Source organism: Eurosta solidaginis, unplaced genomic scaffold (assembly GCF_040869045.1).
Source record: "Eurosta solidaginis isolate ZX-2024a unplaced genomic scaffold, ASM4086904v1 ctg00000151.1, whole genome shotgun sequence".
NCBI lineage: Eukaryota > Metazoa > Arthropoda > Insecta > Diptera > Tephritidae > Eurosta > Eurosta solidaginis.
Window position 1 is genome coordinate 553,578 of NW_027136891.1, and position 288,358 is coordinate 841,935.

Here is a 288,358-nt window from a genome sequence, read left to right on the forward strand (position 1 = left end):
AACCTTCAATTCAATTGTGGCTCCAAGATGTTATTCGAAGCTTAGACACGGGACCATATATTCTTTTTGCCTGATATTAAATGGCCATATGGCCTGGACTTAAGCTGCCCCGAGGCCTTAAGCCATGTCGAAGAGTGACCACCTATGTTAAAATTAAAGGCTCTTTTCTGAATAAGGAAATTTTTTCGGTGCTCTGAAAAATAATTCTAATTAAACAAGAGAATAAAGTAAATATTTCTTTTTTGTTTTTAGTACACCCTAATGTTTACATTTTTGTAATTTATTACAGCATATATGATTTTTTCTCATTTCGTATGCAGCAAATCCTCTTTGAAATATTGTAAACAAGGCGTCACCTTATTGGACATAATATTTTTCAATTTTCTATTGGTTTCTTAGAATTTCATTTAAAGTATTTTTCATATTTTCTGCTATGAATTCTTCAAACAAACTAAAAGTAAGCCAAGTCTTTTGCATACAGCAATATAACCACAAATATTCCTGTTTATGACATAGCACTCAAAATATCAGCTTGGTCGATTTCTCGTCTTCCTTTTGCTCCAGTTCAAACGCCGCTCAGCTATGGCGCCGCTGGTGTTTGACAAATTACTCGGTTAGCTTGAAAAATGGTCAGTTCATTGAAAATGTGGTGAAAAATGTGCATAACTGTTTTGTTGCGACAGCTGATGGATTGATTCGTACACAAATCTTAATAATAAAATTAGAGTATTACATACTACAATCATATGTATGTATGTAGGTATGTTCAGAAGTAAGTACATGTTGGATGGTTTTGGCCGCAAGACATTAATCCACATTTTAATCTGGCGGAAATATAAGAAGACTCTGAAAAATGGTATGCAAATAAGGCTGATATTTTGCGCAAAAACCCGTGGGCAGTTAGTTACTGGTTTGATACCAACGAACAATGAGCTTAGGGAAGATACTTATATGAGCATCACTTAAAGTAAGGAGAAAATAGAACTTTGCAGCCACTTATAGCATTGCAACTCAGCACTATTTCTTTAACAGTTCTGTAAAAACTAATTAAAATTAATTATTTTTCAATTTAGCATTAGCATTATGCACTTTTATGAAAAGAAAAATGGTCATAATGTAACAGCGTTGACACTGTAACCATTTAACTATTTCTTCAAATATTTTGTGCATTTCTAAAATTAGTTGACGTTATGGTCGTAGACCTTATGTTACCTCTTCCATCTTCGTGATATTGAAGCGAATTCTGGGGATTTCTGATATTTATGCTTTTTTGCCAAGGTTCAAATCGCTAAACTGTTGAATAAATAACTCCACTATTCAGTATTGCAAACTGGTCTTTATGTAGATTACTTTGGGAGTAGTACTTCACAATTATACTTCACTACCAATAGCGTGCTTAAATTAAAACTAAATCGCTATTACTCAGCTAGCGCTGCTTTTATACTCTCTGGTGCTTCGTCCGCATATTTCTCCAAAGGTCTAGTCATTTTGCGAAAATGTATTCGAGAACAATTGTACCTCCTGCATGGTTACCAGCTATATACATGTATATTTATAGTTTATAGTTTTGTACTCGCCATATGCGTGTGTATTTGTGAGCAACTACTTCGCTTTATCACTACGTGTGTGCGATATATATCTCTTCGTCGCCTTCTATATATGTGTGTAAATGATTATTAATGTGTTCATGCACACAAGTGTGGCACGCTTTTATGTTTACACGTTCATAAGAGTGGCTGCTTCATTTCTTTGTTGTTGCGTGATTATTTACTAACAGCCTAGTGATGTAAACATTCGTCACAATATAATCCTATGTACTTACATGCAAACCTTGTGTTCCTTTTCTTCTATTCTTCCTGTAAGTTTCCACCAACCTCTATATCGCTCACTGCCGCTATATTTCGATTTTCCTTTTCTTCCCATATTTATCCTGTCCCAGTTCACTACTTAATTTTTTCAACTCCTATCCTCCTTTCCTTTCCGGTCCTTGTATTTCCACCTCTATTTTGCTATTATTGTTCCCTGTAATTTCCTTACTGCTCTCCTTCTACTTTCCCTTTCCTCTCTGTTCTCCTCACTGTGCTAATTTTTCTTCTCTCGCTTTTTTTACCTCGGCATTACTTTATGCCACCCCCCTTTCTCTTCTCATTTATTACATTCAATTATGAGGTATTTTCTCAGTATTTTATGTGTCCTTTCCATATCTCCTTTTCCCCTCTCTTTCCGTAACATATTTCTCAAAATCCTCTCATTTTTCACTCCTTTTTATTTATATCTCTCCCTTCCAGCTCTGTCCATTTACATTCATACTTTAAAATGTTTTGATTCCCCTACCCCACCCCCTGAGACACAGGTTAGATCGAATTTAACCAAATTCAGTTCAGTGGTTTGGAAGAATATCGCGGGCATACATTGTATAAACATATTTTCTTTCATATAAACACATTTGTTTAAACATGTATGGAAATAATTATACACTGTAAAATGACAATAAGTTTCCACTGCTACAACAACAGCAATACATTTTCGCTGATATACACAATTTACCAATTGTATCTCCAATAACCTCCGTTAGCCGGTAACTGAACATCGAAAGAAATTAATTATGCTCAATAACAGAATTTAAATTGCGTACACATTTTGCTTTTGTAACACACACATTACCTGGCGTCTGCGCCTACATATATTTCAGTATAACTATAGCCAGTACACCATGTCAAAAGTTAGTTCTCAAAAGCATCTAAAAGAATCGTTAAAATAAATATTGTGATGAATATTAGCAATGCTAAGGGATACTATCATCTCTAAGCAGTGACTTGTATGCACATCAACAAGTCAATCATTATGTCTATACATATGTCCATACAAGCAGCGGAGAGCAACGCACAACCACATGTAAGTTAAGGAAGATGACTCCACTAAAATCAGGTGGCAAATATAAACAAATTGTTTAAACATTGCTATTTGATTTATTTACGGAATCTGTTGTAACATTCCATTCCCACATACTGACATTGCGTTAGCCAGCTGATGCAATGCCAGGAGTAAAATTACTAAGGTATCGTATTAAGATAAAAATTCCTATTCAATATTCCTATTGTAAACTATTTGTAAGTTATAAATAAGAGTAAAATGTAAAGCTTAGTCAGTTTTTGAGCAGCATTGAAATAAAATGCAAGAGTTTTTTAAAAACTCAATTAACCCAACATAAACTTTAATTGGCGATCCTGCCAGGAGCCACGCAGTGATAGCCTGTAAAAAGGTTGCGTGTCCTCCGGAGTGAAAAAAAACACTGTAAAAATTAAAATAAAACAAGTATCTCAAAAAAGGATAGAAAAGGAAGAAAAAACACTGTTAAAATAAAAGAAAACAAGTATCTCTAAAAAGGAGAGAAAAGGAAAAAAACACTGTGAAAATTAAAATAAAACAAGTATCTCTAAAAAGGAGAGAAAAGGAAGAAAAACACTGTTAAAATAAAAGAAAACAAGTATCTCTAAAAAGGAGAGAAAAGAAAAAAAACACTGTGAAAATTAAAATAAAACAAGTATCTCTAAAAAAGAGAAAAAAGAAAAAAAACACTCTAAAATTAAAGCAAACAAAAAATTTGTCAGCTTACAAGAAACCTAAAAACGCGAAGTACGTAACTCCAGAAAGTGAAAGGACCACCAACATATGAACAGCAGCATTCATCCACAAAGCGAACAAGGATCTAATAGAAGGACGAGAATCCGAAGGCGAAGAAGCGTAAGCTAATGAATAAAATAGTTAAGGTATATGTTAATACAAAGTATGTATAAATAATTATATATATGTACATATAAATTAGAAGATTATAAAAGTGAAAACAAAACAAGAAGAGATAAAGCAAAATTAAAAAATAAAAGTTATATGAAGTGCTGAAAGATTGTGAAAGAAGATTTGAAAAGGATATATAGATCTGGATTCTTTGATAGAAGATTTGACAAAAATGTCACTAAATAGTAATAATAGTACCACTGATATGGATGTAATATCTAGATTGATTGCCGCCAGTACGGCATCATTACGAACGGAAGTAGAGCAAATGAGGCGACAGATACAGGCCATCAACACCAGTGATGCTGTGACCGAGTTTGTACCCGAACAAATAGATTCAAATATAAATTGTGACGAACCTTTAGACGTTATCAAATCTTTGCCTGAGTTTGGGGGTAAGATAAATAATTATGTAAGTTGGCGCGAAGCAGCCAATAATTCCATGTCCTTGTACACAAGGGGAAGTAGGAAATATTTCGCGGCGTTAACAATTTTAAGGAATAAAATTACCCGTGAGGCCAATGATATACTGACCAATCACGGAACAGTTTTGAATTTCGACGCAATTTTGAGTCGTCTGGACTTTGCCTTTGCTGACAAAAGGCCAAGCCATACAATCGAACAAGAGATGAGTGTCCTGAGACAGGGATCGAAATCCCTGATAGGTTTCTATAATGAGGTTAACGAGAAGTTGACGCTTCTCATAAATAAGACCATAATGACTCATGGGACAAGCTCACCCATAACTAAAGAGCTAAACTCTAAAAACAGAGCCACTGCTCTGCGGACCTTTATAACTGGGCTTAATCACCCATTAGATCAACTATTGTTTACCTTGGCACCGAAGGATTTGCCAAATGCGCTTGCCAAGGCTCAAGAGTTAAATGCCAATCAAATGAGGTCACAATTTGCTTTGCAATATTCGCAAAGCCACCCGCAGAAAAGTTTTAATTCATCTCCCCACAGACTTCCTTATAATAATCGGAGAAGTCAGGAGTTTCAGAATAATTTGAGGTACCCGCAGAAAAATAGTCCAATATTCGGCGACGATAAAAAAACCCGTCCAGAGCCAATGGATGTAGATCCATCCCTGCAAATTGAGAATAGGCCTAGTAATAGATATATGCCACAGGGAGTTAGAAACAATTTGTAAAACAACAATTTTAATAAAAGAGTTGGAGGTGCGCAAGTCAGTGCGCAACCACAGGAAAAAGTACAACGAGTAAATAATATTAATGAAGGCCATTTTTTAGGCCAAGAGTAAGCTTACCATATATATATCTGTATGACCAAGCTATAAAAAAAGATTTTGAAATTTTAGTGGATACAGGTGCAACATTCTGTTACATCAGGAAGGGAATTTATAGGAATCCAAAAGAATTGGATATTTATAAGAGGATAAAAACCATTAATGGTTATACAATAATAAGATTTTACCATGAAATTCATCTGTTTGGTGTTAAGGAGATTTTTTACGAAATTGATAGCTTGGAGTCAGATCTCCTTATAGGTTATAATTTATTGCGGAAAGTCAACGCTTTAGTGGATCTGGAAAACCAGAAGTTAATTGTTAATAGAACTGGGAAAATTTATGAATTTGGGGAAAGGAGTGCTATGAAGCACAGTTGTGAAAAAGAAAGTGAGGTTGATAAAGTGAACTTTGTGGAACAAAAATGTTCCACAGCGCCAGCCAACGGTAATACCGGCAATAGAACAGATAATATAAAAAATAGAACAAATGTGGAACAAAAATGTTCCACAGCGCCAGCCGATGGTAATACCGGCAATAGTACAGATAATATAAAAAATAGAACAAATGTGGAACAAGAACGTTCCACAGCGCCAGCTGAAGAATGCACCAGCAAAATTCCAAATAATAAAATAAGCCCAAAAGAGGGCAATATAAAAAATCTTCGTCAGAAGATAATTGATGTTATAAGAAAAGAACATGAAGATGTTGATTTGGATTTACCATTCAACACAGATGTCAGAGCAGAAATTCGCATGGAAGAGGAAAGACCCATTTGGTCCAAACAATATCCATATCAAATGTCTGTTAATGGTTTTGTTAATGAAGAAGTCCAAAGTCTATTGCGGAAGGGGATTATAAGGGAAAGTAAGAGTCCATATAACTCTCCATGTTGGGTAGTTCCAAAAAAGGGAATTAATAAGGATGGAAGTCCTAAGCTACGCTTAGTGATTGATTTTAAAAAAATAAACGAAAAAACCATTCCGGATAGATATCCGATGCCGAATCCAGAGATCATACTTTCAAATTTGGGGGAATCAAAATATTTTTCAACGATAGATCTCGAATCTGGATTTCATCAAATATTAATGAGAGAAGAGGATATTGAAAAAACGGCTTTCTCTGTTAATAACGGGAAGTATGAGTATGTGCGGATGCCCTTTGGCCTTCGCAACGCGCCCAGCATATTCCAGCGGACTATGAATAATATTTTGCATGAATATATCGGGAAGTTTTGTCATGTCTATATTGATGACATTATAGTATATTCACGTAATTTGGAGGATCATTTGAAACATTTAGAATTGGTTATAGAAGTACTAAAAAAGGCCCATATGAAAATATCTCTAGAAAAGTCTAGGTTTATTGAGCAAGAAGATGAGTTTCTGGGATACATTGTATCTCATAAGGTCATTAAAACCGATCCAAAGAAAATAGAAGCAATAAAAAATTATCCAATACCAAGAACTCTACGTCAGGTTAGAGGATTTTTAGGTTTAAAGGGATATTATAGGAAATTTATAGAAGGTTACGCTAATATAGCAAAACCAATTACAAAATATTTACAAGGGGAAAATGGTAAAATCTCCCAATTTAAATCAAAAAAAACTATTGTCAATCTAGACCAAGAGGCAATAGCTGCTTGCGAAAAACTAAAGGGATTGTTGTGTCGGCAGATAGAATTGATACAACCAGATTTTACAAAAAAATTTGTTCTAACAACAGATGCATCAAATGTAGCCGTAGGAGCTGTGTTATCTCAAGAGGGGAGACCAGTGACTTTTATTTCAAAAACATTAACCACGACTGAAAAAAACTATGCGACAAATGAAAAGGAATTATTTGCCATTGTGTGGGCATTGAAGAATTTACGAAATTACCTTTATTCGGTGAGAGATTTGGAGATTCACACCGACCATCAACCATTATCATTTACAATTTCTGAAAGAAATCCAAATATCAAAATGAAAAGATGGAGGGCATTTATTGAGGAGTTTTCCCCAAAAATTATTTATAAACCAGGTGCAATAAATGTGGTTGCAGATGCTTTATCCCGGCAAATTTTAAATAATGTAACAGAGTCGGAAAATGATGAAAGTAACTCAAGCGACTCTTTAACTAATACACAACATTCTGCAGAAAGTAGTGATGAATGTCAAATTGCTGCAACAAAAAAAACCATTAAATCATTTCAAACAGCAAATCCTTATTGATAAGGGTGCTAGAATTACAGCCTTAGAAGCCATATTTCCATTTAATAACAAACGCTTTTTGATCGAATATGATCAACCTGAAAATATTGCTTCGGTTTTGACAGAATATTTGAACCCAAAATTGGTTACCGCAATTTACTGCACACCAGAGGTGCTTTATGGAATTAAACATGTCTCAAGAGAAACTTACCCATCGACAAAATTTATGCATTCTAGATCTTTCCCTAATGATATTACTAATAGGGGGGACCAAGCGGCTATTATAGAACAAACTCATAATCGCGCACACCGCAATTATAGAGAAAACTTAAAACAAATCAAAGATCAGTACTATTGGCCCGAAATGTATAAGCAATTTAAACAATATTCAAGAAATTGCGAAGTATGTAACAGGAATAAATACGACAGGCATCCGAAAAAGATTCCAATTGAGGAAGTTCCAATACCGGAAAGAGAGGGAGAACAAGTTCATATTGACATTTTTTATGCTCAACATTTGAAATTTATTATTTGCATTGATGCATATTCTAAATATTTGGTAGTAAAGCAAGTTGAAGATAAAATTAATTTGGAGGAAAAAGTAATGGAAGTTATCCAAAGTTTTCCTGAGTTAAAGGAAATAACGGTTGATAATGAACCTGGGTTTATTACAATGCAGTTTAAATCTTTAATGCAAAGATTAAGAATAAGAATTATTTTTTGTAGTCCAGGTCATAGCACAACTAATGGACAAGTTGAAAGAGTGCATTCGACCGTAATAGAAATCGCGCGTTGCATTAAAAACGAATATAATTTAATAAGTTTTGCTGAGTCGATATATCGTGCTGTGCATCAATACAATAAAACGATTCACTCAGTAATAGAAGAAAAACCATTTCAAATACTTTTTAATAAAGTGCCACTTGATGCAGTTCGGTCAAAGCTTTTGACTGCGCAAAATAAAATGTTAGATAGGGAAAATAGAAACAGGGTTAGTAAAACATACCAACGTGGCGATGTTATATATGAAAAGATTATAGGGGAGAGAAATAAGCTAAAACCTAGATTTAAAAAGCAAGTGGTAAAGGAAGATTTAGGAAATAAAGTTAGAATCAATTATAGGAATAGAATAGTACATAAAGATAACATTAAATCTTAACTTTAATTACAGGAAATGGAGTTAATCATATTTCTGGCATTAATTACATTAGTAGGGACGGATATAATCGATTATACAAGAGAAGATTATGTATTAATAGAAGATGGAGACGTAGCATTATACAACGACTTTGGTGACCTTTTCCATGTTACAAATTTAATTTATTTTTCCGAAATATTACTAATAGATCAGGAGGATTACAACAAAAATTTAGGTTATGATAATGTTAGGGAAATTGACATACGTGACGAGTTTCATATCAATATGGACCCAGAAATAGAGCTAATACAGACGTTGTTAGGGCAATTAAAAAAAACGGAGAGACGTTTAAAAAGAGGAATTAATGAATTAGGGACTTTATGGAAGTGGATAGCCGGTACCCCGGATCACGACGATTTAGTTTTGGTAAATAATAAATTAAACGAGTTAATTTTAAATAACAATAAACAATTTATGACAAATTCAGAAGTATTTAAAGTTATTTCTCAATTATCAGAGACAATAAAAAACGCAAATAAAAATGATCATGCTACACAACTAAGGAAACGTAGGAATAACTTTTTACTAAATGAATTACAGAATATTATTCATACAATAACTTTAGGAAAATTAGGAATTTTGAATCCAGCAATTTTACATTTAGATGAAATTAGAGACATTATTGCAAACGAACATGGACGATTGAGTGTGACAGATTTAATATATATTTCTAATTTTAAAATATTACAGAATAAAGATTTAATAGTTATTTACATTAGGTATCCAAAAATATTTTTAGATTGTAAATTTTACAAAGTAAGAGCAATAGCTAAGCAAGATGGTAAGTTATTTATCGAAAAAGAGATTGCAAAATGTGAGAATCAATATGTTAATATTAAAAATTGTAAGAAAGAAATAGTGAATGTATATTGTGAAATAAAATCTTCAAATTCTTGTTTAGTGGATATTTTGTTAGGAAAATCGACTAGATGTATAAAAATTAAAGAGAAAAAGAAATTGATGTAATAAAAGATGGTGTTATTTTAGTTTCAGGAAATCATACTGTTGACAATCATAATGTAAATGGAATTTATCTCGTAACTTTTAAAAATCAGTCAAAAATTGACAATGTAACTTATGAGAACACAGATGCAAAAATATGGAAATATGTAAAAAATAATAAATTCAGTAACTTTGAAATTGTTAAATATATAGAATCTGAAGACTTAAATTTAAAATTTGAAAATATAAGCTTTATTGATGTCATAAAAGGTGAAATAAAATCAAAACCCATATTTTGGATAGGTTTAATAATAGTAACAGTTATATTTATGATAATAGTATTAGTCAAAGCTGCTAATCAATACAAAATATTTAAGCAAAGAAAACAAACTGAAATTAACGAAAAGATATTTAAAAACTTGAGTTCTCAAATTGAAATATTAACTAATTCACTGAATGAAACAGGGACGTTTCATCTGAAGAAAGGGGGGAGTTAAGGAACATGACTCCACTCAAATCAGGTGGCAAATATAAACAAATTGTTTAAACATTGCTATTTGATTTATTTACGGAATCTGTTGTAACATTCCATTCCCACATACTGACATTGCGTTAGCCAGCTGATGCAATGCCAGGAGTAAAATTACTAAGGTATCGTATTAAGATAAACATCCTATTCAATATTCCTATTGTAAACTATTTGTAAGTTATAAATAAGAGTAAAATGTAAAGCTTAGACAGTTTTTGAGCAGCATTGAAATAAAATGCAAGAGTTTTTTAAAAACTCAATTAACCCAACATAAACTTTAATTTGCATATATCTGAGATACTCCCAAAAGTAGGCAATTATTTGTGCAAGTATCACTCACATATACACGCGCATATGAGAAGCTATAAACGTAGTTACAGCTGGTAATTTTATAGCTGGTAACTAACTAGTAAATTCTAGAAATAGAACCGCCTAGAAATATGCCAACGAGGAAACCAAACATTATAAAAGCAGCAACAGTTGAGGCACGACCAATCAGTTTGATTTAAGCAAGCTATCAGTTGCGAAGTATAAGTGTTATTGTGAAGTACTTTAATAAAGGCCATTTTGCATAATTGAATAGTGGAGTTATTTATTCAACAGTTTAGTGATTCGAACGTTGATAGAAGGTTGCAAATAACAGAAATTACACTAAATTCGTTACAATATTTTCCCGAAGGCGCCAGTTAGTTGCTACGTGTTGATGTAACATGTTGCTAAAAATTTACTCGGCACTTCCACTTCTGGGATAAAAAAAGTTTACAGAATGGGTAACAGTGAGGACCTAAAGTGTGAGCATAAGCTTTGTACAAGGAGAAGTATATTTTCGAACGCCAAAGTTGTAAGTTTAGCATATTAGTTGCAGTGTGGACCAAGAGAGCCCTGTATCGTTACTCAGCCATGCTGGGTGCATTTAAGGTTTTCCAAACATTTTTATCTTTGAACCACTTTCGGGTGACAAGTTAGTGGATTTATGACCGCATTCACAAATAGCTTGCCAAATCAGAACATCTCTCTCAAGTTTTTCTATTTCGATGTTTTTTTCTGAATCAAAAATATTCTCTCCAAACTGTAAGCACTATAACTGGGCACTTTGCACCATTCATAGGTCCATTTTCAAGTACAATTCGTCTTAAATAATCGCAAAAAAATTTTTGTTTGTCAATTGAGTCTGATAGAGTTTACGTTCAAGGAAATGATTTTCACTTCGTTTTGGAACTTTTTTCTTTTTTACGTTCTTTTAGAAAATCTCTGCTTGATTCGTGTGAATCCACATATGTGGTTTTGGCTGTTTTGGCAACATCTCTCGTTGACATGGATCGGTTTTTCCTAATTAAGAATAGGAATCTTTTCTCCAACTGGGCGTCTGCTTATCCATTTGGGAGGCCACTTCTTGGCTTGCCCTGTACTAAGCCACCTTTCTTGAATCGCAGACCCGATCTTCGGGCAGTGTCAAGAGATGATCCTGTGAGTCTAGCCAGTTTTTGTAAGTAAAATTGAGGCCAATCGTCCCAATGTTCAACATTTTTTCTTCGTTAGCATTAATTTTCGACGTTGTGGGGGACCACTAATGATAGTAGTATAACTTAAAAATAAAGTCTATTTCATCGAAACTTACTTTAACAAGTTAAAAGGAAACTGATAAACTGCCGTGGTTCGCCCTCTGCTTTTATAGCTGCCGCTGTGCTAATATTTCCTTATTTGCTTGCATAAACACTAATGCAGGTCTTTCATGTATCACACTCTCGTATATTTTTTGCAATTGCCTTTCATATATGGTTAACTTATCACCAAATTTGTCGTGGTTAGTTCGGTAGCATCCGTTCACTCAAGAAAAAAAAAAACAAATTTCAATACCAAAAATGTGCACTTGACTTTGAGAACCCTTCAAGCGGTTGACTTAGACTCAGTAAAGGAATTTAAAAAGCAATTTCAAACATTTTTTTCTACCAAATGCGAATTGAGAATGCATAAAATGGTTATTGGGTATATGCTTTTGCTGTGCATGTAGTGTTCATTTAATATACATTATATTTGATTCGAACGCACATAATTAATGAATAATTTAAAATTTAACATTTTTAACGCACAAGTGAACACACTCACGGAACTCAGCAATATTCGATACTTACTGTTTGTCTGTAATTAAATACTTTATTTGCAGTTGAATTGGTCTAAATTACGTAGAGTGACTCAGAAAAGTATACAGACTCTATTAAGAATGAAGACTTCTAAATCAGGGTTCCCAACGAGCATTTTATGGAAGCGTGACCACACCTACTTTGAAAACCAAAAAAAAAAAAAAAATGACAACGGAGCTAGTAAAAAGTACACTGTAAAAACCTCGAAAATTCATAAAATAATATTTTTTTAATATCTCGATCCTTCCGCCACCTGGCGCCGATTTTTTTCCATATGTCGCTTTCTATTCATGTATGTAATATGTGTTCCAAATATTAGCCTAATCGACGCGCAAATACGCGTTCTTGAAATATTTCGATACATGCGCCACCTAGCGGGAGTTTTTTCACATAGCGATTTCTATTCCCGTATGTAATACGTGTTCCAAATATGAGCATAATTGGAGCACAAATACGATTTTTTGAAATATTTCGATCCATGCGCCAACTATTGCAATTTTTTTGTTATTATTGCATTGTCATCGTGTTCTGAACTATTTTCCAAGTTTCAAACTTGTAGCTTATCGGGAAGTTACTTAAATTTCAATTACAAAATTCTGTTCGCTACACGGAGTCAAGCTAAATAAAACCGTTTAAAAAACACGGCTATTATTTATTATATTCTATTAGATAAATGAGTGATAATCTTGAATTATCGTCTTAATTCAAACGTTTCACTAATATGTATATTCTATATTCAATTTTTAAGTTCAAGTGAGACGAAATAATTTTTTGTCAGTGCACGTCTATTCATCATTTTTTTTTTCTAAAAAAATAGCTACAACCATTCAGCGAGCAGAAATTGCGCTGACACGCACACAAACTCAGTCGGACTTGGTAGCTTTCAAAATTAACGTATCGCATTGTTTCCTTGAATGCATTTAAAAATACTTCTACGGGCGTTTAATTCACATTTAATTTAATTTAAATTTAAATAATTACTTAAATCAAACAAATCTTCATTGTTTTCGTACAGGTGAAACAAAAATATACCCAAAAATATTACTTCAAAAGTCATTTTACATGAAATTATAGCAGTTTAGTTCCTATTGGGTACAGCAGAATACAATCGGTTGTGGGCGAGAGCATAGAATGCGTGATCGCGGGGATAGTGGTGCGGTCGCCTATGCGGTATTGCGTGAAAGCGCTTATGGGGTGGCGATCCCTGTCTTAAATAAAACTTCCACCGAATCGGATAACAAACTCAACTTTGACTATTGCCTGAACATCAGACGCTTTCAAGATTGTTCTCAAATTTTCAGTACAAAATTATGAAATTTTGTAACAGATATTTGCGTAATTTCCGTGCAGTCTAAGACTTGAAATTTGGAACATGCTTCAGGATCCGACAATAATGCTACTTAAGGTGACGGGTGACGCCGGGAACGTGTATTTAAAAAAAATCTTATGAGTTTGGAAATATTGTTCCGAAGTTTTAAGCCACTTTCCGCTGAGCTATGGACTTCAAACTTAGAGCATAGCTTAGAATTTTATTAAGGTACATTACTTAGGTGGAACAGGGATCGAAAAATCTATAAGGAACATGTGGAATATTTTAATCGATTTCAAAGTAATTCCTCATCTAGCTAGAAATTTGAAGCCTTACGATTATATCAGAGCACCAAGACACTTTCCTGCAGCTAGACTCGTGCCTAATCAAAAAATTCATATGAGATTGGATTTTTAAAATTAGCCTCCAGGTAACCCAGCAGTCTGAAATTCAAAATATAATTGGAATTGAAAGAAATATTACAACATATGACAAAGCTTCGCTAGGTGTCGCACGGATCTAGATGCTTAGGAAAACCGAACTCCGTGAACAATTTTTGAAATGCTTTTCATGGCCTTACTAACTTAATACCCAACATGTTGAGAACACGATGGTATGCATTAATCAAGTGGAAACCCCCAACGGCTTACGTGGCTTATAATATACCCGCGGCAGTATGCCTGTCGTAAGATGCAACTAAATTACCGAAAAGATTCAAGGAACGCACAGCGCAGCTCTTTCAATTTCATCGCAATATGCAGCTTCTCCAACCCAATAACCTCATCTACTCGTGGTGAATCCTGTTTCTTTAATAGCCCAGGCTCTGCCGACTATAAGTTCTTCATGGAACAAGGAGGTAGAGGAGGGGATGTTTTGAAGATTCAACGTTGTCATATTAAATCGTACCCGAACTGTTTGGGCTTATACCTTAGTGTTGTTTGTTACCGTAACATACCGGATATATATCCGGCAAAGGACCACCAACATCGATAACACACACCACAACCTTCTGGGCTGAAACATCAACAACAACTACACAATAAAGGGGATAATTGCGGTAAGTGGCGCCCGGGTATTTCATATCCACAAATATAATTTTGCAATCAAGCTTTGATAAGCTTCCCATTGAGCACATAATTTATATGACCAAGACAATGCAACAAAAGGGGAAAAATTCTGCTAGGTGGCGCACGGGTTGAGATAATAAAAAAAAATCATACGAGATTAGGAATCTTTCGATCGAATGTTATTCAATTTTCTGGCAAGCTAGAGAAATGGAGTTTGAAACGTAATTCAGAGGCAAAACGGAGTGACATATATGTATATTACAAAAAGTTGCCCTTAGAGGTGCACGGGTCAAGCCACTTAGATAACCGTTCGAAATTGGGGAATGTTTCGTGTTGTTAAAAGTACCAGACAAAGACAATTGCATAAAGGGATTGTTTAAGAATGTCCCCCTCTTTTTTGTTATTGAGAAAATCAGTTTTGTGTTTTCTGGTAAACGGTGGACAACTATCAACATTTTGAGGTAACTTTTCCTGAAATTTTAATGAAATAAAAGAAGCTGCAACGATTGCTATTTTTCCCTTTACCACTTTTTAGGTTCTGTATGAAGCCAATTGGAGTACACTGTCAGTTAATACACACAAATATATGTGTGTACATGTTATCAGTGCCAGACATACATTTATACATAAGAACATAAGTATTATTAACGTATATTAAACACCAATGGCCGCAATAACAACAACGAATGACAAATATTAAAAAATAAAATGAAAATTTGCGTCGACATTTGAGCTGCATTAAATGATGTTAATACATTTTTGTGTGAAACAAGGATACATATGTGTGAGTATATGGGAGTTTCGTTGTAAGACCGTACGCATGTAGACGTTCATATTGAGTCCATAGTAGAGCCAAAGGAATTAGTCGAAAAAAATATATTATATTAAATAATTATTTAAATTTTTTATTATTGAACATTTATTTATTTGAATAAAAAAATTTTACAAAAAAAAATTACCACAAAAAACATTTCCATTGTAATAAATAATACTTTTAAATTTGAAGTATCAGCTACGATTTATTTGATTTAAAACAAGACTTTTGTTCAGTGGAATTTAAAAATGATGTATTTAAACATTTTGTAAATGTATATTTTGGTGTATAAAATGATAGCCTTGACCATACCCTCACCACAGTGGGTCACACCAACGGAGTTTAAATCGTTTTCAACTTGGTCCTTCCAGCGGAGTGGAGGCCGCCCTCTTCCTCTGCTTCCATAGGCGGGTTCCGATAGAAATACTATCTTAGTCGCAGCATCTTCTTTCATTCGCATAACATGACCTAGCCAGCGTAGACGCTGCATTTTAATTCGCTGCTGATGTTTGGGTATAGCTCGTACAGCTCATCATTAAATCTTCTTCGGTACTCCCCATTGCCAACGCATAGTTGTCCATAAATATTTCGAAGAACTTTTCTCTCGAACACTCCCAGAGCCGGTTCATCTGACGTTAACATGGTAAATGCTTCTGCATCATATAGCAGGACGGGTACGATACGCGACCCATATAAGAGGAGAAGCTCGGCCTTAGATCTCTTTGGGGGCTATCGCGCTTTGCATTTATTTATTATACGGAAGGAAGCGCATAACGTAGCTACTGTTTTGGTTTTGTGATAAAAAAGAAGAAGCAGATGAGGAAGGGAATAAAAGAGGATATAAAACGCAAGCAAAAGAAACAGGAAAATGATGAGAAGTATTAATGGAAATATGTGTAGGAGTAGGAAGTTGAATGGGAATGGGAATAGAGATAGGAATAAAAATAAGAATAGGTATAGGAATTCGAACAAGAATATGAAGAGGAATAGGAGTAGGAATATGGATAGGAATAGGATTAGTAACAGAAATAGAAAGAGTAACAGGAATTGGAAAAGGATAATGAATAGAAAAAGAAATTGGCTGTGTAGTAGAAACAGAAATGGGAAAGTAATAAGAATAGAAGTATGAATAGAAGAATAAAAATGAAAAGGAATTATAGTAGGAAGATGAACGGAAAATAGAAGAAGAACAAAATTTAGAAGAGAAAAGTGAAGGGGAATAAGGGTAAGAGATAGAGTAGCAGTAAAGTAAAAAGTAGAAACAAGAATTGTAGATGGGGTAATAGTAAAATTAAAAAGAGGAGTAAGGGCAAGTGTGAGAAAAAGCATAGTAAAAAGACCAAGAGCAAGAGTAAAAACAGAAGTTGATGAAAGGGTAAGTGTATGAGTGTAAGAGTAAGATTTAGAGGAAAAGTAAGGGAAGGAGTTGGATTACAAATCTTACTCTAACTAAAAGCAGGAGTAGGAGTAACTGCAATAGTAAGAGCAAGAGAAAGGAAGAGGAGGTAGAGCAAGACCAAGGATAAGGGTTAAAGTAAGATTAAGAGTAAGAGTAAGATTAACAAAGAAAGTAAGAGTAAGAGTAAGAGAAGGAGTACGCAAGAGTAGAGTAAGAGTGAGGGTAAAAGTAAGAGTACGGAAGGAAAGACCAAATAAAGGGAGATAGGAACAGGTACAGGTAGGGGAGAATTGGAAACCTTTAAAGTCGTAGGCAAATCACATTAAGGCAGGACGTATAATACGTCTTCTGTAAATAAAACAAACTACAATTAGTTAGCTTCAGAGAGAATGCTATCTTTTTCTTTTATTTAATATCGGATTCGGCGTGTGCTGAAATAATTCTTTTAGCCATGGAGAAAGGGCTAATTCAGGCAGTTCTTTCTTATATGTATGTATTTTTTTCATGTTTCTTGTTACTTTTTTATTTTCTATTTACTGGGTTTATGATTTATATCAAAAGAACTCGTGTAAGGATTTTTGTTAAAGGAATTTTAAAAAACAATAATTATATCAATTTTGGCGTTGCTTTGCATTGCTTATACATTTTTTTAGAAATCTGACTTTTTTTTCTAATACCTCATAGCCTACTTTGCGGCGCACTGTTACTATGTTCAAAGGAAAAATTACTTTTTAAAAGCATTTAAAAGTTGATAGTAAGTGGCATATAATCTGTTTTTTGAGCAAACGTTAAGAAATAGCAAAATTAGAGAAGGAAAAGATTTTAGTATCACAGTTGTATAAAAAATCGAAAATATATGCAAACGTATATACCGAATGTCCAAGAAAAAAGAGAGAGTAAAAGTTGTCTAGAAAAGACGCTGCTAGAAATACTTCGAAAGTACATTTATTATATTTTTTTTTGTACTTGTATCCTTTTGACTTTAACCCAGTCAAATTGAGAAGATGAATGCAATGAAAAATATTTTTATTATAAAAAAATATTATGACGCATAAATGAAAGATGAACAACATTGAAGCAAAGTAAATTGGCCAGACTGCACTTTTATGTAGTCAGCGAACGTAAACTGAAAGGTAAAAGCATAAGTAAGAAAAATAAGTATATTGCTGGAGTCAAAAGTGCATTTAAAGTGATGTTTTATACTTTGTAGAAATTTAAAAGGAGCTTTTCAAAATGTTTGTGCTTTATTTGTAATAATTTGTAAGAATATCACTGTGGGGTGGTAGAAATAAAATTACTTTGTGCTGCAATTAGCTGCGTAATGAACCACAAACCAATAACAATAAAGGAATAAGAACGTGGTTGTCTGCGGGTATGGCGAAGGACTTATACATTTTGTGAATGTAACCGAACTATAAACTTTTGAGAGGTATTTAGATTAGACAGTGTCAATACCGATACTTCAAGAATCAACTATGATATAGATAGTTTTCAAAATGGCAGCCGAGATAGGATGGTGTTCAACTCAGCAGTTGATATACATACATTTTGGGCCTTATAAATAAAAAGCGAGCATTTGCCTAGACTAGAGTTTCAGAGTAAAATGTGGGTATTTTGTTGTGTACCAATATCACGTATGTAAGTCTGAGCAAATGCTCGCTATTAACGTACAAGACCCATTATTTCAAAATCACTCATACGCCCAGTGGCACCTCATAAGAAAACATGGAAATTCACTAAAAAAAAAACTGGAAAGGTGTTCTCATTAATTTACTAATAAATTTAAAATACTTTAAGTATTTGTGTCCTCATCCAGGCCAGCTTTCGTTAATTAGCTTATTTTGCCTTAATTGCATTTAATCTATTAACCATCGCCTTGGTGATAGGAGCTTAGGAATTGAGCGATAGGATTAGATAGCGTGCTTTACGTTTTCAATTAGATACAAATAAAAACAGAGCGGTAGAAAGAAATAATTTCAGCACCCGCAGGTCATAACCTTTTTCACATACATACATCCAGGTTTGTTTGTGTTTGTGTAGCTAAAATTATGAAGCGCTCCAAAGCTTTTATTCACAAAAATATTCCTTTTGTGACACATCAAAGGAATTTCTTTTGCGCAACACAAAATTCAAACGTTAGAAGATTCTTGTGTTGTTGCTTAATGAGTTTGTCTAAAGGAATTAAGAAAGCTCTATTGCTTTCATATTTTTTTTTCATTAATAAGCAGTTTTTGGCCAGATGTCTGTGTCAAATTGGATAAAAGAAAATTTTAAATTATTTTTGGATGCTTAAAAACAATTTTTGTTTCAAAGCAGAATAACTTTCTTGGAAACGTGATTAACAACAGTGACTAGAAATCTAATCGTAGCTGTTACTATAACTTCAATCGTACCCATAACAAAACCCTAAATATAGCCATAACCACAAACGTAAACATAACAATAAACGTAAACGTAACCATGAAATGAAGAGCCAAAGTCGTAACTTTGCCAATAACCGCGACGCTGTACTTCTAATCGTAGGTATTACTATAACCGTATTCGTACCCATAAACAAACCATAACCATAACCACAAACGTGGACATAACCATAAACGCAAACTTAACCATGAACGTAAACATAACCATAACAATAATCTTAATCATAAACATAGCCATAACCATAACTTAAATCATTACCATAACGAAAATCATAACCATAATCAGAACCACTACCATAAACACAGCATATCATAAACATAACTATACACATTACTTTAGCATTACCATAACCATAATCTTAACTGTAACCAAAGTCATAACTATGACATAATAAAAAGAAAAGAAAAAATAAAAACCACAACCTTAATCAGTTATAGATCTTTTAATATTTATACTTTTGTACTTGTTATTAAGAATTCATGAGCTTCACACCGACTTATAATAATTGGATATTCAATTACTATGTTTTTCTAAGATAAACTGAAAAGAAAGAAACATTTACTGGCATATTGCGATGGTACCATTTCGAAAACCACCACGTAATCTTCATCACGCAATTTCGTAACGTTATCAAAGGTTTCGCCGAGATAAGCGAGGAAACAAATACAAGCAAGATAGCCTAGTGGTTAAGGCAACTGCAGTTTTACCTTGTGATTCGCGGTTCGAATCTCGGTGGAACAATCGATAATATTACGAAATTTCCTGATGATGATTACGTGGCGGTTTTCAAAACAGTACCATCGCAATATGCCAGTAAATGTTTCTTTATTTTTTTTTCAGTTTCTCTTAGAAAAATGTAATAATTGAATATTCAATTATTATCAGTATAAATTGAACACACCATTAAAACAAACAAACATAAATTTATTCTTTTAGCCGAACATGAAAAAATTTCAGGAAACAGCGAAGTCGATCTGAAATTGTTGAGTAAATGAAGTTTTATGAAGATCCCCAAATAACATTGAAAGAAGCGGTAGAGGCTACTGTTCTTGAATTTTGTAGGTGTGCCCCATATGCAAATTTTTAATTTTTATTTAGAAAGTTGGCGTAGTTTTCAACCGATTTTGTGATATTTGTTAGAGCATAATAAATTTCATCACAACAACTTCAGCCGTTGCAAAGATTTTCAAAAGATTCGAGCGGCCTTAGTAGGTGTTGCCACGCCCGTGTTTTTCAAAATAGATCAATACGGTTTTAAATCAACTTTACAAGGTTGTTTATATAAAATTTTTGCAATACAGCTTTATAAATTATGGAAAAACAGGAGTATATTTTATTTTGAAATAATATTTGATCTATAAAAAGTGGGCGCCATTTTCTAGCAGGAGTCGTAGTCACAAAAAGTAGTACATTGAATTTCATTAAAACACATTTCGTTAAATAAAAAAAAATGTGATGATGACCCCTCGGACAAATAGACTGACGGATAGTCTTCCATATATCAAAATCATCAGCATCAAACAAAATTGATTGAGCCATGTCCGTACGACAGTCCCCCCGTCCGTCTGTCCGTTAACACGATAACTTGAGTAAATATTGAGATATCTTCACCAATTGGTACACGAGCTTGTCTGGACCCAGAATATATTGGTATTGAAAATGAGCGAAATCGGACGATAACTACGCCCACTTTTTATATATATAACATTTTGGAAAACACAAAAAACTGATTATTTAGTAAATAATAAACCTAGAAATCTGAAATTTGACACGTGGACTGATATTGAGACTCTTGATAAAAATAAAAAAATAAAAATTTTTAACTGGGCGTGGCACCGCCCACTTGTGACAGAATCAATTTTACAAATATTATTAATCATAAATCAAAAATCGTTAACACTATCGCAACAAAATTCGGCAGAGAGGTTGCCTGTACTATAAGGAATGCTTTGAAGAAAGATTAACGAAATCGGTTCAGAACCACGGCCATTTTTATACAAAAGATTTTTAAAAGGATCGTGGACGAATAAAATAAGCTATATCTTTGCAAAAAAAAGCTTTATGACAATGGTATTTCATTTCCCAAGTGGATTTATAACAATAAATAGGAAGAACTTCAAATTTCTATGTTTCGGCTGCCATAACTCGAAGAAAAATTAACTGATATTAATAAAATTGGGTACACAAATTTTACATATAGCAAGAAATATTTCTAGAACGAGATTGGCTAAAGAACACGCCCACTTTTATATAAAAAGATTTTTAAAAGGGTCGTAGATGACAACAAAAAGTTATATCTTAGCGAAAAAGAGGTTTGTACCAATTACTTTTTACTTTCTAAATTGAGTTATAACATTAAATTGGAAAACACTTAAATTTGAAAAAATAGGTGTGGCACCGTTCCTTTTTTGTCTAAGCAATTTTCTATCTTTCGGAAGCCATAACCCGAATAAAAATTTACATACCGTAAGAAAATTGGCTACACATATTCCGGGATATATTCACGGGATCGGCAACTTAGATATAGAACAAGTTTAAAAGGTTTTAAAGGGTCGTAGACTAGAATAATAAGCTATAACTTAGCAAAAAATAGTTTTGAATCAATGAAATTTCACTTATCAAGTTTTATTGTAAGAGGAAATGTGCAGACATTTTTTTTTTAAACGGATAGTGCCACGTGTTATGTAGAAAAGTAATTTATCTGAAATGAAATGTGCAATTGAAGCTCACGCTGAGTATATAATGTTCGGTTACACCCGAACTTAGACATCTTTACTTGTTTCTGTTGACTTAAATATAATATCAAAAAAAAAAAAAAAAAAAACAACAAATCGCTGGTGCGTACACAGCGCGTATGAATTTTGGTTAAAAAATTTTAATTAGGAATAGAAAAAATCAACCGCAAACAATTGACTGTAGTAAGTACCAGAAAATGTTAACACAAAAAAAAAACGCAAAACCAAAAGTTAAAGAACAAACACAAAAGCCAAAGGAACACGCAGTTCTTTGCGGCGAGGGGAAAAACAAAACAGCTTACGCAAAAAATAACAACAACCGCCACTTATTCAACTTAAGTACCTTACGGCATTGAATGAAGTTAAGTGGCATTTGAACTTGTCAAGTGGATGGATCAACTTGAATATAGCCAGCAATTCGTAATCATATCGCTGGAAAAAATCGTGCGATTAATCCGCAACGAGATTGATCTCCGATTGTTCTCTTTTGTATAGATTTGGGCATAACTGAACCCCTTTAGTCCCTTTCGCGTGGAGTTGGGATTAGTCAGTTTGAAATCAATGTAGCCAATTATAAGAAATATTAAAAAAAAAACGCTCTATGCCGAACCTAAATTACTAGGAGTTAACAACTACGCTGGAGTTAGGGTTACATTTTCGGATAATATTTTTTATACCTTTTTGAAAAGCGGGTAAATAATTTTCATCAAATAGACTTTGTGGCTTTGCAAACCCTTCGATTGTGTTTCTGCTATGAAAAATTCCACTTCCCCTTATTTGAGTCCTTATTGAACCGAAAAAGGACGAGTCTTCATATGTTCCCGTATCGGTACAAAGGCGATTGGTTCTATGGATGCCTTTTGGATATAAATGGGTAAAATTAGTCTCTTCATAAGACATGCTCAAACAAAAGGGGACGATGTCGACTCATACAAAGAGATCAAAACTGGCATTGCTGGCATACGCCTTTACGACTCAACATGGATTCATCCTAGACAAATCACATTTTTTGCTGGGTTATATGTTTATACATACACAAACGCGCAAATACATTCACGTTTATAAATAAATATTATGATTTGCCTCTTCATTTTGTGCTTACGTAATTCACTCCTGCCGTTTTTTTTTTTGTATTGAAAGCAAGATCATTATAGACGCTTACGCTAATGTATGCTGTATATATGGCACCAAGCTTATTTTAGTCAATTGAATCTAATTTTAAATTCAATAAATGAAAATTAGTTTGGCTGCGAAGATGAGAGTGATTGCACGTAGGAGGGCTAAGAAGATGTTATATGTGTATACAGGTATGCGTTGCTTGTTAACAAATTTGTGGATTATTCAAGGTTATACAGTCCAGGCTCGTGTCTCCAAATAATGAGGACATTTTATAGTTCACATATTTGCTATACCAAGAAGTTGTATATTTATTCTCAAAAACTTCCTGTTTGATTTTTGAGACTTTTTCTCATCGTTTTGGGAGAATTAAACCAGCTAATCTTAGTTTCTAGCATAACTCGTTGGGCTTACCCGTATGGTCGGACGCATATGAGCGCAATCAGACTATAAGAGAGCCGAGTCAAATCAGTTAGTAATTAAGCATATCCCATGCTATTTCTTTATGAAAATAAGAAGAAAAGAGGAACCTTATACATAAATGATGGTGATGGAAATTGAGAGAGTCGAAAATTAGAGTTACAGTTACAGTTGTAATCAGCTATTACTAGTACCCGTTAAGCCAGTCATCAAAGCTTCGGTTACAGGGACGGCTACACTTATATTAAGGGTTAGAATAACACTGATATTAAGGTTTATAATAAGGGTTACAGTGATGTCTTCGTTAACTGTAACGATAAGTTTTATGGTTATGGTTACTGTAATGACTATGGTTATGGCTATAGTAATTGTATCTCATTTATTTATTGGGGACATTATTATGGCTAGGTGGATATGGTTATGTTTATTTTTATGGTTATGGTAATGGTTATGGTTATGATTATGTTTATGGTTAAGGTTATGGTTATTGTTATGGCTGCGTTTATGTTTATACCTATTCTTAGTTTTGGTAATAGTTATTCATGGTTATTGTTATGATCACGGGTAAGGTCACGGTCATTGGCATTGTTCTGAATTTTGCTATTCACAAAAAGATACAATATTAAAACATTGAACTTCTTACTTTCCTTTTTTTCCTTTTCATTTGCTAAATTCAAAGCTAGGATAATGTTTTCATATTATTTTTATAATATTCAAGTATATTTAAAAACATGTAATTAATACTCGGCGCTTTATTTCCCTACAAATTGGCGGAAAGAAATATACACATAACTTAAGCCGTTTTGAAACGGCAGCTATCAGACGGACGAATTTCCACTGATAAGCTTTTCATGACAGAAATACACTCAGAGGTCCGAGGCCGAGAAAATGTTTTTTCTAATTTAAAAACTTGTCTTCTAAATTTTTTATGTATCTTTGCACGGCGTTTAACCACATGACCTTCGGCATGGTAGCACGCTTACCCACACAACGGCGGCTACCATCAATATAATTTTGGGTATTTTAAATGGAGGGAAAGGCATGGCAGTTGTGTCCACAAATGTCATGTGAAGGTGAAATTTTGATGCACAAAGCGAACGCTCTAGAATTCGGTAAACGGATAACTTAGAGACGTTTAGAGACTTCGTGTAATATCTACAGTCTGCCATTCTATAAAAGGTGGCGCTGAAGTAAATGAAAGAAATTAGTTTAATTTAAAACATAAAGTAATTAGCTTAAAGTTGTATTAAATTAAGAGCAGGGAGCTGAAACATAGCGGTGCAAATTTATAGTAAATTTCGATAGATAGATTTTCCTTTTTTTATTTTCGATATTTTAAGAAAAAATTTCGATAAATATTGTAGGAAGAAATTTGAAAGCACGACAAACTTTCACTTGTACTTCTAGCAAATTTTTTGAGTATGTAGTTTTGTAGCTCTAGTTCTTTCAAAATTCGCGTTTGCCAATTTTTTTTTCCGAATTGTGTTTTAGAATTTCCTTCATATAGAGTGTGAATCATTTTTTTTGTTTTTTCAAAGAGAATTCTAAATAAACAGTTTCTGGGATTGAATTTCTTCGAAAATCTTTTCAAGATAGGTTTGCATATTAAAAAAAAAAAGAAACTGTTTCAAAATCTCGTAACTTACTGAAGAGTACAACATAAGTAGCCCAATTGTATTTTCGCTTTTCAGAGAATCATAAATCGAAACAAATGCTTTTGTAAGTACCTGCAACATCTTTTTAATTTATATGTCAACAGCAGTACCAAATCACCTGCAGTGAGTAGCATATTTGCAATCCCTCTTTGATGTTAAAAGATGCTAACAGCCTAAGCCTAAGGGGTTTACAATCACTGGCAGTGGACAGAACACGATTTTTCGTTAAATTGTAAGACAAACATACAAGTAAATATATTTACTTATTTATTATCAAATACATATTGGATGCCTACTGTGCGTTAAGCAAATCTACAAGTAGCCTGAGGCCAATAGGAAGCTGAGAGGTCACTAACCAAACAAAATGCTGACATCCAACTGTGAAGAAGTAAATATATATTTATGCAAAATGAAATTATTAGGGGGACTCATGTAACCGTATAAATGCCTTATAAAGTATGTAAACGTATAAATTTATCTAGTGCGTAAACGAGCTGTCAAATTTTATATGAAAAATCATTTACACAATTTGTATAAATTTACGCGCACATTTCATTGTGTAAACGCGGTAAACTCAAAGGAATGCAACCTTGCAGACATTACAGCAGGTATTTTCATCAGAAATCTCCAACATCAGCAAGTAAAGGCGTTTTAGTTTTTATTTTTCACTTAATCTTGTCATTTTTTAATTTGTATAACAATCAAACAAAATTTTGTTTGGCAATAATACAGCTGTAAACAATCAAGTTTATCAAGAGTATTACTAGGTGCGTTCATATAACCGCGTGTGTAAATGGATATAATTTTACACCTTATAAGTTTATATGCTTTCATGAGTCCCCCTATTATTTACCAACATTAACAAATTCACACGAAATATGATGATGAATTTTTAAACTTCAATTTATGTAGGATTGCGGGTATTCACATTTACATAAACAACGTGGTGTATTTTGCCTGATGGCTTTTGCACTCATAAATACAATGACAATGTTACAAAATTTATATACCGAAATAAAAACCATTGAAAACTAATGATTACAAACCAACATGTTATGCATACATATTTACAGTCATAAGTGTGAATACGTATGAACACATATGGGAAAACATGATTGCATACCTATCATTACTGAATAATTTACAAAACACACTTTGCGACCATAATTCAAAGATTATTATTGTATTTTGTTTGTTAGGTCAGTTTTATAGAAGGCAGCACTTTGGAATGAGAAGACCGAATCAACAAACGACCACATGGGGTATATGCAATAAATTGGAATTTAATCATATTTTCGGCAGGCAATTCGACAGTAAGGAGTATATACATAATACATATGTGTATAAGTTAAAAATATGTATTCCTGATGACAACAAAAACAACTGGATATGATGATGGCCTGTAGGAAAAAACTTGCTACATATCGGAAATGAATTTAATTAAGGGGACGGCTGCCGTAAGTGTTTGTTGTTCTTGTAGCGGTACCGCTCCACATCCAATAAGTGCGACCGCTCACGAATTCGCATCCATAGTCATTCAATCAAAACTTTATCTTCACGTACGTAATATACTTAATCCCTGCCAGCACGGTTTTATGCCTGGCAGATCTACGTGTACTAATCTACTCCTAGGCACGCACGAGATCGTTAAGGCATTCAATTGCCAGTCCCAACTTGACGTGATATACACAGATTTCTCTAAAGCCTTCGATAAGGTAGACCATGAAGTTTTGTTGCATAAATTAAAAATGTACGGCATTACTGGTCAGCTACTGAAATTTTTCTCTAGTTTTCTTAGTGGTAGGAAACTGTTTGTGAAAATGGGGTCCACCACGTCGAGCAATTGTGTTAATGCGTGGTCAGGTATTCCGCAAGGAACCCACAGGGGGACCTTTATTGTTTCTACTATTTATTAATGATTTACCCTTTCACTTTAAATATGCGAATTGTTTAATGTTTGCTGACGATGTCAAACTCTTTCTGAAAGTTGATAGTACCTCTGATAGCTTTAAGTTGTAGCATAATTTAACTTCTTTTGAAGCGTGGTGTAGTTTAAATCATTTATATTTAAATGTCACAAAATGCTATATAGTAACATATGCTAGGAAGCCGGATATTGTTCTCTTCGACTATCAGTTGGATACTAATGTGCTTAATCGTCTACCAGATATGAAGGACCTGGGTGTGATATTTGACACCAAGCTTTCTTTTAATAAACATATCGATTTCGTAACCTCCAAATCGTTTGCACTGATAGGTTTCATTCAAAGAAATACTAGGGATTTTAGAGACCCAAATACCCTTAAATCTTTGTTTATTGCTCTTGTACGGAGCCGGTTAGAATATTGTTCCTTGGTTTGGAGTCCGTACTATGATCTATATTCAGCAAAAATGGAAAGAGTCCGGAGAGTATTTACGAAATATGCTTTATATAAAACTAGCATCGAAGGTGGTCGTCCGCCTTACATTGGCAGAAGAAAGCTTCTCGGCCTGCAGTCTTTACATGACCGAAGAATTTGCTGCTCATTACGATTTGTATATAATGTAATTAACCATAATATTGATTGTGATGACATAAAGGCTTTGTTCAATGTTTATATTCCCCCACGATCGCTAAGATTTAATCGCTTATTTGCTGATTCAGTTAGTAAAACTAATTACTCGTTGAATGAACCCATTAATAGGTGTGTCCGCCTTTGTAGTAGTAACGCTAATGTTCTTGATGTCAATTCAAGTTTTTATAAATTTAAATTAAGTTTGTTTGCACTATTTAAATAAATTGGTTATATTTATACTTATGTGATAAACTGTCTAGTTTGTAAGATTTATAAATCAGTAGACTGAAATAAATAAATAAATATGATCTGACTGGAATCCAAGAAACCTTGCAGTTTAAACCAGGCTTGGCCAGTGAGATAATTGTGTTAGAACCGTTGGGTCGAAATTGCAATTGAAAAGAGGGGAAACATTACAAGCGGGACATTCGTTGGGTATTTCGAGGTTGATTCTGGATAAGTCCTTTACTTAAACTGTGACAGTATCTAGATCAAAGTTGAGCTAAAGTGACGCTCGTCTACCTGGGGAGGTTACTTTCCTCAGCTGCGAGTTAATAGTATTTGTCTTTAAGAACGGGGTCCACCGGGCAAAGTAGTCCGACGCATTCTTGTGGATGTCTCTGAGGGCATTTTAATGCTTCTTTTCTCCAAACGGCTGAGCTCTTAAGTGCTGGATTTCTTCATAATACTTACGGAGATGACTTTTTACGTTTTTGCGAACTAATAGGCTGCTCAGGTTTCTGGGCAGTTACCAGAAACTGTTTGTTTAACATTCCATTTATCTCTCTATCGCCTCACTCGCCATGATTTGGCGGTAGCGTGCTCTGCCAGCCTCACCAAAGATCCTGGGTTTAGGTCCCGGGCAAAGCAATATCAAAAACTTAGAAAAGTTTTTTCAAAAATTTAGAAAAGTTTTTTCTGTCATGAAAACCTTCTCAGTCAAGATCCTAAAAAGGAGCATGACGCAAATTGGAAGAGATGCTCTGCCTTAATCTCTTCGGTAAAACAGTAGAGCAAATCACTTGTTAGTATTCTGCTCTTATCATCAAAATACATTTGTTTTAGTATTTTTGACTGAAAGATCTTCTTGTCGCATTTTGCCAAGAAGGCAAGCTTTAGCAGAAGCATAAACGTTTTCTTCAGTATAAACCTTTTATTTTTGGAAAGCATTCTTAATTCACCGAGATGCATTCTGAAGTTGTTCGACAAAATCAACTCTGACCCTCGATCTTATTGGGGCAACAGCCTCCTTCCACTACTTGACAAAGTATTGGAAAGTGTATTGGTCCAGCGGCTTAAGACGAGTTTTCAGGTAATAAGTTGACTAGGCGGTTTAATTTAAGACGCCTTGGATAAATGTTCAAGTGGGGTTGAAACGAGTATAAATAAATATGTTCATAGCATATTTATTGACTTAAGTGGGGCGTTTGATTTTTTGAGTCATTGAGCCCTTACAGGGCTGAAATATCTCTTTGGAGGAGCTATATTTCGGCCGCACGAACTTCTATTGCTGGGTGAGTGAAAGTGTGCAGATGGAAGTGGTTGGCGGTTGTTCGCACGGATCCATCTCTGGTCCATATATTTCAAAGATAAAGATGTACAATTTTCTTGGACAACTCGAACAATTTCGTAATTTCAGTGCCTAAGCGGACGATCTCTTTTGTTGATAGAGAGGGAGTCTCGAGTTAATTTTGAATACATCAGCGAGTCATTGTGTATTGGCTTACTGGGCTGCTCACGTGGGTGAGCAAAACCGTGACAACTCTGCTTAAGGGCAGATTTTCGTGGACTCGATCACCGGCTTTTCGTATAGGTGGGATTAGCATCAGGAATATGATTCTAGCAAAGGTAGAGAATGAATTTCATCCCAGACTTTAAGTGTATGATTGAGATAATTTTGACTATTTAACGTAGTTTTGTCCGCATTGTTAACAGCGACTAAGGCCTGAATCGTCATGCCGTTTGTACAGTATATCATGGCCTTTTTGCAGCTTGTGGTACATATGAAGACACCATATGGTATCGAAAGGTTACAACTGTTCATAGTCTCAGAAGTATCCTTATTATACAAAGATGTATGTTGTTGGCATGCTCACTGGTAAGTCGCATTGTATCGATATATGCGTTTCAAGTTTTGAACCGCGAACCCCCTCTTGGCTTGGCGGGGATATGAGATATATCTTCTTCAGGCTAAGAAGGGATTAGAGTATGATGTTACTGCTCCATTTTGCCTGGATTACCGACAATGATGTGGCGAGAGGTTATTTGGGAGAATAGAAGATATAGTCTATTAGTTAGGAAAATTGTTATAAGGGTAGGGTGGAGTGCAAGCACATCTGTAATGTTTCGTTTGTGGCAGACAATTCTGAATTTGGTTTTAATCTGAGTCTGGATTTTTTGCTAACAGGTTTTGTTCCTTTAAATTCATTTTTGTACAAAAAAAAACCCCGCGGAAACGGCTAAATTTAATTAATTGAGGATCGCACTGCGACCATTGGCCTATTGTGCCCGCGCGAAGTATTGTTTAACTCGAATGTGCATTTGCATTGCAACCGGATGCCATGACTTGTAGATTTAAAGAGGTTCTCTAGCAGTGTCACCAAGGTGATGGTGTGTCCACTCTCAATATCAATTGGGACCAAGGTAAGCGAGTTCTAGGAGCTATTCAAACCTGACTTTGATCCAGGTGCATTGCTGCGTCATGAGTTTAGGACGGTGAAGGCAGGTTTTTAAATTTCATTCACACAGGTGCACTTCACGTAAAATTTCCTGCAGGGTATGTACACGTTTTATATGTATGTGTGTATTGAATTAACAGTAAAGAAAACAATCAGTAAAACGACAAAGCCAGCTAACAAGCTAGTGGGACTGTTACAGATTTGCGTTTGGCATTTCGATTTATTTCCAATTTTGATTTTGTGGGCTCAGTTTGCTGTTGACCAAGCACATGTTTTCATTTGTATATGCAGCCACACCCGCACTAATCTACCAACAAATTTTTGGTATTATGAACATGCATATATACATTTGTGATATTAAACCGCATTTACGGTTTTTAGGGCTCGCCAATTTATTTGTTAGATTTTTTCTTGATTACATATCTTTGGTTGTTAAATTTGTTTAATTGTTTTTCACACTTTGCTTTCACACAATTTTAAGATAATACTCATCTATTTTTTATACCTTTCATGAACATGAAATTGTATATTAATTTTGGTCCGATGTTTGTAACGTTGAGAAATATAAAAGATGGACTCACCATTAAGTATACCGAATTGATCAGAGCGACGAACTGATTTGATATAGCCATGTCCGTCTGTCCGTCCGTCCGTCTGTCCGCCCGTCTGTCTGTTTGAACGCAAACTAGTCCCTCAAATTTTGAGATATCTCAATGAAATTTGGCACAAGGATGTATTTTTGTGTTATATTAGACATTTGTCGGATCCGGTAGGATCGAACCACTATAACATATATCTCCCATACAACCGATCGTTCAGATAAGACGATTTTGGTCATTCCCGCCTGATATATATTATAATATATCATAGAAGATATCCTGAAAAAATCACTTTGATCGGAGCTATATATAGTTATATCCCATACAACCGATCGTTCAGATAAGGGGGGATTTTTTTCCATTTTTTATATTATATTTATCTAAAAAATCGTTTAAGTATATATTTCTTATCTTATACATCCGATAATTTGAAGATTACGAACGGGATAATATTATTGTTCAGCCCCATTCATGAAGACAGTACCGTCCTTACTTGTTTTTTTTTTCAATTCAGTTTGGAATTTCGAGACTTTCTTTTTTACCGAATATTCTATATGTTTGTTCTATATTGTAATGGTTTGTATTTATCTAAATGTATTAAATATAGCATATAGTACATTTTATGAAAATGTGTTCACACCTACCTTAACTTCGTGTATGAAATCTGTTTCGTCCAGCAGATTGATCCTTACGGACATTAATCGCGAAGGTCGACAAAGGCAATTCATTTTGCTGATGTTAGCCGAACTGCTTCTACCTCAAACACAATTAAAAGCTGACAATAGATTTAACATCAAAAATTAATGTCACTTTGTTGCTACCTTTACGACTTTGATTACTAAACCTTTATATTTACACATCTTCTCTTTTTTTTATTACACACTCACATAATATAAAATTATTAAATTTTTGATCACTTTTCCTTTTTTTCTGAGTTGATTCAAACAAGTTCAACTAAGTAATATGATTGATGGCTTAGAATTTAATTAGCCTCTTCAGCTTTAATATTGTTTTTTTATAATTAATTTGATTCGTTTGATTTCATTGTGCTTCTCCTTTCATTAATTGCTTTGTTGACCTTTATCTGCAAATAAAAGAAAAATGTATAATTAAATAATTTTTGATATAGATGATTGAACATCTTTCGTAACTTGTGAATATGCAAATTTTTAAAGAGAGGGTTATGTATTATTAAGTAATTATAACTCAATGATTTAACTTGAGATTAAATAAGTTTTAATTTTTTGCGACTACACGAGATCTCTTATCTTTGGCCCCTATACGCAACCTGTGTACCATCTACAGTCTGGTTTAAAATTAATATGTGATAGTTTTGACCATAAAATTACCGTTTGAAAGTGTGAGACCAGAAAAAATGTCCAATGTCCACCCTAGTATATACAGTATCGAGCCGAATTCTGAAGTGGTTTCAATGAATTTAGTTATTGAGCAATATGTATTGAGCTTTTGTCATCCCTGCAGAAAACAGCTAGCAAAAACAACGGGAACATCCGAATATGCACACATTTAGCCAACTATAAGAAAGTTAGCTACCAAGCTAGTTGTCAAGTCATGCAACGTTGCCACAGGCGTAACCATATTTCACTATTTTTTGTTGTAATGTTATGAAAGAGTAACCAACTCTGATTTTTTGGGGCCATCGCCTTAGAAAAATAGTCACCTATTTTCAAATAAAATTATTTATCAAATAATATGAGACTTTTTTGTTACCACTTTGTAGTTAGATTCTTTTCTTACAGAAATGGTTTGAAACAGAAAAAAAATATAGGAGGAAATGTGTTGGTCCATCATTAGCTATTACATGTTCCCACGAGCACTAATCTGTGCTTAGAAATGAAACTACCAAATCGTAAAATTATTCGTAATATAGTTCAAGTCTAAAGAACGTCGCAGTTCGCCTAGGCTATCCGGAATTTAAATATTTGAAAAATCTGTGACCCACCCTATACTTCCAAAAACTAGTTTCTTTATAAGAAAAATAAAATGATTTTGCTTTATTCATTACTTACGACAGTCTTCTTCGATTGGACATGCCGAAAGCACCTTTCTCGTTGCTTTTGTAGACGACGTAGCAGCACAAAGCTGCGAGCAGGCACAGCTCAAGTTAAGCCAGGTCATACGTATTGTAATTAGGTGGACGGCTGATCACGGGTCTCCAGCTAGCAACAGCAAAAACGGAGATCGTCATCTTCCCAAAGAGACGGATTCCAAATAACAGGTATATGACGGTTGGAGACCAGCCAACAGAAACACTTACCTCAACGAAATGTCTGCGATCTTCTTGGATCACATGCGTGGAGCCTGCGAAAGAGCTGCATGCACAATATGGAATTTGAGTAGATTAATGGCAAACACAGGTGTTCCAAAACCATGCACAAGGAAACTGCTTGCACCAGCTTCGGATTCTATACTCTTATACGGAGCAGAAATCAGGGTAAACGCAATAAAATACCGGAGGAACCGTATCGCCTTCACCACAGTTCAACGCAGAGGGGCGCTGCGAATAGCTCCGGCTTACCGCACGGTCTCGGCTGAAGCTGTCGTGGTCGTTGCGAGATATAAAACGTTATATCTTTTTGCATAGGAAAGAAAAGAAATATGCTACAACAGATCTCAAGCGAGTAGAGCTGCTGTTACCATGTAGGCGCGAGAATAATCAATTCAACGCTAGTAAGAATAGTGGAGCTACAGCACCGTAGGAAAGTGGACCAGGGAACTAATCCCCGAACTCAATCTACAACATGGAGAGGTAGCTTTTAACTGATTCAGTTTCTAACCAGACACGGCTATTTCTACAAATACCTGTACAGAATGGGCAAGGTTGATAATTTCTGCTACCTGTACTGTGGGAAAAAATATGAAGTACCTGACACCTTGTTCGAATGCAGTCACTTTTTCGATCAACGAAGGATGTTAGAGGAGATACTTGGCGACCTATCCCCGGACAGTGTCATCAATAACATGACCTGCCGAAAAGACAGATGGGATACGGACTGCACTGTATGTGAGGCGTATACTTATCAGTAAACGAGAAGACGGATGCCTAGCCCATTAGCGTTAGAGTAGCCATGGAGCTCACGTAGCGCGCAACCGTACCCGAAGTTATGCTAAACGCGGTTCCAGGTACAGAGATTTGCGCAGGCCGTGGGGGGGTTAGGTTTCAGTGGGTACCCCTTCACAGAAGAAGGGAGTCCTACACTCGGAGAGTCTTGCACTGAGACTTAAATAGCCAGTTCAGTGAATAAAGCATTTCCTCCTTCCACGAAAAAAAAAAAATAAATTCATTACCGTACAAATATTTTTTTCAATGGCAAATACTTAAAATCTAAACTAAAAAATCATTATTTGGCCAAACCCACAATACACTTGAAATGTCAAAACAGAATAACATGAGCGTGAGTAGATTAAAGTTATAAGAACATACACATGTGTGAATAGAAAAAAAAAATAAACAAGTACAGGTGTCTAAGTTCGGGTGTAACCGACCATTATATACCCAGCGTGAGCTTCAATTGTACATTTCATATCAGATAAATTACTTTTCACATAACACGTGGCACCGCCCGTTTAAAAAGAATTTCTCCCCATTGCCTCTTACAACAAAACTTGATAAGTGAAATTGATTACAAAAAAAACGTTGTGCTGCTAAGTTGTAGGTTATTATTCTAGTCTACGACCCTTTTAAACCTTTTAAACTTGTTTTATATCCATGTTGCCGCGGTCTTTGACCGATCCCGCCCATTTTTACTAGAAATATTTTCTGCTATAAGGAAAATATGTGTACCCAATTTTGTTACGATATGTAAATTTTTCTTCGAGTTATGGCTCCCGAAACATTGAAAATTGCTTAGTCATAAAAGGGGCGGTACAGGCAAGTTTTTTTAAATTTGATGTTTTTCCTAATTACTGTTATAAATCCACTTGGGGAATGAAACAACACTGTTAGAAAGCTCTTTTTTGAAAAGATATAACTTATTTTATTCATCCACCACCCTTTTAAAAATCCTTTATATAAAAGTGGGCGTGGTCCATAACCGATTTCGTTAATTTTTCGGCAAAGCGTTCCTTATAGTAAAGGCAACCTCTCTGCCGAATTTTGTTACGATAGGTTTAACGATTTATGATTTATGATTAATAATATTTGTAAAATAGATTTTTTCACAAGTGGGCGGTGCCACGTCCATTTAAAATTTTTTTTTTTTTTTCAAATATTTGTCAAGAGTCTCAATATCAGTCCACATGTCAAATTTCAACATTCTAGGTGTATTATTTACTAAATAATCAGGTTTTTTGTGTTTTTCAAAATGTTATATATAAAAAGTGGGCGTGGTTATCATCGGATTTCGCTCATTTTCAATACCAATCTATTCTGGGTCCAGATAAGCTCGTGTACCAAATTTGGTGAAGATATCTCAATAGTTATACAAGTTATCGTGTTAACGGCAGACGGACGGACGGACATGGCTGAAACAAATTTTTTTTCGATACTGATGATTTTGATTTATGGAAGTCTATATCTATCTCGATTCCTTTATACCTGTACAACCAACCGTTATCCAATCAAAATTAGTATAATCTGTGTGCAAAGCACGCTGAGTAAAAAATCTGCTTGACTGCTAAATATGTAGCAGAACTGTAAAAAGCTATTCTCACCCAACCCAGAAATGATCGACTTTTTGTTGCTTCAATATTTTATGTACAATGTACTCAATTTTGTATGTATGTTTGGGCAATTTGTATTATGTATAATCGCAAAATTTCAAATGTAACAAAATTAAAGTTTTAGATTTATATATCTTACATCATTACAGTTAAATTAAATTACTGCCCACTTAGCGCAAGATTTGATCATTTGTGTTAGTTCCACAAAGGAAAAAAGCAACAATTTCTTTTGTTTCAAAGATACTAAAATACGTATTATAATAATTTAGCACTTATGTATATCGCGCCCTCGTTAGCTAAGCAAATAATTGTAATAATTTTGCGTGACATTTTAGTATTCTTTATTACTACGCTTTTCCTTTTTTTGTTTTTTTTCGTGTGCAAATTCACGGCGTGAGAAAAATTCACAAACAATTGTTAGCTTGAGATTTTCACAAGTCGTTGTTTATGTGAGCAAGTTGGCCATTTCTTGATATGGAATAGAGGTATGTTTATATGTAAGATTATACATAACTATGTTTCTAGTTGTATAAGTATGTTGCTATTTGTTTTAATTTGCCTAGAAAAGTTAGTTCTAGCGTTCGCAATGGCGCTAACTGGTGCATGCCACACTTAAGTATTGGTGCACGCTCGCCACTTGCAACATGAGTTTTTACATGCACATACATACTATGTACATTGGGGTGGCTCATAAGAATTAAATTAATGAGTTTTTATATACTTATCCCTTCAAATGGTAATATCACTGGTGATGCATTGGTTGAGGTGTGTCTTCGAAGGGTAGTGTGAACATTGAATAATGACCTCAATATGAATTTAAATATATATGAGGGAACCTGCTTGCAGCAACTACTGCTATTAGTATTTTAATTTTTTAAATTAAACTCATCTTTTCTAATTTTCTGCCACTCTAGAAACGAATTCCATAAACTCTGTAACTGAAACTGAAAATTCGTGATGTTTTTTAACAATTTTTTATCCCGAAAGGTGTTTTATATTTTGTTCCATATGAAGTGCGTAGAGATTTATTTTTGTATGGCATAAACTCTGAAAAATGCTTTAATTGTCAAGATTTAATATAAAATTTGAGAGACATATAACTTTTTCTTTGTTGGTTGAGCAATAAACCTGCATACTAAAAAAATTCAGAAAGCTTTAAAAAAAAATACTAATATTTTGTAAAATTCTTCGAATTTTTTTGAAAACGTGGATGTGATTTATTTTTCATTGTTTCAGTTAAAAAATGTATGGATTTTTTTCCTTAATTATCAAAAGTAAAGAAAACAGACTTTAATTGCAGAATTTTGATAAAAATGCAGCTGATGTTATGGTATTCGCTGCTCTAAGGATCTATGCCCCAAACCCGTCCCATCATGGAAATAGACGTTAATGAAAATAGAGAAACGCACACAACTTATTCAGTTAATGAGATTTTTGTATGTTTAAATTAACTTAACTTTAATAAACTGAATTTAACTTGATTTGATATGACTCCATTTGATTTGACTTTACGCAATTGGACTTGAAGTGACTTGACTTGACTCACCCTTATTTAATTTGATTTGATTTGCCTTAACTTGACTTTACTTGAAAGGATTTGATTTGACTTGACTTCACTTGATTGGACATGACATTATTTCATTTGGTTTGACTTAACTTGACTTGTATTAACTTAACTTAACTTGAATTGTCCTTTGACTTGACTTTACATAAGTTGACTTAAATTGACTTGACTTGACTTTTCAATCTTTTTTAATGCCGTGGAAGAACAAAAAGATTTATGCACTCATAGAGATATTTTAAGTCTCACTGCTAGACTCACCGACTGTTGAACTCCTTTCTTCCTTGAATAGCTACCCACCAAAGCCTAACCTTCCACGAGCCGCGCAATTTCCGCACCTGCGAGCGCACTAAGCATTTCTCACGCTGATTGCCGACGTAACAATCGTTTTGCTTCATAGGAAACATATGCATTACATATGTGTTAACCGTATCCCATCTGTAAATTCGGTTGGTCATATTAATGATGATACTGTGCGGTGATAGGTCGTTAAATATCTGTTCTACTAGCCTCCCTTGCTGTTAGGCGAAGTGCTAGCATTCGAAAAAGGTATGGTTGCATTTCGTCTTATTTTTTGCAAAACGTGCGGAGAAAATAGCCGTGTCTGGTTTAAAATTGCGTCGACCGAAGTCGACCTCTCCGTGTGTTCAACTCAACCACGGGTTCAGTTTGGGAATGAGTTTCCTTGTCCACTTTCCTGCACTTTACACTTTACTGCTGCTGCACTGCTGTTGCCAGCGTTGGATCCATTATTCTCGCACCTTTTCCGGTGCCGAATATTGCTTCACTCTTTTAAATGGGAAGATATATCGGTATGGCTCCCACAACTATTATGACAACTTCTGCAGAGACCGAAGGGTAAGCTGGTAAGTTGAACCGAGCTGAGGGCGGTTCGATTTCTTCCGACATTTCGTCGAATGTGTATACATTTTAGCACCGTATGAGAGTACAAAAGGGAGGCTCATGTAAGCGGCTTCATTGTACTTTGGGCCTATCTGCGTTTGCTATTAATCTACTCCTAGTAAGCGCAGCTCTTTTGCCCGCCTTTCGAATGCGCTCCGAGAAGGTGAGCTTTTCGTCTAGAATCACCACCAGATATTTTTTTGAGACGCATATTTTCATTTCCTTAGCTTTCTTCCTGCTCTTTTATTTATTCTTCCTTTTTTCGATATCTTATTTGGCTCATATCAACTCTACCACGCACTCAAAATCTTTCGTACGTCTTCTATCAGAACCACCCTACTGCACTGTCAAATTTACATAAAACATTCACGTAATATAAGTTAGTAAATTCGCTGTTTATGCGAAGAAGTAAACACCAAATGTTTGGATTTAATTTTGGCTTGAGCGCGTGAGCTTAGAACTTTTACGTGCAAACCTAGTATATATGTACATACACATGTATGTGTGTACGGTATAAACCCTACATCATTGCGCTGCAAATAAATCTGCCAACAACATTTGTTACTACTATTTTGTTTTATTACTTTTTCTTCACTTTTCGCTGGTACGAAACAACACTTGAAAGAAAATAATATCAGAAAGTTAATTAACCACTTAAAAAAAAAAATAGGTCAAATCGCAAGCGAATTCTAAGAAAACAACAACAACAAACACTTAATCGCCCTTTCACCTACTTCGAAAGTACAAAGAAAATAACATAAAAATGTAGACAGTAGTGCATTTGTGCATATTTTTGTATGCAAATAACTGGCAATTCGTTACTAATAACGATTCCGGAGTTGTTGTGACTGAACGCCACTTGAGCAGTTGTGGGTGCATTTGATTCTCATTGGGTGGCGAAAAGATTTCACCAGCAAACAGATTATATAAATGGCCAAATGACCCACTTTCGCTGAAAAATGTTTAGCCTTTTTTTTGCAGGTATGAAACAAAGGAAGCTTGTTCTTAAGAGAAGACAAGACAGGGCAAGACAACACATACGAGTTGCAATTTTTTGCACAGAAGATGATCTTTTGGATATTACAGGTAGCGGCACAGAAATCAAGCTTAGAATTTGGGGGGAGGGAGGGAGTTATGCCCATAGCGAAAGGTGGCTAAGATCTAAATACTATGAGCTGGGCTTGGGGTGTATCACATAAAAGCCTTTACCAATGAAATAACTAGGCAACAACGGCATACGTTTTAAGGACTATGATTTGTGGGTACGTTTCTCGGAACGTCCGCACTCTTGACGAGAAATTGCAGCCCTACTGATTGTTGTCCTAGTGAGTGCGAATGCTGAAATTAATGCCATTTAGGAAACTCAATAAATGAGATAAGACAGGGGGACAATAAGGTCGTGCGACGATGAGTACCGCGGCCGTACGGACGGAAACGCAATTTTTGGCTGCAAAAAGGCTTTTGGTGGCGCTGTCATTTAAAGCTGTGCTTGATATCCTTGCAGCGATACGAATCAAGCAGAGCATTTCTCCACAACACACGTTTTCACTTATGCACCAATAGATGGTGCGGAAGACAGGGATAAGGACTTCATCTAAAAGAAGAAATACAAACGGAGATAGTCGCCATTAAATCAAAATCATGATTGACGACTTTAATGCCAGAATAGAAAAGGAATGCATCTGGCGTAACAAGGAATACGTGCTCTCAGGAAGCTTGGCGCAAAACAGAAAGTTGATAAACATTTTACTTGGCTGTCACATTTGCTCACTGAGACTGGCCGTTTAATCGAGTAGGTGGAGCATATTTCTCCCTCAATACCTGCAGCCACTGCGGCACAGTTTTCAATATTAAAAGCAAGTTCCTACAGGGGTGATAATGTCGACCTACAACAGGCGTTTAAAACGTGTTACGCTTGTGCTTACTGGTAAATAGCATCAACTTGAATACCCAATATGGTGGGATGAGAGCAAGATTTCAACTCAAGTGTGCTCTATTCAATCCACACCAAAAGCAATGCAGCTACCCGAGTCTGTTACGGCAGTTCAGCCTGCCTTTTATCGCCCAAACTGCAGCTCGAAAATCTGCTATGGCCTTATCAGTGTCGCTCAAAATTTGTTAAATCTAAGAGCGAACTGAGCACAATATAAGGTAATCGACTTTTTGCGAGTTAAAAGCAGAATTAAACAGCGCGGTATATTCTCGGTTACATACCGAAAAAAAAAAAATCGATAACTCATCGAAAACAAACGGACAAAAAACAATACGATAGCTGGCCGATAACTTGTCGATAATATTTTTATCGATAAAAAAAACGATGAAATTTCGATAAGAAAGTGATAGCTAGTCAATATTGTTTTTTTGTCCCTATCATACCGACGAAGTTCTTCTCTAGTAGTCTCGAAACTACGCCGAAAGGACCCTAAAATATTGCCGATATGGTTTTAAAAAGTGTTGACCTAGTTAGAAATTTGTTCTAAAATTTTTCGCCATAATTCCGAAGACAATTTCGAAATAGTCTCTAAACGATAAAAGGTACATTTAAAAGGTATCTAATATATATCGATTTCTTACCAAAAATTATCGATTTTTTATCATATCTTTATGGACATTTACCAAAAATGTATGGAATCTTTATCGAAGAGTTATACATAAGCTATCAAAAAGTATAAATCGATTACTTTTTATTTAAAATTTATCGCTTTGCTATCGAAATTTCATAGAATTTTTATTAACTAATAACCGTGTGAAAGCGGTCCATCTGAGCTAACTTTTGCAGAAGATGAGGCGCTCTGAAAACTAATTCCGAGAGCGTACCATGTTCCTGGATTGATGCCAGTATCCCGAAATCACTAACTGAAATCCCAAAATTTCCGGAATCACAAAAGTTTGAATCCCTAGTCCAAATGTTTTTGCATAAGACATCACTAGAACTCTATTCACTTTGAGTTTGTGTCATCTAACTGCGCATTGAAATCTCGTCATTAGTTAAGCTTCACATTACAAACTTATTCACATAAAAATCTGTGTTAACTCCACTGCCATAGAATTGGTTTAATGATTTGTGCACTTTCAACTGATGCTGGCGCTTTTATTGTGCCCATTCATGCAATTGCAAAAAAAGAGAAATAAAGGTAAAACTTTGTTAGCGTGTCAATTGTAAGTCCTGCATATGTAGGAATGCCTGTGTGCGTGTTGATAGTTATTACATTGCATAGGCGCCCAAATGAAGTTGCATTCAATTTGCTGAGTAAATTTTTTAAAATGAAAGAAAGATAAGACCTGCGAATAACAAAATGACACCAGCGAACTACAACAAAGTTTGCAACATGGAATAAATTAATACAGAGTTGCTGTGTTGGAAAAGGTTAAAATATGTGTATTTTATATTTATTTTAATCTGTCTTTTTTTGCTTTTTTTTGTTTGCTAGAGAAAGCCTAGTTACTTCGTTTCAGAGTTAGCGAATAATTTGTGTTAGTAGCGTGTGGAATTTAATACATTTGCTGCTGCTTTTCGGTGGCGTCTGTGGCAAGTATTTGTAGCAAAAGCTCATTGAAAAATTAATGCATGCAGACATACATACATACATAGGTAGTACATATATGATATGGTATTGCACTTTTTAATCATTGAAAATTAATTATTCTAGCGATTTTTTTCTGTTTTTTCTACTTCATTAAATAACTTTTTTAATGATTTTGTCCTCAGCTCAACTTTCTGTCTTAAGCTCAATTATATTCTCTCAAATATTTTTATCTGTGTTGAAATTACTGATGAACTTTAAAGAAAACCTTGTTAGTTGATAACTTTCAGCAAAAATTGCGTTTTAACTTTTTACTTTGGCCGCATCAATTGAATTTTATTGTTCATCACAGTTTTAGAATTTTACATTGTATTCGATCCTAAAAGTAATGTAAACTCACACTGGTCCACCTAACGCCAATAAAAAAGGGGATAGCATTGCTGTTAGGTGGTACTGCGGCTATAAAGGCCTTGAGCTCAACTACAGTGGGATCGAGGGTGGTCTGGAACTGCCTGACCTCACTTGCGATTGCATCGAACTATTTTATAATTCAGTTTATCTACGTCCTGGGTAACTGTCAAACGGATCTCTTAGTCCGCAGTGGTACCACTGAACCAGATTAATATGGCTGTAGGGATTTCGGGATTCCGCTGGCCACCTGTGGATTGCTCCTCCATAGCTGGGCCTCGATCAGCTCAGCAAACGTTGGGCAGACACCACGTCTTGCAGGGTAGCAAGATATTTCTGGCCGAAAGTGGATGGCAGAAGGTTTGCTGAAATAATTGGGTTCACTAAGGCTCATCTATCAATTGTCATTGGGGTTTTGACAGGGCACTGTTCCATGGATATCCATGTGGTACCTCTCAATATACTGGAAACTCAATTCTGCTGCAGCTGGAGGATGATTAGGTGGAATCACCAAATCACTTTATGCTTGATTGCCCAGCTTTTGCCAGAACTAGGCGAAAGTACTTCGGCGACTCACTTGGATCTCCCGAGGATTTATCCAAAGAGATCGGTATCATTCGGAGCTTTATCCTTGCTGCCCAACGATTCTCTAAGTAGCTAGATCTAAGTCACCGTTATTTTTAGTGTATGTGGTATCACAACGGACCTCCGTGTTGTCCAAGTGAGCTATCCTTATCAGGGCACCTACCACCTAACCTAACATAACTACTGCAGTTAGGGATGCTATTTTACACTTCACCCTTTCAATCTAAGCTGTGATACTGTCATGTAGGCAAATATACTGAAACAGCCCTCCATTCGGTTGCCACACAAATTAAAGGTTGGCTTGAGTACATAGAGTGGTTTCTGGGTCCCTTTCTTGGCATCGAAGGAGCTTTTAATAATATCCTACCGACAGCGATGTAAAAATGTTTTAACAGGATAGGAATAATTTCAGAAAGTTTTCGGCAATATACAATTCTGGACGGCAGGACTGAAAAAGGAGTGGTCATGCGAAGGATGAGAAGGAGTACGCGTTTGTCCGTTATTCCTTGTCAGGGTGGGAATTTCCTCGACATCCAATAGGACCTTTGACAAGAATACCATAGTACGGTGGTTATGTGGTCTGGCTCGTACGAACAAGCTGTAAATCCTAGAAAACTGAGCTAGCTCTATTTTCTAGGAGGTGAAACATCTCTTTATTCTAACCACCCTCCATTGGTTAGCTTTGGTAGTATCCCGTCGCCTTGTACTACTGCAGAGGTGCCATTGCAAAGCCCTAGGGCTCTATCCGAGGATGACGCATTGACAGTACAACATAGTGATCAAGACGATCATCTATTATATAGTGTTGGTCTGCTGTAACTCACTAGGCACTGCTTTTAATGTCATACAGCTAGAAAGTGTGCAACGATGGACTTTGATTGGAATCAGTTTAGCCCTCCGCAAAGCACCAAGTACGCATTCTATGTAATGTTAAATATATAACCAGGCTGCACTCCAAAACTTTTACTAGCCTCTACTTCATCACTAACATATTACTAGGCGCCGGGTTTCACTGCTGCTTTGGAGGAGTTTTCTTTGGTGATCTCATGTCATCTTAGCAAATACTGAAATGACACCACATTTTTCACGATCTTTCTGGGTGGCTGCTGATGCGAAATGCTCAGCGTTCTACTAGGATGCACTAAGGAACATTTCTCAATGCCTTTGGGAGTCCATCCGGCGCGGCACAGACTTTTGTACAATACCAGCTGGGATGGTTGCTTGGGGATGTCGATGTGAAGTCCTCATGTTACTTTATGCTTTACTAATATTATTTTTTCAAGGAAAAGACGTAACCATCTCGGTAGGGTTGTATAAGAATTACCGGAACAAATTTCGGTGGTTGTTTCAATCGTGCGACGAAAATATAAAACGTGCTTCGGAAAAAAAATTTCCAAAAATCAATTCGAATTTCAAAATACGTATTAGGCTAAAATTCAAGAAACACTAAATAAAAAGTTCGAAATTTTTTTTTAAATTTTTTCGAAAAAAGATTCGAGGTAAGTTTGCGTAGATTCAGTTAGAAGAGTCATGAAAGAAGAATTTAATTGTTGAAATTAGATAGATAAAAGCTCGAAATTGTTGCAAAACTTTCGCAAATTTTAGAATTGTTCGGAAAACGTTTTTGGCATGGGCTTACATAGTTTCAGTTACAAAATGCATGAAAGGTTTCTTTAAGCTATCTAAAAACTCAATGAGATGAGTCCAATTTAAATAAAAAAAATGTCTTCAAAATTAGTTTTTAACCGGATATTATTTTAAGTACTGGAACTTTTTCTCAAAGCAAGCTAATGTTTTTACATACAAACAAATTTTCTTCATGATTAATTTATTTAATTGAGGAAAATATGTATTTATATATAGAAAAATCATTCGAACTGTCTTACTTTTGAGAATTTTTTTCTCAGTGTATATAAAGTATTTGGAAAATTACCTCTACAACTCACAACAGCATCTCATCACTTTTTATTAAGCATTTTTCTTATTCATTTAGCACTGACTTCCATTAGGCTCACGGATCATATTTCGTAATTTTTGCTACGATTGATATCATATGCATCAGCTGATTTACGCCAGTAACGCCTTTTTTTTTACTTACGTACACCAACATGTTAACACATTTTAACAACAAAAAAATATTTTATGAGCGCTGAAAGAAATCTGTCATAAATTTCTAAGTATTAACAAAAAAAAAAAAAAAAAAAAAATAAATCAATAAATATTGCAAGAAAAACAAACAAACAATCCAAGGCTGAAACATTTGGAGGGTAACTTTGGTATAGCCCTGAGTTAATACAAAAACAGCTTCATCCAACGCCAACGGTGCAGCTGCGTACGTGAAACAGAAAAAGCGGCAACAACGCCCAGATGTAGACTCAGCATTATTTTTGGCGAATTTGCTAAAAGTTAACAACACGCACATCTCCTCCCATACACATTATTCCAACTTTGGCTATGTTTTAAATGTGCTTGAAATTAGGTGCAATATATCACAGTTATGAATGAACTGGGCATTTTTGTGGCATACATTGTGAATACTTTGTTTGTTTCCACAAAACGAAATTGTATTGTATGTATGTAATTATGTACTACCCTTTCGACTCATATACGAAACATATGAGGTAGGTTCATATGTATACAACTCGCATGTGATTCATAAAAGCGATAAGAATAAATGTGATTATTAGAGCTTGCACTCCGAATAATTGTTAAGATAAACATGCTGAAGATGATAGCGTAAGTCCTATGTAAGCAAGTCATATGTGCATCATGGTATATGTTTTTGAAACACATAGTAAAGTATGTGTCTGAAATTGAGTACTTATTGGTTTCTATACACATGTGTATACCCAGTTGTGCTAACGACGCATATTGCAGTGACAATGGAAATTGTAAATATGTTGACAAATATCATCTAATATGAAAATATTTAGAATTTAAGTAGAACTCGATTTTCATATTACATCATCCATAAAAATGCATTGAATAGATCAGCCTGATCTTTACCAATGCACTATTTCCGAAGGTAATTTGCAACCATTGTACTGTTTCTGCGAAAAATCCAGAAATTTTATTGAATTACTAATGGTGATTTCTTTTGTACACGAAAAAGTCGCCACTTTCAGGGGCAACCACTTTTAAGATTCTCACTTCGCCCTGTGAAATTGTAGCCACTTAAAATTTTCAGTACCCCCCTGCATGACTTGAAAACAACAAAAATTGTAACCCTGTCACGTAATCAGCTGTTTCTTCGCGCAAAATAACTAAAAACTTTCGCATTATATTTATTCAAATAAAATTCATTTTAGTACTGTTTTTAGTATATTGTGTTTATTTGTCAATGTGATTCATCAGCTGATTGACAGGGCTGTTCTCTGCACCGTCAATGGCAGCGAGAGCAAGTAATGTTGCATTTTTGGCCATTTTTAGGGGTAGGTTGTTGAGAAAAGATAATGATGCCCTCTATTGAGGCTACACTGATTTTACAACAGAACACAACTTTTTGAATAGTTGGCGTGAAGGCGACATTTTCGTGAAGAAAAGAAATCACCATAAGCTTTCCTCATAATAAACATCACTTTATATGTCCACAGCAGTGAACACGAAAAGTGACAGTGGCAGTTTTTATTAAATCGTTATTTAGACTCTCCTTTTTTATTCTCGTTAGTTTGAAACAAAAATTCCAAGAATTTCTTTACTCAAACTATGCAAACTAATGTCAAAAAAACGTTTTCGAAAAATATTTCATAATTCGAATAATATTTTTGAGTATGCAGTTTTGCTGCTCAATAAATTTTAGTCTTACAAGGTACCAGTTATAAGTCTCTTTCGTATTAACTGAAAACAATTTTTCAGATTTTCTTTCTTTTAGAAAGTAAAAAAGTAAAGCTATGCTATATTTATATTAAGGATTAAATAAAAAACACAATTCAGAAAAAATACAATAAATCAATGCAAATTTTGAGAGACTTGGAACTAATACTTAATTAGTATGCTTTTGTAGCCCAAACATAGATAAGTGGGTCTGATCAGACGGTGTACATTTATAAAAGGCAGACCCCACGTTTTACCGAAAACTGTGTTGTGAAAACGAAAATAAAGAACGCCTTAAGGTTGTCCCTTCACCGAAAGGTTTCCACACTGATTTGGTGTCTTGAAAGGCAGCTGAATTGTGATTTCAATAAGTGTAGGTAAATGGAGCCCATCAGAACTTATGCGGAAAATAACACAAGTAGAACTGGCAGATAAAACATTCTGATTACACCAGACGTCAACCATTTCTAGCATACTATGGTTGCAGTTGACTTTGTGAAATCTTTTCTTCAAATAAATTCAGTGTCAAGTTCTGTCGAATGCGCCGAAATATATTCCACACAATTCGTGATTAAAAAGCACCCGAAAAGTTAACTAATGAGGAAGTGAAATTCGAAAATATTTCCTTGTGATTATTTTAAAATAAACCAGAATCCCTGTAAAAGATATTAGAGAAAAACATCGAAGTGTTGGTCTTTCATTTATCGTACGAGAAAAGCTACCTTTGAACAAATTTGCTAATTCTTTAATTTTCCTCTTACACAAATAGCTAAAAATTGTTGCTTTTTATAATCTTTAAAAATGGTTCAATATCCGCCAAATACCCAATAATAATTTTTCAATGTTAAAAAGAAATTTATGAATGTGGTAACACTGTCTGGAGCGTAACTTTCCTCGCGTTCCAATGAACAGTGATCCAGGTAGTGATAAAAGTGTAACATGCATATACAACAAAAAGTAATATGGATCAAATTGTTGTTGCATTTGCATGTTAAATTTTTATCGGTATCTGGATCACTGTTCATTGGAACGTAAGGTTTATTATATCGCACAAATGGGTATAAAATATACCACCGCTCTACCGAAAAATACCTGCCAGTTTTTACATGTTACATTAAAATTTTTAGAACTTACTTCTCTATTTTTTTTTAACAACTTAAGAGCATGACTTTATTTTATTTTTATTTATTCTTTTTTTACGTGTTTCTTTAATATTTCTCTTTCGTTTGCAAAACAAAACACTGTCATTTTTCAACAGCACTTTACCACACTCATTACTATTATTAACGGTTTCAGCTGCAGGCAAAATCGCGTACTTAACAAGCAGAAGAAGAAGAGTAACCGTCATAGTAACTGAACAACAGCCGTGAGACTTACCCATACAAGAGCAAGGAGTAACATTAGCACGTCAGCAGAGTGAACGCATTGAGTAGGGAATATTACCATAAAACCCGGCATCACTTACTCTCATTTAGATTCAAATATGTGTGTATGTTTACCCTTTTCTTTGCTAGACATGCACTGCTGTCAATTTCTAGCTGACTTAACCTTATATCGTTCACACCGTAGCCTCAGAGCGGAGTTTTTGTCATTTCCTAGAACACTCAATTACCCCAGGCTTTAATGGCTTATGTTCGTCATCTTTTGGTCGGTGTTACAGTTTTTGTGCTCTTATTTCTTGTATATTTCATTTTTGTTTATTTTTTCATTATATTTTAAGCTTTCTGGCTAATATTGTTGTTTTTTGTTGTTGCTCGTGGAATTATTTGTCGCATGGCTATTCGCCTTGATAAAGGCGTTGACAATACTGATGACTTTGCGGATAATAATGATGACACAATGTTTCAATGTTAATGTTTATATATAAAATTATGTGTTGTCGTTTTGGTGTTTGTATATTCTTTTTTTGTATTTCGGTGCATGCAACATGCTGATTCTGTTAAAAGCAATATTATTCAGTGAAACTTGAAAAAAAAAATCGTTATTACGATAATATATCATACAAGATGTAGATACGGAATAATATTTCTCAGAATGGTTTAAATTGTATAAATCGTAGACCTTATCTAAATCGAGCAAGAGTTTGAACCAGTATACCCTTATGTGTATGTACACTCAGAGAAAAAATCGTTCTAAAACGAACGAAACAAGTTCAAAATCAAGAACATTCGTTGACAAAAGTCTGTTAAGTACGTTTTTTCTTAAATCATGACCGATGGGCTTGTTTTAAGAACAGTTCTTCCAAGCACACCGTTCGTATTTTATGACCAGTTTGGTATTGATGTGTGAACCTTCTGCGCTCGTTTCAAGCACTACTTGGGCTTGATTTAAGATTTTTCGTTCTCACGCTTCGAGAACGATTTGGGGTCGATTTAACATTTTTCGGTCTCAATTCAAGAACGGTTCGTGCTTGATCTTTGGTGGGAGGGGGATGTATTTTTTTCAATAGGTACCGTATCCATTTATTTTTTATTAATAATAATTTTTTGTCATAAATAAAAAATATTTATAACAAAAAATTTTTATTAAATTCCATAATTTTACGAAAAAATGCATAACATGATGGATGCATTTTTTCATGTTTCTCTTATTGGGATATTATTCTTATTTGAGGATGTAATCTGCATATATACTTATAACATTTCATAACAAGTTTGAGAATTATCTGTGCATAAGAGAATGGAAAAATAATTGAACAAAAAATAAAAGTTAAAAAAAAAAAATGTTTTAAAAAATTTTCGAGTTTGACGGTGATCGAACTCGCGTCACGCGATCGCAAACACAACATCATAACCGCTGGGCCACTACGACCGCTTAATAGCATGTGCCAAATGTTGTATTTAACATTGTCGTGCACACGAATTGTACCGTTTCTTTTTTCCTGAATTTAATTTAAGGAAATTGTTCTTAATTTAAGAACATTCGTTCTCATTAATAGAACATTTGTTCATAATTTAAGACCAGTTGTTCTCTTTTCAAGAAAATGGTTTGAGTTCAAGAACAAGGTTGTTGTTTTGAGAACAGGTCGTTCGTTTTCAAGCACAAAAAAGTAAGAACATGAAAAGCTTGAATTGAGTCGGGTGGTGCTGGATTTTAGAACGGCGTTTTTCTCTGAGTGTAGGAATAAATAAATAACCTTACTCAGAATGTGCACCATCTGTGCAAACCGCCACATCAAACAATAGGAGTGAGTAATAAGTACCAACATACAGCTGTGCGTCTATAAAATTAACGTTTTTAAATTAATCAGAGATTGCCCAGAGGTGCAAGTAAAATCACAGCGCAGGTGATTTTACTAGACAATAATTTCGGAAATTTTGAGAAGAGCTTCATCAGCTTCTTATCTGCAACAAGTTTTTAACAATAACCGGAACCGGTAAGTTGATGTTTTATTAACGATTTACTATCGATAGCGGATTGTTATCGCCAAGTTAACGATTCGCTATCAGCTTGTTATTGCCGAGTCATTGGCTTCTTATTGGCCTGTTATAGCTAGGTGAGGTTTCGATTTGAGTACCTACGAGAACTTACTGGAGTACTTTGCTCAAGTGCCGAGTATTTCTCGTAGTCGATTACATAGTACAAGAACTTTCTACGGTATCGAGTAAAAGGGCACATTATCGAAGTACCGATATCTCATTTTAAGGATTTGAAGTATCGTGAAGATCTCATGGATAGTACATTTACCAAATCTGAAAACACATTGGTAAGGTCCAATTAGTTCGCTGACTTTTGAGCATCTGTTCTTCTGTTGAAGAAATGCTACCTAAAAATATTATAGATTTCGAGAATAATGAGTTTCGTTCATAAACTAGCTACCACAAAAAAATTATTTCTTTTTTTTTCCTAATTAAACCGCTATACAAAAACAAGTAAGGAAGTCTAAGTTCGGGTGAAACCCAACATTACATACCCAGCTGTACACTTGAAATACTGTCTTATCTTGTTTGGTTGTTGGAAATACTGTTGTTTTTTGTTTTGTTTGCTTAATAGTAGCCGTGTTTTTTAACACGCGTATATCCGTTTACGCTTAAACTTCATATTGACTGCTAAGAGACAAACTATAAATACACCTCTGAAATTGCTGCGCATAAATTTTGTCCTACTAAATTTCAATACGCATTATACTCAAATGTAACTGACATATGTGTCTTTGTTTCACCCTCTACACTAATTCTATGTATTCTATGTGTGTCCACAATTCATCGCAACTATTTCAGCTATATGTTATACCCTATGGCCATCAGAGCGTTGCGTCTCCGCTTTTCGGTACACCCTGTTGCTGTAGCTAGTTGTTTAACCACAGCCGCTAGATGGGTCTCCTAAGCATTATCTAAGCGAAGACAGGCGTTTTTTTACACGCGCAAACGAAACGTATACGCGCGTGTTAAAAAACACGGCTAGTGTTGCAAGGCTGCGCAGTGATACATATATATATGGTTCTATTCTGAACTAATTTTTCTTCGAGTTATTGATATAAGCTCTTGTTTGCAAAGATATAGCTTATTTTATTCGTTCACCACCCTTTTAAAAATATTTTATATAAAAGTGGGTGTGGTGCTTAACCGAACTCGTTAATTTTTATACGATAGGTTTAATGATTTTTGAGTTTTTATCAAGGGTCTCATTATCAGACCACACGTCAAATTTCAACACTCTAGGTATATTATTTACTAAATAATCAGGTTTTTTGTGCTTTCCAAAATGTTATATATATAAAAAGTGGGTATGGTTATCATCCGATTGCGCACATTTTCAATACCAATCTATTCTGAGTCCAGATAAGCTCGTGTTGGTGGCGATATCTCAATATTTACTCAAGTTATCGTGTTAACGGACAGACGGACGGACGGATTTTGATGATTTTGAAGTCTATATCTATCTTTTCTTCTATCTTCCTTTATACCTGTACAACCAACCGTTATCCAATCAAAGTTGTAATACCCTGTGTACAAGTACAGCTGGGTATAACAAAGCAGTATGTACGCTTAAGAAGACTCACATGTCAAAACTAAAAGGAGGAAAGGTTTTTTGGGTATTTAAAGGCGCGTTAATGAAATAAATTTTGAATAAACTTTAATAAAATTTTATTTTGCGAGTTGCTTAAATAAGTAAGAGAATAATTTTCATAAGTTTTGCGGAGCTTTAAAATGAACGATATGAGTAAGAATCGAGTACTTTCCCTCGATATTCAGTGGTATCTATTCTGTTCTCTATCCTTATATAAGAATACAGGTACCTAGTACAAGGTGGTAATGAAACAACACTAGTTATAGCCAGGTCACATATGTGTTATCAATTTTATATTTAAGTGTTATCGGCGGCTGTTTCAAAACAAACCGATGAGCTGTCAACGAAAGAGTGATAAGGTTTCGATATCAATTCTTTAAGTTTTCAATAAAAAACCGGTAATTTTTGATTACAAATTTATAACCATTCGATAACATTTCAATGTCTTTTTAATTGCAAATTAATAACGCGCCAATGGGAGATATACAATTTTCGGTAACAAATCGATAATATTTTTATAACATAAATATTAGCTTTTCAGTAACAAATCAATACCACTTATTTAAAAAATGGGTAACATTTCGTAAAATTTTTGATAACATATCGATAACTTTTTGATACAAAATCAATACATTTTCGATAAAAACTGTCTAGTCGATTAAAAATCGATAACTCTTCGATAACCTTTGTTATCGATAGTAAATTTATAATATAAGAAATCGATAATTCGTCTGTACCTCCTCGATAACACACCCATATATACATACGTGTAAATGTAAATGCAATACAATCATCTAACAGTAACGTCAAGCGATCAATTCTTTATAGCTACAAAAACAGCAATAGCCCCTTGCATTGCTTGTTTAGCGACTAATAAACGCAAGGGCATTCTTGTGGCCCATAAATTATGTATCCTAAAGACTCCCAGAGTTTCCTTAGATCTAAGATCCTCTGTGATGGTCTTATGTATTTAGTATTGCGTAAGGGTTTCCTAGCGGGTACCCTGAGTTCCACTTTGTACTTTACCGCAAATTCCTGGGACTGAAGCATACTCTACTTGAGGGAAAAGATAGTTTTGCAAAAACAGGTTCTTCTGCTTTACGAACGCGACCAGCTACCGGCAACTCATTTGCAAACTTCTGATCAAAACAAAATTTTTAAATATCGCCCTTAATTTAATGAGATGCGGGCTTGTACAAAAAAACAACAATGCCCAGCAACCGTGACAAAATATGTAAGCATTGATTTTACATGCTTTTAAATACATACCTACACATAAATATTAGGCCAACTAAATTATACCAAAATATACTTTGTCACACATTTATCTGGAACGTAAAATGTGCTAATAATGGCCAACAAAAACGCAAACAAATTAAACATATATGTTAAACAACAACAATGCCACATTCTAGCAAGGGAAACAAAAAACAAAAAAAAAAAAAAACAGTTTATGAAAACAACAAAGATCTATTGACATACATGAATCTTCATAGCAGTGACTGCAAAAAATAGGTGGTTTAAATGTGTGGCAGACAGTGGAGAGACGGAACGAAAGCAAAGCAAAACCAAAAATACTGAAAGCTTTAAGCGGAAAAGCCACTTGAAGTGCAACAAAAAAAAAAAAAAACTCAGAACGACGATTGTAAAAGCAATGGCGGCAAAGATACTTTGAAACTAAAGCAATGACAAAAGCACACAATTTCATACATCCCAGAACTCAGACTCAAACAGTCGGGCAATGCAGACAACTTGAACGCAAGTACCGGCACTGGCAAAGAAAAATGATATCTGCAGATGCTAGGATATGCGAAAAACGATATAAGGCGAAAAGATTGCTTTGAGTATGTGTTGGCTAGACGGACAGACTTTATTTACACCTCAGCGTTTGCGACAGGGAGAGACCAAAGGTACTGAGGATCCATGCAAAAATTTAAATACATATGTATGTATATATGTGGATATGTGTGTGTAATTAAATATGTTTGGAGCAACACGAATTGACGTATTATTTATATAAGAATTTTTACATATAGTTATAACGAATAGTGACAGGTTGGTTAAAATAGCAGTAATACAAAAAAACCATAATCATAAAATTTTGAGAAATAAACACAAAATCCAAGATTATATCATTCGAATGAGAGAGAGAGATAGGGAAAGGGATAGAGATAAGAAGAGATGAAGACAGCCATAAAGATAGAGATGAAGATACATAGGTATGGGAAAGAGATATCTTTTCCAAGAGATCGTGATCAAGATAGAAATAGAGTCAGATATGCCGAAAGAGATTGAGATACTGAAGTATCTAAAGATATCGCAGCCCTTATATGAATTATACGTAAAGTAAATTTCCAACGTGAAGCTATCCTTCAGCTTTTGTCCAACGTAACTAGCTTAATAATGCTATACGCAGTGTGGTACGGATCTAAAATGTCCGAACAAATAGACATTCAAGCAGCTTGCCAATTTACAGATGTACGAGCAAGTGCTTTTCAAATGATCTCCGAAGATGCGATCCGTTTTTTTTTTTGGGACCAGTAGATCTGCTGCAAGTGAACAAAGCATTGTATTAAGCGACCTTCTGACGACGACACCAGGAAAAGCGCGAGGGCGCGTACACTATCAAGTATGGTAGGAGGAATCGCAAAAGGGCTTTGCACCTTCACACTCATTCGGTTTATAGCGGAATAATACGAGCGGAAGCACGACGAACTCAAATAACACCTTACACAGATATTGAGTATACATGGCGGTTTCAAGGAATATTTACATAAGCGTGAGATAGAGGAGTATCCTCTTCCGTCCACACTGTCTCACCGAAATGGGGAATGTGGAGGGCGTAGTTTTTTTTCGGCCTTGTCTTCTCGATGAAAGGTTCTTTGTACGCAGAGTTCTTGAGAAGGAATCTTCCATAAAAAATTAGGTTCCCAATATGCATCAAAATGGCGTTTATGTTTATAAGCTGACTGATATACGACAAATGTGGCGGTTCAATAAGATGTGAGACAAACGAAAAAGTAAATGGGATGGAAAAAGATATAGGGTAAAAGAAGAGATTGGAATTGAGATTGAGATTGAAATAGAGACAGGGATGGAAAAAGAGATGGAGACAGAGATAGAAATAGAAATTGATATAGAGGAAGAGAAAGAAATGGATAAAGATATCTTCTTAATATATAAAAAACACGTGTCACACAATTGAGGCCAATGGACTCCTAAACTATTGAACCGATTATGAATTTGTTTTGCACCCCATATGTAGTTTGATCTGACATATAGGATAGGTGACTGGGTGACTAGGGTCTCGAGATATATGCCAAAACGTGGACCCGTGTACCCCTATAGTGTGCTTCCAGAATATGGATATCAAATGAAAGCTGTTGATGAGTGCTTTAGTAGGGGGTAATTTTCATACCCCTGTGTGACTAGGGTCTTGAGATATAGGCCAATACGTGGACCCGGGTATCCCTAGAATATGTTTATAGAATGTGGATATCAAATTAAAGCTGTTGATGAGTGGTTTATTAGAGGGTAATTTTCACACCCCTGGGTGACTAGGGTCTCGAGATATAGGGCAAAAAGTGGAGCCGGGAACCCCTAGAATGTGTTTAGAGAATATTGATATCAGATGAAAGCTGTTGATAAGTGCTTTAGTAGAGGGTAATTTTCATACCCCTGGGTGACTAGGGTCTTGAGATATAGGCCAAAACGTGGACCCGGGAACCCCAAGAATGTGTTTATAGAATATGGACATCAAATGAAAGCTCTTTATGAGTGCTTTATTAGAGGGTAATTTTCATACCCCTGGGTGGCTAGGGTCTTGAGATATATGCCAAAACGTGGACCCGGGTACCCCTAGAGTGTGTTTATAGAATATGGATATCAAATGAAAGCTGTTAATGAGTGCTTTAGTAGAGGGTAATTTTCATACCCCTGGGTGACTAGGGTCTCGAGATATAGGCCAAAACGTGGACCCGGGTACCCCTAGAGTATGTTTATAGAATATGGATATCAAATGAAAGCTATTGATGAGTGCTTTAGTAGGGGGTAATTCTCATACCCCTGGGTGACTAGGGTCTCGAGATATAGGCCAAAACGTGGACCCGGGTACTCCTTATGTGTGTTTATAGAATATGGATATCAAATGAAAGCTGTTGATGAGTACTTTAGTATAGGGTAATTTTCACACCCCTGGGTGACTCGGGTCTCGAGATATAGGCCAAAACATGGACCTGGGTACCCCTAGAATGTGTTTATAGAATATTGATATCAGAAGAAAGCTGTTGATGAGTGATTTAGTAGAGGGTAATTTTCATACCCCTGGGTGACTAGGGTCTTGAGATTTAAGTCAAAACGTGGACCCGGGTACCCCTAGAATGTGGATATCAAATAGAAAGCTGTTGATGAGTGCTTTATTAGAGGGTAATTTTCATACCCCTGGGTGACTAGGGTCTCGAGATATAGGCCAAAACGTGGACCCGGGTACCCCATGAATGTGATTATAGAATATGGATATCAAATGAAAGCTGTTGATGAGTGCTTTATTGGAGGGTAATTTTCATACCCCTGGGTGACTAGGGTCTCGAGATATAGGCCAAAACGTGGACCCGGGTACCCTTAGAATGTGTTTAGAGAATATGGATATCAAATGAAGAGAAAAGAGAAAAGAGAGAAGAGAGAAGGAGATTGAGAAAGAAATATAATGAGACGGAGATGGAGATAGATGAAACGAAAAAGACGGAGGGAGGAGTGAATAAAAGGATTAGGAAAAAGTGAAGAGGGGGGGGGGGGGGGGGGGGGCAGAGTCAGACGGAAAAAGCGTATTAAAATGTATGCAGATTGGCCAAATTTAGGGCAGCACAACGTCTGCCGGGTCTTCTAGTATAGATATAAAAAAAGAAGGACTTAGGAAGAGAGAAAAGGATAGAGGTAAAGATACAAATTCAAATTGAGGTTGAGATTGAGAAAAAAATTAAGGCTGACATTGAGAATAGAGATAGCAATAGAAATAGAGATATGCGGGTAGACTCTAACTGAACTTACTGTACTGGCGTATCAGTGTAATCGGCTTTGGTTCTATCGCGATTTTTTGTCCTGTACGAACATACATCAGGATATCGCTATATAAAGAATTTATTTTACTAAAGCTATGCCAATCTGACTGATATTCTCGTGGCATATAGTGAGGGCAACACTCACTTTAAAGCAGGCGAATACCTATCCTTTTTAAAACCGTTTTAAGTTTCCTAACTCTCTTCAGGGTATACACATCTTATTCAGTTAGGAGCTCATACATTTTTTTTTTTTTTAATTTTTTAAGCTCAGTTAAAGAATCCGAACCTCCCAATATAGATCTTCCCCACTAACTCTTTCACTTTGTCTGTCATCCACTTCCATTCCACATGCGTACAGAGGGCATGCATTCGACGATACGCGAAAGGAAATAAAAGAAAGAAAAGATTAAAAAAATACGCGAAAGCGTAAAAGAACCGGCAGCTAAGTGCTAAATGGCATTTGAGACGGTGCAACGGAAATACCGACGTGTCAACAAACTTCTCATATTTCACATTTCCTTTTCATTCAAATAAATTTGCAGTAGTAGCTTTACGATAACGCACAGCGGCACATACAGACACGCACATAAATACTTATATGCGCGCTTTAAAAATCATTGCTCACTCATATTTTTGTGGAAGCAACTTTATTGCTTTTCTCCATTTTCTTGATTGTTTGATTTTCCTTTTTTATTTACCATATATTATTGTAAGTATTATTGCTGCAGATTTCCTTGGTTACTTAGGATATATTTTTACATGTATGCAGGTATTCGCTTCAATGAGAAAACAGCTCCCTTATGGTTGGCTTAAGGAAGCGGCATAACTCCACAACGCCTTGATGTATGCTTAGTTATTTCAAATGAGCAAAAAGCTGTGAAATGAAAAAAAAAAACGAGTAAATCGTTTTTGTGAAAATAAATAAACCCACATATGGAAAATGTGAGAAATATGAATGAATAACTGAGTGAGTACTTTCCTAGTGACAGATGCCAACAGCTAATGTGATGAGCTAGAATGTATTTAAGTTGCAAAAAATGGAGGTAACACCAAAAAGTATTTCTACTTTAAGCAGCTGTTGAAGTTTACGAAAAGCTTTTATCTATATTCACATAGAGTAGCTTATTCTACAAAATTTGCAAGTACACACGAAAAGTTAAATAGCGATTTATATTATAGTTCTATGAAGTGACATTTTATATTGGTGGTTATTCTTCACACCTTTTTAAGAAGTGAAGCTCTGAGCCATGCTTTACTTATTCATTTTTACAAAACGCTTTAGAGAGCAAGGATTTTTTCTGGGCAGCAGTTTACCTCAATTTATTTTCTTGACAATAAAGCAAACAACCGGCCATTCGCTAAGTTATCCACAACCTTGAAGAGAGTTATTTGAACTACTGCTTCTTCCCTTGCCTCGCCTTCTCTGATCATAACTCATCTGCTTTCAAATCCCATGGTCTATAATAATTTTTTTCAGCAACGCTCCACGCGCTTTAACCCTGAACATTGTGGATAAGGAAGGTGCGATACTTTCAGCATAGGCGTCAAAATAACCGACGGTAGAACCGACCACCAGATTGTGTCTATCGTGGTCTCATCCTGTATCTCTTTCTTTTACCCGCTGAAGATAGCCGACGGTATGCATTGCCATATTGAACATTCTATCACAACTCTGCCAAATAGGCATCTTGAACATTTTTCCCGAAATTTGACGGATAACATATAAAACTTTTTTTGTACGCAAGGCACTGCAATCTTCACAACAAGGAAATTCGACATTAGTATGCAGATGTGTCACCGATTGTATACTGAAGTTTCATAGGTACCTATTTCCCAATAAACAGATGAGTCTTCCATAGCAAATCGATAACAACCCGATAACAAATTGATAACACTCCATTAGAAATCAATAACTTTCTGATATTACATATATACTATTATAAGAATAAAACTGGTAATTAATAGAACAATTCGAAATTTCGATAAAAAATTAATAAATAATCGATAAATTTTCGAGAGTATATCGATACATTTTTGGAGCATACCGATAGTTTTTTAATAACAATAAGATAACTAGTCCATAGCCAAACGAAACATTTTTCATAACATATTGTAAACTTTTCTATAAATTGTCGATAATTTTTCAGTAATAAATCGATAGTTTTTCGATACATCGTCGACAAAAAATTGGTAACACATTGCGAAACTTTGTTATCTATAGCCCGTTTATTATACTGCCATATCTCGTCTTTATCTCCTCGATATATTTTATATGTACAACAAACCGATAACTTATCGATAAAAAGCTGTTAATACGTCGACAACGAAGTGATAACACGCCCCGGGCTTAGGTTCCGGTTTTGGTTTTAATTCAAATCTTTCCTTTCTCCTTCCTACATTTTACTTTTCGTTTCTTTTCCCTTCCATTCTGTTCCACCCCCTTTTCGGGCCATGCTTTGGCTTCGCAGCCATGAAGATAACCATCAACATCAATATTATCTTCCACATTATTACCGGCATGGCTACTGTACTGCTCATTTCTCACTCCTCCTTTTCTGCTTACTTCTTTTCGCTTGTCGGTGCACTTTCCATCTTATTTATCATCGAATTATTTTTCTGCCTTTGTTATTTTCAATTAACTGATTTGCCGCCAGATTTTGCTACAATGAACTCTATCACGTTCGTTGTTCCCACATTAGTGCATACACATATGCTTACGTTATATATTACCCCATATAGCACTTCACTTCAAAGCACTACGCTACCTTACACTTAAAACACGCTTACATACTAGATTTCGTCGTGCCTTGAAAAGACATCATACATTTGTATTTTGATCAAAGACACTGCCTGTTATGTTGTGTTAAGATTTTTTAAAAAAGATTTTATATCAAATGGGCGGGTTCTTAACCAATTTCAACAAGTTTTAATTAAAATATTGCTAGTCATAAGAAATGTATGTATCCGAATTTTGCCGCGAAAATCAACTGTTTTGCTCCGAGCAGGTAGACGAATTTTTCATCGAAACAGGGACGATCCCATACCAATTTAAAAAAATATTTTACTTTTAAAATTCTGCTCTACTTTGAAAGTGAAAAAGCATTGATATACAATTTTTCTTTGCAAAAAATATTGCTTATATTAATAAATTTTTTTGTAAAAGTGGGCGTGGTCAGCAACCTACTTCGTTCCTTTTCTCAGTCACATTACCCAAAATAAAATAAATCTGGTTGACAAGTTTTGTGATAATTGACCCGTTAACTTTCGTATGGAATTATTTACTGAATAATCACGGTTTTTGCGTTTTCGTGCATTTTTTAAAAGCCTCGGGACATAAATGACAACAAATAAATATATATATCTTTGTTAAGATACCTTTAAATTTCAGTTCGTTGTTTTTTTTTTTTTATTTTTATTGAGAATTTTACTTATATCTATTTATGTGCAAGTAAACAACAAAAAGTTTAAATATAAAATCTTACAACTTATAGATATGTACATGAACCTGGCTCGTTAACTTTCGTCCATACCAGAAAGTTAACCTATATCGTGCCATCGATTTTTCGATAGGATTTGAGCTCAGAAAAAAAATTTCCAATACGCATACCCAAAAAAATAAATTTCGAGCCTGCAAAAAAATGCAATTTTTCGACCAAAACACTCCCCAAAACCCAAAAAATATATTTTTTTTTTTTTTTTTCAAAAAACTGTTAACGCCAACGTTTTTAAAACGGTTTTTTGAAAAAAAACTACTTTTTTGGTTTTGGGGAGTATTTTGGTCGAAAAATTGCATTTTTTTGCAGGCTCGAAATTTATTTTTTTGGGTATGCGTAGTGGAACTTTTTTTTTCCTGAGCCCAAATCCTATAGAAAAATCGAAGGCGCGATGTAGGTTAGTAAATCGACCCAGTCTAATGTACATCTAGAAATAAGAAAAGGTAAGACAAATGTCATCTTTATTGGAGATACAGTGGGGTGGACTGTTAAATATTGAAGTTAAAAATTAATTATGTGCTGAAAATATGTATAAATAAATCTATTTATGCAACAAATGCATTTAATAGAACTTATGTAAAGATAAGGTAATCCAAAGGAAAGCAATGAATATAAAACCAAATTAGTTAACTAAAAACTTATTATGAATTGGTCCGCAGCAAAACTTCGATTTCATTATGCGGAAGGTCCAAAAAAAGGATTTCACGTTTTTCATGAATTGTTGTAAATTGCGCAAGGCATGATTTTCGGCAGGTAGTGCATTCAAAAGTTTTCTAGATACTATCGTGAAGGTACAAATACAGCAGGATGTGAGCTTGTCCATAGATTATAGGTTTCCGATCTCATACTATGTAAGTATCCACACCTTATGAAAAAAAAAATTTTAAAGCTTTAAATAAATAAAGATCTGTTACTCAAGTTATCGTATTTATGGAAATACGGACGTGTGGTCATGGCTAAATGAATTTCTTTTTTGATATATGAAAGCCTATATTTGTTTCGATTAGTTTATGCAGTTACGGACTACCGTTATCCGAAAAAATTAACATACTCTGTGAGCTTTGCTCGGCTGAATTTAAAATGTTATGGAGAAAAAATTTGACAAAAATGTTTGCCACCCCAAATTTACAACAAAAAAGTTTTAATCCTAAAGCAATTTTAGTATGATACTTTTTTTGTACGGGCTCCGATCTGGTCTAGTGCGCATCCGTGCTCCTTTAATCACATGTGTTACCTTTAAGTTTAAGCATAGTTGTAACTCGCACTGGAAAGTTTGGTCAGATTATAACCACATAGTACCTACACATATATTACATACTTCATATTAACTACCGTACTATTCTCCATTAAGCCGATTTTTTTCAATTACGTACTCTGCTAACATAATTCTAAAATGTGGCACCAAGCCCCACCCACGTATTGAATATAACGTATATACGCATTAGCCATTCCACTTAGATCCAAAAAGTAAGTTTTTTTTGTGTAAATTGCAAAAACCATTTATTCGTCACGCACTTAACCCAAGTCATAAGCAAGCACTTATTGCATATATGCAAATTTTCAATGGCTCAAGGCTCATTGTAAGTGTAAAACTAAAATGTTCAAATGTTTATTTGTCAAGCTATTTGTAGATTTGCTGATTACATTGATTACCGTAGTGCTGGTTTAATGATGGGACTGTTTAAGCTTTGCAATGCGGTTGTTTAGCTTTACAAACAACAATTGCACACTAAATACACACTTATACATGCACACACATTCAAACGAATATGCATTTACTCAAATGCATCGACTGCCATAGGAAAAACGACCAAATTGCCTCTAGTGCATTGCTGCATTTGAAAAACGTGCCACACTTGCAACACGCCCACGCGTACAAATCATTGCGTGCCAGTAGCCTTGAACGGCTGCCAGTTGACAATATTTTTCGCACGAATTTTGCACAGTAAATATTTTCAAACACACCCACTTGTACGCCCAACAACAACGTTTGATCCCTCTTTTTCTCGGTAAGTAGAAAAAATTTATATTTGCACATTTTTCTAGCGGCCATTTAACTGTCAACGTTGAACGATTCTACTTAGTTACAATTGAGTATATGACTGTTAAAAGTGTGACTGCATGCATATTGATGTACATATACAACAAAAAATTGTGTAAATAATAATAGCTTATAGCTTTAACGCAAAGCTTCGATCGCAAGCAGAAAATAAATAAGATAAATACAAGTTGCAAAAGCCTCCGAAAGATTTGAAGCTCATCATCTCTTCCGATTCGCGTCATGCTCCTTGTAATTTTTCCTACAAATTTGCAGGACGGGAGCTAAAAGTTTTATGACGACTCGGAACGGCATCTGCAAGGCAGATGAGTTTTGTCTGAGAAGCATTTAATTACAAAAATACACTCGAATTGTTTCTAAATTTCTGATGTTGCTTTGCCTAGGACTTGAATCCAGAATTATCAGTGTGGTAGGCACGCTACCACCACACCACGGCGGCCGCCAAAACATCAATCTAAGTGACGTTTATGACAGATATCTTCGATTAAGATGAAAATAAGGTCAAGATCTTGAAGCACTGAGAGTTGTTCCCAATACAAAAGAGTTGTTCCCATTTTCAGATTAAGAATCCAAAGGATGACACAGGGAAATACGGAAAACGACTTTGAAAGAGGTGAAGTGGCAGTTTTACTGAATTTTATGCCAACAATTTGCAAGGCAATGCGCTCAACGCAACATATAACCAATACTAGAGTGGTCCACTGCGCATGAAGAATGAAAGCGAATACTGAAGAAATGGTGTGCAGGAACAGAGATCGGTTTTCATCGGCTGACGGTTAAAAAAAAACCCCAAATAGCCATAAAATTTCACGGCCGGAGCAAGTTGTGTTTAATGATCACGAGGCATCACATTGTTGGAGTTTCTGAAATCGATGTTTTAAGCTGGGGTTCAATTCTTCAGTGCTTGACTTTTTAACTATTGAGATGCTGCATTTGGGTTGGGTAATTATTTAGATATATTTATTACACTGGCGGCCCAAATGTTACTTTTTTTCAGAAAAAAGGCAAAGGTAAAGTTTTCATGTTCACTTTTTCTTATAAATCTATAGAAAGCAGTGGAAGAAAATTTATAAAATTTGTTTTAAAACTGTTTATGGTTAAAGTAGAAAAACTAAATAATTCTTGACCATTTCTGAATTTTATTTTATATGCAGTATTTGATTTTCTTTCATTAAATCCCTTATGATTAAACGATACACTCCTTATATAAGTTTCCTTTATGTTGTTGACTGTAATTGTGTATGCATGCGTGTTATTTGAATACTTGTACAAAACACTTGAAGTAGTCAACCAACAACGCACGTGATTATACGCTCCCCCATCGAGAGGCCAGTGCACTGAGCTTTTGCTGCTACTGCATCAGCGCAGTAGAAAATTGTTTTCTGAATGTTGCAGTGTTTTGAGTGTTTTGTTATTACAGTGGTGGGCAACTTGGCTTGACTTCGAATTAAATAATAATCCAAGATCAGTAACTTTGGGAAAAATGTTGAGTTTTGAGTCGTCAATGTGATAGAAAGTGGTGATAGATTAGCGGGATTAATAATTGGAGATATGGAAGCACCTTTTGATATTAAATTTGCTGAAGTGTAAATTTCTTTGCTCACGGTAAGCGTGAGTTCAGAATGTAAGCGTAGGTTAAGTGTAAGTGTAAGCGAAGTTTTCCGAAACGGTATACAAAGCTTTATGACCTGGGAGCTCCCGCAACCCAATTGTCAACCTCACCTACGTGAGGAAAATCCTGTTACAAATATATATGTATCATACACATTTAGCAGGAGAGGCTCTGGCGACCCCAAGTTCCTCATGGATACTGGATGTAAGTTGGGGCGTAGTGTGGTGTTGGTATATTGTATGGGGGACTACAGAACTCTTCAATTCAGTCTCCTACTCATCTTAAAATACAAATTATTAAGTATAATTTTTAAAAAGTAAAAGATTTCGTTTATTTGGGAACCAGGATCAGCACAAACAACAACATCAGCTCAGAAACCCAGCGAAGAATCACTGTTTCCAATAAATGCTACTTTGGCCTACGTAGGCAATTGAAAATTAAAGTCCTCTTTCGGCAAGCGGAAAGCATGCTCTACAAGTCAATTGCTATATGATACAGAAGCATTGACCATGACAACATGGGATTAAGGGGGTCTAAGAGTGTTTGAGAGAAAAGTTCTTCGAAGGAATTACGGGCCTCTACGCACTGTCGACGGGGAGTAACGAAGAAGATTATATGATGTACGAGCATCCGAGTATTTTTATCGGGCCCCGCCTATGGAGGTAGAGGAAGAAGGCGGCCCCCACTCCAATGGAAGGACCAGGTGGGACAAGATTTGAACTCACTTGGTGTGACGAATCGGCGCTAGTTGGACTTCGCCTTTTTGGACGACCATAACCCTTTAAAAGGTTGAGCAACAATATAATAATTAAGTAACTTTTTGTGAAAAAGAGGATGTCAAAGTCACATATGAAGGCAATGTTAATTGTATTATTTTTTTTTTTCGATACACAAGGCATCATTCACTATGAACACGTTCCTGCTGAATGGACAGTGATGATTCTATACTGTCGTTTTGACAGTAGGCATACGTTTTTCGTATGCGTCCCGAACTTGCCAAGGATGGCTGGATCTTGCATCGCGAAAATGCACCGGGCCATTCCATGCTTTTTTGTGCAAGAGTTTCTGTGCAAAAGATTACATCCCAAAGTTGCCTCAGCAATGCTTAAGCACCGACTTTGATCTCCATGACTTTTTTCTATTCTTCAAGATGAAGTCGCACTTCAAGGATACTCATTATGACAGCATATAGGCGGTCCAAGGAGCTATAGCCGTAGTACTAAACGGGCCAACTTCGGAGAACTACCAAGGAAGCTTCCAATCATGGGAGAAACGTGGGAATCCTTGCGTAGAGTTAGAGGGAGACTATTTTGAAGGTCGATAGTAAAATATTTTCGAAAAATTCATTTTCTTGTTTTTTGACGCGCCTTGTATGTGTGTATTACGAAGTAAGAGTTTGGCCGCTTACCATACTCAGATCTTATCTTTCCCAACAACTATGCTTATTCTGGTGGCGCTTTGTTATATATCTAATAGTTTCACATACAAATTAAAAATTATGATTCTTATAACGAGTTCAATGCCTATGCCGCTACTGTATTATTCAATAGAAGTGCAACACATTGACGAATTTCCAACGTGCAACATGCGCTTTAATATAATGAGAATTACATTTAAAACAAATATAAGAGAATTTGCAACAGCTGCCGCATATGTCCTCAGCTACTCTGCATCCATCTTTTGCTTCTTCTTCTGCAACATTTAAGAGTACAATTGTGTGTAAATTTGCATGCGTATGCGTCACTTGTCCCACACACTTCTACACAAAACATCTACTTATGTATATAACTGTGCATATTTGCAAAATGTTTTTCCCAACTGTTCCTACTTTTCTGTTTTTGTATTCGTTACTTATTTTGTATGCATTTCTGTCACTGTCACTGTCGCTTCACAGCTGCAGTTAAAATAAAATCTACATTAAAGTTTCTGTTGCAAAATGCAGTTTGTTGTCTCACTGACTGAGTTGATTGCCACACGGATACATGGATGGTTGGATACTTGGCGTACACTTCAACTTACACTACATGTGCCTATGAATAAATAAGCGACGCATAAATACTTACGAATGTGTAAATGCATGTCATTGACATCGAAATGTATGTAAAAACTTTGCATTTCATATTTAGCAGAGCTTTAATACCAGAATCAAAAGATATGCACGGAAGATTTAAAGTAATTTATGTACATACATATGTGTGTGTGTAGCCATGTTTTTGCTAAGATAACAAATAATACTGAGAAAAAGCAATAGAAATATTAAAAAAAAAAAAAAAATAAGAATGTATAATTTTTCTGCATTTCTATTGCATAACTAATTTTGTTGCGCGCATGATGTTGTAAGCTTTAAGTATGTTAGTTATGGTTGCAGACATTGTAGCTAATCAGTGTTGCACGCTCTCATAATCACATCATGTTGATGTTCGTAAGTGCAGTTTGCAAGCAGCAGATGCAAAGTTATTTGTTACTTTTTTTGCTAAATAACTTAAATTTAAATTTTTTTTACTTTGGTGTTGTTGCACTCTTTTTCACACAGTTGTTGCCACCTCAACTGATTGGCTGCTGTTTTGCTTCTTTTATGTCACACTCGTTATTTAGCTCCTACAAATGTGGGCTGAAACTGGCCTCACTTTAACCTAAGCACATAAATTGCAATGCAACATGAAAATGAAAAAAAAAACAAAAAATTAAAAAAGTGTGTAGCTAGAAAGCAGTGTGAAAACGATTAACCAGCGCAATTGTTAGATACACTGAAAGAAATGGTGCTAATAAAATCAACAAATCGGTTCTGTTGTTCTTGACTTAACGGAGATTTGGTGAAATTGATCGAAATATGGTTAACTCGACCGAGTTCTTTGTCAAGCGAACAAATTAGTTTAGTCATTTCAACAGAAGAGAAATTTTCGCTCTTAAGTTAAAAAAATTCTGTAAAATTTACTTAGGAATCTGTCTAACTGATTTTCTTGTTAACCCAACTGATCTCCCTGGTAATTTCAACAGCGATCAACAGTCAGTACATGAGCAAATTTTAAAGAGAATTTTACGCTCACTGCGCTCTCTACTTTGTACTATATGTATGCATTTCGTTTGTATATGGCGTCCGCCATGGTGTGATGGTAGCATGATCCGCCTACCACACCGAAGACACTAGGTTCACACCCCGGGCAAAGCAACTTAAAAATTTTAGAAATAAGGTTTTTCAATTAGAAGAAAATTTTCTAAGCGAGGTCGCCCCTCGGCACTGTTCGGCAAGCACTCCGAGTGTATTTCTGCCATGGAAAGATCTCAGCGAAAACTCATCTACCATTCAAATGCCGCAACATAGGTACTTTCGTACAAAGCTGTCGCAACAACTTTTTTTGTTCATTTGACTACTAAAACGGTCAATTACGAATCAACGATTTGTGCGCAGTTGATTCAACATCTTGTTGCGATGGATAAAAATTGACAGAAATTTCGGTTGAGTTTACCAGTATTTTTCTTTCAGTGTAGATCTATTATGTGAAAGAGAAAGTCGTTAGCATAAATATGCCAAATGGGTGAAATCGTTTTACCCGAATTAGTATTAAATACAATGACCAAATAGAAGGGAACGATCGAAATACTTATTAGATTGAAATTTCTTTTTTTATGGGGAAAAGGAAATGCTTTTTATATTGTTACGGGCATACAAAATTGGATCTTTACATATATGTAATACTCCTATAGTCCTACGTCAGGCTAGGTACACTCACAAACATCAGAGTGTCGATATATTGCTGTTCGAATGGTTTTCTTTTTGTATTCAATAATCGAATGTACCTTAATTAAAAATTTTCTTGTCACACTTATGCTGCTGCAATAAAAAAAGTTTTGTAGTCTGTCTTTTTTTGATTTCGAATTCAAAACACATTGCGAGCATTTTGTATTAGCAATATAGGACTATTACATATATGGACCTTAAAATAATAAATATAAATAATGGTCGAAATCGCTTTTTTATTCAATAATAAAGTTTCAAAAACTGAATAATTTAATTTTTACAATATTTTTCCATCACATTGCTATCCTCGTAGTTCTGATGGCATTGATCAAATGCATCAGTGGTTTGAAATGATGGCAATCATTTTAAATGAACCACCATCACTCTGGTTCTTGTACGGCCGTATTTCTTAATTCTATATACCACGCCATTTATTCGTGTCCACTGCGTTAGGGTCATTAGTTCGACTATTGGGAAGCTTTTTCTTCACCACGTTGAGTATTTTTGCGAAGGACAAAGCCTCACCTGGTAAATATATGTATGTACCTACGTATTCACAATTGTAAAAGGAGCCGTAACGTGTAGGTGATAGGGCCGCCAACTTTAGGAAATGTCAAACCCGGAGACTTGGGTGTTGAAGGATGATGTGTGAAAACCAAATAAGCAACAGATGTTTCAATGTAAACCCAAGTGACTTTTCAAACACTTCTCATACGTACATATATTCTCAACTTACGTATGATGTAAGAATAATTTCAAAGGAGTGTTTATGTACCTAGGACCTACTAAAGGATTTTGCATCACTGATTTTGCTTATTCTTTCAGCCATTCGCTATATAATTTTTTTTTTTAAATCGGCACCTTTTTTGGGTAGTTTTTTTTTTTTTTAATTGAGGACAATTTGAAAACATGTTCGCCTTGGGTCGTTTTATGTGAATTCATAGTTCATTATTAATTTTTTGAAAAAAATATGCAAAGTGAGCATATAAAATTATATAACTTTTATTTAGTGTTTTGTTTTAATAACTTGGTGGATGCGCCTGTTTTCTTAAATAACTCTTGAAGAGTTATACAGAGTTAAATTTCGCAATTAATTTCTTATAACTGGCAGTGATGCGCATCCGTTGATACCACTTTCCACCATATCCGACCAGTTTTCGACATGAGCAATAAAGGGCCTAAACAGTCTTAGATGAATAGAAAATATAGTAACGCGCCGGACGCCGCCGCCGCGCCGATATTTTTGACATTCGGCGGCGGCATGCGAAAAACGACACATATCGGCAGATTCAGGTGAGCATTTCGATACTATGGCGCAATTCTATGCTACTGTGCGAAGGCAAATCGTAGGCGTATATGATGACGAACATGGCGTTGTAAGTACCACCTCATTCATCTCCGACTTATCACATTTTTTCCACAGCATTTTAAAATTAAATTTAATAACCCTGCCATATTTTCAATATGTCTTATATTATTACGCATTACGTTCCAACGCCCACTCGAATTTAACAATTTGTCGTAAATTATATATTATAATGTTTTCTTCATAAGTTTGGAACCCTTTTTGTTAAGCAAATTACTTTGTTGCATTGCCAACAAGTTGCACAATGAACGTAAAATATTTTGTGGAGCTTATCATATTTCTATTGCTTTCTTCTTAAAAGCTACGAGTGAATGATATAAAAACTTCTTATCTCTTGGTGTAAAAACATCCATCGACATTTCGACACCCTTAACCAATGTCAGCAGAAGAAAATAATGCTTATATTTTTTCTTCGTTATCTTCTTCTTCTCCCTTTTTGGTATGTGCAGCATCCCTTTGCTAAAACGCGACATAATTTTTATATTTGTGTGATGACGATGATTTCTATGTAGTCATATATTTGTTAAACTCAAACATAAATTGAGTTGAAGAAAGGTAAGTAAATATGGGTTAAAGTAAACGCACGCGTGTCACGAATATTGTAAGTTACACAGGGAATGTGACTAAATACATAGAAGAAGAAGGTGTATGCCACTTTAGCCATACAAAAGAAAATAGCACATACAATGAAATTGTGTAGGTGCGACAGAGTGCTACAAGTGAAACTTCGCTAAAGGAAAATTTCGTAAAAAGTTTTACAACTTTTGTTACATTTTATGAAAATTCCGGTACAATTCAACGCTGCCAGCGTAAATATCGAAAGTGAGCAAGCGCCGGTGAGTAGAGGGCCGAGCGCAGGAAAGCAGCTTAGATGAAGCAACAAGGTAAAGTTAAATGATTGCAAATAGCATTTATGTATGTTGACAACATTGTTGATTTGTTATAGAAAACCAAAAACGAATATACGAAAATTGTTTCTCACTGCTTACATATGTAGCATCTACGATGTCAACTTAAGCGGAAATATCAACAGCTGCGTGCGTGTATTTACAGTAAACCAAATTTCTTGCAGCAGATGAGTAAAATGTGTTTGCCCGCATGGAATTTCTTTGCTCATCTCAACGCTCGATTCCCTTGTGTAAGATTTGCTACGAAGTTCAACAGCCAGCAAATACATCAAAAAGTATTTATTACGAAATATGCATCACCTGTGCGTGCTACCCACCAGTATTTGACAACTTAAACGCCTAAAAGTATGCTTGAGTTGATAGCGCATCTTATTAAACAAGAACTTGTTTTTTAAATGGATTAGAGTCGTTTAACGTTACATATTTGCTAATACTCACGCGCACACATACCAATTTATTTACATGTGATACGTTACTTAGTCACCACAATTTACCACCTAATTAGCGGAAAACTTTAACTAACGACTACATCTAAATGGAAGTTGCTCGGTTTCGTGACACCATGATTTGATGTGTCGATGTTTTGTTGATGTATGGTACTTATTTGTATACAGCAGAGTACCTTTACAGGGTGGCTGTTGGATGGTAGGAAGGTTTGAACACTTTTGGCATATTCAGTATATGTAAGGGCCTTGCGAAACGTGCAGAGCAAAAAAAACGGTCACATAAACTAAATGGATTAATAGTGGTACCTAAAAGAAGTTTGTTCGACGACCAAATGGAATACCCGCGATTACAAACCAAGACTTATTTTATAAAATAATTATATACTCTTTGCAAACACTGCTGCTTCTATATCTGAGAGCTGTACTCTTCTGTTTAGTTTGGTGTTGCGCCTTGACTGCAGTTAGCGTCAATGTGCTATTTTGATATGGCGTATCGTGAATAAAGCTTAGAATATTTATGATGAATACACAAGAGTTTCGGAGAAGCTCCTCTGTTTTTTATTTCATATATATTTTAGAAGTTTCCCAAGCCTAAATCATCCCTTTACCTCTAGGAGACTCAATGAAAAGGATTTTCCAAGAAACTTTGTTTTGATTCTACAGTGTGCTCAAGAGTCGCATCATAGATGCTCCATCGTGAGACTACAGTTTACATATTGCTCCAATCCCATCCATCCTGTATATACCGAAGGACCTGTACCTGCTGAGTACCGAAACAAATCCGAATGTCTCACTTAAAGATCCAATTTCTGTGTAAAATCGTCACATGCTTCTAGAAACTCGACAGGATAGACTTTCACTTATTGTAACCATCACAAAAAAAGTGAAAGGCGATTGATGAATCATGCACAGTGAAATTAGAGAAACGTTATGTCTATTCACCTAATTCATGGCCTACTCCTTACACAGATCAACCGGAACTGATGCTTTCGTAATTAACCCTATAGCCAATTGTAACTGCGCCCGTTATTTTTTACACATTTGCTATGTCCGGAAGACACATAGTTGGTGACGTGGACGGGAGTATTGCAAAGACTCCTGTACCCACTTTGCAAGGCATTTTAGGACCGTCTGTCAAAATAGATATATCGACTCTCTTTGTGAGCTTCCTACATATCAAAACGACCGTGCCCATATGTACTTTATGCCTAAAGACATATTTCCTAAAGCCAAAAGGTAAATTAAGATTAAGTTTCCTTTCATGTCGGTATGATATTACAATTAATTGCATATGACAGTTAAATTCTATGAATAATATAAAGCCCCCACAGGCAAATAAATGAACTATTCGTATATTTTTTGTTTATCCATCATTCCCTATAAATAGTTATCTTTTAATTGTTTTTGAACATTTATAAATCCAAGGGACGCTTTCGCCATCCCTGAGGGGGATTTAGTCACTTATCTAAAAATTATCAAAACTCTTCCTTTCTCACTGAAGCATTTATTGTCACTTATATGCTGTTTTTTTTTTTTTTTTTTTTGGTTTTAATGTATTCTTAATGGAACACTTTCGGGACAGCTACGAGGGCTAATTCGAATTCAATCGAGAATGGTGTGGCATCATTTCGGGACCTCATAAAGACTTTCGCGACAACTTTGGAAATATAAGTAGTGTAGACACGTCACTATCCCACTAGTTAAAGAATGCTGCACAATAGACTGGGTCGAAAAAAAAAGTTGCCAATGTCCGCCTCTAAATTTGAAGATTATGTTGAGAGGGTCTGAATTCTTTTTTGAGAAATTTAGTATAACAGCTGTTATACGAGGTGAAAAGTCAGAAGTCAGAGTCTGACTGTATTCAGAAGCCAGAGTCTGACTTTTCATCTCGTATAACAGCTGTTATACTTAATTTCTCAAAAAAATAATCCAGCCCTTATAATAAGGGAAAAGAGCGGTCCACGCCCACATTTTTACTTTTTCAATTTTGTTAGCTGACCTAATCATGTGAAAACTACTTCATAGCTTAAAAGGGCATTAAACGGAAATATGAAGCTTATCAAGGCCTAATTAATGACATGAATTTTAAAAATCGGACGTCAAATAACCAAGTTACAACGAAAAAACCGTTTCGGCTGTATTTCGAAGGATAAAAAAAATTTTTTTTTAAATTTTCCGAAACCCTCTCAACATAATCTTCAAATTTAGGGGCGGACATTACACACATATTCACGGTAGGAAAGAGCGCAGACGTCACATACAGAGAGACAATAGCAAATATGGAATGCAGAAGATTAGAGAAGTAGAAAAGCAAATAATCGAGAAGGCTGTTCGCGAAAAGTCTAGACCCTGGGAGAAATGGGCGTACGAAGCAGCTGAGAGTAATAAAGCGATGCAGTTCAAGTGACGATTAGAAAGTTTGATGTTAAGGAGTTGTGAGTGAAGTACGCAACAAATTTCAATGGTACTAACATTTACAGTACAACAAAGAACATTTGATTATTCTGCAGAGTTGAGTCTATTTACTTGACAGTTTAGTGATTCGAACGATACCAAAAAGCAGATAATATTCGAGAATTGCTGAAAATCGCAGCAATATAAAATTTCAAACGCCACCCTTTATCATAAAATGATTGATGACTTGACCTAACAAAACTTGTACATGTATATGTATGTACATGGAGAAATATTATGGAGTTATAATAAATTTAAATCCACATATGTACATAATTTGTGCATGCATCATTTTAGTTTACGACTTTTGATGGTTATAAAGAAAACAGAATAGGTTTTGTAGGTTATTCGTCAATAAACCATAAATTTTTAAGAATTCTTACATGTTTACAGCAAAACATAGTTAGATATCTACCTACTTGCATTCTATATTTTTATGGACAAATTTTCTTTAGCAATTTCAATGCGTTAGGAATAAAAGCAAATTGTAGGATCTTAAGATTATGGTTTTTTATGGCATAACTTTTGCATGCTTCGATAGTATTTCGGCATTGTTTGACCTTTTTTTCGACTTCCCATTTCTATTTCTCTACAAACCTTTAACTAACCACAAATGGAATGTGCGGTCGTAAAGAATGTTTGGCCTTCGTAGAAGTGTTAAACATTTATTTATGATACTCAATAAAAATGTAAGCGTATTTATTTTATTAGCTCAATTTATTTGATTGCTTAATTTTTGCTGTTTTTTCTTTTTCAAAATTTAATGAAGGTCACTTAGAGGAAGCAGTAAATGATGTTATGTTCTATTGTTATTTAAATGAAACATTTATCTAGAAATGAAGTTTTGATTGAAGAAACTGTTTGAAAAGTAAAGTTCCAATCCAGAAAATAATCTTTAAAAAAAATGCTACTAAATCCCGATATTACAGCGCAATCAGCTGTGAAATACTTCGGAGATCAGCCCGGAATAATCCACAAATAAATAAATAAATGCAAGACGCGATAATCTCCGAAGCTATTTTAGGTCGAGCTTTTCTTCCAATTCACCATAGGAAGAATAGGAAGAATAATGTAGTGGATTTCTACAAAAATAGTTCCAACACTCTCTTGAAATACTCTTTTACGAAGTGGTCCCTAAATGTCTTTGAAATAGCTTCTAAAAAAATCATGAAATCATACGGCGAAAGTTCAAAAATATCCCGTAGCAATTTTTCCGACACAATTCTAGGACACCCTCGTAATGGCTCTTAAAACATTCCGGAAATGGTCCGAAACAGTCACAAGATAATATCGAAGCTACGCGAAGAAACTATGACGATAATAACGAGGAAACTGATTCAAATAGTTCCGACAACATATGGTTCACACTCCCATAACGGTATTGAAATAGTCCGAAAGGGCCCTTAAGGTATTCCGTAACGGTACCAAATAGTCCCGAAGTAGTATAAGGTTCGATTTTTCATCTCGACTTTAAACTCCAGTTAAGGTTGACTAGATTTTAACCTCAATTCAATTTTGTTGCTCATCTCAGTTCAAGCGGCCGAAGTGGCAGGGCCACACTTTAGTCAACTATGCTTCGAGCTTAAACATACACTGAAAAGACAGACCTTAAAGTGGTCCCGAAACGATTCCGAACACAATTTCGAAATGGTCTCGTGAAGAAACATAGAAAAAGTTTCTAAATAATTCACAACTGGTTCAAATAATTCCAAATATATCCCAAAAACTCTTCCGAAATATCCCCCATATGATTCCAAAAACAACTCCAAAAATTATCCGAAATAGTCCCACAGTGATCCAAAAATAGACCCAAACCGACCAAGAGAAAGCCATGAAATGGTCCGCAAACAGCCTAGAAATGATCAGGATACCGTCACAATGCCGAGATTAGCCTTTATGACTCAATCACACAGGAACGGCTGAACGTTCTTCGATGAATCTTGGTTCACAGATAGCTAATCCTCTAGACGGATATACTGGGCATATTTTTTAAGAGCACGTATGTCTTGAAAATATCCCTAAAACTCCCCGAAATTACTTCGAAAGAAATGGATCCGAATCGATACAGAAAACCATCTGAAATTATTGTAAAAACACTTTCAAAATTATTTCGAAATTTTATCCAAGAAGCTCCGAAAAGATCTTTTAACAATTCCGAAAATAATCCAGAAATAGTCCTCAACACAGCTACGAAAATAGTCCCGAAAATAGTTCCGAACTTCTAAGAAGATGATACCCAACATAGCACAGATATGGTGATATTTCCGTTGTAATTCTTAAAACGAACCGCAAAATCGTAACAAAACGCCGGATATGACACTGAGGGTTACTCAGATCTCATAATATACCCGCGACAGGTATATATGCCTGTCGTAAGAGGCGGCCCAGATACCAAATTTATTCAAAGGCTTGTGTAGCGCCTCCCGTACAAGGGATTGCCAGCGCTTCCTAGATTTTAACTCAGAATAATAGCTTAGCTTCACTATTTCCTTCCAAATTTTAATCCGTTAACTGAACCCTGAATATGGTTGAATTCATATAATGTTTCCTTATTTTGAAAAAGCGAGCATCGAAATTCAATACCTGTTTACCCTTTAAATAAACGAGTATTTTAAAAGAATTTTTGCATTAAAATATTTTAATCTTAGTGTTTTTTAAGTTCATGCTAACATACCCGCATATTTTTCCCTGCACTGTTGTCATCTCAAGAGTATTTGATTTCCAATGCCGGAAGTTTTGGGGTCACACTTTGCTGGTATTTTGCAAATCACAATCGGCATTTTTGTGGTTTAACAATTTAATCAATCAAAACCGTAATTTGTTTACATCATTTGCTCTTTGTTTGATTGTGGTTTCACTTAAGTAAATAAATTATTTAATTCCATTGTAAAATTTACCAGCATTTACTTACAGGGGAAGTTAGAGGCAAATTGCTAAGAAATAATTGAGGGTTATTAAAATGCCTGTTCAAACCTCTCAAGAGTAAAGTGAATGAGAAAATAATTATGGAAATGGGGACACATAATGCTTTATAAGGTTTTATTGAGGTAAATTGATATGGTAACATTAAGCGTTAATGCAATGAGGTATTTTCTAGTAAATTTATAAAAGGGTTGTTTACCTATTGCAAAATGGCAATTGATCGAATGGTTGCTTTCAGTCATCTAACAAACTGAAACTGGCGGCCACCGTGGTGTGATGGTAGCGTGCTCCACCTACCACACCGTATATCCAGTGTTCACACCCCGGGCAAAGCAACATCAAAATTTTAGAAATAAGGTTTTTCAATTAGAAGAACATTTTTCTAAGCGGGGTCGCCCCTCGGCAGTGTTTGGCAAGCGCTCCGGGTGTATTTCTGCCATGAAAAGCTCTGAGTGAAAACTCATCTGCCTGGCAGATGCCGTTCGGAGTCGGCATAAAACATGTAGGTCCCGTCCGGCCAATTTGTAGGGAAAAGCAAGAGGCGCACGACGCAAATTGGAAGAGAAGCTCGGCCATAGATCTCTTCGGAGGTTATCGCGCCTTACATTTATTTATTTATTTATTTTTTTTTTGAATTTAACAAATGAAAGTAGTTTCTTACTTATTAATCTCATCAGTTCTGTGGAACTAACCTGGATTCAGTGCACTAACGCCCTGGGAAATAACGCCCAAGGGCTTTAGAAAATAACGTCTGTGGGCCTTATTGCCCCTATAGAAACGAAATAATGCCCGTCGACAAAAGGAAATATGAAATAAAATTGAATAAAATAAAATAAAATAAAATAAAATAAAATAAAAAAAATAAAATAAAACAAAACAAAATAAAAATAAAATTGAATAAAATAAAATAAAATAAAATAAAAAATAAAATAAAACAAAACAAAATAAAACAAAAAAAGCAAAATAAAACAAAATAAAATAAACAAAATAAAATAAAATAAAATGAAATAAAAAAATTAAAATATAAAAAAAATTAGCAAAGATAAAACAAAATGATAAAAATTAAATAAATAAGACGAAAAAATTAAATACAAAAAAATAAGACAAAAAAAATAAATAAATAAATTAAAATATAAAAATTCAAAATTAAATTAATTCAAAACAAAATAAAATTTAGATAATAAAAATGAATTTAAATAATATAAAATAGAAAAAATAAGAATTTAATTTAATAAACTGTAATAAAATTAAGGTAAATTATATTAATTAAAATTAAATTAAATAAAATTAAATAAATTAAAATGATACCAAATAAAAAAAATTATAATATAATATTGAAAAAATTAAATAAAGTACATTAAAAAATATAACGTAAAACGGGGAAAAATAATAAATCAATTTTTAATAGCCGATCGGTTTGTTATCGAAATTTGTCGATTTATCAACGAAAAGATATCGATGTGTTAACTTTGTTAAAAATGTTATCGATTTTTATAGGAGTGCTATTGAAAAGTTATCGATTTGTTATCAAAAAATATCGATTAATAACCTATAAGTTATCTATGTGCTATCAAAAGGATATCAATTTGTTTTCGGAAATTTATACATTTCTTATCGGAAAGTTAGCAATCTATTATTGGCGTGGTATCTAGCTGTTATCGAAAATATATCGATTTTTAATAGAGTGTGGTATGTGTCGTAATGCTATAAATTTGTTAACTCATCTGGTTTTTATGAAACAGATACCAATCAAATTTCAATATAAAATCGATAATACATGTGTAACCCATCGATAACAAGTCGTTAAGAAACCAATTAAGAGACCATGATAAACTAATAACAAATCGATAGCAAGCTCATAAAAAATCGAAAACTGGATGATAATAATTTACTATCAATAAGAAACCGATAATAAAACAATAACTTGTCGGTGTCGGTTGTTACCCATAAGAACTGCCAGGGGATGTCCCTTATGAACCATAAACACCACCTACATACACAGTGAGACCAAAGAGCTCAATATTAAACAGCACAACGAAATGCTGAAAAGGCAGTTAACTGTCACAAACCAGGACACCCCTTCAACAACAACTGCGTGATTTAGCATCGCCTCCACGGGGATTAAGGGAACATTTCCCTAGGCACTATGATGAGATGGGGCACCTGCGAACACAAACGTTTGATCCAGACAAGTAAAAGCCTAGACCCTAGGCAAAGCCACACATAATCGGTATCAATATACAACAGCATACCTTAGAGAGGAAGAAAGCACAGGGAGACATGAGTCACTCTTGGTCATCTTCGATCTGGATACTGGAACATGTTAATCAACCCCGACATACGTAATGTATGTCCTGCATGCGATGTGTCTCATATGACATCAGCCATCTTTTCAAATGTAATATGGAACCTATGCTTCTAACACCAGTCTCCATATGGTCCGCCCCTACTGAAACTGCCAGTTTACTTGAACACTCGTTAGAGGAATTTGATGACAATTTGTGAGTGGTCGACCCCATTGAATGGGGCGAAACACTGTTAACACAAAAACAACCCATAAGAAGCCGACAAAGCTCATCCCACAAAGCCAAAAAATATGTGTTTCTTGTAAAGTTACCTTGTTGTTGTTCAACTTCAACCCCTTGGCGAGCTCTAGTTAGCTTAAAAACACCTGTATCTTTGCACATCTAACTTCGTGAGTACTTGGTACTCACGCCATTTTATTTTAAAAGCATAGCTTGTTTATCTTCGTGCATATATTTTTTTAAGCAATTTTCATATTCAGTGTTTTCGTTTTCTATGCGAGTAAGCAGATTCATTATCTCAAGTTAATATGTTTACTTAACCCAACTGTGGTGTTGCCTATATATACATACATATGTGTGTGTAGGTCTTCTTGTTTAAGGAAAATTTCAACACCTTGCTTTCTATAGATATTCGCAAGCTGCTTCAACATTGTTGACAGATTCATAATATTAAAGTATTTTGAAAAGTTGCTGGTGGAAAAAATTAAGCTATGTAGTTTTACATAATAAAGAAAAAGGAAAGTTGACTTGGTAAATATGTTTATAAAGGAATCGTGGTGTAAATGTTGTTCAGGTTCTTTTGTATATTGGTCTCTATTTTCTACATCTATAAATTCAACACCCACGTAAACTGCCCTTCCTCCCATCGCTTTCTCATGCTAGGTTTTCAATAGGTAATTTCAACCAAAACGACGTCAAATACATTTGAGAAAGCTTCGAACAATTAGTATAAATATTACCAGCAAGTGAAAGAGATTGTCGATCCGATATGGCAAATTTGATATACAATGAATACATGCCTTACTGCTATAACTTCGTTATTTTTCATCCCAGGTTTAGATTGATATGTCATTATTTTTAAATGCAGAAGCTATAACGTTCCTTACGAATTCCTAACCTACAGCCACCGCCAGTTTGGCATCTGTTACGAGTTATAATCCACCGCTCTTTTTCTGCCTGTAACTTTGCGCCACCAATCGGTCATCCAACGTTTCCGCCAAAATAAATGTGCTGGAACCAAGCTCGTTCATGAGTTGTTATCGACGAGTATACATCAATTACCGATTTGTTATTCTAGCAAAGTTTATCGGCGAGTAATTGATTTTTTAGCGACAAAATATCGGTTTGTTATAGAAAAGTTATGAATTTATGTACACTCCAAAAAAGAAGGTTATCTATACGAAATTTAACGATATTTTATCAAAAAGTTATCGATTTTTTATCGAAAATGTACGATTTGTTAGGAGGGTGCTATTAATTTTCTATCGGCGTACTAATTATTTGTTATCGGAAAGTTATCAATCTATTTTCAAAAAGTTATCCAAAATTAATCGATTTGGTATCAAAACGATATTTAGTATTCACCAAAAACAAATTTCTTGTAAAGTCGTTTTGTTATCCACTTGATATCGGGCTGCTGTTAATTTTTATCGACTTGATATCGATTTGTTATTGAGTAATTATCGTTTTTTCTTAACAAAATATTGTGGATATTATATCGAAATATTATCGATTTACTAATAAATAATTATCGATTTCTTATGGAAGTCTTATCAATTACTTATGAAAAAGTTGTCGATGTGTTAGATTTGCGAGCATAATGTTAGCAATTGGAAAATGGCGCACTATCAAAAAGTTATCGTCCAACCATAGAAAATTTAGCGAAAAGTTATCGATTTCTAATTGGAATGCTATGAGTTTCTTATCAGCGTATTATTGATTAATAATCGGTTACTGATTGGTTTGTTATGAAACAGAACCGATAAACTTTCAATATAAAATCGATAACACATCTGTAACCCGTCGATAACAAGCCAATGTGAAATCAATAAGAAGCCGATGACTCGGCGATAATAAGCCGAATACAAAACTATAACGCGACGATAATTTCGCTTTCGATAATTATCCGATAATATGACAATTACAATTCGGTAACGGTATATACCCGTAAGAAGCTCTTCTCAAACAGCGCGAAATTATTTGTTTCAGGTAATGCTTCCCTTTGTGGTTCAAGTCCCAGGCAAAGCAACATCCAAAATATAAAAACACGTTTTTTCGATTAGAAAAAAGTTTTTCTAAACGCTGTAGTCGCTCGGCAGTGGTTAGGTAGGCACTCAGAGTATAGTTCTGCCATAAAAGATTCTCAGTGAAAATTCATCGGCTTTGCAGATGCCATTTGGAGTCGGCATAAAACTTGTAGGTGCCGTAGTACCAATGTATTGGAAGAAAAGCCTGGCTCAAATATTTTAGTAATTGTTCTCTTACATAAACACGTTTTAGATTTTATTCGATAATACGATATTTTTCCACCTGTTTTTCCCTAATCGAAGCACTACGCAACGGGTAAATTTGTGACTGAATTACCACCAAAAAATTTGCTAGAATTTTTGGTTCGTGATTCTGGCATGGTAGAGTCCCACCCCAGGTTGAGTCAACAAAACCCACGGAAGTTTGTAAAATGTCACGAAAGTAATGTTACAGTCTTAGAGCTAGCCATGGGTTAGCGCACCGTTCTTGCTAGACCAATTCCAGTCCTTTTCTTTGGTTTAAAAAGCTATTGTCCTTCCAGGATTTTAAAATATTATTCTGCACGAAAATTGCTAGCAATCGTAACAACAAAACAAGCAATTGTAGCAACAACAATTATAATAACGACTAAAGCAGAGGTCGTTAAATCGTTGCCATTTATAGATTTTCTTCTGGTTTTTTTACTCTTCAACCTTATTTTTGTCACATGGTAATTACATATTTCGTAAGATAATGAATAATATACGGTTCACTTGCGTGCCATATTTTTACATTTGCTATATGTTCCCACTTTTTTTTTTAATTTTTCATATTGCAATTAACCGTGGTATGGCCCAATGTGTCCAACCCAAGAGCCCTACCCATGCACTATTCCCTTCAATTGTCTGTCACATCAGCAGCACAATCATCAGCATACGAGAATGTATCGTATGTTGATATCCAATGTAAAAGTGAGCCGGCAGGGTGGTATACATGTTGTGGGACAACCATAAAAACAAAGCATGCGAATAATATTTTCCACGAGTTTGACTTTACTCGCCTTCGTTCCTGCGAGACTGATGCAGTGTGCGTTTATCTAAATGAAAAATTCTTTACTTTCCATATAACGACAAATTGCATTTTGATTTATTTTCGCGCAATATCTGAAGAATTCCCTTAGTATAAGTGCACAACATCATTGCATATGCTCGTGTGTATATGTACTCAAATATGATATAGATGGGTACTTTGCACTATTAGGAACATAGTAACCAGTAAGTTTTTAAGCACTAAAATAATCATACATCATACTTCACAATCATAAAAAGTCAAAGCTTTAGGGATAAATTATGCATAACGCAACGCGGCGCAATGTGTCATGGTGCGATCCAACATTTGTGGTATATAAGTGCATTCATTCACTCCAGTGAGTGGTAGTAAACTTGAGTGTCTTTTTGAACATTTTGATATTAAATAAACTGGAAGGTCGTAGGTTAGGTTATTGTGATTGATTTGATCACCGTCCATATCAAATATCCAAATTTTTATTCACGTTAGGTGCCACAGCCCCAATCCTGGTACTGCACGCTCCGTATTTGGAGTGTAGACGCTGTTACACAATTCTGCCGCATCATCTCCTAATGAAAAGTGTATGCTAAATAAAGCCTCAAGTGACTCTTCATTACCATGCGGCTATTGCTAGCCGTCCTTTTTATCAGTACCTGGACTTTAACTCCCTTATATAGGACATTCTATGTCCGCACAGAAACTTTTCCAGGAAAACCTCTTTGACCTGTTCATTACACATTTATAGATATTCAGCAGATCTCCATATTATTTGCAGTACTGCTCGTTTCCACAACTCTTATCAGCACGAAAATGTCCATTACCTGCCCTCTAAGAAGACTCAATTCCTTATTTTAAAATGGCGTTTTTGCTTTCCCTTGAATCTTTTCAGAGAGCAGGCTCTGCTGTATGTAGTTGTCATCGCCTTTGTTAAGAATCTGTTGCACTTTTCAAACTCCTTTACAGTGGGGACTTTTTTAGGTTTCCCCAGTCATCCTGCTACATATTTTTGGTATTTTTGCAGTTTATCGTCCTAGGGTTTCTTAGGAATTTTCTCTTCTCTTCCCGTTTAGGAGGAGGAGCAGAAGGTGTCATATGCATGGTTTGAGAAGGATGGCCTATCAAGGACCTTCCATTCATATCCTGATATGTTTGTCTCATAGGTCAATGTTATGTACATCAAGCACATTACTTGCCGTTAACTCAACATAAGGAGGAAGGCTACTCCTGTTGGCCAACCGTACGCTGTGGTGCGCATTCGCATCTGCGCTTATGAAAAGCTGTATTCTGCACCTTTCTTAATCAACCAGCCTTTTGAACTCTTCAACACTTTATATGCCATGTAGTAGGATCATGGGATAAAGGATGGTTTTTTTTGCGCAATTACGACAACCACTAGGCCCTCAGTGCTGAAGTTAGATATGACACAAGAGTACAGTGTGTTTCCTCACCATGACTGCAGCCCTAACCCTTCTTTCAGTCTTTATAAACGCCTAATTCACACGGACTGAATCCAGAAACATTCTTCTTCTAGATGAGAGTCATGGCTCCTGTATTAGCGCCATATCAGACGGTTCCTCCTCAAGAGTAAGGAGAAGGTCGCTTGACGCCACTTTACTGTACTGGAGATTTATGCGTAAGATTCACAGCGACATGGGCATATGTCCTCGTGATTTGCAGCTACTTTCAGGTTCTCATCAGAAAATCTTTCTATGAAATTCTAGAGTACTACTGCTGTCATATGTCGGAGGAATTGGGCCAGTACGCGAAATAGAATTTTTCCGTCCAATTAGTTCTTTCGCTGCATGTTAGCTGCTACCATAAATACAACAAGTATGGAAGGCTAAGTGCGGGTGTAACCGAACACTACATACTCAGCTGAGAGCTATGGAGACAAAATAAGGAAAATCACCGTGTAGGAAAATAAACCGAGGGTAACCCTGGAATGTGTTTGTATGACATGTGTATCAAATGAAAGGTATTAAAGAGTATTTTATAAGGGAGTGGGCCATAGTCCTATAGGTGGACGCCTTTCCGAAATATTGGACTAGGGGTGACTCTAGAATTTGTTTGTACGATATGGGTATCAAATTATAGGTGTTAATGAGTATTTTAAAAGGGAGTGGTGGTAGTTGTACATGTGAATGCGTTTTCGAGGTATTAATCAAAATGTGGACCAGGGTGACCCAGAACATCATCTGTCGGGTACCGCTAATTTATTTATGTACATATGTAATACCACAAACAATATTCCTGCCAAGATTCCAAGGGCTTATGATTTCGCCCTGCAGAACTTTTTCATTTTCTTCTACTTAATATGGTAGGTGTCACACCCATTTTGCAAAGTTTTTTTCTAAAGTTATATATTGCGTCAATAAACCAATCAAATTACCATGTTTCATCCCTTCTTTCGTATTTGGCATAGAATTGTGGCATTTTTTCATTTTTCGTAACTTTCGATATCGAAAAAGTGGGCGTGGTCATAGTCGCATTTCGGCCATTTTTTACACCAACACAAAGTGAGTTCAGATAAGTACGTGAACTGAGTTTAGTAAAGATATATATTAATTTTTGCTCAAGTTATCGTGTCAACGGCCGAGCGGAAGGGCAGACGGTGGACTGTGTATAAAAACTGGGCGTGGCTTCAACCGATTTCGCCCTTTTTCACAGAAAACAGTTATCGTCCTAGAATCTAAACCTCTACCAAATTTCACAAGGATTGGTAAATTTTTGTTCGACTTATGGCATTAAAAGTATTCTAGACAAATTAAATGAAAAAGGGTGGAGCCACGTCCATTTTGAAAAATTCTTTTAATTTTGTATTTTCTTGCACCATATCATTACTGGAGTCGAATGTTGACATAATTTACTTATATACTGTAAAGATATTAAATTTTTTGTTAAAATTTTAATTAAAAATTTTTTTTTTTTTTAAGTAGGCGTGGTCGATATCCGATTTTGCTAATTTTTATCAAGCATACATATAGTACCAGGAGTAACGTTCGTGCCAAATTTCGTCATGATATCTTCAACGACTGTCAAATTACAGCTTGCAAAACTTTTAAATTACCTTCTTTTAAAAGTGGGCGGTGCCACGCCCATTGTCTAAAATTTTAGGGCGTGGTTATAGTCATTCATTTTAAATAGCGATCTGAGATGAGTTCCCAGGAACCTGCATACAAAATTTCATCAAGATACCTCAAAATTTACTCGAGTTATCGTGTTAACGAACAGACGGACGGGCGGGCGGACATGTCTCAATCAAATTTTTTTTCGATACTGATAATTTTGCTATATGGAAGTCTATATCTATCTCGATTCCTTTATACCTGTACAACCAACCGTTATCCAATCAAAGTTAATATACTCTGTGAGCTCTGCTCAACTGAGTATAAAAATATATATGTAGATAATAACGTGCGCCCTTCTTTTCTCCTCGAAACTTATTGTTTTTTTTCTTCATTTTCCGTATGTACCCTTCTTGTATTTTATGTTGATAATGATAATGATGATGAATGTTACTGTAATAGCGTATGAGTTGTTCCCTCCTTTTATTGCATTTTGTTAATGAAATGCAAGACATATTGTACTTGACTTTTGCATACAAGTGGCTGGGATCCTCGGACTCTTTTAGTACAAAAAGCTGGATGGTGCTATTTACCTACACATAGCCATGGTTGCATATTTTTTATTGGCATTTTGCAGCTAATGAGTACATTCATGCACGTGTACGAGATGAATCACCTATTTTTATGATCTGTCATGACCTGCAGCGAATTTTTCCGTTTGTATTTGCTGAATTCTTTTTTTTCTTTTAATTTATACAAAAATAATAATGGCTTCTTTTAGTTGCCGCACGAAATGCCATATTTACTTACATCAACAGTGAAACATACCAACTGGTAAAAGAACTACCTCTTAAATAGGTCGAGCAAATAAATCTGTAGGACCACATCAAAGGAGACACTACCAAGAACGATAAGATTTCGTTTTGTACGCCTTTTTATCGACGGATCATCATCCATATTCAGAAAATATAAGTCAATATCTTTGTAATCTTCGTAAAATCCCAATCTATTGCTGATGAGAAACACTAACTACAATGGGAGACCTGCGTTACTTGGGCAAACATTGGATTGAAATACTCTTATAGACAAGTCTTTCTCATCCAGATTATACATTGACATGCCCGATGTATGTCAACCTATATATTCAAATGCTTGTTCTGTATTATGAGTCCTTTTATGTGACACCAACATCCGTTAAGGCCAATCTAGTTGAAACAACATGATTGGCAAGTTTTCTGTTCCATGATAAGTCTAAAATAAATCTTCGATAAAAAATTTGCTCAGTTTAGGGAAGCTTTATCTTGGTTAATAACCTAATACATAGAAATGTTTGAACTAAGCTGTTGGAATGGATGTAGTTTCAAGCCCCGTATATTAGATTCATAGGAAGGTTGGAATGGACGTGTTGCAAATATATTTGACCCTTATAGCCTTTGGAGTTTGTCATACCAGGACTAAGATTTTAAAATAATTCCGTTCTTTTGACGAATACTAGAAGCTTCCCAAGACCTAGCTAAATGGCATCCTCGAGATCTGGCAGCAGGTACTTTCTACATTTGCTGGTACTGACGAGGCCTAACTTATAAGCATATGATGCCAGAAGACCGTGTCCAGACAGTATGCCCATCGTGAGCCTTAAGTATTCTCTCTTTAGAGATACGAGCCACTTTGTGAGTCTAATAATGTAGGCTTTACATATGATTTTAGAAATTCTGCAGCCCCGCTGTCTAACCTTTCCTGCTTGAGGGATTATATGCAACTCCTCTCTATATTTGATTTCTTCCAAACGGATTGGAACGTCTATTGTCCATTAATCGAGTGTTGCGCTCTCCTTTGTCAACTCATCGACCGTTTCGTTACCTTATATCTTTTTCTGACCAGTAACCCAGTATATGTGTATGGTCCGACCTGAGCGAAGTCTCTCAATGCTTCTTTGCACTCCAGGACACTTCTTCATAAAATATTGTGTGAGATTAAATCCTTGATCGCCGCCCGACTATCAATATATGTATTGACGCGACCGCAGCTTAAGCAGCTTTCTCTGAAATTCTGCAGCATGGTGTGCAGATTGGCATACAAAGTTCCTGTCTTGGTACTTTTTGTGTGGTTGTCCATCAAAAAAGGATCCCATAGTGAATTATTGGCTTAAAAATTGCCGCAAATACTCAATGAGTGCGTTTGGGCGATAGGCCCCACGTGCATAGAGTTTCCATGACAACTTACTGCATATATAGTATATTTCCTATACATTTTATGCTGTTCTTTTCCTAAAGTGTTACCCCACCAGGCTTAGGCTTAGTCTAATTAGGGACCTTATATTTCCTAGTGAACAATACTTGATCGCGTTGGTGGTTAACCCGACTCCAGCTGCCCACACATGTACATTCCGAAGCGCCTGATCCATTAGAGAGCTGATTGCTTATAGACCCCTGTCGCTTATGATGATTAAAACGTTATCTACATACGCCTTGAGTTTGACTGGTCCTCTGTCGAGCCAGCTAAGCAGTTGGTTGATGACCAGCGTCCACTCCTCAATGAAGCGCTGGGCAGATGTAATCACAAAGTAATATTGCTAGGAATTGACACGTTTTAAAAAAGCAACTGTTGACAAACTGTTTGATGATAAAAACCGAAACGGACCATTCCAATGCATGAAAAATGTTCGCTTTTTACGTCAGATTTCTGATTATAAATTTCTTACGATAGACTCACTCAAAGTGTTCACTCTACAATTTGACAGTCATTTGAAGGTTATTTATAGGATAGGTTGAACTGGTCGGCCCATGGGGACCGCACATAGACTGAGTGAGTCTGTAGTGTTACGAGAAGTTCATTTTAACGACCAAACTGAAAACCCCTATTAAAAACCCGGACCTATGTTACAAAATAACTCTGTCCTCTTGGCAAATACTAGAAGTTTCTAGGTCTTAAACCACGTGCAGCTTCTAGATCTGACAGCTGTATCACTCATAATAGCTAGAGTCTTAGCCTGGCAAGCACAGGGCATAAGCACAAAACGTGCCCGATCTTTTCCTCCTCCAACCCGCAGGTTATTTATAACTCACTTATTTCATTGTAATATTTTGTAGATGTATGAATAATAATATTGGAAATCTCCCTTAAAATATGAGGATATTTATTTCATTTGATGGGTGACTAACGTTTTTATACCCAGCTGTACTTGTACATAGGGTATTATAATTTTGATTGGATAACGGTTGGTTGTAAAGGTATAAAGGAATCGAGATAGATATAGATTACCATATATTAAAATCATCAGTATCGAAAAAAATTTAATTGAGCCATGCCCGTCCGTCCCTCCGCCCGTCAGTCCGTTAACGCGATAACTTGAGTAAATATTGAGATATCTTCACCAAATTTGGTACACGAGCTTACCTTGACCCAGAATAGATTGGTATTGATGAATGATGATTGAATGAGCGAAACCAGATGATAACCACGCCCACTTTTTATATATATTATATTTTGGAAAACATAAAAAACCTGATTATTCAGTAAATAATAAACCTAGAATGTTGAAATTTGACGTGTGGACTGATTTAGAGACTCTTGATAAAAATTTGAGGAAATTGCTTAAAAGGGCGTGGCACCGCCCACTTGTGATAAAATCAATTTTACAAATATTATTAATCATAAATCAAAAATCGTTAAACTTATCGTAACAAAATTCGGCAGAGAGGTTGCCTTTATATGAAACATGCTTTGAAGAAAAATTAACGAAATCGGTTAATGACCACGCCCACTTTTATATAAAAGATTTTTAAAAGGGTCGTGGACGAATAAAATAAGGTATATCTTTGCAAAAAAGGGCTTTATATCAATGGTATTTCATTTTCCAAGTGGATTTATAACAATAAATAGGAAAAACTTCAAAGTTAAAAAAATGGGCGTTGCACTGCCCCTTTTATGACTAAGTAATTTTCTATGTTTCGGGAGCCATAACTCGAAGAAAAATTATTTCAGAATAGAACCATATGTATATGTATTATTACGCAGCCTTTTAACACTATTAAGCACACAAAACAAACAACAACAGCATTTCATGTACAGCTGCGTATGCATTGTTCAGTTTCACCCGAACTTAGACGTCCTTACTTGTTTTTACTCAAATTGTCACGCTTAGCAGTGACGCAACATGTGATCAACGTATCACTCCACAGTTGCTTGTTTAAAACACAACCAACGTGGAAGGATTTCAAAGATATACTAATACAAGAACAATGGCAGTGACAACAACAACGTCGCATAAAATTGTTAAAGTGATATGAATGTTGCAGGTACAATGACGCGCTGAAAAATAGTGGCAACAAAAGTCAAAAGCATCAACGGTGATAGCGATACAAAAAAACTAACAACAACAAAGCTGTGATACTGAGAACACAAGACAGCTTTAAAATCTCCACTGCCAAAGTTACAACAGAAGCAATAGCAAACATCTCAAAATTGCTACTTTATTAGATGCGCGTTGTTTGAAGGTAAGAGAAGCACCACCACAACCTGCACCGACTGAATAAGATTAATGAGGCTGCTTAAAAGGTTGAGGATAGTTTATCATTCTCTCGCCTAAGCAACAGTGATAACAAAAACAATAATAATGGAAAGAAACAAGCAACAGCTAAAGTAAAAGCTTCAAGGTGGCACTTGCCGCTTGAATGCCACATTGCCACATCGTTTTGTGGCATGTCGTATTGTGGTGGCATTGACAGTGATGTGGCAGTCCCTGCTGTCTTACTATGGATACGATATTGTGTGTGTATGTGTTTCTATGTATTTACTAGCCGCTGGCAATATCGCTAGCATTTGCTGTTGTTGTTGGTGGCATAACTTCTTAAGACAAAATACGCCATAACGCTCTGTCGTGATGTTGATGAGTTCTGAGAAAGTTAATAATGGCAAAAGCAATAACGACATAGCGCTAAAATACTCTTAAATGCACAAAAAAAAAAAAAAAACACAAATATAGGTAAAGGATGGTTGAAAAGTCGTGAGTAATGGTAAAAAAAAAGGCTTTTCACAGTCAGCAAAATTATAAAGGTTATTAAGCGCAAAGTGCTTAGAGGAAAACAATAAAACGCATGCAAGCATAGGTTCTTGTGTTTATTAGTTTACATTAATTTTGACACGACCTAACTAGAAAAGCTGCAGCACTCTGTTCATAACGACCCAAGGCTCTCCTACTCGTTATTGTTTTTCCTTGGATACACATACTTGGAATCAAGGAAGGGACTTTACAAATCCTTGGGAACATTGCTGTCGAAAGCTCTAATTAACAACGAGGCTAGTCTGACTCGTTCCATGACGTAGTGGAAACCGATTATAATTCCCTTTGAGTTGTCAATTGGCGCCATTTAGTCCAACCTAGAAGCGACTTGCGCGATTTTTTTGTTGAAACGGATAATCATCTCTTAATTAAGTAAGTAAGTTATATGAAACGTTCTAATGGAACGGGCTGGTTGCACTAACAAAATATTCGCCATGCGATCTTCCTCGGGTCAGCTTAGCAAACATACTAGTACAGCCAAATTGTTGGCTGTGGTTGAAATAAACGGAGTTCTTCTTAACAACGTCCAGTCCGGCATTAAATTTCATTCTAAAAAAAGGATACATGGTTCGCCAAGTAATCAGCGGCTGATGTTTGCCTCACCTCGTTCAGAGTTGTCATAATAACATCGCATGTCAGACGGATTCCTTGGACCAAACGAGAATGAGAGAGCCACTCGTATCAAACCTTGGACTCCCGCTGAACGGCTTAGTTGCATTGACCACAACGCTAAAACCACCTTTTGTAAGGTCTTCGAATGCCCGACCCCGCTTCCCATGTTTTTGTTAAAGATATTGTATTAACCGGTTGATGTTATTGTTGTAACGATAAAGATTCTATTCAAAGGTTTTGTATAGTGTTATCGACGTTGATTATCCCTTGTCAGATATTGATCCGGTACGTTCCGGTAACTAGCTCCATAAAGGTTCTAACCAGATTATTTAGGGAACGATTTGACAATACTATGTTGAACCTATTAGGTCATGCTATCCTCCCACTCCTAGCTCCCCGGGAAATTAGGTCGCTAGAGCATCGCCAGCTAAATATGTTTATTATATTTGTAACAAAATTCGCACCGTATAGATGGGGTTGGCAATTGAGTTGAGGTGGTCGTACACGTCGTGTTATCAATTTGTTATCGAAGTAGTACCAGTTCGTTATCGATGAGCTATCGGTTAGTTATAGTTTATGGGCGTATTATCTATTTCTTTTAGAAGAATGATCGGTTAAAGGTGTGTTATCTGCGAGCTTTAGACGAGTTATCGATTTGTTTTCGAAATGTTGTAAATTTTGTATCGATAGCAATATTTATGAATCAGTTACCAATTAATGTGTGACGAGCTATTGCAAAGCTATCGATTTATTATCAAAAAGGTATCAATTATTTATCGAAATGTCTTAGCTACGGTATAAAAAGGTTATCGAAAAGTTATCGATATGGTTTAAAATAGTTATCGATTTGTTATCGATTTGTAATTAAAAGTTATAAATTTTTTGTTTAAAGTTATCGACATGTTATCGAAAAGTTATCAATACGCCATCACAAAGTTAAAGAAAATTATCGATTAGCTTTCGAAAAGTTATGGATTTATTATCGACAATTTTTTGATTTGTTATAAAAAATTATCTATTCGATTACGAAAATTTATTGGTCATTAGAGTGCTGAATTTTTTATTACCTTTATATTAAGTTCCTTTCATGTTTGTCCCCTCATTTCCATACGAATTTTTGACCCAAGGAAAAGTCTTTTTCGGTAACTTCCCATTGAGCTAGACACTTGATACTTGGAACATAATTCTGATCTGGGAGACATTACAATGCAAGGAAAAAAAATCAGCTAGGTGGGGCACGGATCGAGATATACAGAAAATTAATTTTAAAATGGAAATTTTGCGATCGACTTTTAACTAACTTCTCGCTGATCCAGAGACTTGAAACTTAGCACATAGAGTGCGAGTCGATGGCACTACAATTCGTGGAAAACAAAATGCCGCCAGGTGGCAGACGAATCGAGATAAACAAAACCCTGAAAATCCCTGAAAAAACGCAGGCAATCTTGCGATCGATTTTTAAGTAACTTCTCGGTGAGCTGCAGACTTGAAACTTGGGCCGTGAGTCCAAACACGGTGACAATGTAATATTTGATCAAAAAAATTCGCTAGGTGGCGCATGGATCGAGATATTAAGAAAATTAATTTTGATTTGGAAATTTTTCAATCCATTTTTATCTATCTTCCCGGTGACCTTGAGACTCGTAGCTTGGCGCACAGTTCGAGGCTTGATGACAATACAATTTACAGAAAACAAAATTCCGCTAGGTGGCGCACTATATAAGATAACTACAAATCCTTGAAAAAGAAGGGGAATCTTGCAATAAATTTTTGAGTAACTTCCTGCTGAGCTGGAGATATGAAACTTGAGCTGTGGGTCAGAACACGGTGACAAAGCAATATTTTATCAAAAAAATTCGGCTAGGTGGAGCATGGTTCGAGATATTAGGAAAGTTAATTTTAATTTGGTAATCTTTCAATCCATTTTTAACTAACTTCCCGGTTACCTAGAGAGTTGTAACTAGCACATAATTCTAGACCCGGAGACAATACAATTTATAAAAAACAAAGTTCCGCTGGGTGGCGTGCTAATTGAGATAACTACGAATCCCTGAAAACAATGGGAATCTTGAAATCGATTTTAGAGTAACTTCCCGGTGAGCTGGATATATGAAACTTGAGCCGTAAGTTAGAACACGGTGGCAATACAATATTTTATCCAAAAAATTCCGCTAGGTGGCGCATGAATCAAGATATTAGGAAAATTAATTTTAACTTGGGAATTTTTCAATCCATTTTTAACTAACTTCCCGGTTACCTAGAGACTTGTAACTTAACACATAGTTCGAGACCCGGTGACAATACAATCTATAGAAAACAGAGTTGCGCTAGGTGGCGTGCTAATTGAGATAACTAAAAATCCCTGAAAAACGAGGGGAATCTGGCAATCGATTTTTGAGTAACTTGCCGGTGAGCTAGAGACTTGAAACATGGGCCGTGGGTCAGAACCCGGTGACAATGCAACATTTAATCAAAAAAACTCGCTAGGCGGCACGCGGATCGAGATAGTAAGAAAACATATTTTAATTTGGGAATCTTTCAATCCATTTTTTTAACTTCCTGGATATCTAGAGACTTGAAACCTGAAATATAGTTTAAAGCTCGGTGACAGAGCAATGTTTGATCAAAAAATGTCAGCTACGTAACGCACAAGTCGAACTATTTAGAAGATTCGGCCATACCTTCATGGTTAGCCTCCTGAGTGTTGCAGGCGTTGTAGAATTCCACCTCGTTGAAGGCCCAACTCAGTGAACGTCCTTGCATACTTTTAGGCGTACGCGACTTTCACCTCGATTCTTTTAGACTTTCAGGCGTATGCGAATTTCACCACGATTTTCAGCTGCCCAAATTAAGTAGCTGACAAACGAGGAGGAAATCTCATGTTATGATGCGAGGTGGAATTCTGTTGTTTTCGCCAGTGTTGTCAGCGAAAATTCCACTAATTCTGTTAAATCCTGCTATTTTTAACAAATAAATAAAAATAAGAATTTTCACTTAGGAATTACTTAAATTACTAATCAATGTTGCTATTGCCTGTTTGTAGGCAGTTAGGTTACGTTGAACTAGCCGTTCCATGAGGACCTCACATAGACTGATTGAGGCCGTAATGTTACCAGAAGTTTGTTTTAACGACCAAACTTAAAAACCTTATCAAAAACCAGGACCTATGTTATAAAATAACTTCGGCCCATTGGCAAATACTAGAAGCTTCCTAGGACTTAAGCCACTTGCTGCTTCTAGATCTGACATCTGTATCACTCCTAATAGCTGGAGTCTTAGCCCGGCAAGTACAGGGCACGAGCACAGATTGCGTTCGATCGTTTCCTCCTCCAACCCGCACTTCCTACATCTGCTATCACTGACCAAGCCTAATTTAAAGGCATGTGACACCAGAAGGCAGTGTCCAGTCAGAATATCCGTCATGAGTCTGCAGTCCTCTCTTTTTAATGATAGAAGCAACTTTATTAGTCTAAGGTTGTAAGACTTACACATAATCTTCCACACTTTACAGCCCCGCGCTTGATCCCACGCCTTTTCTGCTGGGTCAATCATGTGCACCTCTCGCCTTCCCTTAATCTCGCCCAGTCTAATTGGGACGTCTACCTAGCAAGCTTCAAGGGATGCGCCCTTTTTAGCTAGTTCGTCCGCTTTTTCATTCCCATCTATTCGCATATGCCCTGGTACCCAATATATATGTATGCTTCTCCCTGTCCCGATTCTCTCCAGAGACTGCTTACACTCTAACACGCACTTAGATGATGTGCTGTGCGAGAATTTTGCCTTAATTTCTGCTTGACTGTCAATATAAAAGTTAACACGGTTGCATCTTAAGCTATTCTCTTACAGGGTTTCTACTGCTTTGGTTACGGCTAATATTTCCGCTTGGAAAATGCTAAAGTAATCCGGCAGCCTGTGGGATCTGCTCGTTTCCGGATCAGCACAGTAGGCATTGCTAAAAAATTTAAAATAAACAAGTAAGGAAGGTTAAGTTCGGGTGTAACCGAACATTACATACTCAGTTGAGAGCTATGGTGACAACATAAGGGAAAATAACCATGTAGGAAAATGAACCGAGGGAAACCCTGGAATGTGTTTGTATGACATGTGTATCAAATGAAAGGCATTAAAGAGTATTTTATGAGGGAGTGGGCCATAGTTCTATAGGTGGACGCCATTTAGGGATATAGCCATAAAGGTGGATCAGGTTGACTCTAGAATGCGTTTGTACGATATGGGTATCAAATGAAAGGTGTTAATGAGTATTTTAAAAGGGAGTAACCCTTAGTTCCATAGGTTGACGCCGTTTCGAGATATCGCCATAAAGGTGGACCAGGGGTGACCCTAGAATTTGTTTGTACAATATGGGTATCAAAAGAAAGGCGTTAATGAGTATTTTAAAAGGGAGTGATGCTTAGTTCCACAGGTGGACGCCGTTTCGAGATATCGCCATAAAGGTGGACCAGGTGTGGCCCTAGAATTTGTTTGTATGATATGGGTATCAAATTAAAGGTATTAATGAGGGGTTTAAAAGAGAGTGGTGGTAGTTGTATAAGTGGTCGCCTTTTCGAGATATCGCCATAAAGGTGGACCAGGGGTGACTCTCGAATGCGTTTGTACGATATGGGTATCAAATGAAAGGTGTTAATGAGTATTTTAAAAGGGAGTAATCCTTAGTTCCACAGGTAGACGCCGTTTCGAGATATCGGCACAAAGGTGGACCAGGTGTGACCCTAGAATTTGTATGTACAATATTGGTATCAAAAGAAAGGTGTTAATGAGTATTTTAAAAGGGAGTGATGCTTAGTTCAACAGGTGGACGCCGTTTCGAGATATCGCCATAAAGGTGGACCAGGTGTGACCCTAGAATTTGTTTGTACAATATGGGTATCAAATTAAAGGTATTAAGAAGGGTTTTAAAAGGGAGTGGTGGTAGTTGTATAGGTGGTCGCCTTTTCGAGATATCGCCATAAAGGTGGACCAGGTGTGACCCTAGAATTTGTATGTACAATATTGGTATCAAAAGAAAGGTGTTAATGAGTATTTTAAAAGGGAGTAATCCTTAGTTCCATAGGTGGACGCCGTTTCGAGATATCGCCATAAAGGTGGACCAGGGGTGACCCTAGAATTTGTTTGTACGATATGGGTATCAAATTAAAGGTATTAATGAGGGTTTTAAAAGGGAGAGGTGGTAGTTGTATAGGTGGTCGCCATTTCGAGATATCGCCATAAAGGTGGACCAGGGGTGACTCTAGAATGCTTTTGTACGATATGGGTATCAATTGAAAGGTGTTAATGAGTATTTTAAAAGGGAGTAATCCTTAGTCCCATAGGTGGACGCCGTTTCGAGATATCGGCACAAAGGTGGACCAGGTGTGACCCTAGAATTTGTATGTACAATATTGGTATCAAAAGAAAGGTGTTAATGAGTATTTTAAAAGGGAGTGAGAGATATCGCCATAAAGGTGGACCAGGTGTGACCCTAGAATGCGTTTGTACAATATGGGTATCAAACGGAAGATGTTATAAATAAAAAAAAATAAATGTAAGGCGCGATAACCTCCGAAGAGATCTAAGGCCGAGCTTCTCTTCCAATTTGCGTCGTGCTCCTCTTGATTTTTCCCTACAAATTGGCCGGACGGGACCTACATGTTTTATGCCGACTCCGAACGGCATCTGCAAGGCAGATGAGTTTTCACTGAGAGCTTTTCATGGCAGAAATACAATCGGAGCGCTTGCCAGACACTGCCGAGGGGCGACCCCGCTTAGAAAAATTTCTTCTAATTGAAAAATCTTATTTCTAAAATTTTGATGTTGCTTTGCCCGGGAGTTGAACCCAGGGCATACGGTGTGATAGGCGGAGCACGCTACCATCACACCACGGTGGCCGCCAAACGAAAGATGTTAATGAGTATTTTAAAAGGGAGTAATCCTTAGTTCCATAGGTGGACGCCGTTTCGAAATATCGGCACAAAGGTGGACCAGGTGTGACCCTAGAATTTGTATGTACAATATTGGTATCAAAAGAAAGGTGTTAATGAGTATTTTAAAAGGGAGTGATGCTTAGTTCCACAGGTGAACGCCGTTTCGAGATATCGCCATAAAGGTGGACCAGCTGTGACCCTAGAATTTGTTTGTACAATATGGGTATCAAATTAAAGGTATTAAGAAGGGTTTTAAAAGGGAGTGGTGGTAGTTGTATAGGTGGTCGCCTTTTCGAGATATCGCCATAAAGGTGGACCAGGGGTGACTCTAGAATGCGTTTGTACGATATGGGTATCAAATGAAAGGTGTTAATGAGTATTTTAAAAGGGAGTAATCCTTAGTTTCACAGGTAGACGCCGTTTCGAGATATCGGCACAAAGGTGGACCAGGTGTGACCTTAGAATTTGTATGTACAATATTGGTATCAAAAGAAAGGTGTTAATGAGTATTTTAAAAGGGAGTGATGCTTAGTTCCACGGGTGAACGCCGTTTCGAGATATCGCCATAAAGGTGGACCAGGTGTGACCCTAGAATGCGTTTGTACAATATGGGTATCAAACGAAAGATGTTAATGAGTATTTTAAAAGGGAGTAATCCTTAGTTCCATAGGTGGACGCCGTTTCGAGATATCGGCACAAAGGTGGACCAGGTGTGACCCTAGAATTTGTGTGTACAATATTGGTATCAAAAGAAAGGTGTTAATGAGTATTTTAAAAGGGAGTGATGCTTAGTTCCACAGGTGGACGCCGTTTCGAGATATTGCCATAAAGGTGGACCAGGTGTGACCCTAGAATTTGTTTGTACAATATGGGTATCAAACGAAAGATGTTAATGAGTATTTTAAAAGGGAGTAATCCTTAGTTTCATAGGTGGACGCCGTTTCGAGATATCGCCATAAAGGTGGACCAGGTGTGACCCTAGAATGCGTTTGTACAATATGGGTATCAAACGAAAGATGTTAATGAGTATTTTAAAAGGGAGTAATCCTTAGTTCCATAGGTGGACGCCGTTTCGAGATATCGGCACAAAGGTGGACCAGGTGTGACCCTAGAATTTGTATGTACAATATTGGTATCAAAAGAAAGGTGTTAATGAGTATTTTAAAAGGGAGTGATGCTTAGTTCCACAGGTGGACGCCGTTTCGAGATATTGCCATAAAGGTGGACCAGGTGTGACCCTAGAATTTGTTTGTACAATATGGGTATCAAACGAAAGATGTTAATGAGTATTTTAAAAGGGAGTAATCCTTAGTTCCATAGGTGGACGCCGTTTCGAGATATCGGCACAAAGGTGGACCAGGTGTGACCCTAGAATTTGTATGTACAATATTGGTATCAAAAGAAAGGTGTTAATGAGTATTTTAAAAGGGAGTGATGCTTAGTTCCACAGGTGGACGCCGTTTCGAGATATTGCCATAAAGGTGGACCAGGTGTGACCCTAGAATTTGTTTGTACAATATGGGTATCAAACGAAAGATGTTAATGAGTATTTTAAAAGGGAGTAATCCTTAGTTCCATAGGTGGACGCCGTTTCGAGATATCGCCATAAAGGTGGACCAGGTGTGACCCTAGAATGCGTTTGTACAATATGGGTATCAAACGAAAGATGTTAATGAGTATTTTAAAAGGGAGTAATCCTTAGTTCCATAGGTGGACGCCGTTTCGAGATATCGGCACAAAGGTGGACCAGGTGTGACCCTAGAATTTGTATGTACAATATTGGTATCAAAAGAAAGGTGTTAATGAGTATTTTAAAAGGGAGTGATGCTTAGTTCCACAGGTGGACGCCGTTTCGAGATATTGCCATAAAGGTGGACCAGGTGTGACCCTAGAATTTGTTTGTACAATATGGGTATCAAACGAAAGATGTTAATGAGTACTTTAAAAGGGAGTAATCCTTAGTTCCATAGGTGGTCGCCTTTTCGAGATATCGCCATAAAGGTGGACCAGGGGTGACTCTAGAATGCGTTTGTACGATATGGGTATCAAATGAAAGGTGTTAATGAGTATTTTAAAAGGGAGTAATCCTTAGTTTCACAGGTAGACGCCGTTTCGAGATATCGGCACAAAGGTGGACCAGGTGTGACCTTAGAATTTGTATGTACAATATTGGTATCAAAAGAAAGGTGTTAATGAGTATTTTAAAAGGGAGTGATGCTTAGTTCCACAGGTGGACGCCGTTTCGAGATATCGCCATAAAGGTGGACCAGGTGTGACCCTAGAATGCGTTTGTACAATATGGGTATCAAACGAAAGATGTTAATGAGTATTTTAAAAGGGAGTAATCCTTAGTTCCATAGGTGGACGCCGTTTCGAGATATCGGCACAAAGGTGGACCAGGTGTGACCCTAGAATTTGTATGTACAATATTGGTATCAAAAGAAAGGTGTTAATGAGTATTTTAAAAGGGAGTGATGCTTAGTTCCACAGGTGGACGCCGTTTCGAGATATCGGCACAAAGGTGGACCAGGTGTGACCTTAGAATTTGTATGTACAATATTGGTATCAAAAGAAAGGTGTTAATGAGTATTTTAAAAGGGAGTGATGCTTAGTTCCACAGGTGGACGCCGTTTCGAGATATCGCCATAAAGGTGGACCAGGTGTGACCCTAGAATGCGTTTGTACAATATGGGTATCAAACGAAAGATGTTAATGAGTATTTTAAAAGGGAGTAATCCTTAGTTCCATAGGTGGACGCCGTTTCGAGATATCGGCACAAAGGTGGACCAGGTGTGACCCTAGAATTTGTATGTACAATATTGGTATCAAAAGAAAGGTGTTAATGAGTATTTTAAAAGGGAGTGATGCTTAGTTCCACAGGTGGACGCCGTTTCGAGATATCGGCACAAAGGTGGACCAGGTGTGACCTTAGAATTTGTATGTACAATATTGGTATCAAAAGAAAGGTGTTAATGAGTATTTTAAAAGGGAGTGATGCTTAGTTCCACAGGTGGACGCCGTTTCGAGATATCGCCATAAAGGTGGACCAGGTGTGACCCTAGAATGCGTTTGTACAATATGGGTATCAAAAGAAAGATGTTAATGAGTATTTTAAAAGGGATTAATCCTTAGTTCCATAGGTGGACGCCGTTTCGAGATATCGGCACAAAGGTGGACCAGGTGTGACCCTAGAATTTGTATGTACAATATTGGTATCAAAAGAAAGGTGTTAATGAGTATTTTAAAAGGGAGTAATCCTTAGTTCCATAGGTGGACGCCGTTTCGAGATACCGCCATAAAGGTGAACCAGGGGTGACCCTAGAATTTGTTTGTACAATATGGGTATCAAAAGAAAGGTGTTAATGAGTATTTTAAAAGGGATTAATCCTTAGTTCCATAGGTGGACGCCGTTTCGAGGTATCGCCATAAAGGTGGACCAGGTGTGACTCTAGAATTTGTTTGTACAATATGGGTATCAAAAGAAAGGTGTTAATGAGTATTTTAAAAGGGATTAATCCTTAGTTCCATAGGTGGACGCCGTTTCGAGATATCGCCATAAAGGTGGACCAGGTGTGACCCTAGAATTTGTTTGTACAATATGGGTATCAAAAGAAAGGTGTTAATGAGTATTTTAAAAGGGAGTAATCCTTAGTTCCACAGGTAGACGCCGTTTCGAGATATCGCCACAAAGGTGGACCAGGTGTGACCTTAGAATTTGTATGTACAATATTGGTATCAAAAGAAAGGTGTTAATGAGTATTTTAAAAGGGAGTGATGCTTAGTTCCACAGGTGGACGCCGTTTCGAGATATCGCCACAAAGGTGGACCAGGTGTGACCCTAGAATTTGTATGTACAATATGGGTATCAAAAGAAAGGTGTTAATGAGTATTTTAAAAGGGAGTGGGCCTTAGTTCTATAGGTGGACGCCGTTTCGAAATATCGCCATAAAGGTGGACCAGGGTGACTCTAGAATGTGTTTGTACGATATGGGTATCAAATTAAAGGTATTAGTGAGAGTTTTAAAAGGGAGTGGTGGTAGTTGTATGTATATGTGAAGGCATTTTCCAGATCGCGACCAAAATGTGGACCAGGGTGACACAGAACATCATCTGTTGGATACCGCTAATTTATTTATATATGTAATACCTGCCAAGATTTTAAGGGTTTTTTATTTCGCCCTGCGGAACTTTTTCATTTTCTTCTACTTAATATGGTAGGTGTCACAACCATTTTATAAAGTTTTTTCTAAAGTTATATTTCGTGTCAATAAACCAATCCAATTACCTCACCATGTTTCATCCCTTTTTTCGTATTTGGTATAGAATTATGGCATTTTTTTCATTTTTCGTAATTTTCGATATCGAAAAAGTGGGCGTGGTCATTGTCGGATTTCGTTCATTTTTCATACCAAAATAAAGTGAGTTCAAGTAAGTACGTGAACTAAGTTAAATAAAGATATGTCGATTTTTGCTCAAGTTATCGTGTTAACGGCCATGCAGAAGGACAGACGGACGACTGTGTATAAAAACTGGGCGTAGCATAAACCGATTGCGCCCGTTTTCACAGAAAACAGTTACCATCATAAAATCTATGCCCCTACCAAATTTCAAAAGGATTGGTTAATTTTTGTTCGACTTATGGCGTTAAAAGTATCCTAGACAAATTAAATGAAAAAGGGCGGAGCCACGCCCATTTTGAAATTTTCTTTTATTTTTGTATTTTGTTGCACCATTTCACTACTGCAGTTGAATGTTGACATAATTTACTTATATACTGTAAAGATATTAAATTTTTTGTTAAAATTTTACTTAAAAAAAATTTTTTTTAAAGTGGGCGTGGTCCTTCTCCGATTTTGCTAATTTTTATTAGGCGTGCATATAGTAATAGGACTAACGTCCCTGCCAAATTTCATCATGATATCTTCAACGACTGACAAATTACAGCTTGCAAAATTTTAAATTACCTTCTTTTAAAAGTGGGCGGTGCCACGCCCATTGTCCAAAATTTTACTAATTTTCTATTCTGCGTCATAAATCCAACTCATCTATCAAGTTCCGTCGCTTTATCTGTCTTTGGTAATGAATTATCGCACTTTTTCGGTTTTACGAAATTTTCGATATCGAAAAAGTGGGCGTGGTTTTAGTCCGATATTGTTCATTTTAAATAGTGATCTGAGATGAGTGCTCAGAAATCTACGTACCAAATTTCATCAAGTTGCCTCAAAATTTATTCAAGTTGTCGTGTTAACGGCCATGCGGAAGGACAGACGGACGACTGTGTATAAAAACTGGGCGTGGCATCAACCGGTTTCGCCCGTTTTCACAGAAAACAGTTAATATCATAAAATCTATGCCCCTACCAAATTTCAAAGGGATTGGTTAATTTTTGTTCGACTTATGGCGTTAAAAGTATCCTAGACAAATTAAATGAAAAAGGGCGGAGCCACGCCCATTTTGAAATTTTCTTTTATTTTTGTATTTTGTTGCACCATGTCATTACTGGAGTTGAATGTTGACATAATTTACTTATATACTGTAAAGATATTAAATTTTTTGTTAAAATTTTACTTAAAAAAAATTTTTTTTTTAAAGTGGGCGTGGTCCTTCTCCGATTTTGCTAATTTTTATTAGGCGTACATATAGTAATAGGAGTAACGTCCCTGCCAAATTTCATCATGATATCTTCAACGACTGACAAATTACAGCTTGCAAAAGTTATAAATTACCTTCTTTTAAAAGTTGGCGGTGCCACGCCCATTGTCCAAAATTTTACTAATTTTCTATTCTGCGTCATAAATTCAACTCATCTACCAAGTTTCGTCGCTTTATCTGTCTTTGGTAATGCATTATCGCACTTTTTCGGTTTTACGAAATTTTCGATATCGAAAAAGTGGGCGTGGTTATAGTCCGATATCGTTCATTTTAAATAGCGATCTGAGATGAGTGCTTAGGAACCTGCGTACCAAATTTCATCAAGTTACCTCAAAATTTACTCAAGTTATCGTGTTAACGGACGGACGGACGGACGGACGGACGGACGGACATGGCTCAATTAAATTTTTTTTCGATCCTGATTTTTTTGATATATGGAAGTCTATATCTATCTCGATTCCTTTATATATGTACAACCAACCGTTATCCAATCAAACTTAATATACTCTGTGAGCTCTGCTCAACTGAGTATAAAAAATGATAAAAAAAATTTTAAGGACTACCTTTATATAAATGGACCAAAAAATTGAAGGCAATTTTTCTTTTAATAAAGACATAGTCTTATTAAATTTTGACTAAAAAACCTTAACCTTAACAATAGCTCTTTTGGGATTTACAACTATAAATGTAGAACGCGTGTTTAAATTTTAAATAATCAATTAGTTAATCCCAAGTACATGGTTTGTCTTAAATTGAAATATTGCGCTCCACCTTTATAGTTATAAATCCCAAAATTTTTTTACAAGAGCTATTGTTAAAGTTTTTTAGTCAAAATTCAATAAGACTATGTCTGTATTAATGGAAAAATTGCCTTCTATTTTTTGGTCCATTTATATGAAGGTAGTCCTTAAAATTTGTTTATCATCTTTTTATTTTATATTAGTATGCCTAACTTAACCCAAGTCCTTGATGATAATATTTTAACAAGTACCTTGCTGCAGTTGCTACCCTTTTGTATCAGCAGCTAAATTATGAGTATATCCGGCCCTTTATTCTTTTTTTGCCTTGTTAATCAAAAGCAAAGAATTAAGAAGGGGCGGCGAATGTTTTTTTACAGAACTGATATTTATCGCAAGAAAATTAAATGCACTACTTGCGGCAAAGTTGCTTACCCCATGCATCAGTTGCTCACATAAATGTTAAATATGCAAAGATATATTAATTTATTTTCGAAAAAAGTCGAAAATTTTGTACTTTTTATTTGAGTTTTCTGAAATATTTTGAGTTTGCAAATGTGTCACAGAATCAATTTTAATTTGACAAAGTATAAGGTAAAAGTCTCTCAAAATTTACATTAATTTTTGGGAATTTTTTTCCGAAGTTTCTTTTGTATTTTTTACTAGATATAGAAGTAAAAGTCCCTTATAGTAAAACACCCGACCTACTGGGCCGATTTTCATAATTCGAGTCTTAAAAGTACATCAGTATGTCCCAAATTTACATAGATTATTAATTCTAATAAAACATATTTAAATAAACTGTTTAATTTTACAACAGGCCCAAGCACTCTCTAAGATGCTTGCAATGCAACCGTTTATGCTTGGAGTAAAATTTACAAATGACACATAGTTCTCTAGCCTTCTCTTTTCTACAAGCTCATACAGCACAAAAACTAATGCCGCTGTTGACACTCGTTCACTTATTGCTGGCAAGATACTTTTTTTTTTTACCGATTTGTTGGCGAGAGCGCGAACTCTAGCGCTCAAGCGAACCACATGTCCATGGCGGAACTATACAAGGTGGCAGCATGGTGACATACCCTGCAAAAATCGTTGGATCATGTGGTTCACTTGTGTCATACTGGAGTACTCCATGGATTACTCTGATGTAATGCTGAGCTGGAGTATATGGTCCTGTCCTGGGACATCGCAATGTTAATTGTGTCATACTGGAGTACTCCTTGAATTACTCTGACGTATTGCTGAACTGGAGTATATGGTCCAGTCCTAGGACATCACAATGTTAATTGGACCATATTTGTTGTATGAATTGTGGTTCATTTTGGAGCACTCGCTTGGTCCATAGCGAGTACTCCATACATGCACGCATGGAGTACTCGCGATTTTTGCAGGATATCTACAAACATAAATAAAAGTTCCATGTACTTTGTTTTTGTAAATTCGATGGACTACCCTGCAAAAATCGCGAATACTCCATGCATGCATGTATGGAGTACTCGCTATGGACCAAGCGAGTGCTCCAAAATTAACCATAATTCATACAAAAAATGTGGTCCAATTAACATTACGATATACTAGGACTGGACCGTATACTCCAGCTAAGCATTACATTAGAGTAATCCATGGAGTACTCCGGTATGACACAAGTGGACCACATGATCCAACGATATTTGCCGGGTAATGTCATAATCGTACTACGGCAGAAGTTATGTATCAAATCAAATAAAAAAGTACACAATCAGCTGTCCCGTGTTGCCACCTTGTATACTTCCGCCATGCACATGTCGCTCACCTGGTTGAAAACAGCGAACAACTTCAAAAATCGCAATTATAAGTTGAAATAATATTTAAAAAGAAATGAGGGAGTGAAGACGAGAGAGAGGAATAGAGGCAAAATTGCGAGAGTTGAAAGAGGTGGAGGAGCTAGCTACCAAGATAAATTTAGCAAAATGGAAAGAAACGGAAGAAAAAGAACTCGTAAGGGGGGTATAAATATAGTTAAAAAAAAACTAGAAAAATGTGCTGTTAAATAATATCGCTTTTTTCGCAATAATACTAGAATTTTTCGTTCATTATTGTTTTAAAACTTATTTTGAAAATAATTTTAAACATTTTAGGTCGATATTTTTAAACCTTTTCTTTTTTGTCTTTTTTTATACTCAGTTGAGCAGAGCTCACAGAGTATATTAAGTTTGATTGGATAACGGTTGGTTGTACATATATAAAGGAATCGAGATAGATATACACTTCCATATATCAAAATAATCAGGATCCAAAAAAAATTTGATTGAGCCATGTCCGTCCGTCCGTCCGTCCGTCCGTCCGTCCGTCCGTTAACACGATAACTTGAGTAAATTTTGAGGTATCTTGATGAAATTTGGTATGTAGGTTCCTGAGCACTCATCTCAGATCGCTATTTAAAATGAACGATATCGGACTATAACCACGCCCACTTTTTCGATATCGAAAATTTCGAAAAACCGAAAAAGTGCGATAACTCATTACAAAAGACAGATAAAGCGACGAAACTTGGTAGATGGGTTGACGTTATGACGCAGAATAGAAAATTAGTAAGATTTTGGACAATGGGCGTGGCACCGCCCACTTTTACAAGAAGGTAATTTAAAAGTTTTGCAAGCTGTAATTTGGCAGTCGTTGAAGATATCATGATGAAATTTGGCAGGAACGTTACTACTATTACTCTATATGTGCTAAATAAAAATTTGCAAAATTGGATGAAGAACACGCCCACTTTTTAAAAAAAATTTTTTTTAAATTCAAATTTTAACAAAAAATTTAATATCTTTACTGTATATAAGTAAATTAAGTCAAAATTCAACTCCAGTAATGATATGATGCAACAAAATACAAAAATAAAAGAAAATTTCAAAATGGGCGTGGCTCCGCCCATTTTCATTTAGTTTGTCTAGAATACTTTTATTGCCATAAGTCGAACAAAAATTTACCAATCCTTCTCAAATTTGGTAGGAGCATAGATTCTATGACGGTAACTGTTCTCTGTGAAAATGGGCGAAATCGGTGGAAGCCACGCCCAGTTTTTATACACAGTCCACCGTCTGTCCTTCCGCTCGGCCATTAACACAATAACTTGAGCAAAATCCGATATATCTTTACTAAACTTAGCCCACGTACTTACCTGAGCTCACTTTTTCTTGGTATAAAAAATGGGCGAAATCTGACCATAACCACGCCCACTTTATCGATATCGAAAATTACGAAAAATGAAAAAAATGCCATAATTCTATACCAAATATGAAAAAAGTGATGAAACATGGTAACTGGATTGATTTATTGACGCAAAATATAACTTTGGAAAAAACTTTGTAAAATGGGTGTGACACCTACCATATTAAGTAGAAGAAAATGAAAAAGTTCTACAAGGCGAAATCAACAGCCCTTGGAATCTTGGCAGGAATATTGTTAGTGGTATTGCATATATAAATAAATTAGCAGTACCCGACAGATGATTTTCTGGATCACCTGGTCCACATTTTGGTCGATATCGCGAGAACGCCTTCACATATACATCTAAGGGCCACTCGCTTTTAAAACCCTCATTAATACCTTTAATTTGATATCCATATCGTACAAAAACATACTAGAGTCACCCCTGTCCCACCCTAATGGCGATATCTCGAAAAGGCGTCCACCTATAGACCTAATGCCCCCTCCCTCTTAAAATGCTCAGTAACACCTTTCGTTTGATACCCATATCGTACAAACATTCTAGAGTCACCCCTGGCCCACCCTAATGGCGATATCTCGAAAAGGCGTCCACCTATAGACCTAATATCCACTCCCTCTTAAAATGCTCAGTAACACCTTTCGTTTGATACCCATATCGTACAAACATTCTAGAGTCACCCCTGGCCCACCCTAATGGCGATATATCGAAAAGGCGTCCACCTATAGACCTAATGCCCATTCCCTCTTAAAATGCTCAGTAACACCTTTCGTTTGATACCCATATCGTACAAACATTCTAGAGTCACCCTAGGTCAACCTTTATGGCGATATCTCGAAAAGGCGTCCACCTATAGAACTGAGGATTACTCCCTTTTAAAATACTCATTACCACCTTTCATTTGATACCCATATCGTACAAACACACTCTAGAGTCACCCTGGCCCACCCTAATGGCGATATCTCGAAAAGGCGCCCACCTATAGACCTAGTGCCCACTCCCTCTTAAAATGCTCAGTAACACCTTTCGTTTGATACCCATATCGTACAAACATTCTAGAGTCACCCTTGGTCCACCTTTATGGCGATATCTCGAAAAGGCGTCCACCTATAGAACTAAGGATTACTCCCTTTTAAAATACTCATTACCACCTTTCATTTGATACCCATATCGTACAAACACATTCCAGAGTCACCCCTGGCCCACCCTAATGGCGATATCTCGAAAAGGCGTCCACCTATGGACCTAATGCCCACTCCCTCTTAAAATGCTCAGTAACAACTTTCGTTTGATACCCATATCGTACAAACACATTCTAGAGTCACCCCTGGCCCACCCTAATGGCGACATTTCGAAAAGGCGTCCACCTATAGATCTAATGCCCACTCCCTCTTAAAACGCTCAGTAACACCTTTCATTTGATTCCCATATCGTACAACTAGAGACACCCCTGGTGCACCTTTATGGCAATATCTCGAAACGGCGTCCACCTAGGGAACTAAGGATCACTCCTTTTCAAAATACTCATTAACAGCTTTCATTTGATACCCATATCGTACAAACATATTCTAAAGTCACCCCTGGTCCACCCTACATGGTGATTTTCCTTATTTTGTCTCCATAGCTCTCAACTGAGTATGTAATGTTCGGTTACACCCGAACTTAGCCTTCCTTACTTGTTTTTAAATTATATTTATTTGTTTGTAGCTCTTCTTTGCGCGCCTAATCTAGTCTAGTGAAGCTAATAAAAGCGTGTTGAAAAGGAGAGGAGAAGACGAGAGTAAGAGTGAGAAATGGTAATACATGCCATAAGCTTTAACTAAATAAAATAGTTTTGCCAAAAAAATAGAAATTTCTTAAATTAATCCTTCTGCTGCAACAACTCGCCGGGTATTGGCTAGTATATAGGTAAAAGACCCTTATGAAAACAAATTTTCAAAAATCCATGCGAGTATGGAGAGACCTATAACTTATGCTTTGTGAGAGTAAAATTGATTCGGTTATAAAATTGCGTACTCAAAAAACTATTCAGAAAACTCTAAATAAAAAGTTCTGATTTTCCAAAATTTTCTCTATTTTTCGAACTTTTTCGAAAACGTTTTCGAGATTGGTTTCAATAGTTTCAATTACAAAGTTCTTCATAAATTATCAAATTAAAAAAAAAGAAGAATTTGATTGACGAAATTTTACAAAAATTTTCACTACTATTTTCGTGCTTGCTACTGTAAGTTCGTGTATATAAATTAATATAAAATCTTTACATCTGTCACATTTTGAGCCAACACATGTCACAACCGTTCATTGTCATCACTGCCTGTTGAGAGTTTCCGGTTTTTTTGCTTAACACTTTCAGATTTCTCCTTGATTTTATAGTAATAAGTAGTTTGGGGCAACCAGTAGTAGTGCAAAAGCCCGCCAAAGGTAACATATATGTGCCACATATGCGCCTTGCACACTTTGCCGCTTTTATATGACGCCATTTCATTACATTTATTGTCAACTTTATTTTTTTGACATATTTTAATCTCTTTGATCTGCTTTATTTTGCAATTTTCGAACGAAAGCTTCTTCAACTTGCTATATAGCTTGATATATGTTTAAGAGAGTGCCAGCAAATCTGTGGCGCTCAGCTCAAGTAGATACAACAGCCAACAGCTAAGCAACTCCACTCGAAAGGTAATTTGAGTTAAGTCGCAAGTGTATGCGAAGAGTAAGAGGCAATTTGATGGCCAGCCTCAGTAGTTGTGCGGTTAATTTATGTCTTTTTAATGATGACACGCGTTGTAAACTACACGTAGCTTTTGTGAGCAGGACTTTTGTGAAAGGACGTGATACCTTCTACACGCACACACACACACACTCATGTACAGATTGCTTATAAGCAGCAGCAGGTGAATTTTGAACGTCTATCCAACCAAAAGATAGGTTGGCTATTTCTTCAGTATACAGCAGATGAATATTTGCGATATCGCCGTCGCGACGACGATGCAGTCGTTATTTCGTGAGAGATAAGAAAATTTAGCGAATAATTGAAGTCAGTAGAGTTCAGCTTAAGAACGTATAAGGACTACAAAAATAGTCTAAACAAAGGCGAAAAGTGGAGAAAAACCAATTTCAAAAAATATAAACAAATGTGGGCAGCGTAAACTTGAATGAAGTATGGCATTGAGAGCTGTCCGTCTGTTGGCGCAGGTACAACATTTATTATCTTACAAGCAGACGGTTCCTAATGAATTTTTAAGGCAGAAGCACTGACATTTACTTTTGCATATACATATCTTTGTATTGAACACGAAATTTAAAAAATGCTTACCGGCGCATGCTTTATTTGTATAAACGCAAAGTTTTTTAAGCTGGGAATTTGTTTAAATTAATAAACACAACAGAGGTTGTTTGGATTGATTAGTTTTTTTTTCGTGTTCCTCTCCGCCTCCATTTCCACTTCTTCTTCCTCACTATCGTCCAATTTCAAATACCTTTTCATCTATTCCCTCTTCTCTTTCATTTCCTGGCTGGTAACCTATTCCCCATTCTTTTTACTTATGCTTCCCCTCCTCTAATTTTTTCCACTCTCCATCAGTAGGAAACGTACATATGTATGTATATAGAATATCGCAAGCAAAAATTGTAGACCTACTACAATTTGATACGGAGGCATTTGAATATTACACTTATAGATTTATGGCCCACTCTCTACTATAACTAACCAGACTTGATGTTAGCGTTGTTGACCATATCGCACAGTTTCCTCGCTATCAGAGAAGATGGCTGTGATGTTTACTATTTGTGCCCATTAATATTTCACATGCATCTTGAATACCGAAGATCGGATTAAAACTCCCTAGCTCAGTCTGAGAGAATACGCTTTAGCAGGAAGCCTTGCAAGCATTTTTCTTCTACCCCGCTGCGCAAGACTAACCCAAGAAATTTTATGAAAATTTCAAACTTCTTATTTGGAGTTTTTAATTTCTGAGCTAAAAACCGACAAGTTAAAAAAAATCGATATTCTCTAAGTAAAAAGTTCAAAATTGTACGTACAAATTTCTCGGAATTTTGAAGTTTTTCGAAAACGTTGAAGGAGGAGGCTTCAGCAGTTGAATAGAAACTATTTTTTTCAGAGAAGCTATTACGAAACACAAATCTGGCTTTTATGGCCAATTTTCCATATTTTTTTTCGAAATTCTCAATTTAAATACTTTTTGTTCGTACCATTCAAGGCAAATTCAGTACCAGGTGGTGTTATCCCAACAGCTCATTGCTCCTTTTTGATAATTTTCAAGCAACGTCTTGGCATAGCAAGGTTTTAGTTAATCGAAATCAATACAAGTTCTCTTTTGACTTGACATTCCTCTGCACGGCGAATTGGATTGAATACGCTTTGCCGTCCCCCAAGGCGAATCCATACCAGGTGGTGACAAAACGAATTCAACCAATTCGCCGTGCAGAAGAATGCAAGTCAAAAGAAAAGTTTCATTGATTTCGATTAACTGACATATTGTTGTACACGGCTTTGTGTGGAAAATAATCAAGCAGAAGCAATCAGTTGTTGGGATAACAACACCTGGTACTGAATACGCTTTGCCGTCACCTTATATAAATTTGCCTTAGCACAACGAAAGTAGTAAGACGTCAGAATTATAAAAAGTCCAAGCGGCCGCCGTGGTGTGGTGGTAGCGTGCTCCGCCTACCACACCGTATGCCCGGCAAAGCTACATCAAAATTTTATAAATAAGTTTTTTCAATTAGAAGACAATTTTTCTAAGCGGGGTCGCCCCTCGGCAGTATCTGGCAAGCGCTCCGAGTGTATTTCTGCAATAAAAAGCTCCCAGTGAAAACTCATCTGCCTTGCAGATGCCATTCGGAGTCGGCATAAAACGTCCAGCCAATTTGTAGGGAAAATCAAAAGGAGCAGGACGCAAATTGGAAGAGAAGCTCGGCCTTAGATCTCTTCAGAAGTTGTCGCGCCTTACATTATTTATTATTAAAATAAAGATATGTATCGGAGTTGCGCATTTAAAGTTATAACAATAAAAGCTAAATTATTTTAAAGTGTAGCAAAATTCAAAAATTTGTTTTTTTTTTCATTTTGCGCATTTTAGGCCAATCAAAATCTGACAATACCAAACAAAGTTTATAAAAAACCGAAATCATAACAAAAGTAGCAATGAACCTTAACTGATGTGAGTAATTGACAAGCGTCGAAGTGAACATGTGTTCAGCATTTTAATTGTCAGCACATGACAAAAAAAAAAAAAACAAGTAAGGAAGGCTAAGTTCGGGTGTAACCGAACATTACACCTGAGAGCTTTGGAGACAAAACAAGGGAAAATCACCATGTAGGAAAATGAACCTAGGGTAACCCTGGAATGTGTTTGTATGACTTGCGTATCAAATGGAAGGTGTTAAAGAGTATTTTAAAAGGGAGTGGGCCATAGTTCTAAAGGCGGACCAGGGGTGTCTCTAGAATGTGTTTGTACGATTTGAGTATCAAATGTAAGGTGTTAATGAGTACTTTAAAAGGAAGTAGTTCTATAGGTGGACGCCTTTTCGAGATATCGCCATAAAGGTGGACCAGGGGTGACTCTAGAATGTGTTTGTACGATGTGGGTATAAAATGAAAGGTGTCAATGAGTATTTTAAAAGGGAGTGGGCCATAGTTCTAAAGGCGGACCAGGGGTGACTCTAGAATGTGTTTGTACGATATGAGTATCAAATGAAAGGTAATGAGTATTTCAAAAGCGAGTGATCTTTAGTTTTATAGGTGGACGCCTTTTCGAGATATCGCCATAAAGGTGGACCAGGGGTGACTCTAGAATGTGTTTGTATGATACGGGAATCAAATGAAAGGTGTTAATGAGTACTTTAAAGGAAGTAGTTCTATAGGTGGACGCCTTTTCGAGATATCGCCATAAAGGTGGACCAGGGGTGACTCTAGAATGTGTTTGTACGATGTGGGTATAAAATGAAAGGTGTTAATGAGTATTTTAAAAGGGAGTGGGCCATAGTTCTAAAGGCGGACCAGGGGTGACTCTAGAATGTGTTTGTACGATATGAGTATCAAATGAAAGGTAATGAGTATTTCAAAAGCGAGTGATCTTTAGTTTTATAGGTGGACGCCTTTTCGAGATATCGCCATAAAGGTGGACCAGGGGTGACTCTAGAATGTGTTTGTATGATACGGGAATCAAATGAAAGGTGTTAATGAGTACTTTAAAAGGGAGTAGTCTATAAGTGGACGCCTTTTCGAGATATCGCCATAAAGGTGGACCAGGGGTGACTCTAGAATGTGTTTGTACGATATGAGTATCAAATGAAAGGTAATGAGTATTTTAAAAGCGAGTGATCTTTTCGAGATATCGCCATAAAGGTGGACCAGGGGTGACTCTAGAATGTGTTTGTATGATATGGGAATCAAATGAAAGGTGTTAATGAGTACTTTAAAGGAAGTAGTTCTATAGGTGGACGACTTTTCGAGATATCGCCATAAAGGTGGACCAGGGGTGACTCTAGAATGTGTTTGTATGATACGGGAATCAAATGAAAGGTGTTAGTGAGTACTTTAAAAGGGAGTAGTCTATAAGTGGACGCCTTTTCGAGATATCGCCATAAAGGTGGACCAGGGGTGACTCTAGAATGTGTTTGTACGATATGAGTATCAAATGAAAGGTAATGAGTATTTTAAAAGCGAGTGATCTTTAGTTTTATAGGTGGACGCCTTTTCGAGATATCGCCATAAAGGTGGACCAGGGGTGACTCTAGAATGTGTTTGTATGATACGGGAATCAAATGAAAGGTGTTAATGAGTACTTTAAAAGGGAGTAGTCTATAAGTGGACGCCTTTTCGAGATATCGCCATAAAGGTGGACCAGGGGTGACTCTAGAATGTGTTTGTACGATATGAGTATCAAATGAAAGGTAATGAGTATTTTAAAAGCGAGTGATCTTTTCGAGATATCGCCATAAAGGTGGACCAGGGGTGACTCTAGAATGTGTTTGTATGATATGGGAATCAAATGAAAGGTGTTAATGAGTACTTTAAAGGAAGTAGTTCTATAGGTGGACGCCTTTTCGAGATATCGCCATAAAGGTGGACCAGGGGTGACTCTAGAATGTGTTTGTACGATGTGGGTATAAAATGAAAGGTGTTAATGAGTATTTTAAAAGGGAGTGGGCCATAGTTCTAAAGGCGGACCAGGGGTGACTCTAGAATGTGTTTGTACGATATGAGTATCAAATGAAAGGTAATGAGTATTTCAAAAGTGAGTGATCTTTAGTTTTATAGGTGGACGCCTTTTCGAGATATCGCCATAAAGGTGGACCAGGGGTGACTCTAGAATGTGTTTGTATGATACGGGAATCAAATGAAAGGTGTTAATGAGTACTTTAAAAGGGAGTAGTCTATAAGTGGACGCCTTTTCGAGATATCGCCATAAAGGTGGACCAGGGGTGACTCTAGAATGTGTTTGTACGATATGAGTATCAAATGAAAGGTAATGAGTATTTTAAAAGCGAGTGATCTTTAGTTTTATAGGTGGACGCCTTTTCGAGATATCGCCATAAAGGTGGACCAGGGGTGACTCTAGAATGTGTTTGTATGATACGGGAATCAAATGAAAGGTGTTAATGAGTACTTTAAAAGGGAGTAGTCTATAAGTGGACGCCTTTTCGAGATATCGCCATAAAGGTGGACCAGGGGTGACTCTAGAATGTGTTTGTACGATATGAGTATCAAATGAAAGGTAATGAGTATTTTAAAAGCGAGTGATCTTTTCGAGATATCGCCATAAAGGTGGACCAGGGGTGACTCTAGAATGTGTTTGTATGATATGGGAATCAAATGAAAGGTGTTAATGAGTACTTTAAAGGAAGTAGTTCTATAGGTGGACGCCTTTTCGAGATATCGCCATAAAGGTGGACCAGGGGTGACTCTAGAATGTGTTTGTACGATGTGGGTATAAAATGAAAGGTGTTAATGAGTATTTTAAAAGGGAGTGGGCCATAGTTCTAAAGGCGGACCAGGGGTGACTCTAGAATGTGTTTGTACGATATGAGTATCAAATGAAAGGTAATGAGTATTTCAAAAGCGAGTGATCTTTAGTTTTATAGGTGGACGCCTTTTCGAGATATCGCCATAAAGGTGGACCAGGGGTGACTCTAGAATGTGTTTGTATGATACGGGAATCAAATGAAAGGTGTTAATGAGTACTTTAAAAGGGAGTAGTCTATAAGTGGACGCCTTTTCGAGATATCGCCATAAAGGTGGACCAGGGGTGACTCTAGAATGTGTTTGTACGATATGAGTATCAAATGAAAGGTAATGAGTATTTTAAAAGCGAGTGATCTTTAGTTTTATAGGTGGACGCCTTTTCGAGATATCGCCATAAAGGTGGACCTGGGGTTACTCTAGAATGTGTTTGTATGATATGGGAATCAAATGAAAGGTGTTAATGAGTACTTTAAAATGGAGTAGTTCTATAGGTGGACGCCTTTTCGAGATATCGCCATAAAGGTGGACCAGGGGTGACTCTAGAATGTATTTATACGATATGGGTATAAAATGAAAGGTGTTAATGAGTATTTTAAAAGGGAGTGGGCCTTAGTTCTATAGGTGGACGCCTTTTCGAGATATCGCCATAAAGGTGGACCAGGGGTGACTCTAGAATGTGTTTGTACGATATGGGTATCAAATGAAAGGTTTTAATGAGTATTTTAAAAGGGACTGGACCTTAGTTCCATAGGTGGACGCCGTTTCGAGACATCGCCATAAAGGTTGACCTAGGGTGACTCTATAATGTGTTTGTACGATATGGATAGCAAATTAAAGGTATTAATGAGGGTTTTAAAAGGGAGTGGCCCTTAGTTGTATATGTGAAGGCGTTTTCGAGATATCGACCAAAATGTGGACCAGGGTAACCTAGAACATCATCTGTCGGGTACCACTAATTTATTTATATATGTAATACCACGAACAGTATTCCTGCCAAGATGCAGCCAAGGGCTTTTGATTTCGCCTTGCAGAACTTTTTCATTTTCTTCTAATTAATGTGGTAGGTGTCACACCCATTTTACAAGTTATTTCTAAAGTTATTTTTTGCGTCAATAAACCAATCCAATTACCATGTTTCATCCCGTTTTTCGTATTTGGTATAGAATTATGGCATTTTTTTTAATTTTTCGTAATTTTCGATTTCGAAAAAGTGGGCGCGGTTATAGTCGGATTTCGGCCATTTTTTGTGCCAAGATAAAGTGAGTTGAGATAAGTACGTGGACTAAGTTTAGTAAAGATACATCGATTTTTGCTCAACTTATCGTGTTATCGGCCGAGGGGAAGGACAGACGGTCGACTGTGTATAAAAACTGGGCGTGGCTTCAACCGATTTCGCCCATTTTCACAGAAAACAGTTACCGTCATAAAATCTATGCCTCTACCAAATTTCAGAGGGATTGGTAAATTTTTGTTTGACTTATGGCATTAAAAGTATTCTAGACAAACTAAATGAAAAAGGGCGGAGCCACGCCCATTTTGAAATTTTCTTTTATTTTTATATTTTGTTTCACCATATCATTACTGGAGTTGAATGTTGACATAATTTACATATATACAGTAAAAATATTCAATTTTTCGTTAAAATTTGACTTAAAATTTTTTTTTCTAATTTTTATTTAGCACATATATAGTGACAGTAGTAACGTTCCTGCCAAATTTCGTCATGATACCTTCAATGACTGCCATATTTCAGCTTGCAAAACTTTGAAATTACCTTCTTTTAAAAGTGGGAGGTGACACGCCCATTGTCCAAAATTTTACTAATTTTCTATTCTGCGTCATAAATTCAACTCACTTACCAAGTTTCATAGCTTCATCCGTCTCTGGTAATGAATTATCGCACTTTTTCGGTTTTTCGAAATTTTCGATATCCAAAAAGTGGGCGTGGCTAAAATTCGATATCGTTCATTTTAAGCAGCGATTTGAGATGAGTTCCCAGGAACCTACATACCAAATTTCATCAAGATAGCTCAAACTTTACTCAAGTTATCGCGTTAACGGATAATCAAATTTTTTTTCGATCCTGATGATTTTGATATATGGAAGTCTATATCTATCTCGATTCCTTTATACCGGTACAACCAACCGTTATCCAATCAAAGTTAATATGCGCTGTGTGCTCTGCTCAACTAAGTATAAAAATATATTCAAAATAATATAAAAGATATGCTGTATGTCAACATATAAAAACTGAACTGGTTCTTAAACAGTGGTGCACCGTGTTGAAAGGGCTTCCAACATAAAAGTATCATTTAAAGTGCCTTTAAATTTGTTTTAGTTTTTGGGAACGAAAGAGTTTGCTATATTTTTTTACGACGCTAATATTAGCTTCATTTGTCCATTTGTATGTACATATTTAACTCCCTTTTATATCAAACTAGCAGACCCGGCAGACGTTGTTCTGCCCTAAATTTGGTATATCTGCATATATTTTAATAAGCCTTTCCCCTCTACACTTAACTAAACTCCTAATCTTTGTATTCACTCCTCGCTCCGTATTTAACGCTTCATCTATCTCCATCTTCGTTTCGTTCTATCAATTTCTCAGTCTCCTTCTCTCTTTTCTCTTCTCTCAAGTTTTTCTTATTCTTCATCTCTTATTGCCAGTCCCAGAGGGTGGTATGTATTTTGTTCCAGACCCATTTCGAGTCTCTACTAGAACACTCATCAACAGCTTTCATTTGTAATCCATATTCTATAAACACATTCTAGGGGTAGCCGGGTCCACGCTTTGGCCTATATCTGGAGACCCTGTGCGTCGATCGCAACCAAACATATGTGCAAACGACCGCGTGAGGCATACGCTACTTATGTGAAAGTTTGAACAAAATCGACCAGATAGTTCTTGATTCATTTTTATATATATAGATAAAAATAAAATAAAATAATAAATGTTGCGAACACGTATACGGTACCCGTATTTTCTGGTGGTACGGATAGGTGGTTGTTTTTTGATAAGACAACTTATCGTCGTATGTGCTATGCTTTACTAAAATTTTATATTGGAAACCATAGAAACAACTCAAATGTTACAATTTTTAATAAATACAAGATTCTTGTGAATTGCCCAAATGTACTTGTTTTGTGGTGGCTCCTCCAGAAGTGTTAAAATTGCTGCTTTGTTTTCGGGGTTATTGCCAAAGTGTGGCTGTTAGCTTGAAGATATAAAACTTTGTAATAAGTCCCACTGTACTATTCTGGGTGACACTTCATCATAAGAAAGGTATGACGCTTTTGTCATTTAGAAAAATAGTTGCCATAAAACTTGTGTAAAAGTGATGAATATGAGATTGAAAATGTGCTTCAATCAACAAGAGTTGTAAATAAAATCAAGTTTATTATAAAATTTTATTTCCAATAGTCTCCCAGATTTTTCCAAAAGGGACTTCGAAAAATTTTAGAATTATTCAAGCTAGTGCTTGGCACCGAAAGTAATGGACTGCTGTTCTGCGAATTACATTTTCTCAGCTTCTTCAGGGATCATTGTGCGGAATACCCCTCCTTTCGGCATGCGCGCTCATAGCCAAATTGGCGATGCAGACCGCAACAGGTTTTCGGTCTCGGCCACGATCAGAAGACTATTTTTTTTTTTTTATTATTATAGTGTGGCCATGGGGGTCATGGTGTTGCGCAATATTCCACAATTCCACATGGACTGTGACATTTTCAGTTAAAAATTCCTTATATTATACCTACTTCGACGCTGATTAATAGATCAATACATTTCGAGCGCCTACGTCCAAGCTCATCACCAACCTATTCTTCCTCGCCTTCTCACTGATCGGCACTTTCTCGACTTGACTGCCAAATTGCTAGGACATGTACTGGAAACACACTAAAATTTGGGTTTTAATGATGCAACTATTTCTAAAGAGTCGTGGACATCATCTCTCCTACCTGCATTCTTCTTGGAGCCGCTGTTGGTGCTCTGTATGTCCTCATCAATTGCAATTCTGTCCCTCTTCCAATAATTCCTACTTACAAGAACAGAGTTAACGTTGCCCTTAAGCATAGATTTGCAGAAATGATAATCCATTTTCGAACCAATTGTACACGTCGGGTACATCAAGTTTCAGCCCGGATTCACATAGTGCGCTGAACTTGCTGTAGGCTGTTGAGATTTTATTACTTCCGAAAAACCCTTTTTACTGTTCATTCCAAACCTGATTCAGACATACCAATGTATTCGGCTTCAGAGCTTATTTTTCAACGAACATCGATTAACAGACGTAAAAGGCAGTACAGGCTTGCCACATCTGCTCCTCAATGCACTAATCTTGGTTTTGTTTGCAAAAAAAGTTTATTTTCACATAAGTACTTCGTATAAGGCGAACGGCTTAGTTGCTGACCGTTTAGCGTTGGTAGTTTGAAGTTGGTCGGCTGTGACTTCTTCGTGAGGAAAAGTAAATCCGTGTTATGCATGTTAATCCCGAGGCTTGACGCTCTTAACATTTACTAACTTTTGCTAACGTTCTTTTAAGGTTTTACGTACAACACGAAACTTCACAACATGTCTCAGAAGAAGAGACAGTATCAAACTCCTTATTGTTTCTCCGCCCCTGCCCCGATGCGAGCGAATTTTTTGGGCCGGTTTTCACATTTTCAAAAGGGCACACCACATTAACTTGCAACAGTTCATGTCGCAAAGTCTGTTTGTATGCATACCGTAGAAAGGCAGAGTCCATACGTCGAGTAGTTCCTCGAGTTTTTTTTAGAAACTAAAGAATTGAAACTTAAAATAATAAGCAAGCCCATTTTCCCATCCGCATCACTTTTGTTTCCCTCAATACGGCTGGAATATTGTTGCGACTTTTACATGCTCCTGATGTCTTGCTTCTGACATTTAGGCTACCTCCCGATGTCGTACGACAGATCATTCCAAAAACGATTTCAAAGATTTCAGTTTTGATAATTCCTACCAGTAGACACAACTGCACAACTGCACAGTTCAGATCAGAGTCTTTACTTGTCATATCAGTCGTTTCAGCTACAGTTAAAAAAACAAGTAAGGAAGGCTTAGTTCGGGTGTAACCGAACATTACGTACTCAGCTGAGAACTGTGGAGACAAAATAAGGGAAAATCACTATGTAGGAAAATGAACCTAGGGTAACCCTGGAATGCGTTTGGATGACATGTGTATCAAATGGAAGGTATTAAAGAGTATTTTATGAGGGAGTGGGCCATAGTTCTATAGGTGGACGCCATTTAGGGATATAGCCATAAAGGTGGATCAGGGTTGACTCTAGAATGCGTTTGTACGATATGGGTATCAAATGAAAGGTATTAATGAGTATTTTAAAAGGGCGTGGACCTAAGTTCTATAGATGGACGCCTTTTCGAGATATCGCCATTAAGGTGGACCAGGGTGACTCTAGAATACGTTTGTATAATATGGGTATCAAACGAGAGATGTTAATGAGTATTTTAAAAGGGAGTGGGCCTTAGTTCTATACGTGGACGCCTTTTCGCGGCATCAAAATAAAGGTGAACCAGGGGTGACTCTAGACTTTGTTTGTACGATATGGGTATCAAATAAAAGGTATTAATGACGGTTTTAAAAGGGAGTGGTGGTAGTTGTATATGTGAAGGCGTTTTCGAGATATCGACCAAAATGGGGACCAGGGTGACCCAGAGCATCATCTGTCGGGTACCGCTAATTTATTTATATATGTAAACCACGCACAGTATTCCTGCCAAGATTCCAAGGGCTTTTGATTTCGCCTGCAGAACTTTTTCATTTTCTTCTACTTAATATGGTAGGTGTCACACCCATTTTACCAAGTTTTTTTCTAAAGTTATATTCTGCGTCAAAGAACCAATCCAATTACCATGTTTCATTTATTTTTTCATATTTCGTACAGAATTATGGTATTTTTTTCATTTTTCGTAATTTTCTATATCGGAAAAGTGGGCGTGGTCATTGTCGGATTTCGGCCATTTTTTACACCAATACAAAGTGAGTTAATATAAGTACGTGAACTGAGTTTAGTTAAGATATATCGTTTTTTGCTCAAGTTATCGTGTTAACGGCCGAGCAGAAGGACAGACGATCGACTGTGTATAAAAATTGGGCGTGGCTTCCACGGATTTCGCCCTTTTTCTCAGAGAACAGTTATCGTCCTAGAATCTAAGCCCGTACCAAATTTCACAAGGATTGGTAAATTTTTGTTCGACTTATGGCATTAAAAGTATCCTAGACAAATTAAATGAAAAAAGGCGGAGCCACGCCCATTTTGAAATTTTCTTTTATTTTTGTATTTTGTTGCACCATATCATTACTGGAGTTGAATCTTGACATAATTTACTTATATACTGTAAAGATATTAAATTTTTTGTTAAAAATTTGGCTTTACAAAATTTTTTTTTAAGTGGGCGTGGCCGTTCTCCAATTTTGCTAATTTTTATTAAGCATATATATAGTAATACGAGTAACGTTCGTGCCAAATTTCATCATGATATCTTCAACGACTGCCAAATTTCAGCTTGCAAAACTTTTAAATTACCTTCTTTTAAAAGTGGGCGGTGCCACGCCCATTGTCCAATATTTTACTAATTTTCTATTCTGCGTCATAAGTTCAACCCACCTACCAAGTTTCATCGCTTTATCTGTCTTTGGTAATGAATTATCGCATTTTTTCGGTTTTTCGAATTTTTCGATATCGAAAAAGTGGGCGTGGTTATAGTCCGATATCGTTCGTTTTAAATAGCGATCTGAGATGAGTGCTCAGGAACCTACGTACCAAATTTCATCAATATACCTCAAAATTTACTCAAGTTATCGTGTTAACGGGCAGACGGACGGACGGACGGACATGGCTCAATCGAATTTTTTTTCGATACTGATGATTTTGATATACGGAATTTCGATAAAAAATCGATAACTTGCCGAAAACAAAACAATAACAAATTGAAAATGTTTGCATAAAATGTCGACAACTTTTCCATAAATAACAGAAAGCTTTCGCTTGTAAGCCCGTCGATATCAAACCGGTAAGCTATCGTTAACCCAATTGCTCACATTTCTATAACAAATTGCATCGTCATTACCATCCACAACATAATCCATATTGTTTTTATACTGCTAATTTTATTCCTCCTCCTCTGTTTCATCTCCTCTACAATTATTTCTTTTCCCTTATCAACAGGGTAAATTTCAAATCAATTGAGCAAAGTGTGGGCATCAGCCAAAAGAAGGCTCTAAAAACCTCTTAAAAAAATAGAAGATAGACACTAGCCGATTGGAAAATGGTTACAATTTATTGGATCTAGTTTCATTTCGAATTCATTTGAATTACTCTTTTCAGCGCTCCTACGTAAAACAAATGTTTGATAAAGTCCGGTTCTGGAGTGAAACACTTCAAGAAATGAGTTGTTTATGGCTCCGAATGCAGTATGTCTTCATATTTTTGGTTAGGTCACCGCCACTTGATTTGACAGTCTATTGCGATTTGATATAAATAAATTATTTGTTATCAACGTTAATCGCCATGAAGAACAAATATAAATTAAAATATTAATTCGTTGTAGTTCTATAAATAGAACAAAAACAGCAACAATACCAAAGTTTCTTTGAAAACCGCCGTACCAACAAGCATAGATTTAACACATAATTACATACGAAGTATGCAATGTGTAAAAGATTAAAATATGCAAAAAAGAAGGCAATTGGGAAGAACTTTATAACACCTAAGGCATGACGTGGCTGGATGCGTTTGTAACACGTTCAACTATCGTAGGAGTGCGGGTTCAAATCCCACTCCCGGGAGAAAAGGCTTTGAAGAGATTTGCAGGGTGTAATCGAAACAGCTGTCGCCTTGTCCGTCCTGATGTCACGTTGTTTAAATTTTATAAAAAATTATTAAATTATTAAATAAAATATAAATTCCTTCAGATTAGATGCTAAATTTTTTCATAGGTCAATCCACAGCAAGAATGCTAGTAAAATTTGAAGGATGATGTGGAAATGTTATTCTACAATACTGTTATCAATTTCTTATCGGAGTATAACCAAACTTATTATCGGCATCTATCGGTTTGCCATCGAAAAGTTATCGATTTTTTGTGGAAAAGCTACCGATTTACTATAAAAAACTTATCGACTTTTTAACAAAAAGTTCTCGATGTTTTATTAAAAATTTATCGATTTGTGAATGAAAAGTTATCGAATTGATATCGGGTTCCTGTCGGAGTGTTATCAATTTGTAATCGGCGTATTATGAATTAGTTATCGATCACTCGTTGACTTTTTATGAGATAGGTACCGATAAAACTTTAATATATTAGCGATTACTAATCTGTAACCCTTTGATAAGAAGTCGATGACTTGTAGCTAGCGAACCGATAACTCGACTACAACGTCGCAATAATAATATAATAATAAGCCGATAATAATATATTAACATATCGTTATCGTTTGTTACTGATAAGAAGCTCTTCTCAAAAATCCCAAAATGTTTGGTGTTTAGTAAAGTTACCTCTATTGTGGTTTAATTTCAACCCTTGGGTCAGCTCCAGTAAACTTTAAAACATTAGTTTTCTGTACATAGACCTCCATGTTTACACATCGTACCTCGTAATTGGTGCTCACACCATTTTTGCTCATTACTGTTTCTTCTCTAAAAACCTTAGATCTGCGGCATTGGTTGAATATTCAGTAGCTTATTTAGAACCATAAAGTAAAGGGGGTAATGTTGGACCGAATGTGATTCACCAGTCATCAAAATGCCATCATCGCGGCCCAAGCTTGTTCTTGAAGCTATGTATCTATAAATAAATTCTTATCACTTCTTATAAATTATTATTTTACTGCTAGGAATGAGTCAAATGGCATCTGGCCAAGTTTGCTGACTTGAATGTGAATATTCGGCTAAGTAAACTATTCCCTACGAAGGCGCTTTATACACACTAAAGTTTATTCTTGAATAAGTAATTTTACACGGAATTATAATTAATTTTTTTATGATTTTATGCTGCACCTACTTCATGCAGCAATACAAATTATGTGTCTGAAACATATTGATATGCATAAGAAATAGTTTACTCAAAATCACAGAAAACCTTCGGCCCATTAAGCATTGACATTCGTTGTATGCCCGCCCGTAAGTACGCATTCAAAAATATTCTATTCTCAATGTGTCAAATCATTGAGTTTTGTTGGCATTCCTCTTTGTTACGTGCCGTACCATTTCCTACTATCGCTCGCTTCAACGCTAATTTATTATGTATTAATTGTGCAGGTGGTTAGTTGAGGCGCAACGTGCGGCATGTGGCATACGCTTACTGATTATTTAATGGTTGAATAATTTTTGCTTTTAATTTATGTAGTAAGTATTTGTTGTTCTTTCATGGCTTTTGTGAGCTTAAATTTCTTGGGGTTTTGAATGGCTCTTCATCTTCGATATTTGTGTTGTTGTAATTGCTTTTTATTTGAAGCACGCTTTATATGCTAATTTCGTTTAATAAGCCTAGGGAATTAAGAAGTGGGTATAAAAATAGTTGACATTTTTTCTATTTATAATTTAGCTTTGAAAAGTTCATAGGTAGTGTTGCTTATACCTATACGACAATGCTTTATTTTGCCTTGGAATCCAAGCCAGAACAACTGACGAAACTTTATCGGAACTTCAAAATACAAAAACAGTTTCCACAATGAGAAATTGAGACCACTATTCCTATCACTATTAGTGATTTTGCCATGTTTTTGTTAACGTTTAAATTTTTATTTTTGAGTTAACATTTTTTACAATAAGAACAATGAAAATAATATGGGAAAATTATTTCGGTCTCTGATGGTTCACTTTCTATACAAGAAAGTTGATTTTAATTGTGTTGTTATGCACAACATGTTCAAACTGAAAACAAATATTTTTCTCAGTGCTACAATACTTTCGAAAAATTGTTTGGTGTCAATTTGTTATTGTAAATTTGAGTATCATGCTGAAGTACCTTGGCTTCATATGAAATAGTTTTTGCTTTTCACTTACATATGAAAATCAAAAACTTTCCTATGAATTTTATTTATATGTGAGGGCATATGGAAGGGCTATGAAAATTTTGCTTATACTCAAATTGTAAATTTGTACCTGTACCTGTTCTTCAGTGCAAAACAAAAAAGAGTGCTATATGTGTATGGGTTGAGCAGCTCTGATCATAAGTCACGATTTAAGGAATCATTTGTAAGACAGTAATCGCTAGATCTATGAAAGTGTGCCGATGAGCGACCGCTAAATTAAGTTTTGAATTAGTCATAATTTTTTTTTTTTTTTAACTATAAAAACTATACTACAACAAGCTCTTTATTAACACGTGACTCGTAAATGTTCCATTGCTAATTCGTTTCAAGCTTATAATAAACGAGAAGTGCGGTAAAATCCACATCATCTTACATACTAGATCCCTAAATATATTGTTATATTGTTATTGTTCTATGTTTACTAGCACATATTTCTAAATGTTGCTGCTTCATCAGCGAGCTTTTCGAGTGCCGAGCTTTCACTCGATTATACCTTCATTCTACTGGTGTTAATTCATATGTCTCAATCCACTCAGCCAATTGATTGCCCCGCTGCACGCTTTTTAGTTTGTCTCTAACTTTTTAATTTTTATTGCCATTCCTTTTAAACTCACTTCGCTAAAAACATACTATATGATTTTACTCCCAAATTGTGTGGAATATTTTTCGGCGCATTCAACAGAATTTAATAAGTAACATTGGATCAATAGCGTTATAAGCAATGCTTCCGCTGTTTACCATTATATAAATATTATTTTTGTGTATTTGATGTGGATAGCAGCATATAGCTTAATACCACTACAATTCAGGTTTATTGGGGCTTAACGCTCAGCAGCGGGAAAGGTAGCCCAAGTGAAATCAGAAACGTATTCTGGTAACCATCTCCGTGTGGATATTTAAAAATGTTTCTCTTATATCAATGGCAAAAAGAAAAATTGTATCAAGCAATTTGACTTTGTTTAGCTTATCAAATACAGTTTTATAGTTGTTGGCAGCTTCACGCCACCGACTGTGTACCAAACCAAATATCTTTCAACACATAAACTTCAAGCACATTAAGATTTACATTTGTGAATATATCCGACAATGCGTAAACATTCTCACACTACACACATCCCGCATATTCTAATTAACACAAATCGTATGTTAACATACTTGCCTCCGGCATCGCTTCTATAAAAAAAATATATTCTACGATAATAAACTAAGACGAATGTCAACACCACTACTAGCGGTTAAGGCATTTACTGGTGCATCTATAAGTTTGTGCTTGTTACTATTTGTTGTTGCTGCCGTGTGCAGCATAAGAATATGAGTCCTCTTAATTACGCCGTGTCGTGTTAGCGTTGAACATTTTATATTTGTTAGGTCATGTATGGATGAACGTTTAGCTTTATGAATGGTGATGTCCATTTTTCGGGACTAAAACTCTATCTTTATTGAAATGTTGCCATCATGAATTTCCTGCTGTATAGCTCGAAAACATGCACGGTGTCGAGATAAGATGATATGGTTGTTGGAGTTTACAAAAGAAATGTTCTTAGGAAAATTTATAGTAATATCCCTCTAGAAAAGAAATATTTTTAAATAGAACAATACCGCTTCTTAACTACAATTTAATTTGTGTAATGGGTCCTGTTTCTGTTTTGATTTTGATGCAATTTGAAGAATTCGGCTCCAATATCATTTGTTATTGCAGGCTCGTTTTGGTTTCGGTTCCGATTCCGATTCCCAATTTATTTCGGTTCCCTCACCACTTTCACATCCGGTTGCGGTTATATATTGCTTATTTTCTCCTTTCAATTATTTGGGCCGCTTTCAAGGTCGTTTTGATCCGCTTTCCAACTGGATTTAATATTAAGCTTGGCTTTGGATTAGGTAAAGTATCGGTTAGGCCCTCGCCAGCGGCTTTGATCCATATTCGTTTTCGGTCTCCGTTTGGCTTCTGTACCAGTTTTGATTTTGAACTCCCTTTCACCTTTGAAAAGTTATTACTTTCGAATTCGTTGCGGTTTCGTTGGCGCTTCCAGCTTGGGCTCTGGTTTCAGTGTTCGATTTTTTCCGATTTCAGTCCCTGTATTCGTTAGATTTTCGGCCGATTTCTGTTTGGTTTCCATTTCAGTTGTGCCCCATTTGGTTATTTTTCTGATTTCCATTCGCAGTCGCAATTTTTGTCCGGTTTCGATTTGTGGTTTTGGTTTCGGTTCCTGTCTCGTTTCGGTTAGCGAGAAAAGTACTCTCCGAAGATTTTTGGGAGCATCATCGATGATAATGGACTTTTGCCGGATAATGATTTGGTTCAGTGCGGAAACTAGCACCATTTAGGTTGGAGAGTTCCAGTTTCATCTACTCTTTCAAAATAGTCGGTTTCGAGTTTTGTTTCGACATTTGTTAATTTCATTTTCTCCGTCACTTTTATGTAATTCCCCCTTTACTTTCCCTTCCTCTTCTTTCTTTCATATATTATATGTTTAACTTTTATTTCTCTTGCACTTTTCCCTTTGTTATATATTTAAATTTGTCCCCCCTGGTGTCTGATAATAAAAATATCGGGTTAATACAAATATCATATTTACTCGACCCTGTTCGCTTTTCATAAAACTTCCACTAACACTCACATTCCGAAAACCTCATACCAAAGACATCAAACATTTTCGGTATTGATTTAAAAAAAATATCGGGTTTTTCACTCACACATGCGCTAAGCCTAAGCAAAATTTTTTACCTCACATTTCTTGCAACAGCTTTACTCACGATTTTAATCTTCACGCGTACGCCTCGTTTGCTTGCGTCGAAATCTTACCTTGTATAAGTTTATATGTAACTATGTAGGTAATTAACTTCAACACTCACCATTGAGATTGAGCTTAAATGAGTAATTTTGAAAAGTTGACATTCGACATGCCACCGCTCGCAATTCATTTAAGTAAATCCTACTACAAGAATGAACTTATGTATGCTTAAACCTAAAAAAAAATTACTAAAAAATAAGTAAGGAAGGCTAAGTTCGGGTGTAACCGAACATTACATACTCAGTTGAGAGCTATGGAGACAAAATAAGGAAAATCACCATGTAGGGTGGACCAGGGGTGACTTTAGAATATGTTTGTACGATATGGGTATCAAATGAAAGCTGTTAATGAGTATTTTGAAAAGAAGTGATCCTTAGTTCCATAGGTGGACGCCGTTTCGAGATATCGCCATAAAGGTGGACCAGGGGTGTCTCTAGAATGTGTTTGTACGATATGGGAATCAAATGAAAGGTGTTACTGAGCATTTTAAGAGGGAGTGGGCCTTAGGTCTATCGGTGTACGCCTTTTCGAGATATCGCCATTAAGGTGGACCAGGGGTGACTCTAGAATGTGTTTGTACGATATGGGTATCAAATGAAAGGTGGTAATGAGTATTTTAAAAGGGAATGGGCTTCAGTTCTATAGGTGAACGCCTTTTCGAGAAATCGCCATAAAGGTGGACCAGGGGTGACTCTAGAATATGTTTGTACGATATGGGTATCAAATGAAAGCTGTTAATGAGTATTTTGAAAAGAAGTGATCCTTAGTTCCATAGGTGGACGCCTTTTCGAGATATCGCCATTAGGGTGGGCCAGGGGTGACTCTAGAATGTTTGTACGATATGGGTATCAAACGAAAGGTGTTACTGAGCATTTTAAGAGGGAGTGGGCATTAGGTCTATAGGTGGACCCCTTTTCGAGATATCGCCATTTGGGTGTGCCAGGGTGTCTCTAGAATGTGTTTGTACGATATGGGAATCAAATGAAAGGTGTTACTGAGCATTTTAAGAGGGAGTGGGCCTTAGGTCTATCGGTGGACGCCTTTTCGAGATATCGCCATTAAGGTGGACCAGGGGTGACTCTAGAATGTGTTTGTACGATATGGGTATCAAATGAAAGGTGGTAATGAGTATTTTAAAAGGGAATGGGCTTTAGTTCTATAGGTGAACGCCTTTTCGAGAAATCGCCATAAAGGTGGACCAGGGGTGACTCTAGAATATGTTTGTACGATATGGGTATCAAATGAAAGCTGTTAATGAGTATTTTGAAAAGAAGTGATCCTTAGTTCCATAGGTGGACGCCTTTTCGAGATTTCGCCATTTTGGTGGGCCAGGGTGACTGTAGAATGTGTTTGTACGATATGGGTATCAAATGAAAGGTGGTAATGAGTATTTTTAAAGGGAGTAATCCTTAGTTCTATAGGTGGACGCCTTTTCGAGATATCGCCATAAAGGTGGACCAAGGGTGACTCTAGAATGTTTGTACGATATGGGTATCAAACGAAAGGTGTTACGGAGCATTTTAAGAGGGAGGGGGCATTAGGTCTATAGGTGGACGCCTTTTCGAGATATCGCCATTAGGGTGGGCCAGGGTGACTCTAGAATGTGTTTGTACGATATGGGTATCAAACGAAAAGTTTTACTGAGCATTTTAAGAGGGAGTGGGCATTAGGTCTATAGGTGGACGCCTTTTCGAGATATCGCCATTAGGTTGGGCCAGGGGTGACTCTAGAATGTTTGTACGATATGGGTATCAAATGAAAGGTGTTACTGAGCATTTTAAGAGGGAGTGGGCATTAGGTCTATAGGTGGACGCCTTTTCGAGATATCGCCATTAGGGTGGGCAAAAGGGTGACTCTAGAATGTGTTTGTACGATGTGGATATCAAATTAAAGGTATTAATGAGGGTTTTAAAAGCGAGTGGCCCTTAGATGTATATGTGAAGGCGTTCTCGCGATATCGACCAAAATGTGGACCAGGTGATCCAGAAAATCATCTGTCGGGTACTGCTAATTTATTTATATATGCAATACCACTAACAGTATTCCTGCCAAGATTCCAAGGGCTGTTGATTTCGCCTTGTAGAACTTTTTTATTTTCTTCTACTTAATATGGTAGGTGTCACACCCATTTTACAAAGTTTTTCCCAAAATTATATTTAGTGTCAATAAACCAATCCAGTTACCATATTTCATTCCTTTTTTCGTATTTGGTATAGAATTATGGCATTTTTTTTAATTTTTCCTAATTTTCGATATCGATAAAGTGGGCGTGGTTATGGTCGGATTTCGGCCATTTTTTATTCCAAGATAAAGTGAGTTCAGATAAGTACGTGGGCTAAGTTTAGTAAAGATATATCGGTTTTTGCTCAAGTTATTGTGTTATCGGCCGAGCGGAAGGACAGACGGTGGACTGTGTATAAACACTGGGCGTGGCTTCGACCGATTTCGCCCATTTTCACATAGAACAGTTACCGTCATAGAATCTATGCCCCTACCAAATTTGAGAAGGATTGGTAAATTTTTGTTCGACTTATGGCATTAAAAGTATTCTAGACAAACTAAATGAAAATGGGCGGAGCCACGCCCATTTTGAAATTTTCTTTTATTTTTGTATTTTGTTGCATCATATCATTAATGGAGTTGAATTTTGACTTAATTTACTTATATACAGTAAAGATATTAAATTTTTTGTTAAAATTTGAATTTAAAAAAAATTTTTTTTAAAAAGTGGGCGTGTTCTTCATCCAATTTTGCTAATTTTTATTTAGCCCATATATAGTAATAGTAGTAACGTTCCTGCCAAATTTCATCATGATATCTTTAACGACTGCCAAATTACAGCTTGCAAAACTTTTAAATTACCTTCTTGTAAAAGTGGGCGGTGCCACGCCCTTTGTCCAAGATCTTACTAATTTTCTATTCTACGTTATAACGTCAACCCATCTACCAAGTTTGATCGCTTTAACCAACTTTGGCAATGAATTATCGCATTTTTTCGGTTTTTCGAAATTTTCGATATCGAAAAAGTGGGCGTGGTTATAGTCCGATATCGTTCATTTTAAATAGCGATCTGAGATGAGTGCCCAGGAATCTACATACCAAATTTCATCAAGATACCTCAAAATTTACTCAAGTTATCGTGTTAACGGGCAGACGGACGGACGGACGGACGGACATGGCTCAATCAAATTTTTTTTCGATACTGATGATTTTGATATATGGAAGTCTATATCTCGATTCCTTTATACCTGTACAACCAACCGTTATCCAATCAAAGTTAATATACTCTGTGAGCTCTGCTCAACTGAGTATAAAAAGCATAACAATGTGTATTTGTGGAATTGTACGACCGCACGTAATAATTCCTCTATGCTAAAGAAAACCCATATAAGGTGTATGACTTCGCTCTTTAGCAGCTTTTGTTATTTTAAAATCTGATTATGTTTGATAAAGTGATTTTTAATTTCTGCATTTAAATAGCGGTTGTTTCTACTTTACTTCAAATACATATTTTTTACTTACCATTTCATTTTGATTTTATACGTGGCAGCAACTGTAAGGAAAGATTAGAAATATTGGTTAATTAAAATACTTTTATTTAAAGCCGCATAAAGTTTCAAAATATGTACTGTAAAGTATAAGATGTAACTACGCGGTTAAAATGGTTTCCCTAAATCTTAAACGCTTTTACTCGGCATAAATCACTTAACTGAGTTTGGATTAAAACTGAGATTATACAGCTTTCGTTTTTCACAAGTTTAGCTTTTTATGAGCATGGCTCGCTAACAAGGTAATAATATCGATACAAAAGTGAACAGCGGAAGCATTTCTTATAAAGCACTGTCCAATGTTACTAAGCTCTTGAGAGCGCACGTATAAGTATTCCGCCCAATAAGGATAAAAAAAATTGGTATGTATAAAATGGTGTATAAAAGAATAGCAACAACAAGTCAATACTGATAGGTCAATTTCAAGGCGAGCAGCGGCGTGGTATAAAGTGTGAATATTGGATATTTCGTGTTTAATACTCAGCTCCCGAGAAGCTAGCTGATGAAGAAGTGAAATTCAGAAATCTTTCACTAATATCAATAACAAAAGTAATTGTATAAAGCAATATGAGCATGCCTTGCTGAACAGATAGTAATGGTTTAGCTTTATATACCTCTTTTGAAAACGAAATGGTGTATTAAGTTTGTCACGAGCCTGAAAATTGTAAGTACTTAAAGGAGAAGGGATAGACCCACCAATATGTATACAGCAATGCTCAGGATGAAGAGCTGGGTTTATTTAGCCATGTCCGTCTGTCCATCTGTCTGTTTTAATGAAAAGAGTCTTTCTCTTTGTCGGAACAGACGGATCGGACCATTATAGCATAGATCCGATTTTTCAGATTAGAGGGTTTTTGTCATATCTTCCTCATTTGATTTTTTTTTTCTATTTTTACAAATTGGCGGGATTACATTTTCCTTCAGATGCTTTAGAAGGAAGAAATACACTCGAGGAAGTTGCAAACCCAATTTCGAGGGGCGAGCCCGCTTAGAATTCTTAAACTCAGGTATATTAATGTTGCTTTTCTCGGGACTCGAAAAGCATGCCGAACTACTTGAAATGAGCGAACATGGTTTAGAATAATTTTCTAAAGTCCTTTGATGTGAGCTGTCCCGTCATTTGAGTCAGAACCAGCACCGAAGTTAGGCCAGCACACGATCTGTACACCTCAGGACAAATTTAATCGTATTATAGTTCATCATGAAGGGTATTACCCAGCCGAAGACAGCCCGGTCCTTACTTGTTATACACGAATTTTCAACAGTTGGGTTTTCTTTTAAATCCAGTACTTTATAAAAGTTTTTATTTTCATTTTAGACGTTTTTTTTTTCAAATAAAAGAAAATTTTTCTGCACGCGGTCGCCCCTCGGCAGTATTTGACAAACGTTCCGAGTGCATTTCTGTCATGAAATGCTCTCAGTAAAAACTCATCTGCCTTGCAGATGCCATTTGGTGTCGGAAACAAACTACTAGGTCCCGTGCTGCCAATTTTTAGGACAAATTTATAGGAGCACGACGCAAATAGGAGGAAGAGAAGCTCGATCTAAAATCTCTTCGGAGGTTATCGCGCATTACATTTATTTTATCTTTTAAATGAAGATAAGGAGGAGGAGATATTAAGAATAGGGTTATAAGCCACTGAAGTAGAAATTGCTGCAAACGAGGAGTCATATAATGGTCCTACAAAGAAACGAGTGGGCATGGGATATACTGAATGAGGATTTCAGAAAAATGTCCCAAGGGGGCAGCTGAAGATGGAAATGAAGAAAAGTTTACGGTAAATATGACAAGGAAACAGCTATACTCAAAGACTCGGATGCGCACCACACTTAATGGAGAGCAGGCGATAGAAAAGATATTGGTAAATCTCGTTTTTGTTATATACACTTTTTCAAATATGCAGCAGGGTAATTATTCCTTTATATGTATGTTGTTTTAGCATGCAGCTATAAACTTGATATGACGTGGACAGCAGAGCTTAATTAGCCAAGGTATGACTGAACGGTGATCGGTGGCTCATCTTTCTGTGGCCATGCATAAGTCAGTTTAAATATTCTCATTAAGAAACGAGAGAAGCCTTTAAGGAACTCTATAACAACGGCCTGGACCGAATTCTTCCATTTTTGGATAGAAAGCTGCGTCAACGCAGCAATTACATCGTACTAAATGCGTATAAAAGGCAAAGCATAGCCGACATTATGGATCCTTTAAAGGCAGTTGAGGAATATGCTAAGCTATCAAAAGCCATAGAAGAAAATTTACTGTGAAGATATATAATGGTCTATCGAAACCGCGAGCTTAAGAGGTTCTATCTAGGGGATAGTTAGGGGACGGTGAAAGAAGAACCTTATTTGAATGTACATAATTTTGGTTTTTATGCCTCATACATATATATAGGACTTTCCCTAAATTTAATATGGAGTTATTAGTTGAGCACATTGCTTTGTTGTTGTGATAATTGCATTGACTTTGTTGATTTTGTGCATCAAAATGGAAAATAAACATGAACACATACAAACACAAAACAAAAAGAATTTATTTTGTTACAATAACAAACTGTGCAAAAATAATTATGAACTGGGTCTTCCAGGCATCTACTTACATATATCAAGTTTTTGTGCAGTTTTAATATAAAGCGCAACAAGTAAAATAATTGTTGAATTAGTTACGCACTATGCTTTCGTTATTGTTGTTGTTGTAATTGCTGTGTATGCATATGTCATACGCACTGCAAATAAATTGATTGTGAATTAAGCTGACAACCAACAACACAGCGACAGCACAGAGACAATTGAGCTGCATGGCAATAAACGGACTGCCCACATCCATACATATGTAGCTATGCATAGCATTGCATTTAATCAAGCGTATTATATGTGGCTGCGCATGCGCAAATTAAAGTGCATTGACGTCATATTGCAATTATGCGAACTTAAAGCGCTTTTCATGATAGTTGAGTGCATTGAGGCAGTGGATTACAAAATGCGTGCCAAAATTGTAAATAGACGGCAAAGGCGGTAATGTCAAGTGAATGGGAGTGGAAACTTGGAAAATTTACTGCATTTGAATTGGAAGTTCTGGCTTGACTAACTGGGTGGTTAGAATATAAGAATTTTTGATTTCACAAAGTAAGGAACGTTTGAGAGTTTAAAAGAAGTATCGCCTGGTAAGAAAGTGTTTCAATAGGTACCCGTTTTTAGAAGCAAAGAAAGAGGGGACCTCCACTGAGTTAGAAGTAGCGGGTGGGGGAGCATGTGTAAAAGTAGTATCAAATAAAAGTTATTCATTACTTTCACCTGTTGTTGTTGTACTGATAAGAACACTCCCCGAAGGCATTGGGGAGTGTTATCGATGTTGATGGTTCTTTCCCGGATGTAATTCGGGACGTTCGGGTAACAACCACCATGAAGTTATTAGCCCGACCATCTCGGTGATGATTTGGTATGAACGCTTTCAGGCCATACCGCCCTCCCACCGCCTAGATTCATCAGGAATACGGGGTTGCCAGAGCCTCGGCTGTTAATGAATCAGGATTCGCCACGGTTAGATGATGTTGACAATTGGAATAGAAAAGCTATATATTGCGCTGGCAACCCCTTGGTAGGTTTGCGCTACACAACCCCTTCAATTAATTTGGTATTTTAGTCACCTCTTATGACAGGCATACCTATCGCGGGTATATTCTAACCCCCTAACGCGCTAGGATGATTACTTTCACCTCTAAGTCTAATTCGTATGTGATATGGTTAAACGCAAATTAAGTTTGTAAGTAAAAACTACTATTTTGGAAAAAAAGGTATTTTTTGAATAAATCACTGGAAGGTGGAAAAAGATAAATAAATCTCTCAGCTTCGCGATCAATATAAACACGTGCCTTATATTTTTGTTTACATATGTATTAAGCCCAAATAAAGCTCATGTTAATTAAAAATAGCAAACTTGAATTAACGAGTTATATTTGTTGTTGTTTTTCTGTATAAAATTAAGGTAAATTTGTGTCTTTAATTTGATTTTTTATATACTATTTCGTTGATTTATATTGTTCAGACTTTTTGTATATTTCCTTTAGGTACCGAATATTTGTGTTATTGAAGAAGTGTTTACTACCAGGACCGGTTCGAGGGCTGGCTGTGACGCTGCCCGGCGCTGCTCAAGACGACGAGAAAAAAAAACCATTCTATATCTGTTGATTCATCACCAGATTATTGGCATTGATCAACCGACTGTAACCATAAGATACGTGAAATACAAGGGTGGTGTATTTCTACAGATTTTAAAAAACGATAGCATCGATATTCAAGACCTTCGTGGTCAGTCGTACGTTACTGCACACAGCATCAGTGGCAAGTACAAAGAAATGCTTTGAAGAATCTAAAGAAATGAAAGATAATGCGATTTATATCCCATACAATGGAATTTTACAAATCTAACCGGTAATGCAGCAGCCAGAAGAGCGTTTTGTGTTTTTGACGAGTTCAACGATGAGATGCGATATATTAGTGAGAAACTTTTCACAACTCAAAGTATCTCACAGTAATAAACGTTTGAGTGATACTCGTTGGCCTTGTCGTGTTGATGTTATAAAAGCAGTGAAAGTTAAATATGTGCCTATTAAAAATGCACCGATTACAGTTCAGAATGTAGCTAAATAGAAAGATGAGGCTAGAAGTCAAGAACACGGCTTGTAGTGAAAATGTACCTCCCCAAACAAGATATGATTCAACCATTAAATCTCTTCAAAGCCCTGCAATCACCCTACAAACTGCTGTTATTACTCCGACTTCTTTGCTATTATTTGTAAAACAAAAAATATGCGATCAATACATATTAAGAGGCTGCGAAATAGTTTTCAGAGACCAGCGACTATGAATCTGTACAACTTCGATTCGCTTGCAATCCCTTGGCTCTCAGACATCCGCAGTAAAACTCTCAGCTAAAGATAAATTCCGCACGGAAACTTACAAGCTTAGTTTCTGGGAGATTCAGTTGCTGAGCGGATGCTTATGTTATGAGAAGAAATCTAGCTAGGAAGAATTTCGAGAGACACAGAAGATACTTTGGGAAACAAGTTTATCCAACTAAACCAATTTTCAAATCTCCACACAAAACCAGAAAAGTTGTAGTTTACATTTGTTAAATCATTATATATACGCTATTACTTGTCAATGGTAACAACAAATTGCACAAGTGAAAAATCGTTCTCAAAAATGTGGAGATATGGGGAAGAGCCAATCATTAATTTAGTCCTTCTGAACTGAGAAACAGATGTACTGCTTGAGCTTGTTTTTAGAGGTATTAATATTAGTACCTTGGCGACCGAGCTTTGCGCGGCAACGTTTCGTTGTGCTGAGAAATCTTTCTAATAGTAATCTGTGAGAAATTGCAATTATTCATTTAAAAGAAAATTATTTAAAATTAAGTCGAATCATGTGAAAGATTTTTTGCGAAGATTTTTTAATTTAATGTTCCTCTTTAAAGCTTTAATAGAATATGAGTAGAGTACTATTTCGTCTAACTACCCCAACCCTAAATGGCAACCCTACTCAAAAATGTCCCAATTGTAATGCGGAGTGAAAAACCTTTCGTTTGATACCCAGATCGGCATATTTCATGCATTTTTTTTTAATTTCGAATAGGTGGCAACCCTTAATGGAAACCCTACTCAAAAATGTTCCTATTGTAATGCGGCGTGAAACACCTTTAGTTTGATACCCATATCGGCATATCTAATGCAATTTTTTTTAATATCGAATAGGTGGCAAAACCGAAAAGCAACCCTGCTTAAAAATGTCCCTATTGCAATGCTGAGTGAAATACCTTTCGTTTGAAACTCATATCGGCATATCTCATGCATTTTTTTTTAATTTCGAATAGGTGGCTACCCTAAGTGGCAACCCTACTCAAAAATGTCCCTATTGTAATGCGGAGTGAAATACATTTCGTTTGATACCCATATCGGCATACCTCATGCAGTTTTTTTTTTAATATCGAAAAGGTGGAAATGGCAACCCTACTAAAAAATGTCCCTATTGTAATTCGGAGGGAAACACCTTTCGTTTGATACCCATATTGCCATATCTCATGCAATTGTGTTTTAATTTTCGAATAGGTGGCAACCTTGTGAATCATTCTGAGTGGCAACACCTAAGTAGAAAGTCTTAGAAGCTGATACATTATCTCTGTGCCAAATTTAATTTAAATCGGTTGAGCCGTTCCCAAGATCGTTCGGCTATACAAGAAACAAGAATTGCTCCTTTAAAGTTATAAGATAAATTATATTTGCAGCCAAAAATTCTCATAGAGGCTTTTGTAAGTAGTTATATGCATTTTGCCACTAGACGTTTCATAATATAGAAATGTGTGAAATCCAAAGCATTTATTACTTAGTCTTGTATTGTAATGTTCAACTATACAATTTACCAAACTTTTTACATTATGATATAGAAGTAATTTGGTTTTTCACGATCTCATTCTCAAAACAGAGCCCCACAAGTAAATCAGCACCGGGCCTCCACATTCTTAATCCGGTCCTGGTAAATACAGAGATATATATGCACTAGCAGACCCGGCAGTATTTGTTTTGCCCTTACTTTGCTCTATCTGCATAACTTTACAGAGGTTGTTACCCCTCACCCCCAGTCCCAGTCACAGCCCCAGTACCAGTACCAGTCCCAGTCCCAGTCCCAGTCCCAGTCCCAGTCCCAGTCCCAGTCCCAGTCCCAGTCCCAGTCCCAGTCCCAGTCCCAGTCCCAGTCCCAGTCCCAGTCCCAGTCCCAGGCCCAGTCCCAGTCCCAGTCCCAGTCCCAGTCCCAGTCCCAGTCCCAGTCCCAGTCCCAGCCCCAGTCCCAGTCCCAGTCCCATTCTCCGTCACAGTCACACTCCCAGTTCCAGTCACAGTCACACTCCCAGTCCCAGTCCCATTCCCAATCACAGTCACACTCCCAGTTCCAGTCCCAGTCCCAGTCCCAGTCCCAGTCCCAGTCACAGTCCCAGTCCCAGTCCCAGTCTCATTCCCAGTCCCAGTCCCAGTCCAAGTCCCAGTCCCAGTCCCAGTCCCAGTCCCAGTCCCAGTCCCAGTCCCAGTCCCAGTCCCAGTCCCAGTCCCAGTCCCAGTCCCAGTCCCAGTCCCAGTCCCAGTCCCAGTCCCAGTCCTAGTCCTAGTCCCAGTCCCAGTCCCAGTCCCAGTCCCAGTCCCAGTCCCATTCCCATTCAGAGTCCCAGTCCCAGTCCCAGTCCCAGTCCCAGTCCCAGTCCCAGTCCCAGTCCCAGTCCCAGTCCCAGTCCCAGTCCCAGTCCCAGTCCCAGTCCCAGTCCCAATCCCAGTCCCAGTCCCAGTCCCAGTCCCAGTCCCAGCCCCAGTCCCAGCCCCAGTCCCAGTCCCAGTCCCATTCCCCGTCACAGTCACACTCCCAGTTCCAGTCCCAGTCCCAGTCCCAGTCCCAGTCCCAGTCCCAGTCCCAGTCCCAGTCCCAGTCCCAGTCCCAGTCCCAGTCCCAGTCCCAGTCCCAGTCCCAGTCCCAGTTCCATTCCCAGTCACAGTCACACCCCCAGTCCCAGTTCCACTCCCAGTCCCAGTCCCAATCCCAGTCCCTGTCCCATTCCCAGTCACAGTCACACTCCCAGTCCCAGTCCCAGTCCCAGTCCCAGTCCCAGTCCCAGTCCCAGTCCCAGTCCCAGTCCCAGTCCCAGTCCCAGTCCCAGTCCCAGTCCCAGCCCCAGTCCCAGTCCCAGTCCCATTCTCCGTCACAGTCACACTCCCAGTTCCAGTCACAGTCACACTCCCAGTCCCAGTCCCATTCCCAGTCACAGTCACACTCCCAGTTCCAGTCCCAGTCCCAGTCCCAGTTCCAGCCGAAATCCAAGCCTCATTCCCAGTCCCAGTCCCAGTCGCATTCCCAGTTCCAGCTGAAATTCAATCCTCATTCCCAGTCCCAGTCCCAGTCCCAGTCCCAGTCCCAGTCCCAGTCCAGTCCCAGTCCCAGTCCCAGTCCCAGTCCCAGTACCAGTCACAGTCCCAGTCCCAGTCCCAGTTACAGTCTCAGTCCCAATTGTAGTCACAGTTCCAGTCTCAGTCATAATTCTAGTTCCAGTCACAGTTCCAGTCCCAGTGACAGTCCCTGTTCCAGACCCAATCCCAGTTCAAGCCGGCTATTTTCGGAAAAAGTTGTGTCGTAATTAATAATCTTGACAGAGGGCTACCTACATAATATCAAATTTCAGGCAAATCAAAACATGAATAGAATTTGTTCGAATAGATCGGTCGCTTATCTATTTCTGGAAAAGAAATTTCAAAGGAGCACTCTCCAGGTTGCTGAGAAGCTATCCGGCAAATTTGAATAAAATTGATGGAGTGGTTTCAGAGTCCATATGCGAATAGAAAAAGACATCCTTCTTAATATATATAGATGTAGTTCAATGCTGACTCCACACGCAAGTTATGAAGATAGATGACTTTTCGCAGAGAAGCTTTCCATAGAAAAAGGGTTTGTTCACCATTGTCCACAGCTAGGAACACTTTTGAAGTTCCTTTAATTTTTATAACTTCCAGTGACTTTCGAGAACAGGACGTTCAGTTGTATTATATATGACAATGCACAGCGTGATAATAATACCCAACGGATTTATACCCTCCAAAGCCCACCCAACCGACGCGAGGGGCGCATCCGCATGGCGCGCGAATTTGTTTTTGCTTTTGCCCAGTTTTTGATAGGCGGAGGTTTGTTAAGCATTGAGATATAAAACTGCTCAGCTACAGAAAAAAAATCATCAGTTGAGTATTATAAATAACAGTTAGAAATTATGCATCTACTAAATTGTTAAGTGAACTTTTTAGTACGTAAAATTTTTATTTTTATACTCAGTTGAGCAGAGCTATACTAAGTTTGATTGGATAACGGTTGGTTGTACATATATAAAGGAATCGAGATAGATATAGACTTCCATATATCAAAATAATCAGGATCGAAAAAAAATTTGATTGAGCCATGTCCGTCCGTCCGTTAACACGATAACTTGAGTAAATTTTGAGGTATCTTGATGAAATTCGGTACGTAGGTTCCTGAGAACTCATCTCAAATCGCTATTTAAAATGAACGATATCGTACTATAACCACGCCCACTTTTTCGATATCGAAAATTTCGAAAAACCGAAAAATTGCGATAATTCATTACAAAAGACAGATAAAGCGACGAAACTTGGTAGATGAGTTGAACTTATGACACAAAATAGAAAATTAGTAAAATTTTGGACAATGGGCGTGGCACCGCCCACTTTTAAAAGAAGGTAATTTAAAATTTTGCAAGCTGTAATTTGGCAGCCGTTGAAGATATCGTGATGAAATTTGGCAGGCAGGTTACTCCTATTACTATATGTACGCTTAATAAAAATTAGCAAAATCGGATGAGGACCACGCCCACTTTTAAAAAAAAAATTTTTTTAAAGTAAAATTTTAACAAAAAATTTAATATCTTTACAGTATATAAGTAAATTATGTCAACATTCAACTCCAGTAATGATATAGTGCAACAAAATACAAAATAAAAGAAATTTTCAAAATGGGCGTGGCTCCGCCCTTTTTCATTTAATTTGTCTAGGATACTTTTAACGCCATAAGTCGAACAAAAATTAACCAATCCTTTTGAAATTTGGTAGGGGCATAGATTTTATGACGTTAACTCTTTTCTGTGAAAATGAGCGAAATCGGTTGATACCACGCCCAGTTTTTATACACAGTCGTCCGTCTGTCCTTCCGCATGGCCGTTAACACGATAACTTGAGCAAAAATCGACATATCTTTAATGAACTTAGTTCACGTGCTTACTTGAACTCACTTTATCTTGGTATGAAAAATGAACGAAATCCGCCTATGACCACGCCCACTTTTTCGATATCGAAAATTACGAAAAATGAAAAAAATTCCATAATTCTATACCAAATACGAAAAAGGGATGAAACATGGTAAGGTAATTGGACTGTTTTATTGAAGCGAAATATAACTTTAGAAAAAACTTTATAAAATGGTTGTGACACCTACCATATTAAGTAGAAGAAAATGAAAATTTCTGCAGGGCGAAATAAAAAACCCTTAAAATCTTGGCAGGTATTACATATATAAATAAATTAGCGGTATCCAACAGATAATGTTATGGGTCACCCTGTTCCACATATTGGTCGATATCTGGAAAACGCCTTCACATATACAACAACCACCACTCCCTTTTAAAATACTCATTAACTCCTTTCGTTTGATACCCATATTGCACAAACGAGTTCTAGAGTCACCCCTGGCCCACCTTTATGGCGATATCTTGAAACGGCGTCCACCTATGGAACTAAGGATTACTCCTTTTTAAAATACTTATTAACACCTTTCTTTTGATACCCATATTGTACAAACAAATTCTAGAGTCACCACTGGTCCACCTTTATGGCGATATTTCGAAAATGCGACCACCTATACAACAACCACCACTCCCTTTTAAAACCCTCATTAATTCCTTTAATTTGATACCCATATCGTACAAACACATTCTAGAGTCACCCCTGGTCCACCTTTATGACGATATTTCGAAACGGCGTCCACCTATAGAACTAAGGCCCACTCCCTTTTAAAATACTCATTAACACCTTTCATTTGATACCCATATCGTACTAACAAAGTCTAGAGTCACCCCTGGCCCACCTTTATGACGATATCTCGAAACGGCGTCCACCTATGGAACTAAGGATTACTCCCTTTTAAAATACTCATTAACACCTTTCTTTTGATACCCATATCGTACAAACACATTCTAGAGTCACCCCTGGTCCACCTTTATGGCGATATCTCGAAAAGGCGAACACCTATAGAAAGAAGGCCCACTCCCTTTTAAAAATACTCATTAACACGTTTCATTTGATGCCCATATCGTACTAACAAAGTCTAGAGTCAGCCCTGGCCCACCTTTATGACGATATCTCGAAACGGCGTCCACCTATGGAACTAAGGATTACTCCCTTTTAAAATACTCATTAACACTTTTCTTTTGATACCCATATCGTACAAACACATTCTAGAGTCACCCCTGGTCCACCTTTATGGCGATATTTCGAAACGGCGTCCAACAATAGAATTAAAGCCCACTCCCTTTTAAAATACTCATTAGCACCTTTCGTTTGATGCCCATATTGTACAAACAAATTCTAGGGTCACCCATGGTCCACCTTTATGGCGATATCTCGAAAGGCGTCCACCTGTGGGACTAAGGATTCCTCCCTTTTAAAATACTCACTAACACCTTTCATTTGATACCCATATCTTACAAACGCATTCTAGAATCACCCCGGGTCCACCTTTATGGCGATATCTCGAAAAGGCGACCACCTATACAACTACCACCACTCCCTTTTAAAACCCTCATTAATACCTTTAATTTGATACCCATATCGTACAAACACATTCTAGAGTCAACCCTGGTCCACCTTTATGGCGATATTTAGAAACGGCATCCACCTATAGAACTAAGGCCCACTCCCTTTTAAAATACTCATTAACACCATTCGTTTGATGCCCATATTGTACAAACAAATTCTAGGGTCACCCCTGTTCCACCTTTGTGGCGATATCTCGAAACGGCGTCCACCTATAGAACTAAGGATTACTCCCTTTTAAAATACTCATTAACACCTTTAATTTGATACCCATATCGTACAAACGCATTCTAGAGTCAACCCTGATCCACCTTTATGGCTATATCCCTAAATGGCATCCACCTATAGAACTATGGCCCACTCCCTCATAAAATACTCTTTAATGCCTTTCATTTGATACACATGTCATACAAACACATTCCAGGGTTTCCCTCGGTTCATTTTCCTACATGGTTATTTTCCCTTATGTTGTCACCATAGCTCTCAACTGAGTATGTAATGTTAGGTTACATCCGAACTTAACCTTCCTTACTTGTTTTTATTTATTTTTGTTACGACAGTTTTCTTTATGGTAAAAAGTGAATCCGTTATAACAAATAAACTAGAATAAGTGTTGAAATCATGACACATACACCGAAAAGGCTCATTTAATTCGAAATTAGTTCTACACTGCCTATCACTGATGATCATGATTTAGGTATTTTTCTTCCTCCAACTCTCGAAGGCAATTAATTTTGATTTAGAAATTCGACTTAGAAAGTTAATGTTGTAATAGCAATACTACTTACTTAAAAACTTATAAATATGTATGTATTTTCAACATTGATGATACGTCTCAACTTACTAGTTTATTCATCAAAGAGCAGCCACTTATGCATATAACGCTCACACTCCTTGGCAGTTAATATTGATTTCAATCAATGCGATTGATTGGTTTACGGGTAGATATCATTTTACGATAATTATGTTTTGGTCATGACTGTAATAGTGATGTAATTTTACATACACAAGCAGCCATACATATATATATTAAGCGTATAAGATCCAGAAAACATTGCACATTGAACTCCACATCCATCCTTTCATCAGTCAACTAACCAAATGATGTGGACTATAGTAGAATCTCCGATAATTGCTCACTTATTATAATGACACATAAATGCTTTGATAGCGTGCCATCCGAGTAATCTTTGTAACTAAATAACTCCCTCTCAACTATTCTCCACTTATTTATTTGTCTCTTACCACTTTTGCATCATTTTGCCGCATCTAATAAGCGGTTTTGATTTAAATTGCTTACAATTGTGGTTTAAGACAAGTTTCTAGCCAATTGTTTTTATGTGTGTGTGTGTGTGTATTTACTATATGCAAATCCATTGCTTAAAAAAAAATAAATGTAAGGCGCGATAACCTCCGAAGAGATCTAAGGCCGAGCTTCTCTTCCAATTTGCGTCGTGCTCCTCTTGATTTTCCCTACAAATTGGCCGGACCGGACCTACATGTTTTATGCCGACTCCGAACGGCATCTGCAAGGCAGATGAGTTTTCACTGAGAGCTTTTCATGGCAGAAATACACCCGGAGCGCTTGCCAAACACTGCCGAGGGGCGACCCCGCTTAGAAAAATTTTCTTCTAATTTAAAAACCTTATTTCTAAAATTTTGATGTTGCTTTACCCGGGGTGCGAACCCAGGGCATACGGTGTGGTAGGCGGAGCACGCTTGCTTATAAATAATTATGCATATCAATATTACAATTGCTATCAATAATCAGCTGTAATCTAAAATTATCGAATTTCTTTTTGTAAAGACTTCTGCGCGGATTAATCTTGCACTAGAGGCAACTCAAGTTTAAGTGATGTTAATGCGTACTACAATTTTTTTATTAAGAGCGCTTTAAGCCCGGTTTTTCAGTACAAGTTCAGCTCAGTTTGTCAGTTAAACTACGCTTAAACTTTTTCTGCAGTTTCTCAGTCTACTTTAACTGAAGTTTAATCTGAGCTTAAGCGGCCGATCTGGCAGGGTTAAACTCAAGTTAACCTATTATTTATTTGCGTTCGTTCGAAATGGCGCCGAATATACCCAACAGCCCGAGTGGGGCTTGAGTACCATTAGAGCTCATATTGATAACTTGGCATATTTCTAAAATTTCAAGAGTTGTTTCGAAGCAGTCGCTCAACTCGAAAATCATAGCCTACTCAGCAAAAGAAGGAATTTTTTAGAAAGCAAGAAATGCTATTACTTAAGTTGAAAAAATTTAATTAACAACTTGTGGTTCTCTAACTGCATTAAAATGTAAGATTCCATACTACAGTATTTTCACGAAAATAAAATCAAATATATATAATTTAAAAAATAAATAAATGTGACGGTTTATGAATAATTAAATAATGATGTTGGATATCACTTTCGGAAATAGATATATATTTCGCTGGAGAATTTTTTTTCCATGTTTGTTGGGTAAACAAAATCCAGCTGTTGCAGTATCTAAAAATTATCTAGATAATAAAAAAAAACAAAGTTGCTGCACAAAAAAGCTTACCACCCACACTGTGACTGAAAAACTGCTCAGTAGTTTAACTGGAGTTTCAATTTGACTAGAGTTTAAGCTTAGCTTAACCAACTACTGAAAAACCGGGCCATATTCTTTGCCACAATATGAAAGTTCTGAGGAGTGAGACCTTGCAATTAAAAAATACCCACTAAAGCATCAAAAACTAAAGAATTTGGTATAGAAAACGTGTTCAGACTGAAAAGCCTTGGCAGAGCTAGAGGATAAAAAAATGATTCTCATAACACCAAATGTGATTCTTATTGAGGTTTCAGAGTGTGCGAAAAGTCGTTCGGTAGGCTAGTGCAGTGGTGCACAATTCCGGCAGAGCTTCGAATGCAAACGTAAATATCTTTGTAATAGTATGTGTTTCCAATGAGAATGATTGAGCATAAATTTCATGCACAAGATGTTCACTGCTCGATGTACAAGCTAAAACAGATTGACTGACTGCTTTCTTTACTGAATCTCCGTCGCTGCGCTCACACGACATGATGAACGCCGAATAGTTTTCCGAAGCTCTACGAAGCTCTCAGGTGCACCACTGAACTAGTGCATTTAAAAAAAAACTCGAAAGAACATTCGATGTGGACAAACTGCAGATAAGTTTTACGATTTAAGCAACACATAATATTGTTACTCGATCAGTTCACGAACTTTCATTCACATTTTTTCCTGCTCCCTATTGAGCTACTGAAATCCTTATCAATTTATTTATTTTGCAAATAACCTCAGAAATGAATAAAAATGTATAGTGCGGGAAATGTTCATTACACTACTGGCATGTATCCAACTATACTGCATGTACCCAACTATATTGTTTGACACAATTCCTACAAACGGCAATGAGTAACTAGTAGGCAAGGTAGCTTGCAACTAGTATCAAAGCTGGGTCAAACTAGTCTATCGATGCGCCTTTTTTTGCATACAATGAGCTGGTAACTATTGCATAGATAATTTCTGTCAGATTTCAAAAATATACTAGCCTTTGACTAGTTAAAATATTAGTTTTGATATAAAAGAATAATCATGATGGGTTGTTTTAGGCCGATCTTTGAAAAAAGTGTATTTTCTTCTACGCATTTCGATGCAATTTTTTGTCTACATTAGAAAGTAATCTTAACAATTTGACATCGACTATTGTGCGAAATATCACCCTATTTCATAATGCCATTGAATAATACCCTATCTCTGAAATTGTTTCATAGACCCCTCAGCAATTGTAAAATGTTCTGCATTTGAGTTCGGATATGGTATTTTTGAAACAAATTTTGAGGTGTTATTGAAACAATATTGATGAGATATTGCGTTTTCGAAACACGAGCCGGATGATAGGGTGATATTCTACTCAGCAGTCGACATGACTTTCTTCATCGTCAAGACGGGAAATTGCGTCGAAACGGGTAGTAGAAAATAAACGTTTATTTAATTCAAAGATCAGCATACGATCTCTAAAAACCAATCTACAATTTAAAAACCTGGCTCAATAAAAATAATTAAAAGGCTTGAATTCGAGTTCTGATGGCAAACCCCAAAAATTAAAACAACAACAAGGAGCTAAGGTTAAATTAGGTTGAACTGACCGATCAAACATTAAAAACCCCAACTACCAAACATTAAAAACCCCAACTAATTCCTGTATCATAAAATAACTCCATCCTCTTGGCAAATTCTAACGGTTTTCTAGGACCTAGCTTAATTCCTGACTCGAGATCTGGCAACTCTGCCACTTATAGTAGCTGGAGCATTGATCTGGAAAGCGCTGTACATGTACACAGAACGTATTCAACCGCTTATTCCTGCAGCTCACACCTCCTACATCTGCTGTTACTGACGAGACTTAACTTGTAAGCATTTGACGCCAGAAGGCAGTGCTAAATGCCCATAGTGTTAGTATGCCCATCGTGACCTTTATGTTTTCTCTCCTCAGAGATATGAGCCAATTTGTAAGTCAAATATCGTAAGCTTTGCACATGATCTTACAAATTTTTCAGCCCCGCGCATTTATCCACTCTTTTCCTGCTTGATGGATCATATGAACCTCCTATCTCGTTTTGATTTCTCCCAAACGTATGCCGTAAAGTTTTTAAATATTTCTTTTGGAAAACTGCAATTGATATTTTTTTTTAGGGCAGGATTAAAAAATGTGTGTTTTTAATTGAACTAACCGACCGGAAAGCTCAAAAAAAAGCCATGAAAATATAGATTAGGTTGAACTGGCCGGCCCAAGAGTATCTCATATAGACTGAATGAGTTCGCTGTGTTACGAGAAGTTTGCGTAATGACCAAACTGGAAAAAACCTATCAAAAACTAGGACCTATGTTATGAAATTACTCCGTTGGCTTGGAAAATACTAGAAGCTTTCTAGGACTTTGCCACTTGCTGCTTCTAGATCTGATAGCTGTATCTCATCATGAGTTTACAGTCCTCTCTTTTTATACTCAGCTGAGCAGAGCTCACAGAGTCTATTAATTTTGTTTGCATAGCGATACCCCGTAACGGCATAAACTAATCGATATAGATATAGACTTCTATATATCAAAATGATCCGGGCGAAAACAGAAATTCATTTAGCCATGTCCGTACGTTCGTCTGGCCGTTAACACGACAACTTGAGTAAATTTCGAGGTATCTTGATGAAATTTGGTATATAAGTGCTTGGGAACTCATCTCAGATCGCCAATTAAAATGAACGAAATCGGACTATAAATTTCGAAAAACCGCGAGATATTTATAATATAATTTTATATAATAATTTATTACAAAAGATGGATAAAGCGATGAAACTTGGTAGGTGCGTTGACCTTATGACGCTGAATAGAAAATTAGTAAAATTTTGGAAAATGTGCGTGGTACCGCCCACTTTTAAAAGAAGGTAATTTAAAAGTTTTGCAAACTGTAATTTGGCAGTCGTTGAAGATATCATTATGAAATTTGGCAGGAGCGTTACTCCTATTACTATATGTATTCTGAATAAAAATTGGCAAATTCGGATGACCAACACGCCCACTTTAAAAAAAAAAAATTTTTAAAGTCAAATTTTGACAAAAATTTAATATCTTTACAGCATATAAAAAATTATGTCAACATTCAAATCCAAAATTAGTCCCTAAAGCTCTCATCTGCGTATGTAATATTCGGTTACACTCGAATTTAGCCTTCCTTACTTGTTTAAGATAGAAATAACTATGTCAGTCTAAGGTTGTAAGACCTACAAATCCCCGCGCTTGGGTTCATGCCTTCCCCGTTTTGTCGATATGCACATGATCAGGACTTCGCTTAATCTCGCCCAATATAATTGGGACGTCTACGGAGCAATATGAAAATATAACTTTGACTAAACTCTTTCCAATTATGGACACTTCATTATACAAGAAGATGTTAAGTTCGATCTTATTCGGATAAGTGCGATAACACTCAGTTAATTCCAGCTATAAACTGGCATATTTCCTGACTACTTCTGTATCCCACTTCAGACTATCTAGACATCTCACACATGTAGATATATACACACGTGCTTGCAAATATACAAAACTATTTAACTGCAAATGTTATTGTCTGACCAGAAACTCAACTTATGACTTAACATAAATTTTACAATACAATAGGTGTGCATAATTAAACCGTTAGCAAGTTTAACAAAACAGTTTACAACAACACCAAAGACACTGAAGCAACCATAGCATAATAGAAAAAAAAATCAAAACAAATTACCCATTTAACGGTTTTTAAGTTCTTCAGCGAATTTGTGACGTTATGACTTTTGTTCTTTGTATTTGCATTTGTATTCTTTGGTATTTCTCATTTCGTTATTATCTTTTGTGCGCGAAAAATGTTTATGATCTTTCTGCTATTTGGTAGGTTTCAAAGCTGTTTTTTTGTATTACCTAATGACTTAATATTAATAACGGCAAAAGCGGTCGCTATGAACCACGCAGAACCTTGACATTTGCTCAAAGTGGAGAGAAAAAAAATATATATAATGAATAAATGGAGCGTTGTAAATCGTTATTAAATTACAAAGTAGATAGCCAATTATTTTACTTTTTTGAGTTATTATTAACAATTTTATGGTATTTTTAACAACAAAGCAATTTGTCAGAATTGCTGTTTGTCCGAAGTGCACCAGTGTTCGGAGATTAAGTCATCAGTTTGACCGTTATCCCCATTATCCTATAGCAATTATTGACACAACTTCGGACCACCAAAGAAGATCAAGTCCTCTCCCACTGTTTCGCCTAACTTAAAGCCCCGTCACATAATCAGTTTTTCATATAGATGCGTTTAACTCAATCTTATGCATTATGAGTAGATTGCACGTATTTTTATGGAGAACGGTAGATTGAGCGACACTGGCGCCATTTGATACGGAAAAGTAGCCAACTCCCAGCTTTTGTTGCAGGCAAAGCATAAAAAGAAGAATTTGGCATATGCTTTGGCTAAGGGTGCTGACACACTTTGCCAGTGAAATTATTTTTCCAACTCGTTGACACTTTTCTAACATTTTTCGATTTTAAAAACTACAATATAACAAATGAATACGACACACAATTTTTTAGCAATTTTTTTTTCTTTACAGGGAAAATGATTTTGAAGATGTTACTGGAATGCAAAAGCTTGTGTTAAACGCACATATATGAATTTCATTATGCCGCGGCCTTTAGTGGAAATGCTGCACGACCTCCGCTGGCAAATTCAGTTATCAACAGCAATACATATCTCACGGGTCGAACTGTATTCAGCCATACGCATAACATTACTCAAGAAGCATTTTTCTCTCGAATGCCCTCATGGCGGAACCATACTAAGTGACAACACGGCGACATACATACAAACAAACATAATTAGAAATCCATGTACTTTGCTTTTGTAATAAGATGGGCTAATATCAAAAAGGTACTGCGTCGGAAATTGAAGTGTCACGTGTATGGTTCCGCCCTCAATACCATAAAGGTCATTCCATTCTCTTTCGATACAGTCCATGATTTCAATCTGTATATCAGAACAGTTACGATGAGAGACTTATATCGGAGGTTTTTATGCAGCGTTCAGTCTTCTACTACTGAAGTAGTCCCACGAAAAATTTATTTTCTGCAGTTAGAGACTCTGCCACTAAAATCGCATGAAGTAATTTGAACAATTTCCTTCTTTCTCAAAGAAGTCTAGAAAGAAAAACAATATAATAGATGAACTTTTGAATGAAACCTAGAATAGAGACGATCGAAAATCTGCACACTGCTTTGACTCTTTCGCAGCTTGTGCTTGCGGAAATCGGTTTCTATTAGAGGCTTTGATTCTAGGGAAGGGTGACGAAAGGTCAACGGCGATAACGTCAATTAACCTTATAGCTACTTATGGCCAATTTTATCAAGGCATGTTGTCTGAAGTGGCCACAAGCTCACTTATTTTTTTTCGCATTATTTTTTATTAATAACTAGCAGGGTACCCGCGTTGGTCGGGTTAGACAGATTCTAATCTAAATAAGAAGATGTATTTTGCACAACTTTTGACTATCATCTCATATGGACAGCTATTTTTACAATATTTAATAAAAACTATTAAATCACTCAATGCAATCGCTTTAACTTTTTGTGAATTCAATGCTATGACCAAACAAAAGTTCTTCAATTAAGTACGTACATGAGTAACTTTTTCTGACATACAACATTTGTCGCACCACCCAGTGGTGCACGTGAAAAAATTTTTTTTTTATTTAAAATTCTTAGTTCTGAAATATGAGAAACCTTCGTCTTGATCGAAGGAACCTACGGCCAAAATTTAGTGATGATTGAAGTCTGGGAAATACGTTTCCATAGGGAACACACAAACACACACACACACACAGAATTTGATTTTATATATATATTGATTGTTTTACTATTAATTGTTTCGATAAAATAATCATGATATGATCGTTTTCCGGAAATGGTCATATCGTTAAACGGAACTTTCATAATTGGCCATAAAGCCAAATTTTAAAAGGCCATAAAGTAAACGACTATTTGAAGTGGTCATAAGTTCAATTGAAATTGCGGCCTTTGAGCTTTTGTCACCCGCCCAATTCTTCCCTACATAGTTTAATGTGGGTTACATTACATTGTAGGACATGCCTACTATAGTTTTTATACCCGTATATTGGGTTGAATCTTGGTAATAATGAGTTTAAGCTGCTACAGTATCCAGACTAAAAGCTGAGCGTGAAGAACTCTCTACTTTCCGCGAATTCTGATTTTCTCAACTGAAAGAATTGGTTAGAGAATACCGATAATGGAGTTCATTCGGCGTGGCCCGTCAATAACATTTAATGACTTTTGTATGGATGAGATCAAGGACATAAAAAATAAATATTTGGCGCGACCATCATCCGAGGAGATTTAGGCGAGCTTCTCTTTCGATTTGCGTCATTCTTCTTTTCAAATTTTTCTCTCCGAGTTGACAAGAAGGGACGTATATGTTTTATGCCGACCCCGAACGGCAGCTGCAAGTATATGAATTTTCAGTGAGAAGCTTTTCATTGCAGAAATACACTCGGGGTGTTTGCCAAATCACTGCAGATGGCCGACACCGCGTAGAAACACTTTTCTAAATAAAAAAAAAAAAAAGAGATGATCACTCTTTATCTTCTACTAACTTTCCACGGTTGACTATTTAAAAGCTTTTGGCAACCGAGCCAAAGATGGTAATGAACGACACATCATGTGTGCGTTTACGTTCTGCTTCTAAGAAGCAAAATAAGTCTGGATGTCTAACCCGGAAGCGCTTTTTTCTATACTGATTGATCTTAGCTCAGTGAAACGCTTTGCGGGAGTATTTTCGAGTTAAAATTCGAGCACTGACTGTGTGTACTTTGTCTACAGAACCTTTACAATAAGTACAACAATACTAAAAGCTTTAAGTTGAACTATTTTTATTTTTTCAATTTACAAGCAATACCAAATAATGTGATCTAATTTCTAGAATGACTCAGCGTAGTTTGGCATTGGTTGCATTATAGAGACTGCAATGCGATAGATAGTCGCACAGACAGACGGATAGACAAGCTGACAGACAATTGCGAAATTGAACATGGCGGAGGCGGTAATTTTGTCAATTGTTTAAGTTGTTGGTGTATATGTTGTTGTAGCAATGACATAACCTTTGCAGTTAATTTCATTTGTTACTGCCGCTGCTGTTTGTTGTTGTTTCTATTGCCAGCATATCTTGACAGTTGTTCGAAACAAGACAAGAACGTGATTCTAGTGACCGCTTATTTGATATGCATTTGCCGCTTAGACGGTCTTAGCGCGACTTCTGGCTCACTGGCCATTAGTTCAAAGCTGTTCAACGTTTGACAGCAAAGTCGTAGAAATATTTTTTTTTTTGTTGTCATACAATATAATTCCGCATTGTATTTTTTTGAGTTTTTTTTCACCTTTGCTTCCTCCTACTCGCTATTTTTGTTGTCGTCATCGTTATTTGTCCTCAAATGGTCATTTGTGGCATTCAAACGTAGACTTGCATACATAGCGTGTCATAGCATATACTCTAAGGAAAAAGCTCTTTTGTGCTGCATACTGACTGCACTACTCGTCTGCGTGCTAAAATGCTGAGAATGATAAGCGTATTTGCTCGGCTGATTGTTGACTACTGCGGCTAGCCAAACGACAGCCGCCTACCTTCACCTTCAAACTCTTGTCACAATTCACGCGAGTCTCTTCACTTTGCTTCACGCCTTACTTCGTAGTAATTTTCTTCTTATTTTTTATTGCTGTCAGCTGCTACCCACTGCTTTTCTATTTCTATCATTTGTTGTTACGTCTGTCAGTTTTCCTATTCCTGGATATTTTTATTTTGTGTTCCGGGCGCATATCTTTGTCATGGCCCTGTCCGGATTACTCCCACTTTATAAGTTCCTTTGGCAATTTCTGCTGTTTTTGTTTCTAAGTTCGTGTTGTTTTAGACCCAGATTAATTTTTAAATTTCCCATTCCACTTTATTTTCTCTTAAATGCGTGCAACATTTGGCCTTTTAATTTGTAGCAATCTGGGTCATCTCGCCGCAACACTGGCCGTTGTGTGTGTAAGGGATGAAGAGAATAAACTGAGTTAAAAATTTGCATACTTAATCCATTTACTTTTTTAAGTTTTCTGCTTGTGCTTTTACAGGCCTTTTTTATTAATTTTTATTTTTGTTTTAGCCAGACTATAGAAGAATCTATCTTACTTACTTATTTACTTAATTGGCGCTTAACCGTTTAAACGGTTATGACCGTCAACCAAGGTAATTTAAATCGCTTTCGCCAGGTAATTCCAACGGAGTGGGGCCGCGGTCTTTCTCTGCTTCTGCTTTTATATGCGGGTTCCTATAAAAATACTCTCTTCGCCGGGGCAGCATCTTTAATTAGCATAACATGGCTTAGCCAGCGTAGCTGCTTCTTCTTCGGTACTCGCCGCCGCCAACGTCTAGAGGCCCACAAATCTTTCGAAATATTTTCTCTCGAACACACCCAGAGCCGTTTCATTCGCTGTTGTCATGATCCAAGCTTCTGCACCATATAGAAGGACGTGTGCGATAAGGGACTTGTTGAGCATAATTTTCATTTAGCGAGAGAGGAGATTGATTTTCAATTGCCTAGCCCAAGGTGGCATTTATTGGCAATAGTTATTCTTCGCTGGATTTCAAAGAGCTGATGTTGTTGCCTGTGAGGAGTGCTGGTTCCCAAATAAACGAAATCTTTTACTAATTCGAAATTATGGCGGCCAACAGTGACGTGGTTGCCAAGGTACTTCCTTTTTATCATTCACAATCAAACCCATCTTTTCCGCTTCTTTTTTCAGTTTTGAATAAAGAGAACTTGCAGCGCGGGTGCTCAGGTTGATGATATCATGCATGCGCTTGCATCGTCCATAACAAACCTTACATTGCTCATCGGAATAAGAGCTTTGAAATCCTAAAGGTTTAATTAATTTCCTTCACGAGACGAACAGACTACCTGATTCCCTATCTGCGCTTCGAGGAGATCTTAAAGCCACAATAGAGGTGGACGGTTCGCGCAAGGGTGCTCAAATGGCGCACGAGGCGATAAATGTGGATGAACTAGCTTAAAAGGTCGCATCCCTTGAAGCTTGCTCCGTAGACGTCCCAATTAGACTGGGCGAGATTAGCGAAGGCGAGAGATGCACATGATGGACCATGCTAGAAAGGCGTGGGTTCAAGCGCGGGACTGTAAACTGTCAAAATCATGTGTAGGTCTTACAACCTTAGACTAAAAAGATTGTTCTATCATTAAAAAGAGAGGACTGTAGACTCATGATGGGTATTCTCACTGGACACTGCCTTCTGCCGTCACATGCCTCTAAATTAGGCTTGGTCAGTGACAGCAGATTTAGGAAGTGCGGGTTGGAGCAGGAAACGATCGAGCACGTTCGGTGCTCGTGCCCTGCGCTTGCCAGGCAAAGACTACAGCTATTAGCAGTGATACAGCTGTCAGATCTAGAAGCAGCAAGTGGCTTAAGTCCTAGGGAGCTTCTAGTATTTGCCAAGAGGACGGACTTATATATAATATAGGTCCTGGTTTTTGATAGGGTTTTTCAGTTTGGTCGTTAAAATAAACTTATGGTAACACTACGGACTCATTCAGTCTATGTGAGGTCATCATGGACCCGACAGTTCAACCTAACCTAACCTAGGGGCCTTTATGAGGATTAAAATATTCCCGACTAATAAAGTGCACCGTATTTTGTAATAGCGGCCCATCCCCATATTCCATGTTTCTCAGTTTTTACAGTGAAATAAATGTCGGCAGTAAAAGCAACAGATCGGGTTTACTATTCTTAAATTAACAGACATTCGAAACAGTGGATCGCAATATGGTTAATTCAATCGAGGTTTTTGCCCAAAGAACAAATTTAGTAATTTCAACAGAAGACAATAATATTCTGTTAAAATTACAAGCTCTCAATACACCAAAAATGTTTTTTCTGTTAACTTTCGCAGTTGGTCATTTCAACAGCAAACAACTGTCAATACAATAGCATCTGCTAAATTTTTAAGGAAAAACTTACGCTCAGAAATCCCTATTATTTCAACAACCTTCGCTGTAATTCACATCGCTGCTGACGGATATAAATTGGAGACTACGAATTACTTTCTCTTTCTAGGACTGCTTACTAGAAAAACGAAAAATAACTCTTGTTAATAAGAGTTACTTTGTACTGAGTTGGCAATTGAAAAGTTAATTCAACTCTCGACGCCCAAAAACTATGCTCTTAAAGCCGCTCATTATAACTGGCCTGGTGTAAGGCTCGGAATCATGGAGTTAGAAGGCTCTATGAGATAGTTCAGCGAATAAAAGCCTAAAGGCTTCGCTGGTTAGGCCATGTTATGCGAATGCATGAAGACGCTCCGATCAAAAAAGTATTTCAGTCGACACCGCAGTATGGATGCAGAGGAAATTTCTCCCCTTTGAGCTGAGTTAGGAGAGGTAGATGGATCTCCCTGGGTGTTCCTAATTGGCGTCAGTTATCGCGAAAAAAAACATGTGGCGTGACTTGTTTTGAAACGGCCAAAATCGCTTAGGCGGTTAAGCGCCAGCTAATGAATGAAAACATTTGTCCATCAAACAATTGAATAAGAAGTTTACTAATTTTCTTTTTGAGCTAGCTTACGATTCAAAAAACCCAATGAAACACTTGTTATTTACGTCGAATTAGACATAGCAAGGGGAGAGAGGAAATTTCGATATTTTTAAGAGAACAAGGTCAGCATAAATGAAAGAGTGGCCAGAATACAGTGAAAGAAAGAAACAAGGAGTCTCCCGAGTGTACCCATAAAGATATAGCCGTATACACTGGTCATTGAGATGAATCATGACGACTGGAACTACCTAAGAGACTGTTGAGGTTTTCTGTGTTAGTGCCCGGTTCTAACTAGAGTACGTCTAAGATCTTAGGAATATCGGAAATTAGGACTCCAAATATATTTGATTTTATAAATAGGTCGGGGTGGTTGTAATACACTTCTGATGTAGCATTCAGTATGTTCAGACAGGTTTCATGATATCAATATGGCCTTTCATTAGCTACTTGGGCAACGTAGGTCGCAGCCATTATACATATCGACCTGCCCACTTACATACCTACCTATTACTCACAGAGCGCTCTCAGCTGCTGCGTATATAACCTACAAAGTGTCAGTTGTATGGACCTTGATTTTCGTTTTCGAGTAGAGACTTTACTTCTCAATTCCCAACTTATTCCAAATAAGCAAGAGTAATACTTCGCAGAACTATTAGGCTGATCTTGTTGTTGTGTGAATGTCTGTTTCCTTGAGAAACTCCTGCCACGAAGAAAAATTGGCGCTTTGGAGTAATTCAAATACGAGCTTAAAATGTTTAAATTCGATTTAAACAAATAATCTGAAAAATTCATATCAAGTAGGTAAAACTTCCTTTTGTGCGTAGTACGCAAAAAAGTTGTTACCATTTAATTGGCATAGCTACAAATGTAAATAAACTCAGAATGGCACACTTCGGTTCACATAGTCGCACGCTCTCACATAGAGCACGCATGGAGGCACCGTAAGGACACCACAATACACGAAAACCAACAACAAAACGAGTTACAAGAGAAAACAATATTGTAACGAATGTTAGCAGCAATGAGCGATTTTATCGTCTCTAAGCTGAAGCTAAGCAGTGACGTGGATTCACATCCATAGATCAATCATTATGTATCTACATAAACGAAGCAATAATTGCGTCTACACATATGTACCATGTACGTATACGAGCAGCGGAGAGTCAATGCACAAACACATGCATATATCTGAGATACTCCTATAAGTATGCAATGAATGTGCAATTGTAGTTACAGCTGAGAAGTTTGAGAGCTGCTAGACTAGTAGATTCTGGAAGCGCCTAGAAGATGTGTAGGTTGAAATCAAAGAGTATAAAAGGCGGTAATTGTAGAGGCGCTGTAATTTAGTTTGATTTGAGTTTTCGATTGAGACGCTATCTAGCGAGCAATAGCAGTATTATTTTGAATAGTAGAGTTTCATTTGAGCTATCAATCAGTTTGGTTATTAAGCAAGCTATTCATTGCACAGTTTGAGTGTTATTGTGAAGTACTTTAATAAAGGCCATTTTGCATTATTACAAATTGGAGTTATTTATTCAACAGTTTAGTGATTCGAACTTAGCAGAGGATTACAACTAAGAGGATTTGCAAGTAAGTTCGTTACAATATGAACAAGTAAGGAAGGCTAAGTTCGGGTGTAACCGAACATTACATACTCAGCTGAGAGCTATGGAGACAAAATAAGAGAAAATCACCATGTAGGAAAATGAACCTAGGGTAACCCTGGAATGTGTTTGTATGACATGTGTATCAAATGGAAGGTATTAAAGAGTATTTTAAGAGGAAGTGCGCCATAGTTCTATAGGTGGACGCCATTTAAGGATATCGCCATAAAGGTGGACCAGGGCTGACTCTAGAATTTGTTTGTACGATATGGATATCAAATGAAAGGTGTTAATGAATAATTTAAAAGGCAGTGGGCCTTAGTTCTATAGGTGGACGCCTTTTAGAGATATCGCCATAAAGGTGGACCAGGGCTGACTCTAGAATTTGTTTTTACGATATGAGTATCAAATGAAAGGTGTTAATGAATAATTTAAAAGGGAGTGGGCCTTAGTTCTATAGGTAGAGATATCGTTATAAAAGTGGACCAGGGTTGACTCTAGAATTCGTTTATACGATATGGGTATCAAATTAAAGGTATTAATGAGGGTTTTAAAAGGGAGTGGTGGTAGTTGTATATGTGAAGGCGTTTTCCAGATATCGACCAAAATGTGGACCAGGGTGACCCAGAACATCATCTGTTGGGTACCGTTAATTTATTTATATATGTAATACCTGCCAAGATTTCAATGGTTTTTTATTTCGCACTGCAGAACTTTTTCATTTTCTTCTACTTAATATGGTAGGTGTCGCACCCATTTTTTTTCTAAAGTTATATTTTGCGTCAAAAAACCAATCCAATTACCATGTTTCATCCCTTTTTTCGTATTTGGTATAGAAATATGGCATTTTTTCATTTTTCGTAATTTTCGATAAAGAAAAAGTGGGCGTGGCCATAGTCGGATTTCGGCCATTTTTTATACCAATACAAAGTGAGTTCAGATAAGTACGTGAACTGAGTTTAGTAAAGATGTATCGATTTTTGCTCAAGTTATCGGGTTAACGGCCGAACGGAAGGACTGACGGTCGACTGTGTATAAAAACTGGGCGTGGCTTCAACCGATTTCGACCTTTTTCACAGAAAAGAGTTATTGTCCTAGAAACTAACCCCTACCAAATTTTACAGGGATTGATAAATTTTTGTTCGACTTATGGCATTAAAAGTATGCCAGACAAATTAAATGAAAAAGGGCGGAGCCACGCCCATTTTGAAATTTTCTTTTATTTCCGTCATTACTAGAGTTTAATGTTGACATAATTTCTTATATACTATAAAGATATTAATTTTTTTTGTTAAAATTTGACTTAAAAAAATTTTTTTTTAAGTGGGCGTGGTCGTTCTCCGATTTTCCTAATTTCTGTTAAGCATACATATTGTAATAGGTGTAACGGTCCTGCCAAATTTCATCATGATATCTTCAACGACTGCCAAATTACAGCTTGCAAAACTTCTAAAATACCTTCTTTTAAAAGTGGGCGGTGCCACGCTCATTGTCCAAAGTTTTACTAATTTTCTATTCTGCGTCATAAGCTCAACTCACCTACCAAGTTTTATGGCTTTATCCGTCTTTTGTAATGAATTATCGCACTTTTTCTGTTTTTCGAAATTTTCGATATCCAAAAAGTGGACGTGGTTATAGTCCGATATCGTTCATTTTAAACAGCGATCTGAGATGAGTACCCAGGAACATACATACCAAATTTTATCAAGATAGCTCAAAATTTACTCAAGTTATCGTGTTAACGGACAGGCGGACGGACGGAAATGGCTCAATAAATTTTTTTTTTTCGATACTGATGATATATGGAAGTCTATATTTATCTCGATTCCTTTATACCTGTACAACCAACCGTTATCCAATCAAAGTTAATATACTATGTGAACTCTGCTCAACTGAGTATAAAAACGCTAAACATCGCACAAAAACTCAATTTACTAACGCCAACAAGCAAATGAAGTAAATTCATGGCGTGCGAAATATGATGCATTCCAATGTTATTGCCAGCAAAACACCAAAAACGAAAAAGCAACCAAAATATAAATTAACTGTGCCACACAATTTGCTGTATTGACCAGTAAAGACAAGATCAGCAATTGTTTTTGTTACTGTTGCTGCAATTGTTACAGCCACATACGATTGCTGTTGTTGGTTTATTTTGTTGTTATTCGTGCAAACACCATCGGCCACCGTTCGTCGTTTGGTCCGTCGCGCGAATATTGCAATTAGTATTCGATGGCAATTGTTGCTACTGTTGATATTGTTGCATTGCTGTTATTGTTGTTGTTATTGTTTGTTATGCAGCTGGCAAAACAAACAAATAAACAAACCAATCAACAAGAAAAACAGTAAGAAAACAAATAAAACAACAACATTCGTTGATACATGGTTTTGTGTTTGCACAACAGCAACCGTTAAAATAACAGCAACAGCACCAACATCTTACCACACTTTACCGTTTTATTCACAATCGACATAACGATTTCAATAGGCCTCTTGTTTATGTTTGGTGCAATTTCCTTATTCCTTATGTTGTGAATGTTCTTGTTATTTTGTTTATCTTTTGCATTGTTGCTTTAATTTTTTTTAATACTGTTTGTGGGCCTTTTTCGTCATGACAAACGCATTTTCGCACCCGGCGTTTCTGCTGATACAAAAGAGTATTTTTAGCACATCGGAATTTCTTGACAATGTAAAATGGATGACTGTGTAAGTTTTGAGATTCAAGTGGTCGAAGGAGGATTGATGGGGGCAAAATGCACCACAGTATTTAGTATGGTCTATGGTAGTTTCGGAACATTTTTACTGAACGAAGAAAACAACTTTTCGCTGGAGCTCAACAGCAATTACAACCAGGGAATCTTGTGAGCTAATAATTCGGCCCAATATGTTAACAGCAAAACATCAGTTTGTTTTGTACTGCAATCCATTCAAATATATATCGATTTTAACAAAGGTACCACCCAAAAGAGCCTTCACCTACATGTCGTGTGAGCGCACCGACTGAAGTTAAGCAGGGTAACCAGTGAATCAGTTTTTCTCGCTTGTATCTGCAGTAGCAAACATCTCAAGCCCGAACTCTGTGCAAAAATTTTAGTGAACCATTCTTCTTAAACACACATAATAACTACAGAAAAAGTTGCGTTTGTGATCACCACTGGCTTATACAGAGTGCCGTAAGGTGTAGACATCTCTGAAAACTAATGAGTAAACCCAGCTGTGTCCTAAAATATAGAATGGCCTTCAAGAGTGCTCGACAGAAAACGAAAAATGGTTCAGTATCTGTTCTTAGCATTGAAGGTCCTATATAAACTGCGTAGCATTGATTTTCACACTCATAATCTCCATGCTCGGAGCAAGTGAAGCTCTTCCTCCTAAACTTGACAGGAATGTGTTAAAAGACTTAAGTGATGTAGTCATGCTGCAATTGGGGGCCGCCATGTTATGCAGGTAGAGTGCATGTCAAATGAATTCAAAATGCCAGATGTTAGTAGTTCGATGAACCCTCCAGTTATTCTTCAAGCTTGCCATCAAAAAATTCGAAATTGTAATAAAACAAGTTCGTAAGTCAGTTTGAAGAGAACAGAGCTAGTTTTTTTCACTACTGGGACGATAACATCAAGATGCAAATTCCCTTTTTTTTTACTAAGAATTAATTGTTTCTAATACTAGACTGTTGACACCTATGTTGAACTGGTCAGCATAAAGCCAGAAGAACCTACTGGGATCCGTATGCCCCAGCGGACCAAGGATATTTACGCGGTAAGGCATACCTGCGAAGGTTTTATGAGTTCAAAAAATTGTTCCCGCTGCAGCTAGCCAATGGCAGAAAGTGCTGGTACGGAGCGCACCGCATTCAAATCACTAACACTTCGCGAAGTATCTTTGCTGTTACAGCAATTAAGGCACAAGTGTGGGATCAATTTGCCAGCAGAAATAAAGGCGACTGTGGCCAAGCTCTTAGCATGGCGTTACAAATTATTAACTCAATCGATCTAAATGGCATAATAGAAGTATATCAACGAATTGCATGTGCATGTTGACATTCCCTACAGTACTAAAACAAAAACTTGCTTTATTTGCCTTTGGTAAAAATGGTAAAACAAATGGACATCATGTGAGCCTTAGCTCAGACTCCACTTCTGAAATATATGGTGACTTGTTTTAGTTACAAATACAAAATACTTAGCTTTTACTCAGCATATCAAGTTTGACCAAATGTTCCCCATTTGATACATGAGGCCCAACATTTTCCCACTAGATGAAATTACTTATGAACACCTATGTAACACCTACGGGTACTTCTATAGATACCAGTCTTCCGAATTAAGCTAGCGTTTTCAATACAAGAGGAGTACAGAGATATTAAATGGGCCATGGCTATCTCTTAGCACTCAATTCCCTAAAAAAGTTACCTTTAGTGCTCAGTTGTTGAAGTTGAACAGCGATATTAAAAAAAAATGTGGAGCATTTATCCAGAAATGTGGAGCATTTATCCTGAACTTATTTGAAATATCAAGTTTAGGGAGCTTGAATGTTCAATAAACATTTGCATGTAAATCAGTCATACCTACTTTCTGGCTCATGCACTGCCTTCCACACAGAGTTCCATGCCATAGACAGAGCAACCAGACTAATCCAGGACAGTACAGTCTACGGAAGCAACTATCTATCTTTGTCGACAACCAGGCCGCTATAAATGATTTAGAATCCAAGCTTGTATCCATAAATCATCTCAACGTCTTCCTTTGCTGGGTCCCTGGTACCAGCAATATTGAAGGGAAAAATTCGCAGATGAGATTGCCAGGAAAGGACATATGTGAGGTAGATAACATGTTACGAAAAGCACTATGTTATCTTCTGAGAAATATCGATGATTATGAGATTAAGGTAACGGACCCGCTGTGGACAAACAGGGATTATTGCTATGTGTCAAGCTTCAGGCAGCAAAGTCAATCGAATTTCACTTTAGTTAGTAAGACGACTAAACCGGTTCGAAAAAAAAAATCGCAAAGGACCGCAGCTGCATGAAAGCTTATCTTGAGAAGGTCTCGAAACAAGGCTTCTGTTTTACCCCTCTAGATTGGATTTGCCGGCTCGCAAGTAGCTTAAATAAACTGAACTTTTTCCACACTGCCTTTGTTTTTTCAAAAAACAGGCGAAATTGCTTTTGTTACAACTTAGTTATTTGACGTCCCACTTTTAAACTTGATATATCCTTTTTTGGAGCTCATAAGCTCTATATTTCCTTCGAATACTGTCTAGAGGTCTCAAGTCGTTTAGCAAGCGTAGTTTTGTTTGTTAAACCACTTGCAGCCCCTTTAAATATGCTTCTGCTTTCACAAATATATTACAAAAGGACTATGTGAAAACGACTTGTTGTTGTGTTGTGTAAACATGCTTCGCCCTATTCAAATAAGAGTTCAAGGAAGCTATCAGTTTCAACAAGGATTGACCACATGTATGCTGCTGTTAGAGGCTTCACATTAAAACTGATAAGATGGTTTGTATTTTATGGGGACTCACTAGCGCGCAGGGAATACATAAAGTCTGGACAAGTAAGAGTTTAACCTCTTACAGTACCCAGAACGACGATAGGTCAGAGTGACTCGTGTCACCTTTTGTAGTATGGGTTGAATAATGTGGTTTGTGACAATTGAGCAAAAGCTATTTGTTCAGCATTTCGTTATGCTCTTTTATATTGAGCTCTTTTGCATCACTATGTAGATGGTGATCAAACGACTGAAACCTTACAGGGGAAATAAAAATATTTCTTCTCAACACCTTAATAATAATACATCATCGAAAAATGGGATGAAAATAACCCAGTTACTAAACGTTACAAGGCAGAGGTAATGCTATGCTCCGAAAACCTCTCAAGGTAAATTGTGGTTCTGCTTTTTGAATCTCTTTTATTTCCATTTCGTTAATGCCCAGTCTTAAAGAAATCAATACATATTATATACTTATTCATTATCGCTTTACTTTTACCAGGAGTGTTCGTCAGTCTGCTTAACAGGAAAGTTAGAATGAACCACACCAAAAAGTTGCAACAACAGTGAAGCTATAAAGATCTTAAAATCGCAGCTGGTTTGCAGACTGATCCTTTAAGTGCTCATCGCTGAAGTGAGCATGAATTCAATAGACACCATTCCATAGTCTAAGTCTAAGAAATCGATGCTCTTCAAAAGCACTTGCGAAAGCATTGTTCCTTCACTTCTCTTCCCCTTATTGCATTTATGACGCCTTTTAGTTTAGTTACAAATCACATCCACCTCCACCAAAAACTCCAACAGCCTACCACACTGAGTTAAGGAATTTTACACCAATTGCCACAATGTTGTAAGCGTGAAATACTAGACTTGCATGTGTGTGAGTATGTGAGTTGAATGAGTGAAACATAGAGTCACTTTTGTAGCTGCCTTACATACATTTTGGACAACGGCTGGAATAGATGAAGTAAAAAGCAAAAAAAAAAGAAATTGCTATTTATAAAAAATCTTATAAGAAAATGTTAAAAAAAAATACAAACAAAACGATTTGCCATTTGCGGAAGGTGTTTGCATTATTGACAGTGCAACAATTCATTACAACGACGAGTGTGGCATGCATGTCTCCTGTAAGCTTTAAACGAATGGCAGCCGGCAAGTGGCAAGTTGTCAGCAAGTAGATATACATTGAGTTGTTATGTTAGAGAGAGACAGAGAGAGCATTAATGCAATACGTTTTAATGTTAACGTGTTAATGAAAGATGTGAGGTGTATGCTAAAGGTGAATGTTAAACCCTTTTGGTACGTTATGGTCATTTGTTGACTTTTTTTGTATTATTTTTCTCATTTATCTTGATGGGAGCAAAATTTTTAAATTACCTGATTTTGTGTATTCAGCTGATTTCCCTCTTACAAGACTAAAAAGTAGGATTTTGCTTTATCAATTAACTGATAACGGGTCATTCCAGAAAAGACGACACGGATAAAAAAAATACTGTAGGTAAATGCATACAAGCATACAAGTCCTCTAGGAATCCTATTGTGACGAATATTAGTGACACTAAGTGATACTCACATCACTAATCTGATACTAAGTAAATAAAGCCACAACAACAATAAAGCAAGTAGTCACTTGTATCTACATAAACGAATCAATCATTATGTCTACACATATGTACGTACACGCAGCGGAGAAACGCACAAACATATGCATATATCTTATCTGAGATGCTCAAAAACGTAGGCAATCATTTGCGCAAGTATCACTCACATATACACGCACATATGAGAAGCTATAACGTGCATCTGTAGTTATAGCTGGTAATTTTATAGCTGGTAACTAAGTTAAATTCAAGAAAAGCCTAGAAGTATGCGAACGAGGAAATCACAGATTATAAAAGGAGGTAAAGCTGAGAATCAGTAATTAGTTTGATTTAAGCAAGCTATCTGTCGAGATGTAGAAGAGTTATTGTGAAAGTAGTCTAATAAAGACCATTTTGCATTATTAAATATTGAAGTTATTTATTGAACAGTTTAGGGATTCGAACGTTAGCAGAAGGTTGCAAATAAGCAGAATTGCACTAAATTCGTTACACTATTTTAGTAATTTTGTTACGGGTGATTTCAAAGTCTCACTTCCTCCTAGAAGGTGGTAATATTTTCTTTGTAAATGAGACACCTAAGTTGCACATTTCATTAAGTTTGCATTGAATCAGTACCTATTCGCGTGCTACAATTTCAAAACTTCTATAATTACTAGTTAAAGAAAAATTACTTGAAGTTTGAGTTATAGTCGAGTCGTAATGTCCCACCCGTCACTATGAGATACCTCTTATCAAAAAAACTTACGTGTGCTCACCACTAAGTCATACCATGACCCGAACTGTGGCCTAGAGTATACAAATAAAATATGGTATGCCATAAATGAAGAAAAATTTATCCGCGGGATTTATTGTACATAGGATGAATTGTACGTGGGATGAGTTGTTTATGTGATGAGTTATTTATGGGATGAGTTGTACGTGGGATGAATTGTTCTTGGAATGAAGTGTTCATAAGATTGAGGCCCCGAGACCTTTTTCCAAGCTCAGACACGGGACCAGGTAGTCCGTTCAGCCTGTATTAGATTGCACATAACAAGGCTATTTCGAGTTTTTTGAGAAGAGCTTCGGCGAATTCCTATAGGTTTCTTGGATAACAAATCGATAATAAATAAACAACCTTTCGATAACAAATCGATACGTTTTTGATAACACATCAAAAACTGTCCGATAACAAAGCGATAACAAGTAAATGACCGTTCGATAACAAATCAATAACGACAACAAATTATTTTCGATAACACGCTGGTAGCAAATCGATAATTTTTCAAAAAATTTGAAATGATTTTGATAACATATCGATTACCTCTCGTTAAATAATTAAGAACTTTTCGATAACAAGTCGATAGTTTTTCGACAACAATACGATTATTTTTTTTAAAATATACTAATTTTTTATAACCTTTTGATACCAAATCGATAACATTTCGATAAATAATCCATAACGTAACTATTATAAATCGATAACTCATAAATAAAAGCCGATAAATCATCGTAAACTATTGTTATCGATAAGCTAATAAATACACATAAGTGGGTTTACTATGGTTTTTCTAGCTCAGTGACTGACTAAGGTGAATTTTTATCAGAACAATTATGGACGGGACTTCGTACCTTTCATGACTGGAGCTGAGAAATAATTTTATACGATTCGTTATATTTGAATAATCGGCTGTATAAGATGTTTAATATATAGAGAAAAGAGTTACATGGCGGTTTGTCATGTCCCAGTAGAAAAGGTTGGCCACATCACTCAATTGTGGAAAAACCTACTTTCAAATGAATAAGAATATTGACAGTTGTCAAAAAAACATAAAAACTAAATACAGAGGTACTAAGCAACATCTTCGATAAACATAAAAATATATATATATGATATATAATCCTCACAGAAATTTTAACGTTTCGTATTGTCTTCATGAAACAGCTATGACCATGAATCACTTATCTAAACAATGTACATATATCGTATGCGTAATTATTTGATGAAACTTGAAGCTTTTACCCGTTGAAATGAGGCAGAAATGAAGTTAAGCTCCTTATCTTAAAAACGGTTTGTATGGGAAATATGCTATATATACGATCGAAATATACAACAATCGATCAGGCAACAATATTTGCCCTATACGTAAGCATTTGGTGAAATTCAATCCGATAAATTGAGGAAGATATGACAAAAAACATTTCTTCTCAAAAATCATTTGTATGGGGGATATATGGTAGAGGGGTCCGAACCGGTCGGTTTCGAAAATTGCCTAATTAGGCAGCGAAACTTACCCGCTGACCAAATTTCATCAATATATCTCAAAAATTGGGGAAATAGTTTGCGTTTAAACATACAGATGGGCAGACGGGCATAGCTATAACAACTGAGGTCGTCATCCTGATCATTTCGAAATACTTATTGGTATCTATCCCTTTCCACCAAATCAGACCTGTCTACATATTTTCTGTTATATTTCTTTTGTGCGGACGGAGACGCGTGTAAAGGGTAGTAAGTGATAATATCTGTTTTTAGATTTTTTTGACCTCTTGTTAGTATGTTATAGTTTCGTGCTAGGAAAATGAGAAACAGTTAAGCAAAGTCTTTCAAAATACAGCTTTAATACCACTCCCGCACTCGTACTAATCGGCTGCACAGCGAGATAGTTGGTAGCCACGTTGGTACCAACAGAGCTTGGAGGTAGTGCTATTCACTGCAGGGTACAGCGTTAAAATCCATGTTTGTAAAGAATATTAATAATAAGCTCAGTTCAAGTGCTTTCACTGGTGCCTAAGATTGCCTTTTTGTTATTAACCTCCATAAAAAATTTTTCTTTGATAAATCCAATACGAATAGTGTATGTAATTGATTTTAAGACATTTATACAGTGCCTCAATTCCACTGATAAATAAATAATTGTTTATTATTATTTTCACTGCTAAATGCATTGCTTATGTGACAAACTTATTGAACTTTTCACGCCCATGAATTTTTTCAATTCCACAGCTTAAATATAATCGATATTCTATTAATCACTTGTTAGTGAGTACTTTTGCCAAGACCAGCTGAGCCAAAGGCAGCAATAGTAGATCTAACAATAATAGTAAAGAGCTGTAAGAGCGCCGGGTGCAAGTGCTACTGCTTAGTAAGAGAAGAAGCACGATAAAACTGTAAAGAGCAATTAGTGCTAGCTGCAAGCGGTTGTGTGTTTGTGTTGGAATGCCTTCAAATTCTATTAATTTTTTGGTTAAATATTTGGAAAACTTGTAAAGCATTTACCAAAGTGCTGAAAGATGCCGGAGCCGATGAGCTATGGAAAAAATTCAATAAACGGGGAAAGGAAAATAAAAAGAAATACATATAAAAAAGGTAAACTATAAATTAAGCGAAACAATGTATTAGAAAATAAAAACAATTTAGGGTCATATAATTCGCTGCAATGCTAGAATATTGCAATAGTTCTTTGTACAAGCATTAGGGTATTTAATTTTTTGCTATTTTGCAGCGAACAGAAAAATAGCCAAAACAAATTTTATCAAATTTTTTATTGTCGATACTCTAAGAAAAATTACATGAGTTTTGTGACTCAAACAAATCCTAAAAACATTTTCGAAAAAATTCCGAGAAATTTTATGAAAATTTCAAACTTTTTATTTGGAATTCTTAAAATGTTTTAAAATATGCAGTTTTGTAGCCCAGTCAATTTTAATCTGACAAATATAAGTAATAGGTATTTCAAAATTCGCATTGATTTTAAAAAATCTTTTTTGGGAAGGGTGTTTTTGATTTTGATCCACATAAAGTATAAAAAAAAAAATTGTAAAAATAAAATGCGAATTTGACAAACCCATAACTTGCACTTTATTGTACTGAAATTGAAGGTGCTATAAAATTGCATACTCAAAAATATTTAGAGAATTCCACACAAAAAGTTGGAAATTTTAGTAAAACTTTCTCGAAAATTGTATGGAAGTTTTTTTTTTTTAACCATTTCTATTTTTCTCTTTGCTTCTGTAACAAAGAAGAGGACATAAAATTGACCGACCCTAATGTGTATATTGATGTACTGGAATTTGCACCAATATGAACTTCCTAACTAATTGCTTAAAATTCAACGGCTTGCCACTTCGTATATATTAAAATTATATCGCAGCTGTAACAAGCAAACTTTAGTACAATGTTGCAACTATTTTATAGTTAAACTGCCGCACGCTCAACAGATCTCCTCAGCTCAGTTCGGCAGCAACCACTGTACAGCAGCTTTGTAGGGGAGTCTATTTGTATTTGCTGTGAGCATTTTAACGATCGAAATGTGCAAGATACTTTGTACCTAAATGATCGAATATGGATTGTCTGGCTCTCAGTTTGAAGAAGTTCACTTTCAGATCTCCAGCAGCGCCTTGATCGTTGGTTGCCATAGTTAGTGGGTATATACATATTTTATTATTTTTTCATTGTCAATTATTCACTTATAAGAAAGTATATTGTTGTTTTTGCCATGGAGGGAATTGATTTTCATCATTGAAAAATACCGATTGTTATTCACATACTTAAATTGTTTTGCTAATTGACAGCTAAGCGGTTAATAATTGTTTTTCAATAATATAAGAATGAGAGGTGAACAAGAACGTTGTCAAGTTAGGATGTTTATATAAATATACCTTCATATTTTTACATTAGGGTGGTCCATCAAAGAAGGGTGGTATAAAAATAAAAATGTTGCCCGACTGAAGCAGCTTAAGGCATGCCAACATTCAGATTAACTTATGAAGACTTGAATAATTAAATATTATTTTTTATATACTAGTACAGTACCAGGCAGACCTTATACTGCCCGAAAAAAGCCTTCCCTACTTTTAAAAAGTGGTTCCACTTTCACTATCCTCTATCCCATTCTGCTCTATTTTCCTTTCCATTTCTCTGTCTATTCCATGTCTATTATTTCCTTAATCTCCATTCACTTCTCATTATACTTCATATTCCTACCCCAATTCCCCTCCAACTCTCACTCCCACTCCTACTACTACTCAACTGCCACCAGCTCCCACTAAAACTCCCATTTCTACTCCAATTTCTATACCCACTCCCACTTCCACTCCCTCTATTACTTACACTTCTACTCCCCCTAACTCTACCTCTTTCTTCTAAATTTCCTTACGCCAAATATGGGTTCCTCACTTTAAATAACTGCTGAGAACTAACATTTTTTCCAAATGGGAATGCGACATCGCCTATTTTTCCAAAATTCTATGCAGAGGAATATAAGTATATAGAGACCGAAATGATCGGTAAAATGAAAGTAGTATTGCCGGCGGGCTTGGCCCCGCCCTTTTTGAGCCAAAGGGACCCAAGTTTTTGGCATATTAAAATTTATATTATCTAGGGGCATGACCGTGTCCACTTTTCCAAAATTGTATAAAGCCAGAAAAGACAAGGTGTGATTATGAGAAACTGAAAATTTCGTACTTTGGCCGACTAAAGCACACAAAAACATCAATTTTTTTTTTAAAGTGAGACAGGCGAAGTTTGGCGTGTATATTTTGGTTTCGATTGGATACAAAAAGATAAATATTCTTGGTATACTCTGACCGTCTCATGAACATATATCTGAATACTATCAAAACCGATTCCGCTCCGTATAAGTAACGAAAAAAAGGATTAGAAAGTGGAAGATGAAAAACCAGAGGCTGCCATACAATGCCTTTATCTCAAAAATGCTCAAATTGAATTTGAATGTGAAACCTAACTGCGTTATATGTATAAAAAAATTGAATTAGATATGCGAATATGGATATCAAATGAATTCAATATGCGGATAACTTCGAAAATATTTTCCGAAGTAAGTACTTCAGAAACATTGCGCGGTGATTTGAGTCCGTTTTTTTATTATCGCCCTCAACACTTTTTTTTCGAATTATTTGTTAATAGATTTCGGAATCATCATTGGATATTTTAAGTACTTTTTTGCATCATTTCAGTACCATTTCTACATCGCCTTCGGCAGATTTGCACGATCTTTAGAAACCGTTTCTGCTTTTCCCATTTTGGTTTTATTTCGGGAGCAATTACGGAACGTTTTTGAAATGATTTCGAAACCATTTAAGGACTTTTCGGGTTTTTTTTTATGATATGTTCGATACTATGGCTACCACGCTAGTGTTGGCAGCCATAATTTCGAAATGGTAAAAGGCTTCGTTTATTTGGGAACCAGCATCAACACTAGCAACAACATCAGCACTGAAAGAGCGAGGAAGCGAAGAATCAATCTTGCAAATAAATGCTACTTTGGACTAAGCAGGCAATTGAAAAGTAAAGTCCTCTCTCGGCGAACGAAAATCATACTCTACAAGTCACTTATCGTACCCGTCCTACTATATGGGGCAGAAGCATGGACCATGACATCAGCAGATGAAGCGGCTTTGGGAGTGTTCGAGAGAAAAGTTCTTCGAAAGATTTATGGACCTCTACGCGTTGGCGATGGCGAGTACCGAAGAAGATTTAATTATGAGCTGTACGAGCTATACGCAGACATCAACATAGTCCAGCGAATTAAAACGCAGCGGCTGCGCTGGCTAGGCCATGTTATGCGAATGAAAGATGATGCTCCGGCCAAGAAAGTGTTTCTCTCGGAACCCGCCTATGGAAGCAGGGGTAGAGGGCGGCCCCCACTCCGTAGGAAGGACCAGGTGGAAAACGATTTAAACTCCCTTGGTGTGACCAATTGGCGCCGGTTGGCGGAGCGAAGGAACTACTGGCGCGCATTCTTGGACGGCCATAACGGTTTAGACGGTTAAGCGCCAATTAAGTAAGTAAGTAAGCTCGATACTATTTTCTGAACATTTGGAATAGCTTTGGAGACTTATATATGCTAAACATTTTCCTTAACTTTTGCTATTGAAGTGCATCGAAGCTTGAATACGTGCGATTTTTCATGCAGCATTGTGCTTTAAAAAATAAGTAGATTGGTCGTGTTTGTACGGGTAGCGACAAATACCGCGTGCAATCTGTTAAGCTGGCAACGTACGATACTGCATCTAAAACCGTATGTGTTAGAGTCTTTAGTTTTTGAGTACCTTACACGCGCTTCTACATACATATCTACAAGATTCGTGATACTCAATACTTCTTTTTTTCAAATGTTTCCAAGCAATAAAAACAAAAAAGATTGAGCACAATCATTGACTACAAACAATTTACCTACTGGAAATCTGACACCTTTATAGCTGACTAAACACATTTTGAGCGAGCTAGTAAAACCGCAACCGCAGCATAAGTTTTAATACCTAAACTAAAAAAAAACAGGAAGCAAGCTCAACAAAAACGATTTTCACACAATCAAAACTTTCCAATTGACAATAAAATATGCAACGACGATGCAACAACAACCAAAACAAACCAAACTTGGCACCAGATTAAAAGCAAATGCAATTTAAATCAACTAAAACGCAATGGTGAATCCCAAAAATGGCAAGACATTTAAATTTACTTCTTAAGCATAAGTAAGGTGAGTGAGTGTTTGCTTAGTCTAAGATATACATACATACTGAATTTTGTTTAAGCTTTCTAACGCTTACATTGGTCAAGAACAGGCAAGTTTGGACACCATAGATATTTGGTGCCACAGATGTGCATGAGATGCATGCGCGCCTGTGTCTGTGTGTGTGTGTGTGTGCGTTGCATGTGTATAATTTTGCGGTCCAGCAAAGGAAGAGTAACGGTGCTTAAACTTAACGGTCAATCGTAAATCAAGATTACCTTTAGAGTGAAATGTGAATGTTGTTACCTAATAAACAACAAAGGCGAAAATAGCAAAAACAATAATAATAAAATCAACAACAATGACACTTGAAACAACAATAATAAACGGCATTTGAATAAAACCAAAAAAGAAATACAAAAAAAAAAAAGAAAAAACAAAAATACATAAACCGTTACCAAACACAAAAACAAGTAGAGAAAGAACAAATTTCATGTGAACAAAAGCGTAGTAATATCTATAGAGAAGCCATCAAAAAATACAACAAAAATAAAAATTACCTATAAAAAGCGATGTGAAGATTCTGAAAGTAAAACCAAACTAACTTTAAATCCAAACAACGAAAACAAAAAGTTTCGTCAAATAAACAAAAATAACAAAAATCAATATAAAACTTTGCTCCGCATGTGGTGCAACTAAATTAATAGCAACGCTGAGTTGCTCCCGAAAATAAACAAATAATAAAATCAAAAAACAATTAAAATAAGTAAGGAAAGTTAAGTTCGGGTGTAACCGAACATTACATACTCAGTTGAGAACTTTGAACCTAGGGTAACCCTGGAATGAGTTTGTATGACATGGGTATCAAAGGGAAGGTATTAAAGAGTATTTTAAAAAGCAGTGGGCCATAGATCTATAGGTGGACGCCTTTTCGAGATATCGCCATAAAGGTGGACCAGGGGTGACTCCAGAATGTGTTTGCGCGATATGGGTATCAAATGAAATGTGTTAATGAGCATTTTAAAAGGAAGTGGGCCTTAGTTCTATAGGTGAACGCCTTTTCGAGATATCGCCATAAAGGTGGAGTAGAGGTGACTCTACAATTTGTTTGTACGATAAGAATATCAAATGAAAGGTATAAGGAGTATTTTAAAAGGGAGTGGGAATTAGTTCACTAGGTGGATGCCTTTTCGAGATATTGCCAAAAAGGTGGACCAGGGGTGACTGTGTAATGTGTTTGTACGAAGTGGGTATAACTAAAGGTATTAATGAAGGTTTTGAAAGGGAGTGGCCCTAAGTTGTATATGTGAAGGCGTCAATAAAGCAATTCAATCAACATCTTTCATCCCTTTTTTTCGTATTTGGTATAGATTTATGAAATTTTTTTAAGGGCGGAGCCACGCCCATTTTGAAATTTTATTTTACTTTTGTATTTTGTTGCACTACATCATTACTGGATTTGAATGTTGACATAATTTACATATATACTGTAAAGATATTGAATTTTTTCATAAAATTTGACTTTTAGAAAAATTTTTTTTTAAAAGTGAATGTGTTCTTCATCCGATTGTGCTAGTTTTTATCGGGCACACATATAGTAATAGAAGTAATGTTCCTGCCAAATTTGATCATGATATTTTCAACGAATTGCCAGCGAAGCTTGCAAAACTTTGAAATTACCTTCTTTTAAAAGTGGGCGGTGCCACGCCCATTGTTCAAAATTTTACTAATTTTCTATTTTGTGTCATAAGTTCAACCCACCTACCAAGCTTCATCGCTTTATCCGACTTTGGTAATGTTTTATCGCGCTTTTTCGATTTTTCGAAATTTTCGATATCGAAAAAGTGGGCGTGTTGTAGTCCGATATCTTTCATTTTTAATAGCGATATGAGATGAGTGCCCAGGAACTTACATACCAAATTTCATCAAGATATCTCAAGATTTACTCAAGTTATCGTGTTACCGGACAGACGGACGAATGGACGGACATGGCTCAATCAAATTTTTTTTCGATACTGATGATTTTGATATATAGAAGTCTATATCTATCTCGATTCCTTTATACCTGCACAACCAACCGTTATCCAATCAAAGTTAATATACTCTGTGAGCTCTGCTCAACTGAGTATAAAAATCAAAAAACCACAACTGTAAAGCATTCCCAGCTTCTTCACGATAAACACAAGATACCGCTACTAATCAAAGATCTTACGATAAACAAAAGATTGAGGTACCAACAAAGCATACCGCATTAAAAAAATAGAACATTCACGTGTTAAAAAACTAAACAAAGGAAAGCTACCAAAGACACGGGCGTGAAAATATAACACATAAAAATTAAAGTTCATCTAAAGTTTAAAAGAAATGACACACGCCTTTATAGCTTATATGAACTAACATATCCGCATATCCCAAATCTCAAAATGCAAAGCAAGTATCAAAGAAGTTGGAATTAAAGGCGAGGTTAGAAAATTAATAAAAAATTAAGAAGCAATGCCGAAAAAAACTTGAACTATGAGAGAAAAACTACTAAGTGAGTTTGAATGAGTTCGAATCATACAAACTCTAGGGGGGATTTAAAATCACATCTAGGTTAGGTTAGGCTGGTTGGTTAGGTTAGGCTGGTTGACCGCAGCTCTAACTAGTTTGAGCAGCTCACTTGCACACTTTTAGGTCTTTTGTGATACCATACTATAGATATACGCCGCCGCCGCCGCCGTTTTTAGTCGTTTTTCACCCGCCGCCGCCGAATGTTAAAAATATCGGCGCGGCGGCGGAGGCGGCGGCGTCCGGCGCGGTATATATTTTCTACTCATTTAAGACTGTTTAGGCCATTTATGTTCCTGTCGAAAGTTGGTCGGATATGGGCGAAAGTGGTATCAACGGATGCGCATCACTGACAGTTATAGGAAACTAATTGCGAAATTTAACTCTTTCTAACTGTTCATAAGTTATTAAAAAAAACAGGCGCTTTCGATGTCAGTTTAACACGGACTTTGCTTCAACAAATTCACCAAGTTATCAAAACAAAACGCTAAAAGAAAAGTTTTATAATAAAATTATATGCTCACTTTGCTTATTTTTTTTTTCAAAAAATTGATAATGAACAATGAATTCAAATAAAATGACCCAAGGCGAACATGTTTTCAAATTGTCCTCAAGTTGTTATAAAAAGCAAATTACGCAAAAATTACCCGATTTTTAAAAAAGTTTACATTGCGATTGACTGAAGGAATAAGCGAAACCAGTGATGCAAAATCCTTTAGTAGGTTCTAGGGACATAAACACTCCTTTGAAATGATTCTTACCTCATACTTAAGTTGAGGATATATATACGTATGAGAAGGGTCTGAAAAATCACTTGGGCTTGCATTTAAACACATGTTGTTTATTTGCGAAACTATACAATAGCGTCTGAAATATTAATTTTGATTTTCTCACTTCATCCGTCAACCCCCAAGTCTTCCGGTTTGACATTTCCTAAAGTTGGCGGCCTTATCCAAAACTAGTCCCTTGGAATGAATCACATTGTTTATAGGCTACCAACTAAGTTTAAATAAAACCTACGCGTTACGTCTTCTTTTACAAATGTGAATACGTAGGCACATATATTTACCAGGTGAGACTTTGTCCTTCGCAAAAACACTGAAAGTGGTGAAGCAAAAGCTTTCTAAAGACAGTCGAACTAATGATCGTGTGTGCTACTACCATAACGTAGTGGACAGTCGAACTAGTCTGAGAACTGAAATTACGCTGTCATCCATTTTAAAATATCGTTTTGATTTAACGAAGACTATTGAAATAAATGTTGTGAATACAAACGTCTGCAAACTTTGGTCTACATTTTAGAAATTGCATCCAGGGTCCTTGTAAAATTTTAATTATGTAGATGCGCCGAGGATTATACGATTTTCACCCATGAGTTTCACAATGACGTCCACTTAGACTGCTTATTATTTTGAGGGCGGCATCCTTGGCCGAATAGTAACTCCCTAACGTTTCAAAGTGTAGCTCGGCGGCATAGCGCAACAAAAGCATCCGTTGGAGTCTTCGGAGCTACACCTAGAGATTCTAGGAAAGTGACGTCGAGGAAGGTATATATGAATTCGAAGTCGCAGTCATGTAGCTTCTGTGCTGGCATATGGTGTGAGGATCAGGAGGGGCGTGGTAGCGACTGGTGGTTGGGATTGCTACTGTTCGTATATCGGGAATTGTAGCTGCTAATCATCGGGAATTGTAGCTCGAAAAAACTGGATGCATTCTTTACCACGAGAGTCATGAGTATTAATAGACCATGAGTAGCAACCGTAAGTCGCCTTTGTGCGTGACTGCCAAGGAGCCACAAATGATTTAAAGAAATTATGTTCGCGACGATTAATAGGAGTTAATCCCAGGTGAAACTACGCTTTGCACAAGATATACAGACAAAAGTGTTACCATTTTATGTATCTCTATTTCTTTTCAGCAGACGCTGCACCAATTCCAAAGAACGGGGTTAGGTTCGAAGCCTCCCTGGAGTAAGTGAGCGAGGCACAATCCCTCCGCAAAGAGCTACTACTGAGAATTTTTGAACGATCTGCGAGTTTTTGAGGCAAACACCCCGGCTTTTTTAGAAATGGCCAAAACTTTAATTTCCTTGAATACATACAAATAAAACCTTTTCTAAATATTATTTTTTTAAATAGAAAAATCAAGCTGTTTAAAGTAAGAACACCGGCGTATGCCGGCGCGCCGCCCACGCCGCCGCCGCGGTATATAATAGAGTTTACGCCGCCGCCGCCGATAAAGTGATCGGCGTAAACCTCTATACCATACTAACGAGCAGTCACACTGCTTTGCTATCATTGAGTGAATCTCTGCGTAGCAACGATATACTACGAAATGGCGCAGGCATCGATTCTCTACCCAGATAAGCATAAAGTGATTGGGTGATGCCATCTTTCTTATTTCTTCTTTGGGAGTGAAATCTTCATCTTCTACCATGCAGAGGTAGGCTACAGTCTGAAAAATCGAAGAATATTACTGGGGGTATTGTTGACCAAGACAATTGTATTGATTGGAATCTAGTGCATTCCAACAGCGTCAACTAGTTCCTGTGTTACAAGATGCTGACCGGAATCGTATGCATGCAGACAGCAATAATTTTTTGGGTCAGGCTTTAAGCTGATTGAAATCTAGTGCATTCCAACAACATATGTATGTCATGTTAAGTTTTATGCACTCTGATGGCATACAATACTATACTACTCGGAGTTTCATCGTATTTGTAAGACATGCTGATTAGAATATTGTGCATTGCCACAGCAGGTCGACTGAAACCCTGTGCTTTCAAACAACATTCTGAGCAGAGTCCCATTTATTCTGCTGGAAAAAGTGGTTATTATTACTTTTACGTATTTTATCTTTTCTTAAATTTTTATGAAATTCACTTTATTGTTAGACATAACATTGTTGATTGTTATGTTGTTGTATATTCGATGTTGTTATATTTTAACTTTTGGCTTGCATTAATTTTTTGTATCATTGGTGTCGACCCGTTTATATTTGTTGTCGACATGAAATAATTGAAAAATTTCAATATCCATGCAACTAATACAGTTAAGGTTGTCCAGAATACTGAACCGCGTTAGATGAACTCATAAAGGGCATTAGCCCGTCAACGCTTCTATCATCATTGTGAGATTTGATCCTCTGTGAAGCCAGGGCTTGCTTAGCTGTCACGAAGCCCATCACTCACTAAGTAGATTGCAGATGGTAGGATGTACCTAAGTTCCTGATAGCATTCAGTTTCAGTTCACATGTATAAGCTCGGTCTAAGAGATCTGCCTGGCACTTAAATAATCTTTATTTCGAATTAGTTTGTTGTCATGGCGGGTGATTCGAGGCACTATCCGAATACACTCAATAGCACGGTTCAAGAGCTCAGTGCGTGACTGTCCAATTTTATATGAAACACATGATGCACTGGGTGGAATCGTGTCCACCCCATTCTTGAATGCGCCGAATTCCACTTGGAAGAAGCTGCAGTGTGCTCCTTCCAATCTCTTTTCAAGCTCCAACTCATCTGTAAACAAGCTGTAACAAGATCGATGGTATATTATTTGTTAAGTTGACAACTGTAGGAAAATCTTTCTTGCTAGGGACGAAGTCGAAGCTAGTAATATTACTGGAGTGCTGATTGTAACATTTATATATTTGTTGACAATTGGGTTGGAGAAGCTAAAGGTGAAGTAAAAGAAAGCTTGGAAGAGTCGGGCGACACAGCCCCTTATATCTCCCTCTATCTGTCTTTTTTTTGCCAGATTTGCTTTTGCTTCAAATCTCACTATGCCTCTTCTTTTTCTTCCTTTCCTCTTCCCTAAGCTACCTTTTCATATATCTTCGCCATGCCTCTTGTTCTTTGCTTGCATTCCTCCTCATTGGTCCCTTCCACCATCCTTTTAACAACCCTCTTTATTTCTAACCGCTCTTGTGCTCCTTTCCTATGGACAGCGGAGTGCTGCTGGATTGATCGTGAGCTGTAGCAGTTGTAAACATGACGAAAAGCGGGAAACATAATGGTGTATTTTTGTGAGCGCGATCATGGGGTTCCTGATACAGCGTACGTATTTCAATGAGAGATCTTTGATATCCGGGATGTGTATAAAGAAATAGGAAGAATGATGATCACGGATGGTACCAGTAATGTGGTAGCCATTTTTCCGGATATCTAGCGGACTCTTTAGGCTCTCAAATCAGTAACGATAACTTTGAGTGTAGTTATTCGCCTAAAGAATGAGACATGGAAAGTTAAGATAAGTTACTTTCGTTTGTGTTGCTTCAACAGGAGGCGAGCTTGCCGCGGCGGTCATCGGCTTTAAGTATTTCAGTAGCTGACGAATTTCGTATGTCTTATCTTTGTGGGAACTTATCAAGGATCACATATCCTAGAACTGACATTAATCATCACTAATTGACACTTAACCGCTTATTCGACCTTGGTCGAAGAGAGATCAAATTTTGCTGCACCCGTCTCTCCCAACTCTTAGACCTAGCCAGCGTTGCCTTTGCACTTTTATTCGCTGCATTTTGGCATCAGCCTCGGAGTCGCCACTCCGGCTATCTCGGCTTAGTGACTATCAGCGTTTGTTCAGGGTGAAAACAGCTGCAAAGATTTAGGCACAAACTTTGAAGTGTGATTAGACTGGACTACGTATTAATCTGCATTAAATATAACAGAATGAAGCAAAGCTTAATAAATCAAACAAACGCTTAGCATATAACCTTATAAAAAAATTAAAAAAAATAATAGCTCCCAGATGTTGATTGAACAGCAATCAAGTAGCATTTTTTTAGCTTGAGGGACGGAAGTGTACCGCAAGCGCCGGAGATCATCTTGGCGCAGTCACAAATAATGTAGCGCTATAGCTTAATCCAAGGCAGCGATCATTAGCACCACCTCAATCGTGATAAAGATCACGAATGATCTTTATGTTGTTCTTGTTCAAGCTAATGATTAATTAGCTCAGTTTCCGTACAACAACATTTCTATTGTACTGAAGTAACTGATTTTAAATTTGACTTAGAAATTAAGAACGCAAATAAACCAAAAGAGTAATAGAACGTAAAATAAAAAAATAAAGAACAATAATGTTGGCGTCACTAGAAGCCAAAAAAAGAACATGAATAACAATTTTTTCATTTCTTTTTCTTTCAGCTTTTTGTAGCCTAAAAGTCGACGCAATTTGCTTTTTCAGCTAATCTCAAAAGCGCTGAACAAGGCAGCCCATTTTAGACAACAAATGCACGCGATCAAACGCTCAGCGTAAACAATTATTGTATGCCAGGGATTGAGCTGCATCACGCTGGAACCCGCTTTGAAAAAATCCAAATTTTTTTTGTGATTTCTATAACTACAAACGATGAAATTGATTGTAGTGAAATTCATTTTTTTGTAGTTTTTATAGTTACTCCGAAAATATAATACATTGTGCGGAAACCAAGCAATTTAAGGAAATTTGGGTTCTTTCTTTTTGAAATACGTTTTAAATCGTTTGTAGTTTTTCATACGAAAAAAAATTTTTTTTTTGGTCCACAGGTTTCGGAGATATCGCTAACGCATCTCAAAAAAACCAAGAACGCAGCAATTTGGAAGTACTAAAAGTACTTTTCCTATAACTACAAACGATGAAATTGATTGTAGTGAAATTCATTTTTTTGTAGTTCTTATAGTTACTCCGAATATATAATACATTGTGCGGAAACCAAGCAATTTAAGCAAATTTGGTTTTTTTGTTTTTGAAATACGTTTTAAATCGTTTGTAGTTTTTCATACGAAAAAAATTTTTTTTTGGTCCAGAGGTTTCGGAGATATCGCTAACGCATCTCAAAAAAACCAAGAACGCAGCAATTTAGAAGCACTAAAAGTACTTTTCCTATAACTACAAACGATGAAATTGATTGTAGTGAAATTCATTTTTTTGTAGTTCTTATAGTTACTCCGAAAATATAATACATTGTGCGGAAAACAAGCAATTTAAGCAAATTTGGGTTTTTTCTTTCTGAAATACGTTTTAAATCGTTTGTAGTTTTTCATAGGATAAAAAAATTTTTTTTTTGGTCCATACGTTTCGGAGATATCGCTAACGCATCTCAAAAAAACCAAGAACGCAGCAATTTGGAAGCACTAAAAGTACTTTTCCTATAACTACAAACGACGAAATTGATTGTAGTGAAATTCATATTTTTGTAGTTCTTATAGTTACTCCGAAAATATAATACATTGTGCGGAAACCAAGCAATTTAAGTAAATTTGGTTTTTTTGTTTTTGAAATACGTTTTAAATCGTTTGTAGTTTTTCATACGAAAAAAAATTTTTTTTTTTGGTCCACAGGTTTCGGAGATATCGCTGCCGCATCTCAAAAAAACCAACAACGCAGCAATTTGGAAGCACTAAAAGTACTTTTCCTATAACTACAAACGATGAAATTGATTGTAGTGAAATTCATTTTTTTGTAGTTCTTATAGCTACTCCGAAAATATAATACATTGTGCGGAAACCAAGCAATTTAAGTAAATTTGGTTTTTTTGTTTTTGAAATACGTTTTAAATCGTTTGTAGTTTTTCATACGAAAAAAAATTTTTTTTTTGGTCCACAGGTTTCGGAGATATCTCTAACGCATCTCAAAAAAACCAAGAACGCAGCAATTTGGAAGCACTAAAAGTACTTTTCCTATAACTACAAACGATGAAATTGATTGTAGTGAAATTCATTTTTTTGTAGTTTTTATAGTTACTCCGAAAATATAATACATTGTGCGGAAACCAAACAATTTAAGTAAATTTGGTTTTTTTGTTTTTGAAATACGTTTTAAATCGTTTGTAGTTTTTCATACGAAAAAAAATTTTTTTTTTGGTCCACAGGTTTCGGAGATATCGCTAACGCATCTCAAAAAAACCAAGAACGCAGCAATTTGGAAGCACTAAAAGTACTTTTCCTATAACTACAAACGATGAAATTGATTGTAGTGAAATTCATTTTTTTGTAGTTCTTATAGTTACTCCGAATATATAATACATTGTGCGGAAACCAAGCAATTTAAGTAAATTTGGTTTTTTTGTTTTTGAAATACGTTTTAAATCGTTTGTAGTTTTTCATACGAAAAAAAATTTTTTTTTGGTCCACAGGTTTCGGAGATATCGCTAACGCATCTCAAAAAAACCAAGAACGCAGCAATTTGGAAGCACTAAAAGTACTTTTCCTATAACTACAAACGATGAAATTGATTGTAGTGAAATTCATTTTTTTGTAGTTCTTATAGTTACTCCGAAAATATAATACATTGTGCGGAAAACAAGCAATTTAAGCAAATTTGGGGTTTTTCTTTCTGAAATACGTTTTAAATCGTTTGTAGTTTTTCATAGGATAAAAAAATTTTTTTTTTGGTCCATACGTTTCGGAGATATCGCTAACGCATCTCAAAAAAACCAAGAACGCAGCAATTTGGAAGCACTAAAAGTACTTTTCCTATAACTACAAACGACGAAATTGATTGTAGTGAAATTCATATTTTTGTAGTTCTTATAGTTACTCCGAAAATATAATACATTGTGCGGAAACCAAGCAATTTAAGTAAATTTGGTTTTTTTGTTTTTGAAATACGTTTTAAATCGTTTGTAGTTTTTCATACGAAAAAAAATTTTTTTTTTTGGTCCACAGGTTTCGGAGATATCGCTAACGCATCTCAAAAAAACCAACAACGCAGCAATTTGGAAGCACTAAAAGTACTTTTCCTATAACTACAAACGATGAAATTGATTGTAGTGAAATTCATTTTTTTGTAGTTCTTATAGCACCTCCGAAAATATAATACATTGTGCGGAAACCAAGCAATTTAAGTAAATTTGGTTTTTTTGTTTTTGAAATACGTTATAAATCGTTTGTGGTTTTTCATACGAAAAAAAATTTTTTTTTTGGTCCACAGGTTTCGGAGATATCGCTAACGCATCTCAAAAAAACCAAGAACGCAGCAATTTGGAAGCACTAAAAGTACTTTTCCTATAACTACAAACGATGAAATTGATTGTAGTGAAATTCATTTTTTTGTAGTTCTTATAGTTACTCCGAAAATATAATACATTGTGCGGAAACCAAGCAATTTAAGCAAATTTGGTTTTTTTGTTTTTGAAATACGTTTTAAATCGTTTGTAGTTTTTCATAGGAAAAAAAATTTTTTTTTTTGGTAAACAGGTTTCGGAGATATCGCTAACGCATCTCAAAAAAACCAAGAACGCAGCAATTTGGAAGCACTAAAAGTACTTTTCATATAACTGCAAACGATGAAATTGATTGTAGTGAAATTCATTTTTTTGTAGTTTTTATAGTTACTCCGAAAATATAATACATTGTGCGGAAACCAAGCAATTTAAGCAAATTTGGTTTTTTTCTTTTTGAAATACGTTTTAAATCGTTTGTAGTTTTTCATGCGAAAAAATAATTTTTTTTTGGTCCACAGGTTTCGGAGATATCGCTAACGCATCTCAAAAAAACCAAGAACGCAGCAATTTGGAAGCACTAAAAGTACTTTTCCTGTAACTACAAACGATGAAATTGATTGTAGTGAAATTCATTTTTTTGTAGTTTTTATAGTTACTCCGAAAATATAATACATTGTGCGGAAACCAAGCAATTTAAGCAAATTAGGGTTTTTTCTTTTTGAAATACGTTTTAAATCGTTTGTAGTTATAGGGAAAGTAATTTTAGTGCTTCCAAATTGCTGCGTTCTTGGTTTTTTTGAGATGCGTTAGCGATATCTCCGAAACCTGTGGACCAAAAAAAAAATTTTTTTTCGTATGAAAAACTACAAACGATTTAAAACGTATTTCAAAAACAAAAAAACTAAATTTACTTAAAGTGCTTGGTTTCCACACAATGTATTATATTTTCGGAGTAACTATAAGAACTACAAAAAAATGAATTTTACTACAATCAATTTCATCGTTTGTAGTTATAGGAAAAGTACTTTTAGTGCTTCCAAATTGCTGCGTTCTTGGTTTTTTTAAGATGCGTTAGCGATATCTCCGAAACCTGTGGACCAAAAAAAAATTTTTTTTCCTATGAAAAACTACAAACGATTTAAAACGTATTTCAGAAAGAAAAAACCCAAATTTGCTTAAATTGCTTGGTTTCCGCACAATGTATTATATTTTCGGAGTAACTATAAGAAATACAAAAAAATGAATTTCACTACAATCAATTTCATCATTTGTAGTTATAGGAAAGTACTTTTAGTGCTTCCAAATTGCTGCGTTCTTGGTTTTTTTGAGATGCGTTAGCGATATCTCCGAAACCTGTGAACCAAAAAAAAAATTTTTTTTCGTATGAAAAACTACAAACGATTTAAAACGTATTTCAAAAACAAAAAAACCAAATTTACTTAAATTGCTTGGTTTCCGCACAATGTATTATATTTTCGTAGTAACTATAAAAACTACAAAAAAGTGAATTTCACTGCAATTAATTTCATCGTTTGTAGTTATAGGAAAAGTACTTTTAGTGCTTCCAAATTGCTGCGTTCTTGGTTTTTTTGAGATGCGTTAGCGATATCTCCGAAACATGTGGACCAAAAAAAATTTTGTTTCGTATGAAAAACTACAAACGATTTAAAACGTATTTCAAAAACAAAAAAACCAAATTTACTTAAATTGCTTGGTTTCCACACAATGTATTATATTTTCGGAGTAACTATAAGAAATACAAAAAAATGAATTTCACTACAATCATTCTCATCGTTTGTAGTTATAGGAAAAGTACTTTTAGTGCTTCCAAATTGCTGCGTTCTTGGTTTGTTTGAGATGCGTTAGCGATATCTCCGAAACCTGTGGACCAAAAAAAAAATTTTTTTTTCGTATGAAAAACTACAAACGATTTAAAACGTATTTCAAAAACAAAAAAACCAAATTTACTTAAATTGTTTGGTTTCCGCACAATGTATTATATTTTCGGAGTAACTATAAAAACTACAAAAAAATGAATTTCACTACAATCAATTTCATCGTTTGTAGTTATAGGAAAAGTACTTTTAGTGCTTCCAAATTGCAGCGTTCTTGGTTTTTTTGAGATGCGTTAGCGATATCTCCGAAACATGTGGACCAAAAAAAAAATTTTTTTTCGTATGAAAAACTACAAACGATTTAAAACGTATTTCAAAAACAAAAAAACCAAATTTACTTAAATTCCTTGGTTTCCACACAATGTATTATATTTTCGGAGTAACTATAAGAAATACAAAAAAATGAATTTCACTACAATCAATTTCATCGTTTGTAGTTATAGGAAAAGTACTTTTAGTGCTTCCAAATTGCTGCGTTCTTGGTTTTTTGAGATGCCGTGGACCAAAAAAAAAATTTTTTTTCGTATGAAAAACTACAAATGATTTAAAACGTATTTCAAAAACAAAAAAACCAAATTTACTTAAATTGCTTGGTTTCCGCACAATGTATTATATTTTCGGAGTAACTATAAAAACTACAAAAAAATGAATTTCACTACAATCAATTTCATCGTTTGTAGTTATAGGAAGAGTACTTTTAGTGCTTCCAAATTCCTGCGTTCTTGGTTTTTTTGAGATGCGTTAGCGATATCTCCGAAACCTGTGGACCAAAAAAAAATTTTTTTTCGTATGAAAAACTACAAACGATTTAAAACGTATTTCAAAAACAAAAAAAACCAAATTTACTTAAATTGCTTGGTTTCCGCACAATGTATTATATTTTCGGAGTAACTATAAGAACTACAAAAAAATGAATTTCACTACAATCAATTTCATCGTTTGTAGTTATAGGAAAAGTACTTTTAGTGCTTCCAAATTGCTGCGCTCTTGGTTTTTTTGAGATGCGTTAGCGATATCTCCGAAACCTATGGACCAAAAAAAAAACTTTTTTTCGTATGAAAAACTACAAACGATTTAAAACGTATTTCAAAGACAAAAAACCCAAATTTACTTAAATTGCTTGGTTTCCGTACAATGTATTTTATTTTCGGAGTAACTATAAAAACTACAAAAAAATGAATTTCACTACAATCAATTTCATCGTTTGTAGTTATAGGAAAAGTACTTTTAGTGCTTCCAAATTGCTGCGTTCTTGGTTTTTTTGAGATGCGTTAGCGATATCTCCGAAACCTGTAGACAAAAAAAAAATTTGTTTTCGTATGAAAAACTACAAACGATTTAAAACGTATTTCAAAAACAAAAAAACCAAATTTACTTAAATTGCTTGGTTTCCGCACAATGTATTATATTTTCGGAGTAACTATAAAAACCAAAAAAAAATTAATTTCACTACAATCAATTTCATCGTTTGTAGTTATAGGAAAAGTACTTTTAGTGCTTCCAAATTGCTGCGTTCTTGGTTTTTTGAGATGCGTTAGCGATATCTCCGAAACCTGTGGGCCAAAAAAAAAATTTTTTTTCCTATGAAAAACTACAAACGATTTAAAACGTATTTCAAAAACAAAAAAACCAAATTTACTTAAATTGCTTGGTTTCCGCACAATGTATTATATTTTCGGAGTAACTATAAAAACTACAAAAAAATGAATTTCACTACAATCAATTTCATCGTTTGTAGTTATAGGAAAAGTACTTTTAGTGCTTCCAAATTGCTGCGTTCATGGTTTTTTGAGATGCGTTAGCGATATCTCCGAAACCTGTGGACCAAAAAAAAAATTTTTTTTTCGTATGAAAAACTACAAACGATTTAAAACGTATTTCAAAAAGAAAAAAACCAAATTTACTTAAATTGCTTAGTTTCCGCATAATGTATTATATTTTCGGAGTAACTAAAAGAACTACAAAAAAATGAATTTCACTACAATCAATTTCATCGTTTGTAGTTATAGGAAACGTACTTTTAGTGCTTCCAAATTGCTGCGTTCTTGGTTTTTTTGAGATGCGTTAGCGATATCTCCGAAACCTGTGGACCAAAAAAAAAAATTTTTTCGTATGAAAAACTACAAACGATTTAAAACGTATTTCAAAAAGAAAAAAAACAAATTTACTTAAATTGCTTGGATCCGCAGAATGTATTATATTTTCGGAGTAACTATAAAAACTACAAAAAAATTAATTTCACTACAATTAATTTCATCATTTGTAGTTTGATAAGCCAAGTCAAAGAGCACTTGACTAGCATCAATTCCACCCTTAAATACGTATGTGCATATGTACACAGAAGCCTGTGCCTGTCGATCAGCTTTTGAGCATTGTATCATTGAATATATATGTATGAAAATATGAACCAAATTAGAAATGTACATACATACATATTCAATAATACTCCAAAGTAAAGGCAGATATAAATAAATACTTTGGTCACTTTGATGCTGTGGCAGCGTCTTGAGATAAGAAGAAAAAAACTTGCCGCTTGCTACGTTCTAAAGCGACCAAAGACTTTATGTAAATCCGCGTATACAGACATATATATATACATATGAATGCTCGTAGCAATTAGCCAACGAAATACAATAGGCACGAGCCAAATTATGTGTCGTCGATGGTTAAAAGTGTTGCCGTTTGCAGCTTTAATCATCTGACAGCTAAAAGGGGAATTTATTATTAATACTAAAATAAAGGAATTTATTGCTCTTTTGCGACATAATGTTATTTTTCTTGGCAAAATTACTTTAATTCATTTCGCCCCTCCCATTTATTACTTTTTATCTATGAAAATAGTGTAAAATTCTTACTTTGTACTGACATGTGATAAACAAGTCAGCATATACAGTATGACGTCACAGTGCGAATTCGGGCCAGAAACGGGTAAAACTCGACTTTTATGTATTAAATGCAACACAGCTGCTGAAAACTTGGTTGTTGGACTGCGCGAACAATTTTTCGACAGAATAAGATCAGGTTTTTCAAATAGCAAATTAAAATTTCCATAAGCTCTGCCAACTCGGCAATTCGGCATATTGGAAAATTATTTGCAAAAATGTATATGAACAATGCATGAAAATTTTTAGATTATATTGCTAATACGTTACTGGGCATTTATTGGGCAATATACTCGCATCTTTATTTGCATTTTTTACTACCATATTATTACTTCGATTAGGGCATATAAATAGTTTGGTATTATTTCATAGGAAAAGTGCCTAGTTATGGAAGTAGTTATGCGCGTTATAATGAAAGCCCTCAATATGCATCGAAGTTGGTATTTATAAAATCACAAACATTTTTCTTTTGACGATTTTATCAAATGCCATATTGCCAAATTGCATCACCAATTTGGACAACTTAAGAAGAAGCATTATGAATGAAAAAGAGGAAGCTAGTTTTCAGGATTTTGTGATTTACATTTGAACATACATATGTATGTATGTATGTACACATGCTTGTGCGTAAGAATAATTTTTGTTGGAAGTGGTTGGTTGAATAGAAGTTTGTTTTTTTTTTTTTTGAACATGTGAATGTACAAACATACATATGTTAGCTTATGCTTGGATATATTGGTATCAATGAGGTGGGTGTGAAGCGAGTGAATTGGGGTGTTGGTTGATCTTTAGTTTAAGAATATATGTATGCGTTTGCATATATATCTAAGTTTGTTTATACGCTACGATCGTCATAGCAGATACATTACCATGTTCATACATTTCTTAGCTTACATATGAGCATACATACATATGTATGTACGTACATTTGCTTGAGCGTAAGAATAATTTTTGTTAGAAGGGGTATGCTGAAATGAAGTTTGTTTTATTTTTGAAAATATGAATTGTAAGCAACAATATTTACTTGCACATTCAAAAACTTTAATATGCTTGTAATTTAAATCGAGAGAATTATTCAAAGAACCCATTTGCTGTGCAAAAATCATTGTTTGGAATACCCAACCGGGTGTATTCGAATTTCCCAATTTTGCAATGTATTATATTTTCGTAGTAACTATAAGAACTACAAAAAAATGAATTTCACTACAATCAATTTCATCGTTTGTAGTTATAGGAAAAGTACTTTTAGTGCTTCCAAATTGCTGCGTTCTTGGTTTTTTTGAGATGCGTTAGCGATATCTCCGAAACCTGTGGACCAAAAAAAAATTTTTTTTCGTATGAAAAACTACAAACGATTTAAAACGTATTTCAAAAACAAAAAACCCAAATTTACTTAAATTGCTTGGTTTCCGCACAATGTATTATATTTTCGGAGTAACTATAATAACTACAAAAAAATGAATTTCACTACAATCAATTTCATCGTTTGTAGTTATAGGAAAAGTACTTTTAGTGCTTCCAAATTGCTGCGTTCTTGGTTTTTTTGAGATGCGTTAGCGATATCTCCGAAACCTGTGGACCAAAAAAAAATTTTTTTTTCCTATGAAAAACTACAAACGATTTAAAACGTATTTCAGAAAGAAAAAACCCAAATTTGCTTAAATTGCTTGGTTTCCGCACAATGCATTATATTTTCGGAGTAACTATAAGAACTACAAAAAAATGAATTTCCCTACAATCAATTTCATCGTTTGTAGTTATAGGAAAAGTACTTCTAGTGCTTCGAAATTGCTGCGTTCTTGGTTGTTTTGAGATGCGTTAGCGATATCTCCGAAACCTGTGGACCAAAAAAAAAATTTTTTTCGTATGAAAAACTACAAACGATTTAAAACGTATTTCAAAAACAAAAAAACCAAATTTACTTAAATTGCTTGGTTTCCGCACAATGTATTATATTTTCGGAGTAACTATAAAAACTACAAAAAAATGAATTTCACTACAATCAATTTCATCGTTTGTAGTTATAGGAAAAGTACTTTTAGTGCTTCCAAATTGCTGCGTTCTTGGTTTTTTTGAGATGCGTTAGCGATATCTCCGAAACCTGTGGACCAAAAAAAAAAATTTTTTTTCGTATGAAAAACTACAAACGATTTAAAACGTATTTCAAAAACAAAAAAAACAAATTTACTTAAATTGCTTGGTTTCCGCACAATGTATTATATTTTCGGAGTAACTATAAGAACTACAAAAAAATGAATTTCACTACAATCAATTTCATCGTTTGTAGTTATAGGAAAAGTACTTTTAGTGCTTCCAAATTGCTGCGTTCTTGTTTTTTTTGAGATGCGTTAGCGATATCTCCGAAACGTATGGACCAAAAAAAAATTTTTTTTCCTATGAAAAACTACAAACGATTTAAGACGTATTTCAGAAAGAAAAAACCCAAATTTGCTTAAATTGCTTGGTTTCCGCACAATGTATTATATTTTCGGAGTAACTATAAGAACTACAAAAAAATGAATTTCACTACAATCAATTTCATCGTTTGTAGTTATAGGAAAAGTACTTTTAGTGCTTCCAAATTGCTGCGTTCTTGGTTTTTTTGAGATGCGTTAGCGATATCTCCGAAACCTGTGGACCAAAAAAAAAATTTTTTTTCGTATGAAAAACTACAAACGATTTAAAACGTATTTCAAAAACAAAAAAACCAAATTTACTTAAATTGCTTGGTTTCCGCACAATGTATTATATTTTCGGAGTAACTATAAGAACTACAAAAAGTGAATTTCACTACAATCAATTTCATCGTTTGTAGTTATAGGAAAAATACTTTTAGTGCTTCCAAATTGCTGCGTTCTTGGTTTTTTTGAGATGCGTTTGCGATATCTCCGAAACCTATGGACCAAAAAAAAAATTTTTTTCCTATGAAAAACTACAAACGATTTAAAACGTATTTCAAAAACAAAAAAACCAAATTTACTTAAATTGCTTGGTTTCCGCACAATGTATTATATTTTCGGAATAACTATAAGAACTACAAAAAAATGAATTTCACTACAATCAATTGCATCGTTTGTAGTTATAGAAACCACAAAAAAAATTTGGATTTTTTCAAAGCGGGTTCCAGCGTGATGCAGCTCAGGGATTGTTGTTGGTGTTGCTAAATTTGCTTGTTTGTGATTAACTGCTTTTGTTTGAAAATATTTGAACAAAATAAGAACGAAAACGAAATAAAAATATGCAGGTATGTGCTTAGTTAAATGTATGTATGTAAATTGTTTTCATGTCTTCTTAATGCAACAATATAGACATATACAAACGTGTACAGCAGCGAACAGAAAAATAGCAGTGGCAATTTTTTCGAATTTCATCAACTAAATTCTCTTTGTATTATTTTTGATATTTTGAGAAACAAATTCCTATGAATTTTGTAACTGAAACTATGCAAACCAATCTCAAAAACGCTCTCAAAAAAAGTCAAAAATTGGAGAAAATTTTACGAAAATTTAAAACTTTTCATTTGGACTTCTCTGAATTTTTTCGTGTTTGCAGATTTGTAGCGCAACCAATTTGGTATAGTATAGCATAAAGCGTAGATCTCTCAAAATTTTTATTGATTTTCGGCAGTTTCTTTGGACAGGGTTTCAAATTTTCTTTCCTATAATAAATAAAAAATGTCACACTTTGTATGGAGGGAAATCTTAAGCACCCCTCAGAAAAAAAATGTCAAAAATCAATGCGAGTTTTGTGAGATCTAAAACTTGAAATTGTTAGACTACATTGACTGGGCTAGACATATAAAATGTTAGAAAATGTCGTAAAATTTTGTCGAACTGAAGTCATAATTTTTTCGAACTTTTTCGAAAAAGTTTTTGAGATTGAGCTGCAACTATGTCAGCTTCAAAAATTAATAAAACATGTTTCTTAAAATTTAGAAAATGAAAAAAAAAATTAGGTTAGGTTAGGTTCAACTGGCCGGTCCATGACGACTTCACATATATTGAATAATTCCATAGTGTTACCAGAAGTTTGTTTTAACGACCAAACTGAAAAACCCTATCAAAAACCAAGACCTATGTTATAAAATAACTCCGTCCTCTTGCTGCTTCTAGATCTGACAGCTATATCACTAATAACTGGAGTCTTAGCCTGGCAAGCGCAGGGCAAGAGCACAGCATGTGCTTGATCGTTTCCTCCTCCAGCCCGCACTTCCTACATCTGCTATCACTGACCAAGCCTAATTTAAAGGCAAATGACGCCAGAAGGCCGTGTCCAGTCAGAATACCCGTCATGAGTCTACAGTCCTCTCTTTTTAATGATAGAAGGAACTTTGTTAGTCTAAGGTTGTAAGACCTGCACATAATCTTCGACATTTTACAGCCCCGCGCTTAAACCCACACCATTCCTGCTTGGTAGATCATGTGCACCTATCGCCTTCGCTTAATTTCGCCCAGTATAATTGGGACGTTCACGGAGCAAGCTTCAAGAGATGCGCCCTTTTTAGCTAGTTCATCCGCTTTTTCATTCCCATCTATTCCCATATGCCCTGGGACTCAATATAGATGGATGCTTCTCCCTGTTCCGATTCTCTCCAGGGACTGCTTACACTCTAACACGCATTTAGGTCCTGTGGTATGCGAGATTATTGCCTTATTTGCTGCTTGACTGTAAATATACAAGTTAACACGATTGCTGCTTGGGCTATTTTCTTCCAGGGTTCCTACTGCTTTGGTTATGGTTACCATTTCCGCTTGGAAAACGCTACAGTAATCCGGCAGCTTTTAGGATCTGTTTATTTCCGGATCAGCACAGTATACCGCAGACCTCACTCCTTCTACTACCTTGGAACGATCTGTGTACATATGTATCACCTCGTCCGCCATTTGAGCACACTTGCGCCAACCATCCACCTCTATTTTGGCCTTAAGATCGCCCTCGAAGCGCAGGTAAGGAATCAGGTATTCTGCTCATCTTGTGATTGATGACGCTATACTACTATGGCCGTGTGGTCGCGCTCAAGCTGCCCCGAGGCACCGAGCTGATTTCAGTTGTTAACGGTATGTTCTTTACTACCAGGTATACAGGTGGAATATGCAGAATGGCATACAGTGCAGCCATCGGTGTTGTTTTCAGGGCTCCCGTAATGCTAAGCATTGATAGTCTGCATACCCCCTCTAATTTTTTGAGGTAGGTTGCTTTTTGTGTGGCTTTCCACCAAACAAGAACTCCATAGTATAGGAAAGGGCTTACAATCCTGTAAAAACCCAATGAGAAAGAGAGGGCGATAAGCCCCACGTACACCCCAGCTTACTTTTACATGCATAAAGTGCCGTTGAAGCCTTCTTCACCCTCTGCTACACGTTGAGCTCCCATGACAGCTTACTGTCTAGGATGATTCTTAGATACTTTGTGCAAGATTTCTCTTGTAGGGTCACCCTCCTAGCTTAGGCCTGATCCAATTTGGGACCTTGTACCTCTTTGTAAATAAGACCATATCCGTATTATCCGCGTTGACCTTCAACGCGACATTTGATGCCCAGGTATGAATACACCGAAGCGCCCGATCCATCAAAAAAAAAAAAAAAAGCATGACGTGGCTGAATGACTTTGTAACACTTCAACCATCGTAGGAGTGCGGGTTCAAATCGCACTCACGGGAGAAAAGGCCTTGAAGAGCTTTAAAAAAGAGTTAAATTGACGAAATTTATTAAAAGTTTTCACTGCTATTTTCACGTTCGCTGCTGTATGTAATGAATAACCGCACTAGGTGTAAAACGAATTGGAAAGCTTGCACACCATTGCATTAAGATGAAAATTGGGTGAAGCTAATTTTAAGCTTCATTCACACGATATACTCCATTGAATGGAGAGATTATGTTTTTGTTGTATTATGTGAAGTTGACTATCCACTTGCAAATGAAAATGCAAATTTGGTCGTTTTGTTCATGTGGAATATGGTGTAATGCTACGGAATGCCTGCGAAGTTGGCATACACAGTCTCACTAAACATAACAATAAAACTTAATTTGAGTTACTTTTCAATAATTCTAAAGGGAGAAAAAAAGTTCGGCAAAAGTTCGTCAAAAATTCGAATTTTGGTAAAAAATAACCAATATTTAAAAAGTAAGTTTTGTTCTGTGTAGCGGTTCAACTATTCTGGAGCTCCTGGGAATGAGAAATTTATAAAAAATGACGCATATTTAATGCATAATTTTTCAAAAGTAAAAAAAATTGCAATTTTGACACAAAAATTTCTGTTTTTCAATAGGTCTGATGTTTCTGGGAAGGCAAAAACCTTTCTGCAAAATCATGCCGCAAACTCACATTTTTCTAACGGCAAAAAAAATGGCAGCCCCCATTCGTCCAGAATGATCAGTGCACAAATTTCCGAAAAAAAATCTCCCGATTCCAAAAAACTTTTAAAAATTTGAAAAAAATTACTATTTTGAGTTGCTGGTCTGGAATCCAAAAAAAGAAAAGAAAGTTCTGCAAAATTACTCCAACTATTTATATTTTCCCAAAAACAATTATTTAAAAAATTGTGAAACAAGAAATAAAACGCGTTGAAAAATTTTAAGATTTAAAAATTGTAAACACTTTGAAAACAAAAAAACTACTGTTCTGCCCAATAGTTCTATACTTTCTGAAAACTATGCTAAATATCGGTATTTTCACATAATTCAGAAACCGTAAAAAATTTTGAAAATTAAAAAAAAAGTTTAAATTTTGAAACAATCCTTTTTTTACCACATTTTTTAGACACACAAACTTAAAAAAAAATTTTAAGAGGAAATAAAATGAGTTGAATATAAATAAACAAGTAAAAATTGCCTTTCTAAGCAGCCTCCAATAGTTCTGGAGTTTTTGAAAAAGACAAAAAAGTTTTGAAAATTTTCACCACACATTTACATTTTTTTAAAAGTAGAACCATCGAAAAAATTTTTAAAATAAAAAAAATTGCTGTTGTGATTAGCTTTTTAAAGTTCTGGAGTTTTTAAAAAGGTAAAAAATTACTTCTACCAAATTTCGACAGTATTCACATTTTTTCAAATGCTAAAATTTGGAAAATTAAAAAAAATTACTACTCTAAGTAGATTTATAATAGTTCTGGAGTTCCTGAAAAAAGTAAAAATGTTTTGCGAAATTAAGACAAATTACAATTTGCACGCTCCGGAAAGTAGCATCATTAAGGTATTAGCCCAACCATCGCGGGAACTAGTTGATATGACCATTTTGAGTATTTTAGGCTATCAAACTGGCTACTTCTGTGAGGGAATCGGGGACGCCTTTGCCCCATCTGCTAAATAAACCGGATTCGCCACGGGTAGGTGAAGTTTTTTTTGAAGAAGTTATAAATTGCTTTGGCAGCCCCTTGAAGTATCGAAATGATTTTATTTATATATGTATTTATTTTTCTGTGCTATATAAGTATGTAAAGTGCATGTACCATGTCGGATTGTTTACGTCTACCTTCGAAAATGGGATGAGTTTTAACGATCGATAGCTTATGCGGTTAGTTGAAGCAGGTAGAAATCAGTAATTTTTAGGCGCTTGACTTATTCTTTGTGGTTTTTGCTTTCGGGTTTGTATGCTGTACCGACCCGCGTGATTGCTTTTTTTTCCTCAAAGCAACTTTAAAAGTTCGAATATTTCGTCAGAGACAGTGTGTGAGTATTTTGTTTATAATATCGTCGAATGCTTTTGTTATTTAAAAATTTTCTTCTCAAGCACATTCAGGCGTCGACTGATAGTTTTGAGACTATTAAATAGTATGCGGAATTCACTCTACCTCGGCTGACATGTGAAAAATTCATATGTTTGAGCTTTTGTGTAGAACAACGGTTTTTTTTTAATACTCAATTTCTTAAAATTTATAAATATACTAAGTTGAAATGAGATAAGTATACCAGTAATGCAAAGCATTTAGAAAATACAAAAAGTCATTCCTTCGTTTCTTTAACCTGCACACTATTCTAGCGTAGGCTTATTTACCTCATTATAAATTTTATAACATTTTTTTATTAGTAATCTCTTACAAGACAATCTATAAATTAACACCCAAGCAATGTGAACCACATACAATTAATGTGCCAAATTAGTAGCACCTGCAATATGTTCTTGTCACAATCGCAAAATATCAGAAAGCAGCATCAACATCAGCGTAATGTCAGCGACTGGACAACAAAAGAGAGAACAACAGCAACCTAAGTTAGCAATGGAAGAAGAATTTATATACACTAAGAAACGGGCAACGGACATTCTTTACAACCATCACTTGCTTTGATTTAAAAATATTACATTGTAAGCGACTTTTATCAATGCAACTGTCATTGTTGGCGATAAATTCAGCACTCCCGTTTGGCTGCTTTCAACGTAAATGTCAACAAAAGTAACAACAAAATAGACATAGAATTAGAATGCGAGCAGGTAATAAAACGTAAGAGATCCAGTTGAGCTAAAAATGTCTCAGGTGACGCGTTTCGTAATACAGCTATAAAGATTATTAAGTAAAAGAAGCAGCAAGAGAAATGTTGCAGTTGTTTGCCACAGAAAAAAAGTTACACTTACATAACTAACCCAACTTGCCACATGTCACAGCAGCAGCAATAAAAAAAATGTATGTAGCATCAGCACTGCAAAAATGAATCATCTGCCAGAAATGGGTTAAAATAAGTAGATAGTAGAAAAAGTTGAAGAAGACGAGAAATATGCAATAGCTAACAGTAGCAGCAGCAAAACGCTAACGCCACACGGAAAACTAACGAACTTGCAAGTTGCAACTTATCTAGCATATGTTATTGTTGTTGTTGTTGTATGTGCTTTGACTTTATGTAAGCTGCCGTGGGTTTGTTGTTGGTATTGCTTGATAAACGAATTGCACCAGTTTTCCACAATTGTTTCATAATTTGTATTTTTTTTTTTTTTGTATTCTTTTTGCCCGTGCTCTTATTTTGCATTGCAACGTGCCGTTGTTGCATGCAACAGTTACGTTGCAGTTGCTGTTATAGCAGGAATGATGTAAAAGCAAGTGAGCAAGTCTAAATTTGGATAAATGCAATCATTCTATACCCTGTAAAGAATTTTGTACATTGTTTAAAGCAAGCGAAAAAAAATCCATCAACAATTTTTCTTTACTACCTACTTTACAAGACTGAGTGATTAAAAATTAAAGTTTTTCTTAAGTAGTGCAACTAAAAAAAAATTAACTTTTTCCTTGATTAACCAAATATTTTCTGTACTTACTTTTACTTAACCATTTTATACTCAGAGTGCTTTGCACACAGAGTATATTAACTTTGATTGGATAACGGGTGGTTGTACAGGTATAAAGGAATCGAGATAGATATCGACTTCCATATATAAAATCATCAGTATCGTCTGTCTGTCCGTTAACAACGATAACTTGAGTAAATATTGAGATATCTTCACCAAATTTGGTACACGAGCTTACCTGGACCCAGAATAGATTGGTATCGAAAATGAGCGAAATTACATTAATTACACAAAATATAACATTTTGGAAAACACAAAAAAACTGATTATTTAGTAAATAATACATCTAAAATGTTGAAATTTGGACTGATATTGAGACTCTTGATAAAAATTCGAAAAATTTTTTTAAATGGGCGTGGCACCTCCCTCTTGTGATAAATTCAATTTTACAAGTATTATTAACCATAAATCAAAAATCGGTAAACCTATCGTAACAAAATTCGGCAGAGTTGCCTTTACTATAGGGAATGCTTTGAAGAAAAATTAACGAAATCGGTTAAAGACCACGTCCACTTTTATATAAAAGAATTTTAAAGAGGTCGTGGACGAATAAAATAAGCTATATCTTTGCAAAAAAGAGCTTTATATTAATGGAAAAACTTCAAATTTTAAAAAATGGGCGTGGTACCGTCCCTTTATGACTAAGCAATTTTCTATGTTTTGGGAGCCATAACTCAAGAAAAAATTAACGGATCGTAACAAAATTTGGTACACAAATTTTCCCTAAAGCAGGAAATATTTCTAGAAAAAATGGAGGAGATCGATTAAAGACCACACCCACTTTTATAAAAATGATATTTAAAAGGGTCGTAGACGAAAATAATAAGCTATATCTTAGCGAAAAATAGAATTTTATTTTCTAAATTGAATTATAACATTAAATTGGAAAACACTAAAATTTTTGAAAATTTGTGTGGCACCGCCTCTTTTTTTACAACTAAGCAATTTTCTATATTTCGGGAGCCATAACTCGAAGAAAAATTAACATATCGTAATGAAATTGTGTACACATATTTTCCTTATAGCAGAAAATATTTATAGAGAAATTGGACGGGATCGGTTAAAGACCACGCCTACTTAGATATAAAGGAAGTTTAAAAGGGTCCTAGACTAGAATAATAAGCTGTGACTTAGCAAAAAATAGTTTTGAATCAATGATATTTCACTTATCAAGTTTTATTGTAAGGGAAAAATGGGAGACATTTTTTTTAAACGGGCGGTGCCACGTGTTATGAAAAAAATAATTTATCTGAAATGAAATGTACAATTGAAGCTCACGCTGAGTATATAATGTTCGGTTACCTCCGAACTTGGACACCTTTACTTGTTAATTTTGTTTATCCGTTTTTATTTGTTTTATTTTTTTTTATTTCTTTTCATTTTATTCTATTTTATATTATATTTTTTTATATTACTTTATCTTATTTTATTTTATATTATTCTATTTTATTTTAATTTATTTTATTTATTTTATTTTATTTTATTTTGTTTTATTTTTTTTTTTATTTTATTTTATTGTATTTTTTTTATTTTATTTTATTTTATTTTATTTTGTCTTATTTTATTTTATTATATTTTACTTTATTTTATTTTATCTTATTTTATTTTTTTTTTTTTACTTAAATTTTTTTGTCATTTCTTTACTTTTACTCTGCTAAGATCAATGCCGGTAAGAGAAATTATAATTCTGCTTTCAGTATCATCACAAAATGTTATGCCAATAGTTTCCAATACACACACCAACACAGTAGAGGCTTTCAGCAAATGAAAGAAAGATACAGACCACTTGAAAATATTTTATTCTGTCGTGAGTGCGAAAAAAGTTTTGTCACAACTTATACTTAAGAACCAATATTAAAAGTCTGTACTACACAGTTGTTTGTAAATACATTCCTACCCTTATCCTTCACACCTCCTCAACTTTCGAGGACCAATTGAATTAGATTCCCAACTTTTTTGTGTGTCCTGGGATAAATATACCTTAAAGATACCTCCACCATTGAAAAACTGTGTATACTAACCGGACATATCCATTAAGCCATATCGCGCCATAGATTTTTCGATAGGTTTTGGGCTCAGGAAAAAAAAGTTCCACTATGCATACCAAAAAAAAAAATAATTTTCCAGCCTGCAAAATTTGAGTTTTTTGACTTTTTCTCTTTGATTTTTAAGGTTTTTTTCATAACCTACTTACAAAATTTTCATTTGATTTTAAAATTTTAATGTATGCCCTGTCCGACTCAAAATTGTACGCTTAAAACTTTGACTATAACAGTTTTTTGAAAAAAAGAAAAAAAAAATTATTTTTAGGTTTTGAGGAATATTTTGGTGAAAAAATTTTTTTTTCGCCATTTTTTTAAGGGTTTCTTCAGAAACGTGCAAAAGTGTTGCCGATTGAAACGAATTTGTTAACAATATTTATAATATATATCCCATACAACCGACTGTTCAGGTAAGAGGATTTTTATCATTTTTGTCGAAATCGATTTTTAGTCCGATTTAGACGATTTTTACAGACAACCATCTATGCCCAATACGTAAGCTTGTGGTAAAGTTTGATGTTGCTAGCTGTTAAAATGAGCAGAAATGGGGCAGAAATGGCGTAAACCCTCTTATTGAATAATCGGTTGTATGGGAGGTATATGCTATAGTGGTCCGATCTGGTCGATTCCGGCAAATGTCAAATCCCCTATCAAAATATGTCTGCTTACCAAATTTCATCAATATATCTCGAAAATTGAGGGACTAGTTTGCGTTCAACCAAACGGACAGTCGAACAGACGGACGGACGGACAGACGGACATGGCTAAATCAACTCAGCTCGTCCCCTGATCATTTTGGTATACTTATTGGTGGGTCTAACGGAAACATATACATAAAAAATGATTTGGAGCCTTGAATGAAAAATTGCCCGTTTTTTTAATACAAATCTGTTTAATGTTGCTTACTTTCGTGTAATATCCTCTCAAACTGTTGTTTAAAATAAAAATGTTTCACGAAATCTTCGTATCTTACATATACGGACAGTCATAGAACTAGTATGTTAGACCCCTCGAAACTGTGGTTCAATAGATTTGAGTCGCCTCTTGCCACAAGTATGCGTACCGCAGGAATATTCTTACTCCTTTACCCTGTTTTATGTCCCTACAATAAGCTCTCTGTTAGCACTATTGGTTATAAAAATCACGCAGCTACACACACATACGCGTATTTGGATTTTTGCTGCAAAAATCGAACAGCCACCAGCTAAAAGCAAACAATCATTCAGTCAGCTGAGCCCCTAAGCTATCTAATTCACTTAACGTCAACTGGAGCAAAGTTTGCCGCCGCATAGGCCGCAATAAGAGCACAACCTCGATGCACGCTTTCAGAGATACAAACGACGATACAGCTGTGTCTTTCATCAACGTCGTGCCACATCTTTTGCGCTCGAACTGGAATTAGAACTAGAACACTTGAATCAACCTGAAGTGTTTTGTGGCATCATAACTGCAAAGTTAGTGCACAGCATTGATGTCTAACTTCCCCACCTTCAGAATTTACCGTTAACTCTCCACTCCTTCCTAGCGTTCCTGGTTAACTTCGTGACTCTTTTCTTTTACTTGTTTGTGCGCTTACTTTGGCCAACAAATTTCACAATCTCTTTTCAATCTTATGCAGCTTCTGTTGTTGTTGTTGTTTTTGTTAGTTATTCCGGTTTGCGTAATTAAACCATAAATATAAATAATGCAGTGGACGCGAGATGCGCATTGAATTGCCGCATGCATCAATGCAGACCAACCCCAAATTTAAAATCAACTCAATTCTAATCCCAAGAACGTCTCAGCGTCCTGAAGTGACTTCTTGTTCCATATGCTGTTGATAGTGATGATGATGTCTTTAGGTTATATATATTCTCGTACAAAAGTGCAAAAGGATGTTAGTTCTGCAAGCGCATAATAAACGGGAATTTAAGTGCTTATGCGACACAAATGCGGGTACATGTCTGGATTACTTAAATAAAGTGGTAAAGTAAGTAGGATTTTTTTGCTCCATATGTAGGTATGGAGAATTTGATTAAAATAGGCGAGGCGCAGTGAATGATGAACATTTAGAGGTATGAATGCTCAATTGAATGGATGATGGCGAGAGTGTATGTGTGTTCGTTTTTTTATGTCAGGCGGTGAGTAAGCGAGTAGTTTTTTAAAGCAATTTCGCGTAGGTGTTTTTTGCAAATACATAAAAGAAAAAAAAGTTGTAAGTTATATTAATATACAGCTTTTTAGCGCCAACATCGTTCGATCTTTTTTACTCGACTCGAGAACACACTTCTGCCAATTTGAGCAAGAATGAAACATGTGGGATAATATGGAGCATCTAATTAGCTAGCCCACTTTGAGCTGTCACCTCTCCTATCACCGACCCAAATTTCTTTAATTATTGTAGTGTTTCTGTTGGTATGTCACAGAAAGGCTTATAGAGCTTCGGCGGGTTCTTATCGGTAACAGTCGGTACTGACAAGTTTTTTTTTATTTCTGTCTCTTTTTTAAAATCAAACTATTATCGTCAAGTTATCGGTATGTTATGTCCTTCTTATCGCTGAGTCATCGACTTCTTGTGGATTTCTAATCGGCTTATTATCGATGGCTTACATATGCGTCATCGATTTTATATTGAAGTTTTATTGGTAGCTGTTTCATAACAAAGAAATGAGCCGTTGAGGGCAAAACGATAACACGCCAATAAATTGGTAACACTCCGCTAACGATTCGATAGCTTTTCGATAACATTTTAATAACAAAGCGATGACTTTTCAATAAAAAATCGATTACTTTTCGATAGCACTTTAATAAGAAATATATAACTTTTCTATAGCATAACCATACATTTTTGATAAAAAATCAATTATTTCCAGAGTAAAAAACGATACCTTTTCTATAATTAATCAATATTTTTCCGATAAATCATCACTAAAGAAGGTCGAAACTCATCAACAATTTGTTATGCAAAGCGAATTTGTGGCACTTCGATAAACACCGTTAAGTGGTCGATAAGAAATAGATAATATATTTATAACTCATAGATAACAAAGCGATAGCTCTTCGATAACAAACCGTTAACACTTCGATAAAAAATTGATAGAAATATCTCCGAACCTAATTAATTAAGGGTATTTTTGAGTTAATTTCCGAGCCCTTTCGAAAAATTTGTTGTACATTTTATGATTTATCTGAGTTTTTCTTGACTCTTTTTTTAGACTCCATTCTATTTATTGGAGTCTTATAAATTACTATTTTATCAAATTAGGGGAAAATACTCCGTCAGGGGTCTTTTAGATGAACTTCAACAAAAGAGTATTTTTAAATGCTGTGACAACGTTCGTTTACGATACTGATATATAAAATAATCATTCCAATCAAGGAAGTCTAAGTTGAAATCGTCGTATGATTGATTTTCAAATGTGGCTTTTAATAAAACTTCATACCAAATAGAGTTTCTTTACTTACTCACATTTCATTTCGAACGGGGAAAAAGGTTCCAAGAGACTCCCCCGTGTGCGATTAGTTGAGGCAGGTAGAAGTCAGTAATTGTAGACGTTTCACGTGTTTTGTGTTTGCTGCTTTTGTTCCTTTATGGTTTGTGTTTGTATGCAACTTCTAATTTATTTGCTGTATATGTGTGAATTCTCTGTTTGTTTTTTAGCAGTTTTAAAAGTTCAAATATTTCGTCAGAGATAGAGCTTGCTTCTTTGTTTGTTTGTTTATTATTCAACATCGAAGTTATATATTTAAGAAAATTTTAAAACTGAGAACAAATGGGCACGGCCTATCCAACCATGATCGAATGAGCAAAGATCCCGCATTCCGGAATTGTTGTATTTGTAATCGAATTTGAAAAAAAGTTGGATGACGTAGCGCTTTTGAAATTTTTAGATTTATTACATTTCTCTCATGTTTCACTACCAGTGTTCGGAGTATTTAAAACTGTTACCTGAGTAAACGACTACGCCGGAGTAAAAATTTAATTTTCGGAGTACATTTTTTTCTTCCTTTTTGAAAGCGGGCGAAGAACTAACATCAAATTGATTTGGTGGCTTGGAAAACCTTTCGATTGTGTTTTTGCTATGAAATTTTTCTCAGCAAAAAAGTTATCTGCCTTATCAGATGCACATGGAGTCGGCCTAAAACCTGTAGGATGACCAATTAATGCTCCCATTACACATCAAAAATATTATTATTATTATTTTCTATTTACCATACATATTTTATGCTTTTTTAATGACAGTAGGTTTCAATACCGGTGCAGATTCCTGTAGGAACGATAATAGCGACCTGGTAACTGACGTACAGAGTGTGGAGGAAGACACCGGGTTCATCTTCCGATCGCCTATGATGAAAACCACTCCCCTGCATCCAATATCACGGCTAAAAAATCACAAGGTGCCAAGTAATGATAGGATACCCGCCAGGCTGTAGGCGAAGAGTTGGTATAAGATAAAGAAGCAAAAAAAGTGTGTCTAGCAGTAAATTTGGACAAGACGAAGCACTTGCTGTCATCGCGGCCTTTGTAGCCACGCCACTGTTGACGGATACAAATTCGAGACTGTGAAGAATTTCGTTCAGTTGGGAAGCAGCATTAAAAACAAAAACTATTTCGAACTAGAAATGAAACGGAGAATAACTCTTGCCAACAAGTGCTTCCTTAGGCAATTGAAAAGTAAAGTCCTCTCTCGACGAACAAAATTCTCGCTCTTCAAGTCACTCATCATACTTGTCCTGAAGTGTGGCTTGGAATCATGGAAGGTGTCCTATCCGTGATGCCGACGGCGAGTATAGAAAGAGGTATATTGATGACCTATATGAGCTTTACGCAGATATGACGATAGTGCAGCGATTGAAAATCCAAAATCTTCGCTAGCTAGAGTACGTTATGCGGATGAACGAATACGCCCCGGCAGTTTGTAAACAGAGGAAAGAGAAAACCTTCACTGAGTTGGGAGAGACCGTTGGAGGAAAATTTGACCTCGCTTGGTGATCCCAATTGGCGACTGTTATTGTAAAACAGGGTTAGCTGACCTCACTGACTCAACGTACTTAATTTTTATATAAAACTTCAAGAAGTGCTGTATGTTGAATTTTGGCAGGATTTACAGATCGCGCCCGGGCACATTTTTTGCTTACATTTTACTCCTTATTTTCTCATTCCGTACGAAAAAAGTACAAAAACTGTGAGTAAAGTGTGAACAAACATGTATTAAGACACAAACAATGAATTCACGTCATTTCATCTAATCGTCACTTGTAAACAATCAGCGTATGAAGTATACAATAAAAACTTCAACCAAAAGATATTAGGTAGTAATACTATTTAGTTTTCAACTCGACCCAAATAAACCTTTGATATAAAAAATGTATTAAGAGGTAAGAGCGGAGCAAAATACTCCGATTGGAATAAAGTCTGAACACTGCATCAGCAACGAAACATGTTGTCAAAAGCGTGACGTCACGGCGAAAAAATTTATCTCACAACCAACTATGATTTTTTGCTCTCTCATTTTTTAATGCGGGATCTGTTTATTGGTTCATGCTATCCAACAGTCAACGGGTTAAGTCAAGGTTATAAATTGGAAAACGTTAGACAAAGAAATTGAAGATTAAGATGCGGTTTGGGGACGAGGCCTGTACCAAAGATAATATAAGATGCCAAAGTGAGAAAAACAAAAATTTAAAAATATAACTGACTAGAGATGCTATTTTACGTATAGGCATCATCGAGTAGAATACTAATCGGGGCGAGAAATTTTCAAAAGATCTGCATAATTTTGACCTAAGAACCGGATTTTCGTTCCATGGCTCACGCATACGCCTACATATCATAATTGGGTATTCAGCCGATATTTCATGCGTTCAGAGCTGAAAGGAAATCAAGTTTTAGAGCCTTTGGCTATAGTTTCCCGCAGTTATGGATTTTTTATGCTTGCGAAAATATTTATACACTAGTATATAGTAATAATATGCTCTTCCTGTCAGCATTAAGGCACAACAGAAAAGCGTGCAAATCTTTAGACTTCCATGCCACATTATGTAGCTTCCGCTACTTTAAAGAAGAAGCAAATAATCGACTAGAACTTATCTCAAGTATTTCCGCAAACGCGTAACTTTCTTGAGATTCAATTTCATGTTTTGATACAATAAAATAAAAAAATGAGAAAAAGGCAAACGTCAATTTGTTTCGCAATAACTTTGCAACTTCGCTTAAGAAGTGTCCTTAAGTAGGATGTGCGCGTGTAAGCAAGTGCGTTTGGAACCAACCTCTACTAATACATGTAAGAATAGAGAAATCGTTAATGATGGTTTCCTATCGTAATCAATACTCGTACAAGGCAGTAGAAACATTTCTAATTAAGACATCAATTTCCGCTTCTTCACATACATAATTAAAATACCAAAGTGTCGAAAGAATGAACGGAGGCAGAGAAAGCGAGATAGTTTTTGCATGGGCGTGCAGCCAGATTTCGATCGTCGTTGAAGCATCCAATTATTCTAAAGACATATTATAATAAAAAGTATATTTTTAAATATGCCGCCTTAGTCTGTAGTGAAAGAAATTTTTTTTGTAAATTTTGTCTTGCTCAAACTTTTACAATTTCAAATATGACCAGGTGGCAACCTTAACATTGACTAACTGAACTAGTTCTAGAAAACCTTAAGTGGCTTTTCTACTAGTAGAAATTGATGTAGGTTATTTTTTAAAGATAAAGCTGTAAGTAAGCTTCTACTCTTCAAGCTGACGAAACACCTCACTTTCAAATAAAAAATCGCAATATATCCAATGTTACCAAAAAATCTGACGGATGACGGAAGGTTTTAAGACCGAGGTAGATTCCTGCAGGAACGATAATGGTGGCCTGATAACTGAACTGTTGGAGTGGGCTGGCTGCAGGCCTGGTAAATCTACTATCGACCAGATATTCACCATGCGCCAGATTCTGGATAAGACTCACGATAAGGGAATCGACACTGTCCATATTTTCGTCGACTTTCAAGCTGCATTTGACAGCGTGAAAAAATCTACTTTTAAGTTTCCGGCAAGTTAATAAGGTTCTGCCAAATGACAGCGAGCAACACCATCAGCTCCATAAGGATTGTGGAGGACTTCTCCGAGCCATTCGGAACCAAACGAGGCTTCACACAAGGCGACTCCCTTTCGTTAGATCTCTGATGGAGAAGATGATGGTACAATCTACGACAATGTTAGCTAAGAAATCACACGAAGAAAACTCTTCCCAACAAGTGCTACTATAGACTGAGTAGGCAATTGAAAAGTAAAGTTTTGTCAGAAGGTGAGATGGCTCTTGGAGTGTTCGAGAGAAAAGTTCTCCCGAAAATTTGTGGTCCTATACGTGATGCCGACGGTTAGTATCGAATAGTGATGACAGGGCAGCAAACGAAAACCCAAAGGAGTCGCTGGCTAGGTCATGTTATGCGAATGAACGAAGACGCTCCGGCCAGGAAAGTATTTCATTCGGCACCGCAGTTTAGAAGCATAGGAAGGAGGAGGCCTCCACTGAGTTGCGAGAGGCAGGTGGAGGAAGACTTTACCTTCCTTGGTGCTCATAATTGGCGACAGCTATCACGATAGGGAAAGCTAGCGTGACTTGTAACGAAACGGCCAAAATTTATTATGCGGTTAAGCGCCAACGATGATGATTATATATTCATCTCTATCAAAGCTAACGATTTCTCCTTCAACAAGAGGGACAATTTCGAGACGCGTGAACTCAGCTTCTCGCGAAATTCTCAAATATCGTAATACTGGTAAAGCTCGTAGGCTTCTAGGCATTTTAGTAGTTCGCTGATGTAGAATTCTTAGGCAATCCGCAAGACATGAAAACATTTTGAATGTCATAGAGATAAACCAAAATTTGGCCCAGCAAAACATTTTCCGGGTGTGCTAGTTATACTTATGAGCCACCCTTTTTTTTTTTTTTTTTTTTTTTTTTTTTTGATAGTTGCGTGAGTCCACTAAAAAAATGTTTCTCGGCCTAATTAAGAACCAAAAATGAGCCTTTTTATCTGCTTTTCATATACCTTACAGAGAAGTGACAATTGTTAACTTTGGGTAAAGCGAAATACCCGCCTTTGACCACGGCGTTCGCGCTGCTCTATTCTTTTTCTGTATGACGCAGTGTAAGATCTCTATAGGTAAAGCTAACTTAGTACCAAAAAGAGGCCATTTTCACATTCACATAACGAGGTGATGATTTTGTCGAACTTTGTTCGTTTTGAAAAAGGGGGATTTAATTTCCCCCCATGAAGGTGGAGTGTCACAATTTTAAAAATGCTACATACGAAAGCTCGTGTTATTGAATCATGTTTCTACCTTCCAAAAACAGAAAAAGAAATATTTTCGAAATGTCCAAAAAAGCAATCAGAATCTTTTCACCAGGTGGGCGAGGCTGGTCGTTATGTTAGCGAAATATGAAAATAAAAAAGTACATGTATACGTCAGATTTTTCCCCTCTTTGAACGGTATCTCATATATCTTGCACCAGTATACCTTGCCTACAGAGCATGTGTTGAGTCTGTATGTTGAGGTAAATGCCACATAAATATTGTCATCATGGCTGTTGGCAACACTGCGTTGCAATGCTGTGGAGTTGTTGATGCCGCAACGACACGTTGACATTGTTGAAGACAATTTTGCCTCGATAGCTGGCACACACCGTTGGCGGCTATTATTATTTTTTTCAGTTATTTAAAAGAGCAATTTCAAGTGCAATAGCAAAGTCAACAACAAAAATACACAAGGTATGTATGCATGTGTAGATATGTGTGGGCAATACAAAGTTGACAACAGTTGATGTTACGTGAACGGAATGTAAGCAACAAAAATAGCAACAACTAAAACGGAAGGCGCAATGCCGCGAGAATAAAACGATTGCCGTTATTGGCTCGATTATATACTCTGTATTAATGTAACACACATTCGAGTTTATAGAGCGTTTTTGTTGTTGTTACGGTTATGATTTAATTTGTGCAAAGTTTATTTTATCAGTTTATTTGTTTGCATGTGTGTGTGTATGTGCGTTCTTTTGCCGCTCTTGAGTATTGCGTATGTTGCAAGTTGTTGCTGCTATTTTTGGTTTTGTTATTTTTGTAGTATTTGTTTTAATTGTTGTAGGTGTTGTTGTTGTGGTTAAATAATAAACGTATGTATCTGAGTGTGCGCCGGATGTGGATGTGTCATTAAGTTGTTGTGTGCTATTCGAATTGCTTTTGTTGTTGTTTTGGATGTTATGCAAAATCTTTATGCCAAGGTGAATCTTGCGCAAAATATTCATATATATTCATATTCACACATACAAACCATACCATGCACATGGCAATACACCTTACCCATCCCCTCTGCGTCACTTCATCAAACTAACTCATCATCCACATGCCACATACTCGCTGTTGCGCGTTCAATGCACCACAACAGGAAATGTGGCAAACTATTAGTGGCATTTATTTATTAATTAAGTGCAGTTAGACACCAAGAGAAGCACTAATTGCTGCACTTAAGTGTGCAAATACATAGAAATGTGCGATGCGAACGTGAGCTTTAACGTGCCTGTTGCAGTTGCACTTCTAAACTTGTTTGTGTGTGCTTGCGTGTACGTGTGTCTGTGTGATAGCAATTCCTTTCTTTTTGCGGCAACGAAACTCTTGCTTTCCGCTCTGACAGTCTGATTCTGATTTGTGTCGCCTTTGGGAAATCGCAAAAGAATTAAAGCACAAATTAAATTACTTAGCGGAAAAAGCTGATGTGCAACATTTTTGCATTAAGCATAGATGCGTGATATAAGTCGGTTGATTATTTGTTACAATTAAGCTTACTGGCAGCAGAATAGGGATTAGTAGGTTTAATGCTGGATGCATTATTTTGGTCGGAGTTCAACAAATAGTTTAATTATCAGAAGTAATTTGTACCATACTTAAGGCTTAGGATAGCTCTTTGTCGTAAGTTTTTAAAACAAACAAAACCAGGGCCGGCGAAACATAAAAAATCCGGGTGGGTAATTTTTCGAACCGGAAAAACTTCCCCCTATTTTTCTCTTATTCTTATAAAATTATAATATTATAATTTTTTCAACCAATTTTATTCATCACTTTAAGTTACAAAAAGTTATTTTCGTAAAACTACAATTTAAACTAATCTAATTGATGAAGCGCGAATATTGCAGCTCGCTTCAAATTTAGAATTAGAAACAAAATTTATTCATGAGGATTTCAAGATCAAGCTCGTCAGTTTCCTTTGAGTACGAATATAGAATCGCGACATGGTTCAGTCGATCTTGCGCCATAGTCGATCTCAAATAATTTTTTACTCTACGTAAAAAAGAGAAACTTCTCTCGTTAGAGCGAGAGGAATAGTATTGAGCAATTGTATAAAACTTAAATATTCAGGAACAAGTCCCCATGAAATTACCCACAGAATATAACCTCAAAGTCTTATTGTTTCGTAGAAAAACACACTGTATTAATGCAAAATAGATATCCGTTGGATATTGCGGGCAAGGCGGCTGCGGCCCAATCGTTGATTAGACTTCGTAGTATGAGCTATAGGCTATCTGACTTTGTTTACTTTAGCATTTTCACCAACTTCGATTGTATCCCAGGTAAAACAGGCTATTGTGTTCTGAAAATTTTCTCTTCAACACCTTCACTCCCTCTAGAGAAGACTGGCTCATGGGTGGGCCGAAGGTGGAAGGGAAGAATTATAGGTATTTTTCCGTCAGGAGTTAGTTGAAAAGTTTATTTCCGCTTTCAGATTCTAGATATTTACATAAATGTTATGGGTCCCATCAACTACACAACAGATATGAGGTGGGTGTAATTTCACATTCTTGTTATTGGAAATGGTCTGACATTTCTCACTACAGTAAGTTTCTACTGATTGACGCAGGCTCAAACTCAAATAATGTTTCAGAGGTTAGGACCTGTGTCGAACGGTAGCAAAGTATTATGGTGACAAAAAAAATGAATGGGAATGCATATGATATGTTGAGTCTATTTCCGTACTCCAAGAAACAGTCAAAAACTGTCCAGGACAAGGGAATACAAATATTTATTTAATACAGGAGTAACGCCAAACTCTGAACACAATCAAAGCTACATACAAAAATATATCTCTACTTCTTTTTATCTATCGATGAACCTGTTAAAAATATACCCGTTTCATATTTTTTATATCTTTGTATCCACTCCAGATTGATACAATTGTATCCAAAGAGCAACAGTGATTGTAAACATAGTTATTCACACGCACATACAGCGCGCATCAACTGACTGACGAGCGCTGACTGGTTGACCCATGAATCAATCTTTACGCGCGCGTATTTGAAAATTTTATTAGATTCCAGGTCAGATCAAAAAATTCTCTTTTGCTTTCGGGGTGGCTAATTACCCACCTTCAGGTCTTACGGGTGGGTAGTACTACCCACCATATCGACGCCTGCCGCCGGCCCTGAACAAGACAATTAAAAGTCTAGGGAAAATTCTTAACCAACACAAATTTTTGTAACAAGAATTTTGTACTTATTTAATGCAAGTCCAAATGAATGAGTACATTGCTTAATTCATTTATTCGCATTTGATACTCGTATTAAAGTATGTAAGTATGTCAAATTTTAATTAATCATTGATCAAATGTGATATAAATATGCATAAATAGCTCATTTAATTATCCAATAAAAGCGAAAATATTCATAAATAATTTGAACTTACCATTTAAGGGGTTTATGTTAACTGTCCCATTGATTTATGGCACCACTGATTTATTTCGTTGTTTATTTATGTAAAACCTTTCTATATATTTCGCTATATTTTTTCGTTTTTATATCAATTTTTGTATGTGTTTTTAATTTAGCAGAAATATTTCGTATAATGTTTATTTTGTAGCTATTAATTTAGAAACTTATTTTTTTGAATTTGCCAGTAATCTTATTGAATGTGGATTTATGATATTTATTCCTGTTCGAGTTTCAGTTAATGACTTTTGTTCAGTAATGTGCACACATATGTCTTAAACTTGACACTTTTATGTTTTATTTATGCTTTAGTTATTGATTTTAGCATTCGTTTATAAAATTTCTGTTTTCAATTGTTTGCATTGTGGCGCAGTGTTGTATTTGATAATTTTAGTCGCTTGAATGACTGCATATCCTATACACATACAAAAATATATATAGAAAATTTAAAACTTTATTTCAAAAACGCATACACAGTACTAAAAAAAATGTTAAATTCCCATTCTCAGTTGGCCAAACTTTTAATACATATCGCCAGGTAAGAGGCTAACAAAATATCGATCCACCACATCAGTGGATGATAACTCAGAACAACTATGGCATAAACTAATTCATATCGGCTCATCCATAATATCAGGAATCATTGTGAATTAAAACTAAAAATTATTTTGTACCTTATCCTGTCTAAAGGACTTGGAAAAGCAACAATCAAATAATGGAAATATGAAATCACATGGCAACGCACCACAGTGAAATTCATTTCAATTCAATTTATTTAACACATTTGTACAAGTGAGACTATTGTCTCTTAAAGTGCATCGATATTTGGATATGTGTACAATATAATAATGTGAATATAACAATATTTATATTAATATAAAAGAAATAACAGAAATAGACAAAGTATATTCGAGAAAAAAGCTAGAATAGTGTTTTTCGTATATCAAAAAATTCAGACAAAGCCAATTTAAAGCGCGACGCATTGGGCTAATTTTTAATAAAATTAGGTAATGAGTTCCATACTTTGATAGTACTGACAAAGAACGTCCTTGATGATGAGAGATATTTATGGCGTGGAACGATGAGGTTACAGGTTCTGTCAGATCTAGCAAAACATAAATTTCGGAATAGGTATTCTGGTTGTTTTTTATAAATTAATTTATTCAGGAAAATTAGATTGCGATAGTTTATGAAGGTAGTGAGACTGCAATGAAGTATTTTGAACGAAAACTCTGATATGTGGTCAAATTTACGCTTCAAGTAGATATATCTTGCACAGTTGTTCAATGCAAGTTGTAACTTATTTCTAGACTTGCAGTCTATATCACCAAACACTAACCCTCCAAACGAAATGAAAGGAACTATTAGTGACCCGACTAACATTAATTTAACATTTGGAGGAATGAAAGCAGCTGTGTACCACAATTTCCTTAACACAAAATAAATTTTTGATAAAACGTAGTTAATATGATCAACACAGTTAAAATTGGAATTTAGTTTGAACCCTAAACTACTAACGACCGACTCATACCACTACACGACGGCTACCACTAAATTTTCCCAGATTTTAGAAAGAGCGGGTAACATGCTTATCGGCCGAAAATCCATTAGCAAAACAGCCGATGGCTTTTTAGCAATAGGAATAACTTTTGCTATATTCCAAGCATCGGGAAAAGTTAAAGTTGTTATCGAAAAGTTAATAATATGTGTTAATGTTGAAACAATGTTGATTGCAATAAGTTTTACAAACATAAGGCTTACACCGTCGTCACCAACGGCACTGGACTTTATTGAGAATAGACTTCTTATGACATCATCCTCTGTAACTCCGAAAAATTTAAATTTGTTATTATCTGGTGTGTACCTCACATTTTCATTAAGTTTGAAATTTTGATTATTTATATAACTACTCGACTGTAAAAAGAAGTCATTGGTGGAGTCAGGGTCCAAATCGTATTTCGAATCATTTTTATATGCAATCCCTACTGATTTGAGAATTTTCCACAAGTTCTTTGTTGGTAAATTCGTGTCAAGCTTTGTTTGAAAAAAAAAACAAAAAAAAAATAGAAATAGAAACATAAAGAACTAGAAAGAAGAGGGATAACCAGGCGTATGCCAATAAAGCTCCTGCCGTTAAACTAAACACCGTACTTAATGTAGCACAAATGCATTCGTTTATCTTAAAGTATTTTAACAAAATATTTTTTTTTCCATATATTTGCCGAGTTTTTATAACAGCGTGACTGATATATAACCCTTAAACTCTGCCCCGTCCCACCCGTGACTTTATACATGTTACAATCTTTTGCACTTTCCCTCTCGAGACCTTTTTAACACGCTTATAATAGCGTCACTTATATGTATGCTTGTTTGTAACTCTCTAGGCTAGGTGCGCAAAGGAAAGTTAGACCCATCTATCGGCAATTGGCGGCGGTGGTTCAATAACTCCCTACAAAATGATTTCTACTTGATAGCGGAGACACAAACCTCTGTGCTATGGTGCTGTCGGCATCGAATATCTAAGTGGATCAGCTGAGCAGAGCTCACAGAGTATATTAATTTTGTTCGCGTAACAGTACCCCGCAACGGCATAAACTAATCGAGATAGATATACACTTCTTTATATCAAAATGATCTGGGCGAAAAAAGAAATTAATTTAGCCATGTCCGTCCGTCCATTCGTCCGTTCGCCCGTCTGTCCGTAAACACGATAACTTGAGTAAATTTTAAGCTATCTTGATGAAATTTGGTATATAAGTTCCAATGAACGAAATCGGTCTATAACCACGCCCACTTTTTCGAAATCAAAAATTTCGAGAAAACGAAAAAGTGCGATAATTCATTACCAAAAACGGATAAAGCGATGAAACTTGGTAGGTGGGTTGAACTTGTGACGCAGAATAGAAAATCAGTAAAATTTTGTACAATGGGCGTGGCACTGCCCACTTTTAAAAGAAGGTAATTGAAGAGTTTTTCAAGCTGTAATTTGGCAGCTGAGTGTGTAATGTTCAGTTACATCCGAACTTAGCCTTCCTTACTTATTTTTTATTCTTTTTCACAAGAGATCGTAGAACATTTTAATTTAACATTATTGGAGAAAGCCCATGGCCAAATGTATCCCCGCAAAGGGGCATCCTTGGCTTTTGCAGGGGCACATGTGAAGTTTTTTTTTTTTATTTTAGCAGGTTGGCATATTTTTCAAATCTCAGGCAAAATATGATTTTGTAAATAATTGTTTTTTTTTTTTTTTGCTTTTAATTAGCGAGATCAGCTAATATTGCTTTATACAATTGTTTTTGTTATTGATATTAGAGGAAAATTACAAAATGTACACATGGCGATGGTTACTAGGACATGTTTCTAAATTTAACTTCATCAGCGTGCTTTTCTGCAGCTGAGTATTGAACTCGGAAACTCCAACATTCATACTTTATACTGAAGTTGAAGCAGATGCCTTTTATTCACTCAGCCATATGAATTTTTTTTTTGTTGAAAGGAAAATTGGGAATTTTCGTAATATGAGGCTATAAAAAAATTATATATACCTCGTCGTTCAAATCTCTCATCTCGTGTTATCTCTGTACATATTTCCATAGCATATAGCAAGAGTCCAGCGATGAGGTGCATATGTATCCGGAAAGGGGAGCCTTTACTTCCCTTCCCAATTTTCTGCTTAACCTTAAGTGGTATTTTTTACCTGAATCAAATGCTCTCCAATTTAAAATGTCAAATTTACACCACAAAATATTTTAAATTTTTTATCAAAATCATATTTTTAATTGTAACGCTTCTTTAAATCTTTACGAATATCAGAAGTTGTTGGAACTAATGAAAATTAATTTAATTTGGATCATTCCAATAACTACTAAATTGCGTTTACAGCTTTCTTATCAGCCAGTGTAAAATTAAGAATAGCTGATCAACTGCTCATAAAATTTCATGAATATCGCTTGAAAAGCTCTACATTTCTATGATTTTCACTTTTTAACGGCTTCCTAAAATATTCCCAACGTTTTTCCTTCAGGTCAAGTTTGAAATATTTTCTCATGTCATTACATCTTAGTGTTACACTATGGACACATTCAGTCTATGTGAGGTGTTTATTGACTGGCCAGTTCAACTTAACATCTTAATGACAAAGAGGTAAAATATTAGGGGGACTCATGTAACCGTATAAATGCCTTATAAAGTGTGTAAACGTATAAATTTATCTAGTGCGTAAACGAGCTGTCAAATTTTGTATGAAAAATCATTTACACAATTTGTATAAATTTACGCGCACATTTCATTGTGTAAACGCGATAAACTCAAAGGAATGCAACCTTGCAGACATTACAGCAGGCATTTTCATCAGAAATCTCCAACATCAGCAAGTCATTTACAAGTATATCTTAGTAAAGACGTTTCAGTTTTGATTTTTTACTTAATCTTGGTATTTTTTAATTTGTATAACAATCAAAAATTGTTTTTTTGACAATAATACAGCTGATAAACAATTAAGTGTATCAAGAATATTACTACGTGCGTTCATATAACAGCGTGTGTAAATGGACATAATTTTACACCTTATAAGTTTATATGCTTTCATGATTCCCCCTATTATTTGCATAATAGCAGCGATGCTATCGAGAACTTTTCTCAGCGCTGCACTTGGGTTGGAATGTTTTATTTTCATAAAAGCTTAATTACATTTTTATGAAGAAGATCTACGAAGCGTTTCCAATTGATATTTCCAAGACATAGGCACCTCATAGCCAACTCTTATCTATTCAAATTAAAGAATCAAGCAACACAACAAAATATCGTATAGAAACATTAACAACACTTTAAAATGAACCACAAATGTAAATAGGCCATTAGGGGAATATTTTGAATAATAAATATCTTTATCTTTATAGCAGACAAAGTTATATTTTTGAATTAACTTTTAACAGGTTCATTTACATAAATTTTTCTTTTACTTTTTTATTAATTCTCTTATAAATTGTCGACATATTTTTCAGGAATTACCATAAAATGCACCAGCGATTTCGCAATGCAAGAAAGGAAAAAATCACACACAGCACTGTCGCAAAGTACGATACAAGTTTGGTTTCGATATTATTTTTGTTTTTGCTTTAACTTAACACGCGACTAAAAAAATATAATGTATACATGACAACCGCCTACTCAAATCGAAATCCGGCCTATTAATAATTTTGTTTCTTTCAGCAAACGTAATGATGTGTAGACAATGTCAGCGACACGCAATTTACAACTGTATATGACAGACGTCAATCAATCACTGTGAGCGGCCACGCAACTAAGCACACATTCAATAACGCAGCGAAACGCACTTGCAATGCCAACTTTTAACCGGTTGCCGGTATTTGCTATGCTACTGCTGCTAAGACTTGTGTACTACCAAATTTTCACTGTCAAACCGCACTGCACTTAAGTGAGCACCGAACGAACGTTATTAATGCTCGTATCACACAGCGAGCGCTCCAACGTGTCCAGCTTATTTACCGTTTCTATGTTTATTTATTTTGCTGTGAGCCAATAATTGATTCCTCCACCGACAACCAACTATCGCGCGCGAGTTATAAACAGTAACTGAAGTCGTAAAGTCAAAACAATTGGAAGTATACTGGGGAGCTCCAAACAAAATCAGCAACAGCGGCTGCAGCGCCAATACAACGACAAAGCAGCAGTGGAGCTGTGGAACAAAGTGGTGGGTAAGCAACATATTGTATTTTTCTACACTCTTTTTGTGAGAGAAATTTGGAGAGTTGTGGATGGTAAGTTAACGGTTTTGTTGAGCAACATTTGGATATGTTTATAAATTAGTTTTGAATAAAATTGGGGTATTGTTAAATCATCAGATGAAGCGGCTTTGGGAGTGTTCGAGAGAAAAGTTTTTCGAAAGATTTATGGACCTCTACGCGTTGGCGATGGCGATGGCGAGTACCGAAGAAGATTTAATGATGAGCTGTACGAGCTATACGCAGACATCAACATATTCCAGCGAATTAAAACGCAGCGGCTGTGCTAGCTAAGCCATGTTATGCGAATGAAAGATGATGCTCCGGCCAAGAAAGTGTTTCTATCGGAACCCGCCTATGGAAGCAGAGGTAGAGGGCGGCCCCCACTCCGTTGGAAGGACCAGGTGGAAACGATTTAAACTCCCTCCCTGTGACCAATTGGCGCCGCTTGGCGGAGCGAAGGAGCGCGCCTTGTTGGACGGCCATAACCGCTTAGACGGTTAAGCGCCAGTTAAGTAAGTAAGTAATTGTTAAATTAAATAAATTAAATTTTAGAAGCGAAACAACAGCATTATTATTAGGTGGATTTTGTCAAAGTATTTAATGAAAAACAGTTGAGGTACTTAGAACGACAGCAGTCTTCCGTATCAAGAGAGTTCCGTATAATCTAGATTATTAGTATGGGGCGAAGATCTCAGAGGATGACGGAAGTTTTCCGGCATGCCTCAAGTAAGAGGACACTAAAATCCGCAGACCCAAAGGTGCGAGGTGAAAACAAAAGACTGCCGATATCCTTATCAAAGCCTTCGGTGATCATTTTTGTATATAACACAAGAACAGTTTGGATCGGACGGAGAAGATGAGGGCGGATGGTGTCAAAGGTTATTACCGCGTTGGAATGGTATGTGGTCGGCAACAGTTCAGAAAACTATCTCGGGAAGCGAAACAAACGGTCGTGGGAGCAGTGTGGAGTATCAAGATGGCAGCAGGTGGGTGCGGTGTAATATCAGAGAGTGAGACTAATATGACTATCATAAGATGCTGCCTCCATCGCTGGACACCAACGCATTTGACTAAACTCACATGCTGCTTGTTACGTATGCGAATGAAGGCTGCTGTCGTACATCCAGACACAGTAAGTCGACCTGTGGGCTAAACTGTCCTTGAAGCAAGGCCAATGCCAAGCGGTGGAATCTGTTATGCGGATGTACGATCCTCATTTAGCGGAGTATTTGCATTTGAATCGGTATCTCTTGCTGACTCACCCAACAAGAGTCAACGTTTATTTGGAAAATTGCTGTATGTTGCTTAGCCGGCCTAAGTTTAATGCACGGAACTATTCAAGTATGATTTAAGACGTAGATGAGCTTCTGCATATCCTCGGGTTAGGCAAACTTATTTCAATATGGATAATCCAGATTCTACAGACGCACGATCTTCTTACTTTGTATTTCATTTCAGATTTCGTAAGTAGCTTTGATATGGCCTCTATTTCCTCTTATTAATTTTCTCGACCACCATTATTGCACACTAGAACACTAGAAACTATTCAAAGCAAAATAGGATCTGTCACATGATTTATCATTATTGATGCTTGCTTTGAATGAGTGTGCATATGAAACGTTGCGATATTTTCAAATGATTATATGACATACTTTGTGTTGATGAAGTGATGTGATATTTGAACAGGATGGGCGACGTATGATGTTTTATAATATGATGTGATATTTAAACAAAATGGGCTATAGATGTTGTTAATCAAAGGACGAGTTGATTTTACTATGTTCTATGTGATATATTATCATATGATATGATATAATAGATGTTTCGAAAGAATCAGCTTTGAAATGGCTGTGATGTGATGCGTTATTTTCATAAAATATATAAAGTTATTTTGTATTTCAACAGTGTGATGTCTTTTATGCGATGTGATATCTAAATAAAATATGGCGACTTGTGATGCGTTATAATATTATATCGTCTTGCTATGTGATTTATTATTCTAACTGTACCATTGGGTGGGTAGTATAATAAATTATTTAAAACGAACCTGTATTTTAAAGTTGCACTTCCTAACTTTTTCAATTTTTCCTCAAAAATATTTTATCATATATATTCCAGCTAACTTTTTGTCGAACAGCCTTATGGCCAATATTTTAATGATACTTTGTATGAAAATTTAAAGCTCTCGGTCCTTTTTCTCTGTGATATGACTTAAAAAAATTCAGATTTCATATTACCAAAGATACTCTATGTATGGTAGATATCATTGGAAATGCCATGTCAAGTAAATTTATGTTAAAATATGATGATGAAATATGATATGATAATATTAATAGTTTTTGGTATGATGTGATGTAAAATAGGGTGATATTATAAATTGTGATGTTGATATCATAGGTTGCCAAGTGTTGTGAAGTGATGTGTTATGTCATTTATGTTAGACCAGAGAATTTATACTCAACATTATAAATTCATACTTACTCAGCTATCAATTAATAACTACAGTAAAAATTACTGAAAAAGAGCAACCTTACAATAAGGTAAAGCGTGAAATCAGAAAATGTAGTTAGTTTTTGGTTTCTTGGTGTGGCACAGCTTTTTGTTGCGATACGATATTTTACAGTGCAATAAGATAAACAAAAAATGTATGTGATTGTCTGAGCGAAATTTTTGTAGTCGTTGTACATATATGTTGACAAATAAGTAATATGATATTTCGGAACTGTTTTAAGGCTAGTATCGGGAGCTTTCAGAGATCATGACGTGATTACTTTCGGGTTTGTGTACGAGGTACGTTTGGGATTGTTTCTGGTATTATTTTGGGATTGTTCTTCGGGTCATTTCGTGACATTATCGGGACCATTTCGAGAACATTGCCAAATCATTTAGGGACTATTTCAGATATATTTATGTTGGAAAACCTCAATAGTGTTACCAGCAGAATTTTATTATTTTTTTTATTTTATGTTTCTAGACCACTTTAAGATTGTGTTGATGATACTAGGAAGCATTTCAAAACTATCGTCGGAATATTTTGGAATTGATTTCGTTATTTTTCCACTAGTATTTCGGGATAGTTTTGAAATGGATTATGGAATATTTTGGTTTAATCATTACAACTCTGATTCTAATATAAAAATGTCAATTAATTTGGCATGTGGGTCATATGTATAAAACGAAGTCTAAGCGTTGTAAACAATCGGGTGAATAAAATTTCACTTTTTAACTCTACAAAATTCAGTGCTTAATATTTTTCATACGGATGTTGCAGCTAGTAAATGCTTATATATAAACAATTTATTATTGAGGTTTGCTGTTAACTCCAGTTTTTTGCAGTAGAGTGTAAATTGAAAAGGCGAACTTCCCAATCTGAAAATTAATTTTAAAAAATATTCAAATAATTTTTTTTTAATAGAAAAAAAAAAATATAACTCACCGATATACCCGTAGCTAAATTAACATAGAATAGCTTCAAACATGAAAATCTCAAAGGTATTTGCGCACGTTGTATAAAAAATAAAATCGTTTTTCTATAACGCCTTTCGCGGTCGATCCAATTGGAATGAAAAATCGCATAAGGCAGCTGATCACAATCGGCAATAAGATTCGAGGCCATATAAGAACAAGGTAAAATTTGTATTAATTGACAACAGAAAAATGCAAATGCAATAATATTTTCCGGAAATTCGACAGCACCAAACCAATTGAGCACAGTTGTGGCGCTGGTGCCAAATTGCACTAAAAGCGTAATAGAAATTGCAGGAGCAACCAAATTGGCAATACTGCAATCGAGTACAAAAGAAATAATATTAACAACAATAAAATTAAAATATACCTTCTATTTTCACATAACTTACTACTTAATCTGGCGATGTGTTTGAATGCAAGCCAAAAGTTCAGCATAATTTTCATCTTCGCTCATTTCAGGGTTTTTACCCAAACGTGCAACACGCGCCACCAACAATTGCATATGTGTGCGCATTATTGAAATATAAACTGGTGGATAAGTATCAATGCTCAGTTGATGTAGTAATAAAATAAACATTATAAATATATCCCATACGACCACACACCAATATTCCCATTCTGTACGTTCTATATTGAAATATGGCAACCAAATTGACAATGGATTACGATGTTGTAGTACACCCAAAGATATTGTGGATATCTCAAAACCATAATAAGGTATACAAAATATTGCCACAATTTTACAACAAGTTTGTACGCATTTGCGTATTTTCATTAAATCTTCTGTATGCGTATAATTTTGATCGAGTTCATCGAGTATGGCAAGCGCCTTCTTCAAACGTTTCATATACCAAATAATCACAATAACTTTTATCGAAATGCCTGTCACTTGCACTGCATTTTGTATAGCCGAAAGCAATTCATTCTTATTCAACTTATCCAGTGAACTTATATAACCCATATGAAATGAAAATGGACAAAATAAAATACAAATGAAATTTGCTGTTGTTGCATAGAGCGAGTACAAATGCGTTTTATATTCTGGTGGATTTGTGCCAGCGTAAGTAAAAATATTGAAGATATAAATTAAGGCATCGCGCGATTTAAAAATGACACGTCCACGTCCACGCAATAACTCTAACATAATGCTTGTAAGTTTGCTTTTGAATTTTAATTATTAGTTTGAAATTGTCCGTATCTGAAGAAAGCAATTAATGAAATGTCCCTAAATTGTGCTTGACACTCAATGCACAAACGCTTTTATACGTAGCGCGTAGCATATTCGTGTAGGAGGTTGTGCATATTAATAATATAATCGGGTGTTAATGTGGGCAGTATGTTACACCTTCATACGCCTGATACTGCGTTGATTTAACCCATTGACTGATATGTAGTGTATTGGTACAGTGGAATTTTACGCAGCATTAGTTATGGAAATTTCGGAAATCCTTAACTGTTGCTGACTTTAAGTGCAATTTCATGGAGGTCCACACCAAAATGCAACATTTATATATGTATTTAAAAAAAAAAATTACCTTTCTGAGCAGATTTCTTCTACTTGTAGATTTCAATGGTAAACTTGAATGCCAAATTAAAAAATGCAACCAAATCTTAAAGCCATCAGGTAGTACTATATTTAAATTATTTTTTTACAAAGGTAGTTATCACCTAAACAACAAAGTCGCTAATTTGGAGGTTAAATAATTTTTGCAACAATTTTATTTTTTCCTATTTACATGTAAATTCATATCAAAACGAAAAATTTACATACTATACTGGTCGCACCAAAACGCAACATTTACATTTTTAATAGATAATAATGGCATTAGGGAGATATTAATTTAAAATACAAGTAACCCCTTCGTTTTATGCTTATTAGGGCAGTCTTTAAGTAAATCAATGCAAGGCAGTGATAACCTTCGAAAAGATTTTAGGCCGAACTTCTCTTCCAATTAGCGTTGTGCTCGCTTAAATTTTTAACACAAATACATGTGTTATGCCGACTCCCAACGGCATCAGCAAGGCAGATGAATTTTCACTGATATGCTTTTTATTGCAGAAATATACTTTTTTAGAAAGACTTTTTTCCAATTTAAAAAAATTGGTTTCGAAATTTTCGATGCAACCTCTTTCAGGGCTTGCATCTAGGATCTACACGGTGGAGAGCGGAGTACGCAACTATCACACCACGGCGGCCGCAGCCAAGGCAGGCTTACCCCGTGTAAAAATAACCTACTTTCATTTGTTATCAATGGTAAAATAAACTTTGCGGCTATTTTCTAGAAACTATTTATATTTAATGTTTCATTTTTTTGTGAACCTCCACATATTTACTTTGCAAAGCAAGATACACCCGCTCCCAGTCAGACAGAAAATCACCAAAACTTACCTAAATTTAAAAAAAATTTAACCTTTAACTAAACTATTAATTATTGAACATTTAAACTATAATGGGAATCTCGTTTATTCTCTTACGCGTGTCATAATATAGCATACAAAGGCAGACGTATAAGAAGACCCGCCTTAAACTGAAGAACTGAAGACGACTTTAGTAAATCGGATTTCCCCGTCAACATTTGCGATTTTAAAAGTTTTTCGAAACTCCATGTTGGTTAAATATCTGCAAAATTACAGTAGTGAGCTTCCTTTTGAGCTACTGGATCAACCACTTAAAAATACAAAAACTCAAGGCTTTTTTTACAATCAATTTACTATACATATGACAAGAGAAAGTGGGCATGCTGTCCTATGTTCCGTGATTTCAAAAACTATGTAGCAGCACAACTACAGAGTAGTAAAAGGAAAATTAAGGAACCTTAGACTTTGATATGGTGCAGTGACATAAAGTCAACGCCAAAAGTTTGTCTTATTTCAATGGAATCCTTACTGTCCTAGCTTTTGAACAGATTTTTCACTTAAATGAAACCAGAATCCGGACAATTAGCGCCACAGAAAGAAACTTTCTGAAATTTTTTCGTTGATAATAAGTTCTTATGTCAGAGAGGGCCTCACTGAGCCAGTCCTCATCCGATTTATCCCTAGAATGGGAGCTCAATATAGGAAAAGGTGCACCGTCTCCGAAAATTTTATATATTAAAAATGTTGTGCTTATGTCCACTTGAGAAAAGAAAGTTGATCTTATAACCATTTCTGAAAAGCAAGAGTGAAATTTGACATTGTGAACATTTCTAACAATCAGAACTTTAATTAACATTGTGGTCATTTAAAACGGTCGAAAAGTAAATTAATTTTATGGCCATTGACCTAATGTCACCCCTGAATAAAGAACTATCAAGCTGATTCTGGTTGACTCCCCTCAGGTTTTCATTAAAAACTGAAAAAGCTTTCTCGATGAGAGTATAGTGTTTCTCGCTTTGGATTTTTGTGAACGAGGCAAACTTCAAGGAACTTTGAAAACTCAGAATAAAGTGTATGTAGCTATAATGATATTGAAAACCAAATGCAAACTATTCAATTAAGATCAACGTTTAAAGCAAAAATACTGAAAATTAATTCATAAAATTTCATACCGACCCTCCCCAAAGTCACTAGCGCTAGAATTGAAATTTGTTGGAACTGGTTCAAAGTTTACTGCCGGGATATTTGAAACAATTAACAACGAATTATTTGATATGTAATTTTGGTTTTCTTGTGTGGGAATATAATGCCTGTTTAAACTGTAAAAGCTTTTACTAAATAAACTAACAATTTCATTACCTGTAAAATCCATACTATGACAATGTGGAAGCAGTTAAAAGAAGGTTTAATTAAAAAAGTTAGCAGCCTTTAGTACATTTCTTTTATTGTTTAGACTTTTTGTAAGTAACGTACAGATGTATGTGTATGTACACATGAGCGGATCCAAAGATGCATTTTGTGGGGGAACGTTTCGAAAAAAAAAAACTCGATTTTTTCGGAAGATATTGTCGACATAATCGGTAGTAGCACTGACCGATTTGTTTTATATCCTAATCGAGTCAAGCGGAAAAATCGGTTGTCTCAACCAAAAAAAAAGTTTATGCTAGCATTGCTCATCCATTCATCGGTCTATTCGTTAGCATATTTGTCCGTGGGGTCATCATCATACGTTTTTTTTTTTTCAATAACTGTCATTTAGAGAGATGTATTATAATGAAATTCAAAAAACTACTTCTTCAGACCGGGACTAATACTCCTGTAAGAAATACTATTTCAAAATGAAATATAGTTCTGTGAGAACTCAATACTTTACGAGATATATCTGCCATTTATAAGGCTACACTGCTAAAATTTGTACGTGACTATCTTGAAAAAAGCGCGTGGCGATGCCTAGTGGGGACCTCGAATCTTTTGAAAATCTTTGCATCGACTTAAACATTTTTGAAGATGTGGTGATATTATGTATAATCTTATTTTTTATTTATTTTTTTTTTTTTTTCAAAATAGAATTTCCCTGGACAAAGATCACAAAATCGGTTGATACCCACACGCACTTTCTATATAAATATTTAAAATAAACATATAGAACACATATACAAAATGCGAGATTCGTAGCATCTATCCCTTCTTTCCATGTATTTGGCGATGAAAGAATTTATTTTGTTCATAAAAATATATTTGCATAGTAATTTTAGATAATAATAAATCGAGTGAGGACGATCAACCTCGCTATTTCCCAAAATATTTTCATATTCAGCTCAAAGGTTAAATATTTAAAGCTACATAGCTGTAACCCGATCGAAAAATACGACACAGTGTATAGAAACAATTTAAAATATTACCGAGAAGTCGGCGAAGGACGGAAGGTTTGAAACCTGTGTCAAATTTTTGCCATAACCAACAGGGCGATCTGGTAACCAATGTCCTGAGAGTGCTCAGACTCTAGAGAGAAGTCGTCTACGTCTTCACAAATAAAGGCAGCGTTGAATCACCCAGCTATGTTGATAATGTTAAACCCGCTCTTCACAATAATTACTACTGGAGCATTCCACGGTTGGTACGGGACAAGTCGTAAACATTTTTTCATTTTTAGGCCTTAACTAAAGAAAGACTATAACTTTTACAGACAAAGTTTTTAGTGCATTGGGGTTTTATGGTACATGTGTAAATAAAAATAGAAACCTGCTCTTGAAGTATTTGCATAAAGGTGCGAAAAATCACTCGGCACTAGGTAGGCATTTGAAAAATTAAGTCCTCTCTCGGTCACTTATCGTACCAGTCCTGCTATATGGTGCAGAAGCATGGACCATGACAACATCAGAAGCTACTCTGGGAGTGTTCGGGAGAAAAGTTCTTCGGAAGATTGATGGACCTCTACGCGTTGGCGATGGCGAGTACCGAAGAAGATTTTTTGATGAGATTTGTGAGCTTTACGCTGACATCAACATAGTACAGCGAGTTAAAGCCTATCGGCTACCTGGTAAGGCCATGGTATGGGAATGTAAGAAAATGTTCTTATTATTTATTATTTAAATTCCTTTGGTGTGTCAAATTAGGAAGAAAGTAATATATAATTTCCGTTATAGTTTATGAAATGAAAAACATATATCGCTTACGCTTGCTAGGTGACGTGCAATTTAATGTTAGTTGCTTTAACGTCAATTGATATTATTTCTGTTTTGCAAGAGAGTGAATGTCAATGACTTTAATTCGAAAGAGAATTAATATGAAGAAATTAACGCAATTGAATTAAAACAAGTAAGGAAGGTTAAGTTCGGGTGTACCCGAACATTACATACTCAGTTGAGAGCTATGGTGACAACATAAGGCAAAATAACCATGTAGGAAAATGAACCGAGGGAAACCCTGGAATGTGTTTGTATGACATGTGTATCAAATGAAAGGAATTAAAGAGTATTTTATGAGGGAGTGGGCCATAGTTCTATAGGTGGACGCCATTTAGGGATATCGCCATAAAGTGGATCAGGGTTGACTCTAGAATTTGTTTGTACGATATGGGTATCAAACGAAAGGTGTTAATGAGTATTTTAAAAGGGAGTGGGCCTTAATTCTATAGGTGGACGCCGTCTCGAAATATCGCCATAAAGGTGGACCAGGGGTGACTCTAGAATGTGTTTGTACGATATGGGTATCAAATTTAAGGTATTAATGAGGGGTTTAAAAGTGAGTGGTGGTAGTTGTATAGGTGGTCGCCTTTTCGAGATATCGCCATTAAGGTGGACCAGGGGTGACTCTAGAATACGTTTGTATAATATGGGTATCAAACGAAAGGTGCTAATGAGTATTTTAAAAGGGAGTGGGCCTTAGTTCTATAGGTGGACCCCTTTTCGAGGTATTGAAATAAAGGTGGGCCAGGGGTGACTCTAGACTTTGTTTGTACGACATGGGTATCAAATGAAAGGTGTTAATGAGTATTTTTAAAAGAGAATGGGCCCTCGTTTTATAGGTGGTCGCCTTTTCGAGATATCGCCATAAAGGTGGACCAGGGGTGACTCTAGAATATGTTTGTACGATATGGGTATAAAATGAAAGGTGTTAATGAGCATTTTAAAAGGGCGTGGACGCCTTTTCGAGATATCGCCATAGAGGTGGACCAGAGGTGACTCTAGAATGTGTTTGTACGATATTGGTATCAAATTAAAAGTATTAATGAGAGCTTTAAAAGGGAGTGGTGGTAGTTGTATATGTGAAGGCGTTTTCCAGATATCGACCAAAATGTGGACCAGGGTGACCAAGAACATCATCTGTTGGATACCGCTAAATTATTTATATATATAATACCTGCCAAGATTTCAAGGGTTCTTTATTTCGCCCCGCAGAACTTTTTCATTTTCTTCTACTTAATATGATAGGTGTGACAACCATTTTACAAAGTTTTTTCTAAAGTTATATTTCGCGTCAATAAACCAATCCAATTACCATGTTTCATCCCTCTTTTCGTATTTGGTATAGAATTATGGCACTTTTTTCATTTTTCGTAATTTTCGATATCGAAAAAGTGGCCGTGGTCATAGTCGGATTTCGTTCATTTTTTATACCAAGGTAAAGTGAGTTCAGATAAGTACGTGAACTAAGTTCAGTAAAGATATGTCGATTTTAGCTCAAGTTATCATGTTAACGGCCATGCGGAAAGACAGACGGACGACTGTGTATAAAAACTGGGCATGGCTTCAACCGATTTCGCCCATTTTCACAGAAAACAGTTAACGTCATAATATCTATGCCCCTACCAAATTTCAAAAGAATTGGTAAATTTTTGTTCGACTTATGGCATTAAAAGTATCCTAGACAAATTAAAGGAAAAAGGGCGGAGCCACGCCCATTTTGAAATTTTCTTTTATTTTTGTAATTTGTTGCACCATATCATTGCTGAATTTGAATGTTGACATAATTTACTTATATACTGTAAAGATATTAAATTTTTTGTTAAAATTTTACTTTAAAAAAAATTTTTTTTTAAGTGGGCGTGGTTCTTCTCAGATTTTGCTAATTTTTATTAAGCGTACATATAGCAATAGGAGTAACGTTCCTGCCAAATTTCATCATGATATCTTCAACGACTGCCAAATTACAGCTTGGAAAAATTTTAAATTACCTTCTTTTAAAAGTGGGCGGTGCCACGCCCATTGTCCAACATTTTACTAGTTTTCTATTATGTGTCATAAGTTCAACCCATCTACCAAGTTTCATCATTTTAGCTTTCTTTGGTAATGAATTATCGCACTTTATCGGTTTTTCGAAATTTTCGATATCGAAAAAATGGGCGTAGTTATGGCTCGTTCATTTTAAATAGCGATCTGAGATGAGTTTTCAGGAACCTACATACCAAATTTCATCAATTTACCTCAAAATTTACTCAAGTTATCGTGTTAACGGGCGGACGGATGGACGGACGGACGGACATGGCTCAATCAAATTTTTTTTAGATCCTGATTATTTTGATATATGGAAGTCTATATCTATCTCGATTCCTTTATACCTGTACAATCAACCGTTATCCTATCAAACTTAATATACTCTGTGAGCTCTGCTCAACTGAGTATAAAAATAAATGTAAGGCGCGATAACCTCCGAAGAAATCTAAGGCCAAGCTTCTCTTCCAAATTGCGTTATGCTTTTCTTCATTTTTCCCTACAAATTGGCCGGATGGGACCTGCATGTTTTATGCCGACTCCGAACGGCATCTGCAAGGCAGATGAGTTTTCACTGAGAGCTTTTCATAGCAGAAATACACCCGAAGAGCTTTGCGAACACTGAAACCTTGCTGCGGCTTGCAGAGGATGTTCCAATGGGAAGACATGACAAGTGTCCCCAGATGATGGAGCACCCCTATAAAAATAGGAGTTAACAGGTTTTTTTGTAGCGAATTTACAAAACTATTCATTTCAGTTTATCTGCACTGCAGCTTCTTTTCTAAAATTATTCAAAATATCTTTGTGTTAGCAACATAACAACTTTAGCTTTAGCAATTTCGCAAAACAGCTAATTTCCACGAAGAGTTCTGTAGAAAAATTCCAATCTTTATTGCGACTATCACACTGAAATGCAAAACAATGCAAAAATAAATTGTGCAGGTGAAATAGTTGAGCGCGTGCCATCAAAACTGCATTAAAATCAAACACTCAAATCTATGACAGACAACAATCAGCCATGCAACACTTAAGCAAATACTTCTTGTACATGTACAACACCAACATGAAGCGCAAGCGCCACAGCAGGCAGCAGCAGCACTAAGCGAGAACAGAAAAAAACAGAAAAACGTCAGCCAAGCACATCATATGCCAAAGAATAAGAATGAGGATGTAGCGGTTATAAAGTGTAGAGGATACCAGTGAAATTGCAAAATTCTCACCGCAGCTAATCTTTGCATTGCATTTAAATTTTATTGTTTAAGCAAACTGTACAATCACCGACCATCAACATTGGATTCGTTGTATCTTGCGCAGAGAAATGAGAATGAAAAATGTTGAATCCGCATTGCTATTTCGTTCATAGCTCTGTGTGCACGTGCTGTTGCAAGTGATGCTGTTGGCAGTTGGTTTTTCATTTCTACAACATTTTCTTTATTTTTAATATGAATTCAGCAAATAAAAAAATAATTCGTCTTAGTACTCCTCCATCCAGCTCTCTAGCTGCATCCCTTCTTTTTGTGCTTTCCTTCAACTTACTTGCAGTATTGCACATTTCAATGCCACACACGAGCATAGAAGTTATGACAGCACCAGCACCTTCCTTGCCTTGGTTGGAAGTGTGGTCAAGTTGTTGTTGCAGATGCAAAAAAAAAAAAAAAAACAAACAAAATCTCAAGTAGTATAACAACAATATAACACACAACATTAACACGAAACCAGAAAGCATGCCTCAATAAAACAAAATTAGTTTACCAACACTGGTGTCGATAAGAAAAATCAGAAGTGGGGCAAAGGGGAAAATGTGCAATATCACTCATACCAAATTCAACAAGGTAAAACACGCGCCAAATTTTGCTATCAAGAATCCATATCAACTAAGTGTTGTGAAATTATTTTTGTGAAATAATAAAAGCCCAACGAAAATCACTTTCTTCAAATTTTAAAAAGAGAAGAAACAAAGCTAAGCAAAATTTATAGAAAATCTGGTCTGCTCTGCAGACTTTAATTTGTGTGATTCATTTTGCTCATCTCCTACACCTGTCTAATTGATTTGTTGTTAGGTTTGTGCGATTTTCTCCACCGTGAAATTTATTAGTTTTGGGTTTCTTTGCTAAATTTTTTAAATGCAGTACTTTTGTCATGATTTTTAAATGCTGTTGTGTATAAAAAAATAGCAGCAAAATTATTTATAAATTGTCTAGTTTTTTCTTTTATCCTTATATTTACAGTAGGGCAATTCCTCCAGTCAATGAAGCTTAGTTTTCAACATTCTTGTCACATCTATAAATTTTTTATTCAAACATATTGGGTTTGTGTATAAAAGGTGTATAAACCGTAAAAAATTTTTTACAAATGTATTTTGTTGTTGCGTGTCGATAACTGTTGACAGTAAAAAAGAAAACTTTCTAAAGAGAGAAAATATCCCTATTTGTTTCTTTCTTTTTTTGTTAAATAAGGAGTTGCAAACCAAAACGTAATAAATGCACCCTTAACTTTTTTTGTGATATGGTATTCCATCTATTAGCAGCACTTTCTGAAATCGTTTCAGCATCTTCATGAGAAGTAAATTAGCCATTCTGGAACAATTTCATTTCATTTTTACACTTTTTGAGTTGCAGACTTTGTTATGTTTATATGAAGTTGTGAAGTACTGGTATACTCATTAAGGATGATTTAAGTAGAACTTTAGAAGGATTTAAGGATTATACGAGTACTCGAAAACTAATCCCCATATGTATGAAATATATGGTCCTTAGCCAGGATCACCTACTTCGTTTCGAAATACTTCTTCAGAGTACTTTGTGGAATACCAGCGGGTGATAACTTTGCAAAAAATCAGAAGAAATTGCTCAATACTTAATGCTTACATATCATACACCCATTTCTCCCAGGGTTGCTGAAATTATGGTATCAAACCATCTTATTCTAAAAATAGGAAAGAATACTTATTCCAAAATGTTCAAAATGAAATAACTTGCAAACCAAAACGCAGTAAATAATTGGAGTCCAAAATTTGTTATTTTTTTCACATGGGGAACCGAATAAGTCCATATAAGCTCGTTTCACTAGGTCTGACGGATTCAGACGAAATTCCTTGAACATATACATTACAGAAGTACACGGTTTAACGTAAGTACCTGCCATTGTTGGCCTAACCTCACGGTGCATCCATGCACAAACGTCCACCCAAGAATCGCTACCTTTGTCCCAACTGATGATGTGAGTGGACACATCATCACCTTGGTGGGGTTGGAGGCCTATCTAACACCTCTTCCAATCTACGGGTCATGGTACCCGGTTGCAATGCAACTCCACATTCGAGCTGACCAACTCTTACTGCATTTGGATATCAAACCACAACCACCACGATGCTCCCAAAGGGGCCTACCGCGATAAACAGAAACGGAGCAAGCCCCGTAGGCTATCTGTTCCCCGTGGTACCACTTTAAAGTATTGGTATGACTTTCGCAGCCGAAGCTACTATCGGTTGCGCATCCACATTCTCCGGACGGCGCCAAGAAAAAAAAATAAAAAGATAAAAACAACTAAAAGAAACACAAGATGGGGTTGGAGCCCCAATTCACACACACATCCATTCATGCTAACCACCACCATTAGACACCAAAATGAGACGCCGTCGAAAAACTTCAACTGCAAACGCATTCAACAAACTAACCGACCGATTATTGGATAAAGCCCCACTTACATTACTACAAATTTCAATTCCAAAATTATTCCAATCTCTAACGTCTGAGTACTCCGGACATTCACATAAACCATGCACCCAACTTTCGCTCAAAACTCCACACACACAACGCTCCGTTTGGCTCAGGCCTCTCTTATGCAAAAATGCATTGAGAGAACCATGACCCGTTAGCAGAAAACCCAGACTCAGGCTAAATCTGAAATCTGGATTCTCTGCCACAAACGAAATGTCCCCAATGTACTCTTACGTTACCCTTCCTTTAGAACTACAAATCCAACGTTCTTCCCACTTAGAATTTAAACCACCATCCAAATGAATTTTGCTCGCCAACATTCCCCTCTCAAAATCACCATCAGTACAGTACAGTCGGAAAGTATTAGAACAAGATAAAAAAGATGTTGTTGTTGAAATAGCTTCAGAATTTTATTTTTCCAAATTGAAAATGGTCAAGCGACAGGAAATATCCATCTAAATACGAGCCCAAATCGCAAATTCCCAAAGGGAAAAACTATCGAGACATATCCAAATTTTTGAATATATCTCTCTGTTTCAGTTCATACGGCCATTAGTAGATATCGGGAAACTGACCACAATACTAACAGAAATCTGCATCATCAATTCGTGCTGATATCAATGAAGACAATATCGCCCGCGACAGTAAAGGCTTAAAGAAAAATGTATGGTTGTACGCATTGCTGTCAGAAATCCTCTTCTACGCCCAGTAAATAAACACAAAAGACTGAAGTTCGCTCAAGAGCATATTGACTGGACGATTGATCGGTGGAAATCAGTTTTATGGTCAGACGAATCAAAATTCAAACTTTTCGGTAGCCATAAGCGTCAATATGTTCGCAGAAACGTCAACGAAAGATTCAAAGCAGGTTGAATTGTGCCAACTGTGAAACATGGTGGTAGCTCAGTGATGGTTTGGGGCTGTTTCAGCTACGCCGGCGTTCGTCAACTAAAAAAAATTAAAGGAACTATGAAAAAAGAGCAGTATCACGGTATACCCCAACGACAGGCAATACCATCTGGCATTAATTTGATTGGTCGTGGATTCATTTACCAACAAGAAACATACATCAAAACTTTGTACTTCTTGCAGGTGACCTTGATACAATGGAGCGTCCACCACAATCCCCCCATTTAAATCCCATCGAACTATTGTGGGAATAATCGGATCGACGTGTGGTAGATCTAAAGCCAACAAGGCTTCCTGACATCTGGGATTGTTTGAACGAAGCGTGGAATAATATTCCACATCAAACACTTCAAAAGCTCATCGAAAGAATGCCGAAATTTTGCGCTGCAGTCATCAAAGCAAAAAGTGGTCATTTTCAAGAAAATCGCTTAAAGTTACATACTAACTATTTTCTTATAAATTTTGATGGAACTTTCAGTAAAATTCATTAAAACTGTCTTCGGATCATACATATAACTATGTTGAATATACAAAACTACTGCGAATATGTGAATAATATTTAATGAATGAAACGATAAACTGACAAAAACAACTTTTTCAGCTTGTTCTAATACTTTCCGACTTTACTGTAAAACAAAAACTATTTGGTTAGCTTACAAACATTCTCCTTGATGAACTCATAATAAATAACGCAATGTATTACAGAAGTAACTAAGCCTACTATGGTAATATGTCAACTGAGAACTGTTTTTAACGGTTTTATTTAGTTTGACTTGACACGCCGGCCGGCACGAATTTTGTAATTAAAATTTAGCTAACTTCCCGATAAGCTACAAGCTAAAAGCTTCAAACTTAGAACATAGTTCATGACAATGCAATAATAAGAAAAGAACTCCGATAGTTGGCGCATGAATCGAAATATTTAAAAAAATCGTATTTTGTGGTTTTATTTGGCTCATATTTGGAACAGATAATACATACATGAAAATAAAGCGAAATATGAAAAAAATTGCCGCCAGGTGGCGCAAGGATCGAGATATTCATAAATATCGTATTTGTGGTCCGATTTGGCTCATATTTTGTGGTTTTATTTGGCTCATATTTGGAACAGATAATACATACATGAAAAGAAAGCGAAATATGAAAAAAATTGCCGCCAGGTGGCGCAAGGATCGAGATATTCATAAATATCGTATTTGTGGTCCGATTTGGCTCATATTTGAACAAATATAACATGCAGTAGGGTAGAATTGACATCAAAATACTTTGGAGTTTGAGGACTAAGATCATAACAAATTATCAGGAAAGAGTCCTTGTAATAATGAGTTACTAAATAAACCAAATAGAATTAGAAATAATACTAAAAGCTAGAAAATAGTAGGTCCTAGGTACTAGTCATCACACTCCTCATCAATCTAGGGCGTTGATCAGACAATTAAATAAAAGCGTTGGGCGCGTGAAATTTCTAAAATGGTGAGGCGTAGCATAACCTGACTAAAGTTCAGTTGGTCTTACTTATGACAATCAATAGAAATTTTACGCGTCCAACACTTTTATTTAATTGTCTGATAAACGCCCTAGATTGATGAGGAACTAAAGTTTTTTTTTTAAATTTTGTTTTATTCTATGTTACCAGTACTTTCAAAAATGGAGCTCCTAGAAAAAATTTTTAATTTGAAATTAACGACCCCAAATTAGTGTGAAACAAAAACATCATAAGATAGGCAAAACGTGCTATTTCGCCCACCAGTGTAAACATTTAAGATGCGTTTACCCTTATGCCCAAAGTTAGGTATGCTAATATTATAAAAAGTTCACTGTTTTAAATTGCTCAACCAATCCAAAAAGAAATGTTTTGCTGACTAGAAGATAGAACCTTGTGGTGTTTTTATCATACATGTATGCATCTGGCCAAGTTATAAGCAGTTTCGTTTGGCAATAATGCATTAAGTTAAATATCCCAATGTGAGTGAACACATAAACAGCAATTACGACCGTGAATCTCACCGTGTTTATTCATAACTATTAACATACAGAGACATATGGGGTATTCCATCCCATTTCGACCAATTTTGAACCCGACCCATTTAGAATTGGCTGAAAGTTCTTCTTCTTTTTCTAGCTTACGAAAGAAGTTTTTCAGAAGTTTTTCAAATTTTTTCATCCAACTCAAAAAAAGTTATGAATTTTAAAAAAAACCAAGTTTTTGTTTTCAAAATGCTATAACTTTTTCAAAAATTTATCGTCTGGGATTTTAAAGTTTTTTTTTTTCAATTAAAAAAAAATTCTCGGCCCACTCCGGGATTAGTGGGGATGATTGCAGCATTGATTGAAGTTTTTTATTAGAAAAAAAGGGCGAAATTCGAAAAATCTCGAAAAACTGAAAAATTACAAAAAAAAAAAAAAAAAAAAAAACTTTAAAAATTTTTTTGAATTTTTTCCGAAAAGTACATTTAAAAATAAATTTAAAAAAAAAAACAGATCCAAAACGGTCAATTTTTGAAAAAGTTATAGCATTTTGAAAACAAAAACGGTGTTTTTTTTTTTTAAATTCATAACTTTTTTGAGTTGGATGAAAAAATTTGAAAAACTTCTGAAAAACGTCTTTCGTAAGCTATAAAAAGAAGAAAAACTTTCAGCCAATTCAAAAAGGGGCGGGTTCAAAATTTGTCGAAATGGGATGGAATACCCCATATATACTTATTTATACAAATATACATGTGATTGCATGCAGGTGAATATAATAAAAACATGTGCATACGTAGATTTATACATATGTATGTATGTATGACTGAAATGCTGTGTGCACCACCAACAGACAGGCGGACAAATGACTGAACATTATTAGCACGTCCAAATAAACGTCGCCAATGCAAGTTTGTGGCAGAAGCGTGAACCAAAGGCTGTTGGCCAAAGTGGGTGACTTCCTTATATGCGGTCAATAAAAATGTCAGCTTCTCGACAACTTTATTTACACTTAGTAGCGTACAAGATAGAGTCTGTATGAACAAGCAAGAAAAAAACAATAAAAACAGATTGTATGTGAACATATTTACACATTTGCAAGATTATAGTTAAATTTTCTCTTTTACTTGCAGTCAGCTACACGTGCGCACGCACAACCGCACTCCCACACCACCCGCAATGCGCCGGACAGTATTCATAGCATCTTTTATCACATTTTTGCATGGAATCACAGCTGTGGCTAAGGTTTTTGTATATAATTGCTTGTATATTTGTATTGATGCATGTAACGCTTAAGCGTAGCATCTGGGGCACGTGTAAAACAATAAATTAATATTATTCCAATTAATTTGCATACTACACATCTTTAGCATGAACATTTAAAAACGATTTTTCACGCTGTCTGTCTACTGATTTTTTCTCCGCGCACTCCGCTCTTTAGTGTATCATTGGACGAAATAATCGAACGCTATCTGTAAATTATTTATTCTGTGTTTCTTTATATAGAAAGTGATACTTTTATTTTTATTGTGATGAGTTAAAATTTGATTTCGTTTGTGGCGTGAAATGTGATTTTTTTTACACTATCACATAATTTGATGTGCTCCGCCTACCACACCTTAGGTCCTGTTCAAGTAACTGAGAATGCTTGATATTGACATTTATGAAAAAGTTCTTTCAATTAAAAACAAATATTTTTGTGTGGGTCGCCTTTCGACAGTGGTTGCTATTGTCGTTGCATTAACGGTAAAGACACTCACCGATTTTTGGGAGTGTTATCGATGTTGATGGTCCTTTGCGGGACATAGATCCGATACCTTTCAGTAATAAGCACTATTGAGGTACTAGCCCGACCATCTCGGGAACGATTAAAATGACCACATTTAACCTTCTAGGCCATCAATCCCCCCTTCACCCCTAGTATCATGAATAACTTGGGATCTTCAGAGCCTCGCCTTCTAAGTATGTGTATGTTACATTCATAAATGTAGCAGGATTCCCCTCTCGTAGGTGGGGTTGACAATTGGGTTGCGGAAGCTCTGAAGCTATTAACTTTTGTATCGGGCTTATCAACCCCTTGATATCAAAAAGTGGTTTGACAAACACTTCGAAAGCATTTCTGTATCAAAACCGGATTAGTGGAAATCCATCTGCCTTGCAGCTGCCATTCAAAGTCGTCATAAAACATGTAGATTCCGTCCACCCAAAAAAAATTATTATTACATCCTTTATATTAGGTCGGTTGAATGTTTGTCCGCTTTTCATACAAATCTTGAAATCGATTTTAAAGTAACTTCTCATTGAGCTACAAACTTGAAACTTTACAAATAGGTTAGAACACCGTCACGATGCAACAAGAGGAAAAAGAATCCGTTAGGTAACGCACGGATCAAAATAATTACATAAGAGTTTGAAAATTTTCAAACTAGCTTTTAAGGAACCCCCAGCGGGTAAGGAGATCAGAATATATCCGCGGTAGGTATGCCTGTCATAAGAGGCGACTAAAATACCAGATTCAAGGGCTGTGCAGCGCAATCCTTCAGGTTGCCAGCGCAATATATAGCTTCTCCAAACCCAATTTTCAACCTCACCTATCCGCGACGAATCCTGTTTCACTAACAGACGAGGCTCCTCATGGAACTTGGGGGTGGGGAGGGAGGGAATGGCCTGAAGGTTTAATGTGACCACATAAATCTTTCCCGAGATGGTCGGGCTAGCACCTTAATGGTGCTGTGGTACCGGAGCGTACCGGATCTGTATCGGGCAAAGGACAATCAAATCGATAACACTCCCCAAAGCCTTCAGGGAGCAACCTTATCGCTACAACAACATGAGCTTAATTCAGAGGTCGATGACAGCCGATGACACGATACAAAAAGATTCGCTAGGGGGCGCACGGGTTGAGATATTTAGAAAAAATCAAACGGAAAGGAGGGAATTTTGGGATTGATTTTTATGTAAGTTCTCATTGAGCTACAAGCGTAAAACTTAACAGATAGATTAAGACACCGAGAAAATATAAGAAAAGGAGAAAATAAAAATAAAATAATAAAATTCTAAGCACTTCCTTTATATAAATGTACAGAAATCAGCGAAAATTTTCTCCTTATATAAAGACTTATTCCTGCTAAACTTTGATTTTTAAATTTTGACATAGAAATTACAAAAAATTTTATGAGAAGTACAAATATAAAGGTGGAGCGCAATTGATTGACTAATAATATCTCCTTTCCTACCAACTTTCCAATCTAAGTAATGTACGCTCCACTTGTATTATGTTTCTATTTATCATAAATATTTTTTGCAATTTCTATGTCAAAATTTAAAAATCAAAGTTTAGCAAGAATATCTCTTTATTTAAGGAGAAATTTTTCGCTGATTTTTGTACATTTATATAAATGAAGTGCTTTAGGTTGAACTGGCCGGTCAATGAGGACCTCACATGAATTGCTTAAAATTTTTTTATTTTTTTATTTTTTAATTTGGAATAGAAGAAAATTTTTCAGACACCTGCCAACTGACACCTGCGATGCCCCATCTGTTGCAAAGCGCTGATAATTTTGGATTTTTGTTTACTATCAATCACCTTTTAACATGTTCTCGAGCACAAGGCTTATTCATATTTTTTTGTTTTTGTTTTTATCGGCCTATTGATAAAGGATTCTTCATTATCAGTGATTTGCAACAGATGGCGCAACGCTGTTAAAATATAGTTGGTAGATCAGTCTAAAAAACCACTGCTGTTTTGTTTTTGCTTTTGTTTTTGCAAAAATTCTTGATCAAAAACCCCATAGGTAGTATATTTGGGACGTAGCAATGAGGAAGTGTGTGTTCAAAATCAGCTGTTGACGCAATGACGTATGTTAGAGTCAAAAAGACGCATATGTCGAAAGTGTTGGGGCCTTTACTGCCAAAAATTCATTAAACGTCTCAGCGTTTGATCATCCGAATCTGAGATTGTTTGACAATAATGTTCAAGTTATGTGATATGAGGTTCGCAAGGCATCTCTTAATACAGATTACTACTCCTGATATGCTTCTACCTTACCTGTGACCTTTTACAATTGAGGAGTGCAAATATTTTAATTATTTGAAGTGATAAAGCATTTTTGTTGTTGTAGTATTTAGAACCTTTCCGTAATATAAAGCATATTTGAAATCTAATCTTTCCAATGTATATGTTGACCAAATCCATTTTTCAAAACTTTCGCCAAAAATAATAAAATAAATTATTTTGCGTATAAGATATAAGCAACCGTGGTACGTCAATAAAATCTTTGTATGTTCTTACGAAAAAATGGCAAATACAAAAATTCAGCGAAATCGGGCGACGTTTACATACATAGCTGGTATGGGAAGGCACATTATTTGGGAGTCTGAGTAACTTAACATTTTTTGTAAGAACAAAGCAAAAATTTGCACAGAGGTTTATATTTTGCGTTGTCGAGAAAACAGTTTCAGAGATGTAAATTCGTGAAGGTATACAACTTAACCTCTACTTCCTAATGATCTGTTTTACGCAAAAAGTTATCCTTTTTTGCGCGCAACTCCTCAATTATTCTAAGTTCATATACCTTCCTTAGCCTAATGGCGTTGCGCACTTTTACATTGTTTTCATTTATCAGTTTTTCAATTTTTTTTTTTCTATTGTTCATCCTTAATTTCGATTTCATCATCAAAGGAGTGTATATCCCTGCGCAACTTGTGAATAATGATGCATAATTAATTCCGCTCCAGATTCGCATTACAAAGAAATTCTGTAGTATGAATATCGCTATCGTAGAGATTCAATAACGCTCGAAGTAGTGCTGCACACATATGCATACAAAAATATATATATATACATATATGTACCTTAGGGTGGCCCTTATTTTCCAAAGTGTTCCGATTCTCCATCTCACCCCATAGAAATATGAGAATAACCTAAAACCTAGAATATACAAAGTTTTAGTTCAATCGAAAAAGGTTTGGAGGTGGCGCAAAGAGCTTGAAGTCCTGAGAAATTACGAACTTTTACAATTTCTTAAATTTGGCCAACCCTACTTCATTTGTTATGGGCGAAACGTAATTTATCGTGTTATTAGTAAGTTCTAGAGATATTTGACTTTCAAATAAATCTAAAGCAAGAACAACTGGTCAAATAATAATAAAGTGATAAAATAAATTATGCCTTAAACACGGTGTCATTACTTCAAGAATGTGTTTATAACCAGTATACGTAAATGAGTTTGTTTAAAATTTTTTTTATTAGAAACGTTTTTGAAAATACATTTTTAAAACATATACATACATACATATCTCTTGTGAAACTTTGGCTGTCACGTATATAATATGATATCATTTCCTAGAATCTAATTAATGATGATTTATTATGTGATTCAAATTGTTTTTGTAATCAGTTACAACTTGTAATAAATATTGTTTTTCTTGTTCGTCATTTGTAAGTATTCTATTATATTTTTCTATAAGTTTTACTCCCCGTTCTGCTGTGTCGTTGACTACTTTTATATTTATAACAATATCCTTAGCTTTTTTATAGGTTTCTGTATCCCCTAATATAGTGGACGTACCTCCAGAAATTGATATGATATCCCAAACCGACCAAAAAAATTAATTTTATTTCCTGTTACAAAATCGTGTAGTTCTTTTTCTAAAAATTTATTGATTCCACTGGGCCTTAAGTGTAACCTCTTTAAATTTTCTGTTTCCTTGTCACAGTTGTATATGCTTTTGATTTTTTGACAAGCGTTTTCTTCATGGTACAAGAGACGTCATCATCGAACAATGCCAATGCAATACATTCTTCAGACAGGTACCATATGTAGTTACAAAACTTTTTTATTGAAATATCAGATATTTTTTTATTAACTTTTCTGTATTTATAAATTTCTTTAATTTTCTTGAAGAGGTGCTCTATGAGGATTGGTATAGTTAAACCAAAGCTTAACATCGAATTGTATAATAAACGCGCATATACTTGCTATTAAACTGTCTTCATACTCCGCTAGTTTAAACTTGTCACGAAATATATAGATTTTTAAGCAACACAATGCCTTAGACATCCACCGAGCATGAGTGGGCCTTGGTACACGAAACCTTATGCCATCAATTGCTCCTAGACATATAGACGTTAATTCCAATAATTCCCTATATTCATCTCTTACTATTTTCTTTTTCAACTCTTCCTTAGAGAAATTTAGAATAATATCTTTGCTATCGCTTAAAGTAATTTCAATTCGTTATTTTATAGCAAATATCTAAAATTAATTTTGTCGTTGTTTCTCCAATTTTCTTGAAATCGCTGAAATAACTGAACGTCCTTACTAGTATTTACTGGAAAATAAATGTCAGCAAAACTTCATAAATATGATCACAACAAGGTAGATACAAAAGATTTCGCTCAAGTTTTTTTCTAATAACGTTGCAGCTCCTTTTATTACGCCTGTGTTAACCCATGCCGTATCAAAACAACAAGCCACAATATCATCCTTCAGATCCCATTCAAATAACAGTTCATACAACGTATCAGCTATTTCCGAGCCTGTTGCAGCATATAATTTTGGAGCTCCTATTAACTGTTCGCCATTCCTGTAAGTAACAACAACTGGAAGTCGTTCCACCTTTTCACGACCTGTTATTTGTGGAAGTGGGTTTCCATCCCAATGCAAAGTGCCGCAATTTATCTATTTAAAAAACATTCTATTCAAAACTTGTTCATTCAAGAGCAGTATAGTTTTAATAAGAAAACGTCAAAGAAATTTTTTGTAGTTGTTTGCAATTTTAAAATATATATTTTCGTTTGAGCGTCTTTACCCGAATATCACGATTCACTGATAAACACATTTGCACAGACTTAATTTACTTTTCATATTTGTTTGTCGAAAGAAATATATATTTGGCCCTGTAACTCTGTTATTGATCGACCGATTTTGAAGATTGTGGCCAGTTTAGAAAAGAAATAAAATACAGATATTATTAGGGTATGGAAAGGCAGTAAAGTTTCGTAGAGTTTAGAAATATGGAAGCCTGAAACACGAAATTGTAAAAATTCGTAATTTTTCAGGATTTCAAGCCCATTGCGCCACCTCTAAATCTTTTTTGATCGGCCTAAAACTTTGCATGTATTCGTTTTTATGATATTCGCATATTTTTAGGGGGTGAGATCAAGAATCCAAACACTTTTTCCCCCCTCCATACAACGAAGGGTGACCCTAATGTACCTATGTATGTGGAGATACGCGTGCACTTAATCTGACACAGATGCGCTCGACTTACGTTGATATTGCACTTCTATGAAGCAGTAACTTCATATAAAACAAGCTGAACTCCACTTTTTTGCAAATGAAGTTATTTCTTTCTGCACAATTGTGTACGCATTCGTGTAGGCGGAAATCTCTGTATACATAATTATACAATATATAATATAAATCTCTGTATACATAAATTGTGTATAAGAGCAGTTGTCTTATCACTTATAGCCAGGGGCGGAAACTGTTATTCCTTTTATAATATAATTCCTTGCAAAACTATTAGTTTCGGACTTTTAATATTTTTGGATCAAGATAAAAATTTTTTCGGATTTTTAATACCTGAGTCCGATAGAACTAAAATACAAATACAGATTTTATTTTTATATGTGGACTTTTATGGAAAAAGTTCGAAAAATACATGATTCGACACAATATTGCTATAGGGATACCAGCGAACTCAAAAATTATTACCTAGGACAATTTTTTTTTTTACCAGAAATTTTTCGACTCCGAAAAAAAAATTATTATTATTTTCCGTCCCTGCTTATAGTAGTGTGTACCTTGTAGTGCAACAGCGAACTTAAATAGACAAAATACTAGTGTAACTCAAAAAATTTCTCATTGAAATGTAGCTCATCCATACTATACTACAATTCCACCAATTGTACTCATATTAACATTTGGTTTCCAGGATATTTTGTTCTCTAGGACTTATTAATTGTAATTAATAAATCTTCTTCAGTTGGTCTGTGTGCATCTAGTTTTAGCCAAGTCGTTAGTTCCTTTTATTTTCTTTGCTGAGCTCTGCATGGACATATTTACATGCACCCAAACATTTGTGAAGTTACTGCACACTTGTTAACTTGATCTGTTTTGCATTAATTTAATATAACCTTAACAACTTGAAAACTGAAACTTTGAAAGTTTTGCGGTTCCAATTTTGCACTGAAATTTTTGATCAAACATAAGCCAAAAATGTAATTTTCTAGCCCATTAAATTTAAGGCTAAGGCCTCAAGCCTTAAACTCTCTGTTATGGCGTTTATGCAAAACTAAACTGAGATACGACATTATTCACCGGTAAGATGAATTTTTGAAACATTTTTTAGACAATTAATTGCAGTTTAATTATGAAATGTAAATTTTATTGAAAAAGACTAATTTAGGACTTTTTTTAATCGGTAGAATCAACCGGTGGGTCTCTCTCTCAACTTCTTCCATTATGATTAACTGTTTCTTTTACTTTCTTGCTCTGTTTCTTTTTTGCTCCCTCCCATGAAATTATTTCGCTATCTTTATCCGTGTAACAGTCTTCACCTGTTTATCTCCTCTGCCTTACATCTATATTTTCAGCATATTCTCCTTGAATATTTTCTCTCTAACTTTATTTATCTCTCACAAATTGCCTGTCCTCCCTAATGGGTCCTTTTCTATCTCTCATGCTTTCAGGTCTCTTAGTTTTATATCTTGTGATAAGCATTGCTTTTTTCTCTTACTCTACCTCATTTTAGTTTTATCTTATTGTGCCCAATTTTGCTTCATTATTTTTCCTCAGATCAAAAATTCAAGTTAGAGGAAATTATTCGAAACAAAATTTCAATGTAATAGGATAAGTGAGTCTGACATTTTAAAACTTATATGCCGATGGGCAATGCCATTAGGGCAGTATTTTGGCAGGCCTATATTTTCTTCCAGTGAGTAACCTTTAGGCTGGCGACCATATTGGGGATGTGTAGCATACAATCGCCGGCCAATTGCTTCGTAAGTGGTAATGAGCGTTTCTTTGTCTTTAGCCCAAGTGCTGCCGGGAAGAGATTTGAGGATTTTTTTACGGCTCTGGATTTTAGGAACAATTTCGTTTGCCTAATGAAACATTTTGATATTATATAGTGGTGAGTGTGAATTAGAGTTACTGCGACGTAAAATGTCACGGCGTAATACATAATCTGGCCCTTAATTTATCATCGATGTTGGTGGTAAATGGACTGAGATATGGATGATCATTTATAAATGTTTCCCCTATTTGAGTTATTGTCATTCTCATTTCGTTAAAAAAAAGTGGTGTTCTTTAGATTAAGTTGATCTCGCGATTTTTTTTTTTTTTTGAAACAACCTGATTTGTCACTTTGACTTGTTGGTGACTTTGCCAAGATATGTTCTGAATCACAGTACTCGTAACGTAACTCGTCGAGTCAAGGAATCCGTGATTAGTGCTGCGGTTCACTGCTAAATATCGAACAAATGCTGCGAGCGAGGATGCTTATCTAGCCGAACGTAATATAAGAGCGTCCACGACAATAAGTCGGAGAGCTATAAATAGTGTTGAATATGAGGTGAGGCGGAGTGAATGTGACAACATATAACACAGTGACATTTAAATACATGCCATAAGTTGGGGCAAATTGATTGGAAGGAGACCTTTTATTGGGCCTATGATGCTGATGAGCAGTCGCCATGGTTAGGAAAAAGAAGCAGATACCGTCGAAGTCAGTCACTTATAATGAATAATTTGAAGTTATCGCTGAGATTTTATCTATGAAAATCACAGTCACAGGAATATATTCAAACGTAGTGAACGGTACTCTTCTTCATCTTCGACTGTGATATAAATCTCATAATCCCTTCGTTATTTAACATGAATTAAAGGTCTTCCTTCCATATCTTAATTAAGCACGCAACGTGGCCCTGCAGACAATTTAAAACTTAGTGAAATCATAATAATAATCAACCTTGGTCTGCTTTTAGTTTATTCTAGTTAGGATATAACGAAGTAAAGCAGGATTTAAGCACACCAAAAGAAATAATTATAAAAAAAGCTTTGCGCACTGAAGTGGATCAAATTTATGTTTTTTGTTTTTTAAACTTGTTTATATACTTACGATTTAACAGTTTATTAATAAATCAAATAACTTCCTCAATTAGTACTGAAATTGCATTCGCAGTACAAATGTTACTTAAGTTTTGCAGAAGTACAGGATGACATTAACCTTTCCGGTTCTCAATAAAATTGTGTCAGCAAGTCTAATAAATAAATTTAAATAAAAAACTTAATGAATATACGAAGGAATGTAAGTTGGTAATTTTAATAATAAAATGAGCTATAAAATGATTTACAATACAGGAAACTAACTAGAATTGCAACAACACCAACTACAAATAATTGCTTACATATATACATACATACATACATACATATATGAGTAAATGTAAGTGTTGCCAATGTACATCATGACGTTTAGATCTTTGATTGCTTTTCATTAATTGGCTGCAATATTAAATACAAACAAACTTACAAACATATCTACTTAGTGCAGAAATGAAAATAGGAACGGAAAATGCATTTATCCTTCCTTGAATTGTCGCGCAATGATGCATATGTGGCACTTTCATGAGACATGTGGCATGTGTTGAACTTATGTGCCACTTGCCACATATAAGGAGCACTCAACTACATACAAAACATACTTACATAAAAATTACAAAGTTCAAACTTAAAATACAGCAAAGCTTTGTGCAATAACAGTGCAAAAGCAATACAAAAAATAAAAACCCGTTAAAATAAACTAAAAACTTCTGACGGAAATTACAAAACGAAACGAACTGTAAGGATAAAGATTAAAACTTCAAGTGTGTAAATGCTCAGATCAGAATAAAGACGGAAATTGAAAGATTTTTAAATGGACCAAATTATAAACTTACTTTAAGGTTTCTAAATATTTAAAAACTTATTTGATACAGTTAAAACATTCGTTTTTCCTCAGCAAATAAGCTTAGTAGCTCAGAAGCCAAGCTTTTTGGGATGTGGTCTGTGCAACTTGTGATGACTGAAACGTAATCTCTCTAATCTGTCAGTTTCATTGCTCGATGCAGCGTTTAAGTAACCATAACAATAACTATATAAAAGTAATTTAGTACAATCTTATAACCATTAACATAACCAAAACCGTAACCATTACCATAACCGGACCCATAAAAATAACGCTAACCATATCCGTAACCATAATGATAACCATAACCATACCCGCAATCATAACCACAGCCATAACCATAACGATAACAAGAACCGTAACCATAACGATAACCATAGCCATAACCGCAACGGTAGCCATAACTTCAACCACAACCATAGCCATAGCAATAGCTGTAACCATAACCCCAACCATAACCACAACAATAACCAAAACCATAGTCGTAACGTTGATCACAGCCATGACTATAAACATAACCATAACCACAATCATTATAATAGCAATAAGCAAAGCTATATCTATAACCACAATCATAACCGTAGCTGAAATGATTAAACTAACCGTAATCGTAACCGCAGCCGTAGCTATTCTACTAACTAAGAAAATCACAGTAGAAGTTGAAGAGTACCAAGGGGCAATATAGCCAGACTACAATGAAAGAATTACAAGGAGTCAAGGATACCAGTCAACTAATAGCGGTAGGCACCGGTCTTTGGCCTTTAACAACTATAGCTGGTTATGGCATATAGCCAATCTAATATTCAATAGGCTTAGACGATCAAAATGGCTTCTTAAAATCTTATTCTTAAGCAATTTCATATACCGCTAGTCTAGTAAACAAGTGATGTACAATAATAGTGATGCACAAAACTCAGCCACACACACACATATGCACAGGAGGCAACAAAGAGAGCGTATAAGAGCTCAGACGTTACTACACATAAATATTAACAATAACTAAATGCGTAGAAGTTATTACTCACACGTAAATAATTAGGAGTCAAACGATACAGAAATAAGAAATAAATAAGCAACTTTTTGAGTGTAGAGTTTAGACCAATAAATAGACGAACGAGCCTGAGAAGCAGCGTAAGCTGAGGAATAATCTATCAGTTTGATTTTGACACGCTGTAAGTGCAGTACGCGTGTAATTTAATTGTGTAGTCCTACTAAAAAAGTAGTGTTGTTAATAAAGAATATTTTGTTACAATGAATATTTTAGTTATTTATTCGACAGTTTAGCGAAAAGGTGCAGAATAATCAAGAATTTCTTAAAAGATTCTACAATATCTACTCACAATATATTTACATTCATTAAATGTAAAAGGCCTTCGGCAACATCGGTGACAGCCCCTTCTTACTTGTTGATATTTTTGTAGCCTTATTCTGTTCTGCTTAACTGGTATGTCCGCTCGTAAAATTAGCATTATCACCCATGGTATTTCGATTACGGAACAAAACACTTAAGTCGTTTTGAAACCCAATTGTGTCGGATAGACATCATTAGAATCTGGAATTAACTCCAGTTCATAAAATGTCATTTACAAATTATCTATTATTCTACGTTATGAATTAATGATCATCCGAAATGCAACTTTGTAAAAAGCATGTTACATACCACTTTCCCCTAATAAAACATAAATATTCGTATGTGCATATTATCGTCCTCTTCTTTGCAAAATGCCAGCTTCATTTCAGGATTTTGCTCCGCATAGAAAATTCGTTTTTAAGCTTCCAGTTTCTTTAGTCTTATACTTATTACAAATTGTAAGTTAGTAAATTTTTCGAGTTGAATATATTAACTTACTGAAAAGCAAGTTTTGTCTTTTGTCCGCTACATACAAAGCATAAGCAATCAGAAAGTTGAGCATGTAAATTTCAAAAAATAATTTTCTTAATAACAATGAATGCAAAATATGCCTGCAATGGGACCAAAGCGAGCAAAGAGGAAAACAATTTAGGCATTCTTGCAAAAATCTGGCTTAAAAATTTTGAATTTTATATTAAAAATACTCTTGTAAATATATTCCATCACATGCACACTTTTGTGTATTTATTGTGCATTCTTTTGGTTTTAGCTAGCAAAAGGGAGCGAATTCAATAAAAACAACTTCGTAGAAATGCCGCATATTCTCTGCCATAGCTTTTCAGTGTTTTGCTAAAAATTTTCGCAAGAATGAACTCCCTTATTCTTTTTATCCCAAAACTACACTCATACACACTTCTATGAGGCTTAGTGCCTCTGCAGGCTGTTATTTGGTTAATATAGAGGGGAAACACCTGTTTCGTATTGATTCTGGCTAAGATAGTTAGAGGTTTGCTAATAAGTGAAGTCGCATGGAAAGTACATATGTAAAATTTATATATGTATGTTGTTGTATGTGCATGTATATATGTTTGTTTTTATGCGTATTTGTGTCACTTCATTTTATGGCTATTACTGCAGTATACTTCATATTGAGTTTAAATGCTTCCAGTGCAGACGGACCGGAAAGCGTCACTAAAGGGTATTTGCATTTTTGCATAAGTACAAAAGAGTGTCTCCAAAATCGAAGCTTATGCAGCGAGAGCCTCTACAATTTCTTTCTTTGCAAACAGAGCCTATATTGCTTTTAAATACGCTTTATTTGCTTTATTATAAGCTTTTATTTACTTTCACTTGGCTGTTGTCTGTAATCAAATCTTGCAATTTAAATTTGATACACTTCCCGGTGTCCGATTGAGCTGAAATTTTGCACACATGTATAGCTCCGAAGACAATGCAATATTACTTTGCGAGAATTCGATAAATGAATCGATAACAGAGTTATGGTAAAGATTTATATTCACAAGGGAATAAAAGCCTAAGTCCTCAAGAACGCAGGTACCTTCGCTTTGTTTGTGTATGCAACAAACGTAGAAGTTAGGCTGTTATCGCTAAATGTTGCATACTTTTTGTTGCATACTTTTCTGCGCACTTGATTTTGTTTTACAGATTTTTGGCGATGGAACAGAGCAGAGATCTGCAATGAGTTGTTGTAAACTGAACGCGACATAGGCAAAGTCATAATAAAATATGATTTTAAGTTAGTTAACACTCGAATAGAAGAACTTGACTGTTCAAAGTTGACTTCGGAGAAACCTTGTAATGTTGATGCATTAAAAGATATGGATAGGATAAGAAACGTTACAAATAAGTAAAGATTACATAACTAATTTAAGCAATATTTTACCCTACTAAAATTAAACAAAAAAAAAATTTTATTTAGATTAAATTTAAGAAAAAAGCTTTTCTAATAACAAGCTTCTATTACTTGTTAATAAAACGAACTAAAAATAAAATATAAAATTAAAGAAAAACACTTTTTAAAAAATAATATTTTATTATTAGTTAATAAAATTAACTAAAAGTAAAAAATAAATTGACTGTAAACAAATGTAACACTTTATAAGTTCATTGTAACCTTTAAGGATAATTAGGCTTTTTCGTCTGTGACAAAAAAAATTCCATATTGTACATATGTAATTATATATTTTTAACATTAAAACTTTACACCTAAATTATTAAATCTTTCAGTTTATATCACAGCCCTAATTGTTCTAATAAAAGCGTGTTGGACCAACGTCAATTATGTTCTTGAGACCCATAATGAATGCTACGTAGGATATATCAAGGTATGACTAGAGGGAACTAAAGAGAACATACCTTCATCCATCAGCTTCAAAATATGCTTAAAGGGGGTGGATGTTGAAGGAACCTTTATAAACTCTAGTTCAATTAACTAAACCACAGAGTTTTTAAATGTAGAGGAACAGTAGGAATTCCATGACATTTTTTCAAATAAGGTGATGCCATCGTATAACATCACCTTTTTGAAATTGATATTACATAAATTAATTATCTATCTATCTATATATATGACAATCAAATTCTGTGTGTATGTTCGCTATGAAAACGTGTTTCCCATACCTCAGTCATCACCAAATTTTGGCTGTGGATTCCTTCGATCAAGACGAAAGTTTTTCATATTTCAGAATTAAGAAATTTAAATTTAAATGATTTTTGTTTTTTGGCTATGCGAACGAACTATCTTAGCTCCTAAAAATGATAATGTTAACAAAATCAATGATCGCATTCAAAACCAATTTCCTGGTGAAGTGACGAAATATAAATCGATCGACACAATTACAGATGAAGATTAGATTGTGAGTTATCCAACTGAATTTATAAACTCCTTAGAACCAAACGGAATGCATGCTCATATATCAACTTTGAAAACCGGCTCACCAATCATACTTCTTCGGAATTTCAACCCACCAAAATTGTGCAATGGGACCAGACTTTGCGTTTAGATATTAACGCCGAATGTAATCGAAGCAACAATCATCAGCGGTAAAAGCAAAATTAAGATGTACTCATACAACGGATCCCAATGATTCCTACAGATTTGCCATTCAATTTTAAGCGCTTATAGTTTACTGTACGCCTTGCTTTTGCAATTACAATCAACAAAGCACAAGGACAATCGCTTGCTGTTGCAGGCTTAAATTTTGAGAGTCCGCGTTTTCCCATGGCCAGCTATATGTTGCTTGCTCTAGAGTTAGAACACCAAAAAATTTGTTTATCTTTGTGCCAAACGAATAAACCAAAACTATTGTGTACCCACATGCATTACAATTACCTTTTATTTGTAACAAAATTACTTCTTCTGAGCAGACAGACTACATAGCCAAGTAGGGTGCTATAACTGCTTTATGTGGTCAAGGGCCCTCCTGTGGACTCAAAAAGGCACACGCTAGGGAAATCATAAAGAACGGGCAAACAAAGCAGTTCACACAACACTGGGTTATATTTCCAGGGCAAAGGCAGGCCAAATTGTTCATACTCATACAATCATTAATCTAAACAGCGATGACCTAAAAATCTGTCACTTTTTTAAATATATCCATATGTATGCATTTTAGACCAAACATCTTGTATTTGCTCTAATCGGTATGAAGACCGTGAACTACAATCGATGCAGTTTTCTGACAGCACAACGTATGTGGCAAAATTTTTGTTGGTTACTTTTTCAGAGGGAACACTGTATTTATATATCGGCACATGTACACTTTCACTTACAAAACCAGGTATTTATGAGGAAATAAAAATTAAATTTTTTCAATATGATTGTAAGCGGCTTTTTCCGCTTAACTTTCGATCATATCTATGTGAAGCATTTAAAGCGCTAAGTTAAATAGTACCGATAGTCATCACTTCTGTAAATAAAAAAGTTCTTTTTTACTTTATCCACTTTGTTACAATAAAATAGAAAGGACTTAATATCAGTTTCATCAATCTCACTTTTGTGCGCGAATGTGCTGAAGGGCAAAACGAGGATGAATTGTACGAAAAATCCATTGGGTAAATTTTCCATCTGCAAGCACAAATTCTCCAATGACTATATGACATTTGTTGACCCAGTTATTTTTGCATATGTCCTCTGTATGTATATATGTAGGTTGTTTGCATGCTTACGTGATAAATATGCATGTAGCACTAATACATTGATATACAAATAAGTTTGCATTATGTGGTTGAATATTTTAGCACAGAGGTGTGAGCTTCTGGTTACGTTTACGAATACGGTGAATTTTAATATGCCGTTTGACTTAAACTTTATTAGAAATTGCAAACATTTTGACCCCTTTTGGATTAACCTGTATATGCTAATTTTATTCTTATTGGTAACTATGTGATATTCCTGCTTTCTTTCTTCTTTGGAAAAATAAGAAGAGAGCAGAAAGATAGCGATTTTGTCAACGTTATTCTTGTTGTAGCGATAAGGAGTGTTATCGATGTTGATGGTCCTTTGCCGGAAACAGATCCGGTACGTTCCGGTACCAAGCCCGAACATCTCGGGAACGATTTGTTATGACCACATGCGACCTTCTAGGCCATACCGCGCTCCCACCCTCTAGATCCATGAGGAGCTCGGGGTCGCCATATAAAAAATGAATAAATAAATGTAAATCGCGATAACCTCCGAAGAGATCTAAGGCCGAAGTTCTCTTCCAATTTGCGTCTTGCTCCTCTTGATTTTCCCTACAAATTGGCAGTACGGGACCTACATGTTTTATACCGACTCCGAACGGCATCTGCAAGGAAGAAATACATTCGGAGCGCTTCTGCCGAGGGACGACCCCGCTTAGACAAATTTTCTTCTAATTGAAAAGCCTTATTTCTAAAATTTTGATGTTGCTTTGCCCGTGGTGTGAACCCAGGATATACGGTGTGTAAGGCGGAGCACGCTATCATCACACCACGGGGTCTCCATATACTCGGCTGCTAATGAAACAGGATTCGCCACGGATAGGTGAGGTTGACAATTGGGTTTGGAGAAACTGTATATTGCGCTGGCAACCTAAATGGGTTGCGCAACAAAACTCCTTGAATTTGGTATTTTAGCCGCCTCTTACGACAAGCATACCTACCCAGGGTATATTCTAACCCCCAAACCCGCTGGGGACATTTCAAATTTTGTCAGCATGGGAAGCTATGGTGACTCCTTCTGGTGAAAAAGGTAGTTTAGATATGCAGTAATTAAACACAAGTGGGGACAGGGCACAACCCGGTGGAACTCCTGCTAAATCTTTCATTACTTTGCATTTGACGTCGCACTGTATTCAGATAACTAGCAGTTGACCTGTTTAGACAACAGGAGGGAGAAAAATCCACTATGCCTTCGAGGGCTACCATATTGACCTGAAACTTTTGTATTTTTCAAACGCCGTGATCACTGGCCCGTTGATCTTTATGGCGTTTGGCACGGTGGTAGTGTTACGTATTTTATGGAAGCCACGTTATGATTGGCCAATGGAAAGTCTGTGATCTAGTATAGGAGTAGAATTGCATGTAGCATATTCGCTCCTGGCGTAAGGTTTCCAAGGTTTTTGTAGTGGTAAAGATGCTGCATATTTTCATCTTTCAAGAGAGACAAAGGAGAACAGGGAGGGGTTGAAGACATGTTTTAGTTGTTTTACTCCCTCATCGCTTAAGGCCACTGAAACCATTGATTCGAACGAGATAATTAGTTTTTGTTTGCGCATGCGTTTGCTCGCGGTCTAACCTTTCCAACCGAAAGAAGCATCACGAATCGCAAGCAAAATACTATCGCGCACTTCTTCGGATTCAGAAAAAAACAAATAATATCTTGTCATCCACGGGAGCCAGAGTTTATCAGTATCAGCAGAGTAGTGGCTTAGTTTGAGATGCTCTTCTAATTTGTAACGTTTGTGTTGGCCTACAAACCGGTAGCGGGTTAAGTTATCGACTAAATCCAAAAACAAAAAACAAAAGAAACCGCGTCCCACCCGTGAATGGATAGGGACCGTTAGTTAGTGCTATTGCTAATGCAAAGGCTGTCATCGTGGGAAGAAAATTATTTGAAAATACAATAGATTTGAGAAAAATTTAAAACCTGCAGAGAAAGGAACTAACAGCGAAAGCAAAATGCAAGTTTTTGAATTAATTTTGCGTTACTTCGTCATTGCCGTTGCGTTGCCTATGAATTTAGAACATAGCCAAGGAGACGTGTGTGTTCAAAGTCAGCTGGTGACGCATCGCAGGCGCCACAGCGACGCAAAAGTCGAATGTGTTTGGGCCTTAATTTAGTTGTATACGTTTTTAATAAAATTGTAGGTGAAAATATTCTAGGATTGAAAAAACAAAAGCTGATAGTGGTTTTTGTGTCAGCCTAATTAAAAACCAAATTTGATGCAAGCCTGAAAACATTGTTATTTTATGACTTTATGACCGTTTTAAATCTATGTGTATAAAATTCAAATTATGTATGTATGTAGGATGGTCATAGGCTAAAATTAGTATAGATATATAAAAGGAGCGTGGCACCTCCCATGCAAAATGAATAATTGGTACTGACTCGTAAACAGTCGCTGCAAGTTTTAGCCTGAACCTTTAAGAATTTAAGGTGTAGTGATCATCCGAAAAGTGGTGCTTTCCTGTTACTTGATAGAGCAGCCGAAGTTGAAGTAAATGCGTGCTTTTCCGTCTATAGACGGCTTTACGTACAAAAATTTACTCTCTTTAGAAATATGAGAGGGCATTTTGGCGGAAACACTTCAGCAACAGCTTTTGCTAAACAACTTCTTGAAATTAATTATGGCAAAATTCCTTTTTCTTTACTAACAGATTTCATTTCTTTTCCTGCAAGTTTTTGAGAAATTATGACATCACGTGAAGCTTTAATAGCTAATGTTTCTTCCAAATATTGAATCTATCTTTACAAACTATAAATGGCTTTGAGAAAAGGCATTTTATGCACCTTAAAATGAGAATGTTAATATCACTAGAACCAAGACAACTTATCACTCTATTAACACAGTCGTGGAAGAATCCCAAGTTGCGCATATCCGATTGAGTTTATTAGCTCTTTTGAGCCATTGGAAATGTTTCCTCATCGATTGATCCTTAAAAAAGGGCCCATAATATCATAATATTTATGCTTCTTTGTTTTGATTGTAGTGTGACAAGGCTTTTCATCAAAAAGCTTTTACGAATGTCTTTGAAACAATTCTTTTTATCGGGAAATTTCAAAAACAAAACCTTTTAAAACCAAGGATTCCATTGACACTGATAGATTTGTCTTTTCAATTTTAAATGCCTCAAATTTCCTATCCCTATCAATGAAGTTCAAGGACGATCATTAGCTGCGAATCAAGGGATTGATGAGTGCAATACAAACCTTTTTAGCTTCAGAGCCTCTGCATCTCAATTGTCAACCTCACCTACGCGAGGGGAATCCTGTTACAAATATGATTATATCATACAACAACAGTCATTAGCTGTAGCAGAAGTCAATCTTACCAACTCATGTTTAACATGGCCAGTTACGCGTAGCCTGCATATTTTTATAGAAACGTGGGGTAAGACCCACGGGCATAGGCTAGTCCTTTATAATTTTTAATAAGTCTTATTCATAATTTAAGTAGGTAAATATCCCGTTAACTATTTTGTTATGCAAACTTACCAGATAATTAAGGCGTTTTGCGGTAAATTGTTTCCGTTACTTAAAATTACTCCCAGGTAAATTTAAATTAAATCAAAAACAAATCGCACATTTCTCTTGAATTTCTTATTTATATTTTTTTGTTGCTTTAGTTACCAAAACATTTAAAACACATTCAGAAACATGGAAGTATGAGCAAATGTTGATGCACATCCACCTCGACCACAATTCGGTATAAGGAAAAGTTTAAATAAACCGCAGCATTGTGGAATGGCAACTAAAATATGCAAATAATAAAATGTGCAAAAAGCATAAAATCTCAGGATTCAGAAAAAGTTAACAGAGCACAAAAATAAATACTTCAACAAGGGTGAACATGTTTTTTATAACCAATAGCGCTACTAGTATACGTAGATAAAATATTCACTGCTATGACAAGGATAGTTTTTAACTAAAGGCCTGAAAATTTGATATATGGATACTTTTCCTGACATTTGATTAATTTTAATTAGAGTTCGCTTTCCAAAAATAGTAAACTGTAGAAGAAGTAACAAAAGAGGTATCAAAAACTATCATTTCGGTAACAAAGCGACGAGCTGAGGTGATTTAGCCATGTCCATTTGCCGCCAGCCAATTCTAGTAGACTCTTATGTAATTTGATATTAGAACGTAATTTTATTTTATTTTAACTATTTATACCAGCTTGTGGGGTTGGACCACTGATGGTTATATTTTTGATGCAGTTAATATTTGAATCGGTTACATTTTTGAACCGATTATTCTCTTTAACCGATTAATTTTCTAAACGGATTAACTTTTTCAAGCGTTTCGTTTTTAAAAAGTTTACTATTTTCTACGAATAACTTTTTTAAATCTTTAAAATTTTTTAAACCAATTTTTCTTGGACCCGTCAAATATTTTGAGCCGCTTTATTTTAAACCGGTTAAATATTAGGAAAGATATTATTTTTAGGTGTTTAGAATTTTGAAACTGGGTACTTGATTGAAACCGGTTATTTCTTTGAACCGGTTGGTTACTCCATTCGAACTAATTACTTTTTTGGCGCTGGCTACTCGCTTGGGACCGGTTACTTTTTTTGAACTGGTTACTTGTGTAGAACCGGCTTTTTTTAGAAACTATTTACAAATGTGAACCCGGTTACTTTTTAAAAACTAGTTGCAAGTGTGGAACCGGTTACTTTTTTGGAGCTGGTTACTCGTTTGGTGCGGTTACTTTTATTGAACTGGTTACTCTTGTGGAACCTGTTATTTGTTTGAAACTGGTTACTCGTGTGGAAGCTGTTACTTTTTTGGAGCTGGTCAGTCGGTTCGTTATTTTTTTGGAACTGGTTGCTCATTTGAAACCGGCTACTTTTTGGTAATCTGTTACTCGTCTGGAGCCGGTTACTTTTTCGGAATGGCTCACTTTTTGAAAACGGCCACTTTTTGAACCTGATTACTCATTTCAAAACCGGTTTCTTTTATAGAATGGATAAATCGTTTAAAACCGGCGCCTAATTTCGAGCTGGTTACTCGATTAATTCCAATTAGTTTTTGGAACCGAACTAAGCGAATGTTTTCTTTACTAACACACGCCTTTGACTCCCCTTAGCCCACATAAGACTCGACATTTCTAAAAGTATCTCCATATAGAAATGAAATCTTTCACGAATTGTTGTCCCCCTCAACGTATTGTAACGAATTTACTGCAAAGCATCTTATTTGCCCTTCTGCTAAGTTCGAATCACTAAACTGTTGAATAAATAACTCCAATACTGAATAATGGAAAAATGGCCTTTATTACAGAACTTCACAATAACACTTATACTTTGCAACTAGCTGGCTTAACAACCAAACTGATTGATAGCTCAAAAGAAACTCTTCAAGATAATACTGCTATGGCTCGCTGCCTTTTATACTCTCTGATTTCAACGTTCGCATCGTCTAGGCGCTTCCAGAATCTACTAGTCCATCAGCTCTCAAACTTCTCAGCTGTAACTACAATTGCACGATTTTATAGCTTCTCTCATTGCATACATTCAGGAGTATCTCAGATATACGCATGTGTTTGTGCATTGATTCTCCGCTGCTCGTATACGTACATGGTACATATGTGTAGACGCAATTATTGTTTCGTTTATGTAGATACATAATGATTGAATTATTGATGTGAATTCACGTCACTGCTTAGTATCGGCTTAGAGATAGCAGCACCCCTTAGTTTTGCTAATATTCGTAACAGTATTTTGTTTCATTCTCATATTATATAAAACGATTTTAGGCCTATTTGGGTCCACATTTTAAGTGATATATCTGCAGTTGATTACGATTTCCAAATGAAACTACGTTCATTGAATCCTCATTATCGATTTAGTTGGTGTCCACAATGTACAATCGTATTTTGGTAAAAATGCTTGTTGCGATATCTTAAAAATCAGATTGTACATATTTTCGAAACCGATCGGAATATCCAAGTCATCTATTGCTCAAAGTGTTTTAAACAAATGTTAGACCTACATAGGTTTAAGTATGGCTCGATATCTAAAAACAATTTCTGGTACGCCGATATAAAGGTTTTCCTGCACTTTACATGGGCCCCTTTTGTTAGTTTCCCATTTACTTAATACTAAAAAGGATAGGGCTTATGCATCCCAGATCAATATTGATTAAGATATCCAGGTAAAAAGCATCGGTCGTTACAGGACTCATAAGCATCTGAAAGGTTTTATCGACATAGCTTTTCGGATCTAGAAATAAAAAAAAGTGCGTATTTATAGCCTGGTTAGCGCCTTTCCCTTGATACCAATATTGTAAAAAGAGATTTTGGTTCATTTGGGTCAACATTTCCATACAAATCTCTAGAACTTTCTGAGCTGCCTGAATTTGGTGGAGCTTTTTGTCCATAACTGTAGTCTGCACTTTTAAACGTCTGTCATGCATTGAGAAGTTTAGGCGTGGTTGCAAGCCCTTACACAGTAAAATAAACATAATTATATCTAGGTCACATTTGTGTCAATATCTCCTAAACCGTATGAGGAATCTTATCTTATAAATATTATATATGTGAAATTTTGGATGTTTAGATATTTAGCGACACAATCGCGCCAGAACAAATGAACAGATTTGGATGAAATTTGACCCAAAAAGACCCAGTTGTGCTAAATGATCCACTGGCCCTGAGTGTACTCACGTCAGACCAATAATATTTGGTCACTAAGATTGAGGCATTATCACTTGTGGAAAAGTAAATAGTGTCACATACTGAATTATTTAACGATTAACTCTTTACGATCATTATGCGACCAGAACCGCGACAGAAATTTCTCTGTGTCTGTACTATTTCCGTATCATCTTCGGATCATTTCGGAATTGCTTTCGGTATAATGTCGGAACTGTGTTGGGAACTATTTCAGGATTGTTAACAAAATTATTTCGGGACCGTTTCAGGATTGTGTTCGGAATAATTTTGGCATCAATAGGAGCACGACGCAAATTGGAAGAGAAGCTCATCCTTAGATCTCTTCGGAGGTTATCGCGCCTTACATCTATCTATCTAGGTTACTTTATGATTATTCGGAACTGTTTCGGGATTAACTTAGCAACCAATTCAGAGCTGGTTTAGGATTTTTGAAACTGCTGCGGAACCGTTTTTGAATTTAGATAAGGACCCTCTCGGGACTGTTTTGGATCAGTTTTATGGTTGTTTTCGTAATAATATCGTCGAAACCATTTAGTGACTATTTCTGGTATTATCTGCGTATAATTTTAAAATTGCTTTCGAAATTATTTCGGGACTATCTCGGAACGTTTTGGTAATGTTTTCGGAGCCATTTCGAGGCTGTTCGGGAATCATGTTGGAATCCTTTCAACATTATTTAGGGATAATTTCGTAAACATTTTTAAAATACAGTATATCCTCCACCATAGCTAGTTTATATCCGGACTACTTTACGATTGTGTGCGCTATTATTTCGGAATCTTTTAGGACGAATGTTATTTTCAAAACTCTTTGAGAATCATATCTGAGTATATCGCAATAGTTCAATTTTGTATCTTCTTTGTGCCTACTGGGCCGAGGGTATAGGAGAGTTAAAAAAAGTGTAAATATGTCCTTTTCTTGGCTGAGCGTATATGGATCATCTCCGATTTTCAGTTATATTTCTACTTGATCAATATTTGATTTTGATGCTGTTTACCTAAGCTTTGTAAAAATTATTTCATTTCGTAGAAACAAAAATAACAAATTTGAGAACTGAAATTGGGTATAAAAATTGTTGGGCTAGTTGAGTTAAGCAATTCCATTAGATCTTGTTGTTGTTTAGTCTCACCATTTTTTGTCGTTTTTATGCCGATGTTTACTTTCTGGTACATTTTTTTCGCATCATTCACCTACCCGGCATAACAACAACGGAACTTAACTTTAACTTAAACCTTAAATGCACGTACAATCCATGTTTGTAAGCAAGTATAATAAAATACAAACATATGTTTTGTTCTATGGGACTAAATTTTTTCTAAATAAATAAATAAATGGCTTTGGTTTTTTGCAATTTTTCCCTTGGATGCCTCTTCATGAATATTTACCTACTTTTTGGCTATTACCAAATGCGTTGTTATCATTTACTTTATGTGTTTGTTGTTGTTGCTGCCGTAAAGGCTTACAAGTAAAAGATACGAAAACTTTGCTTGTTATCAAACTAATGTAACAGATTTTTGTCTGCCGCCAACTTGGCTTCCATTTTTTGTGCACTGTCGACCCAAAAAAACACAATTCAACAGTGGCAGGCAGGCAGGCAGTAAGTGTCTGATTCTTAGGTAGCAATTTAATGTTTCTAACAAAAAGTTGGCAACAACCTGCTATCAAACAAAGCAGCACAACGACCCATCGACCAAGAATTTTCTTATCTAGCAATGACATCGGTCGGCATGGCGCTATGGGTCATGATCGTCCATTGTATAGACGCTTGAGTGTGGGAAAGGCAGAGACGGAAGATAGATAGAGATGGCCATAATATTGTAATGGTTAATTAATAGAAAACTGCATTGAAAATTCACTGAACCGAAACCAAAAAAAAAAAACAAAGTTTATTCAATAAAAGCGAAATAATATATAAAAACAAATAAGAGTATTATATGTATACCCAGCTGTTTATTCTCAAATTTTGATTTCAGTGAAAACAAAATTAAACTTTGTTGGGTTTATGCATTCAAACTGTTGTGTAGAGATTTTCTAAACAAGTCCAGGTTACGTCCATATTCAGATTTTCTAAAAATCTCGCACAGATTACTTCAATGTCACTACAGATGTGTGTTTTTTTAAAGTTAGACTTCTAAGTAGTCGTAGGTGTGGTCATTAAAGGATTTTGCTCACGCCTTGAAGTTTACTCCTGTCTAATTTAAACATATTATTATCAACGGCTTTTGATTTTTGCTTTCAAAATTTGAAATTTGTGTCTATAAATTCTGCGTGGTACCACGCCCATTTTCCACAAATTTTCATATTTCTATATTTAATAAAACCACTTGCTAAGTTTCACCATTTTCAAAGTATTTATTAAAGAATTAACGCATATTTTTACGTTTTTCGAAATTTTCAAATTCGAATAATGAGGCGTGGTTATCATCTGGTTTTGTGCAGTTACAATATGTTTTTTGCCACTGTATAGCATGTGGTAAAGCTGTTTCCTATATAGTCACAGAGAAAACTCTCTAGTCCGTATATAAATGTGGGCAAGACTTTTAACCAATTTCGCCTACTTTCACAGTAAACACGTATCGTTAATTTTTTTCAGTGGGCGTGGTCGTGGCCGGTGTTTATACAATAGCAAATAAAATCCCCTTTAAAATTTCAACATTACACACACAACGGCTTTTAACTTAAAACTTTTCAAACTTGAAAATTTTCTTCTTTCAAATGTTTTTTTCTTTTGGATTATAAGCTTAAAACATGCACTACTTTCAATCTCTTTTTCATTATTGGGTAATGAATTATAGGATTTTTCTTTTAATTTTCGATATCGAAAAGTGGGCGTGGTTAACACAGTTATCCATTTTTCGAAGTTTTCGATAGTGAATTTTCGAAATTTCTGATATCGAACTTTCGAAATTTTCGATATAGAAAAATTTAGCGTGTTTAGCCCCAAATCATGGCAGATTTTCCAATTTTCGATATCGAACTTTCGAAATTTTCGATATGGAAAAAGTGAACGTGGGTTATGACCAAAAAAGTAAGCGTTGTTATTTTCGGAAACATCGTATTTACTCCATTTTTTTTGAAATTTTCGATATCGAAAAAGTAGGAGTCCGATTTTGTTCATTTATCAATATCAATAACCTATTCTGTGTGTGTCGGGGAGAAAAACTAAGGGAGTGACAATGCAAAATTAAAATCTTTTCTGTTGTGATAACTTTGATATAAGAAAGTATCCATCCATTTCAATTCCCTTCTACGATTATAACTCACAGTTTTCAAATTACATTTAGAAGACCACATATAAAAGTGCATATGGGTATAAAAAAGTTTGCTGCGCCCATATTTTATAACCTGCTTGCCAGAGGTGTTTTTGCGGAAGTCCAAAAAACTTGTTTAAGCATTATTCTCAACGACACTGGCAGAAGCAACGTTTGTGTTTTGCTTTAAAGAAGCAAAATACAAAATTTAAAATTAAAATGTTAGAAAAAGCATTCACTTAAATAGATACATATACATAGCTACTTTTCAATTTAATGCATTACTTATAAGTATTTATTAGAGTTTACAATGGCACACTGCACACTGATCTCGTTCTCGGTCTGATTGTCTGCGGCTGCTCGTTACGACCTTTTGTCACGACACACATGGCCAATGGAGGGGCTCACGTGCCGTTGCCGCTACTGATGAGGTGGCTGCCACCGTTGTTGCTGGCGTTGTTGTTCTTTCTTTGTGAGCGACTTTTTTTGGGTTTATGGTTAGCTGCAGCCGCCACTCGACGACATTCACAATCAGTGCTTTAACCAGCCAATTTTTATGCTACAGCCACTGTCATTGCCATTTGCCTTTATTGTCATTGCGCTTAAAGTGGCCAAAATCACGATCCAGCGCCAAGGCAAAGAACATGCACAACAATGCATTTAACACAAAAAACAAAAATAATATGCTGTAAAGACATACAAGAACAAATAGAAAAATATAGTATGTAAAAGTGCTTTAGTTATCCATATAAAAAATGATAATAAAAACAAATGCTCACATACTTAATACCATCATTTGAGCGTAAAACATGTGGAATGGCAAAAGAATAAGAATTAAAATTTCATGCTGAACAAAAAGAATTTGAAAAAAAACCGAAAAATGCGGGAAATAAAAGCGATTTGTAGAACATGACAGAACAACGCGCAGAAGATCCTCGCAGAATTATGTTAAGTTAGCGATCCACAGACAAAGGTCACATATATACAGTGGGGTACAAAATTATTGACATAACTTTTTTTTGTCATGTACGTTCGTATGTTAGAGCCCATAATATTTTTTTATAAATTTGCTTTGGAAGTAATTCTGACCAAATTTAAGTTGTGTTGAAATTGAATTCACTTCTTACAAACTTCAAACTTTTCATCAAATATTAAAAAAAAAAAATTTTTTTTAAAACACTTTGGCTGCTCATAGTCCTTTCTAATTTGGCTGGGTAATTTACCAAGTAATAAAAATCTTCTTTTACTGATAAAGCCTAACTTTTAAGCATGTAAAGCCAGAAAGAAGTGTCCAGTTAGTATGCCCATCTTGAGCTTTAAGTTCACTCTCTTCATAGATATGACTTTTTGAGTCCATTATCGTAGTATTTGTACATGGTCTAAGAAATTTTGCAATCCCGCGCTTCTGTCCACGCCTTTCCTGTTTGATGGATCATATTCAACACCTATCCCCTTTTTTGATTTCTACCAGACCAATTTGGACGTTTACCGTCAATTCAGCGAGTGCTGCACCCTCCGTTGCCAACTCATGGGACCACAAAACGGTTGTCCATATATTCCGGAGATAGTCACATTTCCAAGCTTGCTTAGACCTCAAAGTATGTGGCCTTTGAACGTGATAATATTAACCAAAGTCAACGTTCTGTACGAACCACTCTTTTTCAAAGAGCATATATGTATTTATTAATTTTGTTTATCGAAAAGTTACGATATATTATCAAAAAGTTATCGGTTTGTTAATAATAATTTATCGATAGCTTATCCAAAATGTATCGATATATTAACAAAAGTTATATTTATTATCGTAAAGTTATCGATAAATAATCGAAAAACTATCGATATTTTAGTAAATATGTATCGGCGTGTGATCGAACTGTTGTCGAAATATTGTAAATTTCGTATCGAAAAGTTATAGATATGTTATTATAAAGTTATCGATCAGATATCGAAAAGTTTTAGATTTGTAACAAAAATGCTATCGATTTAATATCGAAAATTATCCATTTCTTACCTTGTCAAAAAGCTATCGATACGTTATCAAAAGTAATATAAATTATCTAAAGTTAACATTATTAATTGAAAAGTTATCGATATTATATAAAAGCATTATTGGCGTGTTATAGAGCTGTTGTAGAAATGGTAAAAACTGTTTATCGGAAAGTTAACGAGAAGTTAAATATATGTTATTTACATGTTATCGATTTGATATCGAAAAGTTATAGGTTTCTTATCGGAGTTTTACCAATTTTCTATCAGCATATTATGGAGTTGATAGCAATCACTGATCGCTTTGTTATGAAGCAGATATCAATAAAACTTCAATATAGAATCTATGACACATCTGTAACCAATCTGTGTATCGATAATAAGCAGATAAAATGCCAACGGCAAACCGATAGCTCCACGATAATAATTTGCTATGAAAAATAAGCCCATAATATAAAAATAACTTATCGGCATTGGTTGTTAGATAAGAAGCCGGAAAAGTTCTTCACAAAAATCCCTAAATTATTTCTTATGTTGCATTGTTGTTATTACTTGTTTCTCGTTACCTCTGTTGTTTGGGAGAAATCAAAAGGAGACAGGAGTTGCACATGATCCATCAAGCGTGAACAGAAGCGCGGGGCTTCAAAATTTCTAACATCATGTGCACATCCTATGATATAAGGCTTACAATTTGGCTCATATTTCCAAAGAGAGAAGGCTTAAGGCTCACAATTGGCATACTAACTGAACACTGTTTTCTGGCCTCACATGCTTATAAGTAAGGCCTCTTCAGTAACAACAAGTTTAGAAAGTGCGAGCTGCAGAAAGAATCGGTTGAGCGCATATCCTACACTCTCCAGGTCCAGGCTCCAGCTATAAGGGTCGGCAGAGTTCCAAGGTCTCCAGGTAGCAATTAAGCTAGGTCCTAGAAAGCTTCTAGATAACATAAGTCCAGGCACCTGATTGGGATTCCTACGTTTGGTCGTCAAACAAATTCTGGTCACACTATCGACACATTCAGTCTATTTGAGGTCTTATTGACTAGCCAGTTCAACGTATCCTACCTCTGTTGTGGCTATGGAACAACAGCTCACTTAACAATATTAGTTTCTTGGACATACATCTGTTTATTTAAACATCAATTCAGTACTGGCATAACAATTTTACATATTTGTACATACTATGGGCATTATGTAAGACAAACGTCTTGTATTTGTATGTACTTACAAGTTAAAGTTTTTTCTAATCTCCTGTTTTCGCACTAAGTATGGCCTTAAAGACTTTTTTGTGCAGCCGCTTTGCTTTATTGTATGTTCCTTCCTTAATTAACACAAATCCTTGTACATATTTAATGTTGTATATATCTCGTTTGCACTTCCGCAGTGCAGTGCCTAACTATCAACCTTTAGCCGATTTAAGGATGGAGAAAACCTATCACCGCCCTTCGTAACTAATAACCGTTTAATAAGGCGCATCGACTACTGAGCTTTTTTGATCCTATACACGACAGCTGTCTCTTTAGACCATTTCGTTGGCCTCATTGATCTTCAACACTTCTCTATACTCGCCCGGATTCCTCCAAGACAACAACATTTTCGAGTTTAGATATATTACTCACGTTCTTCCGAAAAGTATACATTTCTTTGCTTTACAATTTTGACTGTGATTAGCTCCTTTATCTCCTTGAAGGGCATCATTTATTATTTACGATATGATTGGATTTCTCGAAATCGCAAGAGTGGCCCGTCTGAAATCTGAATCTTTTGTGTCTTTGGACTTCTCCACCTTGTTGATGGGAAGCTGAATTTGATATATGCTTGATTTGAAGGTGATTTCAAGCCCATTGCATGGTGTTGGTTCAAAAATACCCCTATTGCTAATGCCTTGCCATGACGGCAGCTCCCATCCTGCCGAACGATTTCAGGTAGCAAACGCCAAATCCGTTTAAGCTGTGTCCAGAAACTTTCCCTCAAACAAACCTTCCCATTAATAGTAGGGATTTTTGCTCGAATATGCGTACTGTTTTGAAAGTTTATTTGTAGAACCCGACCCATCATAGAACTCCCAACACCTGCTCCCTGGATTTCGTGATTCTCTCGTTTTCGTTTTACTTCGTCTACTTCTAGCTAGTTAGTTATATAAGGGAGCATCTGAGAGTGAGAGTGAAGCAGAGAGAGGGACTAAAAGTTATGTGTGGAAAAGAATAAGAAATAAACGGTTTGTAAAATGTTTCAAAAATTCAAACCTGATTTAAATCTAGGAAAAACGAAATGCGTAAAGGGCTTTGAGAAGAAAGGAAGAAAAGTTCAGCTCAAAAAAAGCGATTTCCACAAATTAATTTGCCTTGAACTAACTACGAGTGTATTTGCTCAGGGATAAACTCATTTGAATCCTTAACCAAACTTGTCTTAACTAAGAAATTATTCATGCACAAATATGCAACAATACTTATTATTATTTTCTTTTTTGTTTAAAAATTTACTATGTAAAAACATATCTTTATGTTTACAAATTGTTTTCGTCAATGGTACTGTTATATGGTTTTGAACATTTTCAAAAGCACTCTTACGCTATGTTGGACAAATTGTAGCTCTTTCCGCTGAATAGCGTAGTCAATTACTTTAGTCGTTAGTCTGCTACATATACATACACACATACATATCCTCCCAATATAAATCAGACAATTGTATCTCGAACCAACAAAACAAAAATTTGCAATTCACAAAAATTTCGTCTGTCTAATAGTTATTTGTCGTCGTATTTCTTATGCGTAAGCAATGAAGTGCAACAAAATTGCGAATACAATGCCGTGCAGGGAGGGGCGTCACCAGTCTCAAGTTATCAGCGCATAATCAAAATGGAAGGATTCTATTGCTTTGGTAATTCTTCGGTTCAACTGTTTCTACTTCCAATATAGATACGTGCGTATGTATGGACGATGATGTTAAAAAGAAAGAGCTTCAGGGATTCCCCCAGCGGGTTAGGGGGAGGTCAGAATATACCCGCGGTAGGTATGCCTGTCGTAAGAGGCGACTAAAATACCAGATTCAAGGGGCTGTGTAGCGCAACCCTGCAGGTTGCCAGCGCAACATATATCTTCTCCAAACCCAATTGTCAACCTCACCTATCCGCGGCGAATCCTGTTTCACTAACAGACGAGGCTCTGGCGACCCTAAGCTCCTTATGGAACTTGGGGTTGGGGAGGGAGGGGATGGCCTGAAGGTTTAATGTGGCCATATAAATCGTTCCCGAGATGGTCGGGCCAGCACCTTAATGGTGCTGTGGTACCGGAGCGTATCGGATCTGTATCCGGCAAAGGACCATCACATCGATAACACTCCCCAAAGCCTTCGGGGAGCAACCTTATCGCTACAACAACAACAACAACAACAACAGCTTCAGGGATAGTTGTGCCGTAATCCCGAAAGCTCGATATTTGTTTGTTAGGATTTAGTTGGGTTATGTTTGGGCTGGCTGGTGTGCAAGGGGAACCTGTCACGCTTCTAGTTGGGGAAAATTTTGCCAATGTGCATGCCCAAATTGAGTGTGAGGAGGGGTTGAGGGGGGAAGAGCACATTAATTCAACCATGTATTTCATCCCACATAAATTTATGTGGGTTGGAATAAACCACCTTCCTCCCTTCCGCAAGACTATCGAAAAAGTGAACAAAATAAGGAACGTGCCACCTCACAATCATCTCTGCTACTCCAAAGCACGTCTGTTGAGCTAATATTCTATTCCACAATTCTTTTTAGAAGGTAACCCTTTGTAGTTCGTACGGCGCTGTAAGCGTGTTTATATCAATTTTGGAAGCTTTACTGAACATTTCATTTGAAAACGTGTTTTTTTTTTCATAGTATTGGTGTGCCCAGAGACCCACATATAGGACGTTGAGATGCCGAGCCCAGTAAATGAAACTGTACTTTCCTCTAATCAGTCTAGCTGTGCTCTCTATGGCATATAAAAGCTCCTGGAAAACAATGCAGGTTTCAGAAAACCAACAAGGCTGACTGACCCTAAGATGCTTTGACTTAGCTCATTCCCATTACCGACCTTTTCATCTTTGGAGTCGTTTGCGTAGACTTAAATAACTCCCTAAAAATTTAGGAAAAGGTTTCTTCCGAAGTGACTTGGTATTTCCGTCATTTTCCGATTCTCATTGAAAACTTATTATCCTTGCGGATGTCCTAAACATTTAGGAAAAATTAAAAAGGGGACGCCGCAAACTGGAAGAGAAGCTCGGCCTAAAATTTCTTCGCAGTTTATCGCAACTTCCGTTTATTTATTTATTTTTTCAACCCGTTCCTTAACTTATTTCAATCCAACAAGAAGCCGGCGATTCAGTGATAACAAGCCGATAACATACCAATAACATAACTATGCTAATGCACTATCGATAATAACCCAGTGATAAAACAAATACTTGTCCGGCTAGGTTGTAACCGATAAAATGATGACGAACCTATTATCAAAAAGTCTGAAACTTTTTGTTTGTGCTAAAATCACCTCCGCTGTAGTTTAAATTCATTCCCTGAGCTAGTTGACTTCAAAAGATTATTTTTCTAGCTGAACACGTAGATGTTTTCTCATTGAACTTTATAAGTATTTGGTACTCACGGTTTTTTTTAGTTAAAAAGACTGGTACGGAAAGTTCTACAAATTTAGGACTCCCAATAAATTTCTAAGAAATGACAAAATATATGGATAAGTTTCGGAACAAACCTTCAACAACGAAGAAAATGAGTAATGAGGAAGAGTTTCATACATAAAAAGAATGTTGTACATTTGAACGATAATATCAATGTTAGTTACAAAAAGTTGATAAAATTCATACTGCCACAAGAACGGGCTGTCCTTCAAGAACGGCTTAGGGAAGGAAAAGCCAAGAAGTGGCCGCTAAAAGGGATCAGCAGATGCCTAGTTAGAGAATAATGTTCCATCTATTTATAAGAAGAGATGTTGCCAAAATAGCCAAAACCACACAAAACGCAAGCCACACGAATCAAGTAGAGAAATGATATTAAAACCTTCAAAAATAAAAAAAAAGACTCCAAAATAAGTGAAAAACAGACGTCAAAAAGCATTTCCCTCGCAAAAATGCTCTTTGAAACCAAATTGGCAAAGAAACTTCTTTGATTCATCATGGGGGACGAAAAGTCTTTGAAAATGGACCTAAGAAGTTGCCAAGTACCCAGTTCTACTGCTTGCAAACTGGCGAGAACATTCCAATTCGGAAAAGACCCCCTTTATAGGAAGTTTTGGCAGAAAGGTCTGGTGGGCATAAATTCAAGCCGCTCTCTACGATGGAAACCATCAAAGCAGAAATTTACGTGAAGGGGTGTCTTCAAAAACGTATTCTGCAATTCTTACGTTGCATAATGATATATCCATATTTTGGACGGACTTGGCTTCAGAACATTACGCTCGTGTCACCCAAAAGTAATTCCAACGTGTCTTAGTTCCGGCCAATAAATCGATATTGAACTCAGAAGAAAGTAAGACTTTCGAGAATAGGGCAAAAACCAAAAAGAGTTGGAGAAGTTAAAAAAACTGTGGCGAATGGTGTCGCTTAAAGTGAATAAAACCGTTGTACAAAACTTGATGGCGGATTTCTCCAGCAAAGCTTGGTCATATGTACAGCACTGAATAAAATGTTGTTAACACTTCTTTATCTAACATTGATATGAATATGCATTTCCATGCTAATAAGAAAAGAGTACAAACAAAATAACTGCATTATGAGCATTTTTCAATTGCAGAACTTTTGTACCAGTACTTAAACTGCCTCTTTAATAAGAAATACTAAACAACAAAATTAGTATGGATCGCCCCTTTTTCAACCAACTGTATTCCGAATAGCAAGGCACCAAACATGCTTCAGGTATGCATCAAGTCGTACTTGTTTCAATGCTATAGCTCATAACTGAGTATATATATACCCAAATTTATACTACTTTACTTTTTAATGGTATAAGCCCGCCTTAGTGACTCATTTGTATATCCCACACACCGCTTTTGATGATACATATATATATGCGATTTCTTAATCCTATGGCTTTTATTAGTGTTACAAACTTCATACCACCTTCATCTATTTGTAATACAAATTTACGACACCTTAAGACTAAATTATCAAATTCATATATCTATAACCACTTAAACTCTAAAATAACAAGTAAAGGTGTCTAAGTTCGGGTGTAACCGAACATTATATACTCAGCGTCAGCTTCAATTGTACATTTCATTTCAGATAAATAAATTTTCTACATAAAACATGTCTCCCCATTTCCTCTTACAGTAAAACTTGATAAGTGAAATATCATTGATTTAAACTTTTTTTTGCTAAGTTATAGCTTATTATTCCAGTCTACGACCCCTTTAAACTTGTCTTATATCTAAGTTTATTTATTTATTTATTTATTTATTATTATCTGTACACAATTTCACTACTATATGTTAATTTTTCTTCGAGCTATGGCTCCCGAAACATAGAAAATTAGTCATAAAAGGGGCGGTGCCACATCCAATTTCAAAAATTTTAGTGTTTTCCAATTTAATGTTATAAGTCAATTTAGAATGTAAAATTCTTTCGAAACAAATCTCTTTTTCGCTTAGATATAGCTTATCATTTTCATCTACAAGCCTTTTAAAAATTTTTTATATAAAAGTGGGTGTGATCTTTAACCGATCTAGTAAATTTTTCCTAGAAATATTTCCTGCTATAGGGAAAGTTTGTGTACCCAATTTTATTACGATCCGTTAATTTTTCTTCGAGTTATGGCTCTCGAAACATAGAAAATTACTTAGTCATAAAAGGGGCAGTGCCACGCCCTTTTTTAAATTTGAAGTTTTTCCTATTTATTGTTATAAATCCACTTGGGAAATCAAATACCATTGATATAAAGCTCTTTTTTGAAAAGATATTGCTTATTTGATTCGTCCACGACCCTTTTAAAAATCTTTTATATAAAAGTGGGCGCGGTCCTTAACCGATTTCATTAATTTTTCTTCCAAGCATTCCTTATAGCAAAGGCAACCTCTCTGCCGAATTTTGTTACGATAGGTTTAACGATTTTTGATTTATGATTAATAATATTTGTAAAATTGATTTTATCACAAGTGGGCGGTACCACGCCCATTAAAAAAAAAAAATTTAAAAAGTTTTGTCAAGAGTCTCAATATCAGTCCACATGTCATATTTCAATATTCTAGGTGTATTATTTACTAAATTATCAGGGATTTTGTGTTTTCCAAAATTTTTTATATATAAAAAGCGGGCGTGGTTATCATCCGATATCGCTCATTTTCAATGCCAATCTATTCTGGGTCCGGGTAAGCTAGTCTACCAAATTTGGTGAAGATATCTCAATATTTACTCAAGTTATCGTGCTAATGGGCGGACATGGCTCAATCAAATTTTTTTTCGATACTGATGATTTTGATATATGGAAGTCTTTATCTATCTCGATTCCTTTATACCTGTACAACCAACCGTTACACATAGGTAGATTTTCAAGTTTTAGGCGGCCAAAAATATTTTACTGCCCATATCTTCTTAAAACTGTTTAATAAATGGAAAATTATAATAATTTGTATAATTAATCGGTTATATTAAAAAAATAGATATTACACTGTGTAACACTAAAAAATACCTGCGCAGTGAGTCTATTTTTCTTGTTGTACAGCAAGAGGTGTAATAACTTAGTTCTGGCTTTATCTAGGTTAAATTTTTAATTGGTTTTATGAAAAATTATAGTAATTTGTGTAACTAATCGGTTATATTAGAATAGATATTACACTGTGTACCACTAAAAAATACCTGCTCAGTGAGGCTATTTTTCTTATTGTACAGCAACAAGGGTGTATCAAACCCTCTATCTAACGCCCTATCTGCAAGTATCTGCAGCTAAATTTAATGCAATTGCCAAGCTAATTGTGCCAAGTACCATGTTCAAAACTAATTTTCATTTGGACGGACTTGGAAACATAACAAAGCTGGTTTTGAACACCAAAAATCAAAAAAAATAAATAAAAAAAAATTTTAACATCCTAAATAAAATATGATCTTTATCAATCTATAACTGTTAAAAATCACAAACACCATTAATTATGTTAGTATTTGCCTGAAATATCAGAATCCGTCACAATTACTCAATTCAATTGTCCTAAAACTTAAAATATTCACGTTAAAACATGCGATTTCACATAGGTTAAAAAAAAACTATAACACGCGTTTCAGAAATAGCTAAATTCCGATTACTTGACAGCTAATACCAGATATGCGATGGCTGGGATGGTGTAAAATTATTGTTCCCCTGTCTATTCTTAAGCTGTGAGAGTGCTTTTTTTTGTAATTGTGGCAACTTTCAGAAATTCAATTATGGCCGCCTAAATGTCTAAAATCGACCTATGTGCGTTATCCAATCAAAGTTAATATCCTCTGTGTGGAAAGCACGCTGAGTATAAAAATGTGTGATCCCATGCATGCCAGAATGAGTAAAAATATGAAAAATTAACTGCCCACTTAATTCATTCTAAATATGACTACAATTATTGCTCATAAAAACATCTTTCTAAATGATAAACGTTTTTTAATGACACAACTGTTACACATTTAAAACTTTTTTAGCACCACAATACGTCGATAAAAAGGCCACACGCGGTTCGGTCATAACAAAACCACATTAATGATGGTGCGAACCAAATTGGCCAAAAAGACGATCTCATCAAATAAAATGAGTAATATATGTGTACATAGATAACAAATTTCTAGTTCCTAAGTACATACATTTATACAAACATTAATACCTGCAACCGGCGCTTTGTTTTATATTTTTTGCTATTTGAATTTTATTTATATGAGCATTTGTATTTTATGCGATTATAATATTTTTCGCAGCAAACACCGAGTAGCGTCTGATTTCCACATTTTTTTGCGACAGTAAAAAAATATAATAAAATACTTAACATTTATACGCAAAATTCCACGCCATAAATTTTATATGAATTTTTCATGAGCTTTCGGGTGACTTTGCTGTTCAGATGGTAGACGAAATCAACTGTAGTTCTCTACACCGCCACACGCGCTGCACTCCTTATTTACGGATTGAAGGTGCAAATAGCCCACTTCATCGCAACAACCACAGTAGGCTTTTAGCTGGTGAATGACCAAAAGGCCATCAACGACGAATGCGACACTATCAGCTGCTGTATTACCAACCGCATCGTCATATCATGAACGTCACTAGAACATAGCATCGGTAACACCATCAAAACTAAAGTGCAGCAAAGAGTTACAACAACCAGCAAAAAAAGTTAAAAAGTTTTCATTTACGTGAAATTGAACACTATATACCCAAATGTACTGCTGCACTTGTAAGAGCAACTGATAAAAAATTTTTGTGTTGAAAAATAAATATTTCTCTTTTGAAACCCATACACTAATAATTTTTTGAATTTATTATATATTTTAAACAGTTGGCAACCATGCGAAATGTTCCAAGTGGCAACACCTTAATAAGTGGCAACACCTTAGAGTGCAGCTCACTACCTTCTGCCGTGTTCAATATGGTAGCGGATATACAAAGAAATAAATATATATATATTTCTTTAGAAGTAGGATGTTTAATATTTCGTTCGATCGTTTGACACACATTTTGGCACATCACACCTTTTTTCAAATTCAAAAGTGCGGCAACATTATAAGAGCAAGGAGTAGAAGCTTCGAATAAAGCATTTTACCCACATGCAAAATATCATCCAAATATATTACTAATGGAAGCGGGTATTTAAAGAACATATCCATATAATAAGATTATGTATGCGGCAACCCTTCCTAAAAATCATTCTATTGGATAACGTTATCATATACCATCAGTTATTATATATTCGTACTGAGGTATCTTATTTAATTTAAATAATTTTTATTTAATAAGTGGCAACCTCATAAAGAAGTCCCTAGCGGCGATACCTGAGCAAAAAGCTTTACAATGCGATACGCTGTACCCAATTGGTGGAGTCGCTTCCAAGATAACCGTTGATATAAAATGAGTAAATATAAAAAGGTAATGTGGCAACCCTATGTCAAAGTCCCATTTAATAATATGCACTTATATTGAATTAGGATGGAAGAAACCCGACTTTCGATACCTACATTGGCACATGCCGATTAATTTTTCAAAAATTTTTTAAATGTGGCAACCTTCTACGAACATACTCAAGGAAAAAACCTAAATAAAAAGTATTACAGAGTAAAATACCATTTATGTTCCAAACTATACAATAACTATAATATAACTATGAAATCTATATCTATAAATCTTATAAAATAAAGTCGCTAAATGCCATATATGCAAATAACTTCACACAGAATGCTCCGATTGTAAAACGGTTTTTTGCATTTGAAAGCTTAGCTACGTGAGATAGTACAGTTAATATAATTTGATGGTATATATTATAGGGACGTGGCAAATTGCCAAAATGTAGTAAAAAAACATAAAATTTTTGTTTACACAGCTATAACTCATAAACGGATGGATGGATTTAAAAAATTCTACTTTTCAGTAAAACTTTGAAATATTTACCTTCGATTTGCATCAAAAAAAATACTTGATTCCATTCTTATATCAGCCAAATTGTTTAAACAAAAGTAACATTTTTATCAAAAAATGCGTATGTGTGTTTGTTCGCTGTGAAATGTCCGCGCTAATTGCTTTTGAATGAGGTTTGATGCGCACATACATACGTACATACATATATAGCATTCGCTGCGTTATTTACCTTCGGGCGTAGGTTTATAGGTATGTATGGATGTACATCACTACATAGTATAAAACAAAGTCGCTTTTTCTGTCCCTATGTCCTTTTGAATGCTTAAACCTTTAAAAATGCGCAACGGATTTTGATGCGCTTTTTTTAATAGATAAAGAGTGATTGAAGAGGAAGTAACGGATGAACATATTTGGATGAAAATTGGTGGAGGGGTAGCTTAGAACCAGGAGACAGACATAGGCTAATTTTATCCCGTTCTGGATAGGGTCTTGAGATCAAAACGTGGACCTGGGTAATCCTGGGATATGTTTGTACAATATGAGTATCGAATGTAAGCTGTTTATGAGTACTTTGATAGGGGTATTTTTCGTACCCGCGTATAACTAGGGTCTCGAGATATAAGCGAAAACGTGGACGCGGGTACCCCTAGAATGTGTTTATAGAATTTGGATAACGAATTAAAGCTGTTGATGAGTGCTTTAGTACAGGGTAGTTTTCATACCTATTGGTGACTAGGGTCTCGAGATATAGGCCAAAACGTACATCAGGGTAACACTAGGATGTGTTTTTACATTATGGGTATCAAATTGAAGCTGTTGATGAGTGCTTTAGTAAAGAGTAATTTTTATACCGCTGGGTGACTAGGGTCTCAAGATATGGGCAAAACCTGGACCCGGATACCCCTAGAATGTGTGTGTAATACGGATATCAAATGAAAGTTGTTGCCGAGAGCTTTAAAGTAATTTTCATTGTGATATTCGATTTAGTTGCATTAACCTGGCAAAACTGATAAATGTGCATGCGAAGTCGAAATAAAGACATGAATTAATAATACCCACCTAACTATTTCCATACGTCCTATTCGATTTTCCTGGTAATAAGGGATGAAGAAGAATGGGAAAAACTTTAGAGAAGCGAAAAGACGGAGGTAAGACTGAATAAAAGGATTAAGAAAAAGTAAGGAGGTGGAGTGGGTGGGGGCAGAGTTAAACGGAAAAATTTATTAAAATGTATGGAGATAGACCAAATTTAAGGCAGAACAACGTCTAACGGGTATGCTAGTATTATAATATAATAACCATTTTTGTATTAATGGCAACCTCTGGTGGCAAACGCAGTCAAATACATTCTCATTTAAAAACGATATAAAGTACCTTTCTTTTAATACCCAAAATGACATATCTCGTTTAATTAAAAAAAAAATTACAAATAGGTGGTAAAGCTGTAGAAACGACCTAAGTGGCAACACTTATTTGGAAAATCCTAGAATATGCAGAACTTTGCCAGTGTGTCAAGCCTATTGGTTTTGAGGGGTTTAACTGCTCTCCATTCAAAGTAACAAGGTCTGCACTCTTCCACTGACAGCTCATTCCAAGTATTACTCGGTCCACTATATTTAGGATTACTGACACCATAGTTTTTGTTAAATTTTGCATAAGATATTCTTTGAAAATTAGCAAAAGCTATAGACGCATGTTTTATCACTAATTTCTATGCTCTAATATCTTAGTCAGGGGTCTAGTACGACCATCGCTAGAAGATTAAATATGATCACGTTGAAACCTCTGGATCAACCGATCTCTTCCTTCCACGATGATCTTAGATTTGCCACGGCCTCGCTTGCTAAATAAAAGGGATTCACCACGGGTAGAATATGGTAGGATGAACTATAAATAGCGCTGTAAATTTTTTGAATGCTGGTGCTGATTGGGTCGACCTTGTCGCACGCCAATCCCTTGAAATGGTGTGATTCTGATCAAGCCTTGAACATAAAATTTTCTTTGCTCCTCTGTATTTAAAATAAGCTTTAAAAATATTCACTAGTGGTTTTCTCACAGCCACCTAGAGATTACAGTAAATCGCAAAGACAAATTCGAAAAAATCTGCGTTACGGACTGTCAGTTACAAGAACAATTTGCTTCGATTGGAACTGTGATTGCAATTATTGGTAAGCATTGTTGTGCATGATAATAGTTCACATTTTTCATCTTAAACCAAAGTATCTGTCAACTCTAATTTGAATTGTCGATATCGACTTACCATGCATCGCCAGCAACATTATGCGCTGGTGTACTCATCTTATAAGCCAGGCTTAGTTGCCTCTAAGAAGATGGAATCCATCAATGAGTTCCATTATATCTAAATTAGAGGTAAAATTTCACAGTAGTTCTCCTTGCATATGATCGAAGCGCGGCGAATAGGCGCCCACATGGCGATGATGTTGTTCAACCGTAATCATCAATTTAAAGTCCTTTATTTAATCAGGTCTTGGTACTATGCTTTATCTTCTGGATTAAGGGAATCAGCTTTTTTGAAAAATTTTAACATTTTCCTTCATCCTCATCATCTTCGTCTCCAAACTCTTTAAGTTTAAGTTTTCACTTTATTTGCGAAAAGTTTTTGCCGACACAAAGACAATTAGAGCGATGTACGGGTTGACAAGAATGTAACCTTCAAGATAAATATTATTTTACTTCCACTGCTCTTCAGTCTCTCATTTTGAGTACAAAAAGCTACTCGATCTATTTGAGAGAGTCTAAATTGAACGTGGTATTGAATCAGTATATTCGTAAGATGTTTCGCGTAAGAGGGATCAAAGCAGTGTAAATGCCTATTCCTATTTTCGAAGATTTATAGGCGGGTCCCTACTCAGGCGCCAGTTTCCTGCTTACCATGGCAATATAGCGAAGGCGATATTGAAAAGCTGTATGCTCAGTTGACTGATAGATTAACATGCAGGCGAAAGGACGAATAAATATATGAGCGAACATATACGTATACAGATGAATTAATCTGACTGAATTGCTATTGGTCGTATAACCTTAATATAAAGTCTCTTAAATTTCTCAATATGCCAACAAAACTGGGTATAACTATAATAAAAAACATACTACAGTATTAACTTTTTAAGCGCTACAATCAACAATCTCCATATCATCAGCCGCATTCAAGTTCTCCAAAAGAATCTCCGCATCATCAACCGGCCGCTTGTGCCATCACCTATGAAATCGCAATCGCTATCGCTACGCCATTCACTGTCATTTGGTCATAATCTGTATGACCGATAGTAAAGCGCAGTGCCAAAAAGGCTCCTACTACACACATCACAGCCAGGAGTTTCCATAGTTAAAAGTTGTTGTTATATCATCACTGTTGTCACAGCAATCCTTGTTTTGTTGTCGTTGTTGTCATTAAAGTTGGTTGCTATTATCTGTATGAGCCTTTTTTGTTGATGTTATTTTTTTTTTCTTTTTTTTTTCCTTTTTTTCACTCTTGCGGCATGTCGCATGTGTAGTAATATCACATATTTTATGCGTTTCCTGAGTTTTAGCTACCGCACCGGTCGCGGTCATGGTGTCGGTTGTAGCATCAAGTTGGCTTTTAGCAGCGCGATTTAATTGAATTGATTATTTTCACTCCTGTGGTGTAGTAGGGAGAGATGTTGTTGTTGTTTGTATTTTTTTTTTTTTTTTTTTTTTTTTTTTTTTTTTTTTTTTTTTTTTTTTTGTATATACCCAACTGTACTCTAGATTGAAGATTGAGTCGAAAAAAGTAGCGGAAGACTGACTCTAAATTTGTAGAAACACATAAGATTAGGTGAGGTTGAACTGACCGGTTCGTGAAAGCCTCACATAGACTGTACGATAGTATTACTGCCAAACAGAAGTGTTAGCAGAAATTCGCTCAGCGACCGAACTGAAAAGTCCTATCAAAGGCTATGACCCATAATATTAAATAGATTTTGACATTTTTAATGCATATGCTTCTCGCTGCTTCTGGATCTGATAGCTGTGTCAATTCTCATAGTAGATCGGCGCAGTGCACGATCATTTCCTCATACCATCCACGCTTTCTACATCTGCAATTACTTACCAAACCAAATTTAGAAACAGGTGACTCCAGATGTCAATGTCCAGTCGAAATACCCATCATCAGCCTTCAGTGCGCTGATGTTATAAATAAGAGTGGCTTTGTTAGTATAGGCTTGTAACACTTCGCTCTTCGCGCACGGTTCCACGCATTTCCTGCTGGGTCGTTGATGTGCACAATTCGCCCAATTTAATTGGGACGCTTACGGCACAAGCTTAAAGGGCTGCACCCTTTTTAGCTAATTCGTTCGCTTTTTCATTTCCATATATTCTGATTTGCTCAGTGACCCAATAAAGGCAAACAATATGATATTAAATAGATTAATAAAGGGCAACACACAGCCTCCGGAGAAATAACAGGTGCACTAAGGTGGTGTCCAACTGACGCACTAAATATGCTCCCAAACCAGCTATATCTTTACCTTAACTTTGGTGAAACTGTAACTTCTTCGGCTGTTACATTTCGTGAGCCTAGCTGTTCAAACTCGAGACCGTATGTGACAGTAATACTCTCAGAAGACTTTTCGGTGTGACTTCGTCATCAGATAATCACACGCTGTCATGTAGTTTTGAAAGGTCTCATAAGGTTAAGTTCCTTCAAAAGGGAACTGGAGGGAGACGGTTCAAGCAGTACGTCGAATAGCCCCAATAAATTGGTTCCAGGAGAAATTGCAAAAAAATGTTGCTCCATGAGCTACTTGTTCTGGGATCCGGGCTGCAAAGCAACCAGCCCTATCTTATTTTTTACACTCTAATACACTTTTGGATGTTGTAAGGGAGAGGTAAGCTAAGGATCTCTGTTTAGAAAATCAAGGTCCCCAAATAAATCATGCGGAGATCCAAGTGTGTCGAGACCGAAACACTTCCGCCTCGTTTCATGGAGATGAAATGGTTCGGTGATTCCAAATGTGTCGAGATCGGAATACTTCCACCTCGTTTCGTGGAAAAATCTGGACAGTCAACTAAGAAGTAACTCGATGAGTATCAACAACGAGGTTTCTAGGAGGTTCCAAGGCATACCGCATGAAGGCCTGTTATACAGTGACCCTTCAGAGTCCCAGTCATCATTTATAGATAAGCCCTGCTGAACTCAATAACTTTGGCAGACTGCCTGCTTTCGAAAGACCTCGATACACTGCAAGAGACACCATGTATGTCTTGCTGTTGCTTGGGTTACCCGTGGTCGATCTATACAGAGCCATTAAAGTTCTATTCAGTAGTACCCATACGGGCTTAAATCTCCTCATGACAGTCGCCCGAGACACCTCTATAGTTCAATACACTCCCATGCAAGGTCATGCACTGCCACACCACACTTTATCACACCACATTTGAGCCTATGGCTAAAATAGCCAACGGCAGAGTAATGCGGCACTACTAGCCATAAAGAAGAGAGACAAAGTGCTAACCAAACTGTTCCGACTCTCAGAAACCTGAGCAACTCCTGCATGTAATTTATCCCCACATGTCAAGCCTCTAACACCCAAGACTCTTTGGTCCAACTTTTTTCACACTGTGACAATTTGTGAGTGATGTTGGATTAGGCGAATCACTGCTACAAGAAGAAGAAGATAGTTTTATTTAAAATCAAGATCATGACAAAGACCCTCCCATCAACCTAACTAGTCCACTGCACTAGGTTAGACCTTCTCTTCAGTCACCTTTCGAAGGAATGACTGTGTTGAAAGTGACACAGCGGTAGTTGCACCTGCACACAATAGTTTGTCATGCCTGGGATGAATTCAAAGTCAGCAAGATTGCAGGAATGCATTTGATAGCAACCAGTGCTTCCTGTTGTACTGACAATAAGTTTCCAATGCTTTCACGAATAGAGTTCAGAAGAAGAGAGTTCGCGAGAGCAGCCAGACTTGGCACGCGTGATGGAAAGATTCAATGGGAGCCAAGAGTCAGGTAATATCGTCCATTCAGCTACTTTTTTATACATTCACAGCAAGCTATATAATATTCAATTTCAATCGAACCTAGACATTTCAACTTGTACATTTTGCACGTTACTCCACTGAGACATCTAACTACGACCAACACGTTGATCAACGTAGCAGCCTGATCGGATCGTTTTGGTGATTTTCGTTTTTAAAGTTTAAATGTCCCTGAGGCATTGATTCTTTAGTCAGCGAATGTATGTATGTGTGTGCGTGGGTTTGTGCGCGCCTGCATAAAAAATCGATAGCTAAAAATAAAAAAATATAAAATATTATTGAACTTAAATTTATAGTGAATGTTGGGGGCCAGTGACCAACCGGTAATCGGTTGATGTTTAGCTCGTTGACCGTTGATCATTTAACTTGGGGTGGCCAAAGTAGCGGACGCGTTGCGCCGTACACAGTCACATAGCTCATTTTAACGCTTGCGTGTGGCCGGCAGTTGCTTAACTCACGAACATATAAAAGAGGCGTTGAAGTGAAGAAGTGCGTCGACATTAAAGCGTAAACCTGTAAATTCATTGTCTGTCCACTGTTCCACGGCTATAAATGCGTGTTCATTTACGATTAACATGAAACCACTGCGGCATCACACTTTTTGCATTTCGGTTTATTGGAAGTCGATGAGCAAGAAATATAAAAGCAAGACATTGAGGGCACGCGCTTAGGCGCTTATGCATCAGCCGAAGTACATATTTTCGAATTAAGTTAAGTGCAGAGTGGGAGAGTGTTTGCATTTATTCATGGGTGTTAAATATTTTAAGTAGAATGTTGACTTTTTTCATCACAGTATCGCCACATAAAAACAAGAACATATCGGCTTAAAAACGTATGGAAAGAAAAAAAGTCATATAGTAACTGACAAACTTAGTTTTGTGATCTCTGCTTTCAGGGGTTTTGACATCATGCCACTTCTTTCTTAACCATTTCAAGAGAAAATGACAAAAGTTAAATAGTACGATCCCCATTTGACTTTGTGTCCAGTATAATTGGCAGTATTTCTATTAATGTAATTTGGTCACAGCGACTGCAGGACCAAAATGAAAAAACGCTATGACTGAAAGACCTTGACAACATCTGCGTCTCGCTCGCAATAACATCATTAATAATACCAATCATGTGCCCCATGGCAGCTCTCTTCAGAGGAACAATTGACTGCGATATTATGAACCAGTGACTATTTCTTAGACAAGGACGCAGTAGATGTCGCTGTGAAATATTAAATATATAGGCGGCTTTGTAACCACTCCAAATCCCTGCTTAGCTGGTTCAATATTAGTCGAAGTATCCGTGACTTGCGCTTCTATTTTATGATCGACGTTGCAGTAAGCTACGAACGAGCGCTACTCCAAATCAACATCGACATACATATAGCATATGATAGCAACAATAATCACAAATTCGTTTATTGGTATTATCGCAGCTAATTGATCTGAAGTGAAATGAACTGCGATTGCGTCTGAGATGGGGATTATTGGTAAGCGTGCTTGTGAAAAGCGATTGATATCATATTGCTCTTCTATCATAGTCAGTGATAAAAATTAGGGAAGATAAAGGGAGAACTCCTATGCATCTACGTAAAGCTCATAAAGCTTATCGTAAAGCTTTCGTTGGCATATTTGACTGGACCATAAACCTTAACAGCGTCACCTAGAGTAGATTAATTGCTTTCCCAGTCATGAGTTCCTTACTTCTTCTCCACATAACAAAGCAAACTCTCTGCATGTAAATTTACAAGGATTTGCACGCATGTAGAACGAGAGGAATTGTATAAACAGAATTTCTTCAAAAAAAAAGTAGTGTCATAGTACCACATGATAACGGGCCAAAAACAAATACTGAGTTGAAAAAAACTATACAATCTTGGTTTTTCCAGGCCTGCGAGTGTGTGTAATTCTTTCGCTTGTTTTCTTCTACCAGCTTCCGGATTATTCACGTATCTTATTCTCCATTACTTGTCTTGACGTATCGACTCCTATGAATAGACTCAAAGGAATGCAAGTCGACACAAAGCTCTGTTCCAAAGACACTCACAATATATTTCCTAGTCATTACTAACCACTATTCTTGTCTGTCGTGATATTTTATGACTATATGTGCCCTTCTTTATATTTCCAACAGTTGCAAATCTACATACATTAATCCAACCCATATAATCAGTATTCGGTTCCAAACTCTAATGTGTCGTCTGCTGTTCAATTCTGTCATCTATATTTGTCTCTACTGTCCTTTTAATCAATTTGTTTCAGCACATTAATTCAAAACTGTATTTTTTTTGTCGAAACACACACTCAAATAAAATACCTTCCTTCATTGTTCTGATTTCGTGTACATTTAGTACTTTACTAAACCTTTTAAATCGATGGCGTCGTCGGCATAGCCCACGTTTAAAATGAGTGCAATATTTACTGAATTTATTAAAATGATAGAAGAAGAGAGCTCTAGAAATCATTACGGAATAAACAACTGCTATGCATACCCTACAATGGTTAAATTATCAGATATATCAGAAATGCAGCTGCCATAAAAGCGGTAGTGTTCGTGCCTGCCATACCGAAACTTCTGGCTTCATATCCTGAAGAAAGTGTAATAAAACATGAAAATCCATTTGAATGGGCGATGTGGAAAGGCAAACCCTGACTGCTGCGTTGATTAGTCCAATATGCCTCACATCTACTTGGCCTGCTAACTCTTCAGGAGGAATTGCCGTTCGGAGCCAGCAGAAAAACTGACCATATTTGTAGAAAAAAAAAAATGTATATAGCTTTTTTGGCGAAAAGGCTCGGCTTATATATCTTTCGAGTTATATCCCCAAAACTAAAATTATTAATACCTTTAACTACTACTATTGGAAGTTTCCTTTAAAAAGTTTATTACGTAGTCCAGTATTAGGTAAAAAAAACTAGAACAGTGCGAAAGCGGACAAAACAGATTTGGGGTCTTGTAACTGGTCATAATTTATACGATTTATTACTGAAGGTATACAACATCACCACTATAAGTAGAGCACCACTTTAAAAATAAAAGATCTGAAATAATAGCTTAAATTTGACTTAAGTCTGACTAAATTAGTTAGTAGGTGGCTTAAAATTGCTTCCTTAATAAAATATTTGACAAACCGTAATGTTGCTTCCTCGTACACTGTAAACATTTTGGAAACTTTTGAATGCATGTGGTGAATATAGTTCAGATTTTGGATAAACCTAACGACACTCTCTACATTGATGTAGCAATAAAAACAAAGTTAATATCAACATGTTGCACACAATTTGTTCGACTTGTTTTAGTTGCGCGTTGTTGTTGCAGGCAAAGGTTGGCACCAAAAATTGCAACTTTCAATAAAAATTGTTTAGTTATTTTCCATTCTCATTCATTAATGCAATGAATCCCTTTAAGTTATGAGTAGTCAAACAACTCGCTGAAGGTGTGATGTGTTTTTAATTGAAAGCATTGCTGGTAAACAACTCTAATGCGCGTTGGCGCTAGTCTCCAAATCCGATTGGGAGGAGGTAAAAATCTACCAGCACCCCACACATTAGAAGACGACATGGTTGACGGTTAGAAGCGCTTTTAGGAAATTCTTTATCCTTCTTTCTCTTCTTCTTACTCCTCCCTTTCGTTTTAGTTTTAATCACCCTTTTCCTCTATGTTAGTCCCTCCTACTCATTTTCTTTCAGTCATTGTTTTACCATCTTCATACTTGTGTTTTTTCCGCCATCTTATTTGTTGCAATAATGTGCCATCCCGTCTTACTTATCCCGAAATAGAGAATCCCTAAAGATATCACCTTGACACAACCAAATTCAAACCAACCATAATCCAGACATGACAAAATCTATGCCATATATGTACATTGTTTTTAAAAATTTCTTCAATCTTCACTGGTATATGTTCTATTTATACCAACAACTGGTCTGGATTGTTTCTTCTCGGTATTAAAAGATGTCAGAATTGTGCTTTTATATATGGTAGTCTGACTGGCTTTTGGAAACTGTTCGTGTTTTTGTCATGCAGATATCCTGAAAACTAAGAAGGAGCTCCTGCCTAACCCAACCCTCCTTCCTTTCCTTTTCTTTTGATTTTCACAATAATTTTACTTGTCTATTCGCTTTGGCTTTTTCCTTCCCTTTTCCTCTCCACTTGCCTCCTTTTTTATGTTTGTTGTCCAATTTCTTCACTTTTCATTACCGTTTTGTACTTTTTCCCCTTTTAAAATTTTTTATTTTCCTCTCAACCGTCCTCTGATCCTTCCCCCTTCTTTTTTTCTTCTAGCTACTCTTTTTCTTAAACTGACCCTGACTTTTGCTTTAAGTGTTCTCCTTACCCTTTATATTATCATTACTATTCCTTCTATTATTACACTTACTATTACCATTACTCTTACTCTTACCTTTTACTCTACTAGCTCTTATTTTTATCCGCACTTTTACTCTTATTTTTATTCTTCTTTTACCTTACATTGATTATAACTCTTACTATTAGTCTAATGCTTGCTCATACTCTTGCGCTAATTCTTACTCTTCTTTACTCGTACACTTACTCCTCTCACCGTCACTCTTAATCTTATTCTTAATTTTACGCTTATTCTTACTTTTATCCTTATTTTGATTTTTACTCTTCTTCTTATCATTACTCCTTGTTCGTACTCGTACTTTTAATTCTCCTTTTAATATTACTTTAACTCTTTTATTGCGCTTACTCATACTCTTACCCTTAATCTTACTCCTACTCTTATTTTTGCCCTTACTTTTACTTTTACTCTTACTCTTATCCTTACTCTTACTCTTACTGTTGTTCTTAGTCTTTCCCATACTCTTACTCTAACGCTTACTCTTTTTACTTCTCTTACTCTTACTGCCACTCTTACTCTTATTCTTCCTTTTACTCTTACTCTTACTACCTCTCTTACTCTTATTCTTTCTTTAACCTTCTCTCTTACTCTTATTTTGCTCATACTTTTCCTCTTCTTTGTCTTTGCTATTCACACTTCCTTCTTATTTTGCTTTTCTCCCCTACCAATAGCTCTCTAGACATCATAATTTACTGTTTTAGATAAACTCAAAGATTAAATATTTCACTATCCCAAAACTGTCAAATTCGAATAATAAACATTTAGCTGAAGACCAAACAAAGAATATCATTTACTTCTTAAAAAAACTCAACAAAAAGGCGCTAAATGCTGAAAATAAATAAATTTCGAAACGTGCTTAGAATTTCATCAATATTCATAACACAAGATGCCACCAACAAACAACAATACCAAATGCAAATGATGTTGCCATTAATAAAGCAGCCAACTCATCGTCACTCAGCATTGTGTTGCAACAATTCGGTGCTCTAACCGCATTAAACGGCTTGAAGTTGTGTGGCAATCCAACCGCCACAATATGACATAAATAAATTGGAATTTATAAATGAATATTTTGTATATTTGCAATGTAAATAAAACAAACAATAATCGAGCGGAGAATAAGATAGACAGTCCGATGGACGGACGTACAGATAGACAACACCGTTATAATGGATCTACTTACGTATTTATTTATGTAAGCCTCAAAATGCCTCACATTTATTGCATAGCAATTTAAATCGTCTGTTCCACTAAAGATATGTATGTATGACTGAATGTCAAGGTTTACTTGTCTATCACAATTCCATTCTTATTCAATCATTGACTGATTGTTTGGTTGGTGTCTTCCTTGTTGATGTCAGCGTAAATCACAACTAGAGCATAGATATGATAAACTGCTCAAATTTCACTACATGCGAGATATGTAGGCTAGACGCGAATTTTTTTGTTTTTATTAAAATTTGTTTTCGAAATTAGTAAAAAAAAGCCTTTGTACTGTTTAGTTTTTGGTGTTCTTTCGATGGCATTCAGAATGATTAGGATAAAACATTGAGGGGTCCACGACTTCGAAAACATAGGACAGGATATCGAACAACGCGACATTTGGACGGACAAGGCGACAGCTGTTTTGATACCTTGTAAATATCTTTAAAACCTGTTCTCATCGCAGTGTGGCGTTATTAAAATGCATCATATAAAAGCGGGATCATTGGTGCCGTTTGTCGTATTGCTGTAGTTGTATCTCTAACGTAACCCTATACGATACATTGTGATCGATTAATGGTGCCTTAACCTAAGAATCCTGAAAATTTCATAAAAATGATGAAAACCAAAGAAAATCAAACATATTCCACATAAAATAAGTCTCTTGGTCATAACGTATCCAAACCAATGAATGAAATCTACAAAACGTTATTAAATTCACCAACTCAAATATTTTTAGGTTATGGATATGGCGAAAAACCAAAAAGCAACTGGTTGGCTACGATACGGTTACGACCTTAGCGTTACCATATGGCACCAATAATCGATTACATTGATTCCCATAAGGTTGGTCGAATCAGCTGTTATAAGGTTACCGATACGGCTACCCGTAACGCACCAATGTCTGCAGCTTAAATCTAAGAGTTTTGGAAAGTGGTAGTCTCGAATACTACTAAACGTATTAGACTGCAACTTTTTTTTTTTAATCTTACGTTTAGTTCGACAAAGAGAGCTACTTTAATAAAATAAAAGTTAGCCCCTCCATTTCTGAAATATTTAAAAAATTAATTTTACAACTATTGACACTACGCACATCACTGCTATGGATGCATGCAAATTCAGTGTTGTAGAGTAATATTGTGTGAGTCGTAAGGCAACTTCCCTTAGTTTATTCGGTTAACGATTTGGCTTTTCATATGTCTCTTTGATTTCACATTAATTGAGCCCCTACAGCTTGTACATATTCTGAGTAATAATGTGACTGAACGAACCTTCAAGTCAACTTTTAAAGTAAAAAAGCAAGTGCATCATATGCGGCGTAGTTTTTTCCCTTTCAGCCAAATAAACCAATATTTTTAGAGATTTACTTTAAGTCTGGGAAGTTTTGCAAGACATATTATGGAATGCAAAACGTATGTACAGTTTTTTCAAAGCGACGCGACTGTTGATAGTGTCCTCCAAAAGGTTTCATACTCCAGTGTTGTTATCCATGCCGACAGTGCCCCAGCTGGCGAGAATTAAGGCCGTTTTAATGCTCTTAGCGGTACTGAAGGAGCAGTCATCATTACCGTGCTGCAATGTGACACACGGGACATTGTAATCCAAATTGCTTAGTGATGCCAGTTTGCTTAGAATATTTTAAATTCACAGGTCTTGTGATCCTTTATAATAGGCTTAAATATAGTATAGGGCGGAGATGGATATGCGATATACATTCCACAGATCAATAGAATCAGCGGATAATATACACGAAAAAGGGTTTCATAGGGGATATTTAATAGAAAATGGTAAGTACTTTACAGAACAAAAGTGAAATATCCAAAGAAAACAATTATTCAAATGTTCAATACTTAAAGTATTTGAATAATAAAAGTTTGTAGGGAAAATCTTCAAGTCCAATGTGTACAAATGAAAACATTTAGCATCAATACTGCGGGCAATTTTTTTCTAAACGGAATATCATAGAGTAAAATTTTGCGTATGTGGTTTTCCTTGCGTGCAAAAATGTGCCTCAGAGCATTTTTTTTTTCAGGGTTTTTGCAACAGTTTTAAAAATAGAAATTTATTTCACATAAATAAAAATGTGCTCTTTAAGAGTTTATAATTACAAGCAAATTGGTGTTTGAATTGTCAAAATCGGTGGAGTCTATAGCAAAAATTACAGTTTATATGGGGTATATCATATATAATATATATACCACCGATCTCTATGATTTTTTCAGACAACAATACATGCTATATATGTAAGCAATTGAAGAAATTTGAAGCCTCTAGCTCTTACAATGGGGCAGTAATTACGAAAAGGTGCTTATCTGAACAATCGGTGGTGGGGGATATATACTATATATATGTACGACCGATCTCATCCATTTTTTTAGACAACAATATGTGCGAAATAAGAAAGCATATGGTGAACCAGTTTGCATACAAACAGACAGACGGACAGACGGACATGGCTAAATCAGCTCAGCTCTTCATCCTGATTATTTCGGTATACTTAATGGTGGGTCTGTCTATTTACCTTTAACGGCTTACAATTTTGAGATTCGTGCCAAAGTTAATATACCACTTCATTTTCATGAAAGGTATAAAAAAATGTGCACAACAAAAAAATTTGTATGTATGATTTAATCGGGGATTGCCCGTATTGCTTTTTTAAATGTATGAAAACATTTATTTGAAGCAATTTTTTTAATTTTATAATTTATTTAATAATTTGGGAAAAATTTAAACAACGTGACATCAGGGCGGACACGGCGACAGCTGTTTCGATTATACCTTGTAAATCTCTTCAAAGCCTTTTCTCCCGGGAGTGGGAGTCGAACCCGCACCCCTACTATAGTTGAAATGGTTATAAACGCATTCAGCTACGCCATGCTTTAGTTGTTGTAAAGTTTTTCCCTTTTGCCTTCTTTCGCATATATTATATTCTACACATCACAACAACTAAGGCATGACGTAGCTGAATGCGTTTATAACCATTTCAACTATCGTAGGGGTGCGGGTTCGACTCCCACTCCCGGGAGAAAAGGCTTTGAAGAGATTTACAAGGTATAATCGAAACAGCTGTCGCCTTGTCCGTCCTGATGTCACGTTGTTTAAATTTTTCCAAATTATTAAATAAAAAAAAAAAATTTGTATTTGGTCGACTTTGTGTGTCAGCAGATCGATTATGGCAGAAACTTGCAACTTAAAATCGAAACATATGTCGCTTTGTCCGTCCTGACGTTACCAACCCAGTGAAGATTTCCCCCTACCTCTTCCAACACAGCGGAGGAGGGTCAATTGAAATATTTTCCTGTTCAGATAATCTTCATCTAGTCAAGCTTTTGGACATTGATTCGCTTCTGTATCTTCATATCAGGTTACATTTCATATTAGTCCGCCAAATCCAAGCCGGGCTGCATCATTGTGGGCTGACGCCCCACACTGTCATACAAACACACTTGGAAATCAATTGATTTTGACTAACTACTCTTGTTGCAAGTCAGTTAAAATTACGTTCGTGTATTTGTAACATTGCTGTACCAGCTCACTTTAACAATATAAACAAAAATGTGTGTACTAATAAAATCATTAATCAACTTAATAAATAATTAGCGCCGCATGTTGGCGTATAATAGTTTTGGCCTTAAATAACTGTGATGTCGTTAATGGGCCTAAAACAACAAAAACAAGCACCTGTTAGTCAATGAAACTTTGTTTGCAATACATATTTTTGTACATACATACATACCAAATATGCGTACTAACTAAATTGGTAAATGGAAATAAATCTATAATGGAAAGTTTCAAGTTGCATGTACGTAATTACTTTCTAAGTTTGGTCAGCACAACAATTTCATTACCTTTTTGGCCACCTGCTATAAAATGGGGGATCATTTATATGGCATTTATTTATTAGTAGTAATTGATACATACTTGAAATAAATTCATTCTATATAATTTTACTTCTTCTCAAAAAGTAGATATTATGCAAAGAAACCGAATTTGGCAATGTGTAGCTAAGAATGGCAAACTATACAAAATTTCTATTTAAGTAAATCGTTATTTTTATTAATTTCAAATGTTTCAAGCCTCTGCCAAGCGATAAGCAATCGCTTCGAAGTTGGTACTGGACTGCTGACTTGAAGCATTTTATCAGCCGTGATGTGGAGGTAGCGTGCTCCACCTACCATAACGAAGATCCTTGAATCACGCCCTGGGCAAAACAACATCAAATTTAAAGAAACAAGTTTAATTTTTTCAATTAGAAACAAGTTTTTCTAAGCGGGGTCTCCCCTCTTCAGTATTTTGGTAAGCACTTCGAGTGTATTTCTGCAATAACAAGCTTCTCAGTGAAAACTCATCCGCGTTGCAGATGCCGTTCGAAGTCGGCATAAAACATGTAGGTCCCGTCCCGCCAGCTTGTATGAAACGACGCAGAAGATCGGCATACAATTTCTTTGGAGACTATCGCGCCTTACATTTATTCTATTTTTATTTTTTATTATATCTGACTCGTTAGATGCAATAAGAATGTCTTCCTAAGCCAGTTGCTTCGACTTTTAAAATGCACAAAAAGCGGAAAAATATTACATACCTAAGTACTTTATTGAGATTAACTTTATATTCTCAGTTCCATATCGACTGCTGAGTGGAATATCACCCTATCTCGCCCTGTCTCAGAAAACCTTTGAATAACACCCTATCTCAGAATTGTTATTCGAACGTTTTCTGATATAGGGCGTTTTCGAAACGGTAGCCGAGGTAGGGTAATATTCCACTCAGCAGTCGTTATAAAGACTTTTTTAATAGTACGAAATTGGCTTTTTCTTCTCTTTCCAGGTGTAGCTCTTATCTACATGTTGGTCTGTATTACCAAAGCAGGTTGTAATATCGAAAGTAAACTTACTCCGTATTGAGTTTCTCATTCCACCAGCTTTTATTTGGTACTCGTATTGTAAGATATCCCTATTTGTGAATTAGGCCTCTGCTGTTACAAAGGTGAAGTTGCCTTCAGGCAAACAGACTGGCAAAAATTCTAATAACTTTTTATTTGAATTAAGTTGCTGTTGTGTTGATTGACACAAAATTGGAAGAGAAGAATTTTGTGCTGTGCGCCTTTTTAAATTTTTTCCTATAAATTTGCGAGATGGAACCAAAATCTTTTTACGCTGACTTCGAGCAGCATCTTCAAGGCAGATAAGTTTTCACTGAGAAGCTTTTCATGGCAGAAATTCACTCGGAGTGTTTGCCAAATTACTGCCGAGGGGCATCCCCAAAACCGGAGCATGCTTCCATCACATCACGGCGGCCGCCGTTCTTAGACTCGTTAAATAATATCAAGCACAAAAATACATAAGAATTCATAAGTAGGAAGTGCGCCTTAAGGGCCCATTACTGATACTTAGCATAGACTTGACTTGAGAACTGTCACTTACAGTTCTGTTAAATGAAAATTGCATGTTACTGATTACTCAAAACTTAGAAACACTTAACTTGACTTAGAAGTCTGTTGAATTCTGATTTTCTATGTAAGTTCTAAGTGACGTTAACATTTTAAGATGCCATTTGTTTGTTTCCATTTCATTTTGACATTTTGCCATACAAATTGATATTTATTGATTATGATGCCAGATTGTATGCGCTAAGTGGACTATAATCGTGGCTAAGTTGCCAAGTTTATGCCTAGTCAAGTCAAGCCTATGCTAAGTATCAATAATGGGCCCTTTACAGTCAACTCTGGATAAGCTAATAGTGTTTGCTTTTCTGGCTAAAGTGTTACGCTTTTTGTACGC

General features: G+C 35.8%; 1 protein-coding gene and 1 long non-coding RNA gene across 2 annotated transcripts; both read right to left on the bottom strand.

Moving 5' to 3' along the window:
- Positions 1 to 31,717: 31,717 nt before the first annotated feature.
- LOC137235671 (uncharacterized) lies at positions 31,718 to 208,981 on the bottom strand. Its single transcript, XR_010948016.1, has 3 exons — positions 208,620 to 208,981; positions 129,590 to 129,620; positions 31,718 to 31,898 (listed from the first exon to the last, which is right to left on the bottom strand). It is a non-coding gene; the product is annotated as an uncharacterized lncRNA (long non-coding RNA).
- An 8,708-nt stretch (positions 208,982 to 217,689) lies between these two features.
- Positions 217,690 to 219,001, bottom strand: LOC137235679 (odorant receptor 42b-like). Its single transcript, XM_067758563.1, has 3 exons — positions 218,247 to 219,001; positions 217,826 to 218,171; positions 217,690 to 217,758 (listed from the first exon to the last, which is right to left on the bottom strand). Exons 1-3 carry the CDS (start codon positions 218,999 to 219,001, stop codon positions 217,690 to 217,692), a joined length of 1,170 nt encoding a protein of 389 aa, XP_067614664.1.
- Between the last annotated feature and the right edge of the window lie 69,357 nt (positions 219,002 to 288,358).

What these genes read in the sequence shown, in the direction of transcription:
- LOC137235679 (XM_067758563.1), bottom strand. Translation starts at nt 219,001, where the DNA reads ATGTTAGAGTTATTGCGTGGACGTGGACGTGTCATTTTTAAATCGCGC. An exon ending in ACACATCGCCAGATTAAGTA is followed by an intron (nt 218,172 to 218,246) that starts GTAAGTTATGTG and finishes ACTCGATTGCAG; the next exon opens with TATTGCCAATTTGGTTGCTC. An exon ending in ATTTAGCTACGGGTATATCG is followed by an intron (nt 217,759 to 217,825) that starts GTGAGTTATATT and finishes ATTAATTTTCAG; the next exon opens with ATTGGGAAGTTCGCCTTTTC.